The sequence below is a fragment of the Onychomys torridus genome, chromosome 1 (genome assembly GCF_903995425.1).
Source record: "Onychomys torridus chromosome 1, mOncTor1.1, whole genome shotgun sequence".
In the NCBI taxonomy this organism is placed as follows: Eukaryota; Metazoa; Chordata; class Mammalia; order Rodentia; family Cricetidae; genus Onychomys; species Onychomys torridus.
Window position 1 is genome coordinate 153,881,794 of NC_050443.1, and position 288,358 is coordinate 154,170,151.

At 38.1% G+C, this 288,358-nt stretch overlaps 1 non-coding gene across 1 annotated transcript; it reads right to left on the reverse strand.

Annotated features, from left to right (window-relative positions):
• Positions 1–173,775: 173,775 nt before the first annotated feature.
• Positions 173,776–173,878, reverse strand: LOC118576815. The gene has a single exon (XR_004944025.1). It is a non-coding gene; the product is annotated as a U6 spliceosomal RNA (small nuclear RNA).
• Between the last annotated feature and the right edge of the window lie 114,480 nt (positions 173,879–288,358).

Here is a 288,358-nt window from a genome sequence, read left to right on the forward strand (position 1 = left end):
TGCTTTGTGGCCTAAGATTTGATCTGTTTTAGGTTCTACATATGAGTGAGGAGAATTTGCTTTCCATACCTGTTTGATGTAATATTCTGTAGATATCTGCTTTAATATATGATACAGTTTAATTATGAAGTTTCTTTATTGAGTTTTAGTTTAGATGACCTTTCTAAAGATGTGAGTAGAGTAGTTGAAGTGACCATCATTATTGTAAGTTGGAGTCTAAAGCCTTGACAACCAAATTTCCATCCTAGAACCTGCTGTGGAAGGAGAGACCTGAACCCTACAAGTTGCCCTCTTATCAATACACTTGTTCCATGGCATGAACAATGAACAATCAAATCTTTATTTTTCTTCCATCTTGCCTTTTCTTTATGTGACTAAAGGAGAAAAATGTTAAAAAGTACTAAGGGGTTAAAATTAGCCCAATTAGTATTTTAGAGGCTTTAAAAATGTTTTCTGGTCCTGGGGTGATGATGCATTGCCTCCACTGAGATCTCTTGCTACAAAGGCATAAAGATCAAAGTTCAGGTCCCCAGCACCCAAATAACTATGCATACCTGAAACTGGGGTGCTAGAGAGTTCTAGGGAGACAGAGGGATTTATGGGTTTGTTTTGGATTTTCCAAAAATAGTGAACTCAAGGGCAGACACTGATTAAAGGTATGTCACAGAGCAACAGAGCAGGGCATCTGACCTCCTCTGCCCTGCACTTGTGCACACACAACAGGCACATACATACAAGCACACACAAACATACATATACACTGAAAAAGATAAAACATATTTTCTGCAGGATTGGTACCCTTTGGAAGGAAAAGTGCTGTGGATATTGCTCTGTGTAAATAAAGTTCTGATTGGCCAGTGGCCAGACAGGAAGTATAGGCGGGACAAGAGAGTAGAGAATTCTGGGAAGTAGAAGGCTGGAGAGAGACACTGCCAGCCGCCGCCATGAGAAGCAACATGTAAAGACACTGGTAAGCCACATGCCATGTGACAAAGTATAGATTAACAGAAATGGGTTAATTTAAGATAGAAAAGGTAGATAACAAGCAGCCTGCCACAGCCATACAGTTTATAAGCAATATAAGTTTCTGTGTGCTTTCTTGGTTGGGTCTGAGTGACTGTGGGACTGGCGGGTAAGAGAGATTTGTCCTGACTGTGGGCCAGGCAGGAAAACTCTAACTACAGAAAAGGACTGTGATGTGGGCAAACTGTAGCAAAGAGCCTCCATTGCAAATGAGCATTCACTTATGCAGCTAGAAGACCAAGGGTCTGTCAGGGAGAAGAGAGGCTAACAGAAAGGAAACAAAGACAAGACTGGGAGAGATTTTTTTTTTTTCCCTGCTAGGATTAGAGCTTGAACTTAACTGCCTCACAGGTAATTAAGACAATGTGGGAGATTTGTAAATGGGAGAAATAACAGAGTCAAGAATTTGTTACTGCAAAGTATTGTGGTGTCTAACTGAAATCGGTTCACATTTTTTCCTTTTTTAAAATTTTATTTCAAATTTTATTTTTTATACAGATATTTGTGTTTTAATTTTACATATCAGCCATGTGTTCCCCTGTCCTCCCACCTCCTGCCACTGCCCCTGCCTTCCCTCCATTCCCATCTCCTCCAGGGACAAGACTCCCCTGGGGATTCAGTTCAACCTGGTAGATTCAATACAGGCACGTCCAGTCCCCTCCTTCCAGGCTGAGCAAAGTGTCCCTGTGTAAGCCCAAGGTTCCAAACAGCCAGGTCATGCACTAAGGACAGGTCCGGGTCCCACTGCCTGGGGGCCTCCCAAACAGTTCAAGCTATTCAATTGTCTCACTTATCCAGAAGGCCTGATCCAGTTGGGGGCTCCACAGCTTTTGGTTCATAATTCATGTGTTTCTATTAGTTTGGCTATTTGTCCCTGTACTTTTTCCAGTCTTGGTATCAACATTCTCTGTAGTTAGAGTTTTCCTGCCTGGCCAAGAGTCAGGACAAATCTCTCTCCCACAGTCTCTCAGACCCAACCAAGTAAGCACACAGAGACTCATATTACTTATAGACTGTATGGCCGTGGCAGGCTTCTTGTTATCTACTTCTTCTATCTTAAATTAACCAATTTCTATTAATCTTTACTTTGCCACGTGGTTCGTGGCTTACTGGTGTCTTTACATGTTGCTTGTCATGGCTCAGTTCACATTTTTAAAATTGCAAATGTATTGACATTTATAATGGACACGTCCAAAGTTAGATGAAAATGTGGCTGGCTTCTGGGCCTCTACTGAAGATGTCAGGAGTCTGTTCTTTCTCTTCCCTTTTTATGCTTCTTATTCCCTTAGTTAGCTTTCCATGAAGAGACAAGATTGAGGCCACAGTTTAATAGCACTGTCAGTTCTGCAGCCCTAGGGGAAAGATGCAGGCTTTAGTCACAGCATTAACCCACTTTGTGCTCTTTGCTTGCTCTTGTGAGTGGATCTTCCCTAACACTGCCAAGTGGAGACCCATGAGCTAGGTGGACACAAGACCATATATAGACTAGAATATCAAATGTTATTGGGAAGCGAATTGGTGGGCCTGGTAGGCTACACTGTGGAGTCTGCTAATTGAAACTGATTGTCCTCAGTACAGCTGTGAGTGGTAAGGTTTTATTAATGCCTTAATGACTGTCTATTAACCTGGAAAGAACTATTTCAAAACTTAGTAACAATACACCACACATTATTTTGCAGGTTCTATCAGCCAGGACCATGGGCATGGTTTAGATCAGTTGTCTACTTCTGATTCCTCACAAGATTCAATAATACTGAAATAAGACCTTGCTGACTGACATTACACAGTACACAGAGGCTGATACTATGACATTAGAGTTTTTAGTAAAAAAATAAAAATAAAAATAAAAATAAAAAAAATGGTTTGTGGCATAATCAACCCCCAAAGAAACTGATAACTCACACTATGGTCAGTTGAGGGAAGACATAAGTATAGGAAAGGAAGAGAGAAAGCCTTATTATAATTTGGTTACAGAAGGTGTTTAGGGTTAATTTTTGAAAATGTACATGTCATTGTACCTCCACACAGGTATCTTGTTTCTTTCTGATAGTCACTTTCTGTACTGGAAATTTTGAACTTGAAACATCAAGATGTTATGGAGCAGATTAAGAAATGTCTCCTATACATGTCCACTGTTATAAAGCTATTTTCAAAGTATCTTTGGGTGTCTTGCAGCTTTTACTGAAAACCAACTTAAACACTATGGAACTTAAAGAGTTGGTTTTCAGAGCAATCCAGACTTTAAGTGATTTCTGACTCCAGTTCCAAGCTATCCTGTCATGGTAAGATTCAGTATTTTTGCACACTGCCAGACTAAAAACTTCAGTTTATTTTTCTTTGCTGGCTGTTGGTCACAGGGTCATTCTTAGTTCTTTGACCTTTGAGCCTCTGCAGAGGACAGCTCACAGTATGACAGCCTGATTCATGATATACAGAAGAGAGTGAATCATGAAAAGCAGCTCCCAACAAGACAGTTGAGCCTTTCTTGTCTACAAAGGTGACATAACATCATTATTTTTTTATTTGGTTAGATAGAAGTCAGAGGGCAGTATGACATTCAAACAGGGGAATTTAAAAAAGCAAAAGCATGAACATCAGCAGGAAGGGATAACTGGGGCCCATGTGGTGTCTGAGTGTCACAGAAGCTAACAAAAGATTGTGCAAGTGTGGTATAGAAAAAGAGATTGGGAGCCAAGTTGGTATTTAGAAAGAAAAATGAGCCACTTTGGGTAGCTTTGAGGTACACATCTGAGTGAGAGATGTATCTTTGTCTACGTAATTTTATATTCAGCTTTTCTTGGATCATGGTCTAATTTGTTTTTGTTGTTGTTGCTTTTGATTTCCCCTGCCTAGTGTAACACTAAGCTCCTGGTATTAACATTCTAAACTGTTTCCCAATTCTCTTAAAAAGCATTTTAAAAAGATGTTCTGTTTCACTCTTCTAACCTTAAAGACCTGTGTATGATATATGAGAATGCCTAAGACTTGTTTATATATTGAATTATTTACCAGTAATAACACTATGTCTTTATAATTTAGACTTTTTTTAAAAGAATCTTCTAGTTGCTTAATTTATCTTTCTATTGTTTTTTTCCCCTCAAATGCCAAATGAGTCTGCATTCCAATCAGATTCTTACCTGTCTTCTCAGATGGAGTGTTTTTCCTTTGCATTTGGAGAAAATGTTAATTAACACATTAGGAATGTATTTGGTACATTTGGTTGCAAATGTAAACAGTCTAATCTCCTGTTCATTAGAGCCCTTTGTCTGAATCATTCAAGTGAGTAACAGGTTGTACTGAGACATCACCAAAATGATTCAGTTATCCAAAAGTCCTCTTTCTATTACCCCCAGAAGAGTTCTGTGTTATGAATTGCATTTTCATTTTATTGTCATGGTAACCACTATGGCAATACTTGAAAGGATGGCCATGTTAATTACTTTACTGAATAAGAGATAATGGCCAAATTTTCTGCACTGAACTTGTTAGAAAATGTTCCCAGCATCCACAGGAACAAAATAAGCAACCTGGGGGATTTTGTACTTTGGGGCCTTGTGTAATTTTGGAGGAACATCATTAGGAAAACCAGGGTGTGCTGTGGTAGCTGGACTCAGCATTCCCTTTGGATTTATCCCCTTTCTTCTCTCGATAATTTGCTATTTCTTTGCTAAATGAATATCCTTTGATCTTGGCATTTATAAAGTAAAATCATCTATTGAATGCCTAGAGTGTACAAGGTAATTTCTCTGTACAATCTGGCCCAATCTTCATAACATACTGGTGTGGTAAATACTATTACTTTTGTCTTGAGCAACAAGTATTCGGTGCATTCAGTCAATTATCCAACAAATAGATGTCTGTTTTGTTTAAGCAATATGGGCCAAACTTTACAAATATAATTGACATATCTGAGAGATTTAAATGAAGTCCACCTGACTCCAGAGATCCACGTTATACCAAGTGATGATTATACAAATCTGACCTCTCTACTCTTAGGTACTAACTGACCAAGCAAGGACAGTCTCTCTCTCTCTCTCTCTCTCTCTCTCTCTCTCTCTCTCTCTCTCTCTCTCTCTCTCTCTCTCTCTCTCTCTCTCTCTCTCTCTCTCTCTCTCTCTCTCTCTGTCTCTGTCTCTGTTTCTCTCTGTCTATCTGTCTTTCTTTGTCTGTCTTTCTTTTACACATCCCCACATATACCCCCACACATTTATCCACATATATCCAGGTATCTTCACCAAATTCCCCATATCTTGGCTTTCTATTATATTTTCTATTCAAAACTGAAGACTGAAAAGTAAATGACATTCACTAGAGCTGGTGTGGGGACTCAACTCTCATACTGAACCACATTTGCACACTTTCACTTGTAGGAAACTTCAGGTGACCATGACTTATCTTAGGGATAGAGCATGCCATTGTAAATCCAGTGCTTGAACAGATTAAGCTCATGCTCCTTGCAATTGTTGAATACTTGCTATAAGAAGAGCCAGTCAGAAAGAAAAGGTGAGCTAGGAGGATTAAAAGGAAGGAAGGAAAGGTGGAAGAAATATTGAAGGAGGCCTCATAATTCATTATTATTTTCTTTAAAATCACTTAACCTGATAGTGGGGACTTCCTTTACCTGCTAGGAGCAGTACAAAACAACAAAACTTTCTGTAATAGAAGGGGTGCCCTAACCAGTATCATCTTCCCTGAGGACATAAGATTACCGAGTATTTGAAATACGGTCAGTTTGAGAGAGAAGGGAAATTTTAAGATGGATTTATCTTAAATCTATGTAATCCACTAGGTTTATCACTATTTGGGATACCCTTAGCCTGCAGGAGCCCCCATGGCAAGGCCAGTCCACCATGGATGTTATCCTGACCTCTTCTTATTATATCTGCTCCTCAGTTGTTCACTGCCTGTTCCTCTAAACTTATTTCCTAAGCTGGTCATCAAACATGATGAAAAAATACAGCACATGGAATATCATTTATGCATCATTTTCAACAGCCTTAATAAGGGCCGTTTCAATCCTGTAAATACTGCTGCGAATTTTCTATCTATAGCAAGTTCTGTATTTTTCCCAACATTCTCCATAATAACAAAACAGAACAATAAGGAAATAGCCTCTCAGACCATTGTGAAGATTGCTCCAAAATCTGCTTAAAAAGCAACGAGGTTTAATTTGAACATTGCTTTTCATTCCTTTGCTACACAGAAGAAAGAACAGGAGGCAGAATAGCAGGCAGGGGTAGCAAAACAGAGGAAGGAAGAAGAGGAGAAATGATTACATCATCTTACCTCCTCACACAGCACACAGTGGAATTGTCTGTGCCTGCAATCATCACCAGCAGACAGATAGCACGGTGGAGAGGGAAGAGCACTCAGTTGGAAGATGGAAGTTTTTTCTCACACGGTACAAAATTGCTATATGCCTGGGAAAGCTATATGCCTGACTGTACCTCAGTATTTTTTTTTCTCATGCAAAATGTAGGAAATATAGTCACTCTTTTCCCGTTAAGTTTCGGCAGGTTTTATATGATATAAAACATCCACTATAAATTCTTCTTACTGTTGAGCAAAAGGAGGCAATTTCAAAGCCTCACTGCTCTCCGACTTACAATGAAAACTTCATGACCGAATGTAACCGAGAATGTATCAGTCCCGTTGCCTAGGATATAAGAGCCAATTCACATCTTGGTCTATTGAAATGGCCCAGGAATATGTTCTTTCTTTAAGTGGATTTTAGCTGAAAAACAAAACAAAACAAAAAACAAACAAACAAACCAGAAACTATTTCCACACTTCTCTCAAAGCCTGGAATTGCTAAATATTTTTGTTCTGGAGATACTATTAAATGTTGCCTTTCTTGTTAGGAAAGATAAGTGTTGGCAGCAGAGCACTGGAATTCAAAATTAGGTGATGTCTATGAAGAAAGCATGTCTAGAACTCTCCTACACCCTAAGTACCCTGTAAATGTCACCTTCAACTTTTACATTATACTATTACAATAACTAAACAGATGTCAGCTAACTCCTTAATCTTGCAAGCTGTGAGCGGTCAATAAGTCTTACTAAGCATTCAGTACATTCATAGCTCTGTTATGGATGTACCATTAAAAGGAGGCAAAATGCTTGAGATTTCTACAAAGTGAAGGTGAAATGCCTATGCCTGCAGATGACATGTGATAGCATCATAGAACATATTGGAGGACATTGGCTTTGCCTATATCTAATATAAAGCTCTTAGGCTTTCTAGCAGTGCCTCCATGGTTCTGTTATTGAAAACAACTGTGATCAATAGTGTTTTCACTATTAACTGAATAATACTATTGATATTATTAGGCAAAATTTTTGATCTGAAAATTTTGTTTTCTTCGTTGGGAAAACTACTAACAAAATGGAAACCTACAACTATTTAAGGAGGATTTCATCAGGTTAAATCTGACTAGGTAAAAGCTTCAACCATTTTGTTTCAAGACAGGGTCTCATGCAGCTTAGGCTGACTTTGAGATTGTAGCAATTCTCCTGCCTCAATAACCCCAAACAATAATTACATGACCATGTATAACCATGTAAAAAAATTATTTAGTAATTTTATGCTTTATCTTGTGTGGGAAAATACATTTTTGACATATTTTCAATATAATAATATCATTCTATTAAATAGACCTAGCATTGTTAAAAAAGCCTATATGCAAATTATTACCAAAGTGAAATATAGAATTATACCCACCTAATCAAATGTTACCCATGTACACAAGTATAGTTCCTTCCTACACGTGATTTGCCTGCCCATCCATCCATTCACCCATCTACCCATCTATTGTCTATTCATTGTAGAAAAAACTCAAGGTATCTGAAATCAGGTAGATATGGCTTGAATATATATTTTATTTTTTAATGATAATTATGCCTCTGGCTTTAGTTTCATATCTTTAGAGTATAATATTTGTTAGAGGGATAGTTTATGAGTTCAGTTTATAATGACTTAATCTTGTTGGTGATGTAAAATATAGACTTGTATATCTACCAATTAGTATATGTTATTTGTAACTGTTAATTAACAGTTATTAAACTTACATAGAGGAGCTCCCTCTGCTATACAGTGATGCCAGTCACACATCCACTTTTAGAACAAGAGACAAACAAGTTGTGTGAATTGTTGCAGCTTAGCTAGTGAGCGTTTGATGTATCACATACTATGGTTTAGAAATAATTTCAAACTGCTCAGCATAATCTTACTATTTAAAATATTAAGCCTCTACTCTGTCAAATAACGTCTAGGAAAGTAGATTGAAGTGTTGAAAATTAAATGCTTACTTAGTCAACTATTTTGGCCACTACTGTGAAGGCAGCCTACTCTAATGAGCAGGAGCTGCAGTAGCAGAGAGGAAATTCCAATTCCCAGGACTGTCCTTTTGTTCATCTGATGCTTTTTTTAAAAAAATTTTATTTTATAATTTGATTTAATTTTACATATCAGCCACAGATACCCTTGTCCTCCCTTCTCCCCCCACCCCAGCCCACCTCCAATTTCCATCTCCTCCTGGGCATTCATTCCTTGGGGATTCAGCTCAGCCTGGTAGATTCAGTCAAGGCAGGTCCAGTACCCCCTCCAAGGCTGAGCAGTATCCCTGCATAGGCCCCAGGACCCAAACAGCCAGCTCATGCACTAAGGACAGGTCCTGGTCCCACAGCTTGGGTGCCTCCCAAACAGTTCAAGTTAATCAACTGTCTCACTTATCCAGAGGGCCTGATCCAGTTGGGGGCTCCACAGCCTTTGATTCATGTGTTTCCACTAGTTTGGCTATTTGTCGTTGTGCTCTATCCAAAGGATGAATATACTGCTGCTTACAACTCCAGGGAGGCTACCTAGAAAACAGAACCCTAAGAAAGACACAGGGATTACACAATGACAGAGAAATGGATGAGATCTACATGAACAGCCTGAACGTGAGTGGGGGTAATGAAGGGCAAGGGTGGAGAGAAAGAGAGCTTAGGGGAGCAGGAGATCCTAGCTGGATCAAGAACAGAGAGGGAGAACAAGGAATAAGAGACCATGATAAATGAAGACCACATGAGAATAGGAAGAAGCAAAATGCTAGAGAGGTCCCCAGAAATCCACAATGATACATCCATTGTAGACTACTGGCAATGGTCGAGAGAAAGCCTGAACTGACCTACTCTGGTGATCGGATGGCCCAACACCCTAAGAGTCATGATAGAACTGTCATCCAATGACTGATGGAAGTGGATACAGAGATCCATGGCCAAGCCCCAGGTGGAGCTCCAGGAATCCAATAGTCGAGAAAGAGGAGGGATTGTAAGAGTGTGAATTGTTGAGACATCTGATGCTTTTAAAACCAATTTAATTGATCTAGGCTTGTCCTTTGAGAAGAAGCAAAGTAGTAAAATAGCTGGATCTGAAGAAACCAGTCTCAGTCTAAGGAGAATCCTTACCATTTTTTCTCTACCCATATAGTAAAGGTAAAAAACTATTGCTGCCATTCAGCAGAACTCTTGGCATACAATAGATACAAAAATGATAATTATCTTCATCCCCAAAACATTATCTAAGTCCCTACAGTATACCATACAGTACCTACTCTTGGCCAAATAAAATTACTTTGCCATTAACTAGGCATGTTAACATATGCCTGTGATCTTAGAACTTGCAGATTGGGGAAGAAGGATTGCAAATTCCAAGACAGTCTGGGCTACACAGTGAGACACTACCAGACATAACTAATCTAGGTCACTGTTTTCAATGAAACTATAATTCAGTACTGGAGGAATTCCTTGAGCAATATGAATACTATCATGTGATGCATAACATTTAAATCAACAATGCATGCAAATTCAGTGGAAGGACCATAAAATTATATCATGGACGAATATTGTTGCTGTATTCTCCTGTGTAAGTATATGTTATCATGTTTCCTAATGATGAATTTCTAAGAATTCATCTTTGCCATTCAGCAGCTTATTTCTTACAGTGTTTAGTATATATGATGGTAAGGGCACAATGAATGTGTCCTGAATTAAAAGGTGTAAAACCACTCAGATGACACACTGGAGGAATGTTCAATACAAGACAAAATGGTCAGTCCTAAAACCATAATCACACAAACAACAAAAGCAGCATGTTGTATTTATATATCTATGCAAATGGGTGTATGCATTTGTGTGTTGTGTATGCTTTTAACAATAATAATCAAACTTAAAAAGGTCATCGGTTTGAGAGTGAAGCAGAAGAGGCATGGAAGGATTTAGAAGAAAGGAACATGGGTGGGACTAAAAAGGGAAGGAGGAAGTGATGGAATTGTATAAATATATTTTAATTAAAAGGTATCAGAAGTTCTAAAAAGAGAAAAAAAATGTCCCATGTTTGAAATACGACTCAGTCTGCCAAGCTTGTGGTTGAACTTGAAATATTGTCTGGGTCTTAGGATTTGTTAATAGAGTAGTTCGACCATAAAACAATAACAAGAATCCTTCTTTTACTGTCAAGGATGCTCCTATTAATTTATTTGCTCATTCATTACTGTTTTATTTTCATCAAATATCTACAGAGTATTGTGATATGCTAGGTACTCACTAAACAGCACTGTTAATAAAACATATGTATTCTATTCTTATGGTGCTTATTATGGATCTCATTCAATTTTTGTGCCATAGACTATTACAGACTTGGTAATTTGTGGTGAGATTTTATTCATGCTTTGATAAATAAAGCTTGCCTGGAGATGGGGAAAAAGGCCAGCCATTTTAAGTAAACAAAGTCCAGCAGCACACAGCCTTAAATGGATCACTTAACAGGCTGGGTCTCTGTGTGTTCAAGGCCATACTAGGGAACAGAGCCAAGTGTGGTGACACACACCTTTAATCCCAGTACCAAATATAAAGACCTGAGGTCTGTACAGACAGACAGTGACAAGGGAGTGAGGTAGCTGGGCTAAGAGCCAATGAGAGGGCAGAAAAGCAAGAAATATAAAGGTGTGGGTAGAAAGGAAGTAGCTCACATTTGGAAGCTGCAGAATTGGTGAGGTAAGGTTGGCTGGTGGCTTTTCTTACTTTCCTGATCTCTAAGGCTTTCACCCCTATATTTGGCTCTGTGTTTTTTTTTTTTTTATTTAATAAGACCATTTAGAGATTTGTCTACAGTAGTTTATAAAGAAATAGTACTTCTGGTTCATGTTTCTGAATGCTAGCATATTCAAAGGCATAGAAACAGTGTCTCAGCAGCATCTTGGAAAGACTTTCAGTGATGGCTCACAACATGGTAGAAAGCATTATATGGACAGCAGGAAGCAGATCACTCAGAGAAACACTCACTTTTATAGCCCAATCACTTCCAAGAGGACCAACAAGTCCATGAACCCTTGAAAGAAGAGAATGGGGTCTAGCGTGCACCATCCAAACTCCCTCCATCAGGCTACATCTCCTATCACTGCATTGGGAGCTAGGGTTCTAGTACACAAACTTTGGGGAGACCCTTTAAAGACATAGCATCATGACAGATAACATCAAAAAGTAACACATTATGAATGAGCTTTTGCAAATCATAATAATGCCTATGGAGGAAGATAAACGAGAGGAGAGAAAGGTTGCCCTACTATAGGCCTCACAATGCCTTCTGAGGGGCTCGTGTTTACCTTGAAACATGAAGTAGAAGAAGTGAGAGATGATAAAAGTGAAGAAAGAAGTGGTTGTAGGTTCATTTTAAGGACAAAGAAGAGGGTATACTGAAGACATGAGCAGGGGAAATCCTTGGCACGCTCAAGCGATTGAAAGGTGGCCAGTGAGGCTGCAACTATAGCTTGGCAATGAGGAGGCAGCATCTTCTCACTCAAAATTCATTTACATTTATTTCAAAATGTTCTCCACTCAACTCAAATAAAAGTAACAGCAGAACTACTAAAATAGTGTAAACTTTGGAGAGGCTGCCTATATGTTCCCAGAAGACACTATAACCAAGCCAAACCACTTAGAGTGGCTTGTCTCTTATAGACACTGCAATGTTCTTGGTTTTTCTGCCTTGGTGGAGGCTTGAGACCAGCAGAAGGCAAGGATTCTGGATCCAGTGTTTAGTCTCTGCCCTCCTTTTTCCTGCACAACTATCATGATGGTTCTCCTTTGTCATCTCTTAAAGAAGTCCTGGTCTTCAGCACTGCCCATGATACCCAGATTTTTTTTCTCTCATATATTACATCTCAAATACAGGTTCCCCTCCCTCCTCTCCTCCCAGTTCCTTCTCACCACCTCCTCTCTACATCCTCCATTTCTCATCAGAAAAGGTCAGGCCTCCCAGGGGTATCAACAAAACATAGCATAACAAGTTACAATAAGACTAGGCATATACCTTCATATCAAGGCTGGATGAGGCAGTCCAGTAGGAGGAAAGGGGTCCCAAAATCAGGCAAAAGAGTCCGAGACAGCCCCCACTCCCACTATTAGGAGTTCCACAAGAACACTAACCTATATAACCATAACATATATGTAGAGGACCTAGGTCAGACAAATACAGATTTCTGGATTTTAGCTCTAGTCTCTACAAGCCCCAAGGATCCCTGGTTACTTTTTCTGTGTGCTGTGTTCTTGTGGTGTCCTTGATTCCTCTGTCTCCTACAATCCATCCTCTCCTTCTTCCCAGAGCTCAGCCTAATGTTTGACTGTGGGTCTCTGCATCTGCCTCCCATCAGTTGATAGATGAAGCCTCTCTGATGACGATTATGCTAGGCTCCAGTTTATGAATATAGCAGAACATCATTAGGAATCATTTCATTAACTTATTTTTTTCAGTCGTGTTTGGTTCTATACTAGGTCTCTAAACTATTCAGCCTCTGGTTCCTGTCCCTCCAGGCTTTGTCAGGCATAGGCTCCCTGTTGTGTTATGGGTCACAAGTTGGACTAGTCATTTGTTGGCCACAAATTCTGCAAACCTCCCACAATTTCTATATCACCTCTACCCCAGCACATCTTGCATGCAGGACAAATTTTAGATGGAAGTTTTTGTGGCTGGGTTAGTATCCCAGTCCCTCCACTGAAGGCCTTGCCTGGTTACAGAAGATGGCCAGTTCAGGCTCCATAGTCCACATTACTAGGAGTCTTCCCTAGAGTTACCCTAATAGAATCCATGGATTTTCCATTGTACTAGGTTTCTACTTTACCCCTGAAATGCCTCCCCCAATTCCAGTACCCTCTCCCAGTACTCTCTCCCTCCATCCCCCCACCTGATCCCTCCTGTTCACATCCTCACCCACCCCCGGTCCACCCATTAAATCTATTCTATTTTCCCTTCCCAGGGAGATCCAGGCATCCCCCCTTGAGCCCTTCTTGTTACCTAGCCCCTCTAGGTCTGTGGATTATAGCATGGTTATTCTTTATAGTTGATATCCACTTACAAGTGATTACATAACATGTTTGTCTTTCTGGGTGTGGGTTACCTCACTCAGAATGATTTTATCTAGTTACATCCATTTGCCTGTAAATTTCATGATATCAACTTTTTTTTTTAGGTTGAGTAGTAACTCCATTGTCTAAATGTACCACATTTTCTTTATTCTTCAGTTTTGGAACAGCTAGGTTGTTTCCAATTTCTGGATACTATTAATAAATCTGGGGGAAGGAGGCTAGGGGCAGCAAGAGGAGGGAGGAAAGGGGATCTGTGGGTGGTATTTTAAATGAACAAAAAATTCTTTAATAAATAAATAAAGCAGCTATGAACATAGTTGAGCAAGTGTCCTTGTGGTAGAATGAGTATATGCACAGGAGTGGGATAGCTGGGTCTTGAGGAAGGTCAATTCCCAATTGTCTGAGAAGTTGTAATATTGATTTCCAAAGTGGCTGTACAAGTTTTCACTCCTACCAGCAATAATGGAGTGTTCCCCTTACTCCACATCTTCACCAGAATGAACTGCCACTTGTGATTTTCATCCTAGCATTCTAACAGGTGTAAGATGAAATTTCAAAGTAGCTTTCATTTTCATTTCCCCGATGGCTAAGGATGTTGAACAAAGTGTTTCTTGGCCATTTGAGATTCCTTCTCTATTTTGATCTGTACCTCATTTTTCAATTGGATTATTTGATTTGCTGATGCTATTTTGTCTCATTGACAGTGTTCTTTGCCTTACAGAAGTTTTTCAGTTTCATGCTGTCCCATTTATTAATTGTTTATCTCAGTGCCTGCACTATTGGTGTTCTGTTCAAGAAGTTGTCTCCTGTGTCAATGTGTTCAAAGCTATTCCCCGCTTTCTCTTCTATCTGGTTCAGTGTAACTGGATTTATGTTAAGGTCTTTGATCCACTTAGACTTCAGTTTTGTGCAGGGAGACAGATGTGGTTCTATTTGTATTCTACATGCCTAAATCCTGTTAGACCAGAACCATTTGTTGAAGATGCTTTCTTTTTCCATTCTGGCTTATTTATTAAAAATCAGGATTCCATAGGTGTGTGGATTTAAATCTGGATCTTTGATCCCATTCTATTGATCAACATGTCAGTTTTATGCCATGCAGTTTTATCACTATAGTTCTGTTGTATAGCTTAAAATCAAGGATGGTGATACCTCTGCAAGTTCTTTTATTGTACTGTATTGTTTTAGCTATGTTGGGGTTTTTGTTTTGTTTTGTTTTTCCAAGGCATTGAGTATTGTTCTTTCAAGATGTGAAAAATAATTATATTGGAATTTTAATGGGGATTGTGTTGAATCTGTATATTGCTTTTGATAAGAGGCCATTTTTACTATGGTAATCCTACTGATCCATGAGCATGTGAGATCTTCCCATCTTCTGATATCTTATTCAATTTCTTTCTTCCCAGACTTGAAGTTATCGTCATGCAAATCTTTCACTTAGGTAGAGTTACCTCAAGATATTTTATGTTATTCGTGGTTATTGTGAAAGATGTTGTTTATCTGATTTCTTTTTCAGCCTGTTTGTCGTTTGCATTATGACAGACACATACATTTTGAGGCATAACAAGGTATTATTGTTCTCTGAGTCCTCTGGGTACTTTCTATCTCCTCTTAGTTAAATACTGGTGTTATTGGGATGATTTTCAGGACACCGGTGCCCTTCTCCCACACTCTTATCTCTAAATGTTATGTGTCACTTATTTGACCATTCTTACTCTGTTGTATCTGTATTAGTTTCTCATTGCTGTGAAATATCTGAGAGAAACATAGTTTCAGTCTGTGGTCAGTGGTTCTGATAGTTCTGGGCTATGATAAAGGAGAACATGAAGGCAAAGGGTATAGAGGAGAGTAAAGCTGCCCACCTCATGATAGACAGGAAGTAAGAAGAGAAGAAGGGGAAGGAGATAAGAAAACTCTTTCATGCCCAAAGTAATGTGCTTCTGCCCAATAGATTCTGACTTCTGCTTTTCATAGCTTCCTGATAAAGTTATAATACCATATATGGATCCATCAAAGAGTTACTTCATTGGTTAAATCAGAGTCCTTGTGATCCAATAATTTTCTCAAAGTCTATCGGCTGATATTCAGAGACCAAACACCTATCATGTGAGACTTTGAGGGATTTTTCAGAGTCAAACAATAATAATGTCCTTAGTTAACTATTAAGCACTGCCTCCAAGTCAGTGAATCTGCCACAGACTTTGCTCAAATTGCTTTTTGTTGAAATGCTCTTTTCTTTCTCACCTGCAGTGTGTTTCCTTATGATATATATTATCTCCTAGTGAACTACTGTCTGTCCTTCCGCTCCAAGAAGATGAAGATTCTTTTCTGTTTTATTCACTACTTTGTTTTTATCCCTAGTTCCTGAAATGTGCCATAGTAGGCACTCAAAAATATTTGTTAAAAGATTCACTTAAATCCTACAAAGAAGACTAGCTAAGAGTAATGGGGACTTAGCTTTCATGGGGTTGTGAGAAATATTTGTTGACAATAAAAATCTTATGTTGATGAATACAGTAAATGCCCACAAAATAAGATCAGGAAAGTACAGGATTTTCTGGGACTACCCTTAGGTGTTGACATTATCTGAGTATATAGAAGTATTCTGGGTGACTTTAAGATGGGTTCAGTTTAAAGGGATGGAGGACAATGATCTTATAGGGCTCAGTGGTTCCATTTGTCTTTTCAGAAGAACAATAAATTGTGCGATTTTAATTTATAAAATTATAATGCTAGCATTGCTTTTTGCCACATGGTAAAGCCTTAATAAGGTGATACGCTTTTGTGTGTGGTAAATTATTTATGTGTTAGTACCTATGTATATCTGAGAGCAGCCTGCTCCCTTTTACTCCCCTGTCTCTTCCCCCTCAGTTTGAGGTAAACACAGTATTTCAGAGTGGATGGATCAGAGACAGTTATTTCTTCATCTTTAGATAAGACTCTTATCTCTCAAGGAGACTTTTTTTCTTTTTTCAAGGACTCCCCCACCCTAGACTCCATTCTTAAATTTCACCCTCATGCCCACAACAAACCAGCAGTGTTATCATGAGCAATACAGTTGACCTCTTTGACATCACTTCATTTATAAAATGGGCATAAAGATATCAGCTTACATGATGGTTGTATAGAATATTTAATACCAATGAAAATTACCATTATCACTATTATTATTATCAAGAGTAATTATGTGTGTGCACCCTGTATGCCAGGAACACTAACAAACCAATGTTATCTAAATAGGGTTACAAGCATCCCTATATGATGTCAAATGCCACCTTCCTTGGGAAAACATTCTGAACCTTACAGAAGGAACCATTTACATCAAAGGGCTTTGCTCAGTCTCCTGAAAAAGCCCATGATATATTAGTCTCTCACACTGACATTCATTCCTTAAAGCTCAGGAGTAACTTGCACAGCATTGCTCTTAGTAGGTAGTATGTACTTGATATGTTACATTACTTTATGGAATGCTGGCTGTTAAGTTTTGGTCTGCAGGTGAGAGATTGTGGAACATGGAGATGTTCTTTGGCTCTTGTGTCAGAATCCTTGGTAGAGCTGACATAGGTAAAGAACACTGGGATCCACCCTCAGTGAGTCAGGGTAGGGTCTGAGCCATTCTAACAGACATCCTCACCTCCACACATCAACTAGTAAGTAAGTGACCCCTATAGACTCCTCCAAGCTCTGGAATTTCAGTAGTCAGATAACTTGCTTCAGGATATGCACCATGCTTAGTTTCCTCTTCAGCTCTGCAGCCTGCTTTTGATTATGGCAGAAAGAAAAAATTTGCTTTACTCTGTTGTTTTCAGTGTTACAACTGATTTTTACTGGGGATCAGTTACCCACTGGAGCACAGGAGCATTTTAGCATCCAAATTAGTACAGTGCAGATAAAGCATTTCATGAAATTGTTTCAGAGTCCACAAACCAGAGCATTATCATGTATATGTCTAAAAATGGCCAATCGAGAATGACCTACAGGGACTCACAGTTCAATACTGTGAGTTGTTCAGGAAGTTTTAGGATTTGTTCTATAGTTTCAGGAATCCATGGTTAAACTCTGTGAAAGCTCAGTAGCAAATCTGTGGCCTACAAGTCTTGATTATATTTAGAAATATATTCCGTTTATCTCAACTCCAAAATTTATATTTAAAGATTAACATTGTATGTAGGTGAAAAATTGCTACTTTGAAGTATCACTGTTAGTTATAAAGAAGATGTATCAGAATAATTTAGTTTTGATGGAATTCCTGAGTGTGTGGATGCATAGGTCCCTGATTCTTATACCTTCTCTTCCTTCTGTTGGTTTGTTCTGTTCAACTTTGATCTGATAGTTTTTGTTTCATCTTTTTATTTTGTTATATTTTAATATTATCTCTTAGAAGCCTGTTCTTTTCTAATGAGAGACAGAACAGGATCTGGATGGGAGGGGAGGTGGGGAAGGACTGGGAGGAGTAAAGGATGGGGAAACTGTAATCAGGATATATTATCTGAGAAAAAAATCTGTTTTCGGTAAAAGGGAAAAATACAACAAAAATACTATGTTAAAGGCATATTATACTGATACCTAAAAAAATAGGGGTGAGATGGACCTTCTGCATTCTAACTGCTTGCTTCCATGGTTGGAGGACAGGCACAGAACATTACCACCTGAGAGCAGAACCTTAGAGCTATGGTCCCTGGAAAGACGAGGAAGAAGCAAGAGTCTGGTGTCTGGGAAGGTCTGTTTTGTCCTTGGCACCTTCCACCAGCCACAGAAGATTTCTCTTATTTATTTTACATGAAGAAAATATAGGATAAAATGAAATTAGGCGTCCTTCCAATACTTGGTTAAGTTGCAGGCAAGCTCTGATTAATTATTCTGGGGAATCCTGGTCTCACATAAACATGCTTTTTCAGCAAGCATAATTGGAAAAAATAATTGATTTAATAAATCTGCAACAGTGTTCATTAAGAATGCTCTTGTTCCTATAGACACTAAATATACTCTTTACTTTAAACATTTAAATATATTTTTCTTAAATGTTAGAGGATGTCTTATCTTCTGTCTTAGGATATAGATTTACCTGGCACCAAGCCTAGCTGTCCTCATAATGTGGATTCTTTAAGAGTAGTGTAGCCAAAAAGAATAAGAAAATGCAGACGCTAAGGAAGCAAAGTGAATGAAGATTTATTAAGAAAAGCAGAGAACAACTTTTAAAAGTAGTGTCCAATTTGGTAGGTTTTGTGTGGGGGGGGGGGTACGGGGGGAAGGTATCATGATAAAAAATAGATGGAAACTGATAGAATCTTTACTGGCTTTGGTTAATTTTTGAAAGCATTGTAGACCAAAATACTCAAAAGTCCACACACACTATGTATGCCCTCTGGGCCCAATCATAGATGTGTTCGGTCATGTGGTACTCATCCAGACCAATCAAGGGAGTGATCAATTGTGCCTCAAGGTCCACCAAGAGCCCTGCCCTGACTTACTACAAGAAAATGACTCCTGATTCATTAAGAGATCATAAAGTAACTTCAAGAACTATACATTCTTTAAAAAAATGAGTTCTCTGAAAACACACACATACACACACACAAGCAACATTACAGACTGAGCAAGTTGTATTTATGCATTTAGTATATATATATATTGTGTGTGTGTGTGTGTGTGTGTGTGTGTGTGTGTGTGTGTGTGTAACAACAATTACCAAAAAATAGAGGCCATGAATTTGAAAGAGTACAGGAAGGGGTCTATGAAAGGGCTTGGAGGGAGGAAAGCGAAGGAGGTAATGATGTAATTATAATCTCAAAAATAAAAGAAATAATTTAAAAAATACATTCCCTGAATTTTGCCTCTTTCATACCTAAAAAAGCAGAAAGTCTCACTCTGAAGAGTGGCCTCATAATCTTTCTTTCCCCCGGTGTGAAAGTCAGACTTCATTGCATTTTTCCTTACTAAATTTTTGAAATACATCACATATAGAAAATAGTATTATGCTATCTGTATGTATAGTTTACAAAGTAATAAATATAATCACCAGTTTATGGCTGCTTGGGGGAAAATTGAAATCTCAGTGATCACTTGGGCAGGCTCCCTGAAGAGGGACTGCATTTCACTACACTCAGAGCCCATCTACACTGACTCCTCTATGGATGCTTTGCCCTCATCTTCATGGTTTTTCCATCTATAGGCACACCCCTGCTGTGGTTTAAATGTGTATGACTTCCCAGAAATGGAGATATTTTGTTTCCTGGACCTGGTCTAAGATGAGCTGCAGAAAGAGATGAACTCACACATCATCATTCCAACATGCTTCAGTGTCCTTTCTTCATAAGAGAAAAAGAGATAGTGTCTTAGGGTATACACAAGGAAAATATCTAAAGCCAAAAAAAAGAAGTTTGACTGTGATTAATTTATCCATCATTTTACAACCATGTTGTATAAAATAAATTATTTGAATATCACACATACAAAAATGCTGTGGTTTATGATAAAAGATTTCTTTGGATTTGAAAAGCAGTTTCAAATAGACAGTTCTAGTACACATCACCATCTTATTCTGCTTTGCTTTTTGAACCACCACAGGTTGTCTGGGTGACTGAGCAATTGCATACAATGAAATATGAATAGAAAAGATTCAGAACTTCTGGAATTTTAGAGATGAACAACTCTACTAAGTGTCTCCTCCTCTTTATCTTTCCAAATAGTTCTGTTTATTAAATAATTTTGTACCTAATACATTCATCTATTAGAAAGTTGTGGCAAAATAAATTTGTCCCTTTTAGTTCAAGATGCACCACATCTGTACATGATGGGACATACTAACATCTACATTACCTGAAGACCTTGACCTATGCAGAGGGAGCAGTTGGGGATTACACTTTGAGGAATCTTCTTAACAAAGTGATCAAATATGTTCAAATTATTAACAGAGTTAATATAAGTGATCAAATTATTAATATCAAATAATATTAATAATTAGTTAGATATCAAAATGGCAATCACAATACAGAATATTTGTGTTCCACTATATCCTTTTTCTCTTCTCCTTCATAGATATATTAAAATCCCTACTCATCTGACATTAGGCACAGGATCCTTGAAAAATTGTAGCAAATCAAATAAAAGGAAGAAGCTGTCTGAGTTACCTTCAGGGCTAAGTTTTTTAAAACCAGCGTACCACCATTATGCTAACATAGCAGCCTGCAAAATAGAACATGCCCTCTAAATCAATGGTTCTCAATATTTCTAATGCTGCTACCCTTTAATAAAGTTCCTTATGTTGTGGTGACCCCCAACCACAAAATAATTTTCATTACTACTTTATAATTTTGCTACTGTTATGAGTCATAATATAAATATCAGATATGGATGGTATCTGATATGTGACCCTGTAAAGTATTAAAGTACTCTAATCTTCTATCAACTTCCTATGAGTATTTGTTCCAAACTACTGAGCCTTAGGGTTTGTTATTGAAGTTCATCCTATCATACTGGAAAGTGGAATAAAGTAGCTTTTTAGTACTTAGTGCTGCCATGCCTCACTTTTAGTCAAAGTTTCTCTTTACTGCTCATAAGCAACCCCTATGCATTTCCAGGGTCCCTTTCTTTGGAAAATCTGACTATACCCCAAATCAATTTCCTTCTCAAAGGCCATTAACGTTCCTTCCTCTTACTCACAGTACTTCGATGATGCTGCAACCTATATGCTGCAGAATTCATGTTTAATAATTGTCACTGAAACCACAATAGGAAGTATCTTTTAATGAGGGAAGTGCTTATTTAAACCTCTGGTTTGAGTGTCAACAAATGGAAGTGAAGGCTTCAGCAGTGCTCTGGCTTGAGATCTTTAAAACTTGACAAAATGGTTATGAGAGAATGACTGGTTCATACTCTGTAATGAAGCTAATTAGACACTAAAAGTCATGTCTCTCCAGGAAACTATGAAGTTTCTGTATCTATATCTAATCCATCTCTACCTTTTAATCTCTAAATGATCAATACTCACCTTGAATCAGATTTAATCAAATACTGTAGACTCCTTGGTGTTTATTTTGCTTGCCCATGGATCTACTCTTTCTGTCCTGCCTCAGATTCCATATTATCTTACACATGAGTTGGTGTCCACATTATTATCTGTATGTGTTCACATAAAAGAAAAATTCATTTCAAGTCCTCCTGAAAATTAAAGACATAAGTTATCTCAGGAATGTTTTGACCGGTGGCTCTACAATCTCATCAAGATTGCAGATCCTATTTTATTTTTATTCTACCACTTCATATCATGGTTTATGCCTTTCATGGTCATCAGATACCTCTTGCATCCCCAGGAATCAAGCCTCACATGGCAATGCCTAACAAGAAGACAATACTGAGTATCCTGCTCCCTCAGAAATGCCTCACAGGGGTTTTCTTCCATCCCAGTCTCACTTCCAAGAATTGTATCACACATCCATCCCCAAACCAAAACTAACAATGAGAATAAGACCTTAGCACAGAAAGTCTCCACGTGTGTCAAATGTTTTTTCTTCGTACACTATGAATGGATTCATGTGGTGAAAACAATTTTTAAATGTTATTTTCCTTTTTTTGCTGTGACATTATTCACATGGATAATGTGAAAAAAGTGATGAATAAAAACTGATTCCTTTTAACACCAGTCAATACCATACTGTTTTAGCAAGTGTGATATTCTTCATTTCTATTACAATAAATAAAATAACACTGCACTCAAGAATATCTTCAATAAAGCAATGAAAATTAATGCAGATGATATTAGTGAATGTGATTTTGTTGCATTTTATAATAACATTTGAGTAAGAGTCATATAAGTCTGTGAACTAATATCATTCTAATGATCAAGGCATAACATTACAAAGTTAAACATGACTAAATGATGCATTTAATGTATAAGATAGCTCATTGGATTTCAATGTGGCAGATTAATTAACCATTGATATGGTTCTAGTTTCTCTAACCTTTGAGGAACTACCATTTGTTAAATTATAGTGTTGTATCAAAGAAATCTCTACAATTATCTAAAAAAATTTCATTAAAGTATGCCTCATTTTTTGTCTATATATCTGTGATGGTACCAATTTTTTTCTTCATATACTTTAGTGAAAAAAAAAGATTACAACTATATTTATTAGTATTTCATATTATAAGATTGAATGCAGAAAATGACATTGGAATAAAATTATCTTCTACAAAATATTAAAGATATTTACACAAATGTAAAAGTATGCCATTGTTATTTCTTAATTTGCTTTGATTAATTTGGTGATTTGTATTGAAAATGATACTCATGTAAACATGTTTGGGGCTATTTTATTTTCAAAAAGTTTGCAAATAAATCTTTTTTTTTTTAGTTTTAAATTTTAAACTTATGTGTTGCTAGATAAAACGTAAAAGATGGAAATTCATGAGGGGCCCAGTTTTTTAAAAGTATAGAGAACTGCCTAGGGATGTTGCCAGATTTCCTAGAAGCGTATTGTTCTCTGATGTAGAGATGAGTACCTGAATGCATGCAGCATTCTGTCAGCAAAGAAGAAAGGTCTACCTCCTGTAATCACAAAGAAAACTTTTGCCTCCTTCATATATGTTTTGCACATGCTGCCTATCATCTCAGTGTTGATAGGAGTAGCTTCTTAACATGACCATAGCCAATCTCTGTGAATTCAATGCTTTCTTCCTCCACCTTATCAATAAGCTCATGGTATCATGATTTGCCCTTTTATCTCTTGTGACCATCTGGTCTGATTTGTTGGGGAAATACAAGAGAAGATTGAAGAAGGGTTTAGGCTACTCTTAGGAATTAGGAGATGGACCACAGAAGGCAACAATCAATGTTGATGATTCCTGTTCTCAGTGAAGCCATAGTGAAGAAGGCTGGGAATGAGGAACTGAGACATCTCCATGAGTACATCCTCTTTCAGGAAACAGAAGCTTTAAATGTTCCATGAGGTAAGAGCTTATGAGGAGATACTGAGTTGGGATGAGTTCAGAGAGTTGTTTTGAAGCTGCATTTGCAGCACAAGGATATAGCTGTTTGTGGTTCATTCTCCACACGAGTTAATTAAACTTGAAAAGTCTGGTAAAAATGCCTTTGTTCATACATCATTTATATTTATAAAAATGACAATTTTCTACCTCAAATAAAGGCTTCCAATGAGTAACTCTGGGAGGGGACAGTTGATGGAGGTGTTCAAGCAAATAACTTAAAAGGGGACTAACCTTTTTCCTAATGGTACTCTGGCATCACCTTTGCCTTGAAGATGAGGGGAAAAGCAAGTCCATGGAATAATGTGAAAAATCACCTTCCAAGCTAAAGGTATAAACTAAGTAACATTATTCAAAGTTATATGAAATTAAATGAACAATTTCAACTCACTGATAGATAAAACAAGGCATATTCCAAAGATGAGACAATCATCATTTTCTGGAATCTTAGATAAAACGAAATTTCTAGCTGCTTCTAAGATTCAGTACATTTAAAAGTCTGAAATAACACCAAGATGTTGAGCAGAGTCAAGAACAGCCACAAGATTGCAAACTTGCTTGAGGAAATGACTGAGGGGTAGGATTTACACTAAGCATGGTAGTGTGCTGCCTAACTTTGCTCATGAGGTTATTGGTATTAGTATAAAAGTCCCTACCACATGCTATAGTATGCATTTGTCATGCAATCCCATTGATTAATGTGTCTGATGCAATATTGTACGTACCAAGAGATTTTTTTTCTCATGGTGCAAATATTTCCAAGCGTTTCCTAAGGAGCCACTAGAGATTCGTATGTCCTTCAACAATGTCCCATGAGATTGGTTAGATGGGGAAGCTCATTTAAAAATGCAGGGATGAATAAACTGCAGCTTAGGAACACAGCAACAATTCTACTTCAAGTTTGCACAGCAGTTAACAAGCATCCTTGTTCTGTTTGTTCTGTCATTCTATGGCATCTTTCACAGTGTCTGGTGTTAGTCCATGTCCTGTATGTTCTCCTTTTAACAAACAAACCTGAGGCTCTCCTTTTAACAGACAGTAAAGTTGTAGGTAACCGAAATACATTTTTAGTTTCTTTTCCTTGTGTTGTGACAAAAATACTCTAACCAAAGTAATTTCAGAGAGTAAGGATTTATTTTAGCACATGGTTCAAGGCATAGTCCATCATGTTGAGGAAGTCAAGGCTGCAGAATCTTAAAGCAGCTGATCTTATGGCATCTACAATCAGTAACAGAGAATGATGACCACTTGTGATCCGCTCATTTTCTCTATTCCATGCATTCCAGGGTCCTTTGGCAAGGAAAGAGTCCCATGCACGATTAAGATCTGTCTTCCTACATCAATTTGCAAATTCTAGATAATCCCATGCAGGCATGCTCATGGGTCTATATTCCAGGTGATTTGAAATTCTGTCAAAGTAACAATCAACACTACCCTCACATATGATTTAAACAGTATTGCTGCCATAAGGACCAGCCTCTGGCAGCTCAGAGATTGAGGGAGATCCAACAGAGTCGGGGAAGAAATCACTCAACTTGACTTTTCTATATGAAGGAGTAAAACTTAATTCTCTGGCACTGGTGGTGGGGGGTGGCTAAACTTAACTCTCTGGGGCTGGTGAAAAAAAGGAAAACACACAAAAAATAACCTTTTGGGTCTCTATCATCTTTTTTCTCTGTCCTTTATTTCTCTTTTTACCTCTACCCAGATGTACCCCTTCTGTCTCTCTTGTTGTCTTCCTTCTAACTAACTTCATTTTTTCCTTATAGCTTTTCTATCCCAGAAAAACCTTTCAAGCAGTATACAAATTATAATGTGGTTACATTCTACTTTTTAAGTGAATGATTACAATGAATTACAAGTATAAAACAACATATTTTCCATATCCCTTTTATGATTAAGCATTTTACATATTACAGGTGAAAAACAAATTATCCCAAGAACCCATATACATTCATATCCAAGCAACTTGTTATAGATTAACAAATTGTAAGCAAGCAGGATATTTTTCTCATGTGGTCCTTTTACTGGCAGGCTGCAAAGTGGTTACAAAGGAAGGATCAATCACTTTATTACTTAACTTCAATGGTAATCTTATAAGGAATCTTAAAAGAATCACAAATCTAAACTTTGATATGAAAAAGAATCAGTCATCTCTACTTCAAATCCTCAAGGTGCATACCCATTCCTCGAAAGTTTTTATATCAGAAAGCTGAGGGCAGAAATGGGCTCAAGGAACCATCATCTTTGATCACCAACCCATCCTAACAAGAAAGGCACATCAGCCACTTTGTTCTTGTTCCTTGACCTTAAGGAGTCCTTTACTCAGCCATGAGCATTTGCAAACTTTAGATTGTTTCTTCGGGTTTTCACCTCAGAGCTATTAACAAATACATCTTAATCTAACCTTAAGTCATTTTTAAAGCTTTGTGTTAACTAAAATACACACCAAAACCTGCGAACACATCTCTCAACATTAAGATTAAAAGAACTTGAGCTAGCTAGGCTTCTGGGACTCAATTGTTTTTCTTAATCATTAACCTAAGCCACAATCTATATGACTCCTCAAGAGAAACCAGCTGTGTGACATTTCCTTGTTATTTTCTTTCCTCTGCAAGCCCTGCTTCATCAGGGGCAGGGGGCAACACCATATCTTGCTTTTACCCATATTAGTTTTCCCACTAAACTAACCTCTATCATAATCCCTTATTATATTTATTAAAGACCCTCAATCATCAAAATTCTATTTAACACTATTATTGTAAAAAAATCCTTACTTTGGTTAAACAGTACAGCTTAGAAGAAAATCATCTTCATAACAATCCATAGGTAAAAATGCCCAGTAGAACAGGATATTTCCATGAGACACTACATTAAAGACAGTGGCAATCTCTCCATACCCATTCAGATCATGCCAGATGAAAAAAATGACAGTGACAAACATGTAGAGACACAACAGTAGCAAGAGACCTTCTGGGACTGACGCTCTCAGGGTCTTGCCTATCCAAAATTCACCCATCAGTGCTTTGCATGCTGGTGGGCCAATCCTCTGAAGTCAGTTGCCACCTGCTGCTCCTCTGACATGGCCGCCAGCAAAAGCGTTCACCTCAGGTCCATGAACAAGAAGGAGCAGAAAGATATTTTGATCTAGATGGTCTAAGCTCTGCTTTCATGTTCATTCATGTGATGACAGCTGCCTGGGGCTTTGAGAACATGCTCTGCCACACCTGGAAATGCAGAACAGCTTCCAGATCCATCTGGCTAGCTTGTTGCACAACACTCATGTTTTGACATCAAGATGAACCCCTTCTGCCAGTATCACACCACGTCTGTCTTGAGCATTCATTAATCAGCATTAGCATTGTATGACATGATTTCCCTTCCCTACAAGTTCCCTGAAGAATGATGGGAACCACCTTGACCACCATTTTTTTTTTTTTCTGGAGAATAAACCCAGCTCTGTTATAAAAATAAATTCACCTGTGAATTGAATTGTCTCTTGGAATTGATCTCATGATGTGATTCTGAAAAGAACAAAACCCTATATTCAATCTGGTCATGCAGGATTCCTGGATCAGTGTTAGGGGTCATTTTTGGAGGCTACTGGCATGCACTAGCTATGAATTCCCCTTGTAAAAGAGAACAGAGGTCACAGATATCTTCACTTTCATTATGAGACCATTCTTGCCTTCAGTCACTTCAGAGATAGCCTCAACTGCACTTCTTTCAAGGATACTCACATACAGAGCATCTATACCAGGCCAGAAGTTGTAAGATCCTGGCCAGCTCGGCTCAGCTCTGGACAAGGCTAAAGAACCATTCTAGCTTCAGGGCTACCGACAGCAGTGACTGACGATCACTATAACAGTAGGAACATTGGCTCCTCACTCTGCCCAGGCCTGCTTTCTGTCCTCTCTTTCCCAGATATGTACCTCCCTAGTAAGTTTCCTGCTCAACACCCTGCACATAAACTCTATCTCAGAGACAGCATCCTGTTCATGAATTTTATCTCAGAGTTAGCATCCTGTTCATGAACTCTATCTCAGAGTTGGCTCTCTGAGGAACATCTAAAATGCATCCTAATCCTTTTCTGGTTTTGAAAATAATTTATTCTAATTTACTTTTGTGCTTTGATTTACTTTTTGTGCTAAAACAGGAGGTGAGGTAGAGACTACGGAGGAATGCTGCTTAGGGGCTCACTCTCCCTGGATTGCTCAATTTGCTTTCTTATAGAACCCAGTAAAACCCTCCTAGCATGATACTACTAGTGTGGTATGGACTACAGCGGGTTGGGCCCTCCTGTGCCAATTAGTAATTAAGAAAATGTCCCACAGACATTCCCACAGACCAATCTGATGGAGTAAATTCCCTAATTGACTTTCTCTCTCCCCAGATGGACAATTGATGTTTGCTATGACACAATATTAAAGGATTGTGAAGGTTGTTCTTCATTCACTTATCATGTAGAATTAGCAGTCTAGGTATTGTTCCCTTGCTCATTTTAGTACATAAAAATAACTTTTCTTTGATTACATAAATAATACATGATTAATGCAAAGGTACTCTACCAAAGCAGAAGTAAACAAGACTCATATGAACACAATCATTTCAACTCATTTAGATCCTGGATGGTAATTCTTGTATGTATCCCTTTGTATATACATACACAAAAATATGTACATGATATAAATGTATGGCTTCTTTGTAATAATAAGCTCCCTATATATTACATAGATTCTGATATATACTGTGTGGCATGTTTATTTTGTTTTAATTTCCCTGACAAGTGGTTTTATTTTGCAACTCCTGGATATACTGTAGGTAAATAACAACTTCCCAGTGAGTCCCACTGTCCATTACATTGTACATTGTACATTGTACATTGTGTTCATATATAGGTAAGGTATTTCCTATCCAAAGTGCTTTATATCAGAAAGGTTTCAGGAATTTTTCAGGGGTTGGAATATTTATGTAAACACAATGGAGTAATTTGAGGATGATACTTGTTTAAATATAAAACTTGTTCTTCATATGCACAGTGTATATATGTGTTCAAGGTTATTTCTATGTAGAATTTTTAGTGTATCTACATTTTGGGGCTGCAACTCGTTATAAGTATGGGATGTTCTCACTTGTAGAATTATTTTATCGATGAAAAATTTCAGGTTTTAGAGATTTTGGTATTTGGATGTTTGGACTAAGGATGCCAGGCCAATATCTACTTACATATACATATGTAGACACCAGTTTTTGCTCTTTTAGTTTTTCCAAAAGTAGAATTATTCCTTCTGTGTTGTTAGATATCTGTACACTGTGTGATGATGTGTTGCTGTGATTAGTTTAATAAAGAGCTGAATAGTCAATAGCTAATCAGGAGGCATAGATGGAACATCCAGGCAGAGAGAGGAAGTAGGAGGAGGTAATTGAGGCCACAAAAACACAAAGAGACACAAAGGAAGCAGGATGGGAAGTACACGACAGAATATAGATTAATACAAATAGGTTATTTTAAGTTATAAGAGCTAATGAAAAACAAGCCTAAGCTATTGGCTGAGCTTTCATAATTAATAAGAAGTCTCCATGTCATTGTTTGGGAGCTAGCTGCAGGACAGAAAAAGACTCCTGACACTTCTTTTTTTTTTCCTCCTTTTTTTATTTATTATATTTGTGCTTCAATTTTACACATCAACCATGGGTTCCCCTGTCCTCCCCACTCCCAATCCCGCCCCCACCTTCCCCCTAGCCCCTCCCCTCCATTCCTATCTCCTCCAGGGCCAAGACTCCCCTGGGGATTCAATTCAACCTGATGGATTCAGTACAGGCAGGTCCAGTCCCCTCCTTCCAGGCTGAGCAAAGTGTCCCTCTGAAAGGGAGAACAAGGAATAACAGACCATGATAAATGAAGACCACATGAGAACAGGAAGAAGCAAAGTGCTAGAGAGGTCCCCAGAAATCCACAATGATACATCCACTGTAGACTACTGCCAATGGTCGAGAGAAAGTCTGATCTGACCTAGTCTGGTGATCAAACACCCTAACGGTCGTGCTGGAACTCTCATCCAATAACTGATGGAAGTGGATACAGAGATCCTTGGCCAGACTCCTGACAATTCTGTATTGTGTTGTTTTCAATTCCTATATTATGGAACTAGTTCCATGTAAAACAGTACAGATTGAACTTTCTGCATTATATTCTACCAAATACATGCATTGTTGATTAGCCAAATGTTCGGGTATGTGGGGTTTTCTTCTTGTTCAGTTTTGATACTTTTGTTTGTTGTTGTTTTCCATGCTGATAATTGAACTTAGTGCCTCAGACATGCTAGGCAAGCATCCTACCACTGAGCTACATACCCACTTTTTTTTTCCTTGTTTTGGTTTTTGTTTTAAAATATTCTTGGACTGCTGTTCCTATCTGTGAGATGGACTTCAGGCATGGTACATGGGACTACTGCGAATTAAGATTCCCCCCAACACTGTGTGTGTGTGTGTGTGTGTGTGTGTGTGTGTGTGTGTGTGTGTGAAGAAAGAGCTACAGCTAGAGTGAGAGATTTCTGACAATTACAATTTCCTAAAGGAATATTTGAATATAACCATTTTTCTTGTAATGTCTTGAATCCTTTGGCTATACATTATCACTTCTCAGATTGTCAATTTGATGATTATAAACTGTTATCCTATATCAAATTGAATTCCCCCGACACTAGAAAAAATAGTGTTCATTAAAAATACAGACTCGTTGAGTTTGCAGGTTACAATCTTTTCCACACTTTCTACTTTTGACCAAGATATTGCTCATTACTAGTCTTATAATTATTTTAAAATTTAAGTAGGAGGATTTGTGAGTTGGACAGGAATAGAACTGAGAGGTAGGAGTTGAAGTGGCTGTCCTGTGGGAGTGCTAGTTGAAGGGTTGATCAAGGCAAACAGAAAATGTCACTGCTGTGCTATGGCTTGGTCTGATACTCTGCCTGCACTCACTCACTTTATTTTCTTCTTTTGACATTTATTTTAATATATTTAGTTTTGAGAATTTCACATGCAGTACTGTATCTACATCAGTTCCACACCACATTCTGTCCTGTCCAACTGTTCCTATGTGTACTCCCACTTCCTCTCAAATTTCATGACCTCTTTAATTTTTTATTGTTACACACACACACACACACACACACACACACACACACACACACACAGAGAGAGAGAGAGAGAGAGAGAGAGAGAGAGAGAGAGAGAGAGAGAGAGACTGCTGTGTACATTTAGGGTTGCTCATATTGATACGTGTTTAAGGCTAACCACTCGGAGTTTGATAATTATTGGAGGCTTATTCCTGGAGAAGACCAATTCTCCCTTCCATTTCTTAGTAATCATTAATTGCCCTGTAGTTCTTCATTTAAGGATCAACTCGTGTTGTCATTGTGCAGGTCTTGTTTAGACAACCATATTTTTACCGTGTCATGGGTGCAGTTCCCTGTCTTGTACAGAAGATGTTATTCTGGTCCTCTGGATCTTACACTCTTGACCATTAGATGTAGGGCTTGTGTTGTAGAGGTAGGTATCAGTTGGGACTGGGAACCCCACTGTCAGTTTTTCTCTGCATTTTGACTAGTTGTAGACTTCTATAATAGTGTCTGTCTGCTGCAGAATCAACGTCTTTGATGAGGGATAAGAGCTCTGATTATCTGTGACTACAAGGATAGGTGTTGAGAATGCAGTTGGGAATTATACTAGATAATGAAAGTGGCAGCAGTAAGATCTCCTTTAGGGTCCATGACCTCACCAGCCATGGGTAGTTGGCCATGTTTACAGCACCAGGCATGAATTTCCACCTACTGAGTAGAACTTAAGTTCAATTAGATGGCTGTTGCTTACTTCCAGGATGTGTCTCTATTGCATCTTTAGGGATATCTTGACATGCTGGGCATTGTTGAAGTTTTAGGCTTTACAGTTTGGTAAGACTATTGATTTCCTTTTTCCCTTGGCAGCTTTCATAGCAACTTTCCATAGTATGAAAGCTAGTCCTCAGGTAAAAGCCTTCCAGGTCAGTTCCTGTGCAATTTTGCTAAGTCCTATATACAAAATATATGGTATTTTCAGCAATAAGATAATATTTTCAACTTCTGGGAGGAAACCAAGGACAATGCCAAAAGCTTATATTGTTTGGGGAGTCTCTCAGACACCTCTGGACAACAACTTGAAGGGAGGTGTCCCATGACTAAATAGTCTGTTATTCTTGGGGTAAGCATTATCACCCCAAGTGGTATAACTTCTTTTAAATTATTTATATAATTTATATTCTATACATTTGTATAATTATGTATGTATACTCATATTCATGTATATATAGTATACAATATAAACAACAACACAATTGCAAATTTCCCTATGGCTGTTTTAGTTCTGCTTAGTGCTCTTTATCCCTCCTCACTCTCTGCCCCTTAGTGTTGCCCTCCCCCATCTCCCTCTCTAGATAAACTCTATACCCTCCTTCCCATTTCTCCTTCTATAGCGCCTGTGTCCTACTAGCCGCCATGCTAGAACACCCTCACCATCATCCTTTTATACTTTCCTGATGTCTTCAGTAAATCCAGGTAATACACTCATGGCTAAGGATTCTGAGTTCAGATACTCAAATAAGACAGTATGTGTGGTGTTTGTCTTTCTAAGTCTGGGTTATCTCAGTAAAGTTTCATCTATTTGCTTGCAAATATCATGACTGTATACTCTTTACATGTGAATAGAAATCCATTGTGTATATGTAGCACATTTTCATTATCCATTCAGCAGTTGAAGGCTATTTAGGTTATTTCCATTTCCTAGCTATTGTGAATAGAGTACTGAACAAACATCTGTGGACTGGGTTGTTGAGTCGTTTGCTAGTGCCAGGGAATGGTATAGTTGGGTCATACATACTTTTACCATTTTGAGAATTATCTACCTAAAGATATCTTAACATCATAATGGAATTGGTAAATCATCATCCCCATCTTTACTGAGGCTCAGAGCATTTAGCTTTTGATCTGCAGCTGGAATTTTGTCAGCTGGAGCCTGGCACCTGGCTTGACAGAACACAATAATTTCTCAAGCATGCATTAACACACACTCCACATAGGCTTCCTGATGCTCATACTCTCGTTACAGGGTTTAGAAGAGTGGATACTGAGGACAGAAAGGGTATAAGGGCCATAGAAGTGGTCTAGCATATCATAGCTGGAGATATGGCAAAGACTCATTTGGTAAAGACATCCTATCAGGATGTCATGATTATAGATCCCCACCATTGCAGGAACTCTTCTTGGAAAGATGTTTGAATGGCTAGAGATCTTTAAATAGCAAATGCACATATGTTGATTTTAAGAATTGTTCTTTGTTTGGTCTTTTTGGCTTTGGAAATGCCATCCTTATGTCTCATGATATCTTGTGATTTCTTATGCAAAAAATAACAATAATCATGTGAACTGTAAAAGTAATAATAATGTATGTATAATATCAAAGTCAACCCATTTCTCCCCTTAGTAGATTTCACTAATAGTAACTATTAACAGAGTGGGTCTTCTATGTGTGGTATACTTTCAAATAATGTGGTTTAATAAGTTTTGTCTCATTTAATTAGGTGTGTCTACAATGTTCCATGCATTAGTCATAGGAAACACAAGTTTAAAATGACATATCTGGCATGTTTGAATAATCCTCTCATTGCCCACCTGAGGTTTTAACCATCACCCCTGCACACAGCTTTCTGTATTCTATTGCAGGTCACTGTTGGATGATTTTACTAATGGCTGGTTTGAACTTGCCAAATACAGGGAGATGTCAAAGCCTGAGAAAAACTTGCTGTAAGTAGGTTGCCTGCAGACATTATCTTGGGAAACCTCATGTTCTGTTCATCAGTCTCTGCACCATAGGGAAGCTAAGACTGAAACGTGCTTGGCTTTGGCTCCCAGCACTTGCATTAGGAAATGACTTCTGGCTGCACAGTACAGCTGCTCTTGCTGGGTGCTGCTACATCTAGAGGTCTAAGCTTAGCAAGTCATACCCATCCAGTGGACCTAGATTCAAAGATGATTAGGTTTCCACACGGGAAACAGGCTGTAGGGAGAGGTAACTTTCTGGAACTCCAATTTGTGCATTCCAGTGACCACATTAAAAAGAGAGGGTGCACCACAAGTTGCCAAGAACTGCCTTTTCACAGCTCATATATTTCTACACTGCAGTGCAGTTGTAGGTCTTAGCTCTCAGACATTAAGAAGGGAAACTGGGGCTTTTAGTAGAAGTGTGAGTAGTAAGACACCTTCATTAGTATGCCTCCCTTCACTGGGGAAGACACAGCACAGCATTCGCTGCTTCTCTTTTCAGGCTGGGCAGACGATGCCTGTGCAATATTGGACCCACAGACATTGGGGAAACCCGAGGACTCTCAGCTATGGATTCTTCTGCTTCCTCCAGTCATTTTTGCTTTGATATTCACTAAGTGGCTTGATTTTTTTTTCGAAAGCTGCAAGTCATAAATACACTGTAAAATTCTGATAGCCTTCACAATCAACTGTATAGCTTCTTTCTCAGTGTGGTAGTTCCATTTGGCTTGTCCCCACTCCCTTTCTACATGTTATAAAATATAAAGTGCAAAAACCTCAGGTGGCCTCACTAAAGTGCAAAAGCAGTTCATGTCTGACTGCAGAGCACCTGTCTTCCTAAGCAAGTTGTCAGAACAGTCATGGGTGGTGCTGATCCTCTAATTCAGGCATGGTCTGACTGTCTACCCCACCTCACTACAGGTGTCTATCTCCCTAATCACTAAAGGAGCATCTACCAGGCCTGACCTATTCTGGAACACTCAAACAATAATTTTTCAGGGTGTCAAACAATGTATAGGCTAAGTTCCAATATGTTTTCTACACTCTAATTCTCCATAAAAATTTATACACACACACGCACACACACACACACACACACACACGAAACTAGACTAATTTATATATATATTGAAATATTAAGGCAACTCCACATAGTTAAAAGGGAGGTTTATTTTGTGGGGTGACTTACAAGTGAAGGGATAGGTTACAAGGTCTGGGAAAGGTGAAGCACAGTCCAGCAGTGTGCTCTGGAGAACTCTGTTCAGTCTGCCTCCAGCGTCCATGATCCAGGAACCAAGAGAGCCAGCACTTCCAGATCTCAAGTCTTAAGCGCTCCTGTCTTGGCCCCACCTCATAGGCGTGACGGTTACCCGAAGCCTCAATGGGGATAGTACTTCCAGGACAAAGCTGGAACAGCTACCCACTATGTATATAGATACAACTTCATCAATAAAACCTGTAATTTACAAGGAAGATCCTGTTATCCAGTATCTCACAGTTTCCAAACACTTCCCAAATACAAGGAGATGCTTGTAGACCTTTTTTGATATATGAATGAGTAGCTACTCCTCTCCACCATTAATGCTTTACTAGCATTCCTGCTCTGGCAAATGATCCACACTTTCTTGAATGTTGGAATATAAGACCTATCAGATTGTGGGGAGGAATGAAGGAGATGTTGGTAGGCTTTCAGGAAGACAGGAAGGTTTATAAAGTCTTTATACACGTTTACAATGTGGTACCAATATAAAGTGCTATGTTAGCTATTCTCAGTCCTGATGTATTTAAGAGTGCAAGTGCAGATGAGTTTCCCAATGTCATCTTTTTTCAGAACTATGGCTGAGTGGTTTTCAGCACTTGTGGAGATATCAGAACATACAGCTAGAATTCTCTGCCAACTCACATTGAGAGTTTTTAATTAAGAGAAACTATGACACAAATGCACATGTGTCCCTCAAACTATAAGTGTGTGTGCAGCATATAAACATTAAATTCCTGGCCAGTAACAATTGAAAAATACCATTTGCCTTATACCAAATGCTTGTTTCAATTATTCCCTCCTCAAAAGTCCATGCAAGTTCCTAAGAATGCTTTTGGCTTCCACTGCCAACTTGTGAGCATTTTCAGCAACACTATAAAGCAGGCTGAATCGTGGAAGCAGACAGAAGTTAATTATCTTTTACCACTGGGGCTCCAAAAAAAGATTATTTCTCCTCCTGAGCCCATTTCAACCTGATAAGCACACCTGTGCCTCCATTCAGTCGGCAGTCTCTTCACTTCCCACCTTCCTTGGAAATGTTGACAGCTATTGCTCAAATAGTTTGCTCTTTCCCCAAGATTTGCTTTCAATTTTCCATTCTTTGGATTTTTGTGATTATTTTCCAACTTTTTGTATTGTATATTCTGCCTCAATAGAGAATCACTTTCTGTCCCCAGTCAGTCTTAAGTGGGATTCCCACTACTCTTTGTTGTAATCATCTTGCAGAATGTGCATCATCAACATACCAAGTTGGGCTCAGAGCACGAGAATTTGTTTCAGCTTTCTAAAATACCTGGGTTACTCCCTAAAACAGTTTGAAGTATCTGAATCATGAGGTGTGTGATCTATACAACCAGAAATGCTTCCTAAGAGAAATTACCATACCATAATTTTATTTTTCCCAGAGACACACAGCTGAGAAATAATGTAATTTGGTACAGTATAATGCAAAGAATAGAGCATTACTCACATAAAACATCACATTGCTTAGTGGCTGACAAGAATTACTAGGGAACTTCCTGAAGCAGCAGTCTACATGAGCAATAACTACAGGATCTCTCTCTCTCTCTTTCTCTATCTCACCAGATGGCCAATATATACTATTTCTGCTACAGAGGCAAATGCAGAATCATAGAAGAAACTCATTTAATACAACACTTCACTGGTTCTCAGACTTCAGTAAGCTATGAACCACAGAAAGAGCTTGTTAAAAATTCAGATCACCACACCCTAGTCCCAGAGATGCTGAGTGGAGCAAGTTTAATGAGCACCCCATGGAATCTGAAGCAGTTTGCTAATAGGCTATGCCTTAAAGAGTATTATTTCTGCATTTCATGTAAAAAATAGAAATGCAGAAAAGTATAGATTGGTGTACCTGATGTAAATTATTTGCTTATCAAATTTGGATGCAAGATTGGGAATAATAATAATTGGTAATGATCAGGTATAACACAAATCTTAAAAAAAAAAAAAAAAACAGAGCCAGATATTGGGGCAAAAGCTGAAAGATCAGAGAAGCAGAGCAGCTAGCCACTAGCTTAACTCTATGAAATCCTCAGCCTCAAGAGAGGGAATTCCTGTTTCCTCAGGCATTATGTACCTTTCTCTGCTCAGAAATCATTTCCTGGGATTAAAGGCATGTGTAGTTCCCTGTATTGGATTAAAGGTGTGTACCACCACTGCCTGACCTCTATGTCTAACCTAGTTGGTGGCTCTGTCCTCCAATTCCCAGGCAGGTTTACTAGGGCACACAATATATCACTACTAATCAGGTGTTTAAAGAACAACTAGAAATAAAATTCTTCCTTCCATAAAAAGAAATGTACTACTGCTCACCATATTATAGCTTTCCTCATTGTGTACCTTTAAAATATTTATTTATTGAATATAAGTTAGACATCTTTAAAATGCTTACTGAGCAGCTAATATGATTGAGACACCAAGAATGAAACATTCAGTGGGTGTGGGGGGCATTTCTCTCTCTTGTAGCTTAAAGTTTTATCCCACTCATCATTTATAGAAATGAGGAATAATCTACAATAACAAGAGTAAAGACAATATCTGGTTAAAGAAAGAATGTCTCTTGCAATAAGAATTAGAAGAGAAATTTCAATCATTTTCTTTCTTTGTTTTCTCCATGAATGTTTATAATGTGCCAAAATCCATCTAGGCATTGAGAACAGAGTAAATGCCATAAAATATAAGGTGTCTGACTTCTTGGACAGTAATTTCTAGTGAGGGAAGAAACAGCAACTGCAGAGGCTGGAGACAGATCAGAGTCTCACACTGTGTAGCGTGCTTGGCTCTAAGAATGGAAAAAGTAGATTTAGTTTTCATTCTTCAAGTTCACTGGAAGAGGATGATGGGTACAATGAGGAAAACAAGTAGAGAGACTACTACCACAGTTAAAGATGTTTCGTCCTCAAGGTATAAGGGAAGCCATTATTCTGGAATGTGTGTGTGCAGGATGTAGACAATGGACATCATCTGTTGCCATTTTAAGTAGACTGGACTCTGTGTTCAACTTCTTGGATCCAAAAGTCAGTGCAACTTCTCAGTCTAGCATTCAATGCCATACCTGTCATCTTACATGCTCCATGCTATATTTATGTGTCCTCTTTGTACTAGACAAACAGGACTGCCTGTTCTTCTTAAATTACCTTTTGTATCTCTATGATCCTCTAACACTAATTTTCTTCCCTTCCATCTCAGCATGTTCCTAATTATACTCTATATAAATTTGAAATCTTTTACATATGTTTCTTCCTTTAAGTTTCAATCAAATGCAATATTCTCCTGTTTAGAAAACACATTTTGATATATATAGTTATGCCCAACATCACTGATGCTTATTGTTGTTTACATCTAGAGAAAAACAGGGTTGTGTTCCTTTTGATAACCATGGTGCCTTGCACAGAGCCTCAGAACACAGTGAGAAAAGTTCTGTGATCTGAGCTGATGAACTCAAATACTTTGCCTGTGTTCACCCATTAGCCACACACAGGATGTACAACTTGTAGGGCTACATGGAAGCCTGCAGTCTTAATGCCCACAACCTCATTCTTGTTCTGCCTTATTCTTTAAAAGCTTTCCAGTCTCTCATCTCCTGAGAAAATCCTTCTACATCTTTTATAACTCAGTTAAGGATCAATGTCTTTATCAACTATGTTCATGGTACTCATCCCAGGTGCTTCTCTTCATGCAGAACTCAAAGATCCCTCTAAGATGGCCTTTTCTACATTGTATAAACTTCAAGTATTATACCTTCCAGGACATAACTAGTATGTTGAAATAAGCAAATATAAACGTTGCATACTGACAATGACAAAGAGGGCATAGAGTAGATGCAACTGATAAGAAATGACAAATTATTAAAGGGCAGAAATATTTTAGTTATTGAGCAGAGATAGGTCACAACATGGCTAGATTAATACTTCCATAGTGGTGATTCTTACCGGTTTCAAATGCCTGCAGATGTGCAGCAGTAAACATATCTGCTCTCCATGTAAATGTGCCTCACTTTTAAATATGCCCATATGCACAGACTTAATATATTTGAAAGGGCTTTTAACAAAGAGAAAGGGAATTCAAAAGCTGTAAAAGCAGATAGAACTGGGAAATAGCTCCAGGACTATAATTAATTTCTCCAAAGGGAAACAAAGATGCTATATAAAGTAACAGTCATAGAATTTCAAAAAAGAGCTCTTCAAAACTAAAACCATGTGAGAACAGGAACACATGCACACAGTGGGAGATACAGTTAAGAGGATCTTGGAAAATGGAACAAAATGACAGAAATGGTGCATCAGTTTTTTGTTTTTTGTTTTTGTTGTTGTTGTTGTTTTAATAACAAGGAAATTAAAGCCAGAGATGGTGGCACATGTCTACTATCCCAGTCCTTGGGAGGTAGAGACAATAGGATCATATATTCAAGGCCAGTGAGTTAAGGCTAGCGTGGACTGGCTCCATAAAAGAATGTTGGTGAAAGAGAAAGAAAGAGGGGAGAGAGAGAGAGACAGAGAGACAGAGAGACAGAGACACAGAGACACAGACACAGAGACAGAGACAGAGACGGAGACAGAGACGGAGAGACGGAGAGAGATTGTAGGGTTAGAGGCAAGGCTCAAATTAATAAATACTCAGGGCAAGAAATGAAAAATTGTAAGGTATAATACTATCAAATAAATACTCTCACAACCTTTATTTTTAGAAGAAAGGTACCTATTAAAGGTCAAATTCACAGACTGAAAAACCCCTACCAACTAGGTTAGACATAGAGGTCAGGCAGTGGTGGTACACACCTTTAATCCAATACAGGGAACTACACATGCCTTTAATCCCAGGAAATGATTTCTGAGCAGAGAAAGGTACATAATGCCTGAGGAAACAGGAATTCCCTCTCTTGAGGCTGAGGATTTCATAGAGTTAAGCTAGTGGCTAGCTGCTCTGCTTCTCTGATCTTTCAGCTTTTGTCCCAATATCTGGCTCTGTTTTTTTTTTTTTTTTTTTTTAAGATTTGTGTTATACCTGATCATTACCAATTATTATTATTCCCAATCTTGCATCCAAATTTGATAAGCAAATAATTTACAAGCCATCATCAGAGAGACTTCCTCGTGAAGCAGATGGGTACAAATGCAGTGATCCACAGCCAGACATTATGCAGAGAGAGTGTAAATCAGAGTTCTCCATAAAATTCTTCCCCTTAGAGATCACAGAATCCCATGGAAGAGGAGGCAGAAATATTGTAAGAGCCAGAGGGGATGGAGACACCAGGAGAACCCTGAACTGCAAGGCACATTTGAGCTCACAGAAACTGAAGCAGCAAAGCACAAGGCCTACTGGGTCTGTCCCAGGTCCTCTGCATATATATTACAGCTATTCAATTAGTAATACTATGGGACTTCTGACTGTCTCTGACTCTTGTGCTTGCTCTTAGGACTCTTCCTTCTGTTGGTCTGTTCTGTCCAACTTCAATATGATAGTATTTGCTTCATCTTATTATCTTTTATTTTAAAAAGAAAAGAAAAGAGGAAGGAAGAGGAGGCTAAAACAGGGCTGGGGTCCCAATGCATTAAGGTGGTTCACTTGAAAGCTGTCTTTTCATAATTTATTGATACATTAACTAGCATGGATTCCACTAAGAATTGTAATGTAATGATATTACACAAATGGGAAGAGGAGAGATGTATAGCAGGTCTTCACAGATGGAGGATAAACATGAGATCTATCTACATCAAGAAAGAAGCCATACATTTTTCATAAAAGACAGGAAATTGCAACAGGCCGTTCTTTTCAGACTTTCTTTTGTTTCCATCAGCTCCCCAATAATGACATTGGGATTCATTATTAATTATGACAGTTTTGCCTTTAGCTGAGGCTTGTTCCCAACTAGATCTTATAACTTAAAATAATCAGTTCTATTAATCTACATTCTACCGACTGACTTTCTGCCTCTCTTCCTTTCTGTACATCTGACTTCCTCATTGGTTCCCTAGGGTATTGTACGATTCTAACCCTGAGTTCCTCTTTGCCCAGAAGTCCCAACTAACCCCTTCTGCCTGCCTATTGGCTGGTCAGCTTTTTATTAAACCAATGACAAAGACACATTTTCACACAGTGTAAAATATCCTGCAACAGGAAATAGTAATATCTCATATCTATTCTACATGGACAGAGTTTAAAAATCAGTTGAGAGAAGGGAAGGGAAGAGATAAAGGCAGATAGAGAACAAAAAGATGAAAGCCTTCGTGTTTCACTACGTCTGTCAGAAACAATTGACACAGACTGTTGATTAATGAGCCACAGAGACTATTGTTCCACTTTCTGCTACATACCTAAGAGGGCAAAGTGTAGAACAATGTGTTTCACTATATGGACAATAGTACACTTTGGAACAACTGATTTGTTGTTATAATTCTTTTTGAAGGTATTAGAAAAGTTTTCCATGTAGTTCAGAATCAGAAAGTTGTTTTTAGGGCATGCTGCATTTTTCTATTCAAAGACTTAAATTATGCTTTGCATTTAGGTATTGAAATGCAATTATCTAAAATTCATTCATTCATTCAATAGCCACCGTTTTTCAGATCAATAACATTGCTCCTAAGAACAAGAGGAAAGGGGTAAGGGCTCCCAGGGGAAGTCAGCAAAGCCTGGTACATTCAGTTGAGGTAGAACAAGCCCCTCCCTGCTGCATCAAGGCTGAGCAAGGCATCCCACCATAAGGAATGGGCTCCAAAAATCCAGCTCATGCACCAGGGATAGATCCTGATCCCACTGCCAGGGACCCCTCAAACAGACCAACTACACAACTGTCTCCTATATGCAGAGGGCCTAGTCCAGTCCCATGTAGGCTCCACAGCTGTAAGTTAAATGCACAGCTAAAGTTCGTGTATTCCTACAAGCTTGGTTCAGTTGTCTCTGTAGATTTCCCCATCATGATCTTGAACTCCACCCCACCTTGTTCATATAACCCCTCTTCCTCTCTTTGTAGCATGAATCTTAAAAGTTCTTATTAATGAAAACAAACCTGGAGCCAGGTATTGGGGTAAATGATGGAAGATCAGAGAAGCAGAACAAGGCACAGCTTCCTTACCTTGCCAATTCCTCAGCTGATCCTGTTTCCTCAGACTGGAAACCTCTGTGTCCTCATCTGGAATGTATCTCAGCTGAACTGTTGCTCCCTGGTCCTCATGCCTTATATACCTTTCTGCTTTCTGCCATCACTTCCTGGGATTAAAGGTTCACTTCCTGGGATTAAAGGCATGAGTCACCAGGCCTGGCTGTTTCCAGTGTGTCTTTAAACTCACAGAGATCCACATGGATCTCTGCCTCCCAAGTGATAGAATTAAATGTGTGTGTGCCACCATTTTCTGGCTTTTATATCTAGTGGCTGTTCTATTCTCTGACCCCAGATAAGTTTATTAGGGTGCACAATATTTTGGAGAACACAATACCACCACATCTCTTCGACGGGACTCCCCGAGCTCAGCCTGGTGCTTGGGTGTGGATCTCTGTGTCTGCTTCCATCAGTTTGGACTCCCCAAGCTCAGCCTGGTGCTTGGGTGTGGATCTCTGTGTCTGCTTCCATCAGTTTCTGGATGACAGGATATTCACTAATCTGATTACCAGGGTAGGCCAGTTCAGGCACCCTCTCCACTATTACCTTTTCGAAGGAGGGTATGGGAGGAAGAAGGGGTTGAACAGGAGGTGGGATGAGAGGGGGATCTGTGTTTGGTATGTAAAATGAATTTTTAAAAATCCTAAAAAACAATAAGAGAAAAAACACATATTTTAAATGTTAAAAAAAAAAAGAAAAAGAAAACAAGGATTTTAACTGGAGTAATTCTAACTATATGGTCCTAAAAGAGCAAAGGACCAAATATCTCCACCTTGTCATTTGTGAAATTACCTGAATTCACCATAAGACAGTGGGGGTACTTGGGTCTTGTTCAATTCCAGCAACTCTTATGAAAAAAATTAATTCAATGGTGAAACTTGATCCCAGCCATCAATGTAATAGTCTACTTGAAAGAAATGGCTAACAAAAGTGTTTGCAAAGGAGGCAGATTTGGGACTTTGGGAATGCTCAGCAGTTGAGATCACTTGCTTTCTTGCAGAAGACCTGGATTCAATTCTAAGCACATGCACCTTGTGGCTCACAATCACCTGTAACTCCAGCTCCAGGGAGTCTGATATTCTCTTCAGGCCTCTAAGGGTTTTTGCGTGTACATGTGGAATATAGATACATGAGAGAGAGAGAGACAGAGACAGAGACAGAGACAGAGACAGAGTCAGAGACAGACAGAGACAGAGACTGAGAGAGAGCTACATGACTTGGACTAGGCATGACCCAGGGTGAGGAGCAAATACTGGTTTTGAACCGAAACCAGCCAGAAATAAAGGAAGCATCAGCCATGGCACTATACGTGTGTGGCATGTGCATGCAGTCTCTATGTTTTTCTTGGACTCTAAAGAATCAAGTGTCTTTGGAACCTTCTGGGGAATACATCTGCTAGCAAAAGTAGAAACTGAAGCTGGGTGGTGGTTGCACATGCCTTTAATCCCAGCACTCGGGACAGAGTTCCAGGCCGGCCTGGTCTACACAGAGAGATCCAGGATAGGCACCAAAACTACGCTGAGAAATCCTGCCTCGAAAACATAACAACATAAAAAAGTAGAAAAGTTTGTTTCCTTGGGGATACATTAATATGTAAGGACTAAGCTAGACATTCAAATTTAGGTTCAGTGTGGCCTTGTTCTTTCTGCTACAGCTATTAATTGGTTGGTCATTTAGTCACTTGGAACTTGTCATTCTCTCTATAGTACTTTCCTGGACAAAGATAAGGAAATTATTGATGTCCATAGCACATTTTACTATCAGCCTATGTGTGTGTGTGAAAGAGAGAGACAGAGACACAGACACAGACAGAGACAGACAGAAAGAAAGACATATAGAATCACACACACACACACACACACACACAGAGAGAGAGAGAGAGAGAGAGAGAGAGAGAGAGAGAGAGAGAGAGAGAGAGAGAGAGGATCAATATGTATGTGTCCCAATGGACATTTATGTCAAAGAGCTCTCTAGAATCTGCCAAAGGGGTTGTGAGAGAATGGAGCAAGAATGTTTTCCCTTATATAGAAGAGATTTTTATGGGAATAAAATAACAAAACAAAATGAAGGAATGCTCCACCATGGAGAAAAATATCTCAAGTAGGAATACTATGAAAGTCATGTCAGTAGGAAGACAGGACAAAACGTTGCTGAAATCTCAAAACCCTTACACGCTTCCCCAGTTAAAACAAACCAAATTTCAAAATGGAATAAAAATGAGATTGTGCAAGTTCTTGTTGTATCAAGATCTTCAGGACTGTTACTCACTCAGTAGCCTCCATGTGTAATCTAAACTACCTATGATACAGACTAGAAGTCTTGAATGGGTTCATTTTCTCTGTCAGTTAAAGAATTAAAAGAGGAAAAATCTTGAGCACTCCAGGTAACAGTGGAGAAATCTCAAATACCACAAACAGGAACCAATAGGATCTGTAATTCAAGAGAGGCTTTTATTGGTGCTGAGGAAATTCACACATGCAGCAGACACATAGAGGAAAAGACCCTGAAGCAGACAGGACAGTAGAAAATCCAGTCTGAGGGGCCTACCAGAAGGAGAAAAAAAGTCTAAAAGGCTTTTGTTTTAAGCCCCCAGGCTTTTTTCTGAGGCCAGGAGGGTGAGGAAGAAGCTGGCCATCTTGAAAGTTTACTACCCTTATCATGGTCCCTTCCCCTATTTCTCTGCCTACCAGGGATGTCTAGATCCTAGTCCCTCACCTAGGTTAACACACACACACACACACACACACACACACACACACACACACACACCTTACTGTCTAGAATGTCCACAAAACAAGTATCTTGTTAGAATATTTTTAATTCTAGTCTAGTCTTCATGTTAGACATTAAAACAAGGTAAGCTTGCTACAGTTACAAACTATGGTCTTAACACCATTTATGCTTTGTCGATGTAAGTCTAGCCTCCAGGCATCTATGTAGGTATTCATTCATACTTTAAGTCTTAAGAAATAAAAGAACAAAGTCTACACTTTAAAAACTATTGCATTTACTCATTAAAAAGCACAGACTCTCTGGCCAATGAATTCCAAATCAAGCCTTTTTGGCAAAAATCGGTTTCAAGGTCTACTTTGTGGTTTTTCTCATTTGTTTGTTGACTACAATTGTTTCCAAACAATCCCGATTTGGGATTCTGTTTGTGATAGGCAGCATGTTCTCCTCAAGTGTCCAAGGAACTTTTTTGAGCAACACTGGATTTGTAGGACTATGGGAAATACTTAGACATCAGTTTGTCGGTTGTTCCTCTGGGTCAGTCCTAAAATCACACAAGACTCCTGCTGGTTCCCGGGTTCAATCACTGTGTTCTCTCGAATTCTTTGTACATAAGAAGTTACCACTCACAGTGTCGTTTCTTTTCTCTCCACTGTCTTTCATTGCCTGTCTTAGTGCCCTAAGGCTTACTTCACAAAACATGGGTAACTTTGGGCTAGTTCAGGCTGCACAAAGTCTTTCCTCAGATCCCATCTCTACTCCCCACAATCATATAATTAGCATTCTTCAAGAGCTAGCCCAAATCAGGACCCCAAAAAATCAATCTGACCAATTAATATGAGTCATGATCTTAATAAATAACAATGGGAGTCAGTCTAACACAGAGTACTTTCAATGGCCCCCCAAATCAGCCTATTCTGCCACCTACCATTCTCTTCATCACAGTGAAATCCACTATAGCATGGAGAATCATAAAAATGCTTCCTTTCATCTTATGCCTTTCATAGACACCTGTAACTGACAGACTATACTTTCTTAAAATGATAAAACCTCAGTCTATTGTAGAACAAAACCAAAGTATTCTAGATTTATTTGCATTAATTATTTATTACATACTGCTCTAAAATGTATCATCTTACAACTATGGACTAAAAATAAAGGCATGACTTGACTCTGTGTCTCTAGCTCAAGATGAACTGGAAAGAGTCTACTAAAGCTCATTCATGTCATAGTTAGCCAGCCAGATTTTCATTTAATAATGGCCAAAGACATGAGGTCCTTATCCTATGAACCCTTTTATAGGGAAACTTCCAGTACTGTTCTTAAAGTCTTCTAGAACTAATAAATGAAAAGGAAAGGTAGCAGGAAATTTTAAATGAATCTTACAATTGATATTCCATTATTTTTCCATGTTTTATTCACTAGCAGTATGTCACAAGGTTTAATTTTCATTGTGTATATATGGGGCATTATACAACAATAAGTACAGTAAGAGGTACAGATTGACAATTTACCATTTACAATTCACCAGATAGAACACACAACATTGAACTCCCTCTTCCCACTAGGGAAATTATTTGGCAGGCTAAATAATTCCAACTGAAGGTCAGAAAGCTCTATTTAGTAAATAATTAAACATCTAACATAATAGCCTATCTTGAATCGATTGTTTTTAAGGGACTCATATGTTTAGCTTCTCTTAAAAATGGACTATTTAATTCTGAAAAATGTCAGCTCTTTTAAGAGTACCAGCAAATCACTAGGTCAATAATTACATTTTCTCTTATAAATTATATTTATATATATATTTTTAACCAAAAACAAACCCAATAATAACTATATAGAAAGTCAGTAGAACCCAGGAAAGCATAACAAAAATAAAATGTACTTATAATTCTACAGCTCACAAATAACTACTGCTAACAGGTTAATCATTTATTTTCAAAATTAGTTTATATGTGTATTTATAGTCTAGACAACTTATTTCACATTTAGTGATGAAAACTTAAAAATTTATACAGGCAAATTAAGACAAGGAAAGCTATTTTATAAAGCCAAGATGGAGATTGTATATTGAATTTATGTGTGTGTGTGTGTGTGTGTGTGTAGTGTGTAAATATACATATATAAGTAAATAGACTACATATAGTAGACTAGAAAGAAAGTACTATAAAAACCATTTGGGACACAGTGTAATGTTGGCCCATAATAGTGTTTTATTCCTTGTCAAAACTCTGCAACTGCTATAACAATAGTTTAGCAGAAACTTAATGCCCAAGAAAGGAAAATGGTATATTTTCTTTACTTAACTTGCTTGAATAATTATGACAGTAGTTATGAACTTTAAAACAAAGAAAAAATATCAACCACCTTTGTTCAGTTTGGTCTCTTAATATCTATGTTTAGAATTCCAGCTAATTTCTTTCAGGTGCATACATAAAACTTGAACATGCCTTCAACTAGTGCCAGTTACCAACTATTGCCAGACAAGCTACTTACCTATTCACCCATTGAAAAACACAGCTTCCCTAGATACCAGCACTGAGAAGGAATGAGGAGATCCCGTCCTTATAGTAAAACTCCTTGCTATTCTGGATCCTTGAATTTCATTGTCTTGTACACAAATCCAATTAGAGAACTAAAAAGAGAAAGAAAGACCACCTCTCTAAAGGGTTTTGAGAAGGAAGCACTTCATTGATGTGAGATTTCAAACAATTGTGGCATCAACTAATATAAGCCATATTTGGATAGCTAAGCAGGGGAGACAAAAGCAGAAATGGGAAGTTCAAATTAACAATTAAAACCCAGAAGCTTTTGTTGTGTATTCTAAAGAATCTGAAGTCATGTAAACCTATTCATAGGCAGAGACAAGAATTTGCTGATTTTCTGGGGTACAACTGAGCCCCCAAATAATGGTTTCCTTGCACAGCTAATGAAAGCTGATAGATTCAACCATTTCCTGGACAGAGGGTGATTGTGATTTGTGCTCTGTCCATGCAATATTGATTGACTTTCATGCAGTTTCAATATCTGTCAGCTCACCACAGGACCACGGAGACATAGCTCCTTTGGAATATATTCACAGCTGTGCTGCCAAATTTGATAGAGTAGGAACCAATAAAACTTGACCTGAATCTTTCTCCTAGTCACACAAAACACGGTCTATGTGTCACTAAGTTAGATTTCTGTAACGAAAGTCTTCCAAAATTGAGTCACCCCAATGAGGTAAATGATATTTGGTTGTGTACAGATGACTCTCTTAGAAAAGCAAAAACTTTAGGAAAATTGACTTGTCTGTCTCTTAACTTTACTTAATATTTTACAGAGCTAAACAACAGACCAACAAGATTTTAATGTTGTATGGGTTTGGAGAAATAATAAAGTAACTTTCTACTGTTATTTCTTGTAACAAATGTTAATCATAGAATTTAAGACATGCTCATCCTAGCTAGATGGGCAGTACATTTTAGTATACTTCTTAAAGTGCTTTTATGACTTCTAAGGCCCAGGTCACCAAAGCATAGCTAAATCATTAGACACTATTTTTTTTTAACTCTTTACTCTTTGGGGACAGGCAACCCAGCTCCCAAATAAATACACAGAAATTTATTCTTACTTATGAATGCCCAGCCTTAGCTTGCTTATTTTTAACCAGCTTTTCTTAAATTATCCCATCTACCTTTTCCTCTGGGCTTTTACCTTTCTCTATTCTTTATCCTTTTCTTTCCTTCTTACTTATAGCTGGCTGTGTGCCTGGGTGGCTGGCCCCTAGCGTCCTTTTCCCTTCTCCTTTACTCGCTTCTCCCTCTTGCCCTCTTTGCCTTCTCTTATTTATTCTCTCTGCCTGCCAACCCTGCTATTTCTCTCTCCTGCCTAGCTATTGACCGTTCAGCTCTTTATTAGGCCAATCAGTTGTTTTAGACAGGCAAAGTAACACAGCTTCACAGAGTTAAACAAATGTAACATAAAAGAATGCAATACATCTTTGCATTATTAAACAAATATTCCTCAGCATAAAAGACTATAACACATCTTTACTAACATGCCATAACACTAGTGAATCACTATGAAGCACTAATCTTACACTGGAACTTCAATAAGGAACTTTAGTCAGAATTGAGCCAGTGGCAATTAGACATATCCTTCACCACCCTTCCCCTCTCTAGAATGGATCATGATAGATGAGATTTTTATGAAGAAAGAAAGTAGTAATTTTGACATAGATAATAAAGCCATCAGTCCATGTAGTCCTAAGTAAGTGATGTAGTAAGTTCAAATTATAACAATATAACAAATACAATAACAAAAGTTTTTGTGGATGGCCTGGGGGCAGGTGAAGATGGGAGCTGGGAGGATTGGGGAGGATGGAAGGAGGGAGTGTGGAGAGAGACGGCTAGAATTGGGGAACATAAATATATAAATCAACTAATCTATGAGGACTATGTGTTCTGTCAGTAAAAATAATTACTCTAGAACATTTAGATTAAAAACAGACCTGGGCATGGAGAGATGGCTTAGTGGTTAAGAGTACTTACTGCTCTTGCAGAGGACCTGGGTACCATTCCCAGTATCCAAACAACAGATCATATCTACCTGTAACTCCAATTCTAGAGTATCCAGCACTATCTTTTGGGTCACACAGGCTTCTGCTCCCAATTTTCACACATAATCCCATGAAGGCAAACACACACATCCAGAAAAAAACAATGAATGAATAACAATTAAATCTACAAAAAAAAACAAAAAAAAAACAAAAACAAAAAAAAAAAACACCCAACACTCACTTGAAGCCACTATGGCCTTGATATCAAAACCACGCAAAAACTTAACATCAAAAAAATAAAATCATACACCAATATCCCCTATTAGCCATAGATACAAACATTGTCAATAAAATATTTGCAGATGCAATTCAAGAACACATGAAAAGATTATCTACTATGATTAAGTTGGCTTCATCCTAGAGACACAGGGATGGTTCAACATACATAAATGGATAAATATAATCTGTCAAATAAATAGGATAAAATACAGAACCACATGATTACCTCATTAGACACAAAAAAGCCTGTGACAAAATCCAACATCCTTTCATGATAAAAGTCCTTGAGAGACTAGGGACACAAGGGACTATCTCAACATTTAAAAAAGACAATTTACAGTAAGCCCATAGTATACATCAGCTAAACTGAGAGACACTTAAACCATATATACTAAAATCAGGAACAATACAAGGAAAATCACTCTCATAATACATGTTTAATATAGTACTTGAAGTCTTAGCCAGAGATTAGACAACCAAAGAAGATGAAAAAGAGACAAATATGAAAAGCAGTCAAAATACCCTTATTTGCAGATGATACGATTATATACATAAAAAACCATACAGACTCCACTACTTCTACAGCTGATAAATACTTTCAGAAAAGTAGCAGCATATCAAATTAACACTAAAAAAAACCAATAGCCTTCTTATAAGCAAATCACAAACACACTAAAAAAGAAATCAGAGAAGTAATACCTTTCATAATAGCCTCAAAGAATATTTAATGGAATAACTCTACCCAAACACTCACTTGAAGTTTTGAGGTAAAAACAAAACAAACAAGCAAACTAACAAAACCAAAAAAACCAACCTCAATGTAACCAAACAAACAAACAAATGATACAACTTGGTCTTTTCAAAAACAGATCCAGTCACAGTTCTCTATCTTAATTTACACATATAAAACAGTGCCTATAGTGGCATCAAAGGTTGGTTTTTGCCATACTATTTGTTGAAATGGACTTCATTACCTACTTATGGGCTGAAACAAATATTTATCTTTGTCAAGATTAATAAAAGGACTTTAGGGATGTTTGAGATACTAATTTTCCAAAATTAGAAAATACCATACCAGCTATTTCAAATGATATTACTAATGTTAAGTGTAATGAGTTTTTATAAACATTAGTAGGTTAATCAAATTATCCTTGTAGAAGTGGAAGGTGATAAAAAAAGAAAGATAATTAAATGTGAATATCTCCTCTGTCAAATATTAGGGAAAGACCTTAAGACACTGGCTTCCATTTTGTCATTATGATACTGTCAAGATGTAGAACTATGCTTTCAGTTTTACATGGGGAGGATCTGAGGCTTTTGGAAGCTAAATAATTTTTCCTAAAATACACACCTAGTAAATATTATCTTTGAAATTCCCATTCTGACCGTTGGATTTTAAAGTTCTCATGCAGTTTAGCACATCTCCCTGCTCCTCTCTTCTGTTTCACATGTTCTTCTTCTTGTTTAAGTTGTAAACATCTATCTAGTTAGAGTAAAGGGAAATGGAATTAATTCTATCCCTACAAAGAACAGAGAGTTATAAGGTTAAAGCCTATGGGAGGAAAACTACTCTCCATTACAGTTTAGAAGAAGTGATGCACAAATGTATCATTAAAATGATCATTTTTCTTTTAGATCATCTATCAAACTAAGTGTCTTCAGAAAATAATGACAATTACATGTACATGTAAAAGCTAATTGTCTAAATTTTATATCTGTCTATAAGTAAAAACATAGATTATAACAAATTATGGCATGTTTTGCTGTCCTCCAAATGGTTCTAACATTGCTTAGCCGTGTTTCTACTGATCAAGAGAATGCTGACCTCAAATAATTTGTGAGAGCAAGACAGAAAAGTATCAGATTTCAATCCAAATTTGAGCTTTCAATTCTAGGAAATCAATAGGCTGGGTAGTCTCCTAAAGAGAATTGACCAGAGGTAAGAAAATTCTCCTGTAAAGGACCAAATAGGAAGTATGTAAGGCTTCATGTGGGCCTAATGGTTTCTATGGGAACTATTCTGCTTTAGCAGTGTAGAGCACCCAAGAATGATACATAAACAGAGAGGATGGCTGTGCAATAACAAAGCTTCATGTACAAGGTATAGAAGATGGGTACACTCAGGCACAACCTGTAATTTCTAACCTCTTGCTTAGAATAGTTCTTGCTTGTCATTTAAGCCTTATTATCTCCCTAAGGCCTCATCTTTAAACACCATTACATTGTGGGTTAGGACTTCAACATATGCATGGTAGGGGGGGAAGTTCCATCAACAACCAGCCATAAGTTATGAGAAAAATCCACAAGGATGACTCCACCATAGACTACTGGCAATAGTTAAGAGGGTGGCTGAGCTGGCATGCTCTGGTGACTGGATGACTGAATACCCTAACTGTCATCATAGAGCCCTCATCCAGTGATTGATGGAAGCAGATGCAGAGATCCACGGCTGGGTCCCAGGCACAGCTCCAAGAGTCCAACTGATAAGAAAGAAGAGGGATTCTATGAGTCAAACTAGTGGAAATGCATGAACTGTGGACCAATAGCTGAGGAGCTCCCATGGTACTGGACCCTGGATAATTGAGACAGTTGTTTAGCTTGAAGTATATAGGAGGCCCCCAGGCAGTTCCCAGGCAGTGGGATTGGGACTTGTCCCTAATGCATGAGCGGGCTTCTTGGAGCCTAGTGCCTATGGTGAGACACTTTTGCACTGCCTTGGTGCAGGGAGAAGGGGCTCGGACCTGCCTCAACTGAATGTACCAGGCTCTGCTGACTCCCCATGGGAGACCTTGCCTTGGAGGAGGTGGGAATGAGGGGTGGCTTGTGGGGGAAGCCTGGGGGGGGAGGGAGGAGGGAAGACAGGGGAATCTGTGGTTGGTATGTAAAAGGAATAGAATGCTGTGGATATCACTCTGTATAAATAAAATACTGATTGGCCAATAGCTAGGCAGGAAGTATAGGCGGGACAAGCAGAGAAGAAAATTCTGGGAAGTGGAAGGCTGAGGCAAAGAGATGCTGCCAGCCACCACCATGAGTACAAACATGTAAGGTATCAGTTAACCATGAGCCATATGGCAACTTATAGATGAATAGAAATTGGTTAATTTAAGATATAAGAACAGTTAGCAAAAAGCCTGCCATGGCCATACAGTTTATAAGAAATACAAGTCTGTATATTTACTTGGTTGGGTCTGAGCAGGCTGTGGAACTGGCAGGTGAGAGATTTGTTCTGACCGTGGGCCAGGCAGGACCAGGAAAACTCTAGCTACAATAGAAAATCTCTTAATAAAAAGAATTTATTTTTTTAAAAAAAGAGAAAAGTCTGGAAAGGAGAAATAACTTTAAGAGTTAGAATTAAAATCAGAGGATAAAAATGCTTCTATGCTTAGAAGAGAAAAATTAATGGAAAACCAAATCTTTTTAAAAAGTTAGCATAATTTTAATTAATAAATCACAATTGTTTACATTTATTGGGTATTGTGTAGTGTTTTTGAAATAATGTAGAAAGATGAAAATGAATACATTAATTAACTTGATTTAATATTCTTGTTATTTATCAATGAAATATAGAAAGACTTAGTTCAGGGTTGTTCCCTCCATATTGTGTGGAACTGAGTCCTGTTTTTAATGATCTGCTTCAAGCAACAAGTATCTTGATGACAAAGGTGTTTGCAGACATTGCCCTTGTTTAGTACTCAAAACTGAGTTTCTTCTATGAGACTGCTGAATACACTGAAGGTTTGGTGTGTGGAAATTGAGTGTCATTGAGTTTGGGTTTTCAACAGAAGTGGAAATTGTCCTGGTGATGTTTTCATCTTTGGGGAGAGCTTTATTCCAGTTCCTAGCACAATGCTGCGTACCAAAAAAAGACATTCAGTAGAGGCTTTCCAGAGTGTCATCATAGGGAAGCATTATCCAATTTGAGACATAGGAAAACACAGGATGGGGTGGTTATAGCAATTATCTCTTGGGAGTAGAATAAGTTCTAGTTTTCCAAAGAGAGATGAACTATTTTTAACTACACTTTGTCCAACAGCTATGACACTTTCTGTTGCAGTTCCTTTGATTTTTCACTCCTGAGCACCAACAGTAATGTTTCTTCTCTCATAGTTCACAATAATACTGCCTAGGTGCTGCAATTTTTCCAGGAGACTGCATGGTCTTGCATTTCTTCCATTCTATCACCCACTTGATGATTCCATGTTTCCTGTTAAGGGTCAACTTGATGCTGCCATGTGTCCCTTCTTCTAGGTGAGCTGCCATACTTAACTTTCTGTTTCAGTGTATGGAGTTATGTCTAAAGCAAGCCTCGATTCTTTGCAGAGACTTCCTAGAGGTGAGAGTCAAAGACTAATTAAACATGTAACATCCCTATCGTTGTTTTCTCATATGCTCAAATCACTCTTTAAGAAGTAGGCAGGTAACAAATTAGGTTTGGAAATAACATTTAGGTTTTAGGCATTACTAAAGACAACAACTTGCTAAAACACCAATCACCATGAGTGAACTCAAATCATTTACAGAATAATGATTATAAATCTTCTCTTTAAGATTTTATTTGTCCCCATGCTTCTCTGCATTGCCAGTCCTTTTTGTGCGGCCTTTTCTATGTTGAGCATAGAAACATGAATCTAAAGGAGGGTATTTGGAATTAACTGCTACAGCTGTCTGCCAAATGCCTACTGTGTGCCAAGGTATTAGACAAGTTACATGGTTTATTCATTCCTCACAACTCCAAAATGGTGTATTTTAGATATGAAATCATATCCGAAACCTGTAGAGGCAGCTGTGTTTTAAAATTCTGAATCATTTGGTTTGTAAAAAAAAGAATATTCTGATAATCTGTAGCCAAATGAAATCTAGTACAGAATTTGGGAGATTTGGAGAAAGTCCCCCACCTCTCTGTATATGTGTCTCTGTGTGTGTTTGTGTGTTGTACGTACATATTTGTGTCATTGTGTACTAGTGTATATAGTACATAGTTGTATTACTGTGTGGTAGTGTATACATGTATGTATAGACCAGAGACCAACATGTGGAGACCAGAGCTCAACATTAGGCATTTTCCTCTCTCCCTCTACAGTTTATCAGCAGTGGGAATCCAGATTCAGGTCTTCAAATTTGTGCAGTAGGCACTTTACTGACTGAACCATCATACTAGCCGATGAAATAATATTTTTAGTTAATCATATGAATCACCATACAGAGAGATTTTTAAAATCTTATCAGAGTACATTTACATTAGGTTTTAACAACTAACCCTATCAGATATTTGAAATCAGACAAAGCAACACACAAGACTGATTTTTTTAGAGGTTTTATTTTGGAGTTTGTACTTAGGAACTACAAATTATAAATGTTGATTAAACAAGTTAATTAAAAACAGATGGACACCATGGTCAAATTTTCATAATTAGAATAGAAAAGATTAGATTGGAACCCAGGGTCATCCACTTTCAAAGGCCATAGTTTAATAGAGAAACAGAATAAGGCATATGAGAAAATGACCTCAGAGAAGTAAAAGCAGAAGAGATAAATGGGCAGATGAAGGTAACAATGTGATGTAAAACAGAGTTGTGAGTTGAGTGCAGCAGAAAGGTCTCTCTCGTATGGTCTCTATTGTCTCCACAGTAGGCAGAGTGGCAATGAAAAAGGTCTTCCGAATATTGGCTGACACTCCATGTGCTCCCATGGGATAGACTGGACCATGTGGGTTCTGGACAATCTGCAGTATGAAGCTGAGGAAATGATACAAATTGTTCATTCTCCCCATGTGACCTTCACTTTCAATAGATCCTGGCTATTCATTCTATGTGAGCAATAGCTACTACATGCTAAGCATTAAGGACAAAGTCACAAGGAAGTTGGGGGCACATCTGCAACTTGGGTTCTAATATATATTTAGTAGTTGTGTGATGTTAAGCAATTGCTTAACCAATGTATAATGCACTCAGTTCATTAAAATATAGAATGGATCTACTTCATAGATACTAAATGGATAAAAATTATAAGATATAGTAACTGTGAAAATAAACAGAACCTAACAAATCCTAAACCATGTATTAATATTAGTGACTGAAATTGTGGGAATTTTAGTTTTTGAAACCACTGTCTTCTCCAAGCAAAGTAAAAATGTTCATATTCTGTGAGTTTTTGCAACTAACACATCATACCACAAGGCACTGATTCCTGGTCAGATAACTGCCACCCAGAAAGCAGTCCTGGTGAGTTTGCTCTATTTTTGGCTCCAGGCCTAAATTGTACTATCTTGAGTGAGTCATTTAATAGCATCAGCTTCTCCCTCTGTGAGTTGACTTTTGCTCTTTAACTCTAGGGTACTGGAGGAGGCTTTGGTGCTAAATGAAGGTGAAATAATTGCTCTAGTTAATGGACTAATCCAAAACTAGATAGTTCACTTGAACTCATTGATTGAAAATTAGAAAAAAAGGAAGGCAAGTGCTCTTTTGCATGCTCACACTGAATGAGTGGCTCTGTGAGGATGACCATTGTGTGCAGATAGATTCTGAATAAGCATGGCTTTTCTGTCTTGCATTGATTTCACTCTTTCAAGAGTAGTGTCTTCATTGAAGTATCTAGTGTTTTCTCCTGTGTCACAAAAATGAGGCTTGCTTAAAAGAAGTGATATATTTCTATTGCTTTTACAGAAGATAAGTCATCGAAAGGATCATTGTTTAGCTCAAGGATCATCAACCAATGATGTTTTATTGGCAATGTATTACAGTGAAAACCAACGAGATGTTTTGGCTACTTAAAATAAGATGAAAGAAAAGCTTTGAGAACAAGGATACACTTGCTATGGACCACATTGGCTGAAGAATCTGAACATTGGTCTCCAGCAGGAGGCAGGTTTTAAGACTGGTTTAACTGGAGAAAGTGTATCATGGTGGACAGGCCTTGAAATCTGATAGCTAGACCCCCTTCCTAACTTCTTCCTGATTCCTGCAAGTAGATGATCAGCTCCCTGGTGCTCCTATGTCTGTCCCTACCCTGCCAGGATGGACGATTGAATTATCAGCCAAAATATATCCACCTTATATGAAATTACTTTTTTTCAACATTTATTTCCAGCAGTGAGAAAAGGAATACCAGAGCAGTCAGTGCTGTCACTGCACATGTGAGGTAGCATCTGATAAAAATAAATGCAAATGCATGTGATTACATAGATATTTGGTGAGGACCAGAGATGACACACTGAAACCTCAAGTAGAGATTTTCTATCTCTATTATGACAACTGGGAGTGAAGACCTTGGGTCATATGACAATGGACTATCTCCTGTATGGGGCATCACTGCTGAGGCTTTAGAATGGTCACAAAGATAAAGAAAATCATTTACCTTTGTTTGGAAATCTAAGGTCAGAAAGTGAAACTTGGGGCTGGACTTGGCCAGGCCCCACATGGAGCTCCAGGAGTCCAATTGTTGAGAAAGAGGAGGGACTGTAAGAGTGTGAATTGTTGAGACCAAGATGGGAAAAACACAGGGACAAATAGTCAATCGAATGGAAGCACATGAATTATGAACCAAAGGCTGTGGAGCCCTCTGCTGGATCAGGCCCTCTGGATAAGTGAGACAATTGAATAGCTTGAACTGTTTGGGAGGCACCCAGGCAGTGGGACCTGGACCTGTCCTTAGTGCATGAGCTGGCTGTTTGGAACCTTGGGCTTACACAGGGACACTTTGCTCAGTCTGGAAGGAGGGGACTGGACCTGCCTGTACTGAATCCACCAGGTTTAAATGAATCCCCAGGGGAGTCTTGGCCCTGGAGGAGATGGGAATGGAGGGGAGGGGCTAGGGGAAAGGTGGGGATGGGGGTGGGAGGGGGGAGGACAAGGGAACCCATGGCTGATGTGTAAAATTAAAATACAAATATAATAAATAAAAAAGGAGAAAAAAAAAGAAAGTGAAACTTGATAAAGTAACCTCTCATCTCATCCCCACATAGAGATAGACTCAATTTGATTCATCCTCCAATCCCTGTCCAGTCTTCCTCAATCACTTTGGGCTTTCAACACTGCCGTGAACTCCCTATCAGTATGTACTACATTGTTCCCGTGGCTTGGGACCTTTTCTCTCTCTTTTCAAGTTAACTGATACTTCCTGCCTCAAATTATTTTTCACTCTCCTGGAATAATTCCTCTGACATTCTACATCTAAGCATCCCTCTCTTATGTTTATACAGCACTTGTGCACCTGCTTGCCACATCTTCTCTGTCTATTGTAGACACATTTTTAAACAGTTTTATTAAATAAGAAACACAGAGCCAAATACTGAGGTAATAGCTGAAGAGATCAGAGAAATGGCAAATAGCCACAACTAGCCTTAGTTTACCACCTTGCTGTCACTTCCCCAGAGAGAGCTTCTTCCTGTCTAACCTGTGCTTTTATTACCTTCCTGTTCTGCCTTCTCATTGGCTCTAAGCCCAGCCACATCACTTCCTCATCACTGCCTGTCTATACAGACCTCCAGGTCTCTATGGTTGATACTGGGATTAAAGGTTCGTGTCACTATGCTTGGCTGTGTCCTTGACCACACAGAGACTCTGCCTGCCATGTGATCAGATTAAGGGCATGTGCTACTACTCACTGCCTGACTTCTGTTTATGGCTCACTATGACCTCTGATCTCCAGGAAAACTTTATTTATTAAAATACAAATAAAATATCACCACAGTCTATTCTACTTGATAACAACCAAATTGAACACAGGGGCTTTTAAATATTTATGTTATTTTAAGACCCTGGAAATGTGAACCATGTAGCAGCCACTTAGAAAGTATGTGTAGAACAGTGGCCAGATGAATGCTGTGGCTACTTGCATTAAATGTATCAATGAATTCTTGATTTTTCCAGCAGTTCATTGCACCAATGCCTACATGATCACCATCATAGAAACTTTGTGCACAAACTCTGGAATAAGTGATCGGTGATTTATTGATGTCCTGAGAGTTGTTGGTTCCTGAACACCATGAGGTTTGAACATCAGCTGTAGTCATAAGTTCAGTGGCAGAACATGTTTGGCAGGCAGCTCATTGGTAGTTTTGTTGATGATTGTGAACAGAATGAAAATTGAAATCTCATTAAGCCTGAAAGTATTTTTCTAGCTGGAGAACACAGACACTGGATTTTAAGAAATCCAAATCAAAGGAAATTGTAAACTGTAAATATGTCAGTAAAAACGGTCTTTAAATGAATCATGATTCATAGAACAGACTGATGTTTCTCACAAATCAGAGAGTAGTTGCCCAGCAACCACCCTATATGGGAGTTGCATAATATGATGACCCATTCAATCCTAATCTGAAGGGGTAGACTGACAGGCTAATGCCATAAGACTTGAAGTTCAACTTGGATTAGCTCTAAACTGTGAATAAGCCTTATTCTCTTCAGGCTGTCAAAAGAACACAAGATGACTGTGGGTACAGAGATCCCCTGGGTGTCTCTATAAGATGTGGCTTTCACTACTTCTTCTGCCCCAGGCCCTTCTCATTACATCAGCTGATATATAAATGATATGGGCATTCACAGGTTGGGCAAGCAGGAAGATCAGAATATGCAAGCTTCTGTAAGGCTTGAGGCTCATCCACATATTCACCTCTCGATTTTCCCACTTGCTTATAAATGAAAACAGCGCAGTGAACTGTAAAGCTGATATTTTATTAAAATGTTAAAATGAACACAAAAGAGAAAATAATACTGTGTTGTAGTTAGAGTTTTCCTGCCTGGCCCACAGTCAGGACAAATCTCTCTTACCCGCCAGTCCCACAGTCGCTCAGACCCAACCAAGAAAGCACACAGAAACTTATATTGCTTATAAACTGTATGGCTGTGGCAGGCTGCTTGTCATCTACCTTTTCTATCTTAAATTAACCCATTTCTGTTAGTCTATACTTTGCCACATGGCGTGTGGCTTACCAGTGTCTTTACATGTTGCTTCTCATGGCGGCGGCTGGCGGTGTCTCTCCCCAGCCTTCTACATCCCAGAATTCTCTTCTCTCTTGTCCCGCCTATACTTCCTGCCTGGCCACTGGCCAATCAGAACTTTATTTACACAGAGCGATATCCACAGCACTTCCCCTTTTCTTTTTTTTTTTAAGGAAGGTTTTAACTTTTACATAGTACAATTTCATATAACAAAACAATTATCAAGCAAGAATTACAGTTACAATATTAAAGAAGATATCTTATCTATCTTATATTTATGAGTCTAAGGTTTTATATCTAATGTATCTTTTATCATAACTGAGGAAATTATAACTATCTAGTCTTCAACCTCATCAAAGACCTCAGAAGTATATAATATTACCTGAGAACTGGGAGAAGGATGCAAGCAACTTTCTGGAGTCTTGCAGGGTAGACAGAGACAGCTGGCAGCCTGGATAGTCACCTAATGTTCCTTTGTAAAGTTGGGGCATTTGTCTTTAGCCCACAGGGCTAGAGTCTCTTGGTCACTTTTCTCAGTGTCCTGTAGAATGTCTGGCAGTTTCCTCTGTGAAGCAGGAACCTGAAGGACTATTTTCTCAAGCAAAGTTTAGTGGTCACCTTTTTATGGGTCCTGCACGTCCAGTCGATCAAGCGGTCCATACAAGAACAGTTTCTTGTCCAAATGGCTATTTTTGCCAAGGTGAAGATAAACTCCATATGAAGTGTCTTCAATGCCCATCCTCCTCTCTGAAGTAAATCGGTGCTGCCAGGAGCAGACATGTCTCACTGTCCAGAAAGTCTAAATTTTAAAAATATTTTAAATGCCATATTCTGAAGGTCTTTGAAGTATTTGAAGATTACCTGTCTATCTGAAATATCTCTGTGTATACCTAGAAGACTTAACTAACATGGCTATGAGTATGATTATTACAGATGATTAATTATTAATCTATTTTTAATTATCCATTACAATTTTAAATGAGCTATATAAACATAATACCTTAAACATGAGTAGAAATATATACATAGTATAACAAAATTAACTTTAAGTTTGTATCAATAGACTAAAATCTATACCAATGTAAAACATTTTAAACAAGTTGTTGCTCTTTAGAAGTAAGTTCCTTAATCTACCCTTTCATCCTTTATATCTGTATCATTTCCCCTTTTCTTCTTTAGAAAGAGATCTCATTTATAATCAAACTGCTTTAAAGAAAAATATTGTTTTTTTTCTGTCCCACATCAGAGGGCTCTTCTGATTTGGGACACAAGAATCTCTTAACCTTTTCTTTTAGTAATATGTCTGGGTTTAGAGAAGGAGTGAGCCAATTCCATCTCCAAAGCCAGCTTGATAATTTTGGGAATGTGGGCGTAGTTTCTCTTACTACTTCCTGCTGGAGGGGGGCGCTGTATCTTATGGGGACACAAAGAAAATTTTAGGATTATAGAGTAGTCCATTAGGGTGAACCTCTGAGCCAGTTGCCTTGAAACCATTCTGGATGTCGGAGGATCATCTGGGCCATACTGTCACTGGAGACCTTTCAGGTGGTCTTGGCTGATCAAACCTGATGTATCTTAATCTGGAACAAATCCACAGCCTCTGGCTTTCTGTGGAAACAAAAGCAGAGACTCCTTTCCAAAGCAACATATCCTTATATCCAAATTTTGAAGTCAAGGTACCTTTAAATTTTACATATTTATTTAACTCAACAGCTTTTATGATCAAATCTTTTTCTGCAATTAAAAATCCCAAAGACAAGACAAACCAGATTCTCTGTGTAATATCAATCTTTGTAAGACTGAAATGCCACTGTGGCGGCTGTCTCCGCCCACCTCAGCTTTCCAACATGGCGGTGGTACAGTTTACCACCAGCTCTGGGTCTGGAGCCATGTGTACCATCAACTATCAGAAGCAGTTCTATCAAAGCAGCACATAGCCCAGAAACTTCCACCATGCAGCAGAGTAAAGTGCCGCTTGTAGATTCCTCATTCCCGCCACACTGCAGGTCAGACGCACACGCCAGGAACCCGCATAGTAGCTCAAACCGGCAGGCTGCTGCTAACTTGAGAAAGACAACTAGGAAGCTGTTTTTAGCTTCGTTTTAGAATATTTTTTTTTCAGGTTTTAGGTGGAAATTCTTGCCAACACGTTGGACGCCATTTGTAGTTAGAGTTTTCCTGCCTGGCCCACAGTCAGGACAAATCTCTCTTACCCGCCAGTCCCACAGTCGCTCAGACCCAACCAAGAAAGCACACAGAGACTTATATTGCTTACAAGCTGTATGGCCGTGGCAGGCTGCTTGTTATCTACCTTTTCTATCTTAAATTAACCCATTTCTGTTAGTCTATACTTTGCCACATGGCGTGTGGCTTACCAGTATCTTTACATGTTGCTTCTCATGGCGGCAGCTGGCGGTGTCTCTCCCCAGCCTTCTACATCCCAGAATTCTCTTCTCTCTTGTCCCGCCTATACTTCCTGCCTGGCCACTGGCCAATCAGAACTTTATTTACACAGAGCGATATCCACAGCACTGTGTTATAAAATATACAAACCTACTTGGCCTCTCTGCAGGGCCTTCCTACGCCAGAAGGTTGGTCTCTGTGGTGAATGACTATTTTGGTAGATTGCCCTAAAATTATTCTCTTTGAAATAACTGCTGATTAAAGAGGCTAAATGAACTTTTGAAATTCGCAGTTTCTCTTAAGGTGATTATGGATAGTCCACTGATGGTGGCTAGTATGTGTAATCCTAGACCTAGTGGCAGAAGTCAGAGGATTCTCATATGGTGTACATAGTGAGTCTCAAAAAACATAAAAGAAAAAAAAAACAGTGATGAAAGCCATGATATTGTAGCAGGCTCCCATACCTTAGCACAACTGATGACATGATAGACAGGCCTTGGAACCCAGCATGTAGGCAGTACCACCTACAAAACAAGCACAAAGACCCAATCCATTGAAGTCCATAGTTCTGGGGGAAAAAAAAAATCTCTAAATGTACTAATCTTACTTTTGACTTCTGTAGTTCAACTTCTGGCTAACTGTTCTTGCTAACCAAGATGTGTCAACCAAGGAAGTTGTTTTTGTGCTTAAAATCCCATCCTAAGAAAGGCTTAGGACTGCATTCAGATCCTAACATCCAGTGTAGTCACTGCCTGGTTAGTGAAGACATTTTATTGGCTTGAAAAAAAATGAATAAAATTTGCAAAAGCACATTAACAAATTTATATGTAAATAAACAAATTAATGAATGAGTGGAATGAAGAATATAAGAATTACTATATGCAAGATATTATATTTATTTGCATTTTATACACTGATTAAATGTATACTTTTATGAGATATGTGTCACAATATGATCTCAAATTTTTGCTTAAGGCAACTAAAACATAAAAAGTTTAAGTAACTTGCTTTTAAGACAAATATTCAAATAACTTTCACCACTGGAAATAGTAAAATTATAAACCAAACAAAATATCAAACTGCCATTCACCAAGTTAGCTATAATTTCAAACAATTAGTATAAACAGTTTACACTATGTTTGATATAGAAAATTGCTATTTTCCAATACAATTTTTAGTTATTTATTACTGTTGAATGGCAGAAATTTGCTTTGGAAAAGTGATCTTATTGGTTAAACACCTATCAGTATATTTTTAGTGAATAATGATCATCTTTTAAATGTTTACTCCTATCCTATGTTATCTTTTACTAATTACTGAAAAGTAATTTGATATCCGCTTAAACCTCAAAAAATTGAATCTAAAAGAAAAAAATCGGTATGGGCAAGAACACAGTGAAACTGACAGTTTCAGAAACTGCTGATGGAATTATTAACTAATTGAACTAAATTGAGTACAACAAACTTATATCCCTTGAAGGACTCTGAGAAACACATACCAGAGAAATAATGAGAACCTCAGGCACATGGTAATTAAACAATGTTCTCGGAAACACCATTTATTAGTGAAGAAAATCGGAAGTAATATGATGTCCAGAATTAGGGACTGTTGTGTGGCTACTAAAGAATAGCTAAAGTATTAATAATGACATGGAAATCTCAACATAACATGAAGGAAAATTAGTATAATGCACAACTCTATGGAATGACTCTTGTACTCTATTATCTATGCCACACTAAAAACATGTGAGTTTTCCAGAGACAGACAGGTACACACACACACACACACACACACACACACACACACACACACACACATTCACTCTCAAAGAGAAAAAGAGAGAGAGAGAGAATCTATGAAATAAACCAGTAGCAATACATTGGTTAGATGGTTTAATAATAATTTATGTGCTTTGTCCTTAACCTCTTCATTTGTAGTTTTAGTGATGATTTATTTTCTTAATGAAAAGGTCTAAAGAAATAACCAGAACATAAGTTAGTCCCAATACTTCTCCTTAAACCTTATTTAGGTGACCTGAAAGCTAATATAGCAATGAACTGTGCTCAGCTGTTAATGTTATTGGATGGTTCAGTATGTTCACTAGTGACAGTCAGCATTTTTATGTTAAATAAATGATATGTTAAACATCTTCAAATATCATTAGGAGCATTTCAGTTTGAACCAAAATTTTATTGTAACATAGCACTGTGTTGCTCACAAAGCCCTTTCCTCTTAATCCTGGGACAAAATTATTAAACTAGACAAATCTTAACACTTGGACTAAAGCAAAGGAACAAGCTGCAGTACTTGATGCATAAGGGTGTATTGGTTCATATGTTCCATCTCAAATGGATCTAGCAAGGTAGGTTACTTGCCAGGATCTCATGGTGAGCCAGTGATGAAGATAAGTCCCAGATTCAGGACCAAGTTCCTTTGAACCTAAATCTAGCATACTTTTCATTAATCAGAATCATTATATAGTCATCCTGTGATGGCACAGCAGGGAGATCAAGCATTTCCATTTTCCTGAGCCTCTGCTTAAAGGAAATGCAAGAACACAGCATGGAGCACACAGGCTTCAAGTAGACAAGACCTGGAGGTGAATCCATAGCGTGCATTTCCTGCATGACCTCTTAGTGAGGTTATTAGCTTGTCTAAGCCTTACCTTCTTGTCTACAAAACAGGAATAGAAATGTTGACATCTCTAATGATGTTACAACAATTAAATAAAACAAGATATGCAATGTGTATGAGGTGATGCGTGGACTCACTCACAGCAACTGTCACTCAGTCTCCTCTATCCCCACCCACTCTAGCTCTGTTCCTCCACTGATATATGGTTGTAGCTTTCCTTGAAGCCTGCCTATATTCTCTGTATATTAAAAAAATTAACTTAAATATTACCTTGCAAAGAAGTAAAATTGGAAACAATGGGTAGAAATCTTTTAAAATACCACTTTCTCTAGATCTCTATACATTTACAGAAAAGAACATTTGAGTTAATACGTCATCAAATCTTCTTGGATGCTAAAAGTAAGATGCTATTTGGGTAATGAAGATTCCTCTGTACGCTCAGCTTTGAGAATATTCACTGAGTAAAATGCAATTTTTGCTGCATGTGACCCAGACCTTCTTAAATCTTTTATTTTTCCTGAGTTTCTTTTTAAACACAGAAAGTGTGCCTTGAACATATGCAATAGAAATAAAATGCATATGCATTTTATCTTGTCACTCAGAGAGCTTTATCCTAAGTCTAAAAGCTTTTGGCTAAAGTGCAAAAACACTGGAGACCCATTTTGAATACCAAGAGAAATTGAATGGATTTCCGCTCATCTGTGGTTGCAGGGGGTGGCATAACCATTTCTTTTTAAATTGATTTTTCCAATCAAGCTTGTAGATTTTAACCTTTCCAACAACATATTAACAAAACTTCCTAAAGAATGAATCTTTTGAAACACTTTAAGTCATTTGGATTCTTGTTCTGGAAGCACAGCATCTAGAGACAATGACAACATTGAACAGGATGAGGGTTCCTAGGGAAGCTGTGGTTGTTAGGCCAATTCTCAACTATCTTTATGAATAGAAAAGGAGAAGGAACAAGGGGAGACCTCATCTGAGGGGGTGCTCTGTCACAAAACCCTTGCCAGCAAGTTCTAGCTCTTTCAGATTCCTGCCCTCTGCCCACATTTGCCAATCTCAGTCAGAAGCTGATCCATATCTCAAAGAAGCAATTTTTTAAATATATGGGTAGCATATGATCAGGGAAACTCTCATAAGCTCAGCTGAATGGAAACGTCATGTGATTATTTTTTAAAGTATAAATATTCTAAATTGTAAACTTAAATGGGATGAAGTAATTATAATTTTATCCTTCCTAGTTATTTTTTCCTCATTTGAGTCACTTATTATCAGATAACACATCATACTTTTATTCATTTTATGACTATCTTTGCTTTGATGGTTCCTTGAACATAAATTTGGCCTGCATGTTAAACCATAAAGAAAAAAAGTCAGTTGTTTTTCATGAGCTCTCATAGTACTAAATCAGTTGTATTCCAGGAAAATATCTTTTCATGACATAAAAAATGGTATTTTTCTTGCCCTTTTACAACTCATTCTTCATAACTTAGATCATTGCATATTAAATATTTTTTACAAAAGAATATAAAATATAGACTACTGTCTTACTCCAACTTGTTTTAATATCACAGACTATCTGAGATTGGATGATTTCTAAGAAAGAAATGTGTTAGACCAAGAAGTACAATAGCAAGATAACAGAATCTGGTGACAATCTCCTGCTGCAGCAGAGGTGTTAGTGGGCAAAAGAATGACAGAGCCAGAGGGGATTGTATTCTGTACTGGTGTCTATGCTCAGTAGGCATGTGACCTTCATGGTCTGATGGCCTCTTACAAATTCTGTCTTCTAATACTGTTATAAGTGCCAATGAGGTTTCAACATTAGTTTTGAAAGGAATAGTTGAGATCATAGTGAACATATGCACATGGGTTTTATAATACATTTCCTGTTCATGTGTCTGTATTGTCTGAAAGGAGAGCTGTTGTTTCTTGTATCTATACCAGTACCTGCTACACAGCAGGATTCAATTAACATCTGACAAACGAATCAGTAAATCCTCAGGAATTTGACTTGGTTTTTCTTTTGTTACTACTACTGGTGGTATCCTACATAATAAGGACTTTACAGACTTGAAGAAGTCCCATGCTTGCCCAGCATCAGCTAGAGGTAAAGACAGAAATAGGCCAGATGGCATCCCTACATGATGGTCCAAGAATGCCCTGTTTACCATAGCTGCCAGTCTCCCATCACCCATCCCCTCTAATGCTGGGGGAGGGCTCTGAGATTCCATCTTACATCTGTCAGAAATGCTAAGATCACAAAAGCACACATGTCAGCTTATGCTGGAGAGGATGGGGAACGAGTGGAACACTACTCTGTTGCTGGTGGCAGTGCAAACTTGTACAGCCACTTTGGAAATCAATATGGTGGTCTCCCAGAAAATTGAGAATCAGCCTTCCTCAAGACCCAGCTATACTACTCCTAGGCATATACTCAAAGGATGCTCTACTATACCACAAGGGCACCTGCTCAACTATGTTCATCGTAGCTTTTTTTCATAATAGCTAGAAACTCTGTTACCTGCTTTTAGGACCCTTTCCTGCTGTGGATATCACTCTGTATAAATAAAGTGCTGATTGGCTAGTAGCCAAGCAGAAAGGATAGGGTAGGCAGGACAAGAAAGAGGAGAAGGCTGGGAACAGGAAGGCTGGGAGGAGACACTGCCAGCCGCTGCCATGAGAAGCAACATGTAAAGACACTGGTAAGCCACAAGCCATGTGGCAAAGTATAGACTAACAGAAATGGGCTAAATATAAGAGTAAGAGCTAGACAATGGTAGGCCTGAGCTAATGGCCAAGCAGTTTAAATAATATAAGTGTCTGTATGATTATTTTATATGTGGGTTGTGGGACCGTGGGGGCTTGGTGGAACCTGGAGAGAAGCTCTCCAACTACAAATGGCGCCCAACATATTGGCAAGAGTTTCCACCTAAGACCTGAGAAAAAAAGATTCTAAAACGGAGCTAAAAACAGCTTCCTAGTTGTCTCTCTCAAGTTAGCAGCAGCCTGCCGGTTTGAGCTACTATGGCGGGTTCCTGGCGTGTGTGTCTGACCTGCAGTGTGGCGGGAATGAGGAATCTACAAGCAGCACTTTACTCTGTTGCATGTTGGATTTAACCTTTGCTAGTTTAAAAAAAGAAAGAAAGAAAGAAAGAAAGAAAGAAAGAAAGAAAGAAAGAAAGAAAGAAAGAAAGAAAGAAAAAGAAAAAGGGTTCTGGGCTATGCACTGCTTTGATAGAACTGCTTCTGATAGCTGATGATACACATGGTTCCAGACCCAGAGCTGGTGGTAAACTGTACCACACCACTTTGGGAAGCTGAGGTGGGCAGAGCCAGCAGCCACAGTGGTGTTTCAGTCTTACAAAGATGGATATTACACAGAGAATTTGGTTTGTCTTGTCTTTGGGATTTTTAATTGCAGAAAAAGATTTGATTGTAAAAGCTGTTGACTTAAACAAATATGTAAATTTTAAAGGTACCTTGACTTCAAAATTTGGATATAAGGATATGTTGCTTTGGAAAAGAGTCTCTGCTTTTGTTTCCACAGAAATTCAGAGGCTATGGATTTGTTCCAGATTAAGATACATCGGGTTTGATTAGCCAAGACCACCTGAAAGGTCTCCGATGACACAATGGCCCAGATGATCTGACATCCAGAATGGTTTCAAGGCAACTGGCTCAGAGGTTTACGCTCATGGACTACTCCATAATGCTAAATTTTCTTTGGGTCCCCATAAGATACAGTGCCCCCCTCCAGCAGGAAGTAGTAAGAAAAACTATGCCCAAATTCCCAGCTGGCTTTGGAGATGGAATTGGCTCACTCCTTCTCTAAACCCAAGTACATTGTTCAAAGAAAAGGTTAAGAGATTCTTGTGTCCCAAATCAGAAGAGCCCTCTGGTGTGGGTCAGAGAAAAACCAATGTTTTATTTAAAACAGGTTGATTATAAATACAATCTCTTTCTAAAGATAAAAATGGGATATGATATAGATATGATAGGATGAAAGGGTAGATTAATGAACTTACTTCTAAAGAGCAACAACTCATTTAAAATGTTTTACATTGGTATAGATTTTAGTCTATTGATACAAACTTAAAGTTAATTTTGTTATACTGTGTGTATATTTCTACTCTTGTTTAAGGTATTATGTTTATATAGCTCATTTTAAATTGTAATGGATAATTAAAAATAGATTAATAACTGGTCATCTATGATAATCATACTCATAGCCATGTTAGTTAAGTCTTCTAGGTATACACAGAGATATTTCAGATAGACAGGTAATCTTCAAACACTTCAAAGGTCTACAGAATATGGCATTTAAAATACTTTTAAAATTTAGACTTTCTGGACAGTGAGACATGTCTGCTCCTGGCAGCACCAATTTACTTGAGAGGAGGATGGGCATTAAAGACACTTCATATGGAGTTTATCTTCACCTTGGCAAAAATAGCTATTTGGGCAAGAAACTGTTCTTGCCTGGACTGTTTGATCGTCTGGACATGCAGGACCCATAAAAGGGTAACCACTAAACTTTGCTTGACAAAATGGTCCTTCAGGTTCCTGCTTCACAGAGGAAACTGCCAGACATTCTACAGGACACTGAGAGAAGTGACCAAGAGACTCTAGCCCTGTGGGCTGAAGACAAATGCCCCAACTTTACAAAGGAGCATTAGGTGACTATCCAGGCTGCCAGCTGTCTCTGTCTACTCTTGCAAGTCTCCCGAAAGTTGCTTGCATCCTCTCCTGGTTCTCAGATAATATTATATCCTTCTGAGGTCTTTGATGTGGTTGAAGACTAGATAGTTATAATTTCCTCAGTTATGATACAAGATAAGTTAGATATAAAACTTTAGACTCAGAAATATAAGATAGATAGGATATCTTCTTTAATATTGTAACTATAATTCTTGCTTGATAATTGTTTTGTTATCTGTAATTTTACTATGTAAAAGTTAACCCTCCTTTTTAAAAAAAAAAAAAGAAAAGGGGAAGTGCTGTGGATATCACTCTGTATAAATAAAGTGCTGATTGGCTAGTAGCCAGGCAAAAAGGGTAGGGTAGGTGGGACAAGAAAGAGGAGAAGGCTGGGAACAGGAAGGCTGGGAGGAGACACTGCCAGCTGCTGTCATGAGAAGCAACATGTAAAGACACTGGTAAGCCACAAGCCATGTGGCAAAGTATAGACTAACAGAAATGGGCTAAATATAAGAGTAAGAGCTAGACAATGGTAGGCCTGAGCTAATGGCCAAGCAGTTTAAATAATATGTGTCTGTATGATTATTTTATACGTGGGTTGTGGGACTGCGGGGGCTTGGTGGAACCTGGAGAGAAGCTCTCCAACTACACTTTCCCCCTACTAGGTTTCCTTGTGCAGCCTTAATAGGAGAGGAGGTGCCTAGTAACTTGTTATGCCATGGCTGGTGATATACATGGGAGGCCTGCTCTTCTCTGAAGAGAAAGAAGGAGGAGTGGATAGGGCATTCAGCAGGGAAGAGGGGAGGTTAAGGGGAGGGACTGGGAGGAGAGAGGAAGGGAGGAGAAATGTGTTCAGGCTGGGGGAAAATTAATTAATTAATTTTTTAAAAATCTGCCTCTTCCTTGATTGGTCATGGTTTCCTAATTCTTGAGTCTGTTCTTCATTAATATATTATATATTATAATACCAATACTTTCCTTTTATAATTTAAAAAGATTGAATAAGTGTAAAACATTTTGCCCATCAGTGTACAGCCATAATTAATGCCCTCCAATACAATCAGTAAAGAACTCCATGAGATAGACTATTTGTTTTAATCATGTGTGGTGACAATGTCCAGTTCTCCTTGCCCTGGAAAAATATTTGATGATAATTTAGCAGGAAAAAGACACTGAGTCAAAGAAACAGCCACACTTATGCACACATTCATAAGATGTCATCTCTGGCCCATGGGACCTAGAGATAACTTTATTATCTCTGAGTGATACAGCTCTGTATGCTGTGAATATGTTGCTCTGATTGGTTGACAAATAAAATGCTGATTGGCCAGTTAGCCAGGCTGGAAGTATAGGCAAGATAAGCAGACAAGGAGAATTCTGGGAAGAGGAAGGCTGTGTCAGGAGCCATCAGCCCACAAACCAGGGAGCAGCATGTAATGACACACAGGTAAAGCCAAGAAACATGTGGCGTCATATAGATGAACAGAAATGGGCCAATTTTAAGTGTAAGAGCTAGTCAATAGAAGCCTGAGCTAATGGCCAAGCAGTTTTAATTAATATAAGCCTCTGTGAGTTTATTTGGGTCTGGGCAGCTGTGGACCAGGTGGGACACAGGAAAACTCCAACTACAGATTTCAGTTGAGTGATTATTAGCAAAACAATGATGGGAGCTCTATTTTAAAGTAAAACTCTTTCTAAACCATGGTTTCTCATTACAAAAGAGTTTACAGAAATTACAAGCAGGGGAGATCATTACAGTCCCTAGCTGACTTCTACTATAGATAAATAATTTTCAGATAGGATAGGGCAATTTGAAGTTGGTTTAAGGACTTGCATCCTGGCATGTATTTTTCCACTTAATTAGAATTGAAATTTTAAATAGGTTCTAAAGTCCAATAGAAGGTAGCTTACTTAATTTCTTTAACAATATCAAATAACCCAAATAGCAGTAAATCCATGCTTAGTGCTTAAACTAGAACATAAAATGAAAGTATTGCCAGAAGTGTAGTCATCAGCAAAAACACATTTTAAGGAAAAATGCAAAATTTGTAAAATTAGAAATTTTATGCGCTTATAAATGAACCAAAGCAGAATCCTAGAACTGCTGATGTGTTAAATGATTTATGGGTCTTCACAACATAATTTTGTGATCTTTGGCTTGGTAATAGTAAACTACATTATAAATTCAAAATAGTTTGTAGAATTATTTTCCAGACAGCTCTTAGAATAACATACATTTTTTTGATGCACTTGCTTGTAGAATCCGTCTTCTCTCTCTTTGACTGGACTCCTGGAGTTTGGCCTGGTGTTTGGCTGTGAATCTCTGTATCTGCTTCTATCAGTCATTGGAGAAAAGCTCTGTGATGACAGTTAGTATATTCACCAAACTCATCACTGGGGTAAGCCAGTTCAGTTCAGGCACCCTCTCCGCTATTTCTAGTACATTTTCTGTATGTTTAACATTGGATGATTTCCAAGGTATTTTTCACTTAAATTTCTGCAAAAATGAGCTGGATATATATATTTGCCCCAAGATCATCCTGGAGGAAAGAGATATAAAGTAGTTAAAAGTTACAAGGGAATGTATTGGGGAATGACAAAGCCAAGCTATTAACCTCAACTCATGACTGTTGACCCTGGGCACCATAATTACACTTCAAATATACAGTTTTCAAATTTACAGAGGTTGTAACATTAGGAATATTGTGTGTTTTACACATTAAGATGTTGAAAAATAAAGTCATTTGTTTCACAAACACAGTCTTTTTCAAAAGTCCAGGTACACTTAGATGGCTAAGCTATATGGCAGGTAGTTCCAATATTACCAACTATTCAATTTTCTGCATCTTTAACTCCTAAAATTAAGCATTTCTTTATTTTTTCAGTCAATACAAAGACCCTATTTAGCCTGGACATGCTTCATATCAATTTTAGAAGCATTGTTAAATAAATTGGTTTTTGGAATGACTACAATGTAAGCAATCATCAACAATTTCTATATAAATATTAAATCTTTGTCTTCAGGCTTGTTTCTTTTCTAGTTTTAATCAGACATTGGAAGACATTGTTTTCAAGATTGGTAAGTAATTTTTTTGCATATTTTATGCATTTAATCATAATGTAATAATAGATTTTAATCCACTTAAAATATCTGTGTGTACTCAGTCATTATATCACTCCACAATTAAATAAGCCCTTGATTAAGGTCCTTTCCCTAAATCTAAATAATGAGCAGGTACTTTAGAATCTCCAATTTTTAAGAATTCTGTTGATAATACTGCTTAAATAAACTTTCTTTGATACTATTTTCTACATTATCTGTCACTATTAGCACTACATTAATTCTCCTTGACACACATATAGACACACTCACATACCAATAGAATCATACCATTATATTTGTAAAAGATTATACAATGTTTAGTCCTGGGATTTTTAATTAGTATTATCAAAAAGCAAAAGCCAATAAAATATAAAATTTGTTCTCTGCTCTTGTTTGAAAATGACTCATCTTCTCTAAAACTCAATCTGAGACTTGGTCTCACTGTGGATTTGCTGGGAGGTGGTTCATTTGGTGGGGCCATCAAAAAGAACTAATACTTTATTTGAATATCTTACTGGCTCTGGAGGCACTAGGTTACTTTGAAAGACTGAGCCTGTCTCCTCTTCAGTTTCCTTCTTCTCCTATTGCTAGGTAACCATTCCCCAATCATTATCACTTTTTCCATTTCATTTTTTTTCACCATCATCCCTCTAGAACTGTGAGCTAAATAACCATCTTTGTTTCATACACTACTAAGCATCAAATATTCTGTTATAGCAATATTTAATGAACTAACATATACTCTTAGCTGCCCTCTGTGTGTTTTCTTGAATTCTTTCTTGTTTCTCTGTCTTTACCTTTTCACAATGTAAAACTGGATCCAGATAGATTTGGCTTTGATATTCATGTGAGAAGCCCACTTGATTTATTTCTGCATGTTCAGGTATTCTCAAGATATCATTAATGTTTTTTTAATCATTTGATATCTATTTACCCTGCCAGCACCAAAATCTCTTTTCCAAGTCTGTCACATGAATGTCTTCCCAAGAAAAAAAGCAAGAAGTTCAGTGAGTGAATCAGTTCAAAAAATGAAGAATGACAGTTTGTCAAATTTTCTTTCCTTTTCTTGTTTTTGTTTGTTTTTAGAAATGCCCAGCAGTATTATTTTATTTGAGTCCAGATCTAGTCAAGTTGATGACCAATATTAATTTCATAATTGCTGTTTGGAATTTAAAGTTGTATATTCACTTCAAAAGACAGTTTAGTATTTTCTTAGAACACTACACACACTGTTAGCACAATATCCAGCAGTTATATTTCTCCCTAAAGTTTGTCAACCACATGCACATCCAAACCCTATATACAACTTTTAAGACATCTATATTAATAAGAGCAAAAGCCTGAAATCGATTAAAATCTTACTAGTAGGTTAAATAAATTATTATATACCAAAACAATGAACTCATTAATAAAAAAATGAGATACAAAAGCAAGAAAGAAACATATGCATGCTATATTTTGAAAGGAAAACATATCTTAAAAGGCTACCTCCTATAATTTCAATGAAAGCATTCTAGAAAAGATAAAAATATAAAAAGTAAATAGGACATTGATTGCCAGAGTTTAGCATGGATGGAGAAACATGACATTTAAAGTGGAGGAGAGTTTTGTCTATTGACACAGGTTTAATGTTATTTCTCTTATAACATACTTTATATATGTTTCTACTTATGTTTAAAGCATTGTATCTATGCAGCTCATTTAAAAATGTAATGTAAAATTTTAGTCCTCAAAAGCTATTATAACAAACTATTTAGGATAATTACAAAATGCAAGTTAGTAGTTAGTCATCTATAACAATCAAGCTTGTAGTCATGTTAGGTATGTTTTTCAAGGTCAAACAGATATGTTTTAGATAGATGGGTGGTCTTCAAATAATTCAGAGAGATATATAATATGGCATTTAAGTTGTTTCAATAACATAAGGCTTATCATGATAGTGAGACATGTCTGCTCCTGGCAGCACCAATCTACTTCAGAGATGATGAGCATCAGAGAATCCCCATATGGAATTTGCTTTCAATGTGGCAAAGCTAGTCATTTGTGCAGGAAATTGTCTTTGCCTCAACTGCTGACAGTATGCTGTCCAAATTGGACAATCAGGACACAAAGGAAGTCGACTTCCAAACTTTGCCAACACAAGGTAGGCTGGTCCTTCAAGATTTCTGTTCCACAGAAAAGTCTGTCAGATATTCTGGGCCTGTAGACTGATGATGGATGCCCCACATTGAGTGCCAAGTGTAATTGGACTTTCTTTGGACTGGCAGCTGCTAAATAATGACACAGAGACTTATTAATTATGAAAGCTTGGCTTTAGCTTAGGCTTGTTCCCAACTCACTCTTATACCTTAAATTAACCTGTTTATATTAATCAATGTTCTGCCACATGTCTCATTACCTCTCCTCTATACTGTAAGTCTGACTGCCTAGTGCCTTGCTGGAGGATTCTGTCCCTCTGATTTTTCCCCTGAGTTCCAGTTTCTCCTGGGAAGTCCCACCTATCCTCTCTTGCCAGTCTTTTGGCTTTTCACCTCTTTATTAAATGAATCAGAAGGTACCTTAGGCAGATGATGCAAAACAGACACATCTTCACAATTTACAGAAAGATTATCTTACAAAAGACATCTGTCAATACACACTTGTCAAAACTATAACATCCACAACACCAAGAGCAAACTTCAGTGATTTGGGGTGAAAATAATACATGAAAATAAATGTTCTCCAATAGTAACATATACAACAACAAGCTGTGAATGCCAAAAGTGAGTTTGTGCATGTGTGGCAAAGGATGGTTTCTGCCTTCAACAGTGCTCTTAAAAAACAAAACGAAACATGAGTCCTATGAGTGTGTCTGTAAGACTTGCAAAAGATTTTGCCCATCAGCATTCTGTCACAAGGTGGGATTCAGGAATCCACACCCCTCTGTGAGGATTTAGAGTTAATGGTGGGTGAATCAGAGACATTTTCCTCAGCATGTAAGGAACTGGTAAGTTATCCATGCTCTTGTAGATACACCCTTAACCATGTTTCAACATCAGTCTTAATGAAACTGATTGGTTCACACACAAAGCCTTAAAGTTGTGCAATCTGTTGGCACATAGTAATTATACAGCAATGTCAAATCTTGTTTTATCTCTGAGACATATTCTAGTCCCCACTAGAGTGGGGTCACCCTCCTAGAGGTCCTTGGATTATGCTACATTTATCAAATCCTGGTTATCACCCTGAACATTTAACTCAAACAAGAGTTGTCGTTGGTACTATACGTCCATTGTTTTGCAGGGCTTAAAATTCCTGAGAAAGCACAGAGCTTTTTAATAGACAAAGTAATGCCATTGACCATGAGATAAGAATATTCATTTAAAATTCTGATTTACAATTATGCTGTTAAAATATTAGTTAGAATATTTGGCTTACAAAAAAGGACAGCATTTGAAAAGTGAGGTTATAGTGCTGTTGGTGAAAAGCTTGAACTGTGAGAACATATACAAAAAATACAAACTTAATACCGAATTGGCAGGCCTGACTCACATCAAGAAGCTACTTTACTTACAAATACGGCCAAAACAGAAAATTATTTAAGTTAACAAAAGAATTTATCTCAACCATAAGACCTATATAGTGCAACCAAATTAAGCCCTTGAAATAAACATGCTTGGCTTCAGAAAGTACTTCCTGTAAGGGATGGAGAGGAATAAGTTCTTCAGGGTATTTGCCACTCAATCATGAGTTTGGATCCCAACAACTATATAAGAGCTGGAGTTGGAAACTCCAATTCTAATGATCTGACCCCCTGCTCTGTCACTCTTCTGACTTCTCTCTCTCTCTCTCTCTCTCTCTCTCTCTCTCTCTCTCTCTCTCTCAGAAAAAAAAATGAAAATAAAAAAAAGCCCTAACATTGCTTGAAGGACTGGGACCCAGAGGTGGAACAGCCCAGAAACCTAGGATAGAACCAAACAAACACGGCAAGCAAAAAAAAAAAAAAAAAAAAAAGGCAATGAAATGTTTCCTAATGATATTCTGCTATGCTTGTAGATTAAAACCCAGCATAATAATCATCAGAGACCCACAGCTAAACATTAGGGAAAGTTCAGGGAATCCTTGGGAGGGGCAGGTGGAGTAAAGGATTGTAGGAGCCAGAGGGGTCAAGGATACCACAAGAAATCCCACAGAAACAATTAACCTGGTTCATAGAGTCTCACAGAGGCTGAATTGACAATGAGGGAGCTTTCATGGGACTGCCTAGACACTCTGCATATGTTAGAGTTGTGTAGCTTGATTTTCTTGTGGGACTGTTAATAGAGAGAGCTATCTCTACTGCTTTGCCTGCTTTTTGGACCCATTCCCTCATACTGGGTTGCCTTAATAGGAGAGGAAGTGCCTATTCTTACTGTACCTTGATATACCATGGCTAGTTGATATCCATAGGAGGCCCACCCTCTTCTGGAGGAGTTGATGGCAGTGGGTAGAGGGAAGATGGGGGAGGGATTGGGAGGAGAGGAGGGGAAACTGCAATTGGGATGTGTCTTTGTTGGGATTTCTATTGCTGTGATGAAACACCGTGACCAAAAGGCAAGTTGGGGAGGAAAGGGTTCATTTGGCTTACATGTCAGCATTGCTGTTCATCATGGAAGGAGGTCAGAGCAGGAACTCGAACAGGTTAGAATTCTGGAGGCAGGAGCTGACACAGAGGCCATGGAGGGGAGCTGCTTGGCTTGCTTCCCATGGCTTGCTCTCAGACCACCTTCTTAAAGAAGCCAAGATGAGAAAGGAGCCCAGGGATGCCACCACCCACCATGGGCAGGGCCCTTCCACATTGACCACAAAATGAGAAAATGCCTTATAGGTGGATCTCATTGGGGTGTTTCCTGAACTGAGGCTCCTTCTTCTGATGACTAGCTTGTCCCAAGTTAACACAAAACCAGCCAGTATAGGATAATTAATAATAATAATAATAATAATAATAATAATAATAATAGATACCATCTGTTAAAATGACAAAATGACAATAGATTTATGGTTTGTAATATTAACTCAGATTTAGTTACTAATATTTTAAGCTGAATTAATTTACCAGGCCACAGAAACACAAAAGCTTCAATGTAGTACCATTTTTAGCCAGTCCCATAGAAGGGAGAAGGGCAGAGGTAGAGGCAATCAGAATAGCATAAACGAAAATTAAATGACAGGGATGAGGTGGCTACTTCCTGAAAGCTGGAATGGTTATACATTTCTGTTCCTTCAACTAAGTATTACTAAAGACTGAGGGCTTCTATACATAAGCAAGAATATGCCAAAACGAGGCATGGGGAAGCCAAACAGGCTGGGATCTGTGCAATAGCATGGCTTGGAACTGCTTGGCTATTTTTCTGGTTTCCTAATGTTCCTTTGAAGTCTGAGTTGCTATCTCTAGGTTTTAGGATTCAGTCACTTCCTCCAGTCTTTGCTGCCTCCTTTAAAGGGGAATATCCTTATGAATCTGCCTTTCTACACATTCGGAGGTTTCCCCCAATGTTTGCTGTGCATGTTCCTATTCCAAATCTCTTAGTCTTCTTGGGAAATGTGTTACAGGAAGACTCCAAAGAATTCATGCCTTCTCTTGATCCCACAAAGCTTAAGTAAGAACTGAGAACTTGAGCACAGTGTTCTGAAATGCTACAATTTATAGATACACATAAACACCAAAAACTGATCCAACAAGTTATATATATATATATATATATATATATATATATATATATATATATATATATATTTATGATGAATTATCTAAATATATTTATGATTATAGGAACCTATAATATATTTATATTCATATAATATATGAACCTAAAATATATTTATGATGATGGACCAGTTCTGTGTTTTGATGGTAGTAGCAGCATGAATCTGTATATGTAAATAAATAGCAGAGTAAAATAAAGCACATATATTCTACTCATTTCAAACTTCTGGGTTTATACTGCCCTGTAATTGTGTGAGATGGAACTACTGAAAGAAATGCATGGAGGATACATAAATCCTCTCTGTACTACTTTTAAAATTCTTTATGAAACTATTTTAAAATTAGGTGCTAATAAAAGAATTAAATCCAAGGTTATGGATTCCAACCCTGTGGAGTTCACCTGCCTCTTTGGAACACATGTAAAGTCACAAATGGGGCAGGAGAGGTGACTCTGAAGTTTAGAGACTACACTGCTTCTCCAGAGCATAGCAGTTCAAGTCCCAGGATTCATACAGGGAGGCTCACAACCACCTGCAACTTCAACTTCAGGTGATCAGTGCCCTCACTGGCATCTGCTGGCACTTGTATACACACACACACACACACACACACACACACACACATACATATGTATATATACATACATACATACATACATACATACATACATACATACATACATACATACATACACAGAACAGAATTCACGTTGTGAATGCTCCTCTGGAATTTTCAGTGTGCTTTCTCCTTTCCTCCCCACAGGAGTGCTTGACTGCAAGAGGCCACACAGTAAGAAGCATATTTTCACACCAGTCATTAAGTTTGTTCTGAAGTTGAAGATAAAATAAATAATGAGTGCAAAGATTTGAAGATCTGTTAAACAGAGTTTGAAGTTGTTTTTTTTTTTTCAGAAGAGATAAAGAATAAATATTTTAAGCTTTATGGGCTGTACAGTGTGCTTTGACCACTACTGAACGCTGGCATTGCCTAAAAGCAGCTTCAGCAGTAGACATTAGCAGCGGTCACCAGAGCCATGCCTCCAGCTACTTACAAAACACATGCAAGTCAAGCCTGCAGGTGGGTGTTTGCTGACCTTGGTATCAAGGCCCCCTGCTACACAAAGCCTTAAATTTGTATTTAGATCATTTCCCTCACAGAGATAATACAGATGACGATATATTGTATTTGGGAGCCATCTTCTAGCTTTATCTCCGACTGTGCCCTCTGTGAGGCGTAAAAGAAGATAAGCAGCGAAGCTCTCCTCCAAAGGCGGAAGTGTCTAAGTCTTGTATCAGCTGGGCAGATAATTCATATGGAGCATTTTCTCTCAGACTGTGAAGTCTGAAACAGATTTTTAACTCTGCAAACCATTAAAGCTTACCCTTAGAAGGTGGATTGTGCACATGGGTCCTTAAACCAAAAACCATGAATGTGGCTTCTTTATCAAACAGAAATGAGTTGATATCAAAAAGAAAACCTTACTGAAATAACCATAATGATACAGCAAGTTTTCTTTCATGTTTCATATTTTATATCCAATCTCAACTGAAAAGTGTGCATGGGCTTTAGGACATCATTCTTTTGAGAAGAATTACCTTATCATTTCATTGAGATATATATTTTATTATAATGACATGCATGACACTTAATCATGGTTGTCAACTTTTAGGGATTTAGAGTCACCATAGAAACAAATCTCTGGGCAAGTCTGCAAGCAAGTCTCTCAGTTGAGTTTGTTGATGCAGGAAGAGCTACCCTAAATATAGGCAGTACCATTCCACAAGGTAGGATCAGGGACTGGATAAAAATGGGGGGAAATCAAATTGAATATAAGCATTCATCTCTCTCTCTCTGGTTCCTGACCTTGGATGTGGCTCAATCAAGCATCTTACACTCATGCCATCAGGATGGACCATGTCCCCTTAAACTCTGAGACAGAATGAGTCCTTCATCTTCTAAGTTGCTTCCTCTAAGTTAATTAGTCACAGCAATAAGGGAAGTAGCTAAGACAGAACAACTACTTAAAAGACACGATCCCACTTAGCACAAGGTGCTTTTTGGAAAAGGGAGTTCAAATGCATTAATGGCAATGAGTATGCAACTTTGGAAAATCAAATGAGCCATCATCAACCACAGACTGCAGTGACACCAGTGACTATTTTAGTGCATGGAGACAAAGGAGCCAATAAAATTCATAAGTTATAAATATAGTTGAATTTTAATATATATTTAGTAAAATTGATTATAGCTAAACTTTTGGAATTCTTTTTTCCTTAAAGATAATAGAATTAAAATATAAAAGAATGAGCACTGAGTCACTGAGAGGGTTCAGAAAATAATGAGTGTTAAGCAAGTGATTAAGAAAATGTGTATGTGGCATAATAGTTTTAATTCCAAGATGATTTTCAGCTTTGTAAGTTTATAATGTCAAACTGCAACATCTACTTCTCAAATATATTAGCTGAAGTGATTTTAAAATGTTCTTTGTAGGTAGGATATAGTAGCGAAGGCACAACAGATGCTGAGACATGAATGAGAAAAATAGAAAGACCTTTTAATAGAGTATGAAGACATGTTTATAGATTTCTCCACAGATGAAGAAACCAGCAGGCCCAGAGCTGTGACTCACCTACAGCTACTTTCAGCAGAGTGGATACAAACGACTGTGGTTCTTGCTACTTATCCTGGGGTCCCTTCCAATTCACCACTTTGAACCTACATAGGAAAAGTAACATAACAGCATGCAGAAAAGTAGGATACAGACAAGATGTAAGTGCTCTATCATGAGGAAAGTCAGGATTTCTTTTGAAACATGTATAGAAATAGTCAAAATATGCCTAAGAAAAACAAAGAGAAAAGTAGGGAAGGGAAGAGGAGGTAGGGGAAGGGAGGGGAGGGGAAAAGAAAGGAGGGGAGGAGTCAAATACAGGTCTTCCTAGTCAGAAAGAATGCTTGCCATTGACTGTTTATTTGTTTGATTGTTTTAATAGTTGGTTTTTTTTGGAATTTCATTCATGAGCTCTCCATCCTCATCATTCCTACCTCTCCCTCCTCCTTTCCACTCATTCCTCTCCCCTCTCAAATTCATAATCTTTATGTATAATATTTTTATTTGCATATATATACACATATACATATATACATATATACATATATACATATATATATATATATATATATATATATATATACACATATATATATGCACATGCATATGTAGAACCTAAGAGTCCTGTTGTGGGATGTTCTGTATGTCAAATGTGTTGCTCTGATAAATAAAACATTGATTGGCCAGTAGCCAGGCAGGAAGTATAGGTGCACCAAACAGAGAAGAGAATTCTAGGAAGTGGAAGGCTGAGGCAGAGAGACACTGCCAGCCACCGCCATGACAAGGAAGATGTAAGGTACTGGTAAGGCACAAGCCACATGGCAACTTATAGATTAATAGAAATGAGTTGATTTAAGATATAAGAACAGTTAGTGAGGAGCCTGACATGGCCATACAGTTTACAAGTAATATAAGTCTCTGTGTGTTTACTAGGTTAGTTTGAGCAGCTGCAGGACTGGCGGGTTAGAGAGATTTGTCCTGACTGGGGGCCAGGCAGGACCAGGAAAACACTAGCTACAGAGTCCATTGGATTAGCACATATGTGCATGTGTTCAGGGATGACCACTTGGTATTAGAAAACCTATGTGGGAGTTCATCCTTGAATGCAACAGATTTGCTCTCTCTCAGCAGCAATTGACTCTGAGTCTGGGTTGGGGAGTGGCTAACTGGTGAATCACCCACCTTGCAGTATAAGCATGAGAACCAGGGTTCCCAAGCCCAGAAGCCGTGTAAAAACTGGGTGGACATGGTGCCCCTGTAATGGCAGTACAAGGGAAACAAGGGCAGACAATCCATAGAGCAAGCTGTCTAGCTAAGCTAGCTGAAGCAGTGCTTGGGCTTCAGCTGTCAGACAAGAAGTCTCCTGAAGGGTGTGGTGTTTATCAGAGACTAAGGGATGTGAGATCCCAAAATGCGGAGAAGCGGGATGTGTTGTGGATATCGCTCTGTGTAAATAAAGTTCTGATTGGCCAGTGGCCAGGCAGGAAGTATAGGCGGGACAAGAGAGTAGAGAATTCTGGGAAGTAGAAGGTTGGGGAGAGACACCGCCAGCCGCCGCCATGAGAAGCAACATGTAAAGACACTGGTAAGCCACAAGCCTTGTGGCAAAGTAGAGATTAATAGAAACGGGTTATTATAAGAGCTAGCTAGCAAGAAGCCTGCCACAGCCATACAGTTTGTAAACAATGTAAGTTTCTGTGTTCTTTCTTGGTTGGGTCTGAGCGACTGTGGGACTGGTGGGTAAGAGAGATTTGTCCTGACTGGGCCAGGCAGGAAAACTCTAACTACAGGGATGTTCCAAGTGAGGACGTGTTTCTCTGCTTCTGCCTCTCTTCACTTCTCTGTAGAATTGCGGGCATCAGTACATCTACTTGGATTTCACGACACCATAACCAACCCTCTCAATCCTCTGTGCAGGTTTAGCATCTTCTCAAAGCTTGTGTTGCTCTTCCGAGTCCTCTCACCTATCAGGCAAAGATGCAAAGGGTTTACAGCATTAAACTCTTAAGCAAGCAAGAAAAACGACAACTGAAGACAAATTGGTCCTCTTTTCAGAAAAGAAGGCCCAAGTGATTATATGTTTCTTTATTATTTTCCTTTATTATTTTCTTTTTAGTCCTTTTGTTACTGAAAAAAATGATGAAATACGTTCTGATCATGTTTCTCCCTCCCCAGTTCTTCATAGATAAGGATCCCAAATTCTTATCATAAATAGAATATGTACCAAGTTTTGGTACAAAATATATATGTACCAAGAAAAGAAGTTGTCTTAAAAAAATAGTTACCATCTAGGCGGTGGTGATGCACACCTTTAATCCCAGCACTTGAGAGGCAGATCCAGGCAGATCTCTGTGAGTTCAAGGCCAGCCTGGTCTACGGAGAGAGATCCAGGACAGGCACCAAAGCTACACAGAGAAATCGTCTCAGAAAAAAAAAAAAAAGTTATCAACTGGGATAACTGGAAGAAAGGTAACAATGCTACAGAAGGTTCCAAGGATCAGCTTCATTCTCAGAAGCTAACATGGGCTTTGCAGTTACTTTACTCCAACTATGTAGACACATATACAGCTAGTTAAATCTTGTGGCACTCTAAATGAATCCTGATGAACATGAAAGATCACAAGGTAGTTGGCTACTTATTTGAATTCCTTGGTACATGACCTAGCTCTTCAGTTAAAATAATACATTTTTAAATCTCACCATATGCTTTCTGGACAGCTTTTGTTGCAAATACAAAATACAATAATCAAAAGTAAATAGTTTAACTCTCAGAATGATTTATAATGTTTTTTTTTTCAGATATAGGGGAATGAATTGAGTAGATTCATTGAAGTGAAAATTCCCAATTATATTGTTTCCTTGTTTAATTAAACAGATGCTAGATAGTTTCTAGAGTAGCATTTCGGAAACCTCTCTTGTGTAGAATTACTTACAGTTGTTAAACGTTATGCTCCTCTAAATGAAAACACTGATATAATGCTGAATGAGCATCTATCAGATACAAAGCACAATTACACTTGGACTCCCTTCAGAAATCAATGAATAATCCTCATACACTACTTTTATGTCACTGAGGTTTGGCTTCTTATGGAAAATATTTTCTCTGTTTTCAGAGAGTTATGTAGGTATTGTTATATCAGCAATGGGGTACTGCTTTCAATTTGCAGAGAGCAATCCTTTGTTGTAGCAACAGCCTGGGGGATTTCTATGGAACTTCCTTAGCCAACAACTCAATTGAAAACAACCCAGTCCTACCACTGGATGCTTTGCTTGGCTATAAGAGATGGGCAGTTGAGACTCAGTATCCCCTATTACTAGAAGTCCTCATTAGGGTCACCTTCACAGATTCCAGAAAGTTTCCACTGCACTGGGTTTCTATACCATCTCCCAAATACTCACTAATTCCAGTGGTCTTTCCCCACACTCACTCTCTCTACCCCATCTCCCCTCCAGGTGCCACCAAGCCCCCGCAGCCCCACAACCCACATAAAAAATAAACACTCAGACACTTATAGTACTTATAAACTGCATGGCCATGGCAGGCTTCTTGTTATCTACTTCTTCTATCTTAAATTAACCCATTTCTATTCATCTATAAGTTGCCACGTGGCTCGTGACTTACCTGTACCTTACATCTCACTTCTCATGGAGGTGGCTGGCAGCTCTCTCTCTCCGCCTTCTGGTTCCCTGAATTCTCTTCTCTGCTTGTCTCGCCTATACTTCCTGCCTGGCAACTGGCCAATCAGCATTTTATTTACACAGAGTGATATCCACAGCAGAGAGACAGAAAGGGAATGGATCCAGAGGGGAGGGAAAATAGGGAGGAATTGGAAGGAGTTGAGTGAGGGAAAACTATAATCAGGATACAGTATATGACCAAAGTTTCTATTTTCAATAAATGGGGAAAAAAAGAAGGAAAACAATTTCTTAGGAGGCTCTTAAAAGTTTATCAAATATAATCTGGGCAGTGGTGGTGCACATCTTTAATCTCAGCACTTGGGAGGCAGAGGCAAGCAGATCTGAAACCCTGTCTTGAAAAAAAAAAAAAGTTTATCAAGTGTGCCTTTGACAAAGTTGCTTTCTTTAATCATCTTAGCTCAGAGAGAAAGCCTGATCTGACCTAGTCTGGTGATCAGATGGCCAAACACCCTAATGGTCATGCTGGAACTCTCATCCAATAACTGATGGAAGTGGATGTAGAGATCCTTGGCCAGGCTCCAGGTGGAGCTCCAGGTGTCCAATTGTTGAGAAAGAGGAGGGACTGTAAGAGTGTGAATTGTTGAGACCAAGATTGGAAAAGCACAGGGACAAATAGCCAAACTAATGGACACATATGAATTATGAGCCAAAAGCTGTGGGGCCCCCAACTGGATCAGGCCCTCTGGATAAGTGAGATAATTGGATAGCTTGATCTGTTTGGGAGGCATCCAGGCTGTGGGACCAGGATCTGTCCTTAGTGCATGAGCTGGCTGTTTGGAACCTTGGGCTTACACAGGGACACTTTGCTCAGCCTGGAAGGAGGGGACTGGACCTGCCTGTACTGAATCCACCAGGTTGAATTGACTCCCCAGGGGAGTCTTGGCCCTGGAGGAAATGGGAATAGAGGGGAGAAGCAGGGCGGGTGGGGGGTGGGGACAGGGGCGGGAGTGGGGAGGACAGGGGAACCCATGGCCGATGTGTAAAATTAAAATACAAATATAATAAATAAAAAAGGAGAAAAATACCTTATCTTTTCATTCCTCTGGAGAAATGCCTTCTTCTACATTCCAAATGCATAAAACATCACTGTTCAAATTTTTTACCTAATATTAAGATCTCCCAGAAACAAGACTCACCCACATGCAATCATGTAAACTCTTCTGTGTTGGCGAATTCAAAGCTCATAGAGTTGGCGGCTCATTTATAAGCACCAGAATCTTAGTGCCTTAGGAAGTTTTTGTTTGTTTATTTGTTTTTAATATCGTGTAGGTACCTAAAACTTAGCCTGTCTAAACCAGAATTCTCCATCCTTAATGAAAATCCATCTTCCATTTATATTTTTGGTTTCTTCAATTGGGCATCTGGTTTCTCAAACAGGAACTTATCCTAGAATCCTTTTCTTGTGTCTTTCCCATTGGCTTCTTTAAATCCTACTACCCAATTTTCCGGAATACCTCTTCCATTTCCATTACCAATTCCTTTAACTCATCATCAGATCTGAACTGAATGACTCATGTAACACTTTTACAAACATTGATTTTCTTCTAGTCATACCCACTTCCACATTAGATAATGTCTATTGTATGGGGATTTACCTCAGATCTGATCACTGCCGTTCCTAGAATGGTGTAACAGCTCCCATCACTGTAGGTTATGGCCCAAACTTCTTTGCATAGCTTACAAGTCGCTTTTTAAATCTAGTTTATTGTTTTGTGTCCAATCTTAACTTCTCTCTCATACTTACCTATACACTTCATTTTCAAATTCTTTAAAAAACTTTTCACTCATTCACTCATATCCTGATACCCATTAAATCCTGACCTCTTATTGTTCATTCCTCAGACCCATAAATGGGTAATAAAATGAAAATATGAGTGAACTATTTGAAAAAGAAAAAGAATTATTTTTACTTTGACAGCTTTCTAAAACTACTTCTCATTATTCCAGAAACCTAAGTTGCCTTAGAAACTGGGTGTTTAAAACCTACTTTTCTGTTAGGTTCCTCAAGGGTAGTTTTATGACATTTCCTTTAGAAACAAGTTGGGGCCAAATGGGAAGGATGAATGTGGAACAGATGGTTTTGTCATGATCATTTCCCAAGTAAATTTAACTTTCAATGGGGTTTCTCTGCCAAGTGACAAAATAAATTCATGCTAGTATCACCAAGTTGTTTTAGGTCAGTTATTAGGTAGACCAGTTGTCTGGATTTTATACTATTGAGAACAAAGTATGAATCAAGTAAGGAAAATGATATTAATCAAATCTATATTCTCCTGTGAGGGGAAGAACTGGCCCATGGTTGGTCTCATATCAGCTTCTGTTATTGGATTCTTCTTTTTCAATCTTTACACTAGAGATTTGCCCCTGGCAGATACCAGTTCAACTATGAGAGACACTAAAGTACAGAATGTCAAGGAATAGGCAAAGGCTTCCAAAAATAAATATTGGAAGTACAAATGAAATAAAGAAAATGGGCCCTATTCCTTTTGTCTTGTCAAGTCCATACTATATAAGTTACTGCCTTTTTTTTTTTTTATCTTTTTGACTTCCTAATCTGTGTTACTTCTAGGTCATCATAAGTAGACTTATTCTGCTCATATTATTATAGAGACTTTGGAAGCATGTAGACTCAAGCTTCTTACAGTGATTCCTGGTGGCCTTGTTTAAACAGATACCTAAGGGACTCTACTTGAGAGAGCAAAGTCCAGCTTTCTACTGCTGCAGGCCAAAGGAATTTGAAGCAGAAATTTGGCTGACTATGACAAAGCTATACCTGGAAGAAGCCAAGAGTCTTTCCAGAGGATAAAGCCAAGGTTTAAGGAGTCTTGGTAATATTGGCTTTTGAATATTAGCCATTTCCTGCCATGAATTTCTCATGTGCTATTATAACTTTTCCATCCCTAAGAGCAGTATGTTTGATCATTTATTGGGCACAATTTCCCCTGCACAATTAAAGTATTTGTATAACTTTTTCCAACTGTACTAACAACAGACAGAGTCAAGATCCCTAATTTCAGGTCTTTCTGTAATTATCATCATTAGCAACATCCACCCAGGACTTTCTCCAGATGAAAGTGTCTTATCTGAGATTCTTTCCAGACTTTCAAAGAGCAGACTTAAGCATCCAGACTATCTGTTTGAGAAAGCCTGGTGGATGTGCTAATTAAGCTTAATCTTCTTTCTTCCAAATGCTCTTTGATCAATTAACTGTTCTAGATCAATTAACTCAGAACTAAAGAGTTTTTGCTTACCAGGTACATCTAGCTGTGACTCAGGTTGCTAGCCACCGAGTACACTCCCCTACTCTGCCAGAAAATAGCAGCAGCTTAGATAGCTTGGACAGATAAGGGGCCAAAGGAAAATGAAGCAATTTTACTTTCACTCATTACTGATAGACTCGTAACACTTTACCCAACCACTTCTAAGAATATAGTTTGAACACATAAAATCTCCTTTGCTTAGATAATAACTGAATTTGACTCAGTTGATTATATTCCCCATTAGTCACTTCCCTTTGGGGTTGTAAATGCTAGCTGAAAATTATTGCTCTTTGTGGGGACCTTATCATCCCTCCCTTTGACCCAGAAGAAATCCAAGCTTGGTAACCTTGCCTTAGGCAGAACATTGCTATTGCATGGGTATATAACTGTAAACTTCAGAGACTTGATGAAGACTAGATTGAGAACTAGAAGAAGGAGATGGAAGATGGGGAAGAAGTAGAGGAGGAAGAACCAGATTAAGGAGATGTAGAAGGGAAAGAATAAGATGGGAAGAACTAAGGAGATAGGAAGGACCTAGATGGGGGAAGACCTAGAGAGAGAACTTAGAAGAATAAAGAGAGGAACTAAGGACAAAGGAACTAAGATGGGAAAGAACTCAATGGATAAGAACGAAGATGGGGCAGAACTAGATGAAGGAATTAAAATAACAGAGGAAACAGCAGAAAAAGGTAGAGAGAATCAGGCAAGAAAGGATCAAGGCACGAGAGCAGAAAAGAAGCTGTGTAGACAGAGAATTGACTCAGAAGAATAAAGTGAATGGACTGAAGAGTTTCATGTACATAGATTTATTTGATAATTCCTCAGATTAATTAATTCTTGCCACTGGTAGCATCTCTTCTGGAACCCTGGGAAAAGACCATTAGAGGCTGGAGCCCTTGTCAACTAAGGAACAATCTTTCTAAAATCACTTTCCTTTATTTCTTCAGTAATGGAGTTTCGTGTAAATTTTCATGCAGTGGAGATAAAATAGATCATCCAAAACGTTTAAGGTAATTTATTAGTGCTTCGTTGATTAGCAAATAAAGAACCAGAGACTGAGGAAAGCTGAGTAATTCTCCAAGCTGGTGTCAGATGACAATAATTTGATTTAGTCTTCTACTGTCCACTCCAATCAAGATGTATACCTGAACATGAATTTACAGTCTAATTACTTGAATTTGAAACCTGCCTCACAAAACTTAATGGTCCTTTAGGGCCATTATTCCTCAATTTCTGTTTCATTTTTATATTAAAAATATGTTCTACTGAGGCATAACTTACCACCATTACAATAGAATGAAGATCAGTGACTTTTGAAAATTAGGAGTCTCCAATAATCTCTACTCCTTTAATCATGATATGGTGTATTTTCATCATTGATTTAGTTTTTTTAAACATTCACTAGTTTACTTTATTTATACTTTTAGAAAATGGCTTTATATATAAATTGTATAAATTTATGGGATCTAAAGTAATTTTACAACTTTAGTACAGTGAAGAAAAATTAAATGAAAATAACATATCTATTACCTCAAATATTTAGTATTTTCATGATGAGAACTTTTAAAATTTATTGAATTATATAAGAATATCTAATATTGAACTATTAGCTATACTATTATATCATGCACTTGATTTTTAATTTTAATATTTTTTCTAATTATTGAGATTATAAGATATCATTTCCCCTTTCTATTTCCTCTCTCCAGATCCTCCTGAACCTCTTCCTCTTCTTGCTTCCTTTCAAATTCCTGGCCTCTTCCTTCATTAATTGTAATCACTTGTATACATTCCTAAATACAGCCTGATTAGTCTGTATACTGTTACTTTTTTATACATTCTTGGGGCAGATTATTTGATATTGGTAGCCAATTGCTGTGCCGTACCATGGGGAAGACTGTTTCTCCCATTCCCAGCGTTCTTCAGATGACTATAGTTCTTTGTGAAGGGTTGAGGCCTCCTGGGCTTTTCTCCACCCACTTTAGCATTGGTGTCATGTGTCATTCTTGTTCAGCTCACATTTGGGTAGCCATATTGGTGAGATAGAAAGCCTATAGGTATAGCTTCTGATGTTATTAGGAGATACATCCTCACAGCAATTAATCATATTCCCCTTTTGGTACATTTTGACCATCATCTATCTATTCTCTCCACCTCCCACCCACTCATAACTGTTATGTTGTACTTTTCTTCTGTGAGTTCAATTGTTTTCAATTCCACATGTATAAAACTGCCTTTTCAGGCTGGGCCTTGTTCTCAGAGCTCCATTGTACAAGCATCACGTGGCTCATTTTGAGTGCAAATGGAGGAGCATATGACTCTACATCTTGCTGTGCATGTAACTAACACCATTTCTCTGGCACCACCCATGTCACTCAGACTGATAAATGACTTATTCCCCAAAGTTGAAAGTTCACAACCCTGTAAGCCCATTTAAGTATCCTACATCCTATGAGTAGTCATACTAAAATTATATCAGGAAAGTGGGCCTGAGACTGTATCAAATATGCTAGACCAGGGAAAGGTGCTATATCCACATCTGGACCCTGTGAAGAGGACACCTAAAACTACAATGGCAATGACCACCACCAGTCTGTGGTCTGACCACTCAGTGTGTACATGAAGGGCCTGATGGGCAGAGAACTCCCAATGGCCCTAGAGGTTTCAGCTAAGCTCTATCCTTGGGGCCAAAGTAGCCTGCTTAAATTCCATCCATCCATCTTCCTGGTCATGCACTATTGTCTTTTTAAAAATCTCAATCATTCAATTTTACCAATAAATACTCAGGAGTCAGATGCTGGGGTGAAAGCCTGCTAGCTCAGACAGTGGAGAAAGCACTCAGCTGAACTTCCTCCTCCATTAACATCCTAGAAGCCTCCCACCTTCCTTACACCATCTCAAAAAAAAAAGAAAAGAAAAAAGAAAAAAACCTCCTTAAACTGCATGTCCCTCCCTTCTTCCTGTGTGTCTCTCTATCCATCCTCCTGACTCCCTCTTACTCTCTAGGATTTTTCTTAATAATTGTATGTCACTTCCTGTCAACTGGCTGCTTGCTCCACCTCTTGACCTATGGTTGATTTTATTTAACTGTGTTTACAGTATTCAAGCAGAAAGCTCTTGGATTAAATGTGTGTGCAAGGCATGAGTCACACCACAAGTAGAAACAGGTTTTTTTCCCAGTAAATAACACAATGCAATATTGGGGTTCACAGTGTGATCACATATCCTGCAACTATCTACCCTGCTGCAGCACTCCCCTGTCACAGTCAGTTCCACAGCTCTCTGGAAGTTCAGTTTGACCAGAGGCTCAGTACAACTCTGTCCCTGCAGTTTAGCTCTGCATCAGTGCCTCCCACAGATATCCTCTTTGTATCTCCATCAGCATCCTGCCTGGTCCTGTGCATCTTTGGAACTCTTGGAACTCTTCTGTGGCTTCTGGAAACCCTTTCAGCCATTCTATGACTTAAAATAGATATATTTATTTTCTGATGCATAATGTGTGCCTTGAGAATTGGTATTAATCGTTAGGATCAGAATAAAGGAATTTATGTTTGCCCTTGGTATGCTGTTAGGGGAAATCAGGAATACTTGGCAAACTGAAGCCTACAAAATGAAGTAGATTGTGACTTTTTTGTTATTCAACAAATGATGACACTGAGGAAAGACACAAACATGTCTGTCCATGCTTCTGACATAGTGCTTTCATGACAGTATAGTCTACACTTCAATTCATGTTAGAAATTACATCTTTTCCTCTGTAAGGATGTATAGTATTCTATTGTACATATGCATCATATTTTCTTATTAACCCATTGATAGACATATAAGTTGATTCCATATCTTGACTATTTGAAATAATGCTGTACTGTTTTCTGGGGTCCATGCATCTAACACCCAATCCTTGGTTGATGACAATTCATAATCAAACCACAACAAAATACAAAATATGGCTCTCAAATATTTTGTTCCAATCTGTAGGTCACTTCTTTGCTCCTTTAGTCTTTGCCTTCATTATTTAACTATATCTTACTTAAAAAAAAACTCTTTCACTTTCAAGAACTCTGATAATTACCTTGGACATATCCCTATGGTTTGTGAAAATCTATGTCAAGATTACCAACTTTATGATGTCATCTTTTGCCATGTAAACTTATACACACACACACACACACACACACACAGAAAGAGAGAGACAGAGACAGAGACAGAGACTCAGAGAGAGGTTAGAAAAAACATTCTGTGTGACATAGATGAGGAACTTAAATAACAAAGCAGTTATCTGGAAGAGTGTGGAATTGTATATCTTGTATATGAGTTACCTAAGGCAATCAAATCTTTGAAGATACTAAGATATTAGGCTAGCTAAAGTAAAGCATAGGAACCTGACTTGCCTGAGGTGCTGGACTGGGATACTTCTCCTCTAACATTCCAGTGTTTGTTTAGACTAGGCATGTAGGACATAAAGCAAACAGGAAAGATTCTATTTTCCTGAATTCTTGCTATGTAAGAATCCAAGATAATTTTACATAATTTCTCATAGTGAAACAAAATTATAAATGTTCATCTGAATTCAATTGGACTGTTTTCTGCACGATTTAAATACCTGGCTGTGAGCAATGACCCAGTTTTTATCTCCCTCTGTTGACTGTCTCAAATTAAACTCTATAGCAGCCAATAACAACAGGAGTCACACCAACAGGTGTTTCATCCTACACTCCTATTTCATGTCTCCTTTTTAGCCGTTACACCTGGTCGGCTTGGAGATGCTCCAGGGATGGCATATGTTAGTGGCATCTCCTTTGAAATCCAGGTCTATGGTTGCTGATCTGCATATATGGGGAAAAAAACACATTGTATATGTCTCTGTTATCTCATGGTTTCACTGCCATATGTCAAATCAAGTTCCATTCACAGGTGGCAGTTAGAAGAAATCAAGGCATGGTCAATACAAAGAGCCATTTTTTTTCTTCTAAATTTTTTTCATTCATTTTATATACCAACCACAGAGGTCACTCTCTTCTCTCCTCCTGCCCTACCAGCCTTTACTCCCAACCCACCCTCCATTACCCTCTCTGAAAAGGTGAGACAAAGAGTCCTTCTTTTGTAGTGCCTAGAGAGTAAGACATGCCAACTTTGTTTATCATGAGTATTATGCTGCAAATGCATAGGGAAACTTTTAAAACTGTTTGTTGGGTGCTTCTGAGCCCACATCTCAGTCACTACTAATAAGATCTGTGCATTTGCTTTAAGCATCAGTGAGAAGCATATTGGAGACACTGAGGAGAGGGAGAGCAAGCTATACAAGCAGAGAAAAACAACAGAGAAAAATGGAATGAAGTAATCATGCACCCGTAGGTATAATAGGATGGGTGTGGAAGACAGCAGCCATGTGGTGATGGCAAATGCCTAAACAAAGGAAGGAAACAGTTTACCTTAGCGAATTTCTGCCTGGCAACTATGTGGAAGAGTGCTTTATGTATTGCAGTCTGAAGCATGTGGAAGCTATTACTTTACTGAGCTTTAGTTTATGAGCTATAATATACTTCAGTGATAAAAGGATAAAGCACTGTAATACATTCTTAGAAAAGAGACACAAATTGCTATATATCAAATCTTACTGTAATGAATCAGTATCTGGTGATTAACCCTATATCAATATGGCTACTACAACCAAGTTGAAAAGATACTAGGTTATCAAGGGTTAATTTGCTTTTGTAAAAATCCCTTAGATAATGTGTATATTGCCTTATGTTGTTGTAACATATTATCACAAAATTAGTGGCTTGCTGCAAATTTATTATGCTGTAGTAGTACACTCAGTAGCCTGAGGTGAACCTTAAGAGCTAATACCCCAGTGCCGACTGTCAAGTATGCATTGCACCTGTGAGATTTAGGGGAGGATTGCTGCTGGATCCTTTCCACTTTCTGCAGGCCATCTGTCATGCTTGACTCCTTGCTCCATCCTCAAAGCCCATCACTGCCACCTCCGCTTGGTTGTTACATTTTTTTCTGACTTAGCCCCTCTTCTCTCCTTCTTCTAAGGACCCAGTGATTATATTGAGCTGCCTCAATAATACAATATAATCTTCCATCTCAATATCCTTTGCATAATCACATATGCTGAGACCTTTATACCAGATGAGGTTATATGTTTACAAGTTCTGGGGATTAGAATGTAGACAACTTTGGGGGATATTATTACATCTATCTACTACAGGCATGTTTGTCAATGAAGACTTTGAGTTTACAGTTGGCCTAAGAAGATAAGAAGGTAATATAAGTGAATGAAATAGACCACAGATTAGAACAGTGGAGGGAAGGTAAAATAGAAAATGAACAATATGCCCAAGCATTGCTGATTTTGAAAACCATATATACTTACTGTGTGGATGAAACAAAAGATGCCTCCGGTTCTTGCCTGCCTATTTACAGTCTTTGTCTGAAACAAATCTCTGTCTCTTCTGTTATAATAAAGAGAACTTCCTGTCCAAATAGCCACATGCATGTTGTAACCAATTACACTGGCATAAATATTCCAAAGGCTAAAGTTCAAGAATGAAGTAAGAAGAATGATAGAACTCTGCATTAACTGGGAGATCTGCTGAGGGCTAATTGGAAGAAATTGGCCAGAAAGGAAGTTGACTATTACAGGGAAATACAGACTACATTTTAAAAGATGGTAACTCTGTTCCCAGCAGCTCGGAAAGAGTTCTCTGTCTTAGAGGCAGATGAGAGCTAGCTAAGTAGTTTGCAATGACTGAGGACATATAGATTTGGATGTGGAAAACATGACTTTAAGTACAATTTCCAAGAATGCAGCAAAGAGAGTGCCAATTGTCCTGTTTTTCTTCAACATTTTCCTAGAAGTCTTCTCCCAATCACTGGGGCTTGGTGTATATTATGTGTGAGAGAAAGAATTAAAGTATAACTTGAGCATATAGTGTGTGGCATAGTAAGAATTGAATTTGATGTTGTATATAGAGTCTCAGTTTAACAGACACTCTGCTATCAGCAGCACAGAGCATTTAGCCTATTTCATGAAGATTTATATTAAAGTCTGTGAAGAAAATTTTCCATGAATCCAGTGTGAAGAAATTTTTCCATGAATCCAGTGTCCATATCTATGTGTGCAATCTTTAGAAGCCACTTAGTAGTAGTAGTACTAGTAGTATATGTATGTGTGTGTGTTTGTGTGTGGGGGGGCATGAACTTTTGGAGTGAGTTAGAGAGAAACAGAAAAGAAAGAAAAGCAGAAATACAGGGCAACTACTCTATTGAATGGTCTGATTCAGTCAGATGAGAATATATATTAACATTTTCTGTTCCATGCTACTGCCAATTATTTTTGTCAGTCCCCCTTTCCCCAAGGATATCTCAAAAGCATATGATAGCTTTACCCATCACTCTCAAACAGAAGTAAACAGTCCTTTTTGATTAAAAAAATGCCTTAGTTCAGACTAATAGCAAAGTGTTAACCCCTTGGAGAAATCTATCCATCTTTACAGTCATCTTGTATCTTGGTCTAGTTTTAGGCTTGGAGAAATGCAGCAGAGAAAGGAAGTTGGTGCAGGCCCCGAACTTGGCTGTCTCCTTCCTTGCTACTCTCTATCCTGCCTCTGTGTTTTTTTCCCATAGTTCTACAGTAGGAGAGAGAGAAAAGTTAAGAATTTGTACTTAAACGATATGATGATTCAGTGATTGGTGGTCATGGAGGCCTCCCCTGAGTCCCTGATCTCCTTCTCCCTTCCCCTGTCTCTTGGGGAACTTAAATATAATATTTAGAAAACTCATGTCCGTGGATCTCTCTGTTTTCTTGTCATGAGCAAGGCCATCTCTGCCATGACTCTCCCCTCATTTCTGGCACAAACTTGCATTTACTGACATGAAACCTTCATTCTTCACCAACATAGAGCCCTCTGAGAATTACACTGGGCAACTCTTCTCTCAAGTCTTCTGTGATTTGGCTGTTTTATTCATTGTCCATCCATATCTATTGCCCTCAATATTACCACTCAGAGTACATGTTCACAATTTTGGTTTATAAATAAGAAAAAAAAGAGTGTAATTGGAGTGCAGGAAAATAATGTATTTCCCCCTCCTCTAGAAATTTCTTTTTGAGGTATTTCTATGAACAGGGCAGTGTGCATAACCAGGTGATATCCTTGTCATGGCTTGATGTCTGTATTGCCATGTTAAGCTGTGCTGTGCCAACTGCAGAATTTACTCCCTGAAGTCTGTGGTCTCATATCTTCTTATTTCTGATCCTTGCAGATTGCTTCCACAAGTCTTGCTTAGGCTTTCCCTAGGCTTATTTGTAAATCTGGGAATCAATTTGCTAATTTACAGGGATTCAGATTCTTGGCCATTTATTTTCAACAAGCTACACTGTTAAATCTTGAGCTCCAGACCTTATTACCAACAATGTCATTTAATATCCCTGTCAATGGCCACTGGATGTCCCTAGATATTAGCCTTTTCAAGAAAATGAAAAAGCTTTGGAAAGTTTCTTGGATACACCAAATCACAGCACAGAAAATAGAATGGTAAGTGCAAATTATCTTGAAATATAAGAATACTCTCCAGTGGGAAAGATGGCTCAGCAGGTAAAGTCCTGCTAACCTGAGTTTGATCTCCAGAAAACACTTAACACACACACACACACACACACACACACACACACACACACACACCAGCACCACCACCACCACCACCATCATCCTGATAATAATAATAACTTAAAATTTAAAAATGTTCTTTTTTGCTGCTTACATATACCCAGTGAGAAATACGTCCAGCCTCTTTCCCACAGGCAGTGCTGGATCCTCACTGACCAGTCTCTTCTTTCCAGCTTCACCTGCTGGTACTTGATGCTTCTGGGAGCATCTTGTTGCCTTACTCACAACCTGACTGCATGTGTAAAAGGAATCTCTTCCACCTGCTTAGTTAATGCAAAGCCTTTTTTAGACTGTGCTTTACATCACTTACCCCCACAGCACACTCCACAATCAACATCCATAGAAACAACATCTCTGAAGACTTTCTACACCTGTGCTGATAATTAGACAGGACCAGTCTCCTCTCTGAATCTCCAAGGGTGGCATGGAGGTATGGGGATGGGGAACAGGAGAGTAGCACAGATGAAAGACATTCAGGCTTTTAAATCTGTAATCCCCAAACAGGACTGGCTCATGTATGCATGTCTGATACTTTCAGCTAGTCAAGTTAGGTATTTTTATACAATGCCAGGCACTGGGTATGTAGGGATGAAAGCCACTCAATTTCAAGAACTATAGTCCAGCAGGGAATATAAACACATAAAGCAATAATTTCAGTCAATGAGCTGAAGGTTAATTGAAGTAAAAACATGGTACCATCAGAGAATTGAGGTTCAGGAAATCGTATCCACGTGGACACAGAAGGTTCCCAAGCTAAGCTAATGTTAAATTAAGAACAGAAGATGTGGACTACTAAAAGGGGGTAGTGGAGGGAGGGACTGTAGAGAGTGTTCAGGGTGCTCCCAACAAGGGGAACAAAGGCACAAACCAACACAGGAGTTTTAAGGTACAATATTTTTACTATGCCCACAGTAATTTGCATTAGTGGAAGTGTGGCTGAAAAGTAGGCAGGTTGTATAAAAACTGAATCAAGTTAGAAGTTTGAAATCAAGTGGCTAGTAGGCACTGACTTCAACTATAGTCATGCCTCCAATATATCTGTGGTATTTGTTTAGTTGGTTGGTCAGATGAGTTTTTTTTTTTTTTTTTGGTTTTGTTTTGTTTTGTTTTTCGAGACAGGGTTCCTCTGTGCAGCCTTGGTTAACCTGGAACTCATTCTGTAGAACAGGGTGGCCTCAAACTCACAGAGATCTGCCTGCCTCTGCCTCCTGAAGGCTGGGATTAAAGGTGTGCATCACCACCACCCAACATATCTGTTTTTAAAGGAAGGCTTTAATTTACAGATTTTTATCTTATTTTGTAATTACTGAATAAATTAGCATACAGATAAGAACATGTATAGTTGTACTTAAGTTTATTATTCTCTTCCAATATGTTTAACATATGATTTTGATGAAACTATAAATAATTATTTGGTATATAATTTCTTCCCTTATTATAGTCCTTCCTGATACACCAACAGCTCAATATACTTGTATTGAACTAGGAAAGAGTCTGAACTTGGAAACAGATCAGCTCTGAGCCACACTCCTTCCTCTTTCTTGCTTTGTTTCCTTGAGTGTGTCACTTAAGCTCTTTAAGACTCAACTTTCTTATTTGATAGAGAAGTCTACTTCCTGGTTCATTATGAGTGTTAAAGAATAGGTAAAGTAGCCTTGGAACCTAAAAATGACTTAATAAAAAGAAACTGAAATAGGTATACACACACACACACACACACACACACACACACACACCCTTACTGTCTGAATGGAAAACTTGCAGCTCAAAGCCATGAGCGGTGATGAGGCTAGAGCTGAAGTATAGGCTGTTAGAGCCACAAACTGCCGGGATTCTCAGCTGGTTCTCCATGATCTAACAAAGAGCAAGCAGAAAACACACTCAAAACTAGAACTCACAAAAGAGTGTGTTGAGCTGTATGGAAAGAAATCCAGATTCTTTGACTTAAAAGCAACTGAGGTGCTGCTTAAGCAAAAGAAGAAATCTGAGTATCAAGGAAGGTTTATACAGCACAACTTTGCTTCCTTAGTGAAAGAAATTATGTCTCTTCCTGACTACAGACTATACTGTCAATTGATACCTATTTCTGGTGACATCTGTGATAAAAAAAATAACTTGTTTCAAATAAAAAAAAAAAAGTTTTTGGGAGACTAATAGCCCAGCTGAAGAGGAATGTGTTAATTCCTGTGTTAACCCACATGAACTTTGGGTTCACGTTTCCAGTAGTTACATTTCAGACGTTTCTGTTAAGTAGAAGCCAAAAGAAATACTCTCCCAAAAGCATGAGCAAAGACCCAAAATCCTTACTACTAAAAATAGACTGCTGGCTGGGCGGTGGTGGTGCATGCCTTTAATCCCAGCACTCGGGAGGCAGAGCCAGGCAGATCTCTGTGACTTCAAGGTCAGCCTGGGCCACCAAGTGAGTTCCAGAAAAGGCACAAAGCTACACAGAGAAACCCTGTCTCGAAAAACAAAAAAAAAAAAACAAAACAAAACAAAAAAATTAAAGAGAGAGAGAGACTGCTAATGTAGTTTATTATGGTTCTGAGTCTAATCTGAAGAAAACAGATGAATTTAAATAAAACTATGCAGCTGGAAATGGGGAAATTTCTTTGTTATTACTGCCAGAAAAAAAAATCAGAGTAAGAAGTGTTACTTGCATATCCATGTTTCTTGAAACACTATTCATAATAGCAGGAGACGAAACTTGTCTGGTCTCTATCAACAGATGAATAGAAAAGAAAATGTCCTATATACACACAGTGAAGTTCTATTCATCCATAAAGAAAAAATTCTGGCTTTGCTAGGATATGGATTCAACTAGAGATCATCACACTAAATAAAATAAACCAGATACAGAAAGGCAAACTCTGTATGTTTTCTCTCATGTGTGGATTTTAGAGCTCATGGAGCTGTATAAAATCCTTTACAAGCACAAACATAAGGGAAAACAGGGAGGAAAGAGAGGAGCAGGAGGGCAGGGGTGGGTGGAGAGGGTAGTGAAGTGTTTCTATGGTCAAAGAATGTAGTACAGTTGAACTTGTCTTATGGAACCTGGTACTACAAATAATGAATATATGCCAAAAACCTCCAAAGCAACAAACACACAAAGAAGTCACCAGGCTGGATATACTGTTGATCAGTTGCAAGCATTTGCTGTTCAGCTACAAAGACCTGAGTTTTGATCATAGCAGCCATATTAGGTTCCTCACAACCACCTGTAACTCCAGTTCCAAGGAACTCAATGCCCTTCACTAGCCTCTATGGGCATCCACATCCATGTGTAAATATATAGTGGCATAGAAACATGTATGTAATTTTTTAAAGTTATGCTTGAAAAGCATAGTAAGACAAATGACCAAACTGATCTCAATTAGAAAACTAAAATTTCAACAAGAAATATGTGTTTAAAAATAATTCTTCAAAAATATAGATAGTAGGAAAAGATAGTTTGGTACTAGTGCAAGTCGTAAGAGAACATGAAGTCTCAAGTGTAAGTGCACACGGAAACCACTTCTATTTAGGTGGCATTTTCTAAACATAAAATTGTATTTCTGATTTGACCACTTTGTTCATAAGAACATGTCAAAGGCAAGAGGCTTCTGGTGGTAGGGAGAGCAGAGTACAAACTTCTCACAGTAGCACATGTCCCTAGAGGACCAAATGTGTGTGCAAAGACGATCCAGAGCTAAATGTGTGTCCCGAGTAGCACATCACAGTTAATAGGAAACTGCAGGAAAATTATAAAAGTGCAAGTAAGCAGTGGTCACTTGTCAGGCAGATTTGCACATTCTGAAGGATAGAATCAGTATGCAATGCTTCAGAGTAAAATAACAAAGAAGTAGTTTCAAAAGCAAGGAGCAAATTAAAGCTGAAGGGTACAGAGAAACCTTGCTTACCTAATGGGCATCACCAGAAACGAACCCAAGCAGGCTCACAAAAGCATTCCATATTGTAATTAGAGGAACAGATTGTGCTTCAACTATGCTTAAACAGTTGCAGAGAAATAGACAACTGGAAATATTCATACACAAAAACAGAAAAGGGAACTCAATAGGATCATAAAAGAGGCAACTGGGGTACAAAATTTTGAACACAGTAGGTAAACTCAGTGGCATTACCCAGAGCTTATTGGACAGAGCTTATGAGAAAAATTGGTGAATGTGAAGACAAGTGATTCTGGGGTCTGGGAGGTGTGGAGGGAAGGGAGACTGTGGTCAGTATGTATTATATGAGAAAAGAATCTATTTCAATAAAAATAAAATACATTTTAAAAAATCTTGAAAAGAGAGACAGAGAATGAAGCTCAGAAGTGTGTGAGGATGAATATGTGCGAGCAAGTTTAAGAGCCATAGGACTGAGTGAGGAGGTCTAGCCTATGTTTAATCAGGTTTCCAGAATGTAAGGAAAGAGAAAGTGGGGCTAAAGTAGCATGTAAAGAAACAGTCACAGAGGATTTTCCAAAACCAATCAAATATCCCAAATCAAGATTTTAAAAGACCAATAAATTCAGAGGGAGGCGGATTTTCCAGAAGATAGAGAAGGGAACTATAAAATACTGTCTTTGGGGCATGGTTTTGCTGTTGCATTCATGAACTAACAGTAGCCATGGGTTACCTACACAAGACCAAGCCATCTGCTTCTATTGTGTGAAACAATTTGAAAAGTCTTGGAATTAGCTCTTCTTTGAAAATCTGGAGCAGACAGTGGGATGGGACCCATACCTGGTGCATAAACTGGCTTTTTGGAGCCCAGTGCCTATGGTGGGACACTTTGCACAGCCTTGGTGCAGGGAGGAGGGCCTGGGACCTGCCTCAACTGAATGTACCAGGCTCTGCTAACTCCCCATGGGAGACCTTGCCTTGAAGGAGGTGGGAATGGAGGGTAGGTTGGGGGAGAAGGCTGGGGAGTGGGAGGAGGGAGGAGAGGGGAATCTGTGGTTGGTATGTAAAATGAAAGAAAATCTCTTAATAGTAATAATAATAATAATTAATAATAATAAATAATAATGATTCTAAACAAACAAACAAAAAAAGACCAAGCCACCCAACATTCCAGTATGAATTGGGAATCAGCTCATGAGGCCTTGCCTCTAGCTGAGGAGTTATTGGTAATTAATGGTGGTCTGAAAATGGATGACCATTCTTCTTTGAGGTTGTGGCCATACTCCAGTGGATGGCCCCACAATGATTCACATACAGGACAGTTCTAATTAGATATTGATAGAATTTTTTAAAAAGTATATGAAATTATGAGGAGGACACGTTGGGGAGATACAGGGGAAGCTGGAGGGAGACATAGAAATTGGATCATAATAGAAATAGAATGTGATCATAATACATTGGATACATAGGTGAAATTTTCAAAGAATAAATTATATATATGTACTTTAAGTTAGAAGATATTCCAAATACAATGTCTGGGTATAAATAGGTAAAATTCTAAAACTTGGAACAAATATATTTCAAGAATTGAATCCCCAGGGGAGTCTTGGTCCTGGAGGAGATGGGAATGGAGGGGAGGGGCTGGGGGAAAGGTGGGGGCAGGGGCGGGAGTGGGGAGGACAGGGGAACCCAAGGCTGATGTGTAAAAGTAAAACACAAATACAATAAATTTAAAAAGGAGGGGAAAAAAAAAGAAAAAAAAAATGAAGACCCTCCCTTTTAAAAGAAAAACAAAACAAGCTGATCATCCCTCACCAGCAGAGAAAATAACCCACGCACACTAATTAGAAGAAATGAGGTCTCAGAGGGAAGACACAGAATACGAGGAGGAATGAAAACCAGGCACCAGGCGACACGTGTGTCCTGCAGCTCCTAGCTGTGCCCTCTGCCTTCCGCTGTTGCTGGTAAGGGATTCCTACTCTTTTGAAGTCAACTGTCTTTGCTCTCTGGATAAGTTTAAGATTTCTCTTTGCTTCTGTCCTGCAATTTCATTATAATATAAATTTTATTTATTCTATTTGAACATGTTGACTAGAGTTTCCACCATTTTAGGAGCATTCCAGCAATTATCTTCTTGAAATTTTCTCCTAAAAATATTTGCACAACATTATTGTGTATTACATAATTAGGAAAAGTAAGTGTACATCAGTAATGTATGTATATATCAAATTTTAATAAAAATTATATATATCAAAATTATATGAAAATGACCCAACAGAAATGGGAAAGTTGAAACCAAGGCTTTTCTGCATGCCTATAATCCCTGACCAGAGTGCTGGGGCAGGAGGATCATAGGTTAGAGACAACCTTGACCTGCATTGTAAAGAAGTGTTTCAAAAATTCACAAAAGTTACTTGAGTAGACATGTCACCAATGAAATATATGCATGAGCTATATCTACATGAAGAGTCTTCATCAATTATCAGGGGAATTCAAATTGCAACAAATACCACAACGTTTATCAATATGAATAAATTAAAAGATTAAGCATATATATAGTACTATCAGAGAAGCAGATTTACTAGAAACTTTATACATAGCTTGAAGGAATATAAAGTATAATGAAATGGAAAACAGTTTGGCAGTTACTTTAAAATCAGGTATAAATCTGACATGTGATAATGGGCACTTTACCCCTTGGCATTTACTCAATGTAAGTAGAGCATGTGTCCATACAAATACATGTTTGTGAACAAGTTGTTCATTTGAAAATTGGTTAGAGTCCAAATGTCTGCCTATAGGAGAAACGAATAAGCAAAAATATCAATTCGGCATATTGTTCAGTGATACAAAGAATAAATGATGTATATGAGTAATGATATCGATAAAGCTCAAATAATTACACAGAATGTAATGTCAGAAAAGAACACATGATGTATGACTCTATTTTAGTAAGGTTCTAAAAATGCAAGCTAACCAATATTGGCAATAATTAAATACCTAGTAACCTAAACATTGAGGTGGAGGGAAACAGATTACAATGAGCAAGAGGAAACTTAGGGAGAAATATTGATTGTAACGAAGGATTATGGGCATTTACACCTGCCAAAATTCACTGAATGATCCTCTGAGGTTAAAAACTAGTAAATAGTTAGCCGGGCAGTGGTGGCACATGCCTTTAATCCCAGCACTTGGGAGGCAGAGGCAGGCAGATCTCTGTGAGTTGGGGGCCAGCCTGGTCTACAAAGCAAGTTCCAGGAAAGGTGCAAAGCTACACAGAGAAACCCTGTCTTGGAAAAAAAAAAAAAAAAAAAAAACAAAAATCAAAACAAAACACACACACACACACACACACACACACACACACACACACACAAACCACAAAAAACCCCACAAAAAACAAAGCAAAAAACAAACAAACTAATAAATAGCAAAATCTATAATTGATCATGAGGTTTGGGGGAAGAAAGTAATGAGTAATGAAATAATTTGATTGTCTTATATTACTCATCTTTAGACAGTTAAAAATCATTAATGAAAACTTTTCATGTAGTTTAGAGATACTTACTTCCTGAAGGTTAGGATGAATTAGATGCCAGTTCATTTTAACTCAACAAAAAAATCACTGTGTGTGTGTGTGTGTGTGTGTGTGTGTGTGTGTGTGTGTGTGTAAGTTAATAATTATAATTTAGTGTTAGGAATATTAAATATAGAAGTTGTAGTTTATTAAGAGATGTCCATGTGCTTGTCAAATTAAAATCAATATATCAAGCATAGTTACAGATTTTGTTTAAATTTGTAAACATTTTAATATAATCCCAATGTATAACACTTTAAATTTGAGGAAGATATAGTAACACTACCTTCCTAGATATACATGTATAGATTACACAGTTTGAAATTCTTTACAATGGCATATAAATGATAAATAAATATACTATGTAAATCTGCTACAAGTTTAAATGCAAAAAAAATTCAAATATAACCATTTTTTTTTGCTTTGTCATCTTAAACCTCAATAAAAATTAGAAGTTCTTATTTTAACTTTTATATTTTTTGACTTCTTCTCCAACTTCATCTTTTTGTCTCTCTCTGCCATTCTTTCTATAATTTTTGCTCATCCATCTTATAGCTTATTTTTCTTAGGTTATGTCTAGTGTTAAAAATACTCTTCATGATTCCATTTCAGTTAACATAATTTTAACGGATGGCATTTCTAGTTGGTTGTTTGAAATCCATTAAGTCATTTTTATTGCTTCCTTTTCCTTTAAGGAAGTTTCGGTGAATAAATGTGTTTGGTGATGGATGACTCATCGATTTAACATTGAGTGCTTGTGGATTTGCAAGCTTCTTTTATTTCTGATGGTGCTCACTCATGCCTTACTCAGAGAAGTGTTTAGTTTTCTTTTACTAGTGCTAAAAGTCAAAGTAAGAAGATACGATACTCCAGAGATGTTTGGCACTGTGTTTCCATCCGGAGCCATCATCAGTTGGTCACAACAAACTAAGTTTGTAGGTTAAGGATTTCTAAAATCATCAGGCAGTGTGAATCAGGTTTAATAACCTATTCAAGGGCAAGTCTGTGGCCATACATTTTTTAAAACTACCCCATGAGCTAGCTACTCTGTTGCAAGACAAGCTTTATGAATTCAAGCTTTATGGAAGTCTCTTTCCAAGTCTGTCTTACTGTGTATATCTAACTATTTGTGGACCCCAGGCTAACCTCAGCAGAGTTGCCTCTTGGTTGCTTAGTTGGTTTTCAAATTTGATTTCTGTTCTTATACATTTTGAAGCTATCTAGAGCAAAATTTAGGTTAGGAAATTCCCTTGATGTGAGGACAACTTTGATATGGTTTGCCATTGCTGTGATAAATACCACATGGCCAAAAACAATGCAGGAAGGAAAGGGTTTGTTTACCACTCTCAGATCATGCTCTGTCACCATCTAGGTAAATATAGGCAGGAACTGATGCAGAAGCCACAAGGAATGCTGTTTACTGACTTACTCCTTATGGCTTGCTCAATCAGCTTTCTTACACCATCTAGGACTAACTGACTAGGGATAGAACCACCCACAGTGAGCTGGACCTTTCCACACCAAACATCAATCAAGAAAATGCACCACAGGCTGTGTCCTAGGTATAACACGAATCTTAAAAGTTCTTAGAAATAGAGAACCCAGAGCCAGATATTGGGGTGAAAGCTGAAAGTTCAGAGAAGCAGAACAAGCCAGCCACAAGCTCTCACCTCTAGGAAATCCTCAGTCCCAAGACAGTGAGTGAGTTCCTGTTTCCTCAAGCCTTATATACCTTTTTCTGCCCTGACATCTTACTTCCTGGGATTAAAGGTGTATGTGCTTCCCAAGCAAAGGCATGAGATCTCAAGTGCTGGGATTAAAGGTGTGTGCCATCACACCTGGCTCTGTTCCTAGTGTGGCCTTGAACTCACAGAGATCCAGATGGATCTATGTCTCCCTGAGTGATAGGATTAAGGGTGTGTGCCATCAATGCCTGGCCTCTATGTCTAATCTAGTGGCTGGCTCTGCCCTCTGATCCCCAGATAAGTTTTATTGAGGTGCACAATATATCACCACCCATAGGCCAATCTAGTGGCAGCATTCTCTGAATTGAAGGTCTCACTTCAGAAATAACTGAATCTCTTATGTCAAGATGTCAGAAACTAGTCATCATTGGGAGTTTCACTATTTCAACTAGGTAAATATTTGCTGCCTTGTCAATATTTGATTGCACTTAGAAATAAAATATTCTTTTAATATTTTCTTAGTAGTTTTTCCTTTTGTCTAGCACACATGTGTGGAGGTCCAAGGGAATGGACTAAATAAAAGATAGACCATTGACATAGAAAACTGAAGTTTTCAATTTGTTTAATTTAAAAACATACAGTTTATTAGTTAAGTCATTTGAGCTGTAAGTCCAATTAGCTGTGCTATTTGTTATTGAATATGATTTCAAGATGATAATAAATACTAGAATAATCATTTTGTATCTACTATTTTTGTTAAATATATAACATTTGACCATTTATAGAGTAAAACTGTACAAAAGAAACAAGCAAATAAATTAATTTTCTTTTTAATGTCATTCTATAGTTTGTTTCCATAGCAACACAACTCCAATCTCTAGATTTTTCTCTGCAGTACATATTTTAAAGCATACCTTAGGCATTAATTTTGCAGTTAAGTCAATTGCTTTGCAGTTAAGACAATTTGCTAAGTCAACTTTTGCTTTTTCTGCTTTCTAAGAAATTTTAAAAAACATGTGGAGAAGTAGACATAAAATATTGTTGCAAAGCTTGTTGTTTACAAGAAGGTAACCCTTTTGTCTAGTGAAATGTCAACAATATAATGTACAAATGACAAGCTTCTAAATATAATTGTTAGCTTGAATAAAATGATGGTAAGTTCTTAGTGACAGTAACAATGGTATGATTTTTTACACATTCTACCCCAGTCTATGTAAAGACTTGTCATGAATCAGTCCCTTCTCGCTAACTAATATTGAAAATGACTAGAATTGAGTACTTCAAAACAGCTCATACACAAATACAGAATGGGTGGCTATAGTTACATAAATAACTGTTAGCACCCTAAGTCACAGTTTCTTGTTTTCTCTTTTTTATATTTTGGTCTGTCTTTGGGAGGGGGCTGCAAGGTGGGGGGTGGCACAGTTCCTGCATGCACATATATGTATGTGTTCATACACAAAGAGGTTAATACAGGTTGATGTTGGTGTCTCCTCACTTGCTTTCTGCAGATTTGGGGAGAAAATTGCTAATTGAATTTGGGGCTCACCCATTCAGCTAGATTTGCTAGCAAGCAAGTTCCAGAGACCCACTGTCTCTCCCTCCACAGTGCTGGGTTCACAGGTAAGTGCCGATGTGTCCAGCTTCATATTTAGGAGCTAAGGATTGCACTCAGGTATTTATACTTGTACAATAGACACTTTACTGACTGTGGTGTTTCCCCAGTACCTGTTTTTCCTTCTCCTCTCCTCATTTAACCCACGGTTATGAAAAAGTAACAACAACAACAACAACAAAATCATTCAAATTTTCAAATACTTTTGTTTCTTTTTCTTCATTAGTCATATATTTAATTTACCTTAGACTCCTCTAAAGCAGCCTAAAGAAGATCAAAGTAATGTGAAGTATTATATTTGTCTGTGTGTGTGTGTGTGTGTAAAGACACATCCTCCTATACATGAAGATAAAACAGCTTATTCACCATTTTAAAATGTAACACATCCAGGGTGGGTAGTCAGAAGAGAGTAAAAGTACAGGACACTGATGCAAATCAGTTCAGATCCTGGTTAAAAATAGAGCTGTGGACAAGTTGCCAAACATTTGCATATCAAAGTTTTGTCAAGAAAATCGAAATAGGGATGGAATAATTACAAAATCAATAGGATGGCTGGTAACCAGACTCAAGTAAGTCATTGGCAGAGGGATCATTAACACTGACTGTTAACTTGCCATGCTGGGATTTAGAGTCACCTAGGAGGCAAGCCTCTGGGCATGTCTACAGGGACCATCTCCATTACTTTAGTTACAGTTAGGAGACAAGCCCTAAATGTGAGCGGCGCTATTCACTGGCTCATGTCCTTGACTCAGTAAAAGGTAGAATGTGACTTAACCACTAATCTTATGTCTCTGTGCTCCCCACGTGTGGGTACAAATGTAACCAGCTGCCTAAAATCCATGCCACCATGACTTCTCTATCATAATGGAGTGTCACTTTGAACTGTGACCAAATGTAAACACTTCCTTCCAAAAGTTGATTTTTTTTCAGGGTTTACATCATACAGACAAGAACAGTGATTAGTACAGCCAGTGTTCAAACAATCAGGAGGAACAGGAATCATGGGAAGCTACCACTTCAGAGCACAGATTGATGAGGTCATTCATCATGCTCATCCCTCACCTCTGATGGTGAGGGATGTGTCCATGCCTCTATTTCAGGAGCAATTGTGACTTCTACTCTTCCAAGTGCTAGGATCATACTGGGAATAATGTCTCCTTTTCAGTCCCTAAAGCATGGGGAAAGAGAAGCAGAAAAAAAAAATTAATGTCAAATTGACCACAGAAAAATAACATACTCTATATGCCTCCAAGTGTTCAAATGTGAAAACACTGTCAGCAGTCAATCAAGATGGTAGACTGAACTGCTCCAAAGTCTCCTTTGCATGGAAGCCTCAGAAGTTAGATGAAAGGTATATATGTGTATGTGCTATTCATATATAGATTATGTAAATGGGTACACAGAGATGGTATAGCTCTAGATAATGTATAACGTGACAGGAACATTAAAAGAGGGAAAGCAGATGGGACAGAGTTGATAACAGCTGTGATAAACACAGCTCAGACAAACAGAGGAAAATATGACTATTAAGACCAAAAACAGAATTTAAATTGGATTTAAGGGAAAGCAGAGAGGCATTCCAGAAAATCATTCAAATTACTTAGTTAAATAACTGAATTCAGGGAAATGAGAGAGGACCTACTCACCCTGCAATGCACATCACATAGCAAGTTTGTGATGTCTTCTTATCATTTCCCTGGAACGTAAAAGGTTGTTTTAATTATCACTTTTAAAATAATTTTTGTAATTTAATGAATTTTCCTTGTGTGCTTTGATTTTTATTGTTTAGGTCACTATAGAAAGTGAGAGGTTTCTTTATAGCACTTTTCATACATAAGTGTCATTTTTATGTTGTTCTTACTTGTAGTGGTTAGCCATTCCAGATTTTTTTTTTTAATTATTTGGTACTTTTTTTTTTAATTAAGAAATTTACTTTCTTTCTTTCTTTTTTTTTTTTTTAATTTAGTTTTTTGAGACAGTTGTTCCTTTCCTGGAACTCACTCTGTAGCCCAGGCTGGCCTTGAACTCACAGAGATCAGCCTGCCTCTGCTCCTGAGTGCTGGGATTAAAGGCGTGCACCACCGCCGGTAGCCATTCCAGCTTTGACCTGGAAGTTCCAACCCGCATTGAGGCTTCCGTAATGGTCACGCCTACAAGGCGGGGCTGAAAGAGGATGTTGAAGACCCAAGTTCCGGATGCTGGGGCTCTCTTGGTTCGAGGACCCTGGACGCCAGAGGTAGACCAAGCAGAGTTTTCCAGAGAACACCGCTGGACTGCGACACACCTTTCCCAGACCCTGCAACCTAACTATCCCTTCAGTTGTAAGTTACGCCCCTAAATAAACCTTTCTTTTAACTACGTGGAGTGGCCTTAATAATTTCACCAGTATTTACTTATCCTTCTTCCTAGTCTCCAATTCCTCTCTCTTTCTGGTGCTTTTCCTCCCTTCAAATAGTCCTTTCTTCTGCTTCTACACCACGTGCAGTCCATCACCCTCTTACCCTTCCTTCAAATTTCTTTTCCTGTCTTCCAGTGGTCCCCTTTATCCTATCAACGAGCGCGCACGCACGTGTACACACACACACACACACACACACACACACCTAAAACCTACATATAAGAAAAAACATGTAATATTTACCATCAAATCTGGCTTATTTTACTTAACATGATGATCTCTGATTTTAATCTATATTCCTGCAAATTCATGATTTCTTTATAGCTGAAAAAAAAAAAAAAAATATATATATATATATATATATATATATATATATATATATATATATATATCACATTTTTAATCTCTTCATCTGCTTATTGATATCCAGCTATACACAAGAATGCATAGATGTCGCTGTAATATGTTGACTTAGAGTCCATCAAATATAATACTTAGGAGCAGCATTGTAACTGGAGGTTTTAGGGTCAATGTCTTTGCTTTAACAGCCCTAACAAACTTTATTCACATTTGTCATCCTTATGCCAGTTAAAGTGACAAGTAATAGTGAAAATCTGAGAAATGATATTCATTAGTTTGGCTATATTAGGTGGTAAGGAAACAAAAAAAGATGTTCAGTGACCCCAAGTTTACTTTAGGGATACAGATGATAGAAGGTGAAGGTTTAAATAAAGGACAACAGGTATGCATAAGTACTCTTTGTCATAGGATGTTCCTACCCATCAGTGACACATCATAGTCCTGGATGCAATCTCTCCTGTACAGTAGTCTTACAAGTTGTCAGAATTGTGTAAAGTCTCTTCCTGGAGAACAAGTTTCTCCTGGAGCTGGCACCAGAACTAAACTTTTCCCCTCCCAAGTATGAGAGTCCTAGAGAAATCCCAATTCCATCCCAACTATCATTTCAACAATCTGATAGCCTCAGGAAGGGGCACACCCATTCTGATTTACTCTGAAATACATTTGTTCCAGCTAAGGTAGTTATGATGCAACAGTATCACGTGGAAGCTTAAAATTTAGTTTTCTGTGGAACCTCTACACTGACTTTCATAGTGCATGTACTAGTTGACTCCCATACCAGCAGGTTTTAAAAGAAAGATTGCTTTCATTGTTCTTTCTTATAATATAATCAGATCATTCATTTTCCACTTAGGTCTGTATACGATTTTTGTTTGTTTGTTTTTTTGAGACAGGGTTTCTCTGTTTAGCTTTGTGCCTTTCCTGGATCTCTCTCTGTAGACCAGGCTGGCCTCGAACTCAGAAAGATCCTCCTGCCTCTGCCTCCCAAGTGCTGGGACTAAAGGTGTGTGCCATCACTGCTCTGCTGGTCTGTAGAATGTTTCTTGTATGTATGTTTTCAGTGCTAATCATTTAGTGTTGAATAATTGATTATCCAAGAAAAATTCTTCACTTTCCACATTCTCGCCCACATTTTTTGTCATTTTCAATTTTTTAAGTGTGTGTGTGTGTGTGTGTGTGTGTGTGTGTGTGTGTGTTGGAAGAAGAGCACTTTATATCCTTTAGAACTGGAGTTGCAGTTGGTTGTGAATTATGTGTGTTCTGGGAACCAAATTTGTATCTTCCACAAGAGCAGTCCACACTCTTAACCACTGAGTCATTTGTCCAGCCTCATTTGTTTTCTTGATGACAGACATTCTGAACAAGGAGAGATGGAATCTTAGTACAGTTTTAATATGCATATTCTATCATGGCTAAGGACATTGAGCACTTTAACAAATATTTATTGGCCATTCGTCTTTTTCTTTTGGGAACTGTCTCTTCAATTCATTAGCCTATTTTTTGAGTAGATGATTTGTTTTTCTGATATACAATTCATACAGATAAGAGTCTCCTTATACAATTTGAACTATTGCCATTGTCTGTAGTTATCTTCCAGAACTTGATATTGAGATCCTATTGGTGAAAACACTACACACTTCAAATAAAAAAAAATTTTAGGAGAATTGAGCTAGAATGGACCTGGAAGCATCGCCCTAAGGACTATCTCTCATTGTGTCTGAAGGTGCTGTACAAGCTCCCTAGTAAACAAAGCAGTCAAAGGTCCTACTCAGATATAAAGTCCGTGAACCACAACAGTGAGTAGCACCATAAGGTATATCCAAGGGTGCAATAGTGGCACTTAATCTAGGGGTAACCAACTGTTGTCTGATTGAACATATGACTCATACAATAAGAGGGAATTCATGCCTGGTACTACAAATCTAGCCAACTACCAGAGATTAGAGATGACATAGACGCTAGAGGAGAATATACTATTGCTATTTTCCTAATCTAACACAATTTCTAACTATATTCTAAATTATTATTCTTATATATACCCACAGATTACTATAGTGCTCACTCTTCATCAAATAATTTTCTTGTTGCAACAGATGGGGACTATTACAGAGTTCCACTATTCATCAAAACGTAGAGAATAGGTGACTGTGGGTTCCCAAACCCAACTGATAGATATGTAACTCAACTTCCACATCAGAAGTGCAGGAAAATTGCAGAGGAAGGGTTGGAAATACGGGAATTACAAGGGTTTTGAGCCACTTAATGTGGACGCTGCAAACTGAACCTTGGTTCTCTGCAACACCAGTAAGTTCTTTTAACTACTAATTAATCTGTCTGTCCCCCTTCTCTTATTGCTTTAATATGAGTATTCATAGCTATAAAATATTAACCAAGAACTGCTATATCTGGGTTCTGGTAAATTGTATTTTCATTTTCATTTTTGATTCCAAGTATTTTTGAAATCCCTCACTTATTTCTCTAATAACTAACTAACTGTCTCTTATTCAGTCCAATTACTTGTGTAGTTATTATTGAGTTATAGTTTTATTCTAATATGATCTGATAAGATACAAGAAATTACCTTCATTTTTTCCATATTTGTTAGAAATTGGGCTTGGGCCTATCACATGCTATGCAGAAAGATTCCTTGAGAAGTGTATGTATTCCATATCTATTGGATGAAACAATCAATAAAATGTTAACTCTGCTTTATTAGTGTTAGTGGTTTGATAGAATTCAACAGTGAATGCATCCAGACCTGGGACTTTTTTGTTGTTGTTGTTGTTGTTAATATCTTTTTTTTATTGCTTCAATCTTGTTGCTTGTTGAGAATCTCTAAAGTTTCTTATGTTTCCTTGACATGATTTTAATAGCTCTTATGATCTTATGAATTAAAGCATTTTTTTGTAGCTAGCATTTTCCTGGTTCTGCCTGGCACAGGGTCAGGACAAATCTCTCTCACCCTCCAGTCCTGTAGCTGCTCAAACCTAACCAAGTAAATACACAGAGACTAATATTACTTATAAACTGTATGACCATGGTATGCTTCTTGTTAACTGTTCTTACATCTTAAATCAACCCGTTTCTATTAATCTATAAGTTGCCACATGGCTTGTGGCTTACCAGTATCTTAACATCTTCTCATGGCAGTGGCTGGCAGCGACTCTGCCTCAGCCTTCCACTTCTCAGAATTCTCTTCTCTGCTTGTCCCGCCTATACTTCTTGCCTGGCTACTGGCCAATCAGCATTTTACTTATACAGAGCGATATCCACAGCAATTTTCTAGTTTTTTTGGAATATGTTTTTAAAGTACTTCATAAGCTTGCTTATTTCATAAGAATCTCTTATACTGTCTCTCATTTTTAATTTTAATAATTTGCATCCTTTCTCTCATTTGGTTAGTTTCTATCAAGGTTTGTCAATCTTATTTTTTCAAATAACCGGTATTTTGTTTGACTTATTCTACATATCCTTTTCTTTGTCTTCCTTTCATTAATTTCTGTCTTAATTATTATTTCTTTTTGCCTGATATTTCAGGGAGTCTCCTTGATTTTTTTATTAAAATTATTTTATTTTGTATTGCAAACAGGTAATAAAGTACTTAAAAATCTGACCTCAGAGCCTCAGTCTGAAGGGTACAGAGATGTCCAGAAGGAACATAGCAGTAGATGCCCAATGAAAGCCCCATGCTCAGCTTAACCTTGAAATCACTGGTAATAAGAATGTTGGAAAATTCATTCATTAAATATAAACAGACTTATTAACATGAAAACAAGTATGTAGCCACCTTGGATAGTAAGGTCTACCCTCCAGTGTTTTATCCCAAAAGAAGACTTACAAAGTTCAGCATATGAGATGTGAGATAACCATCAGGGAGCAATTTGAAGAATGAAGAGATGGCTATTGAAGATTGTATATTGTCTGTACTTGCTATGCCATCATAAATCTCTTATGTGATATCAAGAGTTACTTGGAAAAATATTCCCAACTGGCATAAATATCTTGCATGGTAGAATCAGAATAAGTTGTATTTCAAATATATTTTTTTAAAAAATGTGCCTTCAAAATACATTACATTGCTTTAAGTAGGGACTACATAATTTAGCAAAGCTCACCTTATTCTAAAGCTTTCAAAGCTTTATACAAGTGATTTAAGAGTTAGTTGTGAAGAAAGTTTAACAATTCAACTAAAAGGATTGCATAGTTTTCTTTCTGAAACATTTGAGCTGATTTAAAAATAATTCAAATTATAGTCTAAGAACAAAATCATAATAAACTCTTGAAGACACATTAAATTCATATAAGAAAGTTCCATATATACTTTAGAGTTTTACTGACTCTTAGCACTGTTTCAAGAACATCTACCATGATAATTGTTAATGATTTTCTTCCAAAATATAAAAAGAGATAGTGGAGAGATAAAAAGACATAGCTTTTAGGGTGTAAAAAGAGACATAATTTTTGCTATCTATACCTGTGGAATATTAATCCTCCTAGAAGTATGTACTAAGAGAAGATTAAAATGAAAGAATTTTTATTGTGGGAGATTGTGGTAGTTTGAATGTAATAATCTCATAGGATGTGACTACTAGGAGGTATTGCTTTGCTGGAGTGGGAATGGCCTCCTTAGAGGAAATGTGTCACTGTGGGGGTGGGCTTTGAAGTTTCCTATGCTCAGGATACCACTCAGTGTCTCAGTCAACCTCCTATTACCTGAAAGATGTAGAATTCTCAGCTACTTCTACAGCACCAGATCTGCCTGCACCCCACCATGCTCCCCACCATGATGATTATAGACTGAACCTCTAAAACTGTAAGCAAGCCACCCCAATTAAATGTTTTCCTTTATAGGAGTTGCCATAATCAAGGTGTCTCTTAAAAGCAATAGAAACCCTAGCTAAGACAGAGATGCTTGTGAAAGAAGATGGAAATGAACCAAGGAAAGGCATGGGAAAGTTGCCAACTGTAGTGCAAAGCTGGCCTCAAGTAGAGAGGAGAGGACAGAAGATAGAGTAGATGAAACCTAAATTACAATGCATCTAGGAAAACTTCACCAAGATCTCAGGGAAGTACTGAAGCATGGCTCATCCAGAGCACACACACCCTTTCTCCTATGACTGAGGCTTCCTTAGTATCATGCCCTAGATCAAAGATTGAGTCAGAGACACTCATAGGAAATGGGGCAGAGGCTGTAATATGAAGCTGCCTATAATTCCAGCTCTTGGGAATTGGATGTCCTCTTCTGGCTTATGCAGACACACAGCTTGTGCACACACATACATATATTAATAAAAATAAAAAATAATAAAATCTTTAAATTAGTAACCAATCTCTTAGTCTGACATCTATGCTATTGTCTAATTCTTTACTTTTTATTGATGAGGCAACTGAAGAGTAATGTCAATATTTCTCATGGAAATGTTTTTCTTCTTTTAAATATATATCTCTACTGTGCTTTCTAGATGACAGCTTGTGTTAACATTTAATGAAGTATCTTATTTAATTAATCTATGAAGTAGATGCTTGTATCTTGTACTTTGACTAATAAGTTGAAATTCAGAAATATTTAATAAGTTGGCTAAAGACATAGTGCTAGAAGTAATCAAGTTGAAATTAGGCAATTGTCAAGTTTTCAGATCTCAAACATTTATTCACTGCACCCAGGGTTTCTCAAACTAGGCATTTCAAGGATTGTCAGAGATAGTTGTCTTTCTTTACAGGGTCTGCGAGTATAGGTACATGCTTTTTCTTTCATGTTAATAAAAGCAGGAACTAAAGATTATCTTGATGAGTACCTTAAAATCAGCTGTTAACAGATAAATCCAGTATTCATGTTTTCATGATATTTATAACCAAGTACACACTAAAGTCTCATGAGGTAGGATCTGGCTGATGGATGATTGGTTTGAACAATAACCAGAGAAAATCTGGGATATCTGAATCCCTCCATGACAAATGTTGGTAGAATCATGTCCACTCCAAAGAATGTGTTGAATAGGTATAGCTCATGAAAGTTACCATGAACCTCTGAAAAAAATCTATAATTCTAATAAATTGCTGTGTCATTGAGGGCCCAGATAGAAAACAGATGGCATAGTCAAAGAAGTAATGAAGGGCAATTTAATGAAGAGACTATTTCAAGAGGTTGAGCAAGGTTAACAGAAATTCAGGAGAGATAGAAAAGAAATGGTGAGAACCTTTGAGGAGCTGGAGAGGCAACTGTTACAGCAGTCCAGAAGGAGAAAAAGCTATAAGGTTTAGTAAAGGGTCACTATGAGGTCTAAAAGACCTGGCAGAAGGCTATAGAAGAATTAGTGTCCTGCCCTTACTCACAGATCCATAGAGCGTCAAGGTCTTAATAGTGAACAAGCAGCCAAAGGGAAAAACTGCCCTTGTTGCAGTTCTTATAGGGCAGCTTCCTTGGGGAGCGCACATTAGGACAGAGGATGCTGACAATCAACCTGATGGGGCAAATAGAAATCCCCAGGCACTTACAGTATTCAATGATGCATTCCATTGCCCCATAATAACATTTAAATGTGTGCTTTTATAAAGTCTTCATTACTAATGAATAAATCCCAGGTATCTATTTCTTTCTATTATTATGAAGATTTAACATGGCATGTAGAAAATGTTATTATTATTATTATTATTATTATTATTATTATTATTATTTTGCTAAAGCAAGGCTACTGTGAAAACTTCAGTTTGCTCTGGTATGGGGTAGTCAGGGTCACCATTACCTTGGCAGGTGGCCAAGTTTTATAAAGTCCCATTCTCTTCATTGCTGAATCTAGCATTCTCTTAAGGTCACTCATCTCCAACTGCAGCTCTACTGTAAACCTGGTCAAAAGCTCATGGCTCAAGAGGTCATGGGCTCTTAGTAGAGAAGCTACTGATGATGTTTTGCTAAATGATGTGCTTCTCAGATTGCCTTCTTAATATTAATGCCTATAAATTAGTGATACTGCCAGTGTTGGCCAGAAAAGTTTATTTTGGAAGTGGTTAATGTAGAGAATTTTAATTTGTCAAAAGGCTGAAAATATGAGTCGTCTATTCAACTCCTCCTAGCTTCTGAACATTTTGGAGAGGAAACAGAAAAAATGAAAGAGATGAAGGAAGTGATGGAGTGTTTGGAACACTCTCTTCCAGTCAGGACACACCATTGTGTCCTTGAGCCATAAGAAACTGTGATTATCTGCACAACCCCTATACAAGATGAGTCTATCAAAATTCCATCATCACGGTCAAGGAAGGGAACATGAGATACTACCCTTCTCTGAAAACTCATAGGCAGCTAATGGATGTGAGGGGGAAGGGAAAGCTACTTTCTCTTCTGATGTGGCCACTGGTAAATTGCTGATGCTTCATTAAATAATCCCTCTTTGGTGCTCTGTTGTGGGGTAGACATGAGTTACAAAAATGGTGCTGAAAGGAAGTTAGTTCAAGCTGTTTAAGCAAAGATTAGATACAAATGGAGCCAAAAGAAAGTTAGCTAAAATTGTATACACTGAGATAAGATACAAAGATCAGAAGATGATGTCAGTGCATAAACAACTCCTAACAAGGAAATGAATACAGGGTAACCTTTAAAATGATTGGTTGGTTCCTTCCACCCCTTCTAGGGTTATGAGGATTTTTGCTATAAAAGAGGCTTACTGCCTGACTTCTTGCTTGACTTGACCTCCCCCCCCCCCCCACTGCATCTGATAGTCTCTGGGTAAGAGGAAGGCTGGGGAAAGGGCAAGCTGTGTACTTACCTTTCCTGGGTTCCAGGCCACCTCTTCAGAGGTGACCTAAGTTCCCAGTGGGGCAAGACCCCACACTCTGTAAGTAACCCTAATTAAACTCATTGAATCATTAGAAGAAAGAAAAGAAAAGAAAAAGAAGGAGGAGAATGTGAAAATCAAAGAGGAACTGGTTAATAAGAGGAAGGAGATAAGTAGGTTAGTGGGAATGGGAAAGGGACAATAGACAATAATGGGAATAAACATGATCAAAATACATAATATGTATCTAGGAAATGTTATAATGAAGTACATTATCATGTGTAATTAATAAAAAGCTTTAAAAATGTGACTAGCTATTCAGCTGTTGCTTTAGGTCTTCTTTGTTCAGGTGCAAACAAGTCTCTATTTAGCTATCTAGAGACCCTAGGAATTTAAATCCTGGAAAAGGTTAAAGGAAGTTTTGATATCCCAAAAGTCAGCAGCTGTGTGGAAGAGAGATAAAGTTGGTTTTGTGGGGCACCAAATGATGAAATCAGGAGCACTGGATTGTGTAGCATGAATCTTAAAGGTACTTGCTAATGAAACCAAACCCGAGGCCAGTTATTGGGGTGAATGCTGGAAGATCAGAGAAGCAGAACAAGCCACGGCTACCTCACCTTGCTAGTTCCTCAGGTGATCCTGTTTCCTCTGGCTGGAAGCTTCTGAGTCCTCCTCCACATGAATCTCAGCTGAACTGTGTTGCTCCAAAGCTTAACTAACTACATGCTTTTTCCCCTTTAGTTCCTGGTCCTCACGCCTTATATACCTTTTTCTTTCTGCCCCCACTCCCTGGGATTAAAGGCATGGGTCACCATGCTTAGCTGTTTCTAAAGTGGCCTTGAACTCAGAGATCTGGCTAGCTCTGCCTCCCAAGTGCTGGGATTAAAGGTGTATACCACCACCACCCAACTTCTGTTATGGCTTACTCTTCCCGTTTTCTAGCCACCATTTCTGGCTCTGTTCTAGTGGCTGTCTGTTCTCTGACCCCAGATATGTTTATTTCGGGGAACACACACTATTTCAGGGAACACAATACCCACCACAGGATTGACAGTCACAAACACTTTAATTCAATGCACATAACTTATGAGAACCAAGAATAGAAAGTCTTGTCTTGAACTTAAAGCTAAAGAAGAACATGTTGCTCAATATTGTTGAAATATTTCTGAAAAAGTTTGTGGTTGGATTAAAAGTTCTCTAAGTTTCTATTCTGCAACTGGATAAAAAAAAAATATATACAGAAACTTTTGTCAAATTGGATGGTGAGCCTGAGGTAATGAGTTTGAAATTTCACAAAAAGAAGAGAGAATTGTAGCCCTGAGTATGTGTGATGGTGCAGAAGAAGAGAACCCAATGAAGAAAGAAGAGAAAAGTCCACAAAACAGTGATGGAGAAAACGCATTATGAGAGACAGGAAACAGTGTGTAAAGGAAAATGTCTATTGTCTTTCTGGAAGGTTCTTTGTTTAAAACATTAAAAAAAAAATACTTGGCACCCACTGTTCTATCATTTGCCTTCTACTGTATTTGATATCAGATTACAGCCCAGACATAAAGGGGGTTTTGGTGTCAGCCTACTGAAAACAGCAGTCAGAAGCAGAGTGAAATCAGTTAAAATCTTTTGGCACTGCCTTAAAAGCATTCAGTAACTGTGTGTGAAAGCTATCAAGGGTCTAACCATGGGAGTTAGAGGTGTTAACTCTAACAGCAGCATATGTTAAGTTTTCAATGTCTTTATTTTCTCCAGTGGGCAACCCTCTTATACTGTACAACCTACTACATAATTGAGTCCACTCTCTTCCTCACTAATTATTTTTTGCATGTATATCACTTTTTTGATGTTTTGGGACATTTTAATTTTATTGAAAATAGACTTTTTTTTATAGAGTACATTCTGATTGTTGTGTCTCCTTTCCGAATTCCTCCCAGGTCATCTACTTTTCCTCCACCCACCAAAATCCACACGCTTTCTTTCTCTCCCTCAATAGATCACAAACAGGAAAATACAAATATAACAACAATTAGATAAGATAAAACAAAAGCAAACCAACAGAAGAAGAATGCCAAAGAAAAAGCTCAGGAAACACAACAGTTCTTGGTCACTTTAAATAACAGTGTTTTGAACAATTGTTGACCAACCACAAAATTTAAGGCCATGAGGAATTAGATAAGGAGTTTGAAATTTGTGCGAAAGTGGCATAGACATTGCCTCTTCTCACATGGACACCTAGAGTAGAAAAGTGACAAGAATGCTTATACAAAGATGAGAGGAATACACAAAGTTACTTGGTCAAATGGAGTAATTCATGAAAGAATCATAAAAAAGGACTATTGACTCTGAGCCCTGAATGAAGGGCAGAATTACCCCTGATAGAAACAGTATAAGGAGGTACATATGTTTAAAAAACACAAAAATGTAGTGTGTAGCTCTCCCAGCTTTGACCTGGAAGTACTACCCCTAGTGAGGCTTCTGGTAATTGCCATGTCTACCTGTGACCTGCCTCTGGGGTGGGGCCAAGATGGGAACCCCTTAGACCCCAAATCCAGATGTGCTGGGCCTCTTGGTTCCTGGTGATCCTGGATACTGGATGATATACTGGTCAGAGTTCTCCAGAGAACCCCACTGGACTATACCTCACCTCTCCTGGATTCTTTAGCCAACCCCTTTACTGGCTGTAAGTTACCCCAAAATAAACCTCCTTTTTAACTATGTGGAATGCTTTGTTAAATCCCCACATTACAGCAGTCTGAAATATCTGCCAGAATAACCACTTGTTCAGCACTCCTGGGGGCCTCCAGTGCCCTCATCCAAGTTTTGTTATCAAACATCCCTGAATAAAAAGTACCATAACAGTGACTGAGTTTCCATTAATTTGTTCCCAAATAGGATACCCAACAGTTCTTTAGACCAGCTGAGTTAATGGGAGCCTCTTCTGCTGAATATTTAAGGTCACAGAGAGTTAGCTAAGTAGTAAGGTCTGATCTGCCAAGATGTTATTTATTTATGTAGGTTTCAGAGATCAGTGCACAGAAAAGTGTCTGAACCCTGCAGGAAGTATAGCCTGAGCAAATAATTAAATAAATGAAAGTGACTCTAAGTAGGAAAACTCAAGAGGAGATGGATACAGAGTTCCATTCAAACAAAGAAAATTATCAGCAAAGTGACAGCAACAAAAACAGATATATTCTCTGCATCCTTTTTATAAATGTCTCAGGATCTAGCTGGTTCCACTGGAGTGCACTTATTTAATCAAGCAAGTTATGCAAAACACTAGCAATCAATTTTTAAAAGTTTGCTGTGACAAGTGTCTGGCCCCAAGGCCAGACCTCAGATTGGAATTTTCTGTTCTTTCTAGCCCTCTGAGTTTCCAAAACCACCTGCTTTTTGGAGTTGGCTTGGCAGAACAAGTTTTTACAGCTTTTTTATCTTAGCTCTGGCCCAAAGACTAATACAGATGTGATTGTAATCCAGTCTTTTTAGAACTGTCGATTACACTTTCCTTCTTAAAAAAAAGGAAAACCACTCTTTGAGCCTTATGGAGATGTGGAGTTCAAGGTCTCCCCGCCCAGCCCCTGCCTCAACACACAGAGTGAGTCATTATTAAACAGGACAGGTCTCTGTGCAGTACCCCATGCTGTTGAAACATGGCTTCCTGCTGGGATGTGAGTGACCTTCAAGCATGGCTAATTATTGAGTGCAGGCAATGCTGAGCTGAGGGCTCCATGTGCATCATTACCTTTCAGTCCTGTCAATATCCCATGAAGTTATGATCATCAGCCACAAAGAAGAAAACCAAGTTTCATGGTGGTTAAGCAGCCTGGTTAATCACAATTATTAAGTTGGAGTTGACCTCCTAGTAGGGAAAGACAGATAACTAAAGACACACACACACACACACACACACACACACACACACACACACACACACACACATTAAGAACTATTTATTATATAATCAATCCTCTATTTTGAACTTGGACAAGTCAGGGAAATGAGCAAGAATCAGTTGGAAAAACTATTAGGAAATAGTTGAGTCAGTGAGGTAAGGACAGTCAAAGCCAGCCAGCAAAGATGGTTTAAAATATATTTTTTACTTATATTTTTGAGATAATGCATCATTCCATTGTATGTGTATATGTATACCTAAATATAACCTGCTCAGTTTATATAATGCTATTTGTGTGGCAAGCACAAGTAAACAACTGTAGCAAATACTGCAGATGCAATAAGGAATGCGGAGAGTGAGAGGAAGTCTTCCCTAGGGAAGAGCACACCAATCGATTATCTAATACTCAATGGGCTGCCCTCAAAACATGCATATAGGTAACATTATACAGGCTGAGCATGTGGTATTTAGGAATATATGTATATACACATATGTATGTAACCACCATTAATAAACAAAGAGGCCATGACTTTGAAAGAAGGCAAGGAAGGGTATGTGGGAGGGCTTGGAGGTAGCAAAGGGAAGGGGGAATAGTGTAATTAGATTGTAATTTCAAAAAACTGCAAAGATGAAGAACATCTAGTAGGAATGTATCTGAGATAAAAAGAGAAGAACAAAAGCATAAGGGATAAAAGTGTCCACACCTGTTTGTACTCCCATGAGTAGCTTTCAAGTGACATTATTATTAGCAATTAATTAATTAGTTGAAAAGTTCCAAGCATTTCTGCATATGCCTGTTATGGAAAAAAATGTCTTCAAGTCACTGGATCCTTACCAATCACTACCCTCTTTACCTAGACTCAAGCTGCAACTTTGAATAATGCCCTGTTTTCTTCCTATTCTTCAGTCATTAATTACACAAACCCAATTACTCCCTAGCAGTAATCAAATTCCTTTAAGTCATTTATCTTCTCAGAGCTGGACCTTTTCTGCATGCTGATTAATTTTATGTGCAACACTAAGAAACCACTTCACTGTGAGGCTATCTAGATTAGAATGTCACCTGCAACATCTTTCAATACTGCCTGGTTAGACACTGTTATCAACACAATCCTATCTACTGAAAATGAGGATGTTTCCTTTTAGATTTCCAATGCAAGTCACAGTTCTTGATGAATATATGCTAGGCTAGGTACAATCCCAGATTCTATTTCAGTACCTAATATAATCTTAGTCTGTTAGAGGTTGATTCATTTAATAAAATTGAAATTCTTCCAAATATCAAATAGAATACACTACATCAAATTAGTTAAGATTTTATTTCTAAGTGTTCTTGTGTTGTGCAACACATACATACTCTCTCTCTCTCTCTCTCTCTCTCTCTCTCTCTCACACACACACACACACACACACACACACACACACACACAAAGTTCAGGAGCCTGTGTAAGGCAAGAGAGTGTCAGATTCCTTGGAACTGGAATTACTGAGGGTTGTGAGTGACCCAATGTAGATGCTGGGAACTGAACTTGGGTCTTCTGTAAGAGAAGTATAGCTAAGCAGTCTCTTGAGTCCTATATTGTTTTTTTTTTTTTAATTAGTTCTCATTACCTTCACAACTCTCATATTGCTAGGAATGCTTTTGTGTTACTGTATAACTAACACTTAGTGACTTGGACCAGACCAGAATTGTTTAGCCTTTACTTTGTTTTGCATAGGAAAGTGGGGCCTGAATTGTGTGGAGAACCAAATACACACACATGCAAATCTATGATTCTAGAGGCAACTGGCTAATTAGTAGGTTTCCTACTCCCTTCTAAGGGCTATGCATGAGAATAATTTATGTATGGATTGTGAAGCTGAACAAAATGGTAAGTGAAAAACCCTTCATATGGCACTTGGAACATAGAAAGTAATTTGTAAATATCTCTTATGCTTATTTAGTCTAAATCTAGGTAGAATTTGTTTACAAGATTTCCCACCGCTGTTCTTTCTCCTGGGCGAGGGAACCTATTAAACCTGTTTCAATGGCAAAGTTTGTTCAATTATTGCACAAATCATGGCATAGGATGAAAACAGCAATGAAGATTTGTGTGGTCTCTGTGATTAATCCAGAGATGGCAGCTCTTCAGCCAGGGGCATGATTCTTCCATTTTATTCAGCAGTTCTTGTGGGATCTTTTGAGGGTGGTAGCCTGTGGGGGTCCATGGAGGCTCCCTAGTAAGGCCTTACTCAAGATCAGAGAATCTGAGCTTGCTTTATCCAGCAGGGCTGCATAATAGGATGGCTAGGGACATGGTTACCAGGTGTTTTGAAGGGTCTACACTTGGCTGTATGTTGTGCATTGATGTTGAAATGGGGAACTCTTTTGCCTCTCCCCTTGGTGATGTAAAAAAGCCCATTAGAAAAAAATAGTCTGGGCAACTGGGTATTGACCTAGGGCCCTCCCAAAGCTATCCTGTGTCTCTGTCTATCTAGTGGTTTCCTCCTATATTTCTATCTATTGCTTCTTCATTCCTCTTTCCTCCTCCCAAGACACCTTCAACAGGTCAGAGCTGGGCTCCCAGAGTAGCCCAGGGGTCTATCACTCATGAGCAGTCTAGCTGCTTGGAAAGAAGTGGATAAGCCTGCTTCCATGGACTATGGTGCTGGGGTGAAGGATGAGAACTTAAAGGCTCATCACTTTTCTAATGGGGCCAATGGCATTGCCCTCTAGCAGCTGCACAGCCATCTCCCCTTTTGGATTCACACCTGCAGAGATCTGAGAACTTCATTGGAAGACCTTTGTTGTGTCTTCCAGTATTTTGAACACTTACAAAGTACTTCCTTTGGGGTAGAATGACAGCTGGGAATGTAAGACTTTATTGTAACCCCCTGTTTTATCTTAATTTTATTTATTTGGGGCTACTTAATGTTTCACTTTTTTTAATGTGGAAGGGAGATAAAGGAAAATGGCTGAACAAAGTTCTTGACATAAATATAGAAGACTCAAAAGCCTGTTGTATCTGTGATATCAGCATGAGTTAGTTTTATTTGGGACATAGGTGTTTCAGAGTTAACTTTGATGAGGCAATCGGAAGCCAGCCAGAAATAATATTTACACAGCTCCAAAACCTCAGCCATTTGAAAGGCTGCAGAGTATAGTCTTATCCCTAAGAAACCTGCAATGCAAAACCTACCTTGACTTTTCTAAAAGGAAAAGAATTAAGGACTTTTAAAGAATACTAGTAGAGATACAGAAAAAGGGATAGTAGAGTTCCCATTTATTAAAAACCCAGTTTCTCCTGTTGTTGGCATCTTAGGTTAGTTCTAACAAAGATTTTCTTTGACCAAACTACTCTGGCTCCTCTATGCATTCTTCTCAAGTAACCTTTGACTTGAACACCATTGTCTATCTTTATCTGGCCTATATTTCCACTCTTAGCAAGACACCTGTGAGCTTAGAGAGAATCCTCCACCCTTAATATCTGATCATTTCAGGGTTAGTCAAAGCCCTTATCTCCCACTCCCCATCTGATCTCCCCAATATCTTTTCAAGAAATCTGTCTCCTTGGGCTAGAAGTTACACCCTCTGTCTTTAGTTGATCTCACTGGACTCCCATGAATGATCTCCTCATCTCCATAACATCTGAGTCTTTTGGTTGGTTGGTGGGTTGGTTGGTTAGTTTGGGTGGGGTTGAGTTCTTTTCTTTTTGTTTTTTTATTTTTTTAAATGTATTCGTTGAGAATTTCCTACATGTATATGATGTATTTTGATCATAGCTACTCCAGTCTCCTCTACTAACTCCCTCCCTGACACCTTTCAACACACTCCTTCCCAACTTCATGTCCTCTATTTTTAAAGTTAATCATGTATGAAAATAAAGCTTTACTACATGAATGTAAAAGTTCAAGGTTGAAAAAAAAATGGTTGCACATTTGCTTATTCAGATCCTCAGTATATGTGCCAATGATGAAGCCAGACATGCATTAAAGCAGCAACGACAACTTTGTTCAGTAAAATCTATTGCAGTAAGGAAAAGAGCCCAGTGTCACCTGAACTGAACTACAGCTGCCACAATTAGTGAGACTCCAATAAGAGTCAGGCAGCTGAGAATCTACGAAAGGCAGAAAGTAGTCAATATGATTAGGTCATCTAGGTATGCTAATTGGCACTAACTGTAGCCAAACTCTGGCCCACCCAGTCTTAGAGACAGGGACCTTAACTGCAAGCGTTGGTTGGAAAAACAATGAATCCTTTAGACAGCTCTCATCTCTCCTAGAAAAGACTTTGAAAGAACTGGAATCATTATCCCTCTGATAAGACCTTGAGGTGTTAGAAACTGATGGCTTCTTGGTGGGTAGAAGTAGGAAAAGCAATAGATGAAATAATTTGGGCTGAAAGTCTGCTGTTTTCATAGATGAAGACTGACGTCTAAGTGATAAGGGGGAGCAGGGGAGCCTGACTAAGATGATCAAGGGGCCTGTGAATGAACAACTGCACAAAAATGCTAACCTGTGTTCCCATTGGTTCAACTTTATCATCTAGAACATAATGCTTTTTTTTCTTTTGTTTGAGTCAAAATTTTCTGCATACGGATTTTATACATAATTTGTTGCATCTTTGCTAAGACATTTCTTGTTCTCATTGTACTTGTAAATGGTATTTTAAATTGTGAAATGCAGTTGTGTAGTAATAAGTATAGAAGCCAAGAGCTCATTTTTGCCAAGTGGATTTATTAGCTGTGACCTTGCTGCTCTTGCTTGATTTTTCCAGGAACTTTTAGTTGAATTGTGGACCTTTTGTACATGCCCAATGTAGTACAAGACAGTTCTACTTCTATCCAAATACATGTGTTTTCTTCCCTTTCATGGTCTCACTGCACTTGATGATAGTATTTCCAGCGCAAAGCTAAAAATGGTGTGTGTGGAGGGGAGCATCATGTTTTGTTTCTATTTCAGGAAAAGAACACCTGGTTTCTCACCAGTATACATGAGGGAAGACTTAGGGTTCAGTCAATCATCTTCACTTTTTAAAGTCTATGTTGATAAAAATATTTGGCCAGGACACATATCATTTAAATTAGTTACAAGAGTTCCATTCTCTGACGAATGCTCCAAGGAATGGAAAAATCTTCATGACAGTAGTGGTGGTTCAAATGCCCAACGTTCGTGGTACGAATTCACGAAAAAGCCTCTTGCCTGTGGCCTTGTGAGCCCCAGCTGAGACCCAAGCTACACTTGGCCAGTTGTTGTGGCACACAGCTGTTGGATTTACCAAAGAAGGCAGAGGCAGGAGGATCCTGAGTTTGAGGCCAGCTGAGGAGCAGCTACAAATGGTGGCAGTGGGACCATGGAGGCAGTGACTGCTGCTCCGAGTTGCTGGCTGCCACTCATCATGTTGATGACTACAGTGATGCTGCTACCTGGGACAAAGCGTTTATTGCTGCTTATTCTGAGAAGAATTGTCAGGACCATCGTGTTAAAAGAAAGCCTCAGCAAAGGTCAGTTTGGAAAAGTTTGGCAAGACAAATGGTGGGGAGAAATTGCTGTGAAGATTTTCTCTTCTAGGGAAGAACATTCATGGTTCCCAGAGACACATTGATCAGATCGTGATTACTCCAAAGCACAGAGGAGGAAAAAAAAAGTCTGCAGGGAACCATAACCATGCTTAACAGTGACTTTGAAATCTTCAAAAAGATGACAGGATCACACAACTATGATTCCACATGGACTATGATAAATCCATTAGCTGATTAACACCACAGAAAGATCAGCTTTGGACTACAAACTTCTTAGGACAATTTTGAGATGTCTAGCTGAGATGATCCAGCCTGACAGACTACTTGAACAAGAACTTGAAACAAGCCCTGCACCTTCTCATTATGCAGAGAATGGACAAATGATACAGGACTTGACAATTACCCAAAAATAGAGGTTTTGTTTAAAAAAGAAAAAGGAGAATATAGATATGAGGTAGATCACTGAATCTACCCTGAGAAAAAAGATAAAGATAGATAGAGAAAGAAAGAAAGAAAGAAAGAAAGAAAGAAAGAAAGGTAGATAGATAGATAGATAGATAGATAGATAAAGATGGATAGATCATTGAATCTACACTAAGAAGAAAAAGGGAAAGATATAAAAATGACAAAAGGTAGATTATTGAAACTTTTATGAAAAGAAAAAAGAGAGAATATTAATATGATAAGAAAAAAAGATCAATCTTTGAATCTATTTTTTTAAGGAACTACTTGTTTTAAATAGGATAAGTAATAAAAATTTTTTCGTCTGAGTTTATCAAATATTATTGGACTGGACATTGTTATATATTAATGGAGTTTATCTGAATCTGCCAAATGTTAATGGGATAGACATCATTAATGTAATCTTGACTGTGTATATTGTATATACTTACTGGATATGATTTTTCATGTATTAGTTATAAGCTTTTTTTAATTTTAGACAAAACAGGGAAAATGTGGTGGTATTGTGTTCCCCAAAATATTGTGTGTTCCCTAAAATAAACTTACCTGGGGTCAGAGAACAGGACGGCCACAATATTAAACATAAGGATAGGCAGTGGTAGTCTTTAATCCTAGCATTTCAGAGACAGAAATACCTCTGGATCTCTGAGTTCAAGGCCACATTAGAAACAGCCAGGCATGGTGACACATGCCTTTAATCCCAGAGAGTGATGGTAGAAAGTAGAAAGATTATATAAAGGTGTGAAGACCAGAAACTAGCAGCATTTGGCTGGTTAAGCATTTGGCTGGTTAAGCATTCAGGCTTTCGGATGAGGACGCAGAAGCTTGCAGTCTGAAGAAACAAGGCCAGCTGAGGAACTGGCGAGGTGAGGTAGTTGTGGCTTGTTCTGCTTCTCTGATCTTCCAGCGTTCAGCCCAATAACTGGCCTCAGGTTTGATTTCATTAATAAGTACCTTTAAGATTCATGCTACAAGGGTCCTGAAACATTTTAAAAGTAAAAATTATTTAAAAAGTGCCCACTATTCAGTACCTAAACAAACATGAAGGATACTCAGATGTATACTTCCATGTCTGTATTCACATTCACTGCAAGTAATTGTCATCTGGAATGATATATTCTATGAATGTCTCTATACCATACTGTATCACTATGTATTGCTATTCACTGTGTATTGATTTAGGACATTTTAGAGAGTATATAAATAGTGTCACAATGGGCACAGTCTTTAACAAATGGCTTTCTTTACCTTATCTTACTTTTGTTGTCCATATTCATATTTTCAGACATAACTTTAGTTCATTTTTCTACTGAATATTACTCCATTCAGTACAAATAAACTCATAAATGTATCCACTCTCCCTTGGTGGCACTTAAGTTGTTTCTAAAAAGCATTTGCCTTGGATACTGTTTCAAAGGCCTCCCGGGTATATGTGCCAGAATTTCACTCAGGATTCACATCTAGAAACAGATGCATGAAAGAGGACATGCAACTTCATCTTTATTAACTAGTTGGCCAGAGGCATTGCTAACTTTTACTCTGTCTGCCTGAAAGGAGGTGCACCTCTGACTGTTGCAAACGTCATAGCTCCAATGTGGGGACATGTTCTGATTCTAGTTCTCACAGAGTGGCATGCCTTTTCACAGGGCTATGTGCTGGCCTTGTAGTATTCCTCTTTCTTTGTTATTCCCAATTAATAATATCCCCAATTTCTTTTAAGAATTTTTACTTAAGCCGGGTGATGATGGCACACACCTTTAATCCCAGCACTCAGGAGGCAGAGGCAGGCAGATCTCTGTGAGTTCGAGGCCAGCCTGAGCTACAGAGTGAGTTCCAGGAAAGGCACAAAGCTATACAGAGAAACCCTGTCTCAAAATCCAAAAAAAGAAAGAGTTTTTACTTAAACATTCCAGAAGTTCAGTAATCCTTTCATAAATATACTTCAAAATATTTCCCAGTCTAGGTTTGACTTTTTGCACTGTTTATTTGCATGTTGCAATGCACATGTGTTTTCTTTAACTTTATCTCATCAAATGTGCCACTTTTCCCCATTGTTTCCTCTTAAGTAAAAATTTTTCTACAGTAAGTGAAAAATACAATCTTATATTTTCATTTAAAAATCATCGAATGTTGCTTTCATATCAATTTATTTGCTATCCAGAACTGAAATTTTTGTATGAGTTAAGATATAACTATATCTCTAAAATTAGTTTGATTCTTTGGAGTTAGTATGATTTCAAGACACAGCTAATTGAATATGTCCAAAGCAAAAAAAAAAAAAAAAAAAAAAAAACAAAAAAAAAAAATATAGGTTTTGTTCATTGTCATTAGTCCCTAAATAATAAGTTCTATGACTATTTATATAACATATGTTATATTAGTTAATACTGAAGATATGGCTCAGTGGATGAGTTGTTGCCATGCAAACATCAGGACCTGGGTTCATATCCCCAGCAACCATGTAAAAGCCAAGCACATCTTTAACTCTCTCACTAGAGAAGGAAATAGACAGATCCCAGATCTCACTGGGCAGTATCTAGCCAATAGATGAACTCTGGGATCAGTGAGAGACCCTGTCTCAAAAAATAAGGTACAGAGTGATCAAAAGGAAACCAGACATCAACCTTTGGCGTCTAGATGTAGATATACAATTATATATATAAGCCACATGCATGTACATGTGAACTCACACACAAATGTACACTCATAAATAAACTACATGCACGTAAAATTACATGAACTTTTGTTTAAAAAAGTCTAGAGTACAACTCTTAATAAGTTATATGCAAATACAGTGCTGTTTCACATGAGGGACTGAAACTCTACAGACCTGATGTATTCAAAAGTTGTAGAACCAACCCTCAGATAGCAAGGGATAACTCTCTATTTTCTATTTACTTGAATTTTTGTTCTACAAAATGGTCTACAGCACACAAATTTATTTTTGATATTTATCGGTATTTAGCAACTTCACTGGACTCTTATTAATTCTAATAATTTACAGATTGTCTTAAATTTTCTATGGGAATAATATTATTCAACTGCAACATAACAATGGTGTTTCTCCCTTCTCATCTTTTATTTCTTATTATACTGGTAAGCCTTCAAAACAATATTGAATAAGTAATAAGTAATTTTACCTACTTATAAAGGAAATGCACCTGAAATCTTGCAATTAAAAGTGAAGCTCTTGAGGTTGGGGATTTAGCTCAGTGGTAGAGCACTCGCCTAGCAAGCACATAGGCCCTGGGTTCGATCCTCAGCTCAAAAAAAAAAGTGAAGCTCTTAACATATAACCTTAATTGGGTTGAAAAAGCTATTTCTAGTTATAGTATGCTAAGACTTTAAAGGTTTCCTTTTAAATTAATAAGTTGTGGCTGGGTATGGTAGTGTATGTCTATAATACCTGAACTTGGGAGAGTCAAGAGGATCAGAAGTCCAAGCTTCTCCTCAGCTACATAGGACATTCAAGGCCAATGTCTATAGCCTATTGGACCTTATCTCAAAATTAATTAATATATCAATGGATATACAGTATTAACTTTTTGTATTTATTGAGCTGAGTTAAATTATTCTAGTAGAAGCCAGTCTGATGTACAGAACAAGTTCCAAGACTGCCAGGACTATATACAAAGAAACCCTGTGTCAAAAAATTATATTATTCTAGTAGACTATCTAGAACTTTACTATACTGACAATCTTATTAAAAAATGTGCTTTTGTCAATTGCTATTGGGAACTATAATGTTGCATTACCAAAGTACTCCAAACCACTGATACTTAATGGAGTACTATTCACCCTCAGGGCTCACACATCTTCTGGCTGGGAGGCAAAGGAAGCTCTGTCCAGCATGGAGAATTGCATCAGTTTCCCCCTCTGAAGGTCAGCTAATTTCAGGTAGGCTGAACTAGTCAACTCTATCCATGTCCAGAAGATGGAAAGATCAATACACTCTGTTTTGCAGATATCACTGTGATCTTCTTCTTCTCTTTCTCCCTCTCTCTTTCTCTTTCTCCTACTTCTCCTCCTCCTCTTTCTTCTTCTATTACTTCTTCTTCATATGTTTTAATGGCATCTTTATAGCCCTTACTGATTTTTAAAAATTTACTTATTTTTCTGGTTTTATTATAAACTTGTACTAAGTCTCTACATATTACCTTGTCCAGATTCTCATTGAGCAGAAAATAATTAATTGCAGAGCTCCAAGTCACATGTAAGAAAATCCACCCCCCCATTGGCCTATTGGTGAGAGTTGAGCATTTTACCCAATGTGACCTTCCACTTGGTTTTGTAAGATGGGAAGTCAGTAAGATTATAATTTAAGATTTATCTTTCTTGGTTTTTTATATTTTCCATTTCTTGGAAGTAGATTCTTTTCTCATATAATATGTCCTGATTACAGTTTCCCCTCCCTCTGATCCTCCCAGTCCCTTCCTACTTCCTCTCCCCTCCAGATCCACTCCCTATCTGCCTCTCATTACAAAAGAACAAGCTTGGGTTGGGGTTTAGCTCAGTGGTAGAGTGCTCACCTAGCAAGTGCAAGGCCCTGGGTTCGATCCTCAGCTCCAAAAGAAAGAAAGAAAGAAAGAAAGAAAGAAAGAAAGAAAGAAAGAAAGAAAGAAAGAAAGAAAGAACAGGCTTATAAGAGATAACAACCAAACATGAAAAAATAAAATATAATAAGATGAAGCAAAACTATCGTATGGAAGTCAGGCCCAGCAACCAAATAGGGAAAAAAAATAGTCCCTACGGCAGGCACAAGAGACAGTTCAAACCATCAAAAGTCCCATAAAAATACTTAGCTAATAGCTATAATATATATGCAGAGGACCTGGTGCCAGCTCATGTAGACCCTGAGCTTGCCGCTTCAGCCTCTGTGAGCTCATGTGCACCTTGCTTAGTTGATTCAAGGCCCTTATTTTCCTGGCATCCTCTATCCCCTCTGCCTCTTAAAATATTTCTGCCTCCTCTTCTATGGGATTCCATGAGCTCTGAGGAGGTGAATTTGATGGAGACATCCAATTTAGACTCTCTCAGAAAAATGTCTGCCTATGTATCTCTGCATCTGTTCCATCAGTTGCCGGAGGAAGCCTCTCTGATGATGACTGGATAAGGCACTAAAGGATAATATATCAGAATATAATTAATAGTCATTTTATTGATTTAGAGTAGTATTTGGTTTTATACTAGGTTTCTGGACTATCTAGTGTCTGGTTCTTAGTTACCCAAGCAGTGTTAGACATGGGTTCTGTAGCATGAATTGTTAGAAGGTCTTATGAATAAAATCAAACCTGGAGTCAGTTATTGGGGTGAATGCTAGAAGATAAGAGAAGCAGAACAAGCCACAGCCACCTCACCTTGCCAATTCCTCAGCTGATCCTGTTTCCTCAGACTGGAAGCCTCTGAGTCCTTATCCAGAATGAATCTCAGCTGAACTGCTGCTCAAAAGCCTGAGAGCTTAACCAGGCTCTAGTTCCTTGTCCTCATGCCTTAAATACCTTTCTGCTTCTTGCCATCACTTCCTGATATTAAAGGCTCTTGTTACCATGCCTGGCTGTTTCCAATGTGGCCTTGAACTCACAGAGATCCAGGCGAATCTCTGCCTCTAGAATGCTAGGATTAAAGGCTTGTGTGCCACTATTTTTCTAGCCTCTATAGCTAGTGGCTGTTCTGTTCTCTGACCCCAGATAAGTTTATTAGGGTGCACAATATTTTGGGGAACAAAATACCACCAAAGGGTTTCTTCTAGTTGAGTGGGCCTTAAGTCGAATCAGACATTGGTTGGCTACTTCTACAAGTTCTGTATCACTATTGCCCTAGCATATTCTTGTAGGCAGGACAGATTGTAGATCAAAAGTTTTGTGGCTGGATTAGTATCCACATTTCTCTTTCAGTAGTTTAGAGAGTACCTTCCTGCACCAAAGAGACTAGAATGGGGGGAATGAAGGCTCCATGTGAGCACCAGCTCAACTTTTCTGTGTTAAATGAGATATGTGCATTTTGTCCTCAGCAAAGTGGTGCTGCTGTCATTTTTCAAAAAGCAATCCTTTTTTTTAGCAACAGCCTGGGTTGTTTGGGAGTTTTCATGTGATCCCCTTGTCAAACAGCTGAACTGAATGCATCCCAGTCTCATAACTGGAAGCCTTGCCTGGCAACAAGGGATTAGTCAGTTGAGACTGTATTCCCATTGCTAGGAGTTCTCATTAGTATCACCTTCATAGATTCCAGGAGGTTTCCACTGCACTAGGTTTCCACAACATTCCCTAAATGCTCTCCAATTGCAGATGCATCTTCCTATACTCTCTATCTCCCCCCACACCTGATCTCCCTGCTCTTGTGCTCACCCCCTGGCCATCTGTAAAATCCTTATATATTCTATTTCCCCCTCCCAGAGAAATCCATGCATCCCTGCTAGATCCCTCCTCTTTACCTAACCTCTTTGGGTCTGTAGATTGTAGCTTGGTTATCTGCTTTTGTAGTTTTTACTGAGAAAAAAAGCTCAAATAGCATGGACCGTTCTCTTTTGTTTCTCTCACCATGAAAAACATGGATAATTGGATTAGTACCAATATATCCAGGGCATGAATTACCCAATACTTTCCTAAGGCTGGCCACTTACTTTGTTCCTTATTTAAACCTTATATTTTTGTAAGATAATTTTATGTGCTTCAGGGTTTCACTTACATATTTAAATAAAAGACAGTACAGCTACATCAGTCAGAGTTCAATCAAGAAACAGAGTCACTATCAAGAAACAGAGTCACTATGTGTGAGGTATAAATGATGAGTTTGGTACAAGAATTTGAGTGCTGCTAAAAGAGTGGAAATTTAACACAAGAGCAAAGCCAGGACTTATGGAAAATATAAGAAACTATTTGCATTTGTGTGGATGCAACATGGGAATTGTGAAGAGGTAGCAAGACAGAGGGGTGCACCAGCAGCAGGTATGATCAGAAGCTCTTCTAAGTGTCAAAAGACCTACTGAGAGTAATGGGCCCTGCTTTGTGTTTACTTGCTGAATCTCACATGAATCACTCTCAGTAAAAGAACACTTGGAGGAGACTTTTCTCCAGCATTCAACAAGAAGAATGGTTGGTGCTATGTGGCGAGAAAAAAAAAAAAAAAAGCAAAAATGAGTACAATTTATCTCTACAAAGCAGTCATCCATATAAAGCATTTATTTCATCCTTTTACAAATATATCTAGCCTGACATGTATGCTTTCTTAATTAATTACTACTGTTTCATTCACAGATATTTATAGAATACAATGTGATAATTGAATATATGTATACATTGCCAATACTTATTCTTGCTAGCACATAACATTCTTCAACTAACTAGATTCAATTCACAAAATGTACAGTCTGAAAATAAGACATCACCAATAATAACATTAACTAAAGAAAAGTGCATAGAAATAAACCCAATAGTGAATGCACGAAGCCTTTAACAAAAAGGGTCCTAAGTATATTAAAAGATATAAAAGAAAATTTTAATAAATTGAGCAATATGCCTTGGAGGCTAGTATACAATAGAGGTCAGTTTTTTCCAAATTAATTTGTGAATTCAACACAAAAGTCATAGAAAGGATAGCCAGAAGGATTAAATAAACTCATTCTAGAGTTTATGTAGAAGAAAAGCCAAAGAATAGGCTGTCAAATTTATGAATGAACAGGAAAAGCCCCATCAGACATTAAGTTGTGGTGAATTTTAAAGGGATAAAACTAATTCAGAAACTGAAAATGGAATTATTATAATAGCATGGCATAAATATTAATAAATCCCCACAGTATAAAAACTTCCATAACAAAAAGACATTTCAAAAAAGCCAGTAGGAAGAAATGAATGATATAGCTTATTTTTTTTGTAAAACTTTGCTTACTCTATGGAGAAAAATTTGGATCTTTACATTTTAATTTCATCCAGCTATGCACTAAATAAACAAAGACCCCAGTGTAAAGATAGAAAAATAATCACACAGGAGAAAATATAAGAGAATATATTTTTGACAAAGTTTGTAAGTAAATGTTCTTAAAGAATTGTTCACAAGTCTATAATATCAAAAAATGGTGTTTCTAGAAATTCACTCCTTTGTACACTAATTATAAAACATAACTGAGTAAAAGGAGCTTAAATTGAGGCATTCTAAATGAGAGACAATGTTGCCCCTCAAAATCATGGCTTATTAATTGATAATCACAATGTTGGACATTGGATACCTTCCCATGAGTTATTGGTCAGGAATCCACACAACACTATCAAAACAACATAAGCAATTTCCATTGCTGTTGGTTGTGCCTCCTAACTAAAGAGAAACATCCTATTACTGAAGGTACTACACACACACACTTATTTGAAGCACATGGAAAAATCTATTTGGAAGTGACTAGGAAACTTCTTTCCAGCTGGCTAGGTTTCATAGTACCAGAAGGAGCTACACAGGCCCCAGGAAGAGGAAAGATGTTAATAATCATACCCAGCACTGGTTGCTTAATACTACAAAACTGACCTGCCAAGCAAGATGTATTTCCTGGGGCAATAGTGGCATGGAAATTATGGAGGTAACCAATGTTTTTCTAGTTGATCTTGAGGCTCACTTCACAGGAGGACATTCATTCCTGATAGTGTACACTTGGTCAAAGCTCATGGCTAGGGTGTTCATAGACCCCAGGGGAGTGGGGAAACTTTAGTAAATCATTGTAAAGTCAAACTGCTTTCTAATATTTACTTTATATCCATAGATTTGTACCTCTCCCAACCTTCACCAAAGAAGTTTCTTTGGTACAGTGAGCAGCATTTCATGCAGAGACTCATAACTGATCAAAGTGCTGAGGACAAAAATCACTGTGGGTACTCAGTTCTAAATGAGACTGATAATATCCTGACTCCAAGGCTCAAAGAAAATAATGGAAAATCGGGTGGAAAGAGAAGGTAGGAGCCATAGAATGGGTCACAGGGCTGTGGAATAGTCTTCCAGACATGACATGGCAGTACACCCATGAACTCACAGAAGGTGTGGTTATCTATACAAGTCCTGCACACGATCAATAGTTCAAAATACCATCTTGGATGAAGGAGAAGCTCATGAGAACCCACCTCTCACTAAGAAACTAATTGGCAGTTGATTTCTGCTTGGGAAGGGAAAGTCATTTTGCTTTGGGGATAAGGCCCTTGGTAGGTTACCCATGTGTCAGTGGATAACCTCACATCCATTCATATATTGTCAGTACTAATTAGATGTGGTGGTATTATACAATAAAAAGAAAAAAAGGAACATAAAGCTGGGAGGGGGCGTGTTAGATAGAGTGTTCAGAAATAGTTTAAAGGGAGGACGTAGATATGATAAAATCATTCTATACATGTACGACCAAGAATATATTAAAATAATTATAATTTTAAAATGGGTGTGACAACACAGAAATTACATATTTCCTTTGTTCCAGTCTGGCCTTAAGCTCAATAGATTTACCTGCCTTTGCCTCGCCAGTGCTGGGATTAAAAGGTTGTGCTGCCACACTCAGCTAAAACCCATAGCCAGCCATTATGCTAAGAGAGAGTCCTTCAAACTCACAGATCTAATTGGGATGTTTCCATCAAATCCCACCCCTCAGAGCTCAGGGAACCCTGAAGAGGAGGAGGCAGAAAGGATGTGAGACCCAGAGGAGATAGAGGACACCAGGAGAATAAGGCTCTCTGAAGCAATTTAGCACAGCTCATATGATCTCACAGAGACTGAACCAGCAAGCACAGGGCCTACCTGGGTTTGCACAAAGTCTTCAAAGTCTTCTGCATATATATTATAGCTTTCAGTTTAGTATTTTTATGGGAATCCTGAGTGTTTGAACAAGAGTGTCTTCTGATTCTCGTGCCTACTCTTCAGACTCTTTTCCTTTCGTTGGATTGCCTTGTCCAGTCTTGATGTGGTGGTTTTTTCCTTCATCTATTATATTTTAATCTGTCATGTTTGGCTGTTTTCTCCTAGAAGCCTATTCTTGTCTAATGGAAGACAGAAAGGGGATCCAGAGGGGAGGCAAGGTGGAGAGGAACTGGAAAGAGTCGGGTGAGTGGAAACTATAATCAGCATATATTGTATGAGAAAAATAATGTATTTTCAATAAAAAATGAAAAAAGCTATGCACTTCCTATGGGATGTTTACAAATAATGAGCATACTGGGAAACTGGCAGTAAATATTCACAAAATTCAAAGTGAGTAAGGGAATAATGTAGGAATTTTTCAAAGATCTTTTGATAAAAGAGAAAACATTGAATATCAGTAGAAAACCAAAGGAAGCTCATTTGAAGTATGAAGTAAATATAAAATAGTAACTGGTTTAGAAAAATCAAGTGTCTATGTGAGTTATGACTCCATGATGTCATTCCAGAGTAGATAGCTCAGTCCCAGAAAGCTTTCTGATATTGAGAAGGATGTGACTAAGTGGTAAATTTTTTTTTCTCATTTTTCATATTTTTTTCTTTTTTTAAATTATATTTGTGTTTTAATTTTACCCATCAGCCATGGGTTCTCCTGTCCTCCCCACTCCCGCCCCTGCCCCCACTTTCCTCCCAGTCCCTCCCCTCAATTCCCATCTCCTCCAGGGACAAGACTCCCCTGGTGATTCATTTAAACCTGGTAGATTCAGTACAGGCAGGTTCAGTCCCCTCCTTCTAGGCTGAGCAAAGTGTCCCTGTGTAAGCCCAAGGTTCCAAACAGCCAGCTCATGCACTAAGGACAGGTCCGGGTCCCACAGACTGGGTGCCTCTCAAACAGATCAAGCTATTCAATTGTCTCACTTATCCAGAGGGCCTAATCTAGCTGGGGGCTCCACAGCTGTTGGTTCATAATTCATGTGCTTCCATTCAATTGGCTATTTGTCCCTGTGCTTTTTGCAATCTTGGATTCAACAATTCATGCTCTTACAGTTCCTCCTCTTTCTCACCAGTTGGACACCTGGAGCTCCACCTGGGGCCTGGCTGAGGATCTCTGCATCCACTTCCATCAGTTATTGGATGAGAGTTCCAAGAAGACTGTTACGGTGTTTAGTCATCTGATCACCAGACTAGGTCAGATCTCGCTTTCTCTCGACCATTGCCAGCAGTCTACAGAGGATATATCATTGTGGATTTCTGGGGACCTCTCGAGCACTCTGCCTATTCCTGTTCTCATGTGGCCTTCATTTATCATGGTCTGTTATTCCTTGTTCTCCCTTTTAGTTCTTGATCCAGCTGGGATCTCCTGCTCCCCTAAGCTTTCTTTCCCTCAAACCTTGCCCTTCATTACTCCCACTGTCGTCCAGGTTGTTCATGTAGATCTCATCCATTTCTCTGTCATTGTGTGATCCCTGGGTCTTTCCTAGGGTCCCATTTTCTAGGTAGCCTCCCTGGAGTTGTGTAGCAATCTAGTCATCTTTGTTTTACATCTAGTATCCTCCTATGAGTGAGTACATACCATGTTTGTCCTTCTGAGTCTGGGTTACCTCACTCAGGATGATTTTTTCTAGATCCATCCATTTGCCTGCAAACCTCTTGATGTCATTGTTTTTCTCTGCTGAGTAGTGAGTGCTCCATTGTGTATATGAACCATATTTCTTTATCCATTCTTCAGTTGAAGGGCACCTAGGATGTTTCCAGGTTCTGGCTATTACAAACAATACTGATATGAACATAGCTGAGAAAATACCCTTGTGGTATGATTGAGCATTCCTTGGGTATATGCCCAAAAGTGCTAAGCTGGGTCTTGGGGGAGATGGATTCCCAATTTTCTAAGGAAGCGCCATATTGATTTCCAGAGTGGCTGTACAAGCTTGCATTCCCACCAGCAGTGGAGGAGAGTTCCCCTTGCTCCACATCCTCTCCAGCATAAGCTGTCTTCTGTGTTTTTGATCTTAGCCACTCTGACAGGTGTAAGGTGGTATCTCAGAGTCATTTTGATTTGCACTTCCCGGATAATTAGGGATGTTGAGCAATTCCTTAAATGTCTTTTAGCCATTTGAACTTCCTCTGTGGAGAATTCTCTGTTTAGTTCTATAGCCCATTTCTTAATTGGACTGTTGGGCATTTTGATGTCTAATTTCTTGAGTTCTTTATATATTTTGGATATCAGCCCTCTGTCAGATGTGGGGTTGGTGAAGACCTTTTCCCATTCTGTAGGCTGTTGCTTTGTCTTGTTGACTGTGTTCTTTGCTCTACAAAAGCATCTCAGTTTCAACAGGTCCAAATGATTGATTGTTTCTCTCAGTGTCTGTGCTACTGGTGTTGTATTTAGAAAGTGATCTCTGGTGCCAATGCCTTCCTACTTTCTCTTCAGGTTCAGAGTAACTGGATTTATGTTGAGGTCTTTGATCCACTTGGACTTAAGTTTTGTGCATGGTGACAGATATGGATCTATTTGAAGCCTTCTACACATTGACATCCAGTTATGCCAGCACCACTTGTTGAAGATGCTTTCTTTTTCGATTATACATTTTTGGCTTCTTTGTCAAAAATTGTATGTTCATAGGTGAGCAGGTTAATGTCAGGGTCTTTAATTCGACTCCATTGGTCCACATGTCGGTTTTTATGCCAGTACCAAGCTGTTTTTACTAAGGTAGCTCTATAGTAGAGCTTGAGGTCAGGGATTGTGATGCCTCCAGAGGTTGTTTTATTGTACAGGATTCTTTTGGCTATCCTGGGTTTTTTTTTTTTTTCCATATGAAGTTGAGTATTATTCTTTCCAGATCTCTGAAGAATTGTGTTGGTAATTTGATGGGGATTGCATTGAATCTGTAGATTGCTTTTAGTAAGATCGCCATTTTTACTATGTTAATCCTGCCTATCCATGAGCATGGGAGATCTTTCCATTTTCTGACATCTTCGTCAATTTCTTTTTTCAGGGACTTAAAGTTCTTGTCATATAGGTCCTTCACACGCTTAGTTAGAGTAACACCAAGGTATTTTATATCATTTGTGGCTATTGTAAAGGGTGATGTATCTCTGATTTCCTTCTCAGACTGTTTGTCTATTGTATGTAGGAGGGCTATTGACTTTTTTGAGTTGATCTTGTATCCTGCTATGTTGCTGAAGGTTTTTATTAGCTGTATCAGTTCCTTGGTTGAATTTTTGGGGTAACTCATGTATACTATCATGTCATCTGCAAATAGGGAAAGCTTGACTTCTTCCTTTCCAGTTTGTATCCCCTTAATCTCCTTATGTTGTCTTATAGCTCTGGCTAGAACTTCAAGTAATATATTGAATAAATATGGGGAGAGGGGACAGCCTTGCCTTGTTCCTGATTTTAGTGGTATTGCTTTGAGTTTCTCCCCATTTAATTTGATGTTGGCTGTTGGCTTGCTGTAGATTGCCTTTATTATGTTTAGGTATGTTCCCTGTATTCCTGATTGCTCCAAGAGCTTTATCATGAAAGGGTGTTGTATTTTTTGTCAAATGCTTTTTCTGTGTCTAGTGAGATGATCATTTGGTTTTTTTTCTTTGAGTTTGTTTATATGGTGTATTACATTAACGGACTTTCATATGTTGAACCACCCTTGCATCCCTGGGATGAAGCCTACTTGATCATGGTGGATAATTGTTTTCATGTATTTTATTGAGTATTTTTGCATCAGTGTTCATGAGGGAGATCGGTCTCTAGTTCTCTTTGTTTGTTGCACCTTTGGTTTAGGAATCAGGGTAATTGTAGCCTCATAGAAGGGTTTGGTAATATGCCTTCTGCTTCTATTGTGTGGAACAATTTAAAGAGTACTGGTATTAAGTCTTCTTTGAAGATCTGGTAGAATTCTGCACTGAAACCATCTGGTCCTGGGCTTCTTTTTTTTTTTTTTTGGTTGGGAGACTTTTAATGACTGATTCTATTTCCTTAGGGGTTATTGGACTATTTAAATGGTTTATCTGGTCTTGATTTAACTTAGGTATGTGGTACCTATCCAGAAAATTATCCATTTCTTTTAGATTTTCCAGTTTTGTGGAGTAGAGGTTTTTGAAGTATAACCTGATGATTCTCTGGATTTCCTCATTGTCTGTTGTTATGTCCCCCTTTTCATTTCTTATTTTGTTAATTTGGATGCTCTCTCTCTGACTTTTGGTTAGTTTGGATAAGGGCTTGTCTATCTTGTTGATTTTCTCAAAGAACAAACTCTTTGTTTCATTAATCCTTTGTATTGTTCTCTTTATTTCTATTTTATTGATTTCAGCTCTCAATTTGATAATTTCCTGGTGTCTGTTCCTCCTGGGAGACTTTGCTTCTTCCTGTTCAAAGGCTTTCAGGTGTGCTGTTAAGTCACTAGCGTGAAATTTCTCCAGCTTCTTTATGTGGCCATTTATTGCTATGAATTTCCCTCTCAGCACTGCTTTCATAGTATCCCATAAGGTTGGGTATGTGGTGTATTCATTTTCATTAATCTCTAGGAAGTCTTTAATTTCTTTTTTTTATTTCTTCCTTAACCCATTGGTGATTCAGTTGAGCATTATTCAGTTTCCATCAGATTGTAGGATTTCTGTAGGTTTTGTTGTTGTTGTTGTTGTTGTTGTTGTTGTTGTTGAAATCTAACTTTAAACCATGGTGGTCCGATAGAACACAGGAGGTTGTTCCAATTGTTTTGTATCTCTTGAGATTTGCTTTGTGGCCAAGTATGTGGTCTATTTTAGAGAGGTTCCATGGGATGCTGAGAAGAAGGTATATTCTATTTTGTTTGGGTGGAATGTTCTGTAGATATCGATTAAGCCCGTTTGAGTCATAACATCAGTTAATTCCATTATTTCTCTGTTAAGTTTCAATTTGGCTGATCTGTCCAGAGGTGAAAGTGGGGTGTTGAAGTCTCCCACTATTAATGTGTGGGGTTTTATATGTGATTTAAGCTTTAGTAATGTTTCTTTTACATATGTGGGTGCCCTTGTGTTTGGGGCATAAATGTTCAGAATTGAGACTTCATCTTGGTGGATCTTTCCTGAAATTAGTATGTAATGTCCTTCATCATCTCTTTTAATTGATTTTAGTTTGAAGTCTATTTTGCTGGATATTAGGATGGCTATACCAGCTTGCTTCTTAAGACCATTTGATTGGAAAGTCTTTTCCCAGCCTTTTATCTTAGGAGGTGTCTGTCTTTGAATTTGAGGTGTGTTTCTTGTATGCAGCAGAAAGATGGGTCCTGTTTTCATATCTATTCTGTTAGTCTGTGTCTTTTTATAGGTGAATTAAGTCCATTGATATTAAGGGATATTAATGACCAGTGATTGTTCATTCCTGTTATTATTTTTATTTTTTGGTGGTAGTGTGTGTGTACTTCTCTTCTTTGGGGTTTACTCCTGTGGTGTTATCTATTGCCTGTGTTTTCATGGGTGTATCTGACTTCCTTAGGTTGGAATTTTCCTTCTAGTGCTTTCTACACTAGGGCTGGGTTTGTGGATAAGTATTGTTTAAATCTGGTTTTGTCTTGGAAGGTCTTGTTCACTCCATCTATGATGATTGAAAGTTTTGCTGGGTATATTAGTCTAGGCTGGCATCCATGGTCTCTTAGTGTCTGCATTATGTCTGTCCAGGTCCTTCTGGCTTTCAAAGTCTCCATTGAGAAATCGAGTGTTATTCTGATGGGTTTGCCTTTATAAGTTAGTTGGCCTTTTTCCTTTGCTGCCCTTAATATTCTTTCTTTATTCTGTACCTATAGTTGTTTAATAATTATGTGGCAAGGGGACATTTTGGGGGGGGGGTCTAGTCTGTTTGGTGTTCTATAGGCTTCTTGTATCTTCATAGGCATTTTGTTCTTTAAGTTGGGAAACTTTTCTTCTATGCTCTTGTTAAATATATTTTCTGTGCCTTTGAGTTGGTATTCTTCTCCTTCCTCTATCCCTATTATTCATAGGTCTGGTCTTTTTATGGTGTCCCAAATTTCTTGGACATTTTGGGTCATGACTTTGTTGGTTTTAGTGTTTTCTTTGACTGATGAATCTACTTCTTCTAATGTATCTTCAACACCAGAGATCCTCTCTTACATCTCTTGCATTCTGTTGGTTATACTTGCCTCTGAAGTTCCTGTTTGTTTACTCAGATTTTCTATTTCCAGCATTCGTTCTGCTAGTGCCTTCTTCATTTTTTCTATTTCTCTCTTCAGGTCTTGGACTATCTCCCTTGCTTTTTCATGATTTTCTTTCAAGGACTTATTGTTTTCTTCTGCTTTAATTGTCCTTTCCTCTAGTTTTTTATAGCGTTCTTCCCATTTTTTTGTTTGTCTGTTCCTCTACTTTCTTTTTGATTTCTTCTATATAAGGCTCTAGCCTCTTCATGATGTTACTTATAAGGTTGTTTTCTTCTTCTTCTGCCATTCCGTGATGTTCAGGTCTACCTGTTGGAGATGGGCTAGGTTCTGATGATGCTGTATTGCTCTTTATTTTGTTGTATGTACTTCTGCCTTGACGTCTGCCCGTCTCCTCATGGATTCATTCTTGGTCTTATCAGTGTACTTGGTCCAGACAGAGCTGACAGATTTAGGAAGCCACTCTCTGGTCCAGATGGAAGCTCTGGGCCCGATGGGAGCTCTGGCCCAGATGACAGTGCTGGTTGGATAGGAACTGGGGGGCTGGACTCTGAGTCTCAGGAAGTCCCTGGGGTCTCTTTATCTTGTCCAGATGGGGGCTCTTCTTGTCCAGATGGGAGTTCTGGGGCAGGATGGAATGCTGGACGCTGGTCTCTAAGTCTCCGGAAGTGGCTGGGGTCTCCAGCAATGGGTGTGGGGGCAAGGCGTTGAGGTTGTAGTGTCCACCAGAGGGTCTCTCTGGTCCAGATGAGAGTTCCAGGGTGGATGAGAGCTGGGGGCTGGTCTCTGAGTCTCAGGAAGTGGCTGGGGTCTCAGGCAAATGGGTGTGGGGGCAGGGTGCGGAGATTACAGGGTCTGCCTGCAGTCTTGGAAAAGGGGAGCCTTCCCGAAAGGCCTGATGAATGGCTGGAAACTGGGGCCAAGTTGGGCAGGTCCTCCAGGGATGGCTGGTGCCCAGGGGTGGGACCCAGAGGTGGTTGCCTCTCTGGCTACAACCCCAGGCACTCACCTCTGGTCCAGATGGGAGTTTGGGGGCCTAAGTGGTAAATTTTATGCATATTTACCACAACTTAAAATTGTTTAAGAAACCTTTAAAATCAATAAGTGATCTGTACAGAATAAGAAGAAGGACATGTCTATCATCATGTTGTTTATGATGAGGGAAAGGAAGGGTGTTGGCTTGTTCAATTCTTTTAAGATAAAAGACTTGTAATAAAAGAAGGTATATCATTGAAGATGGGGAGGTAGTTATAGATCATAAAACATGGTAGTTCTAAGGAGCAACAAATTAGATTGACTATACAACAGTAGTAATGAACCTTAAAATCATTACAAGAAGTAAGAGAATGAGTGATGAGATTTATTGTGCATCACTTTCTGCAAATATAAACAACACAAATCTAACCATATGTTTTATGATGGTGTGGATATACAGCCATCTATCCTTTGACAAACAGGGATATGACCTCAGAAATGCTTTATTTAGTAATCTTGATCTTGTATGAACATTACATGTAAGACATTCTTACAAAAGACTCATTTAACAAGATATTTACATTTTTCTCTTTTCTTATTTTTTTGAAGTACTGGAGATGAAATTCAGAACTTTATGAAAGCTGAGACCTCTGATCTTCACTGGAAGTCTTCAATATGGACTCTTGATGCAATCAAGAGACAATGAAAATTAGATGAATGATGCAGATACTGGCAAAGCTGTATTATACTAAACTCAAAAAATAAACTAGGAATACAGTCTAAAATGATGACAGAAATATACAACAGAAACCATTCATGATCATTTATTACCATTACTACTATGTAGCTTTACGTATTTGTAGGCAACACCATAGGTCAGCTTATATCAGCATCAGACAAGCTTGGAACACATTGTACAATGACTTTACAATAGCTATGGCATCAATAGGAATTTTCAGTTTATCATTACATTATGAGACTACCATTGTATTTAGGTCCCAACCCTGACCAAAACAGTTACATGGTGCAAGATTATAATTAAGTATAGATAATATGCATATATATGAATAAAGGTTAATTAGATAAAAAATAAGACATCATGACTTTCATGACTAAATTACAATAATGTACTATGTGTTAAAGAGTATATAACCAGTCTACTTTGTCTGAGATTTAATAGTTTGAGAAATAGAAAGCACACACATTTTCCATAATCCTGAGCATTCATAATGACAGTTATAAGACCCTACAATGACAGAAGTCTTCTATTGTGAGAATAGAGACTAGAACACAGGGCATATAAGCTAATGGTCTTTCTATGTCATCAACAATTTATGCCTAACAAATAGAGATTTTAGAGAATTAATTCTCCCACATCCAGGTTCTAGCCTGTTTTAATACCGCCACAGTGACAGAGGCTGGTGTGAGCTTGTAAACCAACCTCATTAGAGAGTAGTGCTTCACAAAGATGAACAAATTTGTCTCCTACCGGGTGTACAACACATATTCAGCCTCATTTAGATGAGATCACATGATAAAACATTACCACTGGTAGATGACGTTTGTATTGTGATGTTGGGTCACATCCTGATAATGTTTTTAATCTTCCCTGATCTATTGATATACTATCTGACACATTATCTGGCAAAGATCTGAATTCTGAAATGAATCTATGGAATCTCATTGTAAATTCTGCTCTACCAGCTTCCCTTAATCCCTCTTCTGGGGTGTGCTTAGCAGGAAAAACCAAAGTTGTTTATAAAACAACCTTACAAATTTGGATCTCCTTTAGTGGTTTATGTTGAATTAAGCAACTTCTTCTGCAGATAATCACCACTCAGACTGAAAGGAAATAATGTCAGCCCAACCAAGAGAAAGAGAATAATAGAAGTCCTAGTCTATTAGTAGTAAGACATAAAGACATACAGCATGTTTAAGTCTAGAAGTCCATTTGGGCCGGGTGGTGGTGGTGTATGTCTTTAATCCCAGCACTCAAGATGCAGAGGCAGGCAGATCTCTATGAGTTTGAGGCCAGCCTGGGCTACAGAGTGAGTTCCAGGACAGGCTCCAAAGCTATGCAAAGAAACCCTGTCTCAAAAAACCAAAACCAAAACCAAAAACAAAAACAAAAAAGTCCATTTGTTAAGGATAACTACCTAGAAGAGTGGATATGGAGCCTGGATATCACATCCAATTAGGACTAAATGTGATAGCAGAGAGGAATTTTAATATTGGTGAACAAATATTTAAAATACAGACATTTATGTTCCACACCTATGAGGATCTCCAAGGGTCTGTCCTGATTAAAATTTGCACACACTTTTAAACAGAAAGGGGTCTGCTTAGGCCTTGATTTTGATTTGCTAAGAAGAAATGAGTATCAGATTCGATGCCACACTGACACTGATGATCTCCTCTCAGCTCTGATTTTCACAGCTTTTTGTACAAATGTTTTTAATGTTCAAAGGAAAATGAAAATGTTCCCTTTTTTAAAAAGGCATATGCACTGGGCTTTTATGTAGCTTTTTCTTGTTTTAGATGTAATAAGATGAAAAGAATTTCACCATCATTGTGGATAATTTTACTGCTAACTTGACTCTGTGGGAAACATTGCTGAGATGTTAATATCTGCCAACCCTGAGAACACAATCTCAGAATGAGTCACCTTTATAATGACAGAGGTGGCTGCTGAAAGTCCCATGTGGAAGAGAGATTTTCAAAGTGGGATCCTTAGCTGGATCAATGCACTGTATGTCTCTAAAAGTAAACACTTACTTCTTTTCTGCAAAATTATCTGAGAGTCTGTCTATTGTTCCTTCATAACTGACCATCAGAGCCTTGTGTGTCAAAAGCAGGTGTGCATAATGGGGGAGTAAGCTGCTTCCCTCTTATGCTTATTTAGACTGAAAAAAAAAAATGAGAGCACAAACATTGCACTTGCATTACTCACAAAACCACAAAGATAACATAGAAGTGCTGCTTCTGGATTCATTCTAGAGAAGTATCTTTGAGTCCAAAGTTTGCATTTTCATCAGTACCAAGGATAGAAGTTCTGGGTACAGTTTCCAAGCAAGTAGTAGACAGGGATGACTCCAGGCACGATTAATGGAAATCCACTAAAATTCATGCATGTGGCCTGCAGATTCTCTTTTTCTCTGCCTAGCCATTTGCTGGACCCAGCTTTTAATGTGACATTTCTCTTAATGCACTTCAATCACTATCAAGGGTAAAAATAATTATTTTCTGGTTTATGGGCAAGCAACCAAGGAAGCAGCTTCTAGGTTCTTTACAGCTTCTGATGTCTTCTTCAATTTCTTTCTTCAGTGTATTAAAGTTTTTATCATACAAGTCTTTCACTTGCTTAGTTAGAGTTACCCCCAGGATATTTTGTTTTATTTTATTAATGCTATTGTGGAAGGTGTTGTTTTCCAAAGTTTTTTTTTTCTCAATCTGTTTGTCATTTGTATACAGAAAGGCTACTGATTTTTATGAGCTAATTTTGTATCCTGCTACTTTACTGAAAGTGTTTATCTGGTGTAGGAGTTCCCTGGTAATTTTTAGGGTTACTTATGTAACTATTAAATCATCTGAAAATAAAGATACTTTGACTTCTTCCTTTCCATTTGTATTCCTGATCTCCTTCAGTTGTCTCATTGCTCTAGCTGAGACTTCAGTACTATATTGAAAAGTTACAGAAAGAGTGAACAGCCTTGCTAGTTTCTTCTCATTGAACAGATAGTGTTCTTCCTGGGCCAATATCCTCCTCAGATGTGAAAATGTTACTTGCCCCTTCATTACTTGGGAATTGACTCTCTCTCTCTCTCTCTCTCTCTCTCTCTCTCTCTCTCTCTCTCTCTCTCTCTCTCTTTCTCTCTCTGATACAGATGGTTTGGTACTTGTTTGTATCAATATATATTTATTATTTTAACTTATTCCATGATATTTTTTCTCACTGTCAGGGTGAAAGGTCTTGGTATCATTCTACATCTTAACCAGAAGTAGAAATTCCAAGCATAATTTGTGTGTGTGTGTGTGTGTGTGTCTGTGTGTGTGTACACGCACGTGTGCGCGCACACGCATGTTATACCATATGAGTTTCAAAACAATAAAGAAATAAAAAGAATAGAAAAATTGATTTTAAAAGATGAATCCAGATGGAGAGATTTAAGAATCAGTGAGTTAGTAATATACATCATTTTTTGAAATCATTTTGGTTTGTTTCCTTGTGTATGCTATGAAAATAGTATGACATGATTTTCTGATCATGAAGGCTGGCCATATTTCATAAACACATAAACTTTTTCAATTATCCTTTTTATGATAAAGATTCTGATTTTTTTTATTTCGCTGGTGGTGCCCAATGCCAAATGTTTAAAAAGCTCCCTAAATTGGCTCTGCTAAACACTCAAGACTGAGATTTCTTGTCACAGAGTTTTGAGGAGCTCAGTATATTTTGTGAAATGGTTTTTCCTTAAAACAATCTGAAGAATTATCAACATCATTATTTTACTGTTTAAATTCTTATTTTGCAACACACTATAAATCCTCGCCAGTCTTTTGCATTTGTGCAATTTCCCATGAGGTCATTAATGAATGAGGCTTAGTTGACAATACTCTATAAAGAAGTAAAAAGTCAGAAAATCCTTGGCAGACATGGCAGACATCAGAATCAAATGGCTGGCATTGTTTATATTGGATGTCCCATTGATTCCTAAAAGCCATAGACATGAGACTCAAGTGTATGACCATAACTGCACTTCTGGTAAGGAACTCTGGCTTACTTTAAAGACTAAGAATGAATTCCATCATCTCAGAGGAATGATGTATTAGGTGTAGTTGGAATCTTAAAAGTTCTTATTAATAATATCAAACCTGAGGCCAGTTATTGGGGTGAATGCTGGAAGATCAGGGAAGTGGAACAAGCCACAGCTACCTCACCTTGCTAGTTCCTCAGGTGATCCTGTTTCCTCAGTCTGGAAACCTCTGAGTCTTCATCCAGAATGGGTCTCAGCTGAACTGTGCTGCTCCAAAGCCTATGCTTAACCAGCCAAAATGATTCTAGTTTCTGGTCTTCACACTTTATATATCTTCCTACATTCTGCCATCACTCCCTGGGATTAAAGGTTGGATTTCTGGGATTAAAGGCATGTTACCATGCCTGCCTGTTCCTAATGTGGCCTTGAACTCAGAGATCCAGAGGTATTTCTGTCTCTGGAATGCTAGGATTAAAGGCATATGCTACCACTGCCTATCCTCATGTTTAATATTGTGGCTGTCCTGTTCTCTGACCCCAGATAAGTTTATTAGCCTGCACAATATTTTTGGAAACACAATACCACAATTAGGTATAGTTAAGAATGAATTCTGTTATCCCAGATAAACGATGTTTTAGATACAGTTAAGAAATTTATGAATCTTTCAAAGTTCTCATCATACAATTTATCTTGAGAAAATTTGCATATGTCTCCCTCATTCTTCACGTCTGGCTACCTTCCGTCTACTCAGGACTTCTTATCTATTGCTCATAGTTCTCTTTATAGTTGACTTTTGAAATTGCAGAGGTTATTTTACATATATTCTTTTTTCCACTAAAGTACATGTTAATGGAGGGAAGAAGCTATGGTCTTGTTCATTTTTCAATGTCTGCTACACACTAGGAGCTCAATAACCCATAGAATGAGAAAGAAAATTAATAAGTGATTAAATGAATAAAACTTTACCCAGAGCATATAGAATATATATATTCTACCACCAGAGTTGAAATATCACATAAATGCCTATATTATATGACTATTTAATTATTGATAGTGACAATCCCTAATAAACTTCTGTAAGTGTCCATTTGTTTTCCTTACAATCACAATAATTTTACACATTTTCTTGTGCCAAAGTCAATATAGTGATGAACATGGCTGCGAACATGAGATTTTTGGTTCTAGACACAGGGTGCTTGGATTCAAATATTTACTCTGCTTCTATATATAATGATAATAGAACCACACATATAAACAGGATAATAACTATATAACCATCACGTGACCATAATAATAAAACCTACTTTGAAAGGTTATAGGAAAGATTGAGGTATTTGTTTATATGACTTCCTCCTAAAAACCTCAAACTGATTATATGATAAAAATATTCTAAATTTAAAGCACATACATTTGAGGTAGAATAGTCTGTCCTTATTCATTGGATGCATGTTCCAATGCCCTTATTCATTGGATACATGTTCCAAGATACCCAATCAATGCCTGGAGCTACAGAAAGTACCAGACCCATATATACTATAGTTTTCCTAGAAATCCCCTTGTATGGAATTTAATTCATAAATCAGACAATGTAAGAAATCAGGCGTAACTACTAATGAAATCAAATAATTACAAAGTATATCATAATCAACTTATAGATTTTTTCTCACTCTCAAAATTTAACTTTTGCTTTTCTTTTGAGAGTATGTGGCTTGTTCATCTCTGCACTATGTTTTATTTTATCATGTGCACATAGCACCAGAGTGAACCTGCCCTTCCGTGTTGTATACTCTGGTGACTCTTTTGGTACCATAAAAGCCTGTTTGCATCACAACTGAAGACTCAGACTGGAAGCTATTCTTCCTTATTCAATTTGAACTCTGCTAGAAATGTGAGCTTGTGCCCCTGATCAAAGGCAGATACTGCCTCTTGAGTATATTTTGCATTTCTGAGTTTACACATATTCCTGAATCTGTGTGATCATCCTTTACTTTATGTAAATGGCTTATTGTCACTCACTTTGGGGGAACTCTCATTGAATGAAGATTTTGTAGAGGCAAACTGCTTTCTGATGTGACATGCTGACATCAGTCAGAACACATTGTCTACTCATGTCTTGTACCCACAATTGTTTTGTCTTTTCCCTCTTAACTAAGCACATATCACACTGTGACTGTAGTTACTACACCATGAGCTACAACAGTAAAACAAGCACTTTTTCTTTCTCCCCCACAATTTCACATCTAGAAAATTTCTCCTTTTCTTCAGTCTTCACAACTCAACATGAAGTTGTTTTCTCTCAACATTGTTAATTTTCATATTTCACTTAAAGGGAGGTTGCTACCTCTTTCTATTGGCATCTTTCAAATTGTAGCCTTACTACCCTTGAACTTTGGGTATTGAGTGAGACAAGGAATATGGGAACACAGTACCATAATGATTGACAGTCAGTCCAATTGTAGAGACAGCTACTAATGGGCAGATATTGTTCACAATATGGTCACATGAACAAAAGGGTGATTCCTGTTTCAGGCAGGACAGAATACAATGTGCAATTTCATCATGTCACTCATAATGGCATTTAAGTTTAAACACAAATTGCTGATATCTGGGCTATTTTAAAATTAATATGCCTAGATCATATCTAGCTGTGCTTTGATGAAACCATGGAAAACTAAACTGTGTATGTGGGAGCAGAGGTACTGTACCCTAAACCAAACATCTAACTTTAATCTTCTCCTAAGCTCTATCCACTGACTGCCTCCTCTCATTAAATGGCACTTCTTTTTCACCTGTCCTAAAGGCAAAGCCTTAGACTTATCCAGGGTAAACCATTAACTCTGAGCTTACTCAAAGCAAATACACAAAATGTTAGGCAAACCTATAGATTCTGCCTTCAAAGATAGCAAGACTCGGATAACTTCCTACTAATTTTCTGTGGTCACCCTGACACACCAAGCTGTGTCAATGCAAGAGCATTCTGTCTTGTACCCCAGATGCTGTTCTCAGCACAATGCCCATTGTTTCCTGTGACACTTCTCGTTACAAAACACTCCGTTTCTTTAGAGGTCAATCCATGACCTTCTAAGTCACCTTTATTCTTAGTAACCTTACATTACTAGGAGACACATTCGCATATCAAATGCCCTGATCGCTGGCTCTTAAAGTCATTCTGCCCATCTTATACAATTTTCCCTGAGCCTTAAATATGGGAGTGTCAAATAAATTCTTTCAGCTCTCTGCTGTTAGTTTTTCATTTTAACTTTCTTCTGTGAAAATTCCACACAAAATCAAACTCATATGTGTTCCTTAATATAAATCTTACCAAATCTAAATCTAAGCACACATATTATTTTCAGGTAGTTGTTTCCCCTCTAGAACTCAGATAGTCGCAGTAATTCAAATTTATTATTAATGAAATCAGAACATAAAGTCTACACAAAGGATGGTGTGCCCCACAGTTCTGTGTTCTTACAATGCAATTCTATAACTATAAAATGGTAGCTTTGGAGTTAACACATCCTTGTTCCTTCATTGTACATGGGTGGAATCCAAGACACCAGGAAATAAAGTTCTGTGGCCCAGTGCCACAGAACAAGTTAGGAGCAATGCAGAAACTAGGAATGGGGTAGTTGGCTTCATGTTCACATTGCTCACTTGTTATCCAGCACCCTCAGGAACCTTAGGTACCAGCTTCATTATGAGTCCCAAATGCAGAACACTATAATTGCAGGTAATCACAAAAGGTTGTTAGAGTTCATATACGTCACAAAGACCTAAGCAGGTCCATTCAACTTGTTCAAAGAATTGCAGTGCATTGCTGTTCTACACCAGGACAGAGAGGAGGAAACCATGGACAATAATAGATCAGGCTTCGGATTTGGCTGGGAGTTCTCCCAAATTTGTAGATACACATCACTTAGCACATTACTCACTATATCAAAGGAAATGTCTTCTTTTGATTATCAGGAAGGCAGGATGTAATGGACATCACAGCTGTGATCATAAAACATCTATTCAGATGAAGGGAGAATGGAACTTCAGGCAAGATCCATTTTATGAGGGTAGAGTGCAGATAAATTTACAGGTTCTTGACATATAATTTTCATTAAACAAACCCGATAGATCTTGATGAATAAATATTCAGTTATAAAATTGTTATTATGTACCACATTGTTTCCCCATAAGAGGGAACTGTCTGATAGCTCATAACAATTTAAATGGGCCTTGGGATTTTAGGCAGCAAGATCATCATGTAGGCTCCATAGACAAAAATAATTTCATATGCTTTCCCAGAAGGGCTCTTAGAAGCGTCCTCTCCTCTACTTGGGCTTTAAGAAAGAGGTCAAGGATTCCTTTCATTGCCCAGGGAATGTCACATAGTAATAAAAGACCACAACACAAGTGAGTTTCAGTGCTATATTCAATACTATCTGGCTTCAAGTAGAATTAATTTTTCTTTTATATAATTCTGTAAGCGCATTGCATTGTATAGTGCAGACTTCCAGCAAAATTAGTGTCCCATGATAGTTATGATGACAAGCAGTTAAAAATATTTGGGCTAGTGACATGGCTCAGTAGGTAACAGTACTTCCTGCATGGCCCTAGCAACTGGGTTTTCATCTCTGAACCCACATAAAAGTAAAATAAGAGATCCAGCTCCACAAGCTGTCTTCTGTCCTCTACACATCTGCTGTAGTATTCACTCCCCAAACCCAAACTGTGTGTACATGTACACACCACACACATAGACATACACACACACACACACACACACACACACACACACACACACACACACACACACACACACATACATACACACACCAATAATAATAATAATGTGGGCTAGCAAGATTGCTTTGTGGTTAGGGGAGCATACTGCTGTCACAGAGGACCCAAATTCTCAGCATCTACCTTGGACAGTTAATAGTCTGTGTCTTCAGAATATCCAAGACCTCTTCTGGTCTCCACAGGCACTTGTACTCAGGTGCACATATCCATACACAGATACACACAAACACTACTCTTCTGGTCTCTACAGTCACTTGTACTCATGTGCACATACCTGTGGGAGTCTGCCAGTGTAGCTAGAGTTTTTATGGTCCTGCCTGACCCACAGTCAGGACAAATCTCTCTCACCCACCAGTCCCACAGCCACTCAGACCCAACCGAGTAAACACACAGAGACTTATATTGCCTACAAACTGTATGGCCATGGCAGGCTTCTTGTTATCTAGTTCTTCTATCTTAAATTAACCCATTTCTATTAATCTATACCTTGCTACATGGCTCGTGGCTTACCAGTATCTTACATGTTGGTACTCCTGGAGGCGGCTGGCAGTGTCTCCTGACTCAGCCTTGCTGTTCCCAGAATTCTCTTCTCTGCTTGTCCCGCCTATAGTTCCTGACTGGCTACTGGCCAATCAGCATTTTATTTATACAGAGCAATATCCACAGCATGCCAGAGTCCAGCTCTGACCTGTTGAAGGGTTCTTGCAGGGAGGAGAGAAGAATGAGGAAGTATTAGATAGAAAGATAGAAGGAGATGATAACAAAGACAGACACGGGATAGCTTTAGGGGGGCCCTGGATCAAAACCCAGTCACCTCAAAGTTTATTCCAAAGGGTATTTGTACAATGCTAAAGAATGAAGCAAAATACTTCTCCCTTTCAAGATAAAATCACAATGTACGGCCAAGTGCAAACCCTTCAAAACACCTAGTAACCATGCCTGTGGCCAAATCATCCCATTGTGCAGCCCTGCTGGGTAAAGTAAGCTCAGATTCTCTGACCTTGAGTAATTTGGGCCCCCACATATACCCACATTCAGATACATACAATCACACATCATTAAAAAAATTGAAAAAAGAAAATATTTTGGACTAGTGTTCTTATATATAATTAAGTGAGGCAACCATGTTTACATGTTGAGGGAAAAGTAAGAATGAATGTTGTGTATTCCTCTTTCAGGTTTATTCTAAACTATATTCATGAAATAAAAATGATTAGAGCATACATCTTATTAACAAGGAATTCAAATGCAATTGAGGAACACCAGTATGTAAATAACAAGTACTATAACCTAGCAGGAAGCTGAGAGTCAGCAGCCCATGCTGACTGGAATTATATCCAGCTATCCACTTATTAAATAGGAGACCTTAGTTGACATATTTACACTCTCCAGAGATTTAGTTTTCTCATTTAGAAGTAAGGATACTTCCCTCCTAAGGGAATGTGAATATTAAAGAGAATAAAGCACAGCAAAAGCTTTGCACATCTCCAGGTATTTGTTTGCAGGGTTGCCATTGTTATGATTACATAAACTACAAGCCAGTAAGTTCTAATAGAAACAGAAGGTATGTGCCATCAAAGCATTTTATTCTGTTCAACAATTAGACCTTTGCTCTGAGCTGCTTCTGCTATTTATAAGGGAACACAAATTGAGTGCATTTAGTGAGATGTTTGGGATGCTTCCTGAGCTGTCATCTTAAAGCTATTACTACTCTAGATCACAGGGCACTGCCTATACAAGAGGAGGACATTGCTCTGAAAAAGCAGTCTCTATGGGAGAGGGAAGAAATTATTATCTGCTTTATTTTTTAAAATTGTATAACAAAAATGAATCACAAGGAAACGAAATTTGCCCAATTCAACTTAAAATTAATCAGACATTTATCAAGGATAAGAGTCTTCTTGTCCTAAAACCAAATAGATTCTTTTAGCAGAAGCCCTACCAAGAAGCTGGAATGGATGCTAAAATATTTATACCCTCATGTGTGTCAGGGGGGATGCACACACTCCTGTACTATGATACATCAAGACAAAGAATTCTCATATACACCATGTCTCATTTCTCCTTTTATTAACATTTCATATTAGTATTGTATTGATAACCACTCTGCAGAAGTTAAAAGTATAATTTCTCAAAGTTTAGTTTCTTACACCAAGAAAATATGAAAACATTGAAGTGTTTTTGAGAAGTACCAGGCAGCCTTCTGAAGTTCCAAATATATTAGGAGATGCATTTCCTAGTCATTTCTCTCTGTGAATTATGAACTAGTAAATAGCAAAACTATCTTCTCTATCACCTCTAATTCCTAAAATAACATAGTTAAATTGGAAATGATTGTTAGTTGAAACTGTTTCTCAGAACAAGTCATTGCTCTATTGTCTAGTTCAAAAATCAGAACTAGCAGTAACTAGTATTCAGCATTTTGATATGTCATTCACTGGTTTCTGTGCATGACAAGGACATCTGAAGCACCCAAAAGCAGTGTCTTTAATTTTGCTTTTATTGTCTGTTTTCAGAATACTTTTAAAGAGGCTGAGGTCACAGTTTTTATTTCCTGTAGTCTGAGACACAGAAGCAATTGGCACTTTCAGTTGGCTGTCAGTAAATATTCATGCCACCATGGCCAGGGAAAGTCACCCTTCACAGACTTATGTTCTTCTCATCTCTGCTTCTAAAACAGCTCATTCCTTTTTTTGCTCACCTCTCTCTGATCCTTGCTTGAAAGCAGCAAATATTATTCATCTAACTCCTTCTGTAGTGCTTCTGACTCCATAGCTGCCATATCTGATTTCAAGGAATTAGTTTTATCAAATATTTGTCATGCAGTTTCCAGGCTGTCTGGCCACTAAACCCAAACAACTTCATTTTAAATAGCTACCACATTTAGTTATATAGCAACCACTGAGCCTACTAGACTATAACAGATAGCTACAAATTCATGATCATGCCCTGGTCAATCCCAGTGTATCAGTGTGATGCAGAGCAAGATGAATAGTATGAACATGAGAAAAAGAGAGAGAGATTTGTGGGAAGAAAAGGTGTTGACAGATGATAGAGGAGTGTGAGGATCAGAAGGGTCAGTAGGCATCAGACACACATGGGAAACTGTCTCAAAACAAATTTAATTAATAAAAAATTAAATGACAAATCTGCATGTTCAGGTTCAGTACAGATAAGAAAAAAATATTCTGGGTACTTTAAGCCAGAAGAGAATTTACACAGGATGTCTTCAGAAAAGCCATTGGGTGGTAGAGCATCAATGTTGAGAACTCAGCTTGGCTATAGATAGAGGATAGATTAGAGCAAAAATCCAAGACAGGAGCTTTTATCTGTTGTGGGATGCTTCTCTCTGAATGTTATAGACATTAGTATCTTTATCAAAGCAGTTGTAATTACCTGCAAGACACCTTCAAGATAAAGCTTCTCATAATAGGGGTGGAGAAGGCAGTCAGATCCTCTCCTGAAATTGCAACCACTTCCTCCTACCCCTCCCCCAAGTAGTATGTAGTTTTGCCTCAGCCATATGTAGTCTCTAGATGCTAAACTAGAGTCTAGAACATTAACTGAAAGAGAGACTCCATCTAGGTATCTATGAAGATGTCACTGTTCTTGCTGGGCTGAGACTTTTCAATGATAAAATTGTTTCAGGGCCACTCACACTCCTGAAAGTAACTCCTATGCTGCTGTCACTAACACCTTGCCCACACTTCTGGAAGCCCAATAATTTCATTGACTTCCTCAGTATAGATCTGAGAATAATTGTTCCTTTGTTCCATCAGTGGTGTCCTATCTGGTACAAGTAGACAAACGCTTAAATTCTGTTTGCTCAGAAAAAGTTTGTGCAACACTATCAAGTCTTCAGTCATTTTGTGCAATGGTATAAGAAATATTTTTGGTTGTGAGCCTAGCCTTTAACGGCTGAGCTACTTTGGAAATCAATATGGCGCTTCCTTAGAAAATTGGGAATCCATCTCCCCCAAGACCCAGCAGTAGCACTCTTGGGCATATATCCAAGAAATGTTCAATCATACCACAAGGGCATTTGCTCAGCTATGTTCATATCAGCATTGTTTGTAATAGCCAGAACCTGGAAACAACCTAGATACCCTTCAACTGAAGAATGGATAAAGAAAATATGGTACATATACACAATGGAGTACTACTCAGCAGAGAAAAACAATGCCTTCATGAGGTTTGCAGGTAAATGGATAGATCTAGAAAAAATAATCCTGAGTGAGGTAACCCAGACTAAGAAGGACAAACATGGTATGTACTCACTCATAGGAGGATACTAAATGTAAAACAAAGATGACTAGACTGCTACACAACTCCAGGGAGGCTACCTAGAAAATGGGACCCTAGGAAAGACCCAGGGATCACCCAATGACAGAGAAATGGATGAGATCTACATGAACAACCTGGACGACAGTGGGAGTAATGAAGGGCAAGATTTGAGGGAAAGAAAGCTTAGGGGAGCAGGAGATCCCAGCTGGATTAAGAACTGAAAGGGAGAACAAGGAATAACAGACCATGATAAATGAAGGCCACATGAGAACAGGAATAGGCAGAGTGCTCGAGAGGTCCCCAGAAATCCATAATGATATATCCTCTGTAGACTGCTGGCAATGGTCGAGAGAAAGCGAGATCTGACCTAGTCTGGTGATCAGATGACCAAACACCGTAACAATCGTCTTGGAACTCTCATCCAATAACTGATGGAAGTGGATGCAGAGATCCTCAGCCAGGCCCCAGGTGGAGCTCCAGGTGTCCAACTGGTGAGAAAGAGGAGGAACTGTAAGAGCGTGAATTGTTGAATCCAAGATTGCAAAAAGCACAGGGACAAATAGCCAATCGAATGGAAGCACATGAATTATGAACCAACAGCTGTGGAGCCCCCAGCTAGATTAGGCCCTCTGGATAAGTGAGACAATTGAATAGCTTGATCTGTTTGAGAGGCACCCAGTCTGTGGGACCCGGACCTGTCCTTAGTGCATGAGCTGGCTGTTTGGAACTGTGGGCTTACACAGGGACACATGCTCAGCCTGGAAGGAGGGGACAGGACCTGACTGTACTGAATCCACCAGGTTTAAATGAATCCCCAGGGGTGTCTTGGTCCTGGAGGACATGGGAATGGAGGGGAGGTGCTGGGAGGAAGGTGGGAGGGGGAGGGGGAGGACAGGGGAACCCATGGCTGATGTATAAAATTAAAACACATAATAATAATAATAATAATAATAATAATAATAATAATAATAAATAAAATAATAAATAGCGCTAACTTGTTTGGTTGACAAAAAGTGGATCAGTATGGATGTGAGAACTGTCTCATTGTTGGGGATACCATAAAACAAAAGTTCTGTCCATAGAAGGGAAAGGAAACAGAAAATTAGAAGGTAAGCAGGAAACATCCTTGCAGGCTGCCACTCCACTTCACTCCTGGGAAGGCCTCAGCAGGAAGATTCTAGATGAAGAAACTTCTAGATGAAAGCTCCTGAATAAGAATACAAATTTGTTCATGAAAATGGGTGTAGAAAATTTAAGTCCTTGAGTACAATTCTCCTAAAGACTAGCCAAGCATTGAGTCTGGATTAAGGAAGACACATTGTGAAGTTAGCCAAGTAAACTGTCACGTTCACTGTGGTGATACATAGAGGTTGTATTAGTTACTTTTCTGTTTTTATAATAAAACATCCTGACCAAAAGCAATTCATAGAAGGAAGCATTTATTTTGGCTTACAGATTAAGGGGGCTTATCTGTAATGCCAAGGAAGGCTTGCAATAGTAGCAGGCAGCCAGTGTAGAAAACCAGCTGGTCACTTTCTGTCACACAGGAAGCAAAGAGAGCAAATAGAAAATGAAGTGAGGATATAAACACTCAAGATCTGCCCTCAGTGACATATGCCCTCAAGCAAGCCTCCACTTCTATAGGTTTCATAACCTCTTCCAACAGCACCATAAACTGGCGGACACATATTCAAAAGTACCCAAGCCTGTAGGAGGCATTCATCATTCAAACTACCACAGAAGTGTTAGTCAAGAGCCAGACTCCTCTGAAGGGCGTGTTGCAGGCAGTGATCCTAAGAGTAATATTAAGAAAATAGAGAACTGGTCCACCAGGATGACATGACCACTGAGGCTACCTCTCAGGGTATTGTATGGAAAGAACCCACTGACACATGCCCAGTGGAAGTGTGATGCTCCCATCACCAATAACACTATCATCACCACCACAGCTGTATTAGACACCCAGGAACCTGTAGCACATTAGACAAAAACATCTCTACAACCTTGCTTTCCACCAACAGACAACAAACGGAATATTGAGGTGGCATTGGGACAAAGAAGCCAACAAATATGGTTTCCTATGTTATTGCATCATAGTTTGTCATAGATAGAATGTGTGATCTGTCATCAACTTGTGACTTTACACCTCTCCTATGTCAAATGAAAAAAAAATGCTGATAATGTTTTACACACACACACACACACACACACACACACACACACACACCCCTATGTAGAATAACTTTTATTTTGATACCCAGATGGATGATGGCACCTAGGAAAATAAAGAACATTTCATGTAGCACAAACCATATTTCTTTTAATAAAACCATGGCTTTCAAGGGCATTTATCTTATACTATAAAGTAGCATTGTGATTATATATGATATTTTAAATGAAATCATGTTACACGATTTCAAGAATAATTACGTAACAAAGGACCAGATTCTGTTATACTAAGTTTGGAAAGCAAAAATTTCTGCCTGAATGAATCCCTGAAATCTTTTAATAAAGTCTGCAGCATGTTGTTTGTTATGCAAAGAAACATAGACTTGAAGCAAATGCTAACTTACAATAAAAACAGCAGCAGTCCCCACCTTCATTACCCTAGACTCCCCCTCACTAGCCATTTAACCTTTTATGCTTTTACTGAAATGTCATTAGTAGAAAGGAGACCTGCCTGCTAAGCATAACTATAAGAACTTAATGGACTTTAGAGATCCTCAACATTTATGACTCAAAGGACTGAAACTCAAATTCCTTTTATTTGAATCCTTTAAATGCATTAATTGAGCATTTTTAATGGATTTCAGTTGTCAGGATAAAACAAAGATCTCCAGGGAAATCTAAATTTTAGAAAACACTAAAGTCAAAGAATTAAAGTGGAGAAAAACAAGAAATGAATGGAAAGTTATTTGGAAGCATGAATTTTGATTAACCAAATTAGTCCTATAACAAACTTTTTAAATCTGATTTTAATTGCTTTAACACTTGCTTTGAAAAATCTCTGTATCCAGAAAAATATTATTATTTTCTATTGCCATCTAGAAACACCTCTTTCTGTTTGGTTTTTCCTTTTTAAGTTTTGCTTTTATTGGGGTTTATTTACTTGCTAACTCATTTGTTTCAAGAAAAACTTCAAAGGAGTTGCTTAAGGTAAGTATCTTCAAATGGGCACAATTTAATCTAGAATAAATTTGGATTTCACAGGGTAAAAGAGACACTCAATTCTGGGAAGTTAATTAGTAGTCTCTTTGCTAAGGTATTTAGTAAGAATCCTGAGGCTCCCATTGTCCAAGTCCAACTGTAAAGACTAGAGGGTCTATACCACCTCCATTTATTATCCAGATTTCATTTCCTCTGGGAAGCTTCCTAGATGTCCCAAACAAGGTAAATGGCTTATCAGAACCCAATAATACATAATCATTTTTCATTTACCTTCTTGCCTTCCCACTAGAATATATACTCTGTGTACCGAGACTACACCCCCCCTCCCCCGCTAAAAATTGTTGAATAGCACGAGCATGTTGACTTAAACTGGAAAAACAAATGAACTGAGTTCATGAAAGAACAGAGAGATCCACTCCCTCAGTTGGTGGCTATGTCTCCAAAAATGTCTCCCAGTGGAGCCAAAGACTTGATTCAATTTGGCTAGTTCCAGCCAAGTGAGTCAGAAGATAGACAGAGATCAGCGTCCTAGAATCCAGAGGATCTTAGATGAATGCTATGGTATCTGGGCTTCCTTCAATCAAGTTAATTCAAAATGAAAGAAATGACCATAGTACTCATCTCACTCAGGATGGTTCCTTCTCAACAAATATATACTAACTATATCTTAGGGGCAGGGTGTGTGTTCCCCAGCTAATCTTACACTTGATATTCAACAGAGGGTGATCTTGAAGTTCTGATCCTCCCTCTTGTCACACATCCTGTGTGCAGAACTCAAGGCTTACCTCATCATGCCCAGTTGTGAAGTACTAACAACTAAGCCCAGGGCCTCATACATACTATGCAAGCAATCTATCAACTGACCTACATCCTCAGTACAGCTCTTCATTTTCTCTTCAAAGCATCCCACGATGCCAAATTAATCAAGACAGTTAATGTTTACCTACAGCCGCTTTTATTCTACTCACTTCTTCATTTCCAGCAGGTTCCCCTGTCCATGGTAACAGACACAAATGTGGACACATACTTCAAGCCAGATCAGTAAGGATCTGGGGAGTCAGTATTTATTTTTCTGCTACTGGGAAAAAAAAGAATATTCCTTCTATTTGGTTATAAATGACAAGTGTATAGTCCAAACAACTGACTTTAAAGAATGCTATGGATTCAATCCATTGGACAGAAAGCAAGGTCAAGTAAGAGAAAACAAGTTGAGGTGATTCTACATGCCTTAGAGAAAGACTGCCTGAAGTTGGAGCCTCCCCCCACATCCATTTTTAAACATTCTGACATGTGTTTCCTCTCAAAAGAACTCCCCAGTCTTCACAGCTTCTGTGATAATAGAACAGGTTACATTGAAGTCACATGTTTATATATGTACTCCCAATATGCAAGCCCTCAGGTATTATTTGAAGAACCGAGGCAGACTGAAATATCATTTCCAAATATGTTATTTATTCCATATAAATTTTAGTAATCATATTCCTATTTTCTGCACCCATGTTAAACACCACAACAATACTACAGGGTAGCATCAGGATTTGGTTTTGACTTTTGAAGATTCATAAGGAAATCATATATATGTATAAATTTATCAGAGAGTGACTGCCATATTGGGTATCATAATTTTTCTCACAGGTTCTGAGAAGTGAATATACACATTCAAACTCCTAAAGGAAAGCAAATGACTTGAAGTTTGCTGAAAATTCCTCAGTTTACTTTAGAATAGGGAAATCGTATCACCATTCTCCAGAGGCAGTGTTTGCCATAAGCATTCCCCATGGTTACACATAATTGGAAAATTAAAAAGCATATTTAAATGCAACATTATGCTACAAAAATACTGGCAATGCCCCAGGGTTGACTGTGTATGCTATTAGATATTTTTGAGAGTTTATTCTGCCTGTGCTATAGAATTGTCAATAATTCCCTTCCTGAGTAAAATTAAATCGTCAGCAGAGAAGTGAAGTCTCTTATGATACATGGAGCAAGGCCTCATTTTCGCCATAATGTGATCCTTAGAAACCCTATTGGGAAGCAAAAAGATTAAAAATAGATTTTGTTTATATTTAATACAATTTTTGTTTTAAACTGCATCTACTAAACCACATAAGCAAGTAACAGTTATATACTGTTTAGGTGCAATATTTGATGGGCTGTTTGCAGCAGCCAAAAAGGAATACTGCAGCTGGCCTGTGCAATATATGCTGTGCTTCCCCATAGTTAATATGGTAGAAAGCCTAGTCCAAAGAAAGAAACAACTGATATCTGATAACACTTCATTTCATGAACTATAAAACACAATTATTTTTTTCATGCCATCCTCCTGGACTGATCATCCTTTTTGTTGAATTCCAAGTACATTGGACTAAATATTTTGAATTGTTACCGATTTTGGTATTGCTGTGCTGTTGAGCTTAGTACCCACGGTGGTCTGAATGAGAACAGCCCCCATAGACTCATAGATTTGAATGCTTGGTCATCATGGAATGGCACTATCTGAAAAGATTAAGAGGTGTGGCCTTGATGGAGGAAGTATCTGTCACTGGGGGTAGGCTCTGTTTTCAAAAACCCATGCCAAGCACGAAGTCTCTGTCTTTCTCACTTTCTCGCTCTCTCTCTCCTTCTGCCTATGGACCAGAATATAGCTCTCAGCTACTGCTCTAGCACCTAGCCGCCATGCTCCCCACCATGATAATAATGGACTAAACCTCTGAAACTGTAAGCAAACTTTTTTTTATAAGAGTTGATTTTGTCATGGTGTGTCTTCACAGTAACAGACCTGTGACTAAGATAGTACCTTTTGACTCAGGTTGGCTGACTTACATGCCTTCAAGCAAAAATCCACTTTCAGATAGTGGAAACACTTAAATTTCAAGACTATATCCCCAGAGAAAGAGTATCTCATTTTAAGGCTAATTCAGCACATCAAGGTCTATAAATAGTGACAAAATTAATTTATAATAGTAAATAATTGTGGTGGTTGATAATATACTTCTCTACATAGGTCATTATTCATATTTTGGGGTACTTTAATAATACATTTAATACAATTATTGTATAGATATGCCAAGTGTGATCAATTCAGTATAGTCAGGCCCATTCACTTGAGAAGATATTTACCATAGATTAAATTGTATATATAGTTAATTAGTAGATTTGTTTAGGTAGTTTGAAAAAATGACCCAGTATTATGCTCAAAATTTTGAAAGAATTTTAATATAAGAACACGTGTCTAGAGTTCTCATTTTAGCAAAGTTGAAGCTGTTTGCTTTATATTAAGTTTAACATGGGTTATAATTACAGATTGGGACAAAATATTAAAATAAAAACAAATTGTTTGATCACACTAGTGAGTGATGCAAGAAGTTATGTGGCTGACAGAAATCAAAATTATTAATATATTAATATTTTCCAGGAAGAATGAATATCATCAGAAATGCAAATAAATACATACAAAACATTACACATTTCTTTACTGAATTCCTTTAAAAGCCTTTGAATGCTTAATAAAACATAATAGCTTATTAGGTTATTTATAATATTGTATGAAAGATAAAGTCAGAATTATTTCATGTTATTCTAAGACACAAAATTTAAGTGAGAATATGTAAGCCCAAAAAACTGCATCATTTTCAGCATTGCTAAAGAAAAAATGTTAAGACCAAATTATGGGTACAGTGTGTTTGTGTATCAGAAAACTCAGGATTTCTAAAATATCATATCCTTAAATTTTCAAACTCCATTGATATCTAAATATATAACTAACAGGATGCACTTTCTTGAAAATGATGATATAATACACTCATTTATTTTATACTTGAGAAGATATAGAATAGCTTACATGATTTTTTGTGGCATTGACCAATAAAGGCAAACAGGTCGATGGAACAGAATAGACTGATTGACTGATTATACAGAATTTAATCCTTATTACAATATTAAGCATTCCATGGGGAAAGAAGCCTTTCTTTAAGTAATACAGTAGTAACACATACAAAGTTTCAGGTCTCAGAGTATTTCAAATTGTGGGGTGAGGAGTGCTCAACCTATTTTATGAGAAGGCATATATTTCTCTGACTTACATGAATAAGGCCTTCTGTTGTGGATAATATTCATTCATATTTATCTTTAGGCATTTATGAATCTGAATCTGATTACTCATCTTACCTTTCAATTACTCTTGCAAATGAATCATTTCATTGTCTTTCTTCATATATATATCCTTATATTTTATTTATTTCCTGGAAAGTAATTTTGAAAAGGGAAAATTGCTGAACTCTAAAATATTCCCTAATGCTTTGTTGATCTTCACAACCATAACATGTGCAGCAGACCTGGCACAGACCCATGCAGGCTCCCTGACTGCTGCTCCAGTCCCTGTGGGTCACCATGAACCCTGCTTAGTTGATTCTGCAGGCCATGTTCTCTAGCATTTTTCTCAGTGTCCTCAGCATTTTCTTAATTAGTGTTGATGGGGAGGGTCCAGTCCATTATGGGAGTGCCATCCCTGGGCCAGTAGTCCTGGGTTCTAAAAAGAAGCAGACTGAACAAGAAATGAGGGGCGAGCCAGTAAGCAGCATCCTTCAAGGCATCTACATCAGCTCCTTCCTCCAGGTTCCTACCCTGTGTGAGTTTTTGTTATCACTAGTTTTGATGATTAACTGTTAATATGGAACTGTGAGGGAAATAAACCCTTCACTTCAAAGTTGCTTTGGTCATGTGTTTCATCACAGCAATAGTAACCTTAACTAGGACAACTACTAAGCCATGAATAATGTATGGTGCTCTCACATGACATGTTACAGTAACAGTTCAGGCATATTAAAAATATTACTTAAACTGCTCTCAATTGTGTATATAAAGAACCTATGGAACATAAATTAATGGCAAGTGCAGACTTGGGTACCATCCTCAAGGTATTTCTGAAATCAAACCCATTTTCTATCCCTAGCATTTTGGACCTATATTATAGTGTTGAAACAAAGTCTAGTTATTCATAAGGCTGCAGCCATTGTGCTATGATATTCAAGAAAACAATTTATTCCAATTATATCTAGTTAATTTGCCAACAAAAAATGACTAATTTTCTAACCTGGTGCTTCCCAAGGGAGGTTTAACTTGGCTGGAAAAAATTTAATTTGTTTTATTATCCTGTTGACTGTATGCTCCTGGACATCATTGTTAAACTTGTTTGCCTGAAAACACATTGCAGCATGAAAAAAATCTGAAGACAGTAGCTTAATATCTTTTTGCACATTTACCTATTATCATAAGAAATAGCATCTGTTTCAATTATGCTAATGAAATCATTCTGTAACTCATAATGGAGCCTGGTATACTATTTCCTGCATATTAAAAATAAAAACATAGCAAATTATGCTAATTTCAAATGAATTTACATCCAGCATTTCCCAATTATTTAAAAAGAGAGAAAAGCTATCTAGCTTATTGTATGATACAGGGACTATCCCACATAATCTCATCTTTTTCTAATAAGTTTGGGCTAGGAAAATAATGTAGAATACTACTCAGAAAAAAATATGCTGGGGTGCTGTTATGCATCTTGAAGTAAGATGACAAAAATACTGATTTTATGAAAAGGAGAGTTGACTTCTTTATGCCCAAACTGTCACTTGACCTATTTCTACATACATCATGTGGTCATTTAATACAGGGTTGTCTTCATACACCCAATCCCCAGACATCTGGTCTTTTAAGAAAATAGTCTTCTTAAGAAATGGGGTAAAATTTTTCAACAATGTCAGCTTTCCCTAAATGCTACATTTAATATGAAATATGGATAGGAGTCTCTCTGTGAATAGATCTCAAACATAAATCAAAACTATGAATGGCATCATAGGTTTGCATTGTTTGTGCCCATGTGCTAAGGGCCACTGGGAATAACATGAAAACTAAAATGCACAAGAGGGTTTTCCCATTGTGAAAGCACTCTTCTATGTTTCATGCAAAAGGTCTCCAGGCTACTTTTTTACTCAGTCCAATTATTGAGTCTCCACCTCCAGGGACATCTCTAGCCCCAATTTCAGATTTTCTATGGTTGTCTCCCATCCCAAATTCCCATGTCTCCTAGCTCACAATTATATGAGGATTGCATTTTTGTATAAAATCATCAACAACCTCTAGCAAAACAAATAAATTAGAGGCTCCATCTTGGGACTAGAGAACAATGAGCCTCAGGAAAAAGAATTAGATGGAGCTCTTACTGTCTCAGCTAAAAAATAAACTGTATTTCTACCCTACCACAGTGCAGGACATTCTTTCCATTTTTATCTCTGCCTGTGCACAGCCAAGACTTGATCATTCTCTTTATTGTACTTAATTTCAGACAGATAAACATTCTTGGCTCATCTTCTATTGGCCCCATCATTTATCTTTGTATCTTTGTCCACATCCTCTCTTATAAAACTGTCTCACATATTCCTTCCAAACACATTCATTGTACTGTTTCAATTCCTACCTATCTGTTTGACGTCATATAAACTTCATTTTTTCAGTAATTTATTCCTTAATGTTCCTCTATCTTCTGCAACTGAAGTTAGGTCTAGTCTATGGAGTCTTGATGAGGTCTGGGTGGAACTTACAAAGATATCTCCATGTTTATAGGTGTAAAATGAGACCAATGATGAAACAAATAAAAAGACCTTGTGAGATTTTAAAAGCGTAAGAAAATGTAGAATCTTGACGTGTATGCACAGTGAGTGTTGAGGTCTCAATAGCTTTGGTTCATACTCCTTTGCATCTGGCTTTGCTATGACTGGAAACCATACACAGCATTTCCATCAACATGCACTGAATTAAAACTCTCTGTGCCTTTCGGAAGCCTACTCCCTGGATACAGATGGTAACTAGACCACAACATCATTGAACTAGATTTCCAGTGCAAAAGCAAAGGTTATGCTGTGGATATCACTCTGTATAAATAAAATGCTGTTTGGCCAGTGGCCAGGCAGGAAGTATAGGTGGGACAAGAGAGAAGAGAATTCTGGGAAGTAAAGGCTGGGGTGGAGATATACTGCCAGCCACCACCATGACAAGGAAGATGTAAGGTAATGGTAAGCCACGAGCCATGTGGCAAAGTATAGATTAATAGAAATGGGTTAAGTTAAGATAGAAGAAGTAGATAACAAGAAGCCTGCCACGGCCATACAGTTTGTAAACAATGTAAGTTTCTATGTGTTTACTTGGTTGGTTCTGAGTGTTTATGGGCCTGGCGGGTGAGAGAGATTTGTCCTGACTGTGGGCCAGGCAGGAAAACTCTAACTACAAGGTTATGTTTTGGGTCCCAAAACTAGAAGTCTTACAGTACATTGCTGATTGATGGCACTTCCTTATCCTTAGGTACACAGTATTATGATGAAGTCCATAGGACAAGATCCACCAGAGAGCAATTCCCCTGCTTCAGTGGACTGCTATTCTTTCAAACACCATGGTGTTCTTTGGAGTAAGAGCTCACCTCTTGGGACTAGTAAAATATATTATTTCTAGGAGATTTAAATTTTTACTTCAGTATTATGGGGAAACTGGGACAGTTTAAACCATAAAAAGTCCATAAAATGGGGACATTTGAGACTGTCTTATTCCTGGGGGAAGAAGACTTTTAAACATATCTTGTCATCTAAAAAAATAAATAGCTTCATAAAACTGCCCCAGAGAAGATGAAGAGGTTGTAATTGTAAGAACAAAATCTTCTGAGACACTTAATAGCCCACAAAATTTAATTATTGATCATAACATTTTTTTCTTCATGATGCTTATGAAACATCTAAAATATCCCTTTCTTAAACAGGTGAACAAAGTGCTACCATATTGTGTAGCTTTGTTTGCTGCTGTAACAAATAGCCGGAAACCTCATGTCTTAACCTAACCAATTTTTTACCATACAGATCTGAAAATCAGAAGTCTTAAAACTTGAGTGTTTTATTTTCATGGTCATGATTCTTTTACTCAGTGATGGGGTGCTTGAGAGGAAAATCCATCCATTTCTTTCTTTTCAGCTACATTCAAAGGCCTTAGCTCATTGCCATTTCTAACTGATACAAAACCAAGAGTGTAGTATACTTAAGCTTCTACCAGACTCAGGCTTTCCAGCCTCCCTTTTGTAGACTCTTTGTGAGTGGGAACACACGCTCATGTGGATACACTTTTATGTGTGGGTGCATGTGCACATGAACATGCAGGGACCAGAGGTCAGCATTAGGTGTTGTTCCTCAGCAGTCATCTCCCTTGTTTTTCTGAGACAGAATCTTCACAGCCATGCCTGGAGCTTACTAACAGGCCAGGTTGCTTGGCCAGTTGGCGTCCAAGATACACTGCCTTTACCTCCCCAGAACTGGGAATACAAGAGCATAACACCATATCCAGGCTTTTCCCAATAGTGCCATTCCCTATGAGGCACTTATGGAGGCCAATTGCACTCAAACTACCACAAACATTTAATTTTGTGTTATTTTCAGACACTGGATCCACTAACATATATTTGAAGTAACAATCCTTAACAATATCTTTCTTTAATTCATGAAAATGCAAATGAAAGACAGTGAAAAGCTCATAATTACATTGTACTAGCTTTGGGGGCAACAGAATCACATTAAATACATAAAGATTTTTGTAATTAGAGTTTTCCTGCCTGGCCCAGTCAGGACAAATCTCTCTTACCCGCCAGTCCCACAGTTGCTCAGACCCAACCAAGAAAGCACACAGAAACTTACATTGTTTAGAAACTGTATGGCTGTGGCAGGCTTCTTGTTGTCTACTTCTTCTATCTTAAATTAACCCATTTCTGTTAGTCTATACTTTGCCACATGGCTCGTGGCTTACCAGTGTCTTTACATATTGCTTCTCATGGTGGCAGCTGGCGGTGTCTCTCTCCAGTCTTCTACTTCCCAGAATTCTCTACTCTCTTGTCCCGCCTATACTTCCTGCCTGGCCACTGGCCAATCAGAACTTTATTTACACAGAGCGATATCCACAGCAGATTTTAAATACTATAAAAACAATAACAGTTGGTGAAAAAAGAGACCAAGAATTTGAAGGACAGTGAGGAGAATATATTGGAGGATTTGGAGAGAGGATAGGGAAGGGAGATATGATACAATTAAAATACAATCTCAAAGTTAGAAATTCTATAATAGAAAGCTTTTTTTTTTTTGAGACAGGGTTTCTCTGTGTAGCTTTGTGCCTTTCCTGCTGGATCTCACTCTGTGGCCTCGAACTCACAAAGATCTGCCTGCCTCTGCCTCCTGAGTGCTGGGATTAAAGGTGTGCGCCACCACCGCCCGGCTAAAAAGCTTTTTGAAGAATCATATCCTAATCATGACTTGAAGAAAGTCACCATCCACAGAACATTTAAGGCCATGCAAGTTGATAAACAATAAGCACTTATGTGATTAATAGAAGATCAACTTTCAATTTTGGGTCACACACTTATAAGGTGTCTCAAAAGGAGAGCATTTGGTTCTGGCATCTCTTGTAAAAGACTTTGGATAGCAGAAATCTTTTCATCCTGAAATCCTTGATCAGGGACCTCTTTGGAGAAGATGCCACTGAATTTTACAGAGATAGCACCAAGTTTTGTAATGACAGGGAGAGAGGCTCAGGTTCCCTGACTAATGTTGTGAAGTCTGACGTGAAAAAAAGATGCCAGTAAAGACAAAAGTGGCTGTCACAGCGAAAGAATCCATCTTAGGAATAATGGAACAGCTTCATTGAGGACCACTAACGTCAGGGTTTTCTACAGAACCAACAACTGGAGGATGATGACTGAGTCAGCATCTGGATTGGCCTACAGCTTCCCATAAAAGATTTTCTCAGTAACAGGAAATGTGAATCCTGAGAACTACATTTGGCTTCTACTTACCCTTCCCTCTTCTGATTATTTCACCCAAATCTATTTTTACAGACCACCTACAGAATATGATAAAATTTATTTGAATCTCCTGGTTTTGTCCAGAAATAAGAATCCTCAAAAATATATTGAATATGCCATTGTTAATGAAAAGAGGCAACCAAGGTTTTTTGTGTGATAATCTTTTTGTGCATGTGATGATATATCTCTGCCAAAGCACCTTCTGACTGTTTTAATAAAGAGTTGAATGGCCAGTGGCTAGGCAGGAGAGGATAGGTGGGACTTCTGGGTAGAGATAGGAACTCTGGGAAGAACAGAGGCAGGATTTGCCAACAAGACATGGAGCAAGTTGAATGTACGGTATTGAAAAGAAGCAACAAACCATGTGGAAGAATATAGATTAATATAAACAGGTTACTTTAAGTTATAAGAGCTAGTTGGAAACAAGTCTAAGCTAAGGCCAAACTTTCATACTTAATAAGAAGTCCCCATGTCATTATTTGGGAGTTGGCAGTCAAAAGAAAGTCCAACTACACAAGGTGCTGCTTTTATATTATGGATTTGAGCCTTGAGTAAGCAATTCTCAGATCCTAACTCATGCCATCTGAGTGTTTCCTTTACTCTCCCACTTATCCATAGTTCAGAAAACCTTATGACACGGCATTTTTTTTTCATTTTTCCATACTGTATTAATTATAAATACTTTTTTCACTTATATCTATTATGCTTTATGTTCTATAGTATACATTCTTTAATGTAATAATAAATATTCCATAATCCAAAAAGTACAATCTCAAAAACATGCACAAAAAATTTGTCCTAGAAAAGCTAATAATTATATTTGATATGCTATGTGGTTAAATGAGACCTCAGTCTTACAGTCTCTGATGAGAAGACACAGACCACAGATACAGTCAAGGCTGCTGTGTGTGTTCATGTGTATTCATGTATGTGTGTGTGTGTGTGTGTGTGTGTGTGTGTGTGTGTGTGTGGTAACAATAACAGCATTCATTAAGTGCTTACTTTGTTCCAGAAATTTTTCTTAGCACTCTGCCTTTACTACTGGTTACCATCACAATAACCCTGTGGAGTAATTCCTATGGATGTCCTTACTTTATATTTGAGGAAACTGAGGCAAAGAGATATGAAAAGAGCCAAATTTCAAACTGAGTGATAAATCTAGGATTTGAACCCAGTTGTTCTCAGAGTTTGCCTGGGATTTGTGTTTGGGGAGGTAGATTACAGTGTTAATAGTAATATTTTTCTCAATTTTCTACTTTACTATTATAAAATTAATACATGACTGTTATTTTAATTTTATATCACTTATTGATGTGTATCTTTTTACAGCCATTATTTTTTATGTCTCTTTCCTATTTTCTTTCTTTTCTCTTTTTATTGAATGTAAGTTTTTTTCCTCACATAATATATTCTACCTCACCTTCAGTGGGGTTCTCTGAGCACTGAGAGGAGGGATTTGAAGGAGACATCCATTTAGGGCTGACGCATCAAGGCCTCCTTCTCTACATAAAGCCTAGCTGTGGGTCTCTGTATTTATTTCCATCTGCTGCAGAAGGAAACTTCTTTGATGATGTCTGAGTGTAGTCAGAAGTTTTCCTGTGTCCCACCTGTATGTATATTTCTAATCTTGTACCTATGTATGCAGTTCATTTAACAATATAGTGTAATTTGCTAATCCTTGAATGTTATTATTACCAACCATTAGGATATAAAGTTATAAATAAATGAAAGTTAGTAGTTAGACATTACAATTGAACTTATAATCATATTAGGTATGTTTTCAAAGTCAAGTAGAGATATATTTTAGATAGACAGGTCATCTTCAAACCCTTCAGAGATCTACAGAATATGGCATTTAAAATGTTTTAATAACATAGACTTTTTTTTCTTTTTTTATGACTATGAGACATGTCTGCTCCTGGCAGCACCAATCTACTTCAGAGAAGATATGGCCATTGAAGAAAATGCAAATTTCTGGCTCTGTGTTTTTTATTTAATAAGACCATTTAGAAATTTGTTTGCATCTGAGCAAGGTATTGATCTCTGAGTATAATAGAATGCCATTAGGAGTCATTTTATTGCTACTTTACTTAGAACAACAGTATTTGGTTTTACTCTATGTCCCTGGGCTATCTAGTCTCAGGTTTTTGACCACCCAAGCAGGGTCAGGTATGGGTTGCATCTTGTGAAGTGGGCCTTAAGCCAAATCATATATTAGCTGGTTGCTCCCACGAGGTTTATGCCACTATTGCACTAACATATCTTGCAGGCAGGACACCATTCTAGATGAAACAGTTTGTGGCTGGGTTAGTGTTTACATTGCTCTTTTGGGAGCATGCAAAGTACCTTCCTGTACCAAAAACATGGAACATGGAGATAAGTAGAGGCTTTATGTAAGCACCTGTTTGACTTCCCCATGTTTAATTAGTTGTGTAGGTATTGTCTTCAGCAATATAACCTTGTGATCAGTTTGCTGAGAGCAACCCATAGTCTTGACAACAGCTAGAGAGCAACCCATAGTCTTGACAACAGCTAGGTTGTTTGGGATTCCCATGGGAGCCCTTTGGCCAACAACTCAATTAGATATAACCCAATCCTGGTATTGGAAGCTTAATTTGGTGACAAGAGATGGCTTGTTAGGGCTCTGTTTCCTCAATCATTTGGTGATTTTGGTTAGATTGCCTTTATATACATAAAATATTTTAGGGAGTTTCTACTGTATTAGGTTTCCATACTACACCTCAAAAGACCTTTAATTTTAGCTATCTCTCCCAATATTCTCTCCTTCATCCCTCTCTTCTCTCCCCAATTGAAAAAATTATGGAACACTTCACAAATTTGCGTGTCATCCTTGCACTGTGATCATACTAATCTTCTCTGTATTGTTCCAATTTTAGTATATGTGCTGCCAAAGCAAGCAAAAGGAAATAAATGTCACATTACATAAGGTAAGAATATATTCTGTAAGTTTTTCTATGAAGAAAGAACAAGTATAGACTTGTACAAATTTTTTTCGTATTAATCTGCAAGCCACATAACAAGCATTAAGCTTTTATGATTTGGAATTAACATAGCTGGTCATGCACAGACAGAATAATATTATTAAGTTTATCATTTTCATATGAAACAGAAAAAAATGATCCTAAAGAGAAATTTTTGTAAACAGAGAGACAAACAGACATAACTGTACACACACACACACACACACACACACACACACACACACACACACTTTCTCTCATAATTGTGTCTTTGGGTCCCCTTCTGTCAGAACAGACCACACAGCCACAGTCTAATTCATTAACATCATGTTAAACACAATCAGCACATTCTCTTAATCAAAGGCTCTACTTTTTTTTAATTTAAACACTTAAATATTTAATGAGAATCTGTTGCTCAGAGTTAGCACAATGTTTTGTGTTTATTCATTCTTTTCATTTCATATCATTCACATTTTACAAGGTTCAATGAACTGTATTCCTAAGAGCAATCATTAAAAATTAGAAAGTTGGGGAGATGACTTGGTCAATAAAAGCTCTTAAAGAAGCATGGCAATCTAACTTCCATCTCTAGCACTTATATAAATGCTAGGTCAGCTGGCATGAATTGGAATCCTTGACATGAAAGTCGGGAAGATCTCTGGGCCTTGTAGCTCAGCCAGCCTAACTGAACATGCAAGTTGCAGGCTCAGTGAGAGACCCTGATGCAGGCTCAATGAGAGACCCTGATGCAGGCTCAATGAGAGATTCTGATGCAGGCTCAGTGAGAGACCCTGATGCAGGCTCAGTGAGAGACCCTGATGCAGGCTCAGTGAGAGACTCTGATTCAAAAAGTATGATGGAAATGAGTGAGAAACACATGCCACACACACACAGACACATACAAATGAACACATATACATGTGCACATACAGGCACACAGACATATTCATACATAAGGACAAGAAGAAACAAACAAGGCACAGGGATAAGCTTATTTCTAACAGGACTAAATTTACACTTTTCTAGATAATTCTGTGTTAAAAACAAAACAAAATAAAACAAAACATAAAAGCATTGCATGGTCAGACCTGAAAATGGAAGGTATTTTCCATGCTATCTTGATCCTTGCTTTTTTCTATCAAGGAAATGTGGCCCAGAAGGAAAAACATATTACATAAGCATTCAAATGCCAGCCTGCTGAGGATGGAGTTAGAAGCCAAGTCTCTGGCATTGGCCTAGGCTTACACCTTCATAATAATGACAGTTTGAACCATTCTATGTGCTAACCACTTCACATGCATTGAGTCATTTATATTTCCCAAACCCTTCAAAGGCCAGAATTTTTGTATCAACCTTATTTTACAAGCAAAGGAAATACAGTGCAGACAGCTAAACTATCCTCGGTGAGGCTGAATACTAAGCACACAGGCTAAGTTAAGCAGCCATGCTGGCCCTGCAAGCCAGACTCCTACTCTGGGTGGAAACACCCTGCATATATTCAAGTCCACACTTGTATCCACACCCTCCCTGAAACCAGTAGTAACAAATCATTCCACACTATATCTCTGTAATGCCTATATTGAGATTAGCTCTTCTGGACACTCAGTTTCCACTGCTTAATTACTGTCTCTCTGTAATTTTATCTAGACCTGAAATCCAAATCCATCCACCAGTCAGAATCAATATTTCAATCAGCCTGGGTAGCATGAAAGGAATGCACCTGGCGGCGGCTGCAGCAGCTTTGTATTGCTCACCGCACCTTTCATGGAAATTTGGTTCTTTGAAAAATCTCAAAAATCATTGTCTCAGTGATATGGCTTTTCTTAGCATTTATGATGACTGGCAAATCCATGCCACTAGAGATAACTTTGAAAGTTACAGCTGATATGACAGTGTAAAGGGAAAAATCCAGCGCTTTGCAGGCTGATCTTAAATGACAAGAAAAATTTCCAGGAAAAAAAAAAAAAAAAAAAAAAAAAACTACCTGAGGTTAAAACACATTTATCTCCCAATACCCATCTATGCTTCTGTCTTCTGAGTCATTCTGTCAGGACAGGAAGAATGAACTGGAGACAGACCTTTGTTGTCATTTATTTTCATCTTCCAGCAGTATTACGAAGGAACCGCTATTATCCACATGTCTCACATTATTGGAGGAAAAGGGTGGGCACATGGAGATTAAATAGTTTGCCATTTTAGTAAACAGCAAATCTAGATTTGAGTACAGGTCCCTGTGACACAGAGTCTCACCCTACCCTAACAGCATAGACAGCATGAGGGCCATTTCCACAGAGAGGCTGCACATCACATCTCTTCAAACTAGACCCTGGCAGGTGCACTTTTAATGCATCTGTATAAATCCCACCATCCTCAGTTCAATTTCCAAAGCAATAACAACAACAACAAAAAAGACCCACACAGTTTAGCTTCAGAAAGCTTGATGGGGAGGGGGCTAGTGAGAAAGAGAAGAAAACCATGAGCAAGTTAAAAAAATTAAAGGCAATTCACGTATACATCTTAGAGCCAAAGACATCTTCAATCTCAAAAACACAAAAGTCATTTTAAAATTTTGATTAGTTCTTTGAGAATTTCATACAATGTGTTCTGATCATATTCAACCTCCCACCTCACCTCTTCCAAGACCTACCCTCTTCCCTTCCCAGCAAACTTTGTGTCCTTTTTTTCCTTCCCCATCAAGGCCAATTCATGCTGCCCAAATGCTCTAGCATGTGTTGCCTTCCACTTGAGCATGGTTCAGAAGAGTATTTTAAAGCATCGTTTCAGTCTGCCAGCATCCTTTTGTGAAGTCCTCAGAAACAGAAATTCATCAGTGGTGACCATGACAACAAACTTTCATCTGGGCCTCCCCCACCATGCCTGTCTGCTCAGTACATAATAACAGGGAAAGTAGAAAGGAGACAGGTTCACTATGCTTCTGAAAGGTACTCTTTTTGAATAAAATTACTTTATATTCCTAAGTACATATATTAATTAATTATCATAGCCATTCTAAGTTAGCTATTATTAAGGATTATCACACTCAGTCCTCTGAAATCCTTATGATAAGGGTACTTATGCATAAATACCAGATTCATATCACTAGCACTCAGATTAAAAAGATATAATTGTTGGCCATGGAGGCACGTGGCTGAAATCACAGCTTTGGGAAACAGAGATACAAAGATGTCTGGAGCTTGCTGGCCAGCTAGTCTTGTCAAATCAGTAAGTTCTGGGTTCAGAAAGAGAAAGAGAATGTCTCAAAAAATAAAGTGGAAAGTGAGTTATTATTGAAAACACCCCATTTCAACCTCTGGCCTTCCTATACACATTCAATAAAGGAGTAATTAGTCTTCCTTTCTATTGTTTGAGAATTTCATACATACCTATAATATTTTTTAACCAAAGCTACCTATTATCTGTTCTGCAAGTTCTCCTCTACCCTCATCCATCCACTGCTTCCTCACAACTTCATGTGCTTTGTTTTTTAAAACCCACAAAGTCCACTTAGTCTTAATGTGCATAGGTTTAGGACCAGCTACTGGAGCATGGGTTAGTCTCTCAAGCTCTTCATCCTTAAAGAACACTGGATTTCCTGCCTCTAGCACTTACTGATTGACAACTGCTTGGAGGAATCACTCTTTTTTTTTTTTGGAGGAATCACTCTTAAAGAGCCATATCAGCTATTGAAATATGCTTTTTAATAACTATTATGTCCAGACTTTTCATAATATTTTACTTTTTATTTTTTCCTTTTTTATTTATTATATTTGTGTTTTAATTTTACACATCAGCCATGGGTTCCCCTGTCCTCCCCCCTCCTGCCCCCACCCCCACCTTCCCCCCAGCCCCTCCCCTCCATTCCCATGTCCTCCAGGGCCAAGACTCCACTGGGGATTCATTTAAACCTGGTGGATTCAGTACAGGCAGGTCCAGTCCCCTCCTTCCAGGCTGAGCAAAGTGTCCCTGTGTAAGCCCACAGTCCCAAACAGTCAGCTCATGCACTAAGGACAGGTCTGGGTCCCAAAGCCTGGGTGCCTCCCAAACAGTTCAGGCTATTCAATTGTCTCACTTATCCAGAGGGCCTGATCCAGCTGGGGGCTCCACAGCCTTTGGTTCATAATTCATGTGCTTCCATCTGTTTGGCTATTTGTCCTTGTGCTTTTCCAATCTTGGTCTCAACAATTCACATTTTATAACTATATTCAAAGATTTAGCTGCAAGGCTACTCCTCTGAAGGCTGTTTTCACTTTCCAACCATGGATGACTAATTGAATCATTCAAATCAAGCTTATAGATGTCAATGGCATAAGGTCAGTGAGAATCACAGGTAACAAGAGAGTACACTTGGACTGATAGTCTAGCTCAATAGTAGACCACATGTTCAGTGTGCAATCCCTGAGTCTGAATGCTAGCACCACACATGTACTAAAGAATCCACTTGATTTCATGTGTGTAAATGTACATAAAGACATACACAAAGGCATGTGATGAGAAGACATGTGTTTTCAATATTCTTTTTCTTAATGTGTATTTTCAATTGCTTTTTTCATACTAACTTCTTGCAATAATCAATCATTTTCATTTTTGTATAGTTTGTCTATAAGAGATTAAAAAGAACATAAACAAGGGGGAAATCAATAAATCAAGTATTTCACAAGAAAAAGAGAAGGGGAGAAGGAATTGTTTCAGGGAGGAGGAATCCTAACAACCGCTTAAAGCAACAACAGAGGAAGGATGACAAAGAGGTAAACTGCACTGGAGCAAAGTGATGAACATTTCATAGACTACCAAGACAGGGCAGAATCAGATGGTGAGAAACAGTGAAACTTACCAATTACTTGGCTTCTTTGAAACATCACAGCCTGAGCAAAAAGGCAGAACCGGGCTGTAATGAGGACTTTGAAGTCTAAAATAATTGAGAAGGATGTTACAAACCTCTCGGTCACACCTCCTGGGGGCTGGACTACACAATAACACTGCCACCACTTCTGGGAGGGTTTCCATCTGCCACAGGCATCTACAATACCATGTGCTACCTTATAACATGATTTATTGTAAGAGGGTCAAATCTTTGAGCACAAGCATTATTTACTGTTCACCATTGACACCTCAGAGCCTACCGGAGCACAGAATCCTCAATTAATGTGTATTTTGATAGTTATTTAACTACAACTTAAAGTAATGAGAAAGCTTGCAAATTGGATTATTGATTCAAACCAAGGAAACTTTAATAATCACAGAAGATTTAAAAATCACAAAAGACAGAGATCAAACAGTTGCCTGATTTTTTGCAAAGGGAAAACATACAGCAAACCATCCACTGATATTTTGTTGGCGATCTCAAGCTGGATTCTATACTGAATAAATAAAAAGACTCTGTGAGTACTTCAGAAAGTATACTCTGATCAATGTGGACTATCCTGGGTTCATCTAGAAATAGTCTTGCCCAGCCATCCCAGTTTTCTTCATGGCTCCCATTAAAAGACATGCTAGACAATGACGAGAAATCTAATTACTGCATTATTTGTCTTGCACGTAAGAAAAACTCAATTATAATGTATTAAGTAAATTACCTGTAAATACTCTTAGTGAACCTGTTTTCTGATGACACCTTATGTATTTTCTTTTTTACATTAATTCTTACTCTTCCTCTGCCTTAGGGTACATTTTCTTCTTACCTACAGGTCTACACATTCTTTTTGAATAAAGCATCTCCAGTGTCCATATTTAATTATAAAGATGCAGCAATTTTTTTTAATGTAATCTATTGGGTAATGAGGACGATTCTTTTTACTTGTCAATTGTGCCTTGAAAAAAAAAAAAAAAAAAAAAAAAACGATCACAGATCAAGGGGTGGTAAATAAGCAGACTGGAGAACTCCAGCCAGGTAGCTCCCTGAGAGAAAGGTGAGCCATTTGGCTCTGGTGAAAGTGATTTGCAGTTGCATACACAGAACAATAGACTCGGCTATCAGAGGCCCCAAAGCCAGCTGCAGGTTTTGGCAAGATGGTAACTTCCCTGATGGGACAGGTAAGCAATAGAGAGAAATTCTATTTTGTACCTCTATATAGCTCAGAGGGCTGTGTCCTATCTAAGGAGGACCCTCTTGGTTAACACTTAACCACCCTGGATCACCCGGACCCCACTCTGGCTTCCCATTATCCATTAAAAATTTTAGACAAGACACACAGAGTGCAATGTAGAAGACAGAATGAATTACAAACTGAAGCAGGGCATTTTCAAGGGGTAGAAGTTGACCATGGTAAATGAGACCATTGCAAAGCTGAATACACTCACGAGAGAGACTGTACAAGGGCCAGAGAGACCACTGTAGTAGTTCAGTTTACGTTTTCAGCAAGCTTTGTGTATGTCTAAAGCCTGTGGGAGAGCTTTCCTTAAAGGACTTGTTTGAGGCTCTTTGTTTTGTTTTGCTTTTGTCCAGGTAACAGATGGGACTATTTCTATAGACTTTTATACAAGGGACAATGGTGTGCTTATGTTCTTTATTAGAAAACTTTTTTTTCTAAATAGTAATTTTATAAGGTTTAGGAACCAGGTTTAGGTAGTTTTTAACTAGTACCCTACTGGTCAGGTCAATATGTCACATATCTTCCCAGTGGCAGTGATATAAGTTGGGTGTTATTTATTTTCTGATCAGTTAATAGAATTTTACAGTTCTAGCTCTTGGTTTTATACACTGTTGATTATGAGGTAAGTGCCCAACCCTAATCTCCTTAGGCTTGTCATTATGTAACCAGATACCCAACACCAAGAGTATAGCTCAACATATATAAATCAGTAAATGTAACTCACCATATAAACAGGCTGGAAGACCAAAACCACATGATCATCTTATTAGATGGAGAAAAGGCCTTTGACAAAATCCAATGCCCCTTCATAATAAAAGTTCTGGAGAGATTAGGGATACAAGAGATATACTTAAATAATAGCTGCTTACAGCAAGCCGACAGCTATCATGAATTTACATGGAGAGAAACTCAAAGCAATTCCACTAAAATTAGGAATAAGACAAGGCTCTCTCCATACTTATTCAATATAGTACCCCAAGAAGTCTTAGGTAGAGCAGTGAGAGGTCTAGAGTAGATCAAGGTGGAACAAATTGGAAGAGAAGAAGTCAAAGTTATTTGCAGGTGATATGATAAAATATATATATGACTCTAAGAATTCACCAAGAAGGTCTTACAGCTAATAAACACTTTCAGCAAAGTAGCAAGATACAAATTAATAAAAAAAAAATAGCCTTCCTATATATCAATGACAAGTAGACTGAGAAAGAAATCCAAGAAACAGAACCTTTCACAATAGCCTCAAAAACTAAAATATCTTGTGGTAATGCTAACTAAGCAAGTAAAAGACTGGTATCAGAAAATCTTTAAAACATTTAAAGAAAGAAATTTATATCAGAAAATGGCTTCCAGCTTGGGCTTTTTATTAGATTCCTGATCATATTTATTTAATTCCTTACATGCCCACATGTGCTCTAATAAGAGACAGAAAGGGTGTGGATCTGGATGGGGTGGGAGGTGGGGAAAAACTTGGAGGAATAGAGGAGAGAAAAATCTTAATTAGATTATACTTATGAAAAATGTTTTCATGGGAGGCCTTATCTTCTATAGGAGAGATTGGGTGTGGTCTGGAGGGGAATGATGGAGGGGCAGGAGGAGGGAAGGAGGGGATCTGTGACTGGTATGTAAAATTAGTTTTTAAAAAATGTTAATAATAAAAAAAGAAAAATTGTAGTGGGTAGCCATTCCAGCTTTGATCTGGAAGTTCCAACCCCCATTGAGGCTTCGGTAACCATCATGCCTACAAGGCAGGGCCAAGAGAGGACCCTGAAGACCTGAGATCTGGATGTGCCAGCTCTCTTGGTTCCTGGACCTGGATGCAGGAGGTAGACCAAGCAGAGTTCTCCAGAGAACACTGCCGGACTGCACTACACTTTTCCCAGACCCTGTTACCTATCCCTTCATTTGTGAGTTACCCTGCAAAATAAACCTCTCTTTTAACTACGTGGCGTTGCCTTAATAATTTCACCAATAAAAAATGTTTTCAACAAAGGAACAAAAGTAAATAGACAAATTAAATATACAGTCTTCCAACAATAAATACAACTGTCAAATAAATACTTGAAGAGTGTTCAAAATCTTTGACCATCAGGAAAATGGAAAGTAAAACCTACTTTGAAATTCCATTTCATCTTAGTCCAAACAGCTATCATCAAGAAAGCAAACCACCAATGCTGGTGAGGATGTGGAGACAGAAGAACTTCAGACACTGCAAACTGGTGGGAATGAAAACTGGTACAGCCATTATGGGAGTCAGTTAGGAGCTTCCTCAAAAACATAAAAATAGAATTCCCATATAATCCAACCCTATATTACTGGGTATACCCTAAGTCAGAGTATAACAGAGATACTTGTGCACCCATGTTTCCTGCTGAACTATTTGCAATAGCCAAGAACTAGATGCCCACCAACAGGTGCAGTTCAAAGAAAATAAATAAAACAGTGGGATTTTAGCCATCCATAAAGAAAATGAATTGATCACATTCATAGGAAAATGAGTAGAAATGGTGATATCATGCTTAGTAAAATTAGTCAGATTTACAAAGATAAAAGCCATGTTTTCTCCATAAGCAGACCTAGACTGAATTCTAAGTATATTTGAAGATGTGTGGTTTTGTGACATGGAAATAAAAAGGGGACTGTGAGGAGGGAAGGGAGGGTCTAGAGGGAGAGAGAGGAATGATGAAGAAAGAGGAAATACCACACAACTTCGCTCACATAGGAAATGTACATTTTAACATATATGTTGTGTATTTCATTTCATACATGTGTGCATACACACCCATACGGAAGGAACAGATCAGTGGGATTAATGTCAGGGAATGGGGGTAGGAGTGTTACAAGTATGATTAAGATATAATAACATCTTAATATCCGTGAAATAGTAAGATAACATGTATGAAAATATCATGATGAAACCCGTTGTTTTATATGCTAAAAAGTTACTTTTTAAAACAGAACAAAAAGCTTTTAATTAAAATAATAGTTTCATGAACACATACAGTTTATATTAACGAAACAATACATGTTAATGTGTGTGTGTGCATGTATGCATATGCTGGAGACTGAATCCACTAATAGGTAACATTCCAAAGTATTAGACAGCAATGTGCCTTGATAAAAGCCAAATGCACTTTATCCTAGTCTCCTGTATTTATGAATAGTCTAGCAACAGGCCTGTGCACAGACTCACACACACATCCCATTCATAAGTTATTCAGGAAATCTTAAGTGAATTCCAGCTCCCTTAGAAACCTGCTCACTTCAAATTTAGTTGGGAATTACTATGCCTGGGATTTTGTCTCTGCCACACTCTTGGCACACTACTGGCATGTTCAAAGAGACATGGATATAGATAACTTTGTGTTTATGCTCAAGTTATTTCCTCCCTGAGATCTTAGTTTCTTTGTTAAATAAAATAGAGTGACTAAAAAAGAGCGAGAATAAGGAATAAAGTATTGCAATCACAGCGTTGGTGGGAGGATTGAAAGAGAAGGCTCTAGGCTGGCTTCTTAGGTGTCTCCAGAATACTGCTGAACCTGAGGAAGGTACAGTCTAAAGTCCAACACTGTGATACTGGCCTAGCACTATAGCCATCCAATCACTGTGCAGCAGTCTATGAATCCCACCAATCTGGAGAGCAAACATCCAAATCAATAACCTCAAGACTAGAGATGAGTTAATAAGCCATTACCATGTCCACACACATGAACATCTATGACACTGAAAAACAAACAGTGGAATCTGTCACTGAAAAAATCACATCTCACCTGGCTGACAGTGATAATCAGGAGCTACAAGCATCAGGCTGCCTTCTTAAGTAGTCTTTTAAAACTGAGGTAAACACATCCTGTTGGTAGACTTTATTTCACACCTAGGTAGGTTCTTAGTTGCAGGGAAATTTTGGAAACATGGTTTTAGCACTTTTTGGCCTGTATGATACAGATACACAGAGAAGAGAAAGACTATGTACCAAAAGAAAATACTATGTCCCAACTGTGGAGCAATCTATATCTGGAGCTACTGATTACCCATCTCAGATGTGAAGGCAAAACCAAATAACCTATTGTCAGGCATGATGCAGACAAGGCTGACTTTGACCACTGATTTTCACACACTGATGAGTATTTCAATCCTTCTGCCTACATTCCTAGAGATTATGATTAAGTCTGTGGTAGGTCTCATGAATCTGCATTTTAAAAACTGCCTCAGGTGAATTTGACAGTGAGCTGAATTAACTACAACTTGGTATGCTTCTAGACTGGCTCCATTCCCTAACTATAGGAAACACAGCAGTGAGAAATGTGGATTTGAAAGCATCCTTCTGGTGGGATGCAGATTACTTGAGTGTTTCCTGCACTGTGATATAGATGAGTCAAACTGTATGCTCTCTCTTATATGCAGATCATAGCATGTAATGTACAAATATATGCAATGGATTGGAAGCACAGAGGAGTAAACCCTAAAAAGCTGAAAAGGAGACCAAGTTCAGTGGTTTGAATGAGAACAGCCCCCATAGGCTCATATGTTTAAATACTTGGTCTGTAGTTGGTGGGACTGTTTGATTAGGTGGAATGGCCTTGGAGGACGAGGAAGTGTGTCACTGGGAATAAGTAGGCTTTGAGTTTTCAAGAGCCTGCTCCATTCCCAGTTGGCTTTCTCTACCTCTTGCTGATGGATGCCCCAGCCCCAGGCCTACCTGCCTGCTGCCATGTTTTCTACCATGATGGTCATGAACTCTAACTCTCTGAAATTGTAAGCCTCCAATAAACTCTTTGTCCTAAAGTTGTCTTAGTCATGGTGTCTCATCACAGTAACAGGAAGTCAACTGAGACACCAAGAGAGGGTGAAAGAATCAGGTGAAAGAGCAAAGCAGTAAATATGACACCAAAGAGGGAAGGAGACTGGGGAAAGGGGGGATTCAAGAGGTGAAGTGAGGAGAATCAACTAAACCAAATTCTGGTTGAAAGTGACATCATAATACCTAACACTTTGAATATTGAAAAATAAAAATAAATAATTTTTTTGAAACACCATTTGACTACAATATCAAAATTCACTGAACTTAGAGAGGTCGAGCTGGTTTGGGCTTGGAGACTTCACCCCTATATTCTAGTCTCTTTGGCACAAAGAGGTACACTGCAGGCTACAGAAAGAGAAACCTAGAAACCAACCCAGCCACAAAACCATTCAATTACAATCTGTCCTGCCAGGAAGATGTTCTGAGACAATGGTGGCACAGAACTTGTAGGAATGGCCAACCAATATTTGGTTTAACTTGAGGTCCACACCATGAGAAGGAGCCTATACCTTACACTGCCTGGATGCCCAGGAAGTGGAGAAAGGATATCTCAGAGACCTAGTGTAGAACTGAACATGACTGGCAAAACAAGCAAACAACAAACAAATAGATGATTCCCAATGATAATCCACTATACTCACAGATGGGTGTCTTGTCCAGTTGCTATCAGAAAGGCTTCCTTTGGCTGCTCATAGAAGCAGGTACAGAAACCGACAGCCAGACAATATGTGGAGAGAGAGTCTAAATTGGAGGACTCTGTCAGGTCCCTCACCTTGGAGATTAGGAGCCTGGAGCAAGAGGGGGAGGGAAGATTGTCAGAGTCAGAGGGAATGGAAGACACCAGGAGAACATGACTCACTGAATCAATTAAGCAGGGCTCACAAGGGCTCACCAAGAATGAAGCAGCAAGCATGGAGCCTGCATGGGTCTGCTTTAGGTACCAGATAGATGCTCTTTGTACTGTAGCTGGAGAGCTTCTCTCCAGGTGCCACCAAGCCCCTGCAGCTCCACAACCCATGTATAAAATAATCACTCAGATGCTTATGTTACTTATAAACTGTATGGCTGTGGCAGGCTTCTTGTTATCTACTTCTTCTATCTTAAATTAATCCATTTCTATTAATCTATAAGTTGCCACGTGGCTCGTGGCTTACCAGTACCTTACATCTCGCTTGTCATGGCGGTGGCTGGCAAGTCTCTCTACCTCAGCCTTCCACTCCCCCCAATTCTCTTCTCTTTGTCCCGCCTATACTTCCTGCCTGGCTACTGGCCAATCAGTGTTTTATTTATTACCCAATCAGGGCAACACACCACACATAACATACAGAACATCCCACAGCACTTTCCCTTTTCTTTTTTTCTAAAAGGAAAGTTTTAACTTTTACATAGTAAAATTATAGATAACAAAACAATTATCAAGCAAGAATTACAGTTATAATATCTTGTCTATTTATAATAACTAGTTTATTTGCCAAATTAAAGAAGATATCCTATCTATCTTATATTTGTGTCTAAGGTTTTATATCTAACTTATCTTTTATTCTAACTAAGGAAAATTGTAACTATCTAGCTTCAACTACATCAAAGACTTCAGAAGGATATAATATTACCTGAGAATGGGAGAACGATGCAAGCAACTTTCGGGAGTCTTGCAACAATAGACAGAGACAGCTGGCAGCCTGGACAGTCACCTAATGTTCCTTTGTAAAGTTGGGGCATCTGTCTTCAGCCCACAGGTCTAGAGTCTCTCAGTCACTTCTCTCTGTGTCCTGTAGAATGTCTGGCAGTTTCCTCTACAAAGCAGGAACCTGAAGGACCATTTCACCAAGCAAAGTTCAGTGGTCACCTTCCTATGGGTTCTGCATGTCCAGTTGATCAAGCAGACCAGGCAAGAACAGTTTCTTGCCCAAATGGCTATTTTTGCCAAGGTGAAGATAAACTCCATATGAAGTGTCTTCGATGCCCATCCTCCTCTCTGAAGTAAATTGGTGCTACCAGGAGCAGACATGTCTCACTGTCCAGAAAGTCTACATTTTTAAAATATTTTAAATGCCATATTCTGTAGGTCTTTGAAGTATTTGAAGATTACTTATCTATCTGAAATATATCTATGTATACCTAGAAGACTTAACTAACATGGCTATGAGTATGATTGTCATAGATGACTAATTATTAATCTATTTTTTAATTATCCATTAGAATTTTAAATGAGCTGTGCAAACATAATATCTTAAACAAGAGTAGAATTATACACACAGTATAACAAAATTAACTTTAAGTTTGTATCAATAAACTAAAATCTATAACAATGTGAAACATTTTAAAGAAGTTGTTGGTCTTTAAAAGTAGGTTCAGCAATTTACCCTTTCATCCTATCATATCTATATCATATCCCCTTTTCTTCTTTAGAAAGAGATTATATTTATAATTAGCCTGTTTTAAATAAAAATATTGTTTTTTTTCTCTGTCCCACACCAGAGGGCTCTTTTGATTTGGGACACAAGAATCTCTTAACCTTTTTTTTTTTTAACCAATATGCCTGGGTTTAGAGAAGGAGTAAGCCAATTCTATCTCCAAAGCCAGTTAGTAGAGCATGAGACTCTTAATCTCAGGGTCGTGGGTTTGTGCCCCATGTTGGGCGCCAGATATTGGTGAAATTATTAAGGCCACTCCACATAGTTAAAAAGGAAGTTTATTTTATGGGGTAACTTACAAATGAAGGGATAGGTAAGTTGCAGGGTCTGGCAAAGGTATGGCGCAGTCCAGCGGTGTTCTCTGGAGAACTCTGCTCATTCTACCTCCAGTGTCCAGGGTCCAGGCATCAAGAGAGCCCATGCATCTGGATCCCGGGTCTTCAGCGCCCTCTCTCAGCCCAACCTTGTAGGCGTGACCATTACCGAAGCCTCAGTGGGGGTTGGACCTTCCAGGTCAAAGCTGGAATGGCTACCCACTACAGTGTGCATGTTATGGCTGTTAGCTTAGTGTTCTTGTGAGACTCCTAACAGAGGGAGCAGATGTATCTCTGACTCTTTTGCCTACTCTTGAGACTCTTTTCTTCCCATTGGCTTGCCTTGTCCAGACTCAATATAAGGGCTCTTATCTGGTCTTATTATGTCTTATTTTTGTCCTGTTTGGCTATGGTCTCTTAGAGACCTTCTCTTTTCTGAAGAGGAAACAGAGAGAGTGTATGGACCTAGGGGACAGGGGAGGTGCAGGGAGCTGGGAGTAGTCAAGGGAGGGGAAAATGTAGTTGGGATATATTATATGAGAGAAGAATCTATTTTCAATAATAATAATAATAATAATAATAAATAAAAGACTTTTGACTCTACCTAAGACTCTTCCAACTACAGAATTGTATGTACCACATGAACATTTTTAATACAAGTAGCAAAGTACTGTGCTTTGTTGAAGAGATATCCTTGAAAAGTTACACTGTAGACACTAGTCCATTGCTTTCCTTCACCTTGTTTGTAAAGCACTTATTTACACATTCTGGGGTAGAAATCAGTTCATCAGATATTCTACTGAAGGCAGACTTTCACTGGAACTTGTAATGATGCTATCCTGGGTTAATTCATTTTTTCCAGGGGTTGGAGAGTTGCAAGTCAAAGGAGACAAGAACTCCGAGCCGTGCGGTAGAAAACTCACTGTAAAGTTTTATTTTCTTTGTAAACCTAATTCAGGTAGCATTTATCTGTAGATTTCCCTTCTGCACAAATAGTCAAATCCCGTGTTCTTTAACTCTGGTCCTTGAAGGGCTGGTAAGTGTTGGACTACACAGAATATTATATACAAACAGGTTTCATTACTGATATCAAGGTGAGTTGGTGACTCCAATGATTATTCAAATAGCTGACATGTAAAATCAGAAGTCATTAAGCAATAGTGAATGTAAGATTTTTACTGAGATTGTAGGCCTGTGCATTCAAGATTCATATGACTTGAAAGTCCTGGTCTGCCAGGTGGTGGTGGCACATGCCTGTAATCCCAGCACTTGGGAGGCAGAGGCAGGCTGATCTCTGTGAGTTCGAGGCCAGCCTGGGCTACCAAATGAATTCCAGGAAAGGTGCAACGCTACACAGAGAAACCCTGTCTCACAAAAAGAAGAAGAAGGAGGAGGAGGAGGAGGAGGAGGAGGAGGGGAAGGGGAAGGGGGGAGGAGAAGGAGGAGGGGGAGAGGGAGGAGGAGGAGAAGGAGGAGGAGGAGAAGGAGGAGAAGGAGAAGGAGGAGGAGGAGGAGGAGGAGGAGGAGGAGGAGGAGGAGGAGGAGGAGGAGAAGGAGGAGAAGGAGAAAGTCCTGGTCCTATATCAGTGGGATGCTAGTTTAGGAAGAAAAAAACAACAAAACATGAAGTTGGTCTATGTTAGAGACTGAGAAACTTGGCTTTTATGTGAAATGCATATTTGCTTGTTTAGATGTGATTTTTTTTTTTACCCAATGTGGTGAGCACAATATTAGCTCCCAAATATGTGCACACCCTCATCCTGGTTTCCAGGAATGAACATACCTTTATAGCCAAGGTGCTATAAAGATATGATTATCCTGAATTACAAAATGGGCTTAGTATCTTCATGTGTCCCATTTATATAAAAAGAACTGAAAGAAAAATGAAAAACAAAATGGAGGAAGAGAGGAGGAAGGAGAAGGGGAGAGAAGAGAAACTACCTCATAAAATGCTAATGATAGGGGCTGGGGTGATGACCCAGAGGTTAAAACTACTTAACTGTTCTTTCAAATGACCCAATTTCAGTTTCCAGCACCTACATCAGGCAGTTTACAACAGCCTTTATACCAAATCTAGGGGGTCTTTCTTTGTCTACTGAAAGCACCTCTCACATTGGTGGTACTAAGGGTACCTTAACATGTGTGACCACACACACACACACACACACACACACACACACACAGCAAAATAAATGAATAAATAAATCTTTTAAAATGTTAATGAATGTTATCTAGTGACAACCTAGGAGACGTATCCTTTCTTTAAAGTTCTGTGTACTACAGAATTATATCAACTCCTACAAGCAGTCATAAAATCTATATAACCAAAAAGTCTATTTAGAAAAATATAAATACCAATATAATTTGTGCTGCAACTGCTGTTGTAACCTACATAGTAGAAAATATGAGAAGATGGATGGAGAATAGCTATACCAATAGTGATTTCATCTTAAAGGACTTAGCATGACACTAATTTTTTATAAGGGGGCCTATGTCTCCTTGTGTGACACAGTATAACAACATGGCAGGCTGATGAGCAGCTGAGCCTAGAGGCTTTAGTGGCAGCACAGAAGACAGTGGCATTGATGAGTTCCTAACACACCCTGAACCATTTGTCTCAACCTAAACTGCAGAACAGCAAAGATGAACGTGTTTTCGGTAGCTCATATAAATACTGCTGGTAAAATTTTTATTAAAAGAGAAGCCAATGTGTCTTGGTGCCTAATTTTGTTTGGCATTAAAATAAAACATTGTATAAATTATTAAAGAAATTAGTCATTACTTCATTTTTAAGAAAAATTATTCCTTAGAAGCAGTGGCCTTGTAAGTCCGCTTTCTGTTAATGCAACAGGAACTAGGCATGACTAGATAGTCATTGAATACAACAGTTACATTGACCCATTTAGAAATGCAGTTTTATGTTTAGTGTTTGTTGTGGGTATGCTGAATATTAAAGCACAGCAGTCAAGAACATGGGATGATCTTCCACAGAACTGGAACTGATTCCCAGCACAAACATGGAAGTTCACAACCATCTCTTACTCTAGTTCCAGGGAATCTTATGCCTCTTCTGGCCTTCTCAGGTACTAAGTGGCACACAGACATATGTTCAGATAAAATATTCATACACATAAAATACATAAATCTTTAAAAATTGAAAGAAAATATTCTAGGAGTTTGCCAGACTTGATTCCTTCCCACACCTTACTCTTTTTTCTAACAATATTTGATATATAAATTATATTTTTATACATAAAATAAACTCTGGTTTTAAATGTCCTAAATAAATGATTAAAATATACAACTTGTGAATATTTTTCAATGGCCAAATTATGGTCCAGAAATGAATAACCAACCAGAAATCAACAGCATCCTCATTGTATACTCCTTATGAATACAGGCTGTTTATACCAAGTCTAGAATTAGGAAACTAAACTATAGTAGTACTTAATGAGGCACTTTATAAGCAACAGAAATCAATTGAAAAAGTGAATTGCCAGTAATTACTGTGACTAATACTAATTAAAAAGTATCTAAATGGAGATGTGACAAGGCATAAAATTTGAATAAGATTATGCAAAAAGCCAAACTCAGACAATCTGGAAACATTGAAACTTGCCACAGGTCAGGTGTTGGCAAAGAGCCCACTAGTCCTTAAGTTGTACAGACCTTAAGTCAATTACTTTAGATTCCTTGAAATAGAAAGTACCTAGCCAAATGCAACACCAATAACTAGAGAGAGCAAGATGCCATACATAGTAATTACCAGTAGATGCTCCTGCAAGCATATTAGAGGGAAATGCCCTTCTATACAGTCAAGACATACTTGTAAAGCAAACGTTATTAGAAATAATGTAGACGGCATTGATGACAACTGCATTTAGAATCTGAGCTAAGCCTTTATGAATTCTACACATTTGGCGAAGGCTCTGATTTACAGAGTATGCAACATGGAGAATGACATGTCATGTATTTTGGGCCTGATATGATTTTCTACCTTCTACTTGTGAAATATTTCCAACTAGCTTAATGGAGCAAATTGACATTGGGTGGTATTGGCGTCATCCTAACTTTACACTGTGGTGCTCAGTAGTCACAGGGTGACTAAAAGTACTCTTACAGTTATTATGCCTGCTCACAGTGATTAAAGCAAGATCATTGTGGCACACTTAGACAACCTGAATGATTGGAAAGAGCATGGCTTTGTTGTGGGGTCAAGACCTATTGGCTCCTTAAATCTATAGTTTCTGATACTTTCTTTCCAAGGAAAATAGAATTTGGACATGAAAGGAAAAAAATACAGACAAACAGAAGTAGAGAGGAGGGGAGGGGAGTTTGGGTAGAACCCAAGAAAGCTGATCAGCCATGCATGGATATTGCTGCAGAAGCTAAAACATCTCCTAATTAAATTTAAAATCACAGAGAGAGAGAGACAGACAGACAGACAGACAGACACAGACAGATGGACAGGCACCATTCACAAAAAAAAAATCTATTCTTATTTTATTTTATTTATTTTATTCTTATGTTATTTAAAGAGGTGGAGGAAAAGGCAATCAAAAACTGGAGGAAATCAATGAATCCTTTAATGAATGTCATGAAAGCCAAGAAAAAAAAAAAAACAAAGAAAAAAGTTGATGAAAATAAACAAAACTGTTCAAGAACTGAAAATGGAAATAGAAGCAATAAAGAAAACACAAACTGATGGAATTCTGGAAATGGAAAATCTAGGTAAGTGAACAGGAACTACAGTTGCAAACATCACCAATAAAATATAAGAGATTGAAGACAGGATCTCAGATGTTGAAGACATGATAGAAGTAGATACATAGGTCAAAAATGTTAAATATAAAAATATCCATGGAATCTGTGACACTATGAAATGATCCCACCTAAGAATCATAGGAATAGAAGGAGAAGATTCTCAGCTCAAAAGTCCAGAAAATATTTTTAACAAAATTGTAGAAGAAAATTTTCCACCCTAAAGAAGGACATGCCTATTTATAGGTCCAAAAGCTTACAGAACACCAAACAGATTGGACCAGAAAGGAAAGTCCCCTTACCACATAGTAATCAAAATTCTAAACACAAAAACAAAGAAAGAATATTAAAAGCTGCAAGAGGAAAAGGCCAAGGAACATATAAAGGAACACAAACAATTTAAACAAACCTATGAACTCTATGGAAAAAGACACAGTCAGTAGAAGTCTCCCAACAAAAATAGCCAAGGGTCAGATAGTTTTAGAACAGAATTGTTCCAGATTTCCAAAAAAAGCTAATGCCAATACTCCTCAAATTATTCCACTAAATAGAAAGAGAAGTAACATTGTTCAACCCATTTTGTGAGGCCAAAGTCACCCCAATACTCAAACAACACAAAGACTCAACAAAGAAAGAATTAAAGAGCAATATCCCTCATGAACATTGATACAAAAATACTCAATAAAATATATGAAAAGCAAATTAAAAAACACATCAAAAAGATCATCCACAATGATCAAGTAGGCTTCATTCCAGAGAAGAAGTGATGGTTCAACATATGAAAATCTGTCAGTATAATCCACCACATATTCAAAATAAAAGATGAAAAAATCACAATATCATCTAATTAGATCCAGAAAAAAGCCAATGTCCATTCATGATTAAAGTCTTGGAGATATCAGAGACACAAGGGACATATATAAACAAAATAAAGCCAATATACAGCATGCTGATAGTCAACATCAAATTAAATGGAGAGAAACTCAAAGCAATTTCACTAAAATCAAGAACAAGACAAGACTGTCTGTTCTCTTCATATCTAATCAATATAATACTTGAAGTTCTAGCTAAAGCAATAAGACAAATAAAGGAGATCAAGGGGATAGAAATTGGAAAGGAAGAAGTCAAAGTATTTCTATTTGCTGAAGATATGATAGTATATATAAGTGACCCCAAAAATTCTACTAGAGAATTCCTATAGCCGATAAATACCTTCAGTGAAGTGGCTGGATAAAAGATTAAATTTTAAAAAAATCAATATCCCTCCTATATACAAACATTAAGCTGGGAAAGAAAAAATTCATGGAAATAACAGCCTTCACAATTGCCACAAATAATATAAACTATCCTGATGTAACTCTAGTCAAGCCATGAAAGACCTGTATAGCAGGAACTTCAAGTCTTTGAAGAAAGAAATTGGAGAAGATATCAGAAGCTGGAAAGGTGTCCCATGCTCATGGATCAGTATAATTAACATAGTAAATATGGTCATCTTACCCAAAACAATCTGCAATCTTTATCAAAATCCCAACACAATTCTTCACAGACTTTGAAAGAACAATACTCAACTTCATATGGAAAAACAAAAATCCCAGGATAGCTAAAATAATCCTATACAGTAAAAGAACTCCCAGATGTATAACCATCCCTGATCTCAAGCTCTGCTACAGAGCTATAGTGAAACACACACACACACACACACACACACACACACACCAAAAAAAAAACAAAAACAAAAACAAAAACAAAAACAAAAACATAGTATTGGCATCAAAACAGACAGGTGGAAACTAATCAGTGGAATCAAATAATAATAAAAAAACCCAGACATAAATCCACATATCTATGGACACCTGATTTTCAACAAAGAAGCCAAATTATACAATGGACAAAAAGAAAGCATCTTCAACAAATGGTGTTAGTAAAACTAGATGTTGGTATGTAAAAGAATACAAATAAATCCATATCTATCATCCTGCACAAAACTCAAGTGCAAGCAGATAAAAGACCTCAACATAAATTCAGTTACACTGAACCTGAATAGAAGAGAAAGTGGGAAATAGCCTTAAAAACACTGACACAGAAGACAAGCTACTGAACAGAACACCAGTAGTGCAGACACTATGATAAACAATTAATAAATGAGACCTTATGAAACTCAAAAGCTTCTGCAATGTAAAGGACACCATCAACAGGACAAAAGACTCCCTACAGAGTGGGAAAAGATCTTCACCATCCCCACATCTGACAGGGGGCTGATTTCCAAAATACATAAAGAACCCAAGAAATTAGACATCAAAAAACTCTCAAATATTCCAGCTTAAAAAATTGGGGTACAGAGAACACAGACTTCTCAACAAAGGAATCTCAAATGGTTGAGAAATATTTTTTAAAAAATGTTCAACTAGACAGGAGTATACTCAAGCATTCTCGCCCTGAACAGTGTTAGTCTTTCAGACATCCGGTTACTTCCTGTGCTGTCATTAACACCAGGGTCTTGCCAAGAGTAGGGAACTCAGTTCTTGAAACCCTAGTACTCTTGTCCTCTGGGATTACTTCATCTTCAGGAATAACTAATACTAAATGGCTAAGTACTTTAGTTTTGGAGATTCTACAAGCTTCCTTGCTCTTCGAACTCAGCATCAACAAGCTATGCCCTTCTCTAAACTTAGAAATTAGAGTCCTTCCCTGAACACGACTGATTAATGCCTGAGCCTTCTAGTTTCCACTGTTGTAGAAATCCCATTTAGTCCCAGTCCATGCTGTGACTCTGATTTAATACCCTCTTAATGTGGAGTTTGGTGTGAAGGTGAAGATCACAAATCGATTGCCACCCAATTTTAATACTAAAATGTGGTTTCCATCATTCTAAATCAATCATTATTCTTGTGGCTCTAGAGTCTCAAATTAGGGAAGAAGTTGGAAGAGATTCTTTTGAAGATAGAGACACAAAATGAGCAAATGTAAAACAAAAGCTTCAATTAAGTTTTTGTTTTCCCAAAGAAGCCAGACAAATTGCAAAGTCCTCTATACAAAGTGCAATTCCTGTCTCAGTGTCATGAATCACCCTTAATAGAACGATGTACTTATGCATTATGCATTTGGTATGGCAGCAGAGACAACTGATTAATTCAGCTAGATTGAAAAAACAGGTTATCATAATCACCATAATCATCATTGTAATATTTATTGAATATTTACAATCCTATTATTTAGACACTATTATAATTTACAGATGTATGTACAGATTTTTAAAGGAAACTGAATTCTAAGCAATTTATCTGAGATTCTGCCTCTGTCTGCGAACAATACCTAAAAATACCAGAGAGGTAAATACAAAATTTCCCATGCTCAGAAGCAACTATTGATATTCATAAAAAGAAAATTCCTAACTATTTGGTTTTCATAGTGGCAGGAAAATATAGGAGAAACACTTTCTAAACCTTCACGATGTGGGGCATTCAATTAAAAGTTCTACAGGCTTCCAGGACCATAAAGGGAGCTGCAAATATAAAATGGAAGTGGCCAGGTGTAATGACACATGCCTTTAATCTCAGCACTCGGGAGGTAGAGGCAGCTGGATCTCTGTGGGTTTGAGGCCAGCCTAGTCTACAGAGCAAGTTCTAGGACATCCAGGACTACTACACAGAGAAACCCTGTCACAAAAAAAAAAGAATGTGGAAAGGGGGCTTATGTAATAGGGCAGAGGACAATGAACAGTAGGAAAGGGAGACTAGAGGGTAACAATAGCAGTAAAGGACCTTAACAATCAATAGAGAATGATATGGAGCCAAAGCAAAGCTAAGGACCAGGCCTGCACTACTGGGTTCTCCAGGGAAGGATTCACTTCTAGCTTTTTCCAGCTCCTAGATACTGCTCAGGAGCCTTTTCTACACCTGAAAAGTCAGCTGGAGGCTGGAGCTGGGTCTCAGGACAGAACTTGGGATACTTGACACCCTCGTTTCAAGTCCCAGTGCTACAGACATCAGCAGATAAGAATTTTAAATAGATTAATAGATTTCTTTGTTTGTTTGTTTTCCTTAAGAATTTTTTTAAATTCATTTTTACATACCAATCAAAGATCTCCCTCTTCCCTCCTACCACCCCTCCAGCCTCCCCCTCCCAACCCAGGCGCCCATTCCCTCCTACAAGAATTTTAGGCCTCCCATGGGGAGGTACATTATTTAGTAGAGGCAGGTCCAAGCCCCACCCCTGCCTCAAGGCTGTGCAAGGTGTCCCATCACAGGTACTGGGCTCCAAAAAGCCTGTTCATGCACCAAGCAGACAAAGCTACACAAATGTCGTGCTCTGCAGGGAGCCTAGTCCAGTCCCATGCAGACTCCACAGCTATTGATCTAAATTTCATGAGTTCCCACTATTTCCTCATCATGATCTTGCTGGAACAGAGATGGAGTGGGAGAGCAATGAAAGAGATACCATGATGGAGGTAAACATTATGGGGATAGGGAGAAACCAAGTACTAGGGAAGTTTCCAGAATCCCCAAAGAAGACCCCAGCTTAGACTACTAGCAATAGTAGAGATGGTGCCTGAACTGGCTTACCCCAGTAATCAGATCGGTGAATAACCTATCATTATAGAGTCTTTGTCCAGCAACCAATGAAAACAGATGCAGAGATCCACAGTCAAACACCAGGCCCAATCAAAGAGAGGAATTCTATGAACAAGAGTGTAGTTAGAGTTTTCCTGCCTGGCCCAGTCAGGACAAATCTCTCTCACCCACCAGTCCCACAGTCTCTCAGACCCAACCAAGAAAGCACACAGAAACTTACATTGTTTAGAAACTGTATGGCTGTGGCAGGCTTCTTGCTATCTGCTTCTTCTATCTTAAATTAACCCATTTTTGTTAGTCTATACTTTGCCACATGGCTTGTGGCTTACTGGTGTCTTTACATGTTGCTTTTCATGGCGGCGGCTGGTGGTGTCTCTCCCCATCCTTCTACTTCCCAGAATTCTCTTCTCTCTTGTCCCGCCTATACTTCCTGCCTGGCCACTGGCCAATCAGAACTTTGTTTACACAGAGCGATATCCACAGCACAAGGGCATCAAGATTAATAGATTTCATAAAGGTAGAAGAGTAGAGAAATAAAATGAAATGCAAAAAATAATATATTGTTGAAATTTATAGAATGTAATGTAATGGTGATTACTGCATTGAACATAAGACAATATGTTTATAACATTATACACAGCAGAGACTGTTTTAGTGAACTATAAAACCAGTCAAGAGGAAATATTAAAACTACAGACTGGGGAGATGATTTACTGAGTAGATTGCTTGCTACAAGGCATGAGGACCTGAGTTTTAATACCTAGACCCCACAAGAAACCAGATGTGGCACACATCTGCAATCTCAGCATTCCTACAGCAAAATGAGAAATGATGATAGAAGGATCCATAGAAGTGTGTGACCAGCTAGCCTTGAATACACAGTAGTAAACAAGGTGTGAGATAAGATATGGACTGATGCTTGAGGCTGCCCTCTGACCTCCATAGATGTTCCTGACATGAATGTGCCCATAGTCACACACATGAACAGACATTACACACATGTACACACATAATCACATACTCTGAAAGATTAAAAATCAAAACATGTGTATTTTAAATAGAAAATATTCAAACTAAAGTGATAAAAAATAAAACAGAATAAAAGATATGAAGTAGAGTGAAAGATATACATACATGCACAGATAAATCTATCCATTTATACATATGCAAATTAAGTGTGTGTGTGTATTATCCCAAGGGCATGGGAAATAGAAAAATAAAAAAATATTTAAGTGGCAATATCCACATATTTTTTAAATAATAAAATATATTAACCCATAGATAAGGGAGCCTCTAATAACCCTGCATAATATAAATTTGAATATCTACCACAACTAGGAGTATTTTAGTAAATTTGCTGTAAACCAAAGACATGAAGAAAGATCATAAAATCTATTAGAGTTTAAGTGCCACATTACCCTCATAAGTACAACTGTGAGGTTAACAGCTGAATGCTCAACAGAAACTACAGTAGTCAAAATAATAAATAGCATGTATATGTTTTAGAAACAAAATGCCTACTACTCAAGAATTCTATGTTGAAAAAAGCATGCTTCAAATACATATTTTTGGAATCCCAAAACTGAAATCATTCAACCTAAACAGAATTGCTCCAACACAAATATAACAAACAGTTGTTCAGAGAAGAGAAGGAAAATATCCCAGAGGGAAATCAAATGTTTTAAAGTATGAAATGACAGCTGGTTTCTAGGAGCAATGCTTTCTACCCATGAGGGGAACTCTATTCAGGATCCTGTTTCAAACACATACAAATATGAATACCATCAAATGGGTTCAGCAGGCTATATTTATATATACAGGTGTGTATTTATCTATCTATGTACATGTATATTTGTGTGTGTATATACGTGTGTGTGTGTGTGTGTGTGTGTGTGTGTGTGTAAAGAAGAAGTCACAAATTTGGTAGTCATTGGGGAGGGACCTAGGGGAAGAGGAGGAGAGAGAGGGATAACTTAAATGGTATACATACAGTATTTGTGTATGAAATTCTCAAAAACTTTAAAATTTAATTATAAAAACAACTTTTTAGCTCATTTATAAAGTAGTAGGTTTATGTTGGGCTTTTTCATTTACCCTTAGATTTGGCTGACACTCTCTCCACCCCTACATTCCCAATATTCCCTTGACCTCATTCCCATTTAGACCCCTCTGCCCTTGCTATATCATCTCATTTCCCTATCACATGTATTTGGATACAGGACACAGAAAAGTCTAGCTAGGAGCATCATCCTTGCTCCTAATGTCATGAAGTTCTGTGCAGACTGCAGGGGGAGAAAAGTTATCAAGGGTCTAACCAAGCTAAAGACCTTGTGAGCTACAGTACTAGCTAGCCAGACAAGGTCTGTCAACTGGTATAATGGTAGCATGAATGTTTAAGGCATAAGCAACTACTTCTTGATTGAAACTGAGGGCTGGTACATGGAAGGAATACATACCTGGTACTGCAGAACTGGTGAAAAGTCTAATGGCTATGGGGGTCCTATTGGGGTGTCTACTACTACTATTTTGATAAAAGGACAAGTAGTTAAACTACTTTCTAAATATGTAGGAAGACTGGTGTTTCCCTCAGACTGAAGAAGAGGAGCCTCTTTTGGTAGTGTGCAAAGGTCAAATTAGAGGCTCATAACCCACTAAATAATGAGTATAAGGATCTGCTGCATGTTCATTTCTAAATGGGTCTTCTCTAACACCTACTCCCAGGCCCAGGAGACATTGTACAAGAGGAATAGCAGGAATACAGAAGCCAGAAAGTGGGGAGGGCTATTATAAGATGGTGTCTTCTAGGTGTAACATGGTCATGGCCATTTTTGACATCCAGCAACTGTAGCCAAAGCATAAATAAATAAAAATTTATGAAGACATTAAAGCAGAAGTGGGGTTAGTTATGAAGAAGGGAATCAGAGCAATAGGATAGGATAAGAAAAGGTAATGGGGACTAGAAAGATGGCTCAGAAGAGCACTGGCTGCTCTTCCAAAGGACTCAGGTTTGATTCTCAGCACCCACATGGCAGCTCACAACCATCTGTAGCTCCAGTTCCAGGGGATCTAACACCCTCTTCTAACCCCCACAGGCACAAGACATGTACATATTACACAGACATAGCAATATATTATAGATAAATAAGAAACTGTCAAGAGCTTTAAAATTCATTCTGTTAAAAAGAAAGCATGAAAATAAATGTAAAGAATAAATGTGTGAATGAACACAATGAATAGCACCTCTACCTAATATCTTGAGTGGCTGAAAATAGAATTATGTTACAGAATTAAAAATAATGTAATTTTTAATTACATTATTCAGGAACTAGAGATGATTTTAAGTATTAATTTATCTAATAACATTTCAAAATACAAGAATCAAATACTCAAAATCTAAAAAGCATAATGGAAAAAAAATGAAGTAATGTTATCTCAGTGGTTAATAGAAAGGAGTACAGGAAAGCCAAAGGGCTGTGGGAATAATATGAAATGAGGCCAATAAATTAGACAATCTATAGGAAATAATTACATTTTTTAAAAGACACCAAAAAAGACCAATGGTATCTTGTTGTGAGGTACCTTCTCCTTCTCTGGTACCAGTCATGTGTGTAAGGAAGATCACATTCTTTCAACACTCTGATTGTCTAGGAGTGAAAGATGAAAGCAAGAGCAGTTGGAATTTTACAAAGCTATCTAACCACAACAAGAGACACCAGTTCTCCTCACTAATTATTCCCTGATTGCTGCAACCTTTCTGTTAGGTTCCAGAGCTCCAAAAACTTTAATTCTCATAGCTTTACCAACTTTTTACTCTCAGTGCTTGTATGAGGGATGGTACTTTTGAGTCCTTTAGTCTACTATTGCCAGTAATGAAAATTAAGTTCCTAGCAAATGCAGCCTCAGCAACAAGAAACAGGACAAAGACGTCCCATCATTGTCTTGCCTTGGGAAGACTGCACCATAGATTTTTGCAAATGAGATAGGACAGAAACACACGCACACACTTAAATAATAAGAGGTCATAAATTTGAAAGGGATTGAGGAGGACATAGGAGAAGTTGGAGTGGAGGAGGGTGGCGATAATGTAAATACAGTATAAAAGTATCAAAATACCTTTTAAGTTTTAGGAAGACATAAAATTAGTATGTTTAAAGTAAAAAAAAAAAACTATACAAGGAATACAAACAAAAAAATAAATCTTCACATCATTAGCACCTCCTAGAAAATATATAGTCACCTTTAGGCAATTTACACAAATAATTGTATGTTTACTAGAAAAAAGAAAGAAGCTCTTTTAATAAACTAATAATTTATATATACATGATCTTTGAGCAGAAATATGTACTTTTTGAGATTTAAGAAATATGTGAGAAATACCTGTTAATGTAGAAAAGGACTGACTGAGCATTATAAAGGTAATTCTATACAAGCCCCAAAATTCAGTTGAATTCTAAAGAAATTTTCCAGAGTTTTTTAACAGGCTCTTGAATTGATTCTACAAGATAGGATAAGTAGAACACTGTGAGGATGCTTTAAAAAGCTATCACTATCGCCAGGCAGTGGTGGCACACGCCTTTAATCCCAGCACTTGGGAGGCAGAGGTAGGTGGATCTTTGTGAGTTCAAGGCCAGCCAGAGTGAGTTCCAGGAAATGCAAAAAACTACACAGAAAAACCTTGTCTTGAAAAACCAAAAATTAAAAATTAAAAATAAATAAAAAGCTGTCACTACCAATAAAAAGAAAAGTCAGTGTAACAGAAAAGGAAATTCCAAAATTAAAATGTCGATATGAAAATTGTGTTCACAACATTTAGCATTTTATGTCACTAAGAGATAACAAATAACATGTGTCAGAATCACTAAAATTAAATTAAATCACTCGTCGCCAAAACACAGAAATCAATTCCAGGTAAACTGATGATGGAGATGTGTAAAGCAAACAAAAATGTATAGAGACATATGGGGAGACAACTTTGCACTTGAGTTGGATCAGAACTTCTGAATCAAGGATTTATTTATATAAAATGTTGATAAATCTATGTCACACATTTTATTTTCCAAAGATGACATAATGTTCTCAATAAACACTTCTTGTAGCATGACCTCAACATCATTTCCATTAAGAGATAAGATCCATGTGCCCTATCTTTAAAATGGGTCAGCTTGTCAGATTTTCAAATTGACACTTTGAAATTCCAAAGCTAGGTCATTCAAGACAGTACAACCTCTGCCTCACCATACACCATAGCCTTTAATGTCAGACAAGCAGTCTAGCTGCCTTCACAGTCATGTTGTGATAATACTGAAACAAACCCCTACAAAGATATTAAGGGTAGAAATCCTTAGTGTAAATGGAAAGAGGAATTCCCAGCTGCCTACTCTCTGCTCAGTTCTCCACCACACCATTGCAGTTCCATGAGAAACTCTGAGCAAGAAGTGGCCACTGTGACTTCCCCCAAATCCTTGCCTTCTAGAATCTACTGTAGCAGTTAGAACTGGGAGATTGCTTTAAGCCATTCTGTTATGGGAGTGTTCCTTAACCAGTACCCAAAAGCAGAACAATATGGTTCTACTAGAATTTCCCTTCATCAACAACGTCATAAAGCATAGAGAGATAACCCACAGATTATAAAAATACACTTCAAGCCATCAAACAACAAATAATAACATGTGTACAACATATGTGAACAATGTTCCCAAACAACAACAGGGTATCAAGAAAATAGAAAAACAAGCAAACTGTATGAGCAGCCGACTCATCTAACCCACATCTGACAAATAGCAAAGGCATCTGAAAAGTTTCATATCTTCACAGCAAATAGAAAACACAAAAGGAATATAAGAAACAGGAAAATGTAATGAAAATTTTAAATGACACCATTTCACCTGTCACATCACAAAAAAATTAAATCCAGTAACAGCAAGCACTCAAAGAATGTAGGTACTAGGAACTTTCCCATGCTGCTGGTGGGTGAGGGAACTGATATGATTAGTTTAAATTAAAGTTTCTGACACACATACTGTATGACTCAGAACCTTTTTCACTCCTACATGGAAATCCTAGAGAATCCCACCCACCTGTACAATGGGAAATATGCATATAAATATTCATAGCAACATTTTATAATAACAAACTTCTAACCATCCTAATGTCCAGTGGAGGAAAATAAGTGATAAACTAGAACATTTTTGAAAAAAAGGAATTGGTAGAGAAGAAGAAACATATGAACGAGAGCTATATGAACTGGCACCAGTGAACTTCACAAAAATGTTGGACAAAAGATGGAAATTGAAGAATATATATGAAGCTCTTCATATGAATTTTAAAATCATTCAAAGCAGCCAGGCACACTGCTTTCTGATACACATGCATATGTATAAACTATAAATAAATGTATGAGAAAGAAGTATCAAATTCAAATATTTTCTGTGAGTGGCAAAGGCAACCTGATGAGGGATTATTGTGGGTGGGCAATTTGAGTGTCAATCTTTTAAGTTGAATAGTAGGTTTGTTGATATTGGTTATATTTTTCTTTGGAATTTTGTGTCTTAAAATTTATATAATGTCTGATAGTTTGAGATACACAAGAAAGAAGTAGAAATTTGTGCACCAAAAGTAACATCCCACAAGCAGCAACCCCACCTCCACCTGGAAGCTTTGAGTCATCTGCTGAGATACTTCTTTAATCATGATCAAAAAATATTCAGGTTAGGGGAAGCTGAGTATCCATAAGAAAACAGGAGAGCTGCCCAGATTCCAACAAAGTAGCCTTGTTCCTATGTGATCTCTGTGCGGAGGATTCAAAGGGGACATAAACCACAGAATGCACTATCTCTTACTTTTTCATCTTCTAGGGGGAAAAAGGAAAAAGAAAAAAAAGAAAGAAAAGAAACAGACCCTGACACCTAGAAACTGGGCAGACATTTGAAATCAGACATCAGAAATGTTTGAAGCTGCCCCATCCCTTGAAGCTGGTCATGTTACACTCCTTAAAGACATAATTTCACAGAACACCAGTGCCAGACAAATGCACTCAGAGTACATGATAAACAGAGAAAAAGACATTTTGTAATTTCACTTAAGCACAGACTAGAAACAGTGTGCAGCTCATAAAACACTATATATACCCATCCTCTGGATAATCTAAGTGGCTGACATTGTTACACCCTTTCTCTAGTGGTATCTATCCTTCCTGCAGACAATATTGATATACCCAGTCATGTCTCTCTGAATTTTGATAACACTCAATATAATAGCAAGCATACTCTAAGCAATGCCCAGATTGCATTCTAGGTTCTTTCTAAGGCCTTCTTTATAAGAAGCTCACCACTTCTTATGATGCACGTCCTCCTCTTCTGTGATGAGAAAAAGAAACAAACAAAAAAAAAAGTAAGCACACTAAGGTATGTATGTATATTCCTGGCTGCATTTGGATGGAGAGTTTATATAAGATAATTCATTTACAACTGCCCTGCAAGAGTGACACCTCATTTTTGAGTCCTTACTATAGTTGTGTGACTCCTACTTTCTACTATGGGAAAGTCTACAGAAGATTAAAGTATTGTGAGCTATCCATATGATAACTATAAGTAAGAGAATTCTCACTTTACTCAGCTCTCCTCTCTTTATTGATGACCACAAATACATGATCGCTTCCATTTTCTTTTGTTTTTCCTCTCTCCAGAATATAAGAACGAGAGTTTAGTGAGGTGAGGAATCCTATAATATGTATGGCATGCCAGAATAAGGAAATAGAATGCAACTTGACATACTCATACACAGCACCATCTCAATCCACAACTCACCATGAGCCATGATGCTGTCTTAAAGATGACTAGTGACTGCAATTCAGGAGAGACAGGAAGGACAGTGCAACTGGAAAGTGGCAAGTGTAGAAAGCCAGCAGAGAAGCAGGATCCCCGGAGGTGTGACATGGTAAGTGTCTGTAGCCCAGATGTAAGAGGAGTGATGAGCGCAAGAGGAATGAATGCTGTGGGACAGTTTGATAGGGTCACTTACAATAAGTGATAACTTTTGATGACCACTAGTGGTCAACAGTCATTTTAAGCCATGGGAGGAGGCTAAAGGTTACATTTCATAACGGTAACTGTAAACAGACCAAGAAATCCAAGGTTAAGTGACAATATTAAGTGACAGCCCACTTAGTGGAGAAGACTGCCACATACCAATAATATAGGACAACACATGGATAGACAGTACAAGCTATCCAAAGAGAGCTCATGATTTCAACAAAGCCATTTCACAGTAACATTAATCAAATTAATCAATTAACCCATTCACCTCTCAAAGGTCCCATCTGTTTCTGTCTCTTAATCTCTCACAACAAGGATTCAATTTTATTTGAGTTTTCATGAAGGCATTTAAACTGTAGCAAGAGGGACAGCCTTGATAACTGATAGAAAGACTGTTTTATGAAACATGGCTTGAGATTACCACAACACATAGGAAATCTTTCTATAGATGTCTTTTCACACCCAAATGGAATAGCTTTATTATCTCAACACCCATGGGTTTGAGACAACCCATAGTAAGCTTTTCATAGCTCAGCAAAGTTATGGCATCTAATTAGGGTTTAATTAGAAATAGAAAACATCTTGGTTAAAACAGAGCTTCCTACAGCTACATGCAAAGTCTCATTTGCATTTGTTAAAGGCTTTTGAAACCCCCTATGTACTGTTAAGGAGAATAGTGGTTTTGAATATTTTCTGCAAAGCCTATGAGTTTTGTAAATCTCCATCACGAACCTCTGTAGAGAAGTGTCATAAAGAAATCTTTTAATCTGTATTTATGCACCCCTTACTGGACCTATTTACCAAAAGATGAAGGTGGTAGGAAATAGATTTAATCCCTCATATATCAACAATAAACATAATTAGGGGCTACACAGGATGTAATTTTTGAGAAGACATGTCTGGGTGTAGCAGGGAAAAGGCTGATGTAGTGGCTTTGACAATTTATGGTGAAAAGTGACAGACACATCACAGGGAGTGACTGCACAGTTTGAAGCTGCTCTCTGATCAAGAAACAGCCAGAACAGGGTAGCAATATAACCTCATGAATACTTGACATATTTATGTTGCCCAAAATGCATTCTTAAAGAAATCATTTTCTATACTTTATATATGATTCATATTCCAGTGGGGGAACTTAAATTTCTATATTGATAGCATTTTTAAAGTTCTAAATTTTTTTTAAGTTGTTAGCAAAAGTAGTAGTTCTGAAAATGAAAATAAATGGATTTTGTTGAAAGAAGAAAAAAAAGTCTTGAAACTCAAAGGGAAAATTGTAAAAGAAGCAGCACAGAGCAGATTGAAATGATGGTAGGGGATGTAGCCTGACAAAAGGGAATGACCTGGGCCCAGGAAAGTGAAATGAGATGGTGTGTGGGCTAGGAAAATGAAGGAAGGGCAGTGAAAACAACAGCACACCAGAGAACCTATTCAGTGGCTTCTTTAGATAGAAGGAAATGAATTCACCAACTTGTACATAAAATACAACCTCAAAAAGTTATATAGTCTTCCTTTTTGTTGTTGTATATAGTCAGAAACGTGCCACATGCTTCATTTAACTACAATGTACAGTATGTTTTAGAAACATTGTAGAGTTGCCATGATGGATATCAACCAGAAAATATAAGGCTAACAGTGTGCTAGGATGGAACCAAAAGGCCAGCTTAGCTGGAATATGGCCATGTGAACCACGGGTCCACTGCACTCCCCAAGCTTGTGCCACGTCACGTGGTACCATCACATCTTCCAGATGACAGGATAATGACTTTTAGAGAAAAGGTTTCTAACTGAAGTGATGAGAATGAAATCTTAGGACACGAGATTAGCTAGTCGCTAAATCAGAAGTGTTGGGACCCACTATTGAGAGAATTCAGAATGCAAAATTGCTTCCCATTACTTCCTGTGGTTCAACCACCACCAAGACACACAGGTACTTAATTGGGAATTCATGGTACATCCCTTACCTATGGTTGACCTGGGAAGAAATCCAGAGCAGAGATCATAAATTACAAGTCCCATCTGTCATCTGCCCAAACTGTTTTCTTTTATAAGGTGACATTTGAAATACACCAAATAATAATTGGATTTATGTTTAGGTCTTTGATCCACTTGGACTTAAGTTTTGTGCACAGTGACAGATATGGATCTATTTGCAGCCTTCTGCACATTGACATCCAGTTATGCCAGCACCATTTGTTGAAGATGCTTTCTTTTTTCCATTGTACATTTTTGGCTTCTTTGTCAAAAATTATATGTTCATAGTTGTGCAGGTTAATGTCAGGGTCTTCAGTTCAATTGCATTGGTCCACATGTCTGTTTTTATGCCACTACCAAGCTGTTTTACTCTTAATCTGATAGAAGAGAAAGTAGGACGTAGTCTTGAATGCATTGGCACCGGAGATCAATTTCTAAATATAACACCAGTAGCACAGACACTGAGAGAAACAATCAATCAATGGGACCTGTTGAAACTGAGAAGCTTTTGTAGAGCAAAGGACACAGTCAACAAGACAAAGTGACAGCCTACAGAATGGTAAAAGGTCTTCACCAACCCCACATCTGACAGAGGGCTGATATCCAGGATATATAAAGAACTCAGGAAATTAGACATCAAAATGCCCAACAGTCCAATTAAGAAATGGGCTATAGAACTAAACAGAGAATTCTCCACAGAGGAAGTTCAAATGTCTAAAAGACATTTAAGGAATTGCTCAACATCCCTAATTATCCGGAAAATGCAAATCAAAACATCTCTGAGATACCACCTTACACCTGTCAGAATGGCTAAGATCAAAAACACAGAAGACAGCTTATGCTGGAGAGGATGTGGAGCAAGGGGAACTCTCTTACACTGCTGGTGGGAATGCAAGCTTGTACAGCCACTTTGGAAATCAATATGGTGCTTCCTTAGAAAATTAGGAATCCATCTCTCCCAAGACCCAGCTGTAGCACTCTTGGGCATATACCCAAGGAATGTTCAATCATACCACAAGGGCATTTGCTCAGCTATGTTCATATCAGCATTGTTTGTAATAGCCAGAACCTGGAAACAACCTAGATGCTCTTCAACGGAAGAATGGATACATAAAATATGGTACATATACACAATGGAGTACTACTCAGCAGAGAAAAACAATGACATCATGAGGTTTGCAGGCAAATGGATGGATCTAGAAAAAATCATCCTGAGTGAGGTAACCCAGACTCAGAAGGACAAACATGGTATGTACTCACTCATAGGAGGATACTAGATGTAAAACAAAGATGACTAGATTGCTACACAACTCCAGGGAGGCTACCTAGAAAACAGGACTCTAGGAAAGACACAGGGATCACCCAATGACAGAGAAATGGATGAGATCTACATGAACAACCTGGACGACAGTGGGAGTAATGAAGGGCAAGGTTTGAGGGAAAGAAAGCTTAGGGGAGCAGGAGATCCCAGCTGTATCAATAACAGAAAGGTAGAACAAGGAATAATAGACCATGATAAATGATGACCACATGAGAACAGTTATAGGCAGAGTGATGGAGTGGTCCACAAAAATCCAAAATGATACATCCTCAGAAGACTGTTGGCAATGGGCGAAAGAAAGCCTGATCTGACCTAGTCTGGTGATCAGATGGCCAAACACCCTACCTATTGTGCTGTAACTCTCATCTAATAACTGATGGAAGTGGTTGCAGAGATCCTCGGCCAGGCCCCAGGTGGAGCTCCATGAGTCCAATTGTCAAGAAAGAGGAGGGACTGTAAGATCGTGAATTGTTGAGACCAAGATTGGAAAAGCACAGGGACAAATAGCCAAATGAACGGAAGCACATGAATTATGAACCAAAGGCTGTGGAGCCCCCAGCTGGATCAGGCCCTCTGGATATGTGAACAATTGAATAGCTTGTACTGCTTGGGAGGCAACCAAGGTTGTGGGACTGGGATCTGTCCTTAGTGCATGAGCTAGCTGTTTGGATCCTTGGGCTTACACAGGGACACTTTGCTCAGCCTGGAAGGAGGGGACTGGACCTGCCTGTACTGAATCCACCAGGTTGAAATGAATCCCCAGGGGAGTCTTGGCCCTGGAGGAGATGGGAATGGAGGGGAAGGGCTGGGGGGAAGGTGGGGTGGGGGCAGGAGGGAGAGGACAGGGGAACTCATGGCTGATGTGTAAAATTAAAATACAAATATAATAAATAAAAAAGGAGAAAAAAAGAAATACACCAAATAGAAGAAATCAAAGACAATCCTGAAATTAAATAAAAGACAGTTCACCAAAAAAATCTTACTACATATAGCATGCTTTCTGTCTTTTTAGCTCTCTATATGAGGACCACCCTATGTTTTATGCAGAAGAAATTTGAGGATGATGTGCCTGTGATAATTGCAGAGGACAAGGCTGGGCTAAAGGTGAAGTTGGCTTTCAATGTTACTTTAACTGAAACTCATTCAGGGTTTCAGCAACCTCCAGACTGTAGTGACCCATCAAAATTGTCCAAAATCATGTATAAGGCTGGACCTTTGTGTTCTGCTTCAACCAATGATGAGGACATCCCATCTCCTGGAACAACTGCAACAACAAAGTGAGACCATTGAGAGCATTTCTGTGAAGGGTAGTTGTAAACAACTAGATACCCATATTTTCATTATTAAAGTGCAGAGGTAGGGTAAACATATCCATCCTGCTAAGAAGAGTCAGTAAAAACTTAATGTATGCTGCAAGCTCTGATTCTGAAGTGCTCAGGGGATTAGACCCATTGACAATGGGTATGGCTGTAGAAGTATTAGCATTAGAATCTACAATAGACGATTTGTCAATTCTCCCATTTGGAAAGACTCAGTGTGTATAGCTAGTATCATCCCTCCAGTGCCTGCCAGCTATTAGGTCTTAGGCCTGGGTATAAATTACTGGAAAATCTAGATCTGCATGGAGTATCACAGAGCTATGCTGGGAGATACTGGAAGTTGTTTGGATTAGTAGCAAAACTTGAGGCACTGAAATGGAATAAGAGAAGAGGTAAGTTTCTTATTGTTTAGTTTTTCGCCTTGTTAGATTAGTGTAAGCCATCTCCTATATGTTAACATCAGTCTTGGTAATTGACACACATGATGTAAACCCCGTGAGTTGCTAGCATGAGTGGATCACAGAAGCAGAACTATCGGGAGACTACAATGATGATACATGCAGATGGGCATGTCTCTCAGCTGTACCACTTTTTATTTTCAACATCAAACCCCCTGCTTTTGTGCTGGTCATCACACCTTGTCTCTGAACACATCCACAGAGAGACATATTGAATGATGCTCATCAGTTGTAAATGATGGATATATTTCTGTTTCATAATTTAATAATTTTCACTTCCCTCATTTTTCTCTATTTCTGCAGCTTTTAAAATAATAAGAATTTACCACTTTTACAAAACAATAAGATAAATGTGCAACATTAAAACTTCAGAAGAAAATAGTGGATGAAAAATGCAGAGCTAATGTTGCTGGAAGTTTTCCTGTGTCCCTCCTGGGCCCCACGGTCAGGATGAATCTCTCCTGTCTGGTCCTGCAGCCGCTCAGACCCAAATAAACATATAGAGGCTTAATATTATTTATAACTGCTTGGCCATTAGCTCAGGCTTATTACTGACTAGCTCTTACATTTAAATTAACCCATAATTTTTATATATGTTTAGCCTTGTGGCTTGGTACCTTTTCTCAGTTCTGCCTTGTCATTTTGCTTCCTCTGTGTCTGGCTGGGGACTCCTGACTCAGCCTTCCTCTTCCCAGAATTCTTCTTGTCCTGGCTATACTTCCTGCCTGGCTACTGGCCAATCAGCATTTTATCAACCAATCAGAGCAACACATTCACAGCGTACAGAGCGACATCACCCATCAAGCTCATTCACCCTATTCTGTTCCAAGCAGTTCATGTCTTGCTCATTTAATCCCTTGAACATGAAGGTGATGAAGTGGAACCCACAGTGAGGCAGCTCAGCCTATGCTCTGGGAGAAAATCTGAAGCTAGTTGGAAGGATGTCACTGTGAGACAGGCCTGTTTTAACCTCTGCTTCCTACGTTTTAGTCTTAACTTATGTATCTTCTCTAAGAATAGAAAGCATGTGTCGGACAAAGGTGTGACCTCACAGAAGAAACTTCTACAGTCACACAGGAAGCCACAGACTAATGAACTACCCAGAGGAACAGCAGATCCAATTCAATTCATAGGGCAAACATTTCTTTGTCTTCTTCCTCTATTTTTTGATCTAGTTTTTTTTTTTAATACAAAAAGAAATAATTGTTTCAGAAAGCAGAAAAAGAATAGAAAACACACATGAGGAAGAGTAAACAAACTAGCATTACATTGCAGTTGAGTGTCAGGGATCTGTCCTAAGCATTTAGATTGGCACCTAAGATCAAACTGATTAAGGAATGTTGCTGCAGCACTCTCTACATGATATATTTATGCTTCTTATGAACATAACCCATGGTACTTAAAACACATAATCATAGAAGAAATTAGAAAACTTGGAGTTGAAAAACTAATAAAATCTTGCTACCTAGATACAAACAAACTTGTACAAGGTTAATATTATACTGAACTTTTCACATGGCTTTCTTATTTTTGAGATCATAAATATTTTAGATTCTATTTTTTACAATTAAATGACCAAAATAAAAGTTTTAAGGTGTGTCCTTGTTTATACTGAACATTTATTGCCTAATTATTTCCTTGGAAGAAATCCTCAGACATGGATTGCTAAGTCATTCTGAAATTGTACCTAAAAGGTTGTTTTTCTATTTCCAATGCTTTGGGAAGTTTTGACACATGAACCATTTTGCCAAAAGTAAAAAGTAACTAGTCCATAAAGCTTTACTAATGTTAGTGTTTTGCTCCATTGTAAGACAAATCATGCTTATCACCTTCATTTTTATAGCTTTGATTATTATCAAGGTTAAAGAATTTTTCAAGGAATTATTAATACTTCTCTTCCATTTCTAGCTTTTAGCTATCTTTCAAATGGCAGAATTGTCCCCTCATTATTAATCTGTATTATTTAAAATAATTCATCTCATTTCTGATATCAAATAGAAAAAAGATAAGATTTAAAAACAGATTCTATTAAGAAACTGTGTTAGAGAAAACTGAAATAAAACAGGGTGGATTTTTTTCTATAAAGAAACCAAAATGCTTTCCCAGCCACACCATGGTACTCCTGGCAGGCTAGACTCTGCCATAGCTCTTCACAGGCACAAGGCACCTCAAGAGCCATAGAGAGATCGGTTAGGCTGCAGACATCCACGCATGTGTAAAGATATTGCAGGGATACAGCAGGCTTGAAACATAATTGTGGCCTCAGTGTCTAAATTGGAGGGATTTGTAATGTCTCTACACACGCGCGCGCACACACACACAAACACACAAGCACACACATGTCATTGCCTGGACAAGCTGCATGGGATGGCAGAAGTGTGAAGTGATACAGGCATGATGAAGCCTGGAAGCCAAGCAGGCTTTGGAAAGCAGCAAACAGTGTGGGAGATTGGAAAATGAAGCCAAAGCTTGGCCTGGATGAGCGTCACAGGATTACAGGAAGTGGATGGCGTAACTTACTGAGGCATCCTGACAAGTATGAAAGGAGATTAACACACACCAACAGGCCTTCCACCCTCCTCAGAGCCTCAACCATGGAAGTTCCTGAAACGTGGGTGGGGCGGGGCAAACCCACAAAACACCAGGAACAACGTGGTAACGTTGTTGTAGGAGCTCAGAGTAGGAACTCTGGAAGAGAATAAGCCTCCACAGAAATCTTTTCCAGGCAAAGATCACACAGAATTAATTTGTTTGAGCTCACAATCACCTAAGAAGAAACATGCTCAGAGTAAGAGAAATCATATCATACCAAGTAGAAAACAATATAGGTCAAATTTTTGGTTTATTGCTTAGTTTTATTTTATTTTATTATTTATACTTTTTTAGTATATATACTTCCATACTTTATTTAGTGGCTGTGTTTTAGCTTAAATCTCTCTGAATAACTCTTATGTGAGTTTGTGAGGTTCATTTTTCTGACGCTAAGAAAAGAAGGTGGCTGTGGGAGGAGAGAATATTGGAAAGATTATGAAAGCCATACATAGGGAGAAAAGACATATTTAGTCACTCAGGGTGAAGACCACTAGACAGCCATCATGAATGAGATAGGTAGGCTCTGCCAGCAGGCACCCAGGCATACACCAGCACAAATGGGCCACATGGAGGGAAGCACACAGACCTACAGGATGGCACACACAGGCAGGCTGGCAGATGAAGAGCAAAGGCCTCTGACCTCAAGACAATATTTATGCAGAATTACACAAAAATGACACTCTTCCAAAATAGTATTGTAACAAATACCATCACTATTTGCTTTGGGATTCGTGGGATATCCCATTGCAGCCATTTTGTTCTGACTCCTAGCCACTAGGATGCCTAGTGTCATTCAGCCAAGTTTTAGCTGAATCATACAGGATATCATATCCACACCATGTTGTCTAAACATAAACTGCCCTTATGATCATTGTTTTCAATGCTGTCCATTCTTTCTGTACATTTACAATGCAACATTTTTCCTACCACTTTTCAAATCTCTAACTCACACATTTTCTTTCTCACTCTTATTTCATTTTCCTCATTGCCTCTTCCTGGTCTCTTCTCATTTCACTACTTAAATATTGGAACACTAAGCTTTAAAGGAAAGAGAGAACTAAAAAGTACATTTCTCCCAACGAGGATCCTAGTGCCACTGACACTGAACTTTATCAGAACTACAAACAAAGTGTACAATGTCTCCTGTGCATGTTACTACAGCTCTTACCACAGTCATATTTCAGCACTCAACAGTACCAGGGAATATAAATAAAAGTGAAAATACATCATCAGAAGGCATCACATAAAAAATAAAAAGAGTAGAGAAGGAAGTGGAAGGTGGATGAAAAATGCATCCATCCCAAGAGATAAACAAAAGGCAACAAAGAAACACAAAAAACTTAAAACAACTTTCCACCATGACACCTTCACAAACAGGCAACTAGATATCCATATGCCAGAGAATGAAATTAAATGCATATCTCTCACCCTACACAAAAATAAAATTAAAATTAAAATTAAAAGGGGAGAAAGGGAGCGAGAGAGATACTCAGTGATTAAGAGCACTGGTTGCTTTTTTAGAGTAACCTGCTTTGTTTCCCAGCATCCACCTGATTGCTCAGATCATCTCTAACTCCAGTTCCAGGGGATCTGACACTGGTTTTTGGCCTCTTGGAGCACTGCACACACATGGTGCACAAGTGTGTTTGCAGGCAAAATATTCATACACATGAATCAAAAACAAAAGAAGTGTTTTTTAATAAATCAAAAATAGATCAATATAATACAAATTTTAGTATAATATAAGCCTTAATATAAATCCTGATACAGCTGAATGAACATAGGGAAAACATTTCAGGATATAGGCATAAGCAAGATCTAATATCTGCTATCTAATATCTGACAAAATAGATTTTAAAACAAAACCAATCAAAAATGATAAGAAAAAACACTTTATACTTATTAAAAGAAAAAAACTGACGAAAGGATATATTATAATCCTAAACATATATTCTCATTTTAAAAATTAAGTATGCATATGCTGGGGCCCTTTTATCTTTTATATATGATACTATATATTTATTACATTTAGTTTGATTGTTTTAGTGAGTTTTCCCAAAGCTATCTGCTCTGTCTGATATTTTACTGATTTTTCTATTCATTTTATTTATTTATTTTTGTTTGTTTTTCCTTTAACAGCATACCTCTTTGTTTGACTTCATTCTCTTTTCTGAGCCTTTTCAATTTGCTTTTCAGATTCTCCCCTTATATAACCTTCCCCCAGTGCTTTCCTAATCTTTGGAATACTAAATTTTTCACAATTTCCAGAGAGTCAGAGCCTAGATCTGTGGAAATTAATTCAGCCAACAGCTTTGAGAACCCTGCTCAGAAAATGTCCTGGTCTCAACAAAAAGGTCTCAGATTACACATCTTCTCCATCTCTTAACTCTCCAGCCCATTGGCTGAGCACTCTGCTAACTCTAGACTTACCATTGGCTGAGTGTAACACGAATCTTAAAAGGTCTTATTAAATAAAACACCTAGAGCCGGATATCGGGGTTAAAACCTGAGAGATCAGAGGAATAGGAAAAGCCACAAACCAACCTCACCTTACAGACCCTCAGCTTCCAAAGTGAGAGCTACTTCCTATATACCTACACCTATATGCCCTTCTGTTCTACTATCTTGTTTGCTCTCTCTGTCCAGTTACATCACTTCCTCTTGCTGCCCAGCTCTGTCACTCTCTATCTGTACAGACCTCCATGGTTAACTAGTGTTGGAATTTAAGGCGGGTGCCACCATGCCTGACTCTGATTTCAGTGTGGCCTTGAACTCACAGAGATCCACACAGATCCCTGCCTCCTGAGTGATAGCATTAAAGGCGTGTGCTACCATTGCCTGACTTCTGTGTCTAATATAGTGGCTGTTTTTTTATTCTCTGATCCTCAGATAAATTTTATTGGGGGACACAGATAAAATATCACTATAGCTGAGCACTCAGCTAACACTAGACTTCCCATTTGTTCCCATCAGTGCCTCTTTTCTCTCATGAGCCTAAGAGCAGAAATCTCTGATATTTTGTGTCCTTTTTGTTATGCTACCCGCTCTGACCAATGCACCTAGACTTAACTTTCCTCCCATCTAGGTCTCCCCTAATAAAGGGGTCATCTTGGCAGAAATAAACTAGACTGCGTTCAGGAAAGACCCAGTTTACCAGCCCTTCTCCCAAAACAAGCAAGTTTCTTGTATTAGACATCAAACCATGGCTCAGGCACATGGACTCTAAGCCATCTATCGGGATACAATATACTGTGAAAAGCATGTAGCAAACACCCACAGTAAAATCCCCTGTGTCCTTATTAGGATAGCACTAGAGTTTAGAATCACGCTCCAGTGAGAAAAAAAAAAAAAAAAACTAAATTAAAGAGAAATACAAGAATGGTCTGCACAGGAAATGACTATGTGCTGGCTGTCTCAGCCTCCCTTTCAGCTGAAATTCCCTTTACCTTCCCTTTAAATCTTTCAGTATTCTGGAGAAAAGCTGCTTGATTTCCTGGAAGGGGAGCCAAAAGAAAGTAGTTAAAAATTCAGCTTCTGAATTTACTCCTTGGATTTCAATACCAAGGCTGCCAACTACTAGTTCCTTGACATTGTGCCAGAATTTTTAATTCAGTGTCTGCTTTCTCAGGATAGTTTTTAATTTATTCTTTTAAATTTTGCATGTGTGTATATGATGCATTTTGATCATGTTCACCTCATGTTTCCCTCTTTCTTCTCTCCCTTCTTCACAAGGAGTCTTTTCTTACTTTTATGCAGTGTGTGCATGCATGTGTGTGTTTGTGTGTGTGTGCATGTATATATGTGTGCTCATCTGTTTGCCTGTCTGCTTTCACTTGTAGAAATAAGAACTGTGTTATAGGCTATTATGGAAATTAAATGGGTTAATATTTAACTCAGAAAAATCTCTGTCCCACACTAATTAATAACAAAGATTGCATTCTTATCACTTTTATTATTGCTCTATGAGCTTCTTATGACAATGTGCAATGACTTCTTTCCTTTCATTGGGTCATCATGCCTCACTCTGGGCAGCCACATCTATTTGGAGGGATCTTAGAGGCTGTGACAATGGCATGATGAGATCTTTAGTTGCACTTCTTTGATTTCCGTTGTTAGTGAAATCTCTACAGTGAAAGTCCACATCTTCCATAATTGCCATGCTCCTCTAGCTGAAGACAGGGTTACTGGCTTCTCCTTCAAGGACTCTTGGGCTTACTTTAGGAGGAATCTCTGTCTTGTATAAAGAAGGTCAACATCTCTTGGCCCTCAGCAAGCACTCTTCTCAGTAGAGATATGACATATTTGGCCAGAGTTGGAGACTGTTTTAGACATCATTTTTAAGTTAGACAGTAGGTTACATTTCTTCCTAGCTTTTTCTGATTGGGAAATAAATATGCTGTGGAAATATCCAAAATAGTTTTATAGTTTAAAAATAGTGTGAAGAACTAGCCAATAAAAACTACAAGGTAAAGTTTAATCAATAAAGAATACTTGATAATATATGAACCAAATATGCTCATTTGTTTATCTACATTTTTTACTGTTTATTGAGAATTTTATAACTTACAATGTTTTCAACACAAACTATTCTACTGAGGATTTTCCAATTAGTTATTATTCTATTTTTAAATTGATTTAGTATTTCTATTTATTTCTCTCATTCATACTATGTGTGTATTATTATATTGCTAGAATAAGTTACTTGTTGCTCTTTACAATAATCCTATTAATGGATTATTTTTTTCTTGATCCAAATTCGTATTTTTAGCTCAATTTTACTTCTAGATTATTGAAAAGAATGTAGTTTATTTTTATTCTTTACTGTTAATACTAAAATCATTTATAACTAATCATTTTTCTCAGAACACAGCCTGGTACTACTGTGCTATTATTATTGTTTGCATCAACATTTTTAATGAAAATGAAGTATACTCATGCTTAGGAAACTAAGCATACTTAAATGTTCCTACTTTGCTTTTAGGAAATGTCTATTTTTGTAATTATAAGTAAATATTTTGTTTATTTAAAAAGCACACATTTTTTGATATGGCAATATATATAAAAGCTTGAAAATTTTATAAAAGCTAAATAATCTAGAATTCATATATTAATCACTGTTTTCAAACCTCATATACAGCTCAATTATTATTTTTATAACACTATACCATGCTTTTATTAATTAAAGAAAACTATGGCTATGTTCTTTGCATTGTTGACCTGCAACATCTGCTATGGTTGACTACAGGCATATCACTTAAACACATGATGATGGCTATGGCTCTGTTTGTTCATCACCCTGGTCCTTCAGTGGGCTTCACTTTGTTCCGAAAATTTAGAGAGTGTTACAGATAATCCTAGATCCTCAGGAAACAATCCAAGAATTTTGCATTCCCTTGTCAATCAAGCCTGTGCCAAAATCAAAGAACATTGTGTGGAAATAAGCTAAAGGATATACTCAAAATACTTTTCTGAAACAGCAGTCTGGGGTCCATTTGACATTATGCAAATTGTTCTAGTAATATAGCAGTTATAAATACCAATAATACAGTAAATCTTAGATCATGCAGTGTGTTAAGCTTCAGACATGCAAAATTCTATCATCTTGAAAATGCTACAAATATAATTTGACCAATGTAGAAGACTAGGTTAATGAATAACTACTCTCATCCAAATAATAAGAAATTCTGGATAAAATAAAACAAAACTGTTTGTAAGTACTTGATTAAGGAGTTTGCAAAATGTAAACGTCCAGGGCTGAGGAAATGCTTGATTTGTAAAGTGGCTGCCCCTACAAGGCTGGAGACCTGAGTTCAGATCACAAGCACCCCACATTAAAATAAATAGATAGATAGATAGATAGATAGATAGATAGATAGATAGATAACCAGGAATTGTTATACCACAGCATGGAGACTGGTAGAAACAAAAGTACTGATAGGTGTACTGGTTAGCCAATCTAGCCAATCAGTGAGCACATTGTCCAGTGAGAGTCTCTGCTTCAAAAATCAAAGTGGGGAGCAACCAAGGAAGAAATTTGCTATCAACCTGTGGATGCTACACATGTGCACACTCATGTGTGTGCACACTGATCCACATATACCAGAGACACTCTCTATTGCTGTAATAAACACCAGGACCAAAAGCAACTTGAGGAGCAAAGCACTTATTTGACTTATATTTCCACATTTCAATCCGTCATTGAGGAGAATTGGGGCAGGAAATGAAGCAGAAACCTGGATGTAATCGTTGAAGCAGAGACCACAGGGGTACTGGTTATTTGGCCACAGGAAAATCTGATAGAGGCATTTTCTCAATTAAGGTTTCCTCTTCCCAAATAACTGTAGCTTGTGTCACGTTGACAAAACAAACAAATCAATAATAACAACAAAAAACTAACCAGTACATGCATTCCCATAAAAGCCTATGTACCAACAGCTAAAAAGGTGGCATGTGGCTGACTCTTCATTCACCAGTGTTGGTATGAATGTGTGTACGGGAATAGATACTACAAATGCTAAAAGTTTGAGTCCTAATTTGTACCCAGGGAGATTAAATTTGTATAATGTCAGGAATTAGAATGTAAATCCCTACAGAATGCCAAGACTCTGAAAGGGCTGCACTCCCCCCAAAATAAAGATCTAGGCAAAGTCTGCACATTGTTAAGGGAGAGAGTACCAATTTTTTATTTTATCTTGGATTCATGTGATGAAAAACAAAATTCTCACTAGAAATTAAATTCTAAAATTATATAATCTGAGGCTCAGAGTTCAATTTGCAGTTCCCACAAGTTAACAAGAATCCAAGTTGAAGGCACAGAAGCACATGACAGAAGAAAATTTCTCAAAAACCTGTGCTTAACCAGTGTCCTGTGACATTCTAACCAGTGTCCTGTGACACCCTAATCAGTATCCTGTGACATCCAACCCGTGTCCTGTGACATTCTAACCTGTGTTCTGTGACATTCTAATAGTGTCCTGTGACATTCTAACCAGTGAGACAATGAAACACAAAAAGTTCTGCATCCACAGGTATAAAATATGCTATCAAATAATCAGCAGACAGAACACTATTACTACAGAGTCTTAGGAAAAACAAGGAATCTGAAAAAGCTTAGAATATATTTTAAATGTAGACAAAAGATAAAAAGAATGAAAATCAAAGAATACAAGACCATATAAATAAATAATACAGAAAGAATAAGATTTAAGATCAATATTTTAAAAATCAGTGGATAATGAGAACAACAGAATCAAATCAGTACAGTCAAAGAATCAACTAACACAAATGTAGTTTTGAAAATAACGCAAGGGGTGGCACTGAGTGAAAGAGCTGTGGGAACGGAACGTCTGAGAAGTGAAGCAATAGTAGAGACAGGAAACTACCAACACATGTCAGTACAGGGCCCAGGTTGGGGTGGGGAACAATATTCAGAGGATGACTGAGAAACCGCCACCATTAACAAACCACCTGAGATATCAAATTGCAAAATAATATGAATAAAATATGTACATGCACAAAATCATAGAGAAATGGGCTATCAAATGCATTAAAAGTATAAACTCAAACGGAGCCAGAAGAGAAAATGGCAGGTTACTCAGCAAAAGAATAGTTACACCAATAACAGTGTTCTCAGTGGGGAAAGGCAACACAGAAAATGGATTTTTTTTTCATCCCTGGCTTATTCATTTTCTTCCATGATTTTTCTTTCATTGAAAATGTTTCTTTTTCATACAATATAGTCTGGTTATAGTTTCTCCTCCCCCAACTCCTCCAACATCCCCTCCCATCTGAACCCACACTCTTTCTGTCTGTTAGAGAACAAACTGGCATTCAAAGAGTAATAATAAAATAAAATAAGATTATATAAAACAAAATCCAATAAATAGAAGCATGAAGATAAAACAAGAAAAAAGAGCCAAAGAAAAAGCACACCAGACACTATAGACTCAGAGACAGACATGTCCATACAAACAGGAATCCAATAAGAACACAAAACCAGAGGCCATAATATACACACAAGGAACCAGTAGAATTTAAAATAAAAATATTCCCTGACAAAACAACATTATAAGACAAAGAACCTCCAAAGATGATATTGAGTTTGTTTTCTATTAGCCATCTACTGCTGGGCATGGAGTCTACCCTTAAGAGTAGTCTGTATCCCTGGGTGAGACTCTGTTGGAAAGAACAAATTTTTCATTTATGAGTGGCTATCAATTGGAAATGGCTTCTGAATCAGGAGTGGGGGCTTGTGTCCATTTCTCCTCTCAGTGCTGGGATCCTGTGAGGCCCAGACTGAGGAGTCCCCGTGTATGCCACTTCAGTCTTTGTAAATCCATATGTGCATCAACCCTGATGCATTTAGAAGGCCTTGTTTCCTTGGTGTCCTCCATTCCCTCTAGCTCTGTCTTTCTACCTCCTCTCCACCATGTTCTCTGAACCCTTGTGGAAGGAATTCAATGGAGACATCTCATTTAGGACTAAGTGTTCAAAGGTCTCTTGCTCTATGCACAAGTCTGTATTTGTTCCCATCTACTACAGAAGAAGCTTCTCTGGTGATAGCCAAGCAAGACATTGATCTATGAGCACAGCAGAATGTTATTAGGAGTCGTTTATTGAAATCTCTCTCTCTCTCTCTTTCATTCTTCCTTCCTTCCTTTTAGGACAGTGGAACACAGCTCTGTAGTACATGTTGTACATTTCCACACCAGATCCAATTAAATTCCACTTAAATGTCTGTAAGTGAACATGTCTTAATAATGCCATGCAAAACAGAAGAAGATGGGTGAGATTTCATGGACAAACTGTTTCCAGTTTTTAATTAGACATGGCATACATAATGAATGGAAAATGCTTGACACAGAGATCCCAATTCTCAATATTGACCAAAAATTATGGGATACAAACCAACTGGATAATGGATCTTTAATTTAGTAAATGTTATACTTGCATGTACAATCTTTGTAGTAGAAGTTATTATCTTCAAACTGAGATGTATTTTCTTTATTGTTAAACATATCTGAAAATAATTCCAAGGTAGGAAACTAATGAAGATGCAAATAAACACTTTTATGCCCACAGTAAATACTTTGAAGCACTGTGTGTGTGTGTGTGTGTGTGTGTGTGTGTGTGTGTGTGTGTGTGTGTGAGAGAGAGAGAGAGAGAGAGAGAGAGAGAGAGAGAGAGAGAGAGATAGCTTAAAGGAGTGGAAGTCAATGGTTTCTGAGTGTGCAAACATGAGTCTGCATCCATATGCATTTCTTGTGCTTTGTTTTTGCCTATTTTTCTTGTTTGGTTGTTTTGTCATAGTCTGATTTGCTTCTTCATTTATCTTATTTTATTTTATTACTATTCCTTAGATACTTGTTTATTTTCTAACAGAGACAGAAGGAGTGTTTTTTTCTAGATGGAAGAGCAGGTGGGGAGGAACTGGGATAAATGGTAGAAAGGGAAACTGTAATCTGAATATATTGTTTGAAAAAGCATCTATTTCCCCTAAAAAAAAAAAAACAGAACTTTTAAAAATATCTTCACATGTACTTCTGTCAACTAGCATGTTTCAGTGTTTTATGATACAAATGTCAAAAATACTAATTTCATCAAAAGGTTCCCAGTAAAATGCTATTCTAAAACTATTATATTGCTTATGAGCACACTACCCCAAATGAAACTAATTGTAGTCAGAAGTTTTCCTGTGTCCCACCCGTCCCACAGCTGCTTGGACAAGTAAACACACAGAGGCTTTTATTACTTACAAACTGTATGGCCTAATGGCTCAGGCTTCTAACTAGCTAGCTCCTACAACTCAACCCATTTCTAATAATTTATAAGTTGCCACATGGCTGTGGCTTACTGGTATATTCACATCTTGTTTCTCCTGGCTGCAGCTGGCATCTCCACTCTGCCTGTGCCTCTCCTTTTCTTGTCTCTGTCCTGGATTTCCCACCTGCCTATAAGCTGTCTTGCCATAGGCCAAAGCAGTCCATTTATTAACAAATGGGAACAATGCATATTCACAGCATACAGAAAGACATCCTCTAGCAACTAATCTCTTCTAAACATTTTATTTTTAAATATTTTAAAATATTTTATTTCCTTTATTAATAATAGCTGTTAAATTATTGGCTGGATAATGCTCAAAGGAATCAAATAGATTCAGTAGTCTAGTAATAAACTTAAAATTATTCTCATATTACTACAAGCTAACATTTTAATAAATGATAGGTCTCCAGGAAGGGAAATTGGCACAGCCATATCTGAATATAATGGCAGAAGTCATAAAGCCAGCACAGCTGCTTGACAAAGATCCAGCAAAGCTGAGCCGCATGATGGCTGCCATGCCACCTTTGGTTTTCATCTCCACCTGTTGCATACTTGGGGCACTTTTAATATTTGTATAACTTGAGGATATTGGGTTGATGGAAAATTCCTTATGAATCATTTATGCCTTCTCCCAGGAATGCTGCTTCTAAGCTTATCCAGGAAAGTTCTGAACATACTATTCCCCCTGCCCACTTTGAGGGAGATACCCTTATCTACTTGAAGGCCTTCCTTATGCCTTGGAGGTTGTGACATATAAAGAAGCCAGAGGTCTCTTCATGAGGCTATGAGACATTCTTGAAACATCTGTCATTGTATTTACACTTGAACAAGATATTTAAAACAAAGAAAAATTTAAAAGGTCAACAAGATTCAGTGGGCTAGAGGAATTGTCTGCAGTTGAGATTACAAAGCTCTTCCCACTGTACACTCAGACAATTGCATGGCATATAACTGCCCTACACAAAGATATATTGATGAGCAAAGTATGGAGTGGAACTATGATAAAAGTATGAGGTGTTAGCACCTCCCTTTCTTAGAAGTTAGCCCATGTGGAGCCACTATAATGTCATATGACCAAGGAACAACAGAATTCCAGGATTAGATATATAGACCAATTATATAAAGTTGTAAATGTGAACATTGATTGTATTATGCCAGAATTTGAATAATTACTGCATCAGCTTTAGCCTGAGGATTTTTCCTGGGGCATTCTGACCACTAAGAGTTAATAATACATTGCTTGAGACATGGCAAAATGCCCAGGGTGGTTGAAGATTTTGTTTTGGTCTAGTGTCCTTGAAGCAACCAAAACAGCCAGCCTGAGCACAGGCTATCATATGCCTCTAGATTCTCAAAAATTGGGTTACAGGGTTTATGAGTAAGAATGATAACTCTGTTTATTAATGATGTCAAAAAATTGAGGGAAAATGATTGGAAATGATAACTCTGTTCTGTCATAGTTTATTAATGATGACTAAAAGATGAGCAAAAAGAAGTGAAACACATGTCCAAAAACAAAAATGATACAATCTATGTTTTGGAACATCATGAATGTATCCCTGCTAACTAAATTCTATATAAATAAAGAAACACTCTGGCTGATAGTCAGTCAGGCTACAAGATTCTCCCAACCACCATGGACTGGCACACTTCCTTCTCCCACTGACTCCTTACACCCTCTGCAGGACCCATCCTTCTGTTCTTTGCCATAGAAAATGTAGACAATAATACTTTCAGGCTGAGGTTATAAGAGGCTAAGGTAAGAAGTAGACACTCTACAACTAGTAGTCATCTTTAAAATATCTAATTAACCTGCTATGCCATCATATAAAGCTGATATGAAAAGCAATCTGGGAATCTTCATCTCTTACCTTATTGTGAAAAGCAGATACTCACACAAACTTGAATTATGTTTGAAGAGGCATCCACATAACATTATACTCATCCCATGTAATTCCTAGAGATCCCTCATGAGGAGGGTGCAGACCTCCACAGTAGAAGAGCTGTGCTCAATCCACCATGGTCATGACAATTCACATCCTGTCATTAGATACAGTGCTGCAAACAAAACACACATAAATAGTTTGAGTAAATCAAGTGGGAATAGACTGTGATATGATATCAGTCTACTCTACTCCATCATTTGCACTGATCTGACACAAGTTCTCAGGGAAAAAAAAAGCTTAAAGATTAGTACCATTTATGCCTTGCCTTGATATTTATTACACTGCTAATCAGGAAGCATTCCTCAGACTTTGAGAAATGCCTGTACAAAATCTAAAGTTTTGGATTCTGTTACTCATCACCCCCAATGTATGAGTTCATGCAGTTAAGAGATGCTTCACAAATTCACTGTCCTTATAGGAATTTTAAGCAACAAGAGAAGCTGTTATTCACATAAAAGAGTAAACAAAGTGCTACATAGAAGCAAAGAGTGCTCCAAGGGAACAAAGATATGAGTCATAGTCATAGTAAATTGGCACAGTAGACTAAAAGCCATAGTTTGCAAGAAAGTAACCAAAGGCATGAGCTTTAAATAAGACTCTACCAATTTCATGTCCATGTCTACTCATGGCATTTTCTTATTTCTTGCCTTGGCCTTTCTTCTTCTGTGGTTATCAGATCCTTTATTTATTGTAATCCTTCTTGTGCAAACTAGAAGTGGGGATGGAAGACAGTCTTAACCCCTCTGCTTAATAAACAAGCAGGTGTAGGACAAGGACAGTTAATATTTACCTTGTGTCCTGGTTCCATTGTAAAAATCCAGTTGGTGAATCAGATCTCTAGTCTCCAAGCACTTTATTCAATATGGAGACCATTCAATATGAAGTGACTGATCAGCTGTCAGACTATAATAAAAGGTCCCATTTGTTGAGGGCTGGATGTAGAGGCAAGCACAGAACTAAATGTTTATATTCTTCAAGATTCCTGGCAACATTTTATGAAAGTTTTATATCTCATCAAAGGGATTAAGCTAGAGAGTTGTTAGTCAACTTCAGCAGGAATCCAGTTGAAGCATCTCCTAACTTCATAATGTTTATCACTTGAAGAAAAACAAAAAATGAATAAGTTGCAGTCTTGGACCTGAATGAACTTAATTTAGAAGAGGACATGCAAATACACAACCCTACAAAATTTGCTGACAATAGTTTCAAAGTAGATACACACCAACTGCTCCATTTCAAAACTGTAAGTCCCTCTTAGCATGTAGGGTAGTGAAACATTTTGGTACAATAACACAGCCACGTTGAACATGAGGCATGGATAATGTAAGCATAACTACAATAACAATGTGTGAGAATTGTCTGAGTTTTACAGAATCTTGGCCTCAGGCCTTTCGTTATGAAAATGATTTCAACTATACTACAAAAAGGTATTTGTTTGGGCCTAAATAAATTAATGTGCTAGGTAAAAAGAACACATGCAGACCAAAGGAAGCACTCACAGAATTTCCCTCAAAATGCACTTCCTTAACAAAATAGATATCTACAGAGCATCCCTAAAGCAGGGCTAGCAAAACTCTCTGAAGACCCAAGATTCATGGGTTAAAGTACTTTAAAAGGATCAAATTATAATGTACTTGACTGTTCTGGCACTAATGGGTCAGTAGGCAATGAAGGTTCACTCTGAGATCTGGTGACTAATGGCCATAAGAACAAAAGAACAGACGTGAGCTTCTAGCCTAATTTGGCAGACAGTCTGAGTCACAAAGATAAATGTGTACTCATTCCACCCCTGCTTCTAGTATGCACAAGAGGGATTACTGATTATGGAACAATAAATAAAGGATCTATAACCACAGAAGAAGACAGACCAAGGCAAGAAATAAGAAAATGCCATGAGTAGACATGGACATGAAATTGGTAGAGTCTTATTTAAAGCTCATGCCTTTGGTTACTTTCTTGCAAACTATGGCTTTTAGTCTACTGTGCCAATTTAGGTTCTATGACTCATATCTTTGTTCCCTTGGGGGCATTCTTTGCTTCCATGTAGTACTTTGTTTACTCTTTTGTGTGAATAACAGCTTCTCTTACTGGTTAAAATTCCTATAAGGACAGTGAATTTGTGAAGCATCTCTTAACTGTATGAACTCATACATTGGGGATGATGAGTAACAGAAGATCTAGCATCAGAGCTGTCTCTACCTGGAAGGAATAACCCCAACAGTATAATGATACTTCATCCCAAGGTGAATACAGAGTGAAAGTGAGGATGATGGGTTCTCAAGTTTATATAATGAATCAGTTCCCAGAGTCATGTCCTCAGTGGCAAGCACATAAGTGAGAATGAGACAACCCTGGTAATACCACACATCTGGTTTAAATACACATTTTTTGCTGGTCTAACTTAACATTACATTTGAGACTAGCTACTTCTTATTACCCAAGTCCACTGTCATGTGGTTTTCATGTCACCCAATTTTCTGTGTTTACCACCTAATTGGATTACTAGTTTCCATTACTCCAAGCCCGACAATTGTATCATTCATGTCCCATACAGAGTCTTGCAAAAAAAAAAAAAATTGTATAACATGTGAATTCAAATCCCTCTTATAGGTACCCATCATACTTAATACAGGATCCTAAACATACCCTAAAGCATCTTAAATGGCAATTCCAAATTCTTCCAGAAACCACTCCATCATTTCTTTTCTTCTTCACCTCAACCAACCAGAATGGCCTTTCTGTTATCCTTAAGCATGTCTTATATGTATTGTGGAGATTGTGCTATCACAATGAAGCACTGTGATAACATAGTACAGCATGGAAATACCATAATTGAGCTGTGATATAACAAGACATCACAGTGGTGTCACAATAGATCCTTGCAAAAGCACAGTAGAGCATTGTGATCTTATAATAGAATATTGCAATATCTCAATGGGACATTGACATGGCAAACTGGAACATTGTTATCTCATAGTTGAATATTATGATGTCACAATGGAACACTGTAATGCACATGCATCATTATGATGGCACAATATAACACGTGTCAGCCTAATAGAGCATTGTGATATCACAAGGGAGTAGTTTATTATCACAATGGAACACTGTCATGTAATAGCAGAACACTATGGTCTCATAATGGAGCATTGTGATATCACAATTGTACTCTCATAATAGAGTGTACAACATTGTAGTCTCATAATAAAGTAGTGATATCACAATGGAATACTATGATGCCTTGTGAAGTCTGTGACAGGAGAAGACAGCAATGAAATACTGTGATATCACAATTGAGCTGTGATATCACAGGGTAGCCTTGTGATAGCACAGTGGAGTATTATCATGTCACACTGAAACATTGTGATCTCATAATAGAGTACTGTGATATCACAAGGGAGCACTTTTGGTTGCATGGTTATATCAAATTCTCCCAAAAACCACTCCATCACTTCTTTCTTCTCTCCCCCTTATTCACCTCACCAACCATAATGGCCTTCTTGCTATCCATAAGGATGTCTCATGTGTATTGTGGAATATTGTGATGCACTGTGGAGCACTGTGATAACACATTATTGTCTTATAATATCACAATGCTCTACTGTGACACAACACTACTCCATGTCATGTCACATACATCATTGTGATAGCACAATGAAGCATTGTGATGGCAAAGTGGGGCATAGTGATAGCACAGTGAAACATTGTTGTATGGAATTGTAACATTATGATGTCATCATAGAGCACAGTGATGTCATAAGCAACACTATGATGATTGTACTACCTATTTCTGCCAATATTTTCACTCTAGATATCCATGATTCACTGGCTATATTATTCAAGTTTGGGGTCAAATATCACCTCTTATGAGAGACCTCCCTTGTGTTCATCACCCTGTCAATCTTCCATCCTCACTTCCTGCTTTATTTATCTCAGAAGACTTACCACTTTCTAAATTATTTATGTGTTTCTTCAATGTTCCCTTCCATCTAGACTAGAAACTAGCTTAATGAGAGCAGGAGTGCTGTCTTTCAGTCATTACTCTATGCTTACTGCCCAGTATAAGGCTTCGTCCTAAGTAGGAATGCTGCAGGTTTTTCCTAAATGATTAGAAATAAGAACAACCTATTAAATTTGCCATGTCATTAAATCTCCAGCTATGGACATTCTTTAAGAGGCCTTGCCATAAGAAAGTCAAGGAACAACAATCTCTGAAAATGGAACCAAGACAGACACTTAAGGGTCCCCTCTGCTCCACAGAGTTAAATAGCATATGCTGTCCTCACCAAGTTCAGCATAGTCACCCCCTTGACAATCGTGCTTTAGAAGTTAAGAAGAGATATCGGGAATGGCTTCAAGAACCCCTGAGAGTAAGTCCTGATAAGCCACTGGGAAGTCACTGATGAAATGATCAACAGTCTTCTAAGCCTCAGTTTTCTCCCCTGTGAACATGGGGCAGTGGCTAGAGATAATTTTCAGAACTATATGAAACAATTTTAATGAAAAAAATATAATAAAAATATATGATGAAATATAAGAAAATGTATCAAGGGCATTGTTAAAGGCTAAATGTTTCATTGATAGGAATGTTGTCTCTGGAAGTATAAGTAACCAACCTTCATTCTATACCTACATTAAAAAATAGAGTCACAGTGAGCAGAACCATCCAGAAAAACGTCAGTTGTCATCTAGGTTGACTGACTCATTCATCTCTATGTTATAGTGAGCAAAACCAAATACTTACTATTCTGGAGGGTTTACTAGTAGGATATCCTCTGTCCTAAAGGCCACAACTCCAGCCTGACACTAGGCAGGACTGTCTCCCAGGTGACCAAACAGGGAAGTTGAGTGTATAGTGATCAATACTAGTTCCAAAGGTATATCCATATGCTCTTAGCAATTCTCAGTGTCAAAGTCAAGAAGACCCTGAAAAGCAAGCATAGAAAATATAATTCTCAAATCCTTGCTTTACCTCATAAGCTGGAAGTTGGGACAGGTATGCTATGTGAATTAACCGATTGAAACCATAAGTTCTGGTGGCTTACATTAGGAAACGCCAGAAGGAAATGGAAGCCCCAAGGTGGGTTTCTAAACCCACTTTATTCTGCTGATCTATCTCATCACTATACCTAAGTCTAGGGTGAAGATGATAAATGCATGCAAGTGCAGCCACATCACCCTCCTAGCACAAAAGATACTTGTAATTCATATAGCCTATCTCTGAGAGCCCTGGCATGAGATCCATAAAATCTTCCAGAAAGCACTGTCAACACATCTGAATTGAAACATAAGAAAAAGAAAATCAATTTCCAATCCTGACAGACTCTGAGAAGAGAGCAACAGAAGCTGCTGGTAAGACCCCACCCCCCCCCCACCCCACCTCAACTCTGGTCATCACCCTCATTGTTCCCCTCCCTTATCAGGCCAGTATGTCAGCTCCCACTCAAAGCCTGTCATACCCCCACCAATGCTGACCCCAGCTCCTTGATGCATTGCGCATTTGGAAATTTACTGTATCCCAACAACAGCTGGTTATATAGAAGGGTCATTTCTCTAGTGTTCCCTGAGAAGGTATTAATGAAAGAATTTATTTGGTATTTCTCTTTTTCCTTAAAATAAAAGCACAACTTAAGAATTCCTTATAAACAAAGATGCTTCATAATTCAAGATGGCTGTGCCAAAGGCAAAGCTATTATCTCACTTTATAGACTTGCCTTCAGAGCTGTTAAGTGAATTGTATATGTCATAGCTAAATAACCAAGCTGTACCTACTCAATCACCACCTCTTCTTTTTTATTATTAAATTTTAAAATTAACATCTAAAGGATTGATTTCATTGAGACATTTTTATACATATATCTCATTATACTTTGTTCTTATTCACCACTCCAACTTCCCCTCAGTCCCTGCCTCACATTACAAATAATCCATTACCCCTTCTGTGCCCATACCACCCCCACCTTTAGACTTTCTCCTTCTCTCTCATAGTTACTTTTTCTACTTTCATTTTCTACATGGATGTGGTGTGTGTGTGTGTGTGTGTGTGTGTGTGTGTGTGTGTGTGTATGTAGGGTATGTATGTGTGTGTGTGCATGTGTGTGTGGTTTGTAAATGTGTGTGTGTAAGAGCACATTATGCACATGTCTGAACACATACACACAGATAGATAGATAGATAGATAGATAGATAGATAGATAGATAGATAGATAGATAGATAGACAGATTTCCATCTAGATTCCACATTTGATAGAACACAGGCAATATTTGTCTGGGTGTCTGGTGCCAGCCCAGTCTCCTGAATCAGTTTCCGCTTGATCAACGGAGCTGACATAGACAATGCAGATGGCTTCAACAAAGAACAGTGGATAAGTGTCATGGGTAGTGTAGCTCACTAAAGATTGGAAAAGAGACAGACTGAGCATTTTATTGCAATCTTAACAAGGAAATACATGACATACTTGCTCTTCAGCAGAGTTCATGCCTATTCACTGATGCAAACCAGCTATTGCATTGGGTGATGAGGAAACACAGGAAAAACAGTGGTGGGAAATTAAAATGGAAGTGTAATGGAAGAAGAATAAATGGCATATGCATATATCTTGTGTATATTATATATACTATTTTCATTGACGATTCACTGTTCATATGACAGAAGTGGAATCTCAGAAGCTGGAAATGTTTATAAATAGACACAAGGCCAAACATGTTGCCCTTAAGAACAAACAACTGATGGCAAAATTCCCAGTTTTATCTCTGGATCTTCAACTTACAATGTGTTGTACAACTTCTCCAAGGCTCAGGTTTCCCCATCATTGAGAACAGATAGGAACTAATCACAATATGCAGGGTTTCATCATACATATAAATTGTGTATATATACAAAATATATATCACATAAAAATACTAAGCATAACATCTGAAATTATTCAATAGGATTCATATGATGAGAGATCTTTTCTCTCTCCTACCTCATCTTTGTCTGACCTTGCACAAATCACTTAACTCTGCAGAGTTCCAGTAAACAAAGGCAGTAGCAACAACCTTCTTATTTGTCAAAGTCCTTGAAAGGATCAAGTGGGATAAAATAGTAAAGTATCTTGAAAACAATAAATCACTACTCACTGGTCATAGTTTCTCATATTCTAACAAAATATATTAGTACATGAGCTGAGCAACTAAAGATCTCAAAAAGCCTCTAGCTTAAATCAGCTGTTGCTCTTAGAAATATGATATGTACATATGTTTGTGTACAAATGGGAGGGTGTTTAACACCTATCATTTATTCTAATCTTATTTCTTAACTTATAGATGTCCACATGTGCCTAGCACTTGAGTTGCAGGTAATTTAATAGGAAAAATTATAAATCTCATTAGTGTATTCATTCCCTGAGAAAGGACCACCTACTATAAAACCCTGCGCCCTGAAAGCAGCAAACCAATCCACATAGCTATTGATCTCCTCATTTCCCCACTTCTAAGAAAAATATTCCAGTGGAAAGTAACAGTAAATAATAGAAAGGAAAAAGAAACTATTTTGGAGAAATTTGAGTACAAAGAGAGGAATGGAGAGCACCCTGGGATGGGGGGGGAGGGCGTATGAATGTCTCTGAACTTAATATTTGATATACAGAGGGACTTAAATGAAAGACAGACTCTAAAATAAATTGTTTGAAAGGCATTTCAGAAGCTTGGGATCTATGGGAAAGAACATTTTGATTAAGATTCATCAGCCAGGATTCAGTAAAAAGACATTGTCCTTCCTACCCGACTGCAGCCTTTGAAGATTCACATGACAATGAGCAAGTAACGGCAATGCACTCCTATTTTTAAAAAGAAAGCCTCTGACACAGTTTAACTTCTGGATATAATAGCCAAAGCAAATGTCACTGGATAAAGGAGAACAGATAAAAAGTTTTATGTAGGAAAGTCCTAGGGCCAGAAGATTAAAGAGTCTGAGGTAACTCCAGGGTTCGCCTAACATGGTACCAGACAATCTGTAATAAGGGTATCAGAAAGATCACCTTTGATCCCTTTTAGGAATAATTAGTACTCTTTGGTACATTTAATTTCTCCCAATCTATCTTAAGACATATCCCTTTCATTATAGAATATGCAAAAGAATAAAAGAAAGTGTGCACAGCAGCCTGAGACCTACTTTCCTAAACTAGGAAGTGAATTCATATCAGAAACTGTTCTCTGCTCTCCAGCCACAATGTTCACCCAAACCAGTTGTTTCCAGTTGCCTTATAACTGGAAATCTCCAGAAGAGTCTCATTCAATAGGCTCCTATAAAAGCAGGAGGGACATAAAGGTGTCAGCTTCCTTCCTGCCCCTGTTCCCTCCCTACTCTCTCCCACTCAGATAGCTCTATAGAGATGCATGCCTGGTCACTAAGGCAGCCTTTTCTCTTATATCTACCATCCATATGACATCTAGAACTTGTTTACTTCATAAATCAGATCTTTAGCCATATGTGTTTGTTTTAGAGTTAAATTTCTGACCCATTCTGGACAAATTATGTATCAACCAAGGGGAATTTGGAATTACAAGTCAAAGAAAAATGGGCATACTCCACCATGGCTTGAACCATTCAATTAAATTCTGAGTCACTGGTTATAAAATCATCTTTGTGTAAGAGGAGTGGGATGTAAATAAAGCAGAAGGGCGGAGAAATGATTGAAAAAGTGGGGAAACAGATCTGGCAAGATGACTCAAGGGGAGTAAAGGGGCTAGTCTTACAAGACTAACAACTCAGTTTAATACCCAGAACCCAACAGTGGAAGGGAAAAAACACCAGAAAGTTGTCCTCTGACTCACATACTACATGCATATCATACAGACAGAGTCAGTCTCTCTCTCTCTCTCTCTCTCTCTCTCTCTCTCTCTCTCTCTCCCTCTCTCTCTCTCTCTCCCTCTCCCTCTCCCTCTCTTTCTCTCTCTCATATACACAAACAAATAATAATATTAATAGGTATACATATGTGCATGTAATAATAATTAGTGGAAAAAGAGGCCATGCATTTTTAAGGAAAATGTATGGGAGGTTTAGATGGGAGAAAGGGGGGAGAAAAATGTTGTAATAATTATTAACTTAAAACTTTAAAAATTTAAATTATGCTGATTAATTAAACTTAAAAGAGAAAGAAGGATTGAGCATCCTTTGGATATATGCCCAAGAGTGGTCAAGCTGGATCTTGAGGTGCACTGATTCTCCATTTTCTGAGGAACCACCATATTGATTTTCATAATGGTTGGCGAGGTTTGCACTCCCACAAGCAATGGAGGAGTGTTGCCCTTGCTCCACATCTTCACCAGCATGAACTGTCACTTGTGTTATTAATCTTAGCCATTCTGAGAGGTATAAAATAGAATTTCAAAATAATTTTAATTTGCATTTCCCTCATGGATAAGGATATTGAGCATTTTATAAGTGTTTCTCAGCCATTTAAAATTCCTCTATTGAGAATTATCTGTTTAGATATATACCCCATTTTTAATTAGATTATTTGTTTTCTTGATATTGAGTTTCTTGAGTTCTTTATATATTTTGGATATTAGCCCTCTGTCAGATGTGGAGTTGCTAAAAATATTTACCTCAAGGACACTTGCTCAACTATATTCACAGATGAAACAACCTAGATGCCCCTCAATTGAAGAATGAATAAAAAATACTGTAAATTTATACAATGGGGTATTATTAAGCAGTTAAAAATGACATCATGATATTTAGAAACAAATAGATGGAACTAGAAAAAAGAAAAATCATCCAGAGTGAGGTAACCCAGACCCAGAAAGATAAACATGGTATGTACTGAATTATAAGTGGATATTAACTGTTAAGTAAATGATAATAATGCTACAATTCACAGACCCACAAAGGCTAAAAATCAAGAAGGGCTCTAAGGGGGATATATGGATCTCCTTGGAAAGGAGAAATAGAATAGGTTTTGTGGGTGGACTAGGAGTGGGTGGAAATGGGAACAATCAAGACCAGGTGGGGGTGGAGAGAGAGATTACTTGAATTGGAGGGTATTTGTGGGGCGTGGTATGGAAACCTAGTGCAATAGAAACCCCCAGGATTCTACAAGGGTGATCCTAACACAGATGCCCCGTAATGGAGGATACAGAACCTGAACCAGCCACCCCCTATAACCAGATAAGCCTTCCAGTGTTGGGTCTGGGACACCAACCTAGCCAGAAAACCCTGGACCTACAATCTACCCTGCCTGCAAGATGTGCTAGAGCAATGGTGGCACTGAGTTTGTGTGAGTGACCATACAATGACTGGTCTAATTTGAAGTCCATACCATAAGAGGGAGCCCATGCCTGACATTGCTTTGTGGGGCAGGAATTCATTTTAAAAAAGAAGCCACTTGGCTGGGGCCTTGTGCTTGTCCAGAGCACATGGCCAGAGCTGCACTCAGCTGTGGCTGCAAGTGGCTGGACTGCTTGTGTGTTTACAGAGCCCCTGGTTCAGGACCAGTACAGCTCAGGCCTAAGCACATGGATGGACTTTCTTTAGCTTTTAGCTTTTTTTCTCCTGGTAGATAGTAGAGTCTCTCTCTCTGTCTCTCTCTCTCTCTCTCTCTCTCTGTCTCTGTCTCTCTCTCTCTCTCTCTCTCTCTCTCTCTCTCTCTCTCTCTCTCTCTCTCTCTCTCTCTCTCTCTCTCTCTCTTCCCATTTTCGACTGCCACCACAGTAGATAACTGCTTTGAAATTCCCTCAGACATCTACTGCTGTGGATATCACTCTTTATAAATAAAATGCTGATTGGCCAGTAGCCAGGCAGGAAGTTTAGGTGGGACTAGTAGAGAAGAAAATTCTGGGAAGTGAAGGCAGAGAGGGAGACACTGCCAGCCACAGCCATGACAAGGAAGATGTAAGGTCAACTGGTAAGCCACAAGCCACATGGCAAAGCATAGATTAACAGAAATGGGTTAATTTAAGATAAAAGAAGTAGATAACAAGAAGCTTGTCACGGCCATACAGTTTGTAAACAATGTAAGTTTCTGTGTGTTTACTTGGTTGAGTTTGAGCGTCTATGGGCCTGGCGGGTGAGAGAGATTTGTCCTGACTGTGAGCCAGGCAGGAAAACTCTAACTACATTCTACTGTTCTATACAGTGCACAGATTTGGTAAGTCAATTAAGATATCTTAAAGGGTAAAATTAGTTAAAAGAGAATTTTTTCCCACATTAAAAAATGGGAAATATTTTTACAAGAGATGGAATTTGGTCTCTTTTTGATAACACATTAGGCAGTCTGAAAATGGAACAATTAAATGAGAGGGTAATTAATGTTGATGGGATGCACATGACAACAGTTATGATTATTATTTTTTAATTATCTTTATTTTAGTATTAAAAAGGTTGGTCAATTTAAGTGCCAAGATAAAAGCTTTAGAAAAACCTGTCAAAATGACTTATAGAGAAATTCAGACCCAGACAAAAGAATTAAAAGGTGAAATTATTTCAGGATTGAATTATATGGTTACAGAGAGACAGCCTGTTTTCAAACAACCAAACTTAATCTATCTGGTAACCTTATAGGAACTACCTGCTGTACAAGGGCATGTACAAGCTAATTGGATTCCAGTGGAAATGTTAGATTTAAGGAGATTTAAGGAAGCTATAGCATTATATGGCATGCATTTTCTATTTGTAAAGCAAATGTTAAACTTGTGGTCACTTGTAATAGGATTATTCCTCAGGACTGGAAAGAATTGGTAACAGTTGTCCTGGAATCTGGAGCACAATTACAGTGGCAAACATTGTTTAAGGAGGAGGCTAAGACAATAAAACACCAATGTAGAACCAGAGGTGTGGAAATTTCCCAAGATCAGCTTCTTGGAGAAGGCAAATATTCTGATATACAAAGACAATGTTTAAATGACAACCAAACCTTAATTCTATGCTGCATGGCAGCCATGAATGCATGGGACAGGATTGAGGAAGCAGAAAAAAAATTGAATCATTAACAAAAGTTATACAGGGCCCCCAGAGAATCCTTCACAGATTTCTTACAAAGAGTGTTTTCAGCAGTAAATAGAATGATACTAAATTCAGAAGCTAGACAGATAATAATTGAATCTTTGGCTTTTGAGAATGCAAATGCAGTGTGCAAAGGAATAATCGGACCATTAAAGCCAAGATCAACACTCTTAGAGGATTGGATCAGGGACGCAATTAATATTGAGTCTCATGACCATGATGATATGTGGACAGGAGAAGTAACTTCAAAAGCTTTGAGGAAAAATGTCAGATGTTTTGGTTGTGGTAAACAAGATCATTTGAAAAGGGAGTGTAAACAGGGCATTCCTAGAAAACATGTTTATTCAAGGGACAATGGCAACACTACTTGGATGGCTAGGAACTGGAGGCTGGATAGCCAGAGATCTAGAATAAAAAGTGTGAAGTCAATAAAACGATTCCTAATAATATTCTGCTATACTCATAGACTGGTGCTTTGCCCAATCCATGTCAGAAAAGCTTCTGGCACCATCTGATGGAAGAGGATGAAGAGTCTCATAGCCAAAATTAGGAACCCAAATTGGAGATTCCAATTAGGTCCCTCCTCTTGGAAGTTGGTACACTGAGCAGAAAAATTACAGGAGCAGACAGGTTGAGGACAGCAGAACCATAGCCAACAGAATCTATTTATCAGGGCTCATTTGGGATCATAGAGACTGAAACAGCATTCACAGATCCTAAATGGGTCTGTACTAGGTTCTCTGCACATAAGTTGGTTGTTGGCTCAGTATTTTTGTGGAACTCCTGACAGTGGGAATGGGAATGTCTCTGACTCTTTTGCCTGCTCTTGGGACCCTTTTCTTCCTACTAGGTTGCCTTGTCCAGCCTTGATGTGAGGGCTTGTGCCTAGTCTTATTGTATCTTATTGTTCCACATTGAGTTGATATTGCTAGGAGACCTTCTCTCTTCTGAAAGGAAACAGAGGAGGAGTGGATCTGGGGAAAGAGGAGGTAAGGGTTCTGAGAGGAGTGAAGGAAGAAGAAACTGCAGTCAGAATGTATTGAAAAAAATTAAAATAAAGAGAAAGAAGGTATAGTTTAACTTCAACCTTTAACTATTTTCTGTCCCTAGCTGTCGATAAAACATCTTATAAGCCTTCTCTGTTTGGGTAGATCATCATAATTGCCTCCTTGGAGACCATGCAGCTTCACCAAATATAGTCCCACTTGCAGCTTCTCTACCTTCTTCCTTCAACACAGATTCTTTTCTCTTCAGGTCCTTCCAATTGCTATCATCCTCCTACTATTCCTTCACAATGCTGGTTTGGCTCTGGCCTGCTAGTAGCTCTGGAAAGCTCTGATATTTTACTTTGATTAAATGACTCTGCTGAGGGTGGAAGCAATATATTTAATCCTCAGGTTCCCACCAATCCCTAAAGTGTGTTAGTTACTGGTGAGATGAGATATAGGACGAGAACAGTGTCTGAGGTTTTCTTAGGCAAATGATTTCCTACCTACAATTTCCTCTATCTCCAGAAGGATCTGGGAGCCAAAGAGATTACAGTATCTAAACAGACAATGTACAGAGACTAAATGGTGGTTTCCATACACTCTTTTTTATCTTGTGTTGTGTGTTTTGTGTGTTCTTGAAAGTGTGAATTTCTTTGAGGTAAATACAGGCTATAAGTTTTCAGAGACCTGAAGTGTCACAACATAGCTGATAGGATGCCAATGAATTGATATCCAAAAGTTCCTGAGAAACTAGAATATGTCATAAATGTTTAGATTATATAACATAAACTAATCCCTCCAAAGACATAAATTAGTAACTTTACTGTCCAAGAGTATGTTCTTGGAATTATGATAATGGCAAACCCTAATTTGCACATGGTCTCTGGGCTCCTTTACTATTTTTTTTTCAGATAGCAATCCCTTTATGGGTTAGACAATTTATTGAATATCTGTCATTGCCTAGTCACTATTATACATTATATAGATACAATGAGAAAATTTCCCCAGAGTGAAACCAATCAAAACAAACTACTTGCCTCTTCATCAGAATTAGGGATTACTACCTAACTGACCTTTTTTATAGAACCAGAAGCCTCCCTTCTCAGAAAAATCTTCCCATGAGCCAGAGTTCAATTGAGGAACTGAACTTTCCCCTTCAATAGTTAACACATCCAAACTTGATGGTGGCTAGCCAATCTAATTATTCTTCTATTGAAGAATCTGTTTCAGTTTTTCCCTCTTAAAAAGAAATGGGGTGCATAAAAAGAGCCCTCTGTAGAAGCATAGGCCTGCATGCCCAGTAGAATTCTCTGACCCTATATCCCTCTATAAGACAACCAGAAGAGTTGTATCCTTTTTCTTGCTGTATCCTGGCCTTTAAGTTTTCTCTATCCCCATTAAAATTTAACACTTGATCCTTAGTTCATACCTTGTAACTATCTGGTATTCCTTCCAAACACTGGAACCCATCACATGACAACTCAGAATGTACCCACCTTGGCAACAGATAAGTAGCCAACCCATACACAACGAACACCTTTTTATAAAATGAGAAAAGTACTGAGAACTGTGCTAGTATTTTCAAGGAAGGCATAGATGACAACAACAACAAAGAGAGAGATAAAGTATCATTCTGTCATGTGAAGGGTGTTTTACAAGGTCATAGCATTGGCAATATTACCAGGAGAAATTTTTGTGGTAAAGGACCTTAGTGGAACTGAAGCACGAGTATGTGGTTTGTGGTGAGATTTGAAGTGCAAACTGCAACCCAACCACTATCCAAAGTCCATACACCACTCTGGCTTTGTCCCTGGAATAGATGGTAAACTGTCTTTCACTGACAATCATGAGAAGGCAGAGATACCAGGGTTTTCAAAATGCTGGGCCATGTGGTCTGGCAACTGAGCAGTATAGTGCACCTCCTCTTGACATACTTTCTGATATGTTTATGACATTGTTTCCACATGCTCTCACATTTCATTATATCCTTGAAGCCACAGCATGTAATGATGATGCTGATGGTAGTGACAATACCCACTAACATCTGTTAATGTGCATGTGTATGTGTGTCGGGAGTTGGTAGAAATGCTTTACATACATCATTTCATCCTTATATAGAAGCTTGTCATGAAGCCAGACAGAGGGCCATGGGAAGTCATCTGTGGGAGAGGGAGGTAATAAAACGTTATGTTTCCTTTCCACTACATCTGTCATAATGACAGGATAAATTTACATGTTTGCATTATAGAATAATTGTTTTAGAAATAAATACAACAATGTTTGAGTATGACCTTAGCCTGAGACTTAGAGCACAGACTTCAGAAAGCAAGCACATTGCTCACTAGCATTCTTGTAACAGAACTTCCCCAGCCCAGGCACTGTTAACATATTATCATAAAGGTCCTGGCACTGTGAACAGATATATCTTGAGTCCTCATTTCTGGGGGATGTCCCCTTCATTAGAAGCTTCTGGTCTTGATCTAGTTTAACCTACTTTCTATACCACACCCAGAGTATTTGCCTGAAACAAATATAATTCATTCAAAATTAGCTTGCTAAGTTTATCTATGAAAATAAAATTATCCTCCTGTTTCCAGGTCTCAGTGCTTTCTTCATTCCCTGACACTGCACTGGAGAATACAGCATCGAACTACTGGATGACACTCTTCTCAAAACATACTCCATGCATTCACTGGTATCCATGCCCCTTTTGGCGTCAGCTCTTCTGTTGGATTTGCTTTAGTCTGATCATGATTTTCACCTCCTTTCTTGAACTATGGACTTGCCTCACAGTTTCTGTACAATTCTGCAGCTATCTGCTGTTCAGCCCCCAGATTTCTTTGTGTTTGTTGGTCCACCTTTAACCTCATTTGCTCTGAAGTAGAAATGAGTCATGATTCTAAAGATCTATTCCTTAATTTTGTTTAGATATGAATTTTTAAGAGTTCAGCATCAGTAATGATTTTCAATGTAAAAGTCACATTATTAATTATTAGAAATGTGATGTCAGCTTCATAGAGGCTGTTATAAAGGTAATATATAATAAAATTTCCATGCTTAGCTTCTCCCAGTTTCAGATGCCTCTTCTTGTCTGCATATAAGGCAAACTTAACTTCTTGCCATTTCATCTCTGTTATCTTTGAACTCATTGACCCTCTGAGGAACAAAATACTTTGCATATCTATATAAAGCATTGAAATATTTTTAAGAAATTTCTTCATTTCTTAAGGAATAGGAGCAATGCCATTGCTTCTCCAGAAGATAATTTGCACGGTAACTCAGTGCTTATCTCCTAATTCTATGGCAACTAATGATCAGCGGAATTATTTTAAATAAGGAAAAGAGAAGAATTCTGACATTTACTGCATTATTTCTTTATATAAGTGCACATTTTTTATATAATTTCATTCCTCCATCCAAATTGCACAAATCTCAGATGTTTTGCCAAGCAGCCTAAAACTCCCTAGATTATAAATATATGAATTTCCTTTGACAAAGCTTTCTGCAGTAAGTTCCCTGGGGATATGACTATTGTGTTTATGATTATATCTTAATTTTATATATCTAACTATGTGCTATGTCTTAAATGAGTGTCTCCCTGATTACAAAAATGGTAGATTAGCAAGCACAGAAAGAAAGAAAAAAGATATCACCATAGACATGAGAAAGGATGACCATTTTCATGTAGGATCATATTGTGGTACAGAAACACCCAGTAATAAATCTTAGATTCAAAGGACTAAGGAGATGTCTCAGTGATATACATGTGTAACAACAATAATAGTGGCAGGTGCTGTAGGGAGGAAAGGCAAGTAGATTCCCTGGAGCTTGCTGGCCAGCCAGTCTAGCTGTAGGGAAGGGGATTCAGAAAGAGACCCCAACTCATAACCATGAGGAGGAGAGACACAGGGGAAGCACTGACCTCAGACATCCTACATGCACTCATACATGTGAGTGCTCCTGCACATCAAATACACACAAAATGCATGTAAATACACCAAACACATACATAATAAAAGCTTTAAAAATGAAATATTTTTAAGTTCCTGAACACAAGCCTTAGATTTTATAAAATATGGAATTACCTAGTCATCAAGTCAGCTAGGTTCTCAATAGAGATCAAACATTCTGTGTCTTGAACTCACTGCAATCCAGTTGCTATTCAAAGCATACAAGCACCAGATTGTTGAGATGGCTTCTGCAGTTACTGACCATGCTTTCTAGTCTTGCTGAACTGCCTCCTAAAACTGAAGGCCTAACATGGGGGCTTGGGAGATGGTAGGGCATTTAAGAGCACTGGCTGCTCTTTCAGAGGATCCAGGTTAAACTCACAGCACCCACATGGTGTAACTCCAAGGGAGCCAATGCCTGCTTCAGGACTCTGTGGACACCAGGCACACAAGTGGTGCACAGATGTACACACATGCATGTAAAATAAAGAAAATAAAACATAAAAATTCCAATTTTCTGGGATGACAATAAGGCCTTCAGCAAGCACAGGCAAAATACAGCAGTTTTGCTTCCTCTCCAGCTCCCTATCAGGGCTTTCTTGGTGATTTGGGTAGATGACTACAACTACATTCATCTGCCTTTAATAGCAAATACTACCTCAATCATCTACTCAAAATATTGATGTTTACATTTTGTTCTAAAGCAGCTTCATCTCATGAGGTCATGGCTTTGTTTAGTGAGCATAAGATAAGCAATAGAAAAAGTAATAGAGATGACCATAGGCAGTGACATTTTCAGTAATATGTATTAGTGCTAAGAGTTTCCAGCTGCATTTGCCATCCAAGAAAAAAGAATTCCTCTTCCATTATTTCAAAATATAATTGCTATTTATAAACTGAGGCTTGAACGTCACAGTATTAGCATTTATAGCTCCATGAGACCTTAATAGAACAACCGGCTGAATCCTCTCTGTGAGGGCTTTCCCTGTAAAGGGCCAAGGAAGCTTGTTTGTTGAGAGTCCTCTACTTTCTAAGAAGCATATTTATGTGTAATTATATAGTACTGAAAGATGTAGCCTGTGCAGTATTGGATAAGTTTATGCTGCAGAGAATTTTTTGTTTGTTTTTGTTTTTGTTTTTCCATTCCCCTGAGACGATACTCCTAACCTTCACAGCTGCAAATGTTTTCAATCTATTTGACAGGGTAAAAGAAAAGAAAGAGAATGCATACAATAATTTCAAATAAAGAGCTCTTGACTTCAACTCATCAAAACTGGTTTAATCAAAAGCGGGGGGAGGGGGTGAGAAGGAAAAAGTGAAGGCTCTCGGAATATCATCAAAGCATTTCTGTGTGTCTGGATTATAAAGTATTTGATAAAATGACTCACAAGAAAGATTCAATAACACAGCAAGCATGAATGCCTGGACATGTGTGCAGTGCCTTACTCTCCATCTTTCCCCTCCATCTTCATTCCCACTACTACCACCTGGGATTCTGACTTCTTGCAATTTCTGCCAATCAAACTACTATTGATTTCTAAGGGTTAGCTTCAATGAGATATCATTCTAGAACACACTCCCAAATGACCCAAAATAGTTTTCCCCCTTGTGCTGCTCTAACATCTTTTCTCCTGTAAGACTTTTTCCTCTCCACTTGATAGAAGCTTATCATGAATAAAGCAGTAAAAAGAATTTCTCTCTGTCTAATTTAGGACTTGAATCTGTTCTACTTAACACTGATTCATGGGACAATACTTTACTATTCAAAAGTGGCCTTGATTTTTCAAATTGGTCCTTGACTTACCTCAGACAATCGCTTTTATTAAAGCTCCTTTTTAAAGATTTGTGTGTGTGTGTGTGTGTGTGTGTGTGTGTGTGTGTGTGTGTGTGTGTGTGTGTGTGTGTAAGTGTGTGTGTCCAGGAGTGTGTGTGCACTGGTGTGTTCATGTGACCATGCTTATGTACATGCGGATGCCAAGGAAGGATATCAGATCCTTGGGTGCTAGAGTTACACATGTTTCTGGAACACCAGCTTTTTGCTTGGGTGCTGGTGATGGGTGATGTCGTTCTGTATGCTGTGAATGTTTGTTGCTCTGCTTGGTTGATAAATAAAGTTGTTTGGCCAATGGTGAGGCAGAATAACGTTAGGCAGGACATTCTAACTAGAGAGGAGGAGGAATAAAGGCAGAGCAAATGAGATGCTGCTAGCCGTCAGAAGAAGCAAGATGTAAAGTACCAGTAAACTACAAGCCACACGGCAAAGTATAGATTTATAGAAATGGTTTAATTTAAGATATAAGATCTAGCTATCAAGTAGCCTACCATGGCCATAGTTTAAAAATAATATAAGCTCATATGTATTTATTTGGGTCTGAGCAGCTGTGGACCAGGCAGGACACAGGAAAACTTTCAGCTACATGCTGGGATCCAGTTCTCATGATTGCATAGCAACAGCAAGTGCTCTAACCACTGAACCATCTCTCCAACCCTCAGACAAGAATTCTTAAAAGAAAGGATGTTGCTTTCTATTGAGTAACTACTTGCACCTGTCAAATTTTATGTATATTACTTCATATTGGCACAAACACCATATTTTATTTATTTTTATTTTTATTTATTTATTTTAGTTTTTTGAGACAGGGTTTCTCTGTGTAGTTTTGGTGCCTGTCCTGGATCTCACTCTGTAGCCCAGGCTAGCCTCAAACTCACAGAGATCTGCCCAGCTCTGCTTTCCCAAGTGCTAGAATTAAAGGAGTGTGTCACCCCCACCAAGCAAATACCATATTTTTAACTCTTCTTTTTTTAATTTTATAATTAATTTAATTTTACACATCAGCCATGGATTCCCCCATCCTCCCTCCTCCCACCCACCCCCACCCTCTTCCCAATCCACCCCCAATTTCTACCTTCTCCAGGGCAAGGACTCACCTAGGGATTCAGCTCAGCCTGGTAAACTCAGTCAGGTCCAGTCCCCTCCTCCCTTCACCCAGGCTGAGCAAAGTGTTCTAGCATAGGCCCCAGGCTTCAAAGAGCCAGCTCATATAGTAAGGACAGGTCCCAGTCCCACTGCCTGGGGGCCTCCCAAAAAGTTCAAGCCAATCAACTGTCTGACTTATCCAGAAGACCTGATCCAGTTCCATGGGGGCTCCTCAGCCATCGGTCCATAGTTCATGTGCTTCCATTAGTTTGGCTAGCAAATACCATATTTTAAGGTGCTTATCCTCACCATTCTGCATGTGATACTGTCATTCATACATTTTTTTTCTCAAGATAGATCATAGGTAGTAGTACATGCTAAAGCCAGAGTTCAGACTCAATTATGTCTAGTTCTAGTTGAATGTTCTTTTTCCTCCCACACTGTGATATATACCTCAAGAAAGAAAGGGAGGCACTTCAGTTCTACATGCTAATCTCCAACTCTGGTGGAGAGAAGAGACTCCACATGGCCTATTCTCCACTCACTCTTCTTAGGTTCCTTTCTGAGATGCAAAGAAAAGTCACCCTACTGAGCCTGAAATTCAAAGCCAAATACCATCCTGCCTTGTTCCTATTTCCTTTATTGACAGTTTAGGCATGTGCCTGCAGCCAGTGACAGAGTGCCTGCTTAATCAGAGAAACAAGCCTATTACCACCAAGCATGCTTTTTAGTATGTATGTCAATATAGTTCATATAAAACACACTGACAAATAGAAGTATAAATGTCATTTTAATTTATGTTTCAACAAAATAACCTTCATACCTCTTTTCAGTGTTATAAAAAATATGACTCTCTGGTCATAAATGAGTGAAATAGATCAATCTATTCCTTACTTCTTGCAAAGTGCCATGAAAAATGTAATTCTTAGACTACATGTAGGATAATAATATCCAAATTTTGAGGAGTAATGATTGTATCATACTCTTGCTGGTATGAACTATATGTAATGAGAATAATATTTTACAATAAATATAGAAACAAAACCAAAAGTTCTAGAGGGATCTCTGAAAAAGCTGACTCATTTTTAAAACATATGACTGACAGAGAATCAAGGAGCAGCTATAGAAGGCACAAAGAAGCCCCAAAAGTATGTCTTCTGTCTCCAAATGTCTGGTAGATCACCAGAGAGGGGATACCAAGCAGATACCATGTTACTCCAAATAGTAGAGCTAAAATCAGAGAGGAAAACTTTCAATGGATGCTCATCTCATAGACTTGTCAACTCAAAGTAAGAGTTGCTGCAAATTTCATGAAGTCATGTTAAGAACAACTGGGTAATACTCTATTTTGTAAATATACCACATTTTCTTTATCCATCATTCTCTTGAGGGTCATCTAAATTGTTTCCATGTTATGACTATTGTGAATAAAGAAGCAATGAATATGGTTCAAAGCCAGTGTCCTTTGGTAGGATAGAGCAGCCTTTGGGGATATACCCAAAAGTAGTCTACCTGGAACTTTAGGTAGATCAATTCCCAATTTTCTGAGAAACCACAACATTGATTTTCATAGTGGTTATACAAGTTTTCAATCCCACCAGCAATGGAGGAGTGTTCCCTTTGCTCCACATCCTCACCAGCATGAGCTGTCATTTGTGTTGTTAATCTTAGCTATTCTGAGACATGTTAGATGGAATTTCAAAATTACTTTTATTTCAGCTTCCCTGGTGGCTAAGGATATTGAATATTTCTTTAACTGTTTCCTGGCCATTTGAGTTTCCTCTCTGTTTAGATCTGTACCCCATTTTTTAACTTTGATTTTTTTCTCTATACCTAGTTTCTTGAGTTCTTTATATACTTTGGATATTATTCCTCTACTGGATATTAAGTTGGTAAACATCTCTCCTCATTCTGTAGGCTGCTATTTTGTCCTGTTGAGAGTGTCCTTTGCCTTACAGAAGCCTTTCAGTTTCATAAGGTCCCATTTATTAATTGTTGATACTAGTGCCTTCACAATTGGTGTTCTGTTCAGAAAGTTGTCTCTTGGGCCAATGAGTTCAAGGCTATTCCTCATTTTCTCTTCTATCAGGTACAGTGTATCTGGTTCTATGTTGAAGTATTTGATCCAATTGGACTTGAGTTTTGTTCAGGGTGATAAAAACAGATCAATTTGCATACTTCTCCAAGCAGTCATACAGTTTGACCAGCACTGTTTGTTGAAAATTCTATCTTTTGTCCAGTATTTATTTCTAGATTCTTTATCAAGAATCTGGTATCTCTATGTTCATATGTATGTAGATTTATGCCTGGGTCTTCAATTTGATTCCATTGATCAACATGTCTGTTTTTATGCCAATATCATGCAGTTTTTATTACTATAGTTCTGTAGTACAACTTGATATCAGGAATGGTGAGACCACCAGCAGTTTTTAATTGTTCAGGATTATTTTAGCTACCATGGGTTTTTGTTGTTCCATGTGAAGTTGGGAAATTCTGTGAAGAATTGTGTTTGAATTTTGATGAGGATTTATTAAAACAAAGGGTTTCTCTCTATAAAATGACAGTGGGGCCCCCTTGCTGAGGACAACACCCACACAGCTACTTGAACATGGAGAAGTAAAGCTGGTACCTACATGGAGCCTTCTTCACCCCTACATTCTAGTGGGAATGCAGCCTGCAGGCTACTGAAAGAGAAATGTGGACACCAACTCAGCCAATAAACCATTGACCCATAATCTGACCAGCCTGCAAAATACGCAAGGATAATAGTAGCACAGAACTTGTGGTAGTAACTAATCAATGTTTGATTTAATTTAAAGTCCACTCCATAAGAATCACAAGAATGAACCCATACCTGACACTGCTTGAGTAGCAAGAATCAGAGACTAGTTATCCCAGAGAGGTAAGGTAAAACCAAACACTATCAGTCTAAAGTGAAACATAAAAAGTATCAATCATCATCAGAACAGGCTTCTTTTGGCAGTAGATGGGAACAAATGCAGGAGAAACTAGTAGGAGGATATGGAGGGAAAACTGTATTGAAGATATAGTGTATGAGAAAAGAATATTTCCATTCAATAAAAGGAAAAAATGAAAAAAGACAAGAAGGAATTACTTTGGAAATAATGAAAGGCAACCATCAGATCCAACCAAAATGTAAGAGACTTCTGCTAAAGGAAGGAGCTTCTATCTTTCTGGGGTCTCCCAGAAGAAACTTTTAAACCCTCTGTCCTCTAGAATTCTTCCAACTTACACATTCCCTAATAATTGGCTCAGCCAAAGCTTCAATCTAAAACCCTCTGCTCTGCCCACCCTCTACCATGGCCCCAGGGGGCTCAGTGGAGGCTGCAAAGTGATTAGCAGAGGCTCAGTTGAAGTAGAACCTCTCCATGCATTTTTGTGGGTTTTGAACAGAAGTTTCCAGGGTCTTTGCCCTTTTCAAATGCTGTTACCAAGGCAACTGTTTGCTTGTGACAATGAGAGAAGACAGCTCCTACATGAAATTATGGCCACTTTGTTCTAAGAACAAAATGATTTCAATGATCAGAGCTTGTTTTACACAGAGCATGAGCTCAAAGCCTATGTTCAAAAACAAGATACCAACTAAATGGTTCCTCTCGAAGAAAACAGAAAGGATATGTGCATCAGCGTTGAACTCCAGCCTTGGGATTCACCATCAGAAATGTATTAGGCTTTGCTTATGTTTCTGTTAGAATAAATGAAGTCCTTGCCAGGTTTGCTACACCACTTCTAATGTAAATAAAGTCAAAATAGGATAAACTTTACATGCATGGATTTTCAAACAAAATTGCTTTGTCTTAAACTCGTGTTCAGCTACTTGATAGCTCAATGACCTTAACTTTAGTATGCCACCAAATCTTTATTCTATTAGGATCAATCTCTGAAATAAAATAATAGCTACCTCTGAGTGGTCAATAAATAAATCAGTGAATATATACAGAGTGTTTAGCAAGTATATGACCTATATTATGAGTGCTGATTATTGCAATAATGAAAATTATATTAGTAGTGATGATCAATGTGAATAAATGGTGACAAAGACCAGAACACAATGCAGAGAGCCAAGGATGTTTATTTAGGCATTTAGGCAAGTAGATCATTGAAAGAGGAAATGGTATTATAAGGACCCTCTGTGCTCAAATATTCTGCTCAGTAAAAGTAGCAGCTTCAGGTGCAGCCAGTCCTTGAGTCATACAAAAGAACATTAAGAAAATGAAATTTGTACTGAGGTTTCACTCTGACCACTAAAAGCTATCTCAGGGCTCTCATGGTACAAAAGCTGCTTTCCTTCACCCTAATTGAGCACACAGACACCTCCATTAAAATTCAATAATGTCTGTACTTTCTTTGAATATTACTTGTTTCTACTTATAGCACAATGAAGCTTGGGAACACACTTAATTTGTGTTACTCATGTGTCTATCCAAAGCCTTTGCTTCAGTGTGGCACAGAGCAGACCTTCAATAATATTAGTTGACTTGATTGTATTTACATCATAAGATGCATTCTATACAATGTTTGGAATAATGTAATATTCACAAGTTATAGAGAAGTTAATATTGAGTCAAAAAGAATAACACTTCTGGTTCATTTCTGTAACAGAAAAACTAAATACATGAGAGTCTAAATAAAACAGAATAGTCCTTTTCTTCTTGCATGCATTCTACAAACATGTAATGCTTTGTGCCAGAAATGCATGTTAACTAACACCCTTCCCAGGTAGTGACTTCTGAGTTATAGAAAAGCCCAGTGTATGGGATCTACACAGATATGATACAGACACAGCAGAATGCAAATGCCCTAACCCAACCCCCTAGTAGGAATTGACACTAGGATTTTTGTTTCCAGACAGTGCTGCTAGGGGAAGACCCTCTCCTTCCAAAGAAACAAACAAACAAAAAATACTTATCAGAGTGATTCATACCTATATGCTCAAACTAGACTCAACTGGAGAACTTACAAAACTATTTATTCTCAGGTTCCAATTAAATTAAAACATCTGTGGGTGGTGTCAAGGCATAAGTCTCCTAGCATGATTCTAATGTGTAGCTAGGATGGAAAGTCACTAAGTGACATTGTTTCATACTTCAGGATGCTGGTTAAAATCATGACTATAATTCTTCAGCAATCTTCTGTCCTAACTAGGTGATTTATTGTTGGTACAAAAGAATGGCAAGTGAGGACATGGTTCTGTTAATGACCACCTGGTTCTATTAAGATGTCTGTCCAGTCAGTGGGGACTCAGTGAAGCATTGGTACTGACAATAAGCTTCCATTTGAGGTTCAGTAGGTTGGACATTTGCATCAGCCTCTTGCTCGCATGATTCCCTCTTTCTCTGTTCTTTGATCTCAGTGCTATTGCTTCTTAGAGCCAGCATTTCTGTCACTGTTGAGTCAGAAGGGGTATCTGAAAGTCCATAACAGCTGAGCCCAGAACCTTCCTCTCACATGGGTTGTGTTCCCCCAAGTCATGAAGTCAGTTTTGCAAATCTAAGGATGTGACAAGGGCACAGACTGAGGTTTAAGAACACAAATCACCCTTAAAGTAGAGGATAGGACTCTTGGGGGAGGAAGGAAAGAGTAAGAGAGGACAGGGATAAAGGAGAGTAACAAAGTATTGAATATTATCAAAATATGTTATGTGCACATATGAAAATTTCACTGTGAAACCCATTGTTTTTTGTATGGTTAGTATTCTAAAAAGAGAAGAAAGGAGGAAGGAGGTAGGAAAAGAGAAGGACACAGAGGAAGAAAGGAAGAGAAAGAGGAGAAAAGGGAAGAGGAGGAAACAGATAAAAGAGGAAGAGGAGGAAAGAGAACAGATCACATAGGTAAAACAACTTGAATGTGAGTCCTAGTTTGTCACCTTTTACTATGTAGACTTAGGACAAATTACTTAAACTATTTTTGGCTAACTTTTTCCACAACAAAGGAGATAATGTTCTGCTTATTTGTTAAAATTAGTATGTTGTGACATGAAATATGTGGTGATAAAAGTGGGATAAGAACATGGGATAGCCAGGCAGCAGTGGTGCACACCTTTAATCCCAGCACTCGGGAGGCAAAGCCAAGCAGATCTCTGTGAGTTTGAGGCTAGCCTGGTCTACACAGTGAGATCCAGGAAAGCACCAAAACTCCACAGAGAAACCCTGTCTTGAAACCAACAACCCCCCCCCAAACGAGCATGGGATAATCCCAATCCAGAGCCATTCTACAATTCCACTAGAATTATGGTAACATAAAAGACTAACAGTGGGATGTAGTGTGCATGGACATCTAGTTGGAGCTGCAGGCACTTCCTGCATAGGGAGCATGTTTATAATGCCTTCTTCTTTTCTATATGTCACCTAGCTTGTGTGTGGTTCTCCATGCCTACACTTTGCAAGCTAGGAGAGTGATAGGAAATGTATCCTGGGCTAATAAAGTATTGCCTTTCTATCTCAGATATGAGTAAAATAGAAAAATGCTCTTGAAATCAGCCAGTAGGTTTTAGTTGGCAAACAGCATAATTATATCTAATGCTGAAACTATTTTCCATCTACAACTTCAATTTTCTGTGATGAACTCAAGAAGGCTAATTTTTGCTTGGAGATTAAGATCAGTTTAAGAACCACATCTCACACATTAAGCACACATCAGCATGTTGTGCAGTGGTAGTTCTTTGTCCCATGTAGCCAGAGTTGTGAACACATCTCACTCCTAAGAGAGACAGAGTTTTTAAGTAAGAGTAAATACCTCTAAGACACCCTTTCTCTCCTTTGGAGAATTCTTTTCATCTGGTTGATGAATGAGTACAGGTTGACTATTATCTAAATTATGAAGGTTTACCCATAATGTGTCAGAGGCAATCATAACAAATGAACACGTGGGCCATGTCCATATCTACTGCAGCCTTAACCCTAGTGAGTAGCATTCATTGCAAACACAGCAGTCACCATGTAGTGAGAACCCTATAAGCATTTTACATTCATTTTTTATTTCAGACAATCTTCATAATCCCACGTGATACTTACTATAAGTATACAAAATCCAAAAACTAGAAAACATATCTAGAGTTATAAATACAAAGAGTAAAAATAGGACTTTATACATGTCTGACTCCCAGAATGAAATGGTAACCACAAATGTTACTAGAAAATGCTGTTTAACTGTGAAGCTCTCCCCCAGATGCAAAAGGGAGGAAATGACCTCCCAAATGATAATCTACTCTCAGCCTTTAAAGGCTTTTCCTACACTTCTAAACATCTACTGCATTGATAATGGTAGCACTTAGGGTGTAGAAGACAAAGAAGTAAATAAAAATTAGAGAAGGACAGCTCATTGTTTTGACAGTGATGGCTAGAGCATTTACATAAAATTAATTCTAGAATAACTAATAAGATGTCCATAGAATTATTGTTTTCTTATAGTTGCCATAGAAATATTACCACAAATTTAGTGGCTTAAAACAACATAAATTTACCAAGCTTGGTGGTGTACACCTTTAATCCCAGCACTCTACAGACAGAGGCAAGCAGATCTCTGAATTCTGAGCCAGCCAAGTCTACATAGTGAGTTCTGTGTCAACCAGGGCTACATAGTAAGACACTGTCTCAAAACAAAAACAAAAATAGATTTCACAAGATTTTTAAAGTTTTTTTATAGTTTTTAAAGTTGAAGAATAAAAATAAGTTTCTGGAAACTAAAGTTAAAGTTTCAGCAAAGCTATTTCATTCTGGGTACCTTTCAGGTCACAAAGTCTTCCTGCATTTCTTGGCTCCTTCCCTCCATCACTCCAAACTCTTGCTTACATCATCATACCTGCTTCTCATTTGGGTCCTTTGGCCTCATTCTTGTAAGCACCCTTTGAGTTTCCCATCTTAATAGCCTAGGTTCACTCCCATCTCAAGACTTGTAGCTTGGTCCTATCAGGAGAGTCCCTTTTGCCATTGAAGTTAGCACATTGTCTAGTGCTTGAGGTTAGGACACAGACATGTTTGTGGGAGATATTATTCTACCTATAAAAATTAGCAACAATAACATTTTTAAAAATGATGATGAAAAATTTAATGAATTGGTACAAGCAATTGTTGTGCGAATTTTCCTAAGGATGGTGAAAAAATGTCTCCCCCCCACCACCTACATAGAGCACTATGAGAGAACAAAGAAATGATCCCATCCAAATAAAGCTTGTGAACCAATGAGTTCCTGGGGTTACTTAAAGGAGCATGAGTCACTCCGAGAGAGCTGGACTCAACTGATAGGAACTCATGAAAGTTGCTTCTCTGAAGCTTCCTGCTCAAGTTGTAGGCAGTTATGCTGAAGTCTCCTCTTCCTCAGCAACTGCCCATTACTTACAAAATTTCAGGTAGGGGTCTCCTGTGTCCTGATACTCTCTTTACTTTCCTCCTTCTATAGAAGAAAAATTTCAGTTCCGAGAAAATAGCTCCAGAACAACACCTTAGCTAGTTTCCAATTCATTTGTGGGTTTTGAGAAGTTACTTTCATGGCTATAAAATTATATTTTCCTTCATGTGGGTGTAGCGACTGGGTCACAAAGCAGCTTGGATGAGCACCTACCTACACAGGAGTCACTGTGGAAAGTTATATTCGGAAAATACTATTTTTCAATGTTTCAGAAAGGGCCTTTAATAAGAAGCAGCTTTGAATCTGTTGCAAAAGGGGAGTGGGAATTATAAAACTCAGGGACTAGCTAAGTCCATGCATTTAATATTAGAAGATTGGGGAAGAAAGCTAAGAGGGTTAGAGGAGAAGGGGAAAACTGTAGTTTCTTGATTGATAATTGAGCAATTTCAAATCCTGAGTAGAAAAGTGCATGGCAGGAAAACCTGTACTTTTTCTTCCTGGAGTTTTTTTGGTTCTAACTGTGGAAAAGAAGAAAACTGAAGTATAAGATGCCTTTTGAATGAGACCAAAAATGAAGAACCCCTTGGGAAAACCACAGCAAACTGAGCCTATCCAGACCTGTTCTTGCCTCTGTTTCATTTTCCCTTAGTGAGTTGGACAGCATATCACTTACGTCCTGGGAAGGGATGCCCTGACAAGGAACAAACAGACAGTTCTTGAGGCACAAACAAAGCTATCTATTCTGAAGGTTCAAGATGCTCCTGAGAGAAACATATAAAAGTCAAAGTGTCTTTGCAAGAGGTTTACAAGTTCTAACACTAGAAAAGCCTTGTTATCTAGATGTATCTCTTTCTCAGGTTGCACCTAATAAGAATAATCCAGTGCATGTGTATATTCATCTCCTCGAATGAAATTAATTCATAATGCTATTTTTCCTAGAAGCTATAGTTTATTCTCAAATATAGTCAAACATAAAATATGAGTAAATTGCTTTGAAACAACTGCCAATAATGAATAAAATATTGTCATGATTAGAATTCCTTTATATTAGGGGAAAATGATAGGTAGTCAAGCAGAGGTATATGTTCCTATAGCCTACTGGGTCACTTTTCACTCTTGGAAATGTGCACAAGCATGGTTCACATACAAAATACATAAGAATTATTTTAAGCTATAGATTCTGATGTGTGAGGCCTGGGGATAGGGTTTCTTCACAGATTCTGTCTTTCTTATAACCTACTGAGTGATGTCATTGTTGCTGTTCTTTTCTCCTTTGAGCTGCATGTTGCCAAGCACCCTGTAAAATTACAGATACCAAAGTGCCATCTCACAGATCTGCAATTTTAAAAGCCACCTCAGACACATCTGTATATTTATAGACTTACAATAACAATGAAGTGATCTGCATTTACAACATAAGTGACTGCTCTGGACATGTAGTTAGAAAAATGATTAAATTTTTTTTGTTTTATTATTCACCATTTGTTATTATCCATAATTCTTTTACTTTAATAGTCTTGATGTATGCATCATGTCCCTGTGAAAATTTTGCAGAAACTATGGAATATCTATATGTGAGGAAAATGCTATACAAGCATACCTGGACAAATCTTGTTAACAAGATTTGCATTTCTTAGGAACTGCATATCTTTTAAACTACTGATGGTCCAGTTACAACTCCCTGAGAAACCATGTTTCGGTGATAGACCACTTTCGTTACCATTTTCACTCCGAGCCAGCCAGCCACAGTCCCTGTGCCAGAGGTTGACTGACCCACATAGCACCACATACGCCTGGTGCTCTCCATGGTGCTGACCCCAGACTCTAGCTTCAAATGGCATCACCTGTTTCGAGTTTTCATCCTTCATGATTCTTTCCCGGGTTAAACTTTGTAAAACAAAACAAACAAAACCACCCTCTGTGATTGTAATTTTCCCTTCTGAGGCCAAGCTTCTGATTTCCAAACACTTTGGCCAGTTTCCCAGTGTTAAGAACCTTACTTCAATCCAAGATTTTAACTAGGTAGAAACTTCAGTCAGTAACATGTTTTACTTCATGTTCCGTGAACACTCTTTAACATACACAAACATTCTTTTAGCTTCTTTGAAACTTCACCAGTCATGGAAGCTCTCTGCTTAAAACTACCTTTATTTTTTACCCTTTATAATCTTTTAAATGCCAGGGCTAAAGAATGGCTCAGTGGTTAAGAGTAGGCACTGCTCTTGTAGAGTACCAACCATTGGTTCCCAGGACCCATGTCATGCAGCTTATATCTGCTTGTAATATCAACTTAACTGAGATACAAAGCATTTGGCCTCCAAGGGCTTCTGCACACACAGGTACACACACACACACACACACACACACACACACACACATTAAATAAGATTAATATTATTAAATTTTAATACCAATGTATTTTTCACAGAACAAAATTTTAACTTAGAGAATACACAAGTAAATGTAAAAGGTTTAATGTGAAAGTGAAGAAATAGAGGTATCTTGAATTGCTAGTGAAAACATACACGTGTACAGTTGCACATTACAAACCTTTGTAGTTATGTTGTGGTTCAGCTCCATCAGTTTTTCCTGTAAGTGTCTCAGGGAGTTGTAATTCATAAAACATGATGCCCTGTTGTTCAACCACACAGTGATACAAGGGAGTGTTAATAGAACACTGTAATTTATGACATCAAAGATTTTTGCTATAATTTCTCCTCATAAATTCTCCTCAAAATGCTAACTATATAGGTATGATAGCTATGTTAATTAACCAGAATGTATAAATCACCTCACAACATGTATCAAAACATGAATTTGTTCACCTTACATGTATGTAGTATTTATACATCAAAAATAAGTTGTTACAATACAAAAAAGAAGTATGTATTCAATTGCTGAGGTGAAAGTAAGAAACATCAGCTTGTTCTTCTTTTATGTTAAAACTAATTTCCTGGTTGCAATAAGAAATAATATGTGTAGGAGGGAGATGTGTAGTTCCATCCAGATGAATGGTACTGGCACTCTGTCCTCTGAGCATCACCTAGATACTAGTAGCTGCCAGTTTTTCATTTTGTATGCTGAACAAGAGACTTTTAAGTTCATGGGATGATATATTTGTTTAAATATATTATTCATGAGTAGCCTTAGTGTGTGGAATAAAGAATGAGTTCCTACCAAGTCATCTAGAAAGATTGAGAATGGGTTTGACCCCTAAGGACAATTTTTAAATCAACAGAGAATATACCAAGATGAAATGATACAAAATCAAACCTGCAGAGACAGAATTGGTCTCATCAAAGTACAAATTATCCAAGACTTTTATGAATAAAGCAGTTATTTAGAGGAAGACAATAACCATTATGAATGGGTAGGTCAACCAAGTTGAAATTTAAAAGGACTTTGCAAAGTCACATAAAGGCAGTGCATTCACATGTTATAGTTTTACCCAGTGACTTTAATCTTGTATTCTTGTTACTATTTGGGGAAAAAAAGTATCTTGGAATAATTCCATTACATATTTTTCTGCTATGACTTTTTATCTCATATACATATATAGGCAACAAACTTTCATAAATTAAGTAGCTCAAATACAAATTTATTGCCTTACACTGCTGGAGTAAGAAGTATGAAATGAGAATAAAATCAATACATCAACAGCAGGCACTACTTTTTATGGAGGCAACATAAGGGAGAATCCTTTCTTTGCTTTTTCCAGATTCTGTTGGCTGCTGGCTTCTTTGGCTTGTGTACATATCACACCAATCTTTGCTTTTGTTGGCACATTGGTAATTTGATCACTTGCTCTTGTGACATGATCCCTTTCATTACATAAGTGCCATGGAGTAATTTAGGTTAAAAAAACCTACCAATCATATGATTTTAATCATATCTGGAAAGTCCAATTTTGACATATAAGCTAATACAAAAATGAGGCATTATTTAGCTAACAACATCAAGATAACTTATATTTTTAGAAATAAAAAGCCAAAATGTGGTCACCTGCTTTTCTTCCTTAAATTACTTAAAGTATACATCATTATTTAAACTAAAGGCCATAACATTATCTCATAGATGTTGTCCAAATTATATCAAAGGACACAAATGTAGGTGAAATTCATAAGGCAACTTATGAGGAAGGTTATTGAGGTTCAGTAAGTGCACTTAAAAGAATGCAAGGAGGCAAAAACATCCATGAGACAGTACAGTATCAATTCAAAGAAGAGAAGAAAAAGAGAAGGAAGGTGAAGAAGAGGTGGAGGAGAGAGGAAGTGTTTATACATTGAAATCTTTGGGGAAATTAAGGGGAAAAATAAACAGGCATAACTAACTAGCCAATAGATAAAGTGAAATTAAACAATAAAATATGTCCACATAATTCCTGAGCAGGGCAGGAAAGAAAGAAAAAAAGGACTGTTGGGCATTTTGATGTCTACTTTCTTGAGTTCTTTATATATTCTGGATATCAGTCCTCTGTCAGATGTGGGGTTGGTGAAGACCTTTTACCATTCTGTAGGCTGTTGCTTTGTCTTGTTGACCGTGTCCTTTGCTCTACAAAAGCTTCTCAGTTTCAACAGGTCCCATTGACTGATTGTTTCTCTCAGTGTCTGTGCTACTGGTGTTATATTTAAAAAGTGATCTCTGGTGCCAATGTGTTCAAGAGTACTTCCTACTTTCTCTTCTATCAGGTTCAGAGTAACTGGATTTATGTTGAGGTCTTTGATCCACTTGGACTTAAGTTTTGAGCACGGTGACAGATATGGATCTATATGCAGCCTTCTACACATTGACAGAACAGGAATAGGAAGAGTCCTAGAGAGGTCCCCAGAAATCCACAATGATACATCCACTGTAGACTACTGGCAATGGTCGAGAGAAAGCCTAATCTGACCTAGGCTGGTGATCAGACAGCCAAACACCCTACCAGTGGAGCTGGTACTCTCATCCAATAACTGATGGAAGTGGATGCAGAGATCCTCGGCCAGGCCCCAGGTGGAGCTCCAGGAGTCCAATTGTCGAGAAAGAGGAGGGACTGTAAGAGTGTGAATTGTTGAGACCAAGATTGGAAAAGCACAGGGACAAATAGCCAAACAAATGGAAACACATGAATTATGAACCAAAGGCTGTGGAGCCCCCAGCTGGAGCAGGCCTTCTGGATAAGTGAGACAATTGAATAGCCTGAACTGTTTGGGAGGCACCCCAGCAATGGGACCTGGACCTGTCCTTAGTGCATGAGCTGGCTGTGTGGAACCTTGGGCTTATGCAGGGACACTTTGCTCAGCCTGGAAGGAGGGGACCGGACCTGCCTGTACTGAATCCACCAGGTTTAAATGAATCCCCAGGGGAGTCTTGGCCATGGAGGAGATAGGAATGGAGGGGAGAGGCTGCAGGGAAGGTAGGGGCGGGGGCGGGAGGGAGGAGGACAGGGGAACCCATGGCTGATGTGTAAAATTAAAACACAAATATAATAAATAAATAAAGGAGAGAAAAGAAAAGAAAAGAAAAGAAAAGAAAAGAAAAGAGAGAATAAAACCAAAGTTAACCACCAAACAGGACAGTTAGTAGTTGAGTGACTTCTGCTTCTGTTTGTTGTGCCTTTAGTGACTCTGGAACATGTGTCAGAGTGTCATTAAACTTCAGAGCTGATAGATCACTCACAATCTGACCAAACCAGCATCTGTAACACCAGCATCAGCATCCAGAAGAATGTAGTTGGAGACCTTCTCTCCAGGTGCCACCAAGCCCTGTTAGTACAAAAACCCACTTGTAAAATAAACACACAGACATTTATATTATTTAAACTGCTTGGCCATTAGCTCGGGCCTACAATTGTCTAGCTCTTACTCTTATATTTAGCCATTTCTATTAATCTATACTTTGCCACATGGCTCATGGCTTACCAGTACCTTATTTCTTTCTTGTCATGGTGGCAGCTGGCTGTGTCTCTCCCCTTAGCCTTCCTATTCCCAGAATTATCTTTTGTTTGTCCCGCCTATACTTCCTGCCTGGCTACTGGCCAATTAGCATTTTATTTACACAGAGCGATATCCACAGCAGAAGAACATCATAGAACTAGAACTGCTGCACACTGTTTGATTATTCATTCTCCCCCACCAACAACAACAATAACACTACCACTGCCATAGCCACCACATCTACCAAGTCTAAGGAAAACAGCAAACAGCATTGCACTGTGGAATGCAAAATTCCTTCTGTATGTTTATCTTGCATTTTTTGAGCAACCTTATTTTCAAATTCAGTTCTTGTCTCCATGGCCCCTGTTCTATGAACAAATAGACACAGGGCTTGACTGAAGATCTAAAGTGCAGCCTTGCTTTTCCAACTGAAGTTCTAATAAAACAATTATTTTTAATCTCAATTTGAGTAATCCTGTTGAGGAAAAATAGAATAAGGAAAACACAGTGGCCTGCCAGTGTCAGCCTGCATCAAGTACCAGAGGATATAAGATCTCCCATGCAGCAAGTATATTTGTCTAATAAAAACACCTAGCCCCACTGGCACAAATCAAGGCACTGAAAATAACAAAAACTTTATTTAAAAATATAAATTGGCAGATTAACTCCTCAAAAATGAGCCTCTGTCTTTTACCTCTTGGTTCTAGGACAGGCTCATGCACTGCTTTAGTGAAAAGGACATAAACACAATGATATGGTACCAGTTCTGAGCTTAAACTCCAAATGGCATTGTGTGCCAGTCCTTCACAGAACCCTACTACCACATAAACAGCCCCAAGCTAGCCTGCTAGAAGGAAGTCCTGATGTACAAGCCAGGATTGTCCCTGAATGTAGGATCCCAGTCAGGAGCAGTTTGTCCAACCCACTGCTGATCACAGACAAGGGGTAAGCCCACAGCAAACCAGACTGTCTACAAATCAAGCTTGTGACATAAATACTTGTTTGTAAGCTCTTAGAACTTGCGATGATTTGCTATGCACTGACAATGATGAAGGAAATAGATGGGCACACCTACATGGTCATCAGCAAAATTCTAGATCTTCACGGACATCACACAACCCAATTTTGTTATCATGTAAAGGAAGATGAAACATTAAGAGCATGCATTGTCAAAATCACCAGCTCTTTACTAGATTTGGCTCAAATTACATTAAAATCTCTTTGAACAGTTCTATTACTATGACTATATTAATAGACACCACTCAAGTGCTTAACATAGAAAAGGAATTATGTTAACAGTTTGTATCAATATGTTCCAATAATCGAAATTACACATGGAACCACCAAGCAATATGAATTTTTCTGACACTAGAGACAACGGTCTACAAGCTTCACTACACTGCTGCCACCATGGTAGTGGATTGAAGGAGCAGTAACTTAGGTGGAGCTGAAACTCCAAAGACAGTATTTGCTCAGTCAGGAAACTGGGCAAATGACAGCTGAAAATGTCTTTGCCTATCAACTACAGCACCAACTGCAGGAAGTCCAGTTGCATTAATATTTCCCCTCAGTGTTGAACAGATATCTAGAGTTTGGGAGGGAGAGAAGTCAGTGGCAATCTATTCCAAGATCTATGTTAATTAACTCTTTAAGTTAATTAACACTTAACATGGTTTAAAAAAAAAAAAGATGGAGCTCTATTGGAGGCTGAAACACACCAAGAAGTCATGATATTTTTTCTCATCTCAGATAGATGGAATCACTTGCAATAGTCAAATTCTCCTTTTCTCTGTCTTTCCACTGCTTAAATATTTAAGTTCATAAAAGTTAAGATGCAATCCTACTACACTGTCAGGAGAAATCTCAACATTTTAGAACTTCCAACAAAAATGAAAGCAGCTCTGTGAGGCTAGGCATTGGAGAACCCTGGTCTTGACCCTTCATTTAACACTCCTTAATTCGTGCTGTGTACCTCAGAGCTGTTTACCTTTTATATGTCAAAATCCATTTGACATATTGGTAACTCTATGCCTCACCTGTAAAAAATTTTCAACTGTAAAAATTGCATCCTGATTCTTTTATATGAAAAGTGCTGCTCTGGGAAATAAAAACTGGACGGGAAATGGCCAGCATTGATGCTGATCTTCCTTTTCTTCGTGTCTGGCTTCCCTACAGTATCCCAAGTGCTACCTGAGGTGCAGGCTGCTAACAGCCGTACCTTGTACTCAAGGATCCTCAGACCCTGCACTCTGATCTTAGCTTTTTACCTTGTTACTGGCATAAAGTATGGTAACTTAATTTAAATTCCTTCAAGTATGCAACAGAACTAATAATACATACTTCATGGTGTTCTTGTTAAATATGTAATGCAGAATATGATAGCCCCAGATATTCTGTGTCCCCTGGTACCATTTGAATATTCTATAAACAACAAAAATAGTAAAGAACTAAGTCAAATAAAAAGTAAATAAACTGTAATAGTACCAAGTGAGCATGTAATCTGAAGACAGAGCAAACAGGCCTTCTGAAGACTATATCATGGCAGACTTTGGCAATACCCACAGAAGCACAGGCACTTGTACCACCATCTCTGCTCTATCCACCTTCTATACTCAGGTAATAAATTGCTGAGAGGGATAGCCAAATGGCCTTGCCTGTATCACATGACTATGATCTCAGATGAAAACCCCACTCAAGGCACATAGACTAAGAGAAGATAACTCCCTAAAGGCCAGAGGTTCTTTTCCCTTTTATTACTACATGGGATGGATGCTGGGCAGGGAAAAACAAAGCTGTTGAGTTACATTTTATGGGCAGATATGAAGAAATGTCTATTTACCCCAGATGATGCCAGTGACAGACCAAAGAAAAGATTCCATCCAAGTCAAGTTTAGGGAACCAATGAGCTTATTGAAGTTACTTATATGATCATGGGTGACAGAAAGCATCTACATTTCTGAAAAGTCCCACCTTCAAATGGGTTATGACCAGCCAAAGTGATGACTTCAGAGATGGAATTCTACCCTTCCATTAATGTTTCCCCTCTCATGTGTAGCACCTCTCAAAATCATGTGCAGCCAGACCAGGAATACTAAGAGGACAGCACAAGAGTGAGTGAGGTCCTGGGTTAGTGGGGGAAGGGATTATAGCCCTCCCCTCACTCTTTCTGTTGACAGCCTGGTTTTGAGGGGTCTCCTATAGTTATTTGTCTTTGCTCTGACGAGCAGATGAAAACAGAACATCATTTTTCAACCACAGTAATCCACATCAGTCCTGGTCTTCAAGTAAATGCAACTGTCCCACAAAAGTTACATTCTTGCAAAGTATTTATTAATTTAAAAAGCAAACAGTGTTTCCAATGATACTACATTCTTAGCCATGCCCTTGCCCTGGCCTTCCTGATAGCACACCAGCCTGCCTACTCTCTGTTTTATGGTTTTAGTCTATACTTTAAATTGTCTTTGGGAGGAAAACTATTTGCAGGTGAAAGGAACTATAAAATACCATAGATGACAAGCCTAAGCTTTTTGGTTTCTTCCACTTATAGATCTATACAGACCGAGCACTGCCCTCTTTATGCAGAGAGAACACAAAGAAAGCGCCAAGGCAGAGCAATTGCTAGCCTCACCCTCTGAACTCCTGCCTTTGATGAGCTCACTCTTACTCTTAACAACCTCCATAACTTGGCTTGGCCTCCTGAGGCCACTCTCTGTCAGGTTAAATGGGAACATCAACCCTACATTTAGCCATGAAGACATAAGAAGATGAGTTTAAATCAGGGCCCCAAAGATCAAGATGAACAGTTCAGTCAAGTCTTTGAAAATTTTCTTAGTGAAGCAAGGATGTACTTGTGTACATTTAGGCTCCAGGTCCCAGATACTAATATAAATTTCTAAGTGATGCCCCCTGATTTATTTGATATCTCTGTGACCTTGTCCTGTTCAGCACAAATTCACACCTGCAGTCCAGTGTGGCTCAGTCCTCAGCATAGTTAAACTACTACTCAGTGTCTCTTCTAATTACTAACTAGCACCTAACCTGCGGGGAGTGGATTCCTTTTTGTAACTCTTCCATTTTGTCATTCTTTCAGTAAACATGCTGATTGGTAGATTTCCTAACACCCCCTCCTTTCTATTTTAATGTTTATTAAATTAGGGCCAGAGGGCTTTCTAGGAATAAATGCATCCAGTGTTCAGGAAGCCCAAGATTCTTGTGGGGAGAAAATAAGCAAAAGTTAAAGACTTCCATTGTCTGCATTGATTCAGCTGGGGACAAGTTGCTGAAAAGAATAACTGGTGGTGGCATCCATGAAATATGGAATTTCATCATTTGGAGGCATTGTTTCTGTAATTTGGTAGATGATGAAAGAAGTCAAGGATCACAAAAAGTTTTCTGTAGAAAGTCAGTTAATAAACATTTTAGGTGAAGCTGATATACCACCCCTCTGTAATCAATATTTAACTGTCACTATATGTGAAAACAGACAGGGACAGTGCCCATCTAAGCAAGTTCTGTTTTAAACCATTGCAAAAATGGATGCTGGGTACTGGCCTTAAGCCTTGGTGTACCTGTGTCTCAAGTAAACTTTGTGTCTCAAGCAAACATGCAACTTTATTCCCACACCCTGAGTGAGATGCAAGGCCTGGCAGTTTAGTATCATCACAAGCATCTAGACTCTAAATTCTAGAGAATGTCTCAAAGCCATAAAGTATTTTGAAATCATAATAGAAATGTGAAGACTACTGAACTAAGAGATAGTTACAATTTAAAGCCAGTTCCCACTGCTTACTTAATTGGCAAACTGCCTAATTTCTGTAAATCTAAGTTTCTTCATATTTGAATATTGAAAAAGAAACAGCACAGGAATTTTTTTCTTTTTATTAAGAAATTTTCTATTCATTTTACATATCAGCCATGGATTCCCTTATCCTCCCTCCTTCCAATCTCCAGCCTTCCCCTCCCAACCTACCCCACATTCCCACATCCTCCAAAGCAAGGTCTCCCCTGGGGATTCAGCAGAGACTGGTACCTTCAGTTGGGGCAGGTCCAATCCCCTCCTCTCTGTGCCAAGGCTGAGCAAAGTGTCTCAGCATAGTCACTAGGTGTGGTGATATGGTGTTCCGCAAAATATTGGGCACCCTAATAAACTTATCTGGGGGCCAGAGAACAGAACAGCCACAATATTAAACATAGAGGTTAGGCAACAGTGGTAGCACACATCTTTAATCTTAGCATTCCAGGGACAGAGATCCATTTGAATCTCTGTGAGTTCAAAGCCACACTGGAAACAGCCAGGCATAGTAACAAGAGCCTTTAATCCCAGGAAGTGACATCAGAAAGCAAAAAGGTGTATATAAGGCATGAAAACCAGGAACTAGAGCTGGTTAAGCTTTTAGGCTTTTGAGCAGCACAGTTCTGAGGAAACAGAATCAGCTGAGGAATTGGCAAGGTGAGGTGGCTGTGGCTTGTTGTTCTTCTCTGATCTTCCAGCATTGACCCCAGTACCTGGCTCTAGGTTTGTTTTTATTAATAAGAACTTTTAAGTTTTGTGCTAGGTTCCAAAATGCCAGCTCATGCACTAAGGATGGGTCCCAGTCCCACTGCCTGGGGACCTCCTAAATAATTCAAGCTAAACAACTGTCTCACTTATCCAGAAGGCCTGGACCAGGATTTTTTTTTTAAGTAACAGCAATTGACCAGTATCATGAAAGTTAAAGTGTTCTTTTCACACTTATCATTGTATTAAATCTCACAAATGCTTTGGTGGCCACTGAAAGCCTAGATATTTTTATCTCACTTCCAATATTCTGGCTTGTAGATACCATTCCCATCTTATTGATAAGAAACTAAAAGTCATGTGGGAAATAACTCTGAAAATGCTCCTGTACTGCATGAGGATATGGTGTTACAACTGATCTGAGAAGCAATAAGATGTATCCCAAGTCTTCCTCCCTAGTTTGGATTTGTGAAGTTTGATCATGGTTCTTAATACTTAACACATTGTTCTAATGCCCATTCTGTGTGTGAGCAACCACCACCCAACTAAATAATTTCTGCTCTCTCTATAGGGTCAAATATAAACCTAAGGAGAGCCTGGAGTTACTTCTTACATTTCCTTGCCCCCACCTATAGCATGAATCTTAAAGATACTTATTAATAAAATCAAACCTGAGACCAGTTATTGGGATGAACGCTGGAAGATCGGAGAAGCAGAACAAGCCACAGATTTCTCACCTTGACAGTTCCTCAGCTGATCCTGTTTCCTCAGACTGGAAGCCTGTGAGTCCTCATCCAGAATGGCTCTCAGCTGAACTGCTGTTAGAAGCCTAAAAGCTTAACCAACCAAAAGCTTCTAGTTTCTGGTCATCATGCCTTATCTATCTTTCTGGTTTTGCCTTCACTCCCTGGGATTAAAGGCTCACTTCTTGGGATTAAAGGTGTGTGTCACCATGCCTAGCTGTTTCCAGTGTGGCCTTGAACTCACAGAAATCCAGAGTGATTTCTGTCTCTGAAATGCTAGGATTAAAGGCGTGAGTGCCACCATTTTCTAGCCTCTGTATCTAGTGGCTGTCTGTTCTCTGACCCCAGATAAATTTATTAGGGTGCACAATGCTTTGGGGAACACAATTCTGTGTGTGAGCAACCACCGCCCAACTAAATAATTTCTGCTATCTCTATAGGGTCAAATATACACCTAAGGAGAGCCTAGAGTTACTTCTTACATTTTCTTGCCCCCACCCCAATAGCATATGCAACAAAAGAGTTTCTATTTCTATGGAAACTTAGCAACACAGACCTGAGTATGTGTCACACCTATGTCAATTAAAGTTGACATCTGACTCCAAAAAGTCCCTGCAAGTGAGAAGTCTGTAAGAATCTGCATGGTGTGTACCCATGCAAAGACAAGGCTACAAGGTATTGAACCAGAAAAAGATCTTAATGGGCTTTAAACTTTATGACCAGGACAAGTGATATAGACAGGGACCTTTACCATACCCCAGGTATTAACTTTAATCATTTACATTTTTAAAAAGCAAAAGTCACAGCTGTTGAATTTCACTTGCAAAGCATTCACCCCTTGACACTTGCAATGACTTGTTCTGGTTTTCTTGACATAACCCTTTTTGGCTGCTAAAGAAAATAGTATTTTAGAGTAAGAAATTGGGGAAACACTTTAAAATAATTAGTGGGGAAAAAGTTATCCAAGATTCCTTAAGGCAAATAATGGAGCAGATAATTCGTGAAGGTGACCATGACCATGCTACCCATCCTGTAGGTTCTTTTGTAAGATGGGTTTGTCATGTTACATAACTAGACATCATGTTTGATTTACCCATTTCATAAATCCAACCTAACACTTGCTTATCACTGGAATGCAACAGAAGAGGCTCTGTACAAACAACAGTGTAAAGCTTTAAGATGACTTGCAGCTTTGAGTTTGTTTGCCTAGAACTCTCAATCTCCATATTTTTAAAAGTGTTGTCTGGTCAGATAAACTAGATAAGTGAAATCCAATGTATTATGTGCCACAAGGCAGTCCCTCAATGGAAAAATCATTTATCCCAAGACCAGAAAAGATATTAAACCAAATGAAAAAAGAAAACCAATATATACCAACATGATACAAATGTTGAAATTATCTGATAAAAATGTTAAATAGGCCATCCCAAAATAATTTTTCAATAACTATTCAGGAGCATGTTGGAACCAAAAGAGGATATACAAAATCAAGGGAAGGAACAACCTATACAGAAGAACCAAATAGAAGTTTTAGAGATAAAGCCTACAATAAACAAAATTCTAAAATGCACTGGAAAGGTCCAACAGCAGAGTGATGAGGATAGAGGAAAAATCAGCGAAGCTGAAAATTAAACCACAGAACATACTCAACCTGAACAACAGAGAGAAATAGACTGAAAAATCAAACTCATGGCATGTCGGTTAAAGTTGTGAGAAAGAAGTAAAAGGACCAAGGAGAGGTAAGGAGGTGGTATAAACAACACTAAGGATGTATGCAAAGGAACTGGGGAATCATTACTTTATGTAAACCCAAATTTTCATATAATATGTAGATAGTTTAAATGAAGTTATGTCATTTAAAGTGATAATGGTCACCACACAACCATAAACTATCTAACAAAACCCCCAGTACTAGGCATGAGAAACCTGTTCTCAAGTTCTTGGTCAGGGGTGTCCAAAAGACCCCCAAAACAGTACAAGCTATTCCCATTGCCATGAGTTGCCTCCTGGAATTTGATGGTAAGATGTTATGCTGTGTTTGATTGACATCCTGTCTGTTCTGATGGGAAATGGAGGATCTGGGGAAAAGAGGAGGTGGGAAGGGGGACTGGGGGGAGTTGAGGGAGGGAAACTGGGGTTGGGATGTAATATATGAAAGAGGAATAAAAAACAGTTCATTGCTGAAGACACCACACACTTTGGACATAGAACTTGGAGGAATCAAGCTGGACTTGACCTATAGCCTCTTCCCTGAGGAGTAGCTCTCATAATCTTGGAAGGTTCTATGCAAGCTGCCAATGCAAGGATGCAATCACTAGTCATAGATCTGAAAGAAGAATCTACTATTGCCAGGTTCCTAAAACTATATAATTTTTAAATATTTTCTAAGTATATACCCACCAATAAGCATACCCTCATTCCTCACCAAAGAGGTTTCTTTTTTTTTTTTTTTGCAACAGATGGAGACTTTTATAGAGATCCACAATTGCCAAAAAAAAAAAACCGAGAATAAGTGACCATTTAGTGCCCAAGTCCAACTGACACATCTGCAACACAACCCCTATATCTAAGGCTCAGGGAAAATCATGGAAGAGGCAATGCAAAGATTGAAACCAGACACTCAGGATGTCTGCTGTTAGAAAGTGTTCCTCTATACATTACAGGGAAAATGCAACCATGAACTCTCAACAATATGGCTGCCTGAACAAGACCAGCATAATGGCAATACAAATTGACATAGCAATGAGGACAAGTAAAATTCCATGTGGTTTTACCCATAGCTGAAGAGCAATAGGTAGGTGGCCAATGCCTGTTGTATGAGGAAGAATCAGTTTCCTCCAGGAATGAGCTCCCACATAGGTTGTCTAATCACAGTTGGTCAGCCCTAGAAACATGTACATATGGAAAATGCTAAGTGGAGAGGAGGAATTGGAGGACAGAGAAGGGCAGATTTAATGTAGATGTAGTACTCATGTATGGGTTCTCAAAAATATTAAAATATCATAAATAAAAATAAAATAACTATTTTAAGGGATCACTAGTGAAAAAGATCAAAGAAATTGTCACTTAATATTTCTACAAACATGTCAGAAGACACAAATGTATGGACTCAAGGAACTGATAGAAAGTCAAGCAGACCTCACTCAAAGAAACCATCAATAAGACACAACATGGTTAAGCCTCAAACACCTAAAGACAAAAAGAAAACATAAAAACCAACCAAAAAGAGATAAAATATTACCCATATTTTAAAAAAAACACACACACAATTTGAATGATATAGATTTCTCATCAGGATCAATGAAGTAAGTACACTTCCTTGGAACATTTCCTTAAATATAGAAATAAAGGAATTAACAATCCAAAATTTTATAACCAGCAAATCTACCTCTCTGGAAAGATGAGGAAATTAAGAAACTCTAAAGAAAATATAACCTCCCCCAATAAATTGCCATCATTGACGCTATGATAAAAAACAATGCCTAAGTAAGCTCTCTGAAGAGTGTGGTGTGTGTGTGTGTGTGTGTGTGTGTGTGTGTATGTCACACATATGAACAATGGGATGTTAAAATAGAACAGAAACAGTTTTGGTTTTTTGTTTGTTTTTGTATGTTTGTTTGTTTGTTTGTTTTTTAGGAAAGCACAATAAATTTTCCCTCTAAGTTTCCTAAATTGTATTTGGTGGTTCAGCAAAAACTTTGAACATTATCTGAATTGATTCTGGACGGAGGTAGAGAAGATGTCCAAAGCAGTTATTATGGGTAAGTACAAAGGATATAAAAGGAACTATGACTTCTACACTCACTCTATCTGGAAAATGTGAAAAACGGTAATGGTAGTGAATTCTGTATATCCAGAAATACCTGAACCAGTTACTAAAACAAGTATACAAAACAGAAATGCTAAGAAGCACTGAAGACAAATGCAAATGAATCTCAAATAATCCATAGGAAACAGTAGAAAATGGGAAAGCAACATAACAAAGGAGCCTCAACACATTCAAAGTTGTAGCTAAAACCCAGGCTCTGAAGCCAGGTGACCTGAGTTAGGTTTTGTGCTGCAGTGCATTGGGAAAGTGACTTATTGGCTTTCCTGTATCCTCAGTCACTGTGCTTTTAAAGTACACACAACAATATCCACTTAATGAGATTTTAGAAAGTTACAATTAATTTATACCAGTTCTTGGCACATAGTGAATATTATAGGAATATAATAGACATATATTCAATTGAAGAAAATTGGGATTGTATGTCAGTTGGCCTAGCATACATGAAGCCCTGAGTTTGTTTCCTAGAACTGAATAAATTCAGAGTAGTGACAGGGTATTTAGGATATAAAGATAAGAGGATTGTGGTCGTTCTCAGTCTACTTAAGCAAATTTGAGGCCAGCCTGAAACACATGTGACCCTGTCACAAAAATTGAAAAAAAAAATCCAAGCAAGAGAATTTCTAAGAAAATATCTCAACAAGGGCAAGAAGATATTCAGTTATTCCTCTCCTCACTACCACTATGACTGAAATCTTACTGTAACAGTCTTTCCTTTTACACTCAATCCATATTTTTCATGATTTTATAATAGACAAAACCTCTAAAATATGTCTTGATGTTTATATGCAGCCTCATCCTTTTTTTCATTCAACTTTATCTAAAGCAGGAAAAGGTTCACAGAGTTTTGATAAAGTAGTTTTGACACAGAATTTGAGTAACTGGATCATTTCAAGCACTCACTAAATTTGTTTTACTAGCACACTGAGCAGCAAGTATGCATGATACATTATGTGAAGATACTCAAATTGTTTATAGGTTGCAGGTCACCACAAACTCTCAAGGAGAGGATGGTTGGAGGTCCCCATAGACTCACAAGGAGAGCATGGTGTGTTGATTGATAGCATAGGCCCTGAAATCAGATCAACTGAGTTCAAACCCCAACTCTACCCTTTATCAGCTGTGAAATCTTGCTGGGTGTCCCTAACCTGTCCAGGTTTCAGTTTCTTCCTAATAAAAAGGGAAAATAATAGTGTTTATAAGGGTGAGATGATTTAATGTACCTAAAACTCTCTGAATGGTGCCTGCCATTAAGTCAAGTAGAAAGAGTAACTGGTCCTTTTTGTGATGACCTAGATTTATCCCAAAAGCATGTGGACAAGACAGTAATTTTGACCCTCTGGGTAAAATTAAGAGAGGAAATCCCACCCTTTTAGTATTTACCAGTGTGGGCTGCCAAGAGTGTAGTAATAGAGCCATCAGTGTGTTTCTGCGGTCTGTAGCCGGCTGCACAGCCTCCACAATAAATCATTTCTAAAAGATGAGTAAAATCTCACACATACTGTTCATAAGGATTTTTTCCATAGGAGCCGGTTTTAGCTGCATGCACATGTCAGAGATTAGCACATTGCTTTCATGGCAAGCAGATTGGCTTATCAAAGCTTCTGAAAGACTCAATATGTGCTTTGAAATTTGTGCAAGGCCTTGATTTAAAAGAATTCCATGACTAAAGGGGTTTACTCTAGAGTTCCTTACAGTTGTAAATCAAAACATAAGAACATGCTTTGGAAGATAGTATTTGTTGTGGTTTTTTTAACAGTTTAAAATAAACTGTTGAGATACCTCTTAAACTCTGGGCTTAAAGTAGGCCCTATTTGGGGATATTATTACTCAGCATATAAATAAACTGTACCAAGATAAACTATATGAGATTTCATAATTCTTAGTGACTAAAGAATAGCAGCTGGTTACTGCAAAAATGTCAGCCTCAGCCAGGCATGGAGGCTCATGTCAGTAATTCCTGTGAAGTTGAAGCAACAGGATTGCCACAATATTCAGGCCAGCCTGGGCTAACAGAGTAAGATCTTGTCTCAAAAAATAATTTCACCTTCTTCTCTATTTGTAGTTTCCTCTTTTTATCATTTATAATAGCTGAGTTTATTTTGGAAGGCAGATGTGGAACAGATTATGAAAACCGTGCATTAATCTATCTTCTTTATTCAGCCATGTAGCAAGATCTTGACAAACCAAATAAATTATTCTATATTCATCAGACTTCATGCATCATAGAAAATAGAAATATGAATGCCTGATACGTCTTCCCTCAACTCATATCTAATTAGTATATTGGCAATGTATTTCAGATTCCCTCCATGTTAATAGACTATTCTTATCCTACTCCTAACAGAAACTGAAATTCTACTGGAAATGCTGGCAGCTGCACATTCTCGTTACATTTGCTGGTTACCTATGATCTGACAAGCCAGTTATAAGCTGTGGAGAATAGTAGGAAGGGAATTACAGATACCTTCTCTTATTCAGAGATGCTCTCGGGGCTCAAAGTAAGCCTAAGAAGAAAGGCCTCTCCAGAGCTAAGAATACCTATTCAGGTGTGGTGGAAGCCTCACAGATCTAAAGAATTAGATGTAAGCAAAAAACAGCTAGAGTTCTTCTAGCTGAGGCTGTGTGTGCACTGAAAATTGTTTTCATGCACAATAAACTGAAGAAAGCAAAGCCAAGGTGGTTGAAAGGAGAAGCCAAGGGGCACTTCAGCCTCCATAGTTTGGACAGTCTGGTCTCAGTCACACAAGGTTTAACTTTTGTCTCCACCATGTATTAGTTGTACAGTACTAGTTATACTGAAACCTTGTTCAATAATAGTTTCATTCTTACAGGATGGTGTGTGATGACTGAAAGAGCTAGAAAGCCTAGACTAGGGTTGCTAAAACATTTCAGCACTTCTGTCATTAAAGTCGTTACTAGTATCAAGAGAGATTTACAATTAAGTTGGAAAGCAACAGTTACTAAAATGCACTGTGCTTGCCATTGTTCTGTGCTGTGCTAAACACTCAATATGCAATTATATAAAAATATGTAGGTAAAAGGGACAAGAGGTAAATATCCCATGCAGAAAAACTCCAAATTTTTATACAGACATTCTACTTTCATGGGAAAAACATAAATCCTTAGTCCTTGAATATGTCATGACTTTCTTCAAGAAATACCATATGGAAGGGGTGAGGAGACAATAGGTTTACAGTATTAAGTTGTCTCCTACGTATTTATCTTTGAACCCATAGATTACTGCATATCTCAACACTCATTGGAAGCTTCTTTTCCCAGTAGATGTTGATTGAAAAGGAGACCCACAAATATTCAATGTGATAAGGAAACTGTGGAATGCTTAGCCTTACATGGGGTGTCCATATCCCACCCTCTTCCCCGGGCTCAAGGATAACCATGGAAGAGGAAACAAACAGATAGTTAGAGCCAAAGATAATAGACACCTGCAGCAAAAAAAAAAAATTCTCTGGATATGACAGGGCCATGGCACATATGAACTCACAATGAGTGTGACTGCATGCACAAGACTGTACACATGAACTCACAGTGAGTGTGACTACTTGCATAAAACTGCACAAGGTCAAGCCAGATAAAATCCCAACATGGATAGGGGAAGCAGTCATGAAGCTCCACACCTAACTGAGGAGCTGTTGGCAACAGATGACTGCTGGAAGACTAGGAGTCAATTTTCTTTAGGGATCCAGGCCCTGAGGGGCTACCTATGCATCAGTACACAGCACTATATCCATGCACATACTGGGAGCAATAAGTGGACTCAGAGCTTTTAAAAATTAAAAAGGGCTGAAGTCTCCCACTATTAATATGTGGGGTTTTATATGTGATTTAAGCTTTAGTAATGTTTCTTTTACATATGTGAGTGCCCTTGTGTTTGGGGCATAAATGTTCAGAATTGAAACTTCATCTTGGTGGATCTTTCCTGCTCTGAGATACCACCTTACACCTGTCAGAATGGCTAAGATCAAAAACACAGAAGACAGCTTATGCTGGAGAAGATGTGGAGCAAGGGGAACTCTCCTCCACTGCTGGTGGGAATGCAAGCTTGTACAGCCACTTTGGAAATCAATATGGCTCTCCCTTAGAAAATTGGGAATCCATCTCCCCCAAAACCCAGCTATAGCACTCTTGGGCATATCCCCAAGGAATACTCAATCATACCACAAGGGCATTTGCTCAGCTATGTTCATATCAGCATTGTTTGTAATAGCCAGAACCTGGAAACAACCTAGATGCCCTTCAACTGAAGAATGGATACATAAAATATGGTACATATACACAATGGAGTACTACTCAGCAGAGAAAAACAATGACATCATGAGGTTTGCAGGCAAATGAATGGGTCTAGAAAAAAATCATCCTGAGTGAGGTAACCCAGACTAAGAAGGACAAACATGGTATGTACTCACTCGTAGGAGGATACTAGATGTAAAACAAAGATGACTAGACTGCTACACAACTCCAGGGAGGCTACCTAGAAAACAGGACCCTAGGAGGGACACAGGGATTGCCCAGTGACAGAGAAATGGATGAGATCTACATGAACAACCTGGACGACAGTGGGAGTAATGAAGGGCAAGATTCGAGGGAAAGAGAGCTTAGGGGAGCAGGAGATCCCAGATGGATCAAGAACAGAAAGGGAGAACAAGGAATAACAGACCATGATAAATGATGACCACAGGAGAACAGGAATAGGCAGAGTGCTGGAAAGGTCCCCAGAAATCCACAATGATACATCTTCTGTAGACTGCTGGCAATGGTCGAGAGAAAGCCTGATCTGACCTAGTCTGGTGATCAGATGGCCAAACGCCCTACCAGTCGAGCTGGAACTCTCATCCAATAACTGATGGAAACAGATGCAGAGATCCTTGGCCAGGCCCCAGGTGGAGCTCCAGGAGTCCATTTGTCGAGAAAGAGGAGGGACTGTAAGAGTGTGAATTGTTGAGACCAAGATTGGAAAAGCACAGGGACAAATAGCCAAACAAATGGAAACACATGAATTGTGAACAAAAAGCTCTGGAGCCCCCAACTGTGATCCATAAGTGATAAGTGAGACAATTGAATAGCTTGAACTGTTTGGAAGGCACCCAGGCAGTGGGACCCGGACCTGTCCTTAGTGCATGAGCTGGCTGTTTGGAACCTTGGGCTTACACAGGGACACTTTGCTCAGCCTGGGAGGAGGGGACTGGACTGACCTGTACTGAATCCACCAGGTTGAATTGAATCCCCAGGGGAGTCTTGTCCCTGGAGGACATGGGCTGGGGGAAGGTGGGAGAAGGGGCGAGAGGGGAGGAGAACCCATGGCTGATGTGTAAAATTAAAACACAAATATAATAAATAAAAAATGAGAAAAAAATTAAAAATTAAAAAGGGGTCCATGAAGTTGAGAGGAGAAAATGATGGGTAGGGAAGGAAACAGGTCAATTTAACAAAAACATCTGCAGGTGTAAAATTCTCGAACAACTTTTTAAGGCAAGCAGGGAGCCTCATGTGTGCAACTCTAATGCTAAGGCGGAAGATACACATATCTCCAATGGGTTCACTGGCCAATCAGTCCAGGGAGATGAGTTCCAGGTTAAGTTAGAGACCTTGTCTCAGAAAATAAGGTAGAGAGCAACAGAGGAAAAGACCCGACATTGACTTCTGATCTTCATATGAACAATTTGGATGAATGTACCAACAACACACACATATACAAACACATGCATACACACACACACACACACACACACACACACACACACACACAAGAAAGTATGAAAAACTGTCATAGTGAAGGAGAGTCTAAGAAGATAGGGTCAATATATATAGTGGGGTAGGAAACCTGAAACAACCTTAAAAATTGGGTTAAAAACCAAAGCAATCTGAATAAGTTATAAATTTTAGTTAGTAATGGTATCTGAATTTATTATTTCTTTGTATTAAATGTACCATACTAATATAAGGTTACAGTAACAGTCATTACTGAATGTATCATGTATGGAAACTCAATATCTTTGTGTCATTTTTGTACATCTAAAACAGATCTAGGAAACAAAGTTTAAAAAGATAGAGACTTGGTCCATAAGAATACCTAAAAGGGGGCACATGAATAAGTTATTAAATTATAGACAGATTTAGTGTGCTAAAAGTGGAAACACATGCAATGTGCAGAACCTGCACAGCAGGCAGAGGGAGGATGCTGTTCCAGAACATGGTCTATCAAGGAGTTATGGGCAAATCAGCATCTGAACTCCAGTTTTCAGAAACAAATCAGGAGATGTAGGAAGCTGGTCCCATAAACAGCAGGAATGCCCATGTAAAGACCTGGAAACTTCAGCAATTCTTTCTTAGCTTCAGGAGATACTATTCAAACTGCCCAGTAGGAGTCCAACATCTCATGGTACTGAACCCTACATATACCATACATGCTACATTTTTTTTTCTTAACTGTTGATCTCAGTAAATAGAATGACTTGTTCTTTTCTTGCCTTGAGAATTTTCACCTTTTCACTTAAAATAGGCATTTTCTGGCTTCTCTTTGGCATATGCAAAATGTCTACATCTTTACTCTCAAATTTAATAGCCATCATTAATTAAAATAGAGATTACTTGGACACAGGTACTGCAATACTTCAGTAGCTAACCTAATAACCAAAGTGACCACTGAATGACTTGTGGAGGAGTGGTATGTCGAGCCTTGATATTCTGGGCAAAGCAATGGTTTGTTTGGCAAGTAGAATAAATTTGTATGCTAGAAGGTTTCATCACGTAACATAGAGTAGCATACGGTTACAAATTGTAGATTATTTGGGTGATTTTCTGTTTAACATTTCAGGCCATGGTGGATGACAACAAAAATCATAGAAAGTAAGCATGCCATGAAATGATTAAGAGTTAGAGAAGAAGAGGCAAAACAGGAGGCATAAGAGCAAGAAGGATGCAGATCAGAAACCACTCAGTAGGGAGACTAAAGACTGTACCTCTCACAGCCAGAGAGTAGAAGCCTTCAAAGATGTGTTCAAAGGAGATGTGGAACAAAAGAGCAGGAAACACTCCCAGCAAGCACCTCGCTCTCTTTAAATTAAAATGTCTGTCATCATTCTGCTTCTAGGAAGGACAACAGCTGGAACCTATCAGGCCTGTCCTACTTTTAATTTCATTTATCAGTTCTGAGGCCAGAGAGATGGCTCAGACTAAAGCAGTGGTTCTCAACCTTCCTGATGCTGCGACCCTTTACTACAATTCCCCATGTTGTGGTGACCCCCACCCATAAAATTATTTTTGTTGCAACTTCATAACTGTGATTTTTGCTAATGTTACAAACCGTAATATAAATATTTAATGTGCAGGATATCTGATATTTGACCCTTGTGAAAGGGTTGTTCTTCCTCCAAAGAGCTCTTAACCCACAGGTTGAGAGCCACTGATTTAGATGACTCCTGGCCAATCTCAGCCTGTGTGTAATTCATGCGAATCTTTAGTAGGGAAAGAAGGTATTGGACTAGAGAGACAGGTGGAAATGTACTTTTATATTCACCCAGGATGGAGGTGTGTGTAGTTTGAATAAAAATGGCCCCCAGAGGCTCATAGGGAGTGACATTATTTAAAAGGATCAGGATGTGTGGCCTCGTTACAGGAAATGTGTCACTGGGGGTAGGTTTTGGCGTTTCAAATGTCCAAGCCAGGCCCTGTGGCTCTCTCTCTCTTCCTACTGCCTCTGGATCTGGATGTAGAACTCTCAGCTATTTCTCAGGACTATGTCTGCCTGTATGTCCCCGTGCTTCCCAACATAATGATAATAAACTTAACCTCTGAACTATAAGCCAGCCCCAATTAAATTTTTCTTCATAAGAGTTGCTGTTGTCATTTTGTCTCTTCACAGCAATAGGACATTGACTCAGACAAAGGGCCTTGAGGCATGGGCTCTACATTGGACACAAGTCAGCAGCCCCCAAAGACCATCACCCAGAGGACAAAAATATTTTCCCATTAAGAACAGCAGCATAAGGTAACATGGTTAATTATGCATATTTAAATACAAATTTGTGAAATGAAGAGTAAAATTTATCTAATAAATATTATTTACAAAGTCAGGGATAGGCAAGAAAGCTATGTGCTGAACCATGGCATAGTCCTATCCAAACAACCATCCCATGTGTACCATTTTTATTACCCAAATCTTATTAGGATAAAACAAATATGACTTAAAATTGGCTATCTTAACTATTTATAGGTGTGCAATTCTCTAAGTATATCCATTTTGTTGTGAAATCACCAATACAATGCATCTGCAGAATTTTTCTTCTTACAAAACGAAAACTCTAGTCTACACCAACTACACCGTGGCTCCCTTTTCTCCTCTCCTCTCCTCCAAGCCCATGTATGAATGCATGAGTACCCACACACGTGTGTATGTATATATATACATACATACATACATATATATATGTATATATATATATATATATGTGTGTGTGTGTGTGTGTGTGTGTGTGCATTCATGCATGTGTGAGTGTTACTAGTAGCCATCTTAATAAGTATGAGCTGATAACAAGTTCTAAAATTTGTAAATTTTACAGAAATGTCTACTCAAGTCATTTGCCCATTTTCTAATTGGATTCTTTGGTTTTATCATTAAGTTTTACTTCTTCTTTATATCTCTAATGTATGAAAATTTTATACATCACATACATGAACTAATCCTGCCTTTGCCTTCTGTGGCTGTTTTATTTTGCTAGAAAATATTTCAAGCTTCCACTTTGTAGCATATGTGTACTCCCCTTCTGTTTCTAAGTCTGAATGATACTATATTGTATGCATATGACATTTATCTTTACTCTGCATCATTGAGCAACTAGACTAGTTCCAAATTTTACCAATTGTGAATAACCCTTTCCCTAAAAGTAGGCATATAAATACCTTTTCAAGGATATGCTTTTTGTAAAATGTACATATTATAAAGGGGATTTACTAGATCCTATGGTGATTCTAGTTTTGTATTTTAAGAAACTTCCACACTGCTTTCTAAAGCAATTGTGCCATTTTATCAACTAAGTGTAAGAGTTTCAATTTCTCTGTGAACCTGAAAATATTTTAGGATTGATTGCTTGGTTGTGTATATGAGTACCTGTGTGTGTGTGTGTGTGTGTGTGTGTGTGTGTGTGTGTGTGTGTGTGTGTGTTTTACCATCTTAAGAAGTATGAGGTGATAACAAGTTTTAATTTGTAATTTGTATATTTTTGCAGAAATGTCTATTCAGGTCATTTGCCCATTTTCTAATTGGATTCTTTGGTTTTTTTCATTAAGTTTTATTTTTCTATAGTCTCAATGTTAATTTCCTGTGATATGTAAATATTTGTAAATATTTTCTCCCGTTCTACTGGTTGTCTTTTAACTATTTTAAGAGTTCTTTGATGCAGAAAAAATTTAAAGTATTGTGAAACCCAACTTGTCTAATACTTCTTTAGTTGTTTAATTCTTTGGTATCATATCCAATAAATCATTGCCAAATCCAGCATCATGAAGATTTCCCTTTATATTGTAAGAACTTAATAATTTGAGGTGTTTTCTTTCCTAGTATATTTTATTAACTCTTTTATGGGTTTTATTTTTGTTTTTAATTTTTTGAGAAGGGGACTCTCAACAGCCCTGTACGACCTAGAAATCACGATATAGACTAAGTTAGCCTCAATTTCACAGAGATTCACCAGCTGTTTTGAGTGATGTGATTAAAAGCTTGTGCCGCCATGCCTGGCTTTTTATTAATTCTTTAGTTAGCATGCAAAATAATGGGTTTCATTATGTCACATTCGTACAGATACATCATGTACTTTGTTCTTATTCATCCTCTCTCCCATTGTCCTCCTCCATCTTCCCTGGTCCCCTTTTGCCTATTAACTTCTCTCTCTAGTGTCCCTTACTGTTTTCATGTCACATGTATTCAACTGCACTCTCTTGTCCTTCCCATCTTAAGATCCCCATCTCCCATATTCCTACTATCTCAAGGTCACTTTCTACTTTCATGAGCTATATGACATGGTCACATGTATGTGTATACACACACATATTTGCACATATGAGAGAAAATATCAGCATTTGTCTTTCTGAGTCTGGGTTATTTTGCTTGACATAATGACCTTCATTTGCATCCATTTTCCTGAAAACATCATGGTTTCATTTTTCTTCACAGATAAACAATATTCCATTGTATATATGTGCCACAATCTATACATTCATCTGTTGATGGTTATCTAGTCTGGTCCCACCTTGGCTATTTCAGAGAATAATGTAAAACATATGAATCCACAAGTATCTCTGTGGTATGCTGACATAAAATACTTCAGGTATACACTCAAGAGTGATACAGATGGATACAGTGATACATACTGTAGTTTTTAGTTTTTTAGGAACCTCTATGTTAACTCTCACAGTAATTTACCAGTTTACACTTCCCAGCAACTGGCATGTCTACAGTCCTTATTTGGATCACAGTTACCAACACTATAAGCTTTCATTTCTCTAAGATTCTATGAACTGTTAGAATTGATCACAGATAAGAGAATAAAATAAATAAATGCAGGCACTTGACTGTTCCTGGTGGCTTGTTTATTCTCTGAACCAGGAGCCAACTAAGAGTTTGTAATGTGGATATTCCCAACTATACATTGACTGGAAAAGCTGAATGCAAGCTTAAATGATTCTTCCAGTTATTTGATGGATTTGCACTTGTGAAGCTATTACTCTTGAAACAATTAATACCTGTTGCACCAGCTGTGAAGCATGCTCTTTATCCAGTCATTTTCATTTAAGTGTTTCTAATCATTGCTATCAGGATACAGCAGAAAAGACTTGATCATAATTCTTATCTGTAAAGTCCTATAACTAAATACTTTGTTTTATAAGTATTTAAAATATTTATAAGTATTTTTTATCTTATAAAAAAGCTACCACTTTTGTTCTCATGAGAACTAAATCCCAAATAGTAATAACAGAGCTGGGGTATATATCAGTAGTAGGGTAATTGCTTAACAAGTACCGAGTTCTGGGCTTGATTCCCACTCTGTAAGAAAAAGACTTACACCATAGATTATTTTTTAATCTATGTTATGTTACTATAACAAACTGCCTGAGAGTGTATACATTTTTTAAGAAAATGGAGTATTATTTAGTTCACAGTTTTAAAAACTGAAAGTCTAAGAATAGCAACTCTACCTGTTCAGCTTTTTAGTAAGGGACAACATTGCAGATTAGATTACAGGGGATTGTGAACAAGAGTGGCTAGCAAACATGTATTTCTTGATTCATAAGAACCCAGTCTTTCAGGAATTAATTCAGCCCTGAAAGACATAATCCAACCACCCCCAGGATGGATATTGAACCCCTTTAAATCACAAAGCACTCATGACCCAATTATCTCCCATTAGGGCCCACCTCTTAAAGGTCCTATCATTTGTCAGACCAAGTTTCTAGCATGTGGAATTCTGGGAAACAAACTGCTGAAACTATATATTGTATTAATATATATTTAATATATATACATATATATGTATATATATATATGTGTATATATATATATATATATATATATATGTTAGTAGCTGGTTATACACAAAAGTTGAAATATCAAATCAACACTGAAAATTACATGGCCATTAAAACATGCATGGATTTAAAATAGAGAAATTTTAGAAGTACAGTTTTTATTTTATCATAGTTCTTTGAAGGAAACAGTCAATATTAATTCTGTCTTCCTCCAACTCTGCTATTATTAGCTCTATGAACTCTGTAAGGCACAGTGACATTCATACTAAGCTGAAGGATGAGAAAAAAAATCTAGATTTTTTTTTTTTAGCTAATAGCAGGACATTTATTTACACATGGTAGCAATACAATGCATGAAACAATGAACATCCTCCATTCCTAACTCTGATCACATCATTGCCAGGCATCCATTCCTACAAATAGTACTAACCATGGACAATTTAAGGAAATTTACTCTTGTGTCTGAAAAGGCTTCTGTCAGTATACAATGAATCAACTCAAATTTCAGTCTCCATCTCAGAGGAGTTTCTTCCCTTTTCCCACTTTCAAAGTCCCCACATTCCTTAATTTATCACATGATAGTATCTAATTAGAGGTTGGTACATTATAGATTACCTCCTCATTAGAGCTCAGCCATCTGGTTGACTTGCTTTCCTTACTTCATAATTCTACAATATAAGTTCAGCTGATATCACTACTTATAACATGAATTGCTAAACAGTCTTAATTTAAAAAAAAAAAAAACGAAGCCAGATATTGGGATGAATTCTGAAAAAGCAGATTAGTAGAACAAGCCACAGCCAACCTCACCTCAGTAACTCCTCATCTGATCCTGTTTTGAAGAATCCTCAGACTAAAAGCTTCTGAGTCCTTACTTGAATGTGATCTCAGCTGAACTGCTTAAAAACCTAGAAGCTTAAAACCCTGGTCCTCACACCTTATATACCTTTCTGCTTCCTGCCATCCCTTCCTGGGATTAAAGGCATTTGTCTTTCCCAAGCAAGACATGAGATCTCAAATCCTGGGATTAAAGGTATGTGCCACCCCTGCCTGGCACTGTTCCCAGTGTGGCCTTGAACTCACAGAGTTGCAGACAGATCTCTGCCTTCCAAGTGATAGGATTAAAGATGTGTGCTATCACTGTCTGGCCTCTATGTCTAATCTAGTGGCTGTTCTGTTCTCTGACCCCAGATAAGTTTTATTAGGGTACACAATATATTGGGGGACACAGTTTATCACCATAACTACTCATGTTATCTGCAGAGTTTTGGCTAGTCTTGGCTTTGGAGTGTGTTGTAAGCCCATGCTCCTCAAACTTCCAAGTACAGTAGTCATACAGCTGAAGAAATAAATGACCAGGAAAGAAATCTCTATAAAGAATACAGCACAAGTCAATACATACATGAAACAATATCACTAATCATCAGGGAAATGCAGTCAAAAACTAGGTGAACTACACTGAAGAGACAGCTGCTCCCCATGTTCATTGCAGAGCTATTTGCAATAACCAAGATGGGTCAAGCCACATGTCCCTTAGTGGATGCATGAATGAAGAAAATGTACTAAATATATAAAATAGAATATTATTCTTCCATAAATATATAAAATTAATCATTTGTGGCAACATAGATGAAATGGGAAAATATTGTACTAAGTGAAATAAATCAGACACAGAAAGCCAATTGTTTTCACATATATGTGGGGGCTGAAGGGGTGCAGTTAAATAGAAGGAATAATTTCTAAAAGTCTGTAGCACACAGATAAAGCTGATTGGCCACAATTAATTGAATATTTGAAAATAGCTAATGGAGAAGATGTTAAATATCCCTAATACAAAGTAATGCTTTATGTCTCAGGTGATAAATATGCCAGTTACCTTCATCTGCTCATTATACATTGTATACATGTACTGAAATGCTACACTGTGCTCCATAAATATGTGTAATAACATATTTTAAGTTAAAATATATTAATATGAATTATAATAAAATAATGAAAACAATTAAAATCTAATATTAAAAAGAAGCACATGTCTTAGAAAACATGAGAGAATATCCGATTCACTGTCCCAGTCACACTCAACAGTGTCAGTAACCATCTATAGACACATGACTCAATCCATTAAGATGTTTGAAAGGAACTGTGAATTGAGTATTATGTGACTAAGTTCCCAATTCATGATTTTAATTTGCACAAATCTGGCCTTTTTTCAGTGTTGCTTAGATCAATAGGTAACTCTACTACCTGCCTAGCTACTTAAGCCAGAAATGTGGACTTCCTGCTTGAAAGCCCCCTTTGTTGGCCTCTCTGTGTCAACCATCAAATCTTGTGTTTTCTCTAAGCAGCTCATAAATGGGCCCCTTCTGTCTTCCTTCCTGGTAACCATCCTAGCCCGAACCACTTTCACTGTCTCTCACTTGACTTTCTACAGTAGCTCCCTAGTTGGTTAGCCTCTATCCACTCAGGCTTTCTCCTAATCAAGGATTTCCACCACACCATTACACCCACACCCACAACCACAACCACCACACACACACACACACACACACACACACACACACACACACTCATACACATTCACACTTACACACACCCCTTCTGGATGACTTCCTCTCACTTTAAAGTGAAAATGAAGTCATTAAGTGCCTGTCAGGGCTGCAGCATCCAGCCCCCACTGGCATCTACAGCCTCATTCTACACACTCTGCTTCACTTTCTACTCTCCAGAAACCTGGTCTGGGATAGTCAGTCATTGGTTAAGTCTTACTATTACCTACTGCATGCAAGCTCTTCCACTGAGAAGAGCTTGAGAAGTTCATCTCCAGAAAAAAAAAAAAAAATGCTATCAGCTGCTATGATCAGTTGCACTAGCCCAGTAGCAAAGAGATCATTGATCTGGTCTGTTTTCCTACTCACTCAGTACACAGGTTGTCAGGATTTTCTTATATTCCGCAGCTTTGATGGAGAAGCCACCTCTTTGTGAACTCTGTGCAGATGGCACATGTCTCTACTGATAACAAACAACAAAACCACAAAGAAAAAAATCAAACTGACATTCTCTATTTACCCAGATGCTCATGGTTCTACTGCTGTATCAAAATTTTGTGACTTAAGTTTCTCACCACTGACACTACCAGGGAATACTCTGGCTATGCCCTACCTATATGTTATAGCTATTAGCTTGATGTTTTTGTGGGACTCCTAACAGTAGGAACAGGTATGTCTCTGCCTATTTTGCCTACTCTTGGGACTCTTTTCCTCCTATTGGGTTGTTTATTGGGTCCAGCCTCTATGAGGGCTTTTGCCTTGTCTTACTGTGTCTTGTTTTGTCCTGTTTGGCTGTTATCTCTTGGAGACCTGTTCTTTTCTGCTGAGGAAACAGAGGGGGAGTAGATCTTGGGAAGAAAGGAACTAGAAGGAGGGGGGACTACGGTTGGGAGGCATTGTATGAGCGAAGAATCTATTTTCAAGAAAAAAAGAGATATTAGACTACAAATTCATCTAAGGACATCTGTCCTAAAAATCCCAATGCTGAGCCTCTAATCTTCAGTTGCTTTACTTGGTGTTTTTTTTTTTTTTTAGCTAGGTTGTGTACTCTACCATGTTTTCCCCCAGATTCAATAAATTTCTGAGTGGTTCATATGGCAGAACTTCAGACCAAGCTGGTGTCCTATTCCTAAATTCATTTCCATCTGGAAATATGTGACCCTGTCACCTCTGCTGGAAACTCCTTCTATGGACATCTTCCTGTCCCAGAGTCAATCAGTGCTTTCTTTGGCTCAGCCAATCCGACGGTGATATGTGATCCTAACTGTGGCATACACATAGCTTTGTGCCCTCTGTACTTTGGTAAAATAATAATCCGACATCAATGGTGCTATCATCACCATCAAGGCAAAATGTGGCATCCATTCTTTGAAGCTAATTGGTGTACCATTGGCTCCAGGGTTGGCATGAATTAGCAGCCTCCTCCATGGTACCTATAGAGCTGTGTACAATGAGCAACACCACAGCCATTGATGCAGCCTGGCTCATCTAAACCAATGTAGCCTGAAATACACCAAGCACTCCTCCGGTCATTAGAATATAGGCCAGGAAGGGAGCTATCTGAGACCTGTCACTATCCTTGAAAAGAATAATGAAGAGAGTTGAAGTGAGGAAGGAGAGGAGCACTAATCATTATTTTCAGCTCTGCAGATTATGTACTCCCAGAACTTCAGTTTATAAGGAAGCTTGTTGATTAGATGATCTTCACTCAGCTGTGATCATGACTTTTTTTTTCCATTTGTGGCTGTAAGACTTCCTCAAGCTGCAAACTGAAGGCTTCATGAGAAAATGAATTGAGCTGAATCAATGTATTAAATATGAAATTGAATGATGGTAATACAGCTAGATACCTTTTGGTGACTATAAGCCAAAAAAAAGTATTCATATGCAGATTAATTTTCAGTAAAAGAGATACTTTCTGTTTGGGAATTTGAGTTCAAGCTATATATCACTTATTAAATAGGTAACCCTCGAGAAAAATTCATTCAGCAGCAGCATTATAATAGCAATCATACCTGGTTTTAGTCTCAAGGCTATGGACAAATGTTCAAGTCTTATATTAGACATTATAATATATTACCAAAATTTAAAGACTTTTCTACAAAGGCCATAAAATAAATGATATATAGGTAGTTCATGGGAGAAGCTTTGCAATTTTTCCCACAAAGTTTAATTTTATATTGCTTAATATACTAGTCAGAATTATCCAGAAGAAACCATTAAGAAATGAAAGATAGAGATATATGAGAGGATATCTGTTAGTTGAATAGCTTGCACATTTTTATTACAATTACAGAGGCTAAGTTCCGCAACAGACTGCCTACAAAATAAGTATCCACAGAAGTCCAAAGGCCTCACAGACAGGGAATTCAATGACACTGACTCTCAATCTAAAACCCAAAGCCCATGGCCTGAGAATCTGGTGTGGAGAGGCAGGGGAATACTATTTGTACAAGTCTCAGAGTTCAAAGAAAATTGGAGTATAATGTCTAAGGGCAGGAGTGGGCCAAGCTCCAGAAGAGATGGAAAGTAAAGCAATTCACCTTTCTTCTGTGGTTCTGTTCAATCAGAGCTCTCATTTGAGTGGCTGTGCCCACCAACACAGATCTTCCTCACTCACTGGACTGATTCAAGTACCAGCCTCCTCCAGAAATGCTGGCACAGGTATATCCAGAAATAATGCCTCCCAGTTATCTGAGTATCCTCAGTTCATTAATCTTGGCTTCTGTCTTAGTGTTTCTATTGCTTTGACAAAACACCATTACCAAAAAGCAACTTTGCTGTGGGATGTCCTGTATGCTGTAAAAATGTGTTACTATGATTGACTGATAGATAAAATGCTGATTGGCCAGTAGCCAGGCAGGAAGTATAAGCGGGACCAGTAGAGAGGAGAATTGGGGGAACAGGAAGGCAGAGGGAGGAGAGGCCAGGCTGCCATCCAGGGAGCAGCATGTAAAGGTAGCAGGTAAAGCCATAGAACATGTGGCAACATATAGATTAACAGAAATGAGTTAATTTAAGATAGAAGAACTAGATAACAAGAAGCCTGCCATGTCCATATAGTTTGTAAGCAATATAAGTCTCTGTGTGTTTACTCGGTTGGGTCGAAGCAGCTGTGGGACTGGAGGGTGAGAGAGATTTGTCCTGACCATGGGCCAGGCTGGACTGGAGAAAACTTCAGCTACACAACTTGGAGAGAAAAGGGTTTGACTTACATTTCTAGATCATAGTCCATCACTAGAGAAAGTCAGAACAAAAACTCAAGCAGAACTAGAACCAAGAGGCAGGAGCTGATGCAGAGGTCATGAGTGGAGCTTCTAACTGCCTTGCTTCACATGCTTTCTTACAGAACCCAAGATGACCAGCCCAGGATGGCACATCCCACAGTGGGCTGGACCCTCCCACATTGATCACTGCTGTGGATATCTCTCTGTATAAATAAAATGCTGTTTGGCCAGTGGCCAGGCAGGAAATATAGGCAGGACAAGAGAGAAGAGAATTCTGGAAGGTGGAAGGCTGGGGCGGAGAGAAGCTGCCAGCCACCGCCATGACAAGAAAGAGATAAGGTACTGGTAAGCCACGAGCCACATGGCAAAGTATAGATTAATAGAAATGGGTTAATTTAAGATAAAAGTAGATAACAAGAATCCTGCCAAGGCCATACAGTTTGTAAGCAATATAAGTCTCTGTGTGCTTACTTGGTTGGGTCTGAGCAACTGTGGGACTGGCGGGTGAGAGAGATTTGTCCTGACTGTGGGCCAGGCAAGAAAACTCCAGCTACAGATCACTAATTGAGAAAATGCTTTATATCTGGATTTCATGGGGGAATTTCCTCAACTGAGTCTCCTTCCTCTCTGATGACTCTATCTTGTGTCAAGTTGACACATAAAACAAGCCAGTACATCTCTTAAAATTAACCATTATATTCAATCAAATGTCACACTGAATATTTATAATTCAAGTACTATGAAAGAAATATCTATTCTGTATCATTCAATAATATTATATATTTCAAAAATTATGTCCCTTTACAGATGATTAAGCTAAGCTTTAGGGGAGCAAGTGCCTTCTCCAATGCTGTGAGATGGAATGCAGCCTCAACTTTCTTGATTTGAAAACTCATTGATGTCACCAGTAATTGGTTCTTAGATATTATTTTCAAGATTTATTTATAGCCTGGGGGTAGTGGCACATGTCTTTAATCCCTGCACTTGGGAGGCAGAACCAGGCAGAGCTCTATGAGTTCGAGGCCAGCCTGGTCTACAGAGTGAAATACAGGACAGACACCAAAACTACACAGAGAAACCCAGTCTCAAAAAAAAAAAAAAAGACTTATTTATTTTTATTTTATGTACTTTTGTGTTTTGTCTACATGTATGTCTGTGACCATATGTGTGCATTACCTGCAGAAGCCAGAACAGAGTGTCAGATCCCCTGGAACTGGAGTTACAGATGGTTGTTAGCTGGCATTCAGGCACTGGAAATCAAAATGACCCCTCTGGAAAAGCAGCTAGTGCTCTTAACCACTGAGCAATCTCTCCAACCACCTTAATTTTTTAGAAGCATCATTTCACTTTCTTTCATGGGATTATTATTTTGGAACATGAGTTGATAACTTAAAAAAATAGCCTGCAGAAATGTCTCAAAAGTCTAAGAGGGTAGGGAAATCATGAAAGTAGAGGTTGGAAAGGGAGAAGTTGAGGAGAGGAGAATTAGAGGCCAGGAGACATAAGAATATCAAGTATTTTAGAACAAAGTGAAATCAATGAAAGGCCAAAGTAATTAGACAAACCAAAGAAGATGCTTCCTACTACTCAAACATCTGAAAGTTGAAAGGCACTTTTATGTCAAGTCAGAAAAACAAAGCAAAACAAAACAAAAACTTTTCAATATACCTTAATAAAGTTACAATCCTGCTGTGGGATGTTCTGTATGTCAAATGTGTTGCTCTAATTGGTTAAAATAAATAAAGTGCTGATTGGCCAGTAGCCAGGCAGGAAGGACAGGGTAGGTGGGACAAGGAAGAGGAGAAGGCTGGGAACAGGAAGGCTGGGAGGAGACACTGCCAGCTGCTGCCATGAGAAGCAACATGTAAAGACACCGGTAAGCCACAAGCCATGTGGCAAAGTATAGATTTACAGAAATGGGTTAATTTAAGATAGAAAAGGTAGATAACAAGCAGCCTGCCACGGCCATACAGTTTGTAAGCAATATAAGTTTCTGTGTGCTTTCTTCTTTGCATCTGAGCAACTGTAAGAGAGATTTGTCCTGACTGTGGGCCAGGCAGGAAATCTCTAACTACACAATCCCTTAAAGACAAAAGGAAAAATCTTATATGACACTAAGATTACACACACATGCAATCTTAACTAACTAAATAAGACTGGCATTTTCACCAGCAGAAGTTTAAAAATAGTAGAATAAAACCTATAGTTTAAAGTATGAAACGTAGCCAGGCAGTGGTGGTGCACGCCTTTAATTCCAGCACTCGGGAGGCAGAGCCAGGTGGATCTCTGTAAGTTCAAGGCCAGCCTGGTCTACAGAGTGAGATTCAGGAAAGGCACAAAGCTACCAAGAGAAACCCTGTCTCAAAAAAAACCCAAAAAATAAAAAATAAAAATAAAAGTATGAAACGTAATTCTCTAGCCAATCAAGATATGCAAAACAACAGATGGAGTAAATACAGTCAAAAGAAAAGAGCAGGAAGCATTACTCAAATAATAACTA